This window comes from Capricornis sumatraensis, chromosome 5, assembly GCF_032405125.1.
Source record: "Capricornis sumatraensis isolate serow.1 chromosome 5, serow.2, whole genome shotgun sequence".
Taxonomy (NCBI): Eukaryota; Metazoa; Chordata; class Mammalia; order Artiodactyla; family Bovidae; genus Capricornis; species Capricornis sumatraensis.
The window spans coordinates 71,874,792-72,149,673 of NC_091073.1; the positions used below are offsets into that span (position 1 = coordinate 71,874,792).

Sequence of the window (274,882 nt, forward strand, 5' to 3'; positions counted from 1 at the left end):
CTCTTCTTGCTATTCTTTGAAACTCTGCATTCAGATGCTTATATCTTTCCTTTTCTCCTTTGCTTTGCGCTTCTCTTCTTTTCACAGTTATTTGTAAGGCCTCCCCAGACAGCCATTTTGCTTTTTTGCATTTCTTTTCCATGGGGATGGTCTTGATCCCTGTCTCCTGTACAATGTTACGAACCTCCGTCCATAGTTCATCAGGCACTCTGTCTATCAGATCTAGGCCCTTGAATCTATTTCTCACTTCCACTGTATAATCATAAGGGATTTGATTTAGGTCATACCTGAATGGTCTAGTGGTTTTCCCTACTTTCTTCAATGTAAGTCTGAATTTGGCAATAAGGAGTTCATGATCTGAGCCACAGTTAGCTCCTGGTCTTGTTTTTGCTGACTGTATAGACCTTATCCATCTTTGGCTGCAAATAATATAATCAGTCTGATTTCAGTGTTGACCATCTGGTGATGTCCACGTGTAGAGTCTTCTCTTGTGTTGTTGGAAGACGGTGTTTTCTATGACCAGTGCATTCTCTTGGCAAAACTCTGTTATCCTTTGCCCTGCTTCATTCCATATTCCAAGGCCAAATTTGCCTCTTACTCCAGGTGTTTCTTGACTTCGTACTTTTGCATTCCAGTCCCCTGTAATGAAAAGGACATCTTTTTTGGGTGTTAGTTCTAAAAGGTCTTGTAGGTCTTCATAGAACTGTTCAACTTCAGCTTCTTCATTGTTACTGGTTGGGGCATAGACTTGAATTACTGTGATATTGAATGGTTTGGCTTGGAAACGAACAGAGATCGTCTGTTGTTTTTGAGTTTGCATCCAAGTACTGCATTTTGGACTCTTCTGTTGACCATGATGGCTACTCCATTTCTCCTAAGGAATTCCTGCCCGCAGTAGTAGATATAATGGTCATCTGAGTTAAATTCAACCTATCCAGTCCATTTTAGTTCACAGATTCCTAGAATGTCAATGTTCACTCTTGCCATCTCCTGTTTGACCACTTCCAATTTGCCTTGATTCATGGATCTAACATTCCAGGTTCCTATGCAATACTGCTCTTTACAGCATTGGACCTTGCTTCTATCACTAGTCACATCCACAGCTGGGTATTGATTTTGCTTTGGCTCCATCCCTTCATTCTTTCTGGAGTTATTTCTCCACTGATCTCCAGTAGCATATTGGGCACCTACCGACCTGGTTCCTCTTTCCATATCCTATCATTTTGCCTTTTCCTACTATTCATGGGGTTCTCAAGGCAAGAATACTAAAGTGGTTTGCCATTTCCTTCTCCAGTGGACCATATTCTGTCAGACCTCTCCACCATGACCCGCCCATCTTGGGTGGCCCCACATGGCATGGCTCAGTTTCATTGAGTTCAACAAGGCTGTGGTCCTAGTGTGATTAGATTGACTAGTTTTTGTGATTATGGTTTCAGTGTGTCTGCCCTCTGATGCCCTCTTGCAACACCTACCGTCTTACTTGGGTTTCTTTTACCTTGGAGGTGGGGTATCTCTTCATGGCTGCTCCAGCAAAGTGTAGCCGCTGCTCCTTACCTTGGACGAGGGGTATCTCCTTACCACTGCCCCTCCTGACCTTGAATGTGGAGTAGCTCCTCTCAGCCCTCCTGTGCCCGTTCCCTTAAGCATCAGTGTTAGGCTGAATTGGTGTGGATAGGACCTGAAGTCTTACAGACAAGATAGGAGGCTTGACATAAGTCCTCAGGGCAAGTGAAAGTTGACTTGTGCACCAAATGTGAAGAAAGACGGGACTTTGCCTGTGACTTGACATTTGGACTCAGTTTTAGAGCCTTGGGTGCCATTAAGAATTGGGAAGTCAGAGGAGGGGGGAGTTCAAGAGGGATGTTAATGTTTTGTCATAAGACTCCATGGGTTTGAGGGACCAATTGTGTACCCATGTGTAGGAGCCCCTACTGAGAGTGGGGAACCCAGTAGCAAGGTTAGGACGAAACAAAATTCTGGACTAGCAGTTAGTGATCCAGGGGGTGGTTGAATGAAAGTGTACGATGGAGAGAAAAAGGACAAGACCTTGAAGAAAATCTGACTATATGTGAATTCGTGGAACAGAAAAACATATAGATGTTCAATGATCAATTTGTATTCAATATTTTAGTGATGATTCTATCTACAGCGTTGTTGTAGCCACTGTTCTCCTTGACAGCTTACAACAGTCAATCTAAAGAGCATACCTATATAAGTAGAGTGATGTTTTTCTTATTCCCACTGCAGGAGGCACAGTGTGGAGAAAGGCTGTGAAAAGAGGGTGGAGAATGAAGTGACAGGATAGGGAAGAGAGAAAGAGAAATTCTATTTTATCTAAGACTTTTAGAGTATACAGTGCTTTATCTGTGTAAGCCATTTCTGAATACCAGGCATCTAGGTAATCTAATGAATTTGTCTATCTTTCACAAAGCAGCTCCTACTTAATCTGGGAACCATATCACCCTGTCATGATGGTGGTCATACTTTCCAGACGAAACCTCAGGTGGGACACATATTCTGAATGCCTGGTCACCAAGCCTTTTATCCAACTGTTTAGCAACCAGAACTTTCCTCTCCCTTTTTATATTATTACTTTTGTATGTGCTCTATGTGATGAATAAATAAATGCTCAGCTCTGTAAACCCATCTTATTATAATTTGCCACTGACTAAGCAAGGGAAATTAGATTTAATTAGCATCTATCCGTGGTTAGGGGCTGTTTTTCGGTCTCAATTAGAAAGCGAGGGCAGGGACTGTCTTTTGTCTCTCTGCAGTATTGTGTGTGAATTCATATATGTACATGTATCATTGCCATCATAACAATGAGTGGTAGTGTAAGTCCACTTGTACGCAGTTACTTTGTCTAATGGTACAGTTTTTAGGTGGCAGAGCCACATTTGAAGTTGTGTCTAAATTCTTTGTGTTCCTCCCATTGACTGTATTACCTTCCCAAATGCTGACTGACTGCGTGCCTGGCATTATATCACATGTTTGAACATGTGAGTTCCTTCCTATCACCCCTCTGATTTAGCAGATAAGTCATAGGAAAGCTCAAATCAAAATTGGTTATTTTTAGTGGAGTATCTGCCCTCTGGCACTGTCTTATTTTCACTTAACTTATTTTTTAAAAATATATTTCATTGAAATATAGTTGATTTACATTGTTGTGCAGATTTCTGCTGTACAGCAGAGTGATCCAGTTATATATATATACACATTTTTTTCACTTTTTTCCATTATGGTTTATCTTAGGATATTGAATATAGTTCCCTGTGCTATACAGTAGGACCTTGTTTATCCATCCTGTGTATAACAGTTTGCATCCCACACTCTGAATCCATCCCAGCCCCACCCACTTTTCTATTGGCGACTACCAATCTGTTCTCGCTGTCTGTGTCACCCAGCTTCTTTAACTCTGCAGGAAGAGTCAAACCTTCTCAGAAATCCCACCTGCTAAGGTTCAGTTTAACAATCACTTTACTAATTCTTCTGGAGATCACACCTTCAGTCCTCTATGCTATGCTGAGTTTCTTTGGTCCTGTCTGGCTCTTTGCAACCCTATGGACTGTAGACTCCCAGGCTCCTCTGCCCATGGGATTCTCCAGGCAAGAATACTGGAGTGGGTTGCCATACCCTACTCCAGATGATCTTCCCAACCCAGGGCTCAAACCCGTGTCTCTTATGTCTCCTGCATTGGCAGGCAGGTTCTTTACTACCGGCACCTGGGAAGCGCTAAGAGAGAAAAACTCTCTTTTATTTGTTTACCTGCTTGTTTCACTCCATCAGTCTTCTGCTTTTCCCATTGTCCACTTGCTTACATACCTAAAGTCATGTTCCCCTTTCGTTCCTTACTTTCCTTCCATCCAAAAGCTTTGGAGAGAGAGTGGAATAGGCTATGGGGCTTACAGCAGAATTTATATTGACTCTGTAATTTATTGTAATTGACTCTGATGTGTCTATCTGTTCTCTTTATCCTTTGTTCTTGAAGTTGGAAGTAGCCAGTGGCACAGTGAGCAATAGGCTTGGCATTGGGAGTGAGGTAATCAGCCAGTGAGAACTTGAGTAAGCCTTGTGTTGATTAGTAGTGGCTTAGAGGATGATGTTTCTTGTTCCTTATTGCAGAACTCAAGCAGTCTGCCTGCAGATACTGGGTTTTGTGCATGCCTGCCTTCTTTTCCTGAAGGTAAGTTCTATGCCTTTTTAATCTTTGACACCTCCACAAGTTTTAGCAAAGTATTTTGTGCTTTAGTTTATGCCCAGAAAAATCCTTAATGCATTGAGTTCTGTTAAAGAAGAGAAAACTCTTTGTATGGAGAAAGAATGTGGAGAGGCCTCCACGTTTGCAGGATCCAGAAATGTGATTGTTGCAGGGAAAGCCCTAACTGGGTAAAGCCGGTAAGCTCCCAAGGTGGGCCACAAAAAATGTAGAAAGTTAACCTTTTTATAATGAGATGTAAAATTAGAGATGACGAATCTGTGTAAATTGATTATTCGCCATTACTGTTCTGATAATGGTCAACACTATATCTAAAGTGTCTGTGGTTTGTCTGTATGATGTTTAACTTTCACCTTAAACTACACAGAATAAATTAAAATGAAAAAAAAAAAAGATGAACCAATCTGGAGCCTTGTAGAGTTTATATTTGACACATGGGGAAGGCAGTGATAGCTAGAAAACAGAAATATTTTCTGCCTAAGTTTCTTGATGAAGAATGTTATTGTTGTTTAGTCCTAAATCATGTCCTATACTTTTGTGACCCTGTGCGCTGCAGCCCTCCAGGCTCCTCTGTCCTTGGAATTTGCCAGGCAAGGATACTGGAGTAGGTTGCCATTTCCTTCAAAGAATGTTATTAGCAATCAAGAAATCAACTGGAAATAATTTGTTTTTTTTTTTTCCTCCTCCTCTGAGTACCAGAATGTTTGTAGAATTAACTTGGCTTGGAGGAGAGTGAACCCCTTGTACTATTGCACAGGCACTTTCAGAACTGGGAGACTACAGCACTTGCTTTGAAACCAAGATTCTTTCTGCAGTTCACTGTAACCCAGCACCTAAATGTTAGTATCTAGAAAGTCTGAGACTTCTGTTTCTAAACTTACTGGAAGCCACTGATTTGGAATTTGGTGATAGGTTTTTAAAAAAATTCTATGCTCAGTAAACATAAACGTCTTGTAGCATAGACCAAAAAATAGCCTTTCACCGATTTCCAGCCTTGCAGACACTCAAATGTTAAGTCCACCCAACACAGACATGAAAGTTCTTTCATTGAGGTAGCCTGCAGGAATCATCACTGTGACTCAGAACCTGCAGCAGTTTTATCCCTATGCTTGGGTGCTTTTTAGAATCCTAGAAATTCCTAGACAGGAGGGCATGTTGGGAATTAGATAGTACATCTAATCCCCATAATTTGCAAATGAAGGAAGTGAAGTCTAGAGAGAGAAGTGAATTGATTTGCCCAAGGATGTACCTGTTGACAGAGTGGTTTTGGTGTCAGGGTAATGCTAGACTCATAGAATGAGTTTGGAAATATTCTCTCCTCTTCACCTGATGTGAAGAGCTGACTCATTTAAAAAGACCCTGATGCTGGGAAGGATTGAGGGCAGGAGAAGGGGATGCCAGAGGATGAGATGGTTGGATGGCATCACTGTCTCGATGGACGTGGATTTGAGTGAACTCTAGGAGTTGGTGATGGACAGGGAGGCCTGGTGTGCTGTGGTTCATGGGGTCGCAAAGAGTCTGACACGACTGAGCGACTGAACTGAACTGAACTGAGCTTCAACTTTTTGGAATAGTTTGAGAAGGATAGGTATAAAGTCTTCTATAAATGTTTGTTAGAATTCCCCTGTGAAGTCATCTGTCCTGGACCTTTGTTTATTGGGAGGCTTTTGATTACTGGTCAATGTCATCACTAGTAATTGGTCTGTCCAGATTTTCTCTTTCTTCCTGACTCAGTCTTGGAAGACTGTATGTTTCTAGGAATCAATCCATTTCTTCTAGATTGACCAATATGTTGGTATATAATTTTCCAGAGTGTTCTCTTATGATTATCTTTATTTCTGTGATATTGACAGTAATGTCTTCCTCTCTCATTTTAAATGTTACTTATTTGGACCCCCTATCTCTCTTTCTCTCTCTTTTCTTTCTTTTTTTTTGATGAGTCAGGCTAAAAGTCTGTCAATTTTATTTATCTTTTCAAAAATCCAGCTCCTAGTTTCAGTGATCTTTTCTAAGTCCCTATTTCATTTATTTCTGCCCTAATATTTGTTCTTCTTTTTTCTGATTTTGATGTTTGTCAGCATAATTCACCTACATAAGTTAAAAATCCAAGTCTTATTAAAATTTTCATAACAGACAATTTTAGTCCCCTATCTGACCACTCACCAACCTTCCCTTATCTCTGAGGTCTCCTTCCATACTCTTTTATTTTGATTACTGGTCAATGTCATCACTAGTAATTGGTCTGTCCAGACTTTCTCTTTCTTCCTGACTCAGTCTTGGAAGATTGTATGTTTCTAGGAATCAATCCATTTCTTCTAGATTGACCAATATGTTTCTTCTAGTCTTTAACTTCTCATTTCTAAATAATGTGCTTAGTCTGTTTCTCTATGTATTGGTTTTAGAGTTACACTTTTTATCAGTCTGAGGTATTTTCTATTAATTCCTACTAAGCAAAGTCAGAATTTAGCATTCTAACATACATTATACCCCAGCTTTCCTACCCTCTGCCCTGTTCAAAGCGTTACAGAATTTTTTGTTGTTGCTATAATCCATATCTTCTGTTTACTATACTGATTGTATAAGTATTGCTCACTACTGAGCTAAGTAGTGTACACTGGTTGCAGTGCCTTTCTTGTATGATTTGATATTCTTCATTGACTTAATAATTGCCTCTTTTCAGATTGTTTAGTTTTCTATGCCACTATCAGAACTTCTGTTCACTGAGAGAACTCTAGTATCCTTAGATATGATTTTTCACAAAACTCATGAAGTAATCAGTCATATATATATGTTTATATGTGTGTGTGTGTGAGAGAGAGAGAGAGAGAGAGAAAATGTCAGTCATTCAGTCCTGTCCAACTCTTTGAGAATCCACGGTCTGGAGCCCACCAGATTCTCTCGCCATGGGACTCTCAAGGCAAGAATAACAGAGTGGGTTGCCATTTCCTTCTCCAGGGGATCTTCCCGACCCAGGGGTGGAACCATGTCAATATCTATTGACTTTTGTTTTTTTCTGAAGGGTCTTCCCTGGATTCTTCGGTGTCACTGCTTCAGTCTGCATTGGTTTTCCTTCAGGCATATAGCTGCCATCTTGGGAGCGCTCCTTTGTTAGTTCCCCTGTTAGCGGGATCCCACGTTTTTCCCCTTCCGGTTTCACTTTCTCGTGTTGGTGGAACATATATGTTGGTAGCTTTCTGACAAGTGATATATGAGTCAATTTTTTGAGGCTTTATGTGTACTTGAATGTTTCTTTAATTTATAATCATCTTTGTTTGATAGTTTGGCTGAGTATACAATTCTAGTTTGAAAATAATTTTCCTCTAAGCATTTTAAAGGCATTTTTTTCTACAGTGTCTTTTAGCTGCCATTGCTGCTGTTTAGTCCAGTGCCATTTTTGTTCTTGATTCTTTTTATATACTACCTCTGTTTTTTCCTCTGTCTCTCTTTTTTCTCTCAAGTTTGCTGTAGTCTCTTTATTTTTGAAATTTGTTCTATGTCTTTTTGTTCCTTGATCCAAGAACCTGATGATTCTTTTAAATCTGGAAATTATGTCTATACCTCTGTATTATTCCTTTAATAATTTCATACCCTGAATTTTACCTGCCTTCTCTTTCTAGTGCTTCCCTTAGTCAGAGATTGGCCTTCACAAGATTTCTTTGACTTTACTGTTCCACTCTTTTATCAAAATTTTAAAATTGCTATGACCTAGTTTTAATTTTCAGGAGCACATTCTTGCTGTTTGTTCCTTCTTCATATAACATTCTATTATTTAATGAATGCAATGTCTTTTCTTACCTCCTGAAAGATATTTTTTGTTTTTGAACAGCTATTCAGTTCTATGCATTACAGTTTTTTCCTGAGTTTTTTTTTTCTTCAAATAGTTTCTTTCTTTCCTTTTCAAATTAAAGGCTTTCTTCCAATGTCCAGTGGCTCTTTGCAGTCTGGTTTATATTAAGTATGAGAAATTGAGCTCGTGGTTGGAAGCCCCATTGTGTTGAAGGGATTTTTCAGAAAGTCCCTGAAATTGAATGGTGGGTCCAGGAATTTTCATTGGAGGACCTCACGTGTCCATATATATAGGTCCTTTCTCTAAGATGCTTCACTTATTCCAGAGAAGAACCCTTCAGTCTCCTGCACGGGGTGAAAGATGGAGACACGGAGAGCTTCAGAGACAGTTTTCTTAGAGCTGAGTGTTAAGGGGCGTATTTGGGGTATATCAGAAGGTAGAGTTTCTCTTAGTTTTCAATTGAGTGCCTCATTCCCAACTTTTTCTGTTTCATAGTCCCAATACAAGAATTTCTCTAGTTTAATTTCCCAAAGAATAACTTTTCTATAGACTCTCTTCTTTCCCCTGATGGAGTAGGGAAGGGTATCTGAAGCTCTACCTGCTGTTACAGAGTTTCATCAGTTCTTCTGTTTTCAGCCACACGCAGTTTCATCAATTCTGTTTTCAGCCGCACACCTCACTTTTACCCTTTTTGTATCCAGTACTATTTTTGAACCTTTCTGTGTTTGTAATGTGAATTAATTAGTTTGTTTCTCGTTTGTATTCTGGTTTCATTATCTGCAAATGATTTGTTCACTTTTTAAAATTTTTATTTTATATTGGAGCACAGTTGATTAACAATATTGTGTCAGTTTCAGGTGTACAGCAGAGTGATTTGGTTTTATGTAATTCTTTTCCCATTTAGGATATTTAGGGAGCAGAGTTCCCTGTGCTATACAACAGGTTCTTGTTTATCTGTTTTAAATTTACCAGTGCGCATGTGTGAGGGCTTCCCTAGTGGGTCAGTAGTAAAGAATCTGTGTGCATTGCAGGAGATACAGGGGACATGAGTTTGATCCCTGGGTTGGGAAGATCCCTTGGAGGAGGAAATGGCAACCCACTCCAGTATTCTTGCCTGAAAAATCCCCTGGACACAGAAGCCTGGTGGGCTACAGTCCATGGGGTCACAAAGAGTCGGACACGACTGAGCACACATGCATGCACACACATGTACACCGTGTACATGTTAGTCCCACACTCCATCTGACAACAACGAAGTCTGATGTGCTGTATTTTCTTTTGTTGTTTCTATTTGGGCGGGCATGGGATTTCTACCTTTGAAAGTATCTTTTTCACTTTAACAGGGTTTCATGAAGGGGCAGAAACAAATGTGTTCAGTTCACTGTTTTAACAGACAAATTAGGCTCCATTTTGACAAGCTGAGTTTAATATGCTCATGGGACATCAGGTGAAAATGTTCAGCAGGCAGTTGAATAGATGAGCCCATAGCTTTTAAGAGGAACTATTATTTTGAGTGGTGTCAATAGAAAGTGCTACTCAAAGTGATGAGACCACCATGGAGGGAGTGTGTGGAGTGAGATAAGCTGTGGACCAAGAATAGATTCCTGACAAACCCGGTATTTAAGGGAAGACAGAAGAAGGAACCATGAGGAGAACATTCTAGAATTTACCAAAGGGGTAATGTCAATGTGTCAAAGAAGTCAATTGAGATAATGGCCAAAACTTTTTTTCTTTTGCTAAGTGGGGAACATGGACATCACTAATGACTTTGGCAGGATGGTGTGTACAAGTCCGAATGCAGCAAATAAGAGAATAAAAATACTTGTTTTGTTTTGCTTTCAGTAATCGCTAAAGAAGCAGTAATGGGGGTGTTTCCATGGTTCAAGAACCAGATGAACAAGTCTGTGGGCTTTTTCTGTTGTCTCCTCTTGGGATGCTGTCACACTTGATTTTAGGATATTTAATGAGATCATTCAGAACTGCAACCTTTTGTTATTGCTGAATAGTCTGGTTGTGACTTTGCTGCCCTTTTATTATCTGTGTGTAGATATTTCAAATGGTTTGATTTTAGAAATAATTTTTCACCATCCATTTTCATAACTTTCCAAGGCTGTGTGGGCAAGCCAAACTGTTAGGTACTTCAAATTCTGGATATGTGAGTGAAGCTGATACTAGTAACCACTTCTTTTTTCAATCACATATATGATGAAATGTTTGCAGAATAATAGAGACAGGGGGGTGTAGTGGGAAAAAATTCCAGTCCATTACCCTTAGCATAAAGCCCAAATTCCATTCTATTGGAGTTTCTGAAGGAGCCTCCCCAAATAGCAAACTTTTTGCTGTTGCCTGAGGTATGGGGTAATTGAGAAGACAAAAGAACAAGGCAGGTGGAGAGTAAAATATTACCTTTCTTACTAAAAGTGACTGGGTTGGGTTGGTGCTCTCACTTCTAGGCAAGTGGACTAAAACCCAAACTAGAGAAGACTTGCACAGACATGCACAGCCCACGTGTGGAGACAGAAAGCACTATTTCCTGGGGAAACACCGGGAGAGCTGAGCCCAGCATGCCCAATTTATCCACATTTATCTATCTGATAAATCTTTCTACCTCTCATCCTACCCTCCTCAGAATGAACAAGAGGGTGGCAAGAGGCCAGCCTTACCAATGATGGAAACATCAGAGCTGGGAAGAAGTGAGCCCCCCAAATACACGTTAGCCGTCAACACCCTGCATGGTCTGATACCTGATCCCATTTGTACCACCCTCCCCATCACTCTCACACTGCTGCCATCCTGGCTTCCATCCTGATTTCTCTAGATGAGGGGTCTTTGCAGTCACTATTCTCCAGCCCTGGATAAGGAAATGGCAACCCACTTCAGTATTCTTGCCTAGAGAATCCCTTGGACAGAGGAGCCTGGTGGGCTTCTGTCCATAGGGTCGCACAGAGTCGGACATGACTGAAGTGACTTAGCATGAGTGCACGCACTGGAGAAGGAAGTGGCAACCCACTCCAGCATTCTTGCCTGGAGAATCCCAGAGATGGAGGAGCCTGGTGGGCTGCCGTCTATGGGGTCGCACAGTTGGACACGACTAAAGCGACTTAGCAGCAGCAGCATTCTCCAGCCTGAAACTCTTCTCTCTAGATAGTCACTTGAAACTCTCCAGTACCTTCAGATCTTCCCATGTGTCACCTCTTCAGAGGGACCTCCCCTGATCACTCAACCCAAAAATGCCACTCCCCCCCCATCCCTCTCTAACCCTTTACCCTGCTTTGATACTCTTAATAGCTTTCCTCTTGTCTCCTTTATGTGGGAAGCTTCATGAAGGCAGACACTTTGTCTCTTTCGTTTTCTGTGCCTGCACTGGAGTCTTGCGCATAGTAGAGCTAAACTCCATAGGAGCTAACATATATTTGTTTATCAAATGAATGACCAGTCCAGTGAACTTGGGGTCCGTCCCAGCTCTGCTACTGACTAGAGTGTCACTCCTTGGGAATTTGCTCCATCCACCTGAGTCTCTGTTGAAGAGCTGCATTAACTCCTTTCAAGAGTGATGGTGAGGATCCAATGAGATAATGTGTGCCGAAGAGATGAGGGAAGAACTGAAATGATCTAAGTTCTTGCATAGGGATTGCTCCCAGTGACAACACTGTCTCTTTTGGAATCAAGGAGGAGTTAATTTCTTGTCACCTTAGTGACAAGTGATGGCTTAAGGTGATGACATTGAAAGATTTCCCAGGACCATCCTCACACAAAATACTCTTATCCATTATACCCAGTTTTATCCTTGTATTTGCCACATTGTGTATCCTGATTTTTTTATGAAAAATTTAGTAATAATAGATAGCAAAAAGGAGGTTCATTCTAAAAAAAATAGGAATACATTTACTTCAAAAAAAAAGAATTTCTCAGCGGAAAACATTTCTTTTCCCATGAGTCTTAAAGGATTGAGGGCTTCAGCCATTCCCCTAAAATTATTTTCCAAGTGAAAGGAAGCTAGAAATTAATTTTGAAGCAATTTCTGAGCATGTGAGTTTCACTTTTTTGCAAATAAACATGCCCTTAAATCACTCACAATTTCAGCACCTGTAAATCTTGCCAACGGCATGCCAAGATAATCCAGTTAACCCAGAATTCTGCTGTTTTGTCAAAAGTTGCATGGAGGCAGATTTTGTTGTATTATGTCATTTACATAATGATATATATGAAATCAACCCTGAATATTCATTGGAAGGAGTGATGCTGAAGCTGAAGCTCCAATACTTTGGCCATCTGATGTGAAGAGCCGACTCATTGGAAAAGATCCTGATGCTGGGAAAGATTGAGGGCAGGAAGAGAAGGGAGTGATAGAGGATGAGATGGTTGAATGGCATCACCAAATCAATGGACATGAATTTCAGCAAACTCTGGGAGATAGTGAAGGACAGGGAAGCCTGGCATGCTGTAGTCCATGGGATTGCAAAGAGTTGGACAACAACAATATGAAAAGTATATGGACTTTGGACTCATCTAGATGTGGCTTTAAATTTGAGCTTCTACTGTTTAATGGTTGAGTTGAGAGCTTGAAAAAATTAACCTCGTGCTTGAGAAACTAGTCAACGTAAGATTAAGTTTCCTCATCTGAGTATGTCTTATATAAACCTTGAGACTTAAGGCCTTTCTAAGAAGAGTGACACAGATATAAATGAAATAAATAAAACACATGCTGTCCATGAGCAAGTGAGAGGCTCTGAAACGTTCATTATATAACCAGGAAACCCATTTTAATTTGTTTGGCCCAGATTGTCCTAAACTTTTATCCTTATAAAACCTAATAATATCTTGCTGAATCAGTATTCTATAGAGGATTGTGTAGGAAATCCTGGCTTGCCAGAATGCCAGACATATCTTAAATGTAAAATCCATTTATCTTCCCTTTACCATTTCATTGTTGACCTCTCAGAATTTTCACCCAGATGCTTAATACTAACTTAAAGTAGAACAGTTTAAGTTCTACTATTTATTCCTGTATCCCCTCCACCTTGGCTTCTTCCACAGTCGTCCCGACTATCCAGGTAGTAGTTTTATAGCAGTGCTGTATCAAAGTACCACACATTGGGTGGCTTAACTCATCACAGATTTATTGTTTTAGACTTCTGCAGCCTAGAAGTCCAAAATCATAGTGTTGGTGGGGCCTTGTTCCCTCTGAAACCTTTAGGGAAGAATGTTCCCTTGTCCTCATTTACCTTCTGGCAAAAATTTTATTTTCTTATGTGATTTCCAAACTCACCCGAATAGGGAGATAAGATCCTGGTGCACATCACTCATTTTGGAGATGCTGTTAATAGTATTATGGGCTTCCCTTGTGGCTCAGATGGTGAAGAATCTGCCTGCAATGCAGGAGACCCAGGTTTGATCCCTGGGTCAGGAAGATCCTCTGGGGGAGGCAATGGCAACCCACTCCAGTATTCTTGCCTGGAGAATCCATGGACAGAGGACTCTGATGGGCTATAGCCCATGGGGTCACAGAGTCAGACGCAACTAAGAAATTAACACAACATTAGCAATATTGGAATTATTGAATGGTCTTTGAAAATTGATTGGTATTGGCCTCACTTCTTTGCTGTACTACTTACTACCTGTGTGATTCTGGGCAAGTAACTTAAATTCTCTTAGGATCAATTTTTCATCTGTAAAATGGGATAATAGTACTTATCTGATAAAGATTAGAAATAAAAATATAAAGTAGTTGGCACAGTTCTGATACATGGAGTGCGTTTAATGACGGGACTTTTACTGATATCATTATCATGAGGATGCCTCGGATCATGGGGGCGGCCTTCCTATTTCAACTATTATTAATGTTTTGGGACATTGGCTACTTTTACTTCCTACCTCCATTCAAATTTTCTTTCTGGTTAGCATGAGATTTCAAAGTAAAGCTCCCTACTATAGTGTCAGATAGTTTAAGTTCCTCCTCTTCCTGATTCTTTTCATTCACCACCTGCCACATAAGTTGAGTTTGTCTCCCTTTCCTGTGAGCCCAAGGATACGGTGGCAGAGATAGGGATGACTAATTCAATTAGCAAGATGAGACACCCCTGTCTGATGCCAGAGGGGGAGCCTGTGGAAAGGAGATAGGCATGTAAGTCTCAGGGCCCCTTCAGCAGAAGCTTGCCCATCGCCTTGTATATCATGTACTGTGTCCTCTCTGGGGAAACAGTGCTTCAAATATCAACTTTAGAAATTAAAATGATGCCTTAAGGAGAACGAATACTGGATCCTTTGAAATAAAGGTTTTCTTCTACCATTTGTTTTCGTGGAAATCCTTAGCAAAAAATAGCTAGATTTGGGGTTTGAGTTGGTATTTAATTCAGGGTTGCACAATAGCCCTTCAAGATTCAAATTCTTTGGATATGCCTGAATAATCTTGAGAGGTGATTGAATCCTTTTTAATAGGGGGACCACTTTTATGTACCTTTCTTTAATCGCAAATTTCATGGAAATGTCTGTTACTAGTTGGCCTGTTTTTTGTTTGTTTGTCCGGGGGAATGTTTTTCTTGTTATGGGAGTACTCAAGGCAGTTAAATATGTGAGAGGACTCCAAATAAATATTTTAATTGCAGCTATGACATTTATTACATGAATGACTTTTATCCTTTAGAATTACCTATAATGTAAAATGCAGAAGTGGGAAGGAGAGAAGAAAACATAGGGCTACTTAACATGTTTGCTCTTTGTCCTCATTCTGGAGTTTTTGTTTCTAATTCTTCTTTTCACTGGTAGAACACGCACTTTCCAGTGGCTTTCTCGGATTTCTTTTCTCAAAGCCTTGCCTATCTGAGCATATTAACTGGTTGCTTCTACACACAGATGACAGCTTGGCAGGATTTCCCACTTTTGTCTCTTCTAATCATTTCCATTGGAACTGGGATGTGAGTTGATGGAAAGTAGTTTCCAGATCAGTTTTCAAGTAAGAAACATGAGACTCACATGAGCAGGTAATAAAATGTTGAATATTTGCGGTGTTTGCTGATTTCTATGGTATGAATATTCCCATCATGGCTGATTTCAGGCTACAAGATGTTACTCAACACCAAGTTGGAAAGGAATGCACAGTAGCAAACCATTATATAATCTTTCAATTAGATAAATATGAAAAATATAACTCCAGAGCATAGATGATAGAAAACATAGTAAACATGGTAAAATAGTTCAGTAGTGATGTTTTGAGTATTTATCACTTATTTTTTAATATAACATATTTAATGGTAAAGCTTCTATACTCTAATTTTGAACAATAGCTGCATTGAACACCTGACTCTCACAGTTCCTGGAGATCTAACCATTGGTTTTAACATATTGACTGGGACCCGGAAAAGTCATTGTCCTACCCAGGGTTCAGTGAATGAGTCATGTTAGAACCTGGATTAGTACAAGTCGTTTCTAAAGCCCAAATTTCTCTGGAAAGACTTACTTATTGACGTATCTGTTTATTCATTTGTTTATTTATTTGTACTACATGCTTTAAAGATTTAATGAAAGAAATTTAGACTGTAGCAGACCATTACTATCTATTGAGACAATAAGAGGCAAAATATTTGAATACATATAATTACAACCACAGATGGGCGAGTGGAAAGCAGATTAGATTTAGGGCCATAAGTGAATCCTGGCTTTGAGTCTTGGTTTTGCTGCTCAGCAGCTTACAACATATTTTATTCTCTAGTTCCAGTTGTCTAGACTGTGAGATGAAGGAATTGGACCATATGAACTTATACTGCCTCCTGTATGTCTAATATATCATGATTCATTATTTAGATCCATCAGTTCAACAGCTATTTGCTTAGAACCAATTATATTCTCATTTGTTATGGACTCTACTCCAGGCAGAACAGGATATAAATGCAATCAGAGTAATTATTATTAGAACAACATCTCATGTTAATGCAGAGCCTTCTAATTCAACAAAGAGAAACTTTACTTTGAGTCTCTGAGGTTCTATGACAGTATGACATCAGGACACATCTTCACAGAATGTTAGCGAGAGCAGAACCTATTCTAAAAGGACGAACAGAACTCTTACTCCTAGGAAACGCAAGAGGTCATAACCAGGTAGTAATAAGGAATAAGGAACAAGCCATGCCTACCAGTTGCTTCACTGATACAAAAAGCAAAATCAAAAATGACTTTCTTCTAATTATAAGATTAGTTATTATAGAAAATTTAGAAATTATTAATGAGTATTAAATAAGGACAATATACTTTACACCCAATTTAATAGCTTCCCTTTCTTTACCTAATATTTTAGTATATTTTATAAAACATTCTCAGTAGAGTCATTTTAATTGCTGTATATGATTCCATTTTTTTAATGTACAGTAACTTATCTTAAATTGTTTACATTGTTGACAGTTTATTATTCTAAATAATACTATGATAAATACCTTTGTTGATATAAAAAAATTGTCTCTTGTACACATGATTTCCAGTTGTAATATTTAAGGTTTTTAGTAAGGTTTTGGGCTTCACAGGTGGCGCTAGTGGTAAAGAACTTGCCTGCCAGTGCAGGGAACACAAGAGATGTAGGTTCAATCCCTGGGTCAGGAAGATCCTCTAGAGGAGGGCGTGGCAACCCACTTCAGTATTCTTGCCTAGAGAATCCCCGTGGCAGAAGAGCCTGGCAGGCTATAGTCCATAGGGTCACAAAGAGTCAAACACGACTGAAGTGACTTAGCACATACACGCAGTAAGATAGTTATAGTGAATCACAGATTTTGACCTTTAGCATATTTGATTCTGCCAATATTGTTTTGTACTTGCATATATTTTATTCTGTTTCTGAACATTTATTAAGAGAAGCAGTTTGCCTGTATCCTTCAGTAAGATGCATTTGAACTGGAAATAACACCAATGTTTTCATATCACTTCAAGTAGATACATAATACAGTGTAGGGTTAATAATTTTTTCACTCTCTGCGGGCAATAACTTCCAATACAGAGTTTATTAGTTTAGAAAGGACTCAACAAATGTTCAATAAATGAAAAGATTTTGGCTAATTTAGGATAGGCAAAATACATTAGTGAAAGAGGTGAAGAAAGAAAATACTCCACTCATGATATGGCTTTCATTTTCATCAGGAGAGATGACAGCTAAGCACAGTCCAGGAACTCTGACCATTAAATGAAACAGTGAAATGAAGTATGTTGTTTTTTTAATTCACCTACATGGGAAACCATGACTCTAATAGTTATTTGATTAAATGTTAATGGGGGCTCCTAAGTTGACCCAGCTCTTGCTTTTGTGTGTTAGACTTATGTCAGTTAAAACAAGACCAATTTCACCTTTCTTTCTTTAACATCTTTGAGTCAACATTTGCTGACAAAAGAAGTTGTAACTACCCTGGTTATTTAAATATGAATGATTTCCATTAAAGGGGGCTGGATGTTTGCAGCAGAATGATTGAGAAATTAGCTGGTATGATTAGTTCCTTGCCTCTGCCTGCAGGAAAAAGCCTCTTAATGGAAGAGCTCCTTCCAGTATGTTTTTCATACCACAGATTTTTTTTCCCCGTGAACCAGGGAGTAAGATTGTTGACTTCAAGCATTCCTTGAAAGTAGTTGTTATTAAAACATTAGTGTAACAAGTTCTTATAATTTAAAAAAAAATCTTTCATCAGTGCCATAGTGGTCATAATACTTGGGCTTCTTGGGAACTTAATTTCAGTTTCTAAAGTCATTTTGTCCCTTATTATAGTAAATAGACAAAACCACTCTTAAGTACATGGTCTATTTGGTTGGGCTTGTTTACCTTAAGTCTGGGGAATTCTATTAAGTTAACCATGAAAGACTTGACAAAGGTCATGTATTCAGTCAAATTATAGTTATAAACTTTTATCTTATTGGAGAACCTTTCTAAATTTGCTAGAACCAATATTTTCCTATTATGCTAAATTGGGTTGCGATTAGCATGTGGTTAATAGATTACAACACCTTGTATGTTTTTAAGGTATATTAATGACTTGGTATATTAAGGCACTGAACAATCAAGCCAAGCATTGTATTTGCCTACATTGTATATTTCTCTTTGCATCCAGAATCTGAGTGAGCAGAGTATTTAACTAGCGGTAGTACAGAGTCATTTAATAGCACTGGTGCAAGAATCATATTACTTAATAGAGTCAGTATTAACAGAAGCAATTGAGGCACCCGCCTTGGATGTAAAATCTAAGAGTGCCAAAAAACTCAGTAATCAAGATAAATAATATTTAATGCAATACTTGAAAAAAATCAAAGTTAACTCAAAAAAATCCTTGATGGACAAAATTTCAAAATTAAAAAAAGATAAGGTCCCATTTTATATCTATGTCAGACTCAGTTTACCCTCAGCCCAGCCTTGACTGCATACTAGTTCTGATTTCTCTGTTTTGATGTCTGTAGATAAGGTACTCCTTTGAGTCAAATTTTCCGTGTCTAAGATTGATGATGATAACCCTTGTTTTCCTAGTTGAGTTATCAGGAAGTTCAAATCAGCTAAAAATACATTGGAAAAACCCATTGTAAATACAATTTACATGTTTACAAGTTTAGGGAATTCGCCACACATTTTTATGTTATTATTATCCAGCAAACATCAGGTCAGAAGATCCTTGAAAAGCTTTGTGTTAATAAAGTGTGAGGTCTAACTTTTGAGTTCACTGGACAGCTTGCTATAGGGGTAAGGGCCTGTAAATGGTTGTAGGATCTTCTGTCTCTTCTTTCTTTTTTGTTTTTGAATGCAAAGTTTAGTGATTTGTAAGAGATAAAAAGCTGGCCGAGATCTATTCTGATTATTTTAAATTTCCCTGCAAAACACCCATGGACAAGTCAGGTCTCACCTTTTCTCAGGCTTTGCCTTCCACCAGTGATGCCTTCCCCATTTCTCCTGCCTAACTGAGCTCCACCCACCTTTTACTCACCTTCTGCCTTGGTAAGGTCTTCCTTCCTAGGTTCTCCTGTCCTGAAATATGTTCTGAGTCCTCTGCCTGGAGTAGATGACTGTCGCTCCCACTCTGTGATTTGTTTAGAGTCCCTGTTGTCTTCTTGGTTCCTGTAATCCTTCATAGAATTTATTTTCCAGACCACAGTTTTAGAAATGGAAGTTGTTGCTCTAGTTATATTGCCAATCACTTAAATAGCCTTCCATTAGATTGTTAATTTCAGGATGAGCAAGGACTGGGTTGATCTTATTTAGGCTGTATCTAAGGTACTTAGCCAGAGAAGGCAATGGCAACCCACTCCAGTACTCTTGCCTGGAAAATCCCATGGACGGAGGAGCCTAGTGGGCTGCAGTCCATGGGGTCGCTAAGAGTCACCTGAGCGACTTCACTTTCACTTTCACTTTGATGCATTGGAGAAGGAAAGGGCAACCCACTTCAGTGTTTTTGCCTGGAGAATCCCATGGACAGAGGAGCCTGGTGGGCTGCTGTCTATGGGGTCGCACAGAGTCGGACATGACTGACGCGACTTAGCAGCAGCAGCAGCAAGGTACTTAGCAGAGAGCTTTATGCGTATTTTTTGAGTGGCTAAATGAGTGTTTTGCATATAAAGGGGTTTGGTAAATATTTACTCTTTGGATTCATTTGTGGAAAGTTATTGTTTTCATTCTAGGCCCAGAGGGAACGGTTGGTGCCATGTGGAAGGCACTTTTTTTGCTGGTTTTGTTGGCGCTTAGCCCTGGTGCTGATGGGCTGTTTCACTCCTTGTATAGAAAAGCCCATGTTTCCAGACCACGTAAAGGAGACCCAGGACAGCGGTTATTTCTGACTCCTTATATTGAAACTGGGAAACTTACAGAAGGTAAGCTTAAATCTGAAACCGCTGAAACTGTATAGTTTCAATAGTTGTTGTTTTAGCAGATGTCTCACAGGATCCAAAAGAGAATATATTTTACTCAATTGTTTCATTTCATATATTAACAATTTGATATCATATAGTATCCGAGTTTTGAGCCAAAAAGAAAGTTCATCAGGGTCAGATTAACTAGTAGTTGAGTCTCCACATATCTGTTTATAAAACTAGTATATTGCCTGTCTACAACTGGTCATTTAATGAAAGTGAAAGTGAAGTCACTCAGTCGTGTCTGACTCTTTGCAACCGCGTGGACTGTAGCCCACCAGGCTCCTCCATCCATGGGATTCTCCAGACAAGAATACTGGAGTGGGTTGCCATTTCCCTCTCCAGGGGATCTTCCCAACCCAGGGATCGAACCCAGGTCTCCCGCATTGCGGGCAGACACTTTAACCTCTTAGCCACCAGGGAAGCCTGCTCATTTAATAAGGCTAATAATAACCTTAGAACTTACTCTGTGTCAGTTATTGCTTCCAAGCATTTGATATAAAATCATTTAACTATCTCAACAACCTATTTAAGCTTCTTTACACAGAAGATAACTAAAGCAGAAAGAAATAAAGTTACTTGCCAGTCATGCAGACACCAGCTGGTAGATGCAAGGGTCACATCCAGACAGCTTCGTTCCAGAGTCTAAGCTCATAGCCATTGTGCTTGGCCCCTTTGCCTGAGAAGTTATCTGAGTCTTAGGACTCATTTTTCTCATTGATTAGATGGAGATAAAACAATTCACCCAAGTCACAGAGATGTTAAAAATATCAGATTAAAAAATGTACATGAAAACTCTTTGTAACCTGTAAGTTGCTCTCTAAATACCTGTATTCGCTGATGGCTTTTATTTAGAGATTGTCCTAATACCAGTACAAAAAGTGTCATTTGGTGTCATCAGAGTCTAAAATTTATGACCTGCCTCTACTATTAATGCTTCTTCATGCTTAGGGAAATCACTGTATAAGATAAATGATGTAATCTTTCTGGACCTCACGATGCTCCTAAACTATAAAATAGTATATAGACAGCTATCCTGAAGAGCTGTTTGTGAAAGGAAGCAGAGAAATGGGGTGGTGGATGAGGAGAGTTATGGAGTCAGGAAGGGTCATTAAGAGAGTAAGAGATAATGACAAGAGTGGTCCAGTAGAGAGGGGAAAGGTGATGGGATGGGACATCGCATGGTGGAGCGTATCTTGGAGATGAGCATCCGTAGATGGAGGTCTTGGTGTTTGCTTTGGATTTTATCCCTAGTCACATGTAGGAAGGCAGACTTAATGCCTGTGAAGCTGATATGCTGGTAGGTTTCATGGGCATGTGGAACTCAAACTAGAAATTTTAGGGAAGTGATCATTTTAAAGATAAAAAATAAATGCATATACTCTGTATGGAAGTTTAAAATAAAGCAACTTTTCTTCATTTGAAGAGATCTCATAGTCAATAGACTGTCATCATTTTTTTTTAAATTTAAAGCCAAAACATTTTCCCTTCTTATGGGTGCATTTGAGTTCTGTTCATATATCTTTGCCTGAAAAATGCATTGATTCCATGTTTCATCATGTTTTTTTTTTTTAAGAAAAGATGAAAAACTTTGATAATATAGTCAATGATAATATAATGAGGCAATGCAGTCTTTTTTTAAAAGACTCAATTTTGCTTGATGTAGAAAAGTCATGAAAATATGGCAGCCCAGTGGTACAGGCTGATGTCACTTGACGTAAATGAAGAGGCAAATTATCATTAATCTAAATCCACCCAATTGAGTCATGTGCATTGCTTTTCAGCTCAGCTCAGTTGCTTAGTCGTGTCTGACTCTTTGTGACCCCATGAATCGCAGCATGCCAGGCCTCCCTGTTCATCACCAACTCCCGGAGTTCACTCAAACTCATGTCCATCGAGTCGGTGATGCCATCCAGCCCTCTCATCCTCTCTCGCCCCCTTCTCCTCCTGCCCCAATCCCTCCCAGCATCAGAGTCTTTTCCAATGAGTCAACTCTTCACATGAGGTGGCCAAAGTACTGGAGTTTCAGCTTTAGCATCATTCCTTCCGAAGAAATCCCAGGGCTGATCTCCTTCAGAATGGACTGGTTGGATCTCCTTGCAGTCCAAGGGACTCTCAAGAGTCTTCTCCAACACCACACTTCAAAACCATCAATTCTTTGGCGCTCAGCCTTCTTCACAGTCCAACTCTCACATCCATACATGACCACAGGAAAAACCATAGCTTTGACTAGATGGACCTTAGTCGGCAAAGTAATGTCTCTGCTTTTGAATATGCTATCTAGGTTGGTCATAACTTTTCTTCCAAGGAGTAAGCGTCTTTTAATTTCATGGCTGCAGTCACTATCTGCAGTGATTTTGGAGCCCCAAAAAATAAAGTCTGACACTGTTTCCCCTGTTTCCCCATCTATTTCCCATGAAGTGATGGGACCGGATGCCATGATCTTCATTTTCTGAATGTTGAGCTTTAAGCCAACTTTTTGACTCTCCTCTTTCACTTTCATCAAGAGGCTTTTTAGCTCCTCTTCACTTTCTGCCATAAGGGTGGTGTCATCTGCATATCTGAGGTTATTGATATTTCTCCCAGCAATCTTGACTCCAGCTTGTGTTTCTTCCAGTCCAGCGTTTCTCATGATGTACTCTGCATATAAGTTAAATAAGCAGGGTGACAATATACAGCCTTGACGTACGCCTTTTCCTATTTGGAACCAGTCTGTTGTTCCATGTCCAGTTCTAATTGTTGCTTCCTGGCCTGCATACAGATTTCTCAAGAGGCAGGTTAGGTGGTCTGGTATTCCCATCTCTTTTAGAATTTTCCACAGTTTATTGTGATCCACACAGTCAAAGTCATAGTCAATAAAGCAGAAACAGATGTTTTTCTGGAACTCTCTTGCTTTAGCTTCTTTAATAAATGGGTACTGATGACTGAGATTATGTTCATTCACAAAGGAGAGTTAAATACTCATCACCAAACCCTACCAATCCACAGATGAGGAGCTTGAGACTCAAATATTTTACGTGACTTGCCCAAGAGGACACAGGTAATAGTAGCAGAGATGGGATCAAGATCCAAATTTTCTGCCTTCTGCTCTGTAATTTGCCTACTATAATTTATTTTCCTTTGTTTAAAAAACTTGTTGTCTGCTGGAATAACCAGATGCACACACATGAAACAAGGAATCAGGCAATGCACGCTAAAGTGCTAAAGGATTACATTTGAGGTAGATATGCTGTAATTTTTTAGAAGGAAGCTATCCCTGTTGGTTGGCATAATCCAGGTAGAAAATAGTAGTAGTAGTAATAGTAGTAGTAAGAAATAAATAGCTAACATTTAGTAGTAATTATATCCCCTGTTCCTGTCACAGTGCCTGTATGTAATAGGCACTCAATAAATATTTGTAGAATTTGATATGAGACCTATGTTCCTGGAATTATGCTTTATACATATTATCTCTTTTAATCCTTAGAGCAACCCTAATGAAGGATGAATAGTTATTGTTCCCATTTTATAGATGAGAAAACTGAGGCCTAGAGAAATTAAGTATCTTGCCCAGGGCTATGTAAAGCTAGTAAGTGGCAAATCTGACTTTAAAACCTATCTCTGCTGACTCATGATTCCTGGGTCAGGAAGATCCCCTGGAATAAGAAATGGCAATCTACTTCAGTATTCTTGCCTGGAAAATTCTGTGGGCAGAGGAGCCTGGCAGGCTATAGCCCATGGAGTGGCAAAAAGTCAGACACAACCGAGCACGTGCACACATGCATGCACGCACACCTGCGCGTATGCACACACACACACACACACACACACACATACACACACACACTGCTGACTCACAGCTCAAGGTAGGAACCACTGTGCTATGTGGCCAGACTTGAAGATATAGGGTAAGATTTGGACAAGTAAGAAAGAGTCTGCACATACTGAGAGAGGAAGACAGCTTAAACAGCATTAAGGGAAAGTGTCTTTGAATTGTACATCAGGTAGAACCAAGTGCAGAGAACATAGAGAAATCTGCCCGAGATTGTCCACATCCCTCCCACTCCTGGATTTCTTGCCTATGAGCATTTCCCTCTTATGGATGTTAACGGTAGTAAAGAAAGATTTCAAGGGAAGTAGTTTGATCTTCTATCCTTTTGTGCCAGCCCTGTTAGATCACCATCTGATAAGTGACAACATTTAAAATATTAAATCTGGTATAACATCACTTTCTAAAGTTCTGTTACATAGTCAAAAATCTTTAAATGGAATTTTAAATGGCTGATCCAAAGTCTGGTACATCTGGGTAGTCAAATGTAGCCCTGACAACATAATTAAGGATAATTTTATTCATTCGCTTTACTGAAAGTTCAGGAAGCTTTGGACAGATGGTCAGCTCCCTCCCCTGAATCCCTTTTGTGCATCAAGTCTGTTGAAATCTTAGGGATATGAGTCTTAATATCGCAACAAAACATTTCTGAGATAAACAGTAGTTCACAATAAGACACAGAAAATTTTAATTTCTTTTAAATTCCCAGTTAACTAGCTTAGTTTTACGTAGTTGTAATTGTGTGTTTGCTTTCTCTGCAGCTAGAATAAACTGTCACTCCCTGAAACAAAATGAATAAAATTAATAATTTTAATTAAAATTAAAATAATTAAAATTTAAATAAAATTAAAATAATTTTAGTGTACTTCCAAATGCTGCCTTTTCATAAACTTTAAAGAATATTTTGCTATTGGGTCTTAATTTATTAAAAATTATGGCCTGGTAGTGTCCTGCCCATCCAGATGATGTTACAAGTCTTTGCAAATATGGAGTGCCTGATTAGCTGGCTCAAGCCCTTCTTTGGTCATGCTCCAATCTTTTTGGATTGGAAGTGTTACTATCACAAGCACCAGTCACCACAGTAAGAAGTAGGAAGTGAAGCCACTTCAAAGAAAACCTTTTTCCTTTTTTCAGCTGTTTCAAACATTTGTATTATGAGTCATGGTTCCAGGAAGAAAGAAACTCCTACATCTTGGGAGTTTATTTTCCACATTCCATTAACAGATTCTGAAAGGATGAATGGGACATTTGAAAATGCCAAAAAAAAAAAAAAATCAATTTATTTGAGAGAACTTTTAATCATTTTACTGTGGTATAGTTAGAGGAAATTTAAAATTCAAAACAAGGCAAAACTCTTCCTTGTGGGCCAGAGAAAAGTTTTTCTGAATTTCCCAAGATCTTAATAAGGCCTGCCTGCCTTAGGAGGTTTTTGCAGAAATGAGCTGGTCCAAGTGCATTGCCAGTGTGTCATGTTTTAGTTGGTTAATTCACATTTATTCATTAACAAGTATGTATCGAATGTCTTAAGTGTTTCAATCAGCATGCTGTGCCCCTGGGGGTACAAAGGTAAGCAAAACAAATTCCCTGCTTTCCAATAGCCCCTGATCTAGAAAGGAAGGTAGAAAATATACCCCCGTGAGTTCAAGGCAACAGAGATAGAACTTTGAGATGCTCAGAAAGGGTCAGTATGAGAGGGCCAGGTAAGCATCTGAGTCATCTTCAGAGCAGGCCAGCGGACCTCGTGTTGTGCTGGTCTCAGAGAGATAAATTGATTCAATCACCCATCTCCCGAAGTCCATTCCCTCCTGCTCCTTTCTATTATATGTTTTCTCTTCTCATTCTACTCTGACCTTTCTCATTTTTCTCTGTCTTTCTTGAATGCCCATTTACTCCTCTGGGATTTACTTCTCACTCATTCCCAACCTTTCAGTCTTCAGTTCTCTGCTCTCCTTTTTTTGGGAAGGTCTCTGCTGGATTTTGAGAAGGTTAATAGTTTTGTGAAAAATATTTCAAAAGTGTTTTAGGTACAAACTTCCAACTCCAAAAGATAGGATGTGGGCTGTGACGTATGTCATAGTAAGAAGAGTTAATAAACTGTCTTGCATAGAAAGTTGCTGATAGTAAATCTTAAAAGTCCTCATCACAAGAATAAAAATTGTAGCTGTCGGGGGTGATGGATGTTAACTAGACTTACTGTGGTGATCTCATCACAACATATAGTATATGAATATTCAATCATGTTGTACGTCTGAAACCAGTATCATGTTGTATGTCAATTATATCTCAAAAAAATGGCCAAAAGAGTTGTTTTAAAGACTGCCCAGCCCTGGAGTTTTCCTTTGGGCTAACTGAGAGTGGAAGCAAACACGGGAAGAGGGAACGGTGGGGGAATGGAAATGGGGAGGTACACACTATTTCCCCCTAACATCTCTCTTTTCTGTAAAATCTTTTTTTTTGTCTTTGCCCTTTTTTTTTTTTTTTTTCAATTGGGAGGGATATATCTCATGGGGAAAAAAATGGGGAAGGGGTAGAGAGGTTGAATTAATCTTTCCTGGGGGAACTGCACTGAGTCCAAAAAAGGCAAAGTCTTCTAGACTATTCTTGGGGTGGCCCACGGGCTTATGAGAATCACCCCTTTCTTTGCCTCAGCCCTTATTTTATGTGCATCTCTGTGCTCAGGGGTCATATGCATGCTTTCATTTGATCCTCACATGCAGTCCAGGGTGGACAGATCAATATCCACATTTATACCATGGCTTACCACGTGCTATCAGTGATGTCACTGAATACCAAGTTGGGAAGAGATGCAGTCAATCGGCATTCCAGGGCCCGTGGGCTCCGGCAACCCACTGGAGACATCTCTAGTTGGTAGCACATGTATAGGATCGAGCTTCCTTTTCTACTCTCTACTAGCCAGTCTCCAACTTAGTAAGTCTCAGACTTAAGTAGCTATTCTTGAACAATCCATTTTTAGCAGGGACACTTGCTTTGTTCCCCCTAAAGGTCTCCCCTTCACCCAGACTTCGCCACCACCCCCTGCTTCCTACCTGCTTACTATCCCTTCTCCACTCCTTTCTTATTCACTGCTTCCCCCTCCACTCCCTGCTGCCTACACCTTCTGACTGACTCTCTAGCTGAGGTGCCTTGTAGCAGGGTAGGGGCAGGAGCTATCTCTGCAGCCTGACTGCTGGGTTTAAATTCCAGCCCTCTTTTACTATATGTGACCTTGGGCAAGTTACTTAACCCCTCTGTGCTTTTAGCTTTCTCATCTGTAAAGTAGGGGTAATAATTATGCCACATAATATAAAACCCTTGTTATATCGGCCTTGGAAATGTTAGTTCCATCGGTTTTGTTTACTCCTGGGTGGCCTCAGCTATCTGAGTGTTAGCTCTTTCTCCCTCCCTGTCCTTTTGCTGCCATAAGAAAACCAGGACCTGTGCCTTTCACAACTCTCCCCCGTCCTGTTTGGCTCCCTCTGGGTGGCCTCACGATCGCCCCCAGTCCCACTGCCTGCCTCTCCCCACCCTCCTTAACCATCCCTAAGTATCCCCACTCCCCACACGCCTCACTTCATTTCCCTTAGTGGAAGTGTCAGGCCCTTTGCTCTCAACATCAGAAGAGTGTGGAGAACACAGGCCTTCCCTAGGCTGAGAGCTCGTTCGCTGTGTTATTTCTCTTGCACCCCTCACCCCCACCTTTTGGAATTAGGTGACTTTATCCTGCCCTGGCCCTCCAGGTGGCCCAGTGTGAACACCTTGATTTAACTTTGGAGTGGAGTTGAGTATAGCTGATTTTCTTCTTGGCTAAAAGGTGAATGTTGAATATGTGGACCTGGCCAGGGCAGTAAGCACCTTTATGGCAATCCCCCTGTAGCCTTTCTGATCACTGATTCCAGACCTGGCCCCTGGGAGAAGTCTGGCCAAGATGGAGATGGCCAGCGCTGCATTTATTTTTTGTCTAATCCTTATACATTTTTCCCCCACTAGGGAGACAGTTGAGTTTGGTACCTCCTTTCCCAGGATGGAATTTGACAAGCTATTCCGGTTACATCACCGTGAATAAGACTTACAACAGCAACATTTTCTTCTGGTTCTTTCCGGCAAAGGTAGGCCTGCAGCAGTGCCCACATAGGACCCTGGTGCTCAAGAGCTGACTCTGTTGCTCCAGGTGGAAACGTTGGTCTACAATCAACCCAAGGGTGTTGGTTTTTTTTTTAATCTTTTAGATTATTTTTTTTTCTAAAAATAAGTGCCAATGATTCCATGTAGTGTTCCTGTTTATGTGCAGGAAACAAATGCTACTGGGGGAGGTCCAACTTTTAAATTCCTTGCAACCTAATTCAGAGTATTAGTGCCGCTATGCTCTTCCTGCCACGATCTTCTTCCTATCTTTTTGTTGCTTTATTCTAAAAATATTTGGGGGCAGGGATGGGTGGTGGGGAGCAAGGAAGGACAGGGAGTGGGGAGATTCCTGAAGTTCACAGGTAATGCATGTCTAAGCCTGTCTACATTTAGTCAGGGATTGACCGCTCTGTCTGTGGATTTTACTGTACTGATTTTTGTTCTTATACTCCTTTGTGCATCCAATACCCACTTACTGTGTAGATCTTTGTGGGGACACAAAGAAGAGAGAACTGAACTCACTCTGTGGGCCATTAGGGGAGGGCTGGGAAGGACTGGTGACCCAGGATGGCTTCCAAGGAGGGGTCTCTTCACCTCACATCCATACAGACATATATCCTTGTACTTTACCAGCTGTGTTTAGCTCAGTTCAAGGTTCCACAGTGCTTCAGCATTGACAAATCCCTTTAGGCTTATGGATACTATTGGGGGTTATTGTAAGAGGTACTGAGATGAATACATAAATCTTATCCCACCACAGGGTAATTTTCTGTTTTTATTTTCCAAATTGAGTTTGCTTCAGAAGCCAGAGAAAACAAAGAAAAAGTTATCCCTGTGGAGGGTGGTGTTTATTTTTGCATAAAATTTGCAAATTTTATGCATATAACAGCACTGTATATGTAATAACTGCATAAATTGCTTAAACAAAGTTTCTTCTCTTGGTACTGTGGGGTTGTGTTTTCTTGACTTTTCATTTCTGCTTTTTCAGCCATGGCCTCTGATTGTTCATCAGGTGGTTGTGTGAGGGGTGTGGAGAAGGCATGTGAGAAATGGTGAGGAATTCCAGGTTCTTTGTGACGGAGGCTCATAGTAGTTTGCAGGCTGTCATCACTCTGGGATGCCTCTCCTGGACCCCTTATTTCTTCCTCACTGTACTCTTGAGTGAGGCAAGGAAGGTTCCTAAAGCACAAAATTTAAGGACTCACTTTCATGGTGAGCACCTACGAATTGATGCTTTTGAACTGCAGTGTTGGAAAAGACTCCTGAGAGTCCCTTGGACTGCAAGGAGATCAAGCCAGTCAATTGTAAAGGAAATCAGTCCTGAATATTCATTGGAAGGACTGATACTGAAGCTGAAGCTCCAATACTTTGGCCACCTGATGCGAAGAACTGACTCACTGGAAAAGACCCTGATGCTGGGAAAGATTGAAGGCAGGAGGAGGAGATGGCAGAGGATGAGATGGTTGGATGGCATCACTGACTTGATGGACATGAGTTTGAACAAGCTCCAGGAGTTGGTGATGGAAAGAGAAGCCTGGTGTGCTGCAGTCCATAGGGTCACAAAGGGTTGGACACGACTGAGAGACTGAATTAAACTGAACTCATGGGTTTACACGTGCAAGGCTGGCACTTGACTGTCCTCTAGACTCCTGCTGGAACCCCTCTTGGGGGAACCCAACTGGAAACCAGAGGGCAAGGGAGTCTGGCCCATTGAGGTCTGCCTACCAGGGCACAGAGCCAAGTGGAGACTGGATTTTCAGAAGTGGTCAAGAAAATATCTGAATCTCCAGCACAACGATATTGAGGACAGTTGGTATAAATTAAGCCTAGAAAGATGACCTATTTTTGACTGGTGGGAAATTTCCTTGTGTTCTTAGAAGTCTCTCAAACTTTATGCCTTTCAGAAACCATACTGTATGGTTTGTGATATCACATCTGTCTATACAATATGCAAATGCAGGCATTTATCATGAATAGCAGTTGTATGAGTTTTCAATTGCCATTGTACAAATTTAGTCACTTTAAAAAAACACAGATTTATTATTTCACAGTTCTAGAGATCAGAAGTCCAATACAGGTCTCACTGGCCTAAAGTCAAGTTGTTGGCAGGGCTGCGGTCCTTCTGGAGGCTACGGGGGAGAATCGGTTTCCTTGTCTTTTGCAGTTTCTAGAGCTGCTGGCATTCCTTGAATCAATGGCTCCTTTTCCTGTCTTTACAGCCCACATCAGTGAGCTGAATACTTTGCACATTGCATCACTTTGGCCAACTCCTTATTCATCACCTTCCCTACTCTTGTATGTTGCCTCTCTCTTCATATAAGGACTCTGGGATAACTTTGGACCCACCTGGATAATCCAAGATAAATCTCCCTATTTTAATGTCAGTTGAATAGCAACCTTAATTCCATCTACAACCTTATTCTTCTTAAGAATTAGCATATTCACATGTTCTGGGGATTTGGATGTGTACATCTTTGAAGGCCATTCAGTTCAGTTCAGTTCAGTTCAGTCGCTCAGTCATGTCCGACTCTTTGCGACCCCATGAATAGCAGCATGCCGGGCCTCCCTGTCCATCACCATCTCCCGGAGTTCACTCAGACTCACGTCCATCGAGTCCGTGATGACATCCAGCCATCTCATCCTCTGTTGTCCCCTTCTCCTCGTGCCCCCAATCCCTCCCAGAGTCTTTTCCAATGAGTCAACTCTTCGCACGAGGTGGCCAAAGTACTGGAGTTTCAGCTTTAGCATCATTTCTTCCAAAGAAATCCCAGGGCTGGTCTCCTTCAGAACGGACTGGTTGGATCTTCTTGCAGTCCAAGGGACTCTCAAGAGTCTTCTCCAACACCACAGTTCAAAAGCATCAATTCTTCGGCTCTCAGCCTTCTTCACAGTCCAACTCTCACATCCGTACATGACCACAGGAAAAACCATAGCCTTGACTAGATGGACCTTAGTCAGCAAAGTAATGTCTTTGCTTTTGAATATGCTATCTAGGTTGGTCATAACTTTCCTTCCAAGGAGTAAGCGTCTTTTAATTTCATGGCTGCAGTCACCATCTGCAGTGATTTTGGAGCACAAAAAAATAAAGTCAGCCACTGCTTCCACTGTTTCCCCATCTATTTACCATGAAGTGATGGGACCAGATGCCATGATCTTCATTTTCTGAATGTTGAGCTTTAAGCCAACTTTTTCACTCTCCTCTTTCACTTTTATCAAGAGGCTTTTTAGCTCCTCTTCACTTTCTGCCATAAGGGTGGTGTCATCTGCATATCTGAGGTTGTTGATATTTCTCCCAGCTATCTTGATTCCAGCTTGTGCTTCTTCCAGTCCAGCGTTTCTCATGATGTACTCTGCATAGAAATTAAATAAGCAGGGTGACAATATACAGCCTTGACGTACTCCTTTTCCTATTTGGAACCAGTCTGTTGTTCTGTGCAGAATGGATACTTGAAAAATTTACCCGGATTAGTGATTCACAATATGTTCTTTTATCTTATTATACTTAAGAATGATCTTCAAATTCCCCAGAGATTCTGACTCATAAACTAGGAGAGGCTAGCAAGTTGTAGGATTAGCAGGTGGACCATGCTTCAGAAATCATTGCTTCAGCCTACAGGCTACTATCCTGGATTCAGTGTTCCTGACCCCAAAGTGACTCACACTTCATTTGCCAGAAAGAAACAGCCAGAGCAGGGAAATCCCGATGGAGGTGGGTGTGTTATTCCATGCACTTACCTAGGATGAAGGCTGGAATGGGAGACTGAGGAGGTGAATGCAGCCTTTGGGGTCAGCTCTCCTAATCCTGCCGCTATCGGGTCTCCAAATCCAATGCGCTCTGTCTCTCCACCCTCACCCTAGTCCTGCCTGATCCCTTACTCTCTCTTCTGCTTTGGTGGCTGATTATGATACCAGTGAGCTCCTCATTGATTTCTGCATGATGTCTTTTTTTTTTTGGTAATGATCCAGATTTGTGAAAACAGGGAAGTGATCAAACAAAAACAAAACGAAGACTCAGTCTTTTCCTTTTTAGGTTGCCTCTAAGCAGGTGGACAGCTTTATCAAGGAGACTGGCGATGCTCTGGGACTGTAAAGCTGGTCAGGGAAAAGGGCTTAGGGTTTATACTCACTCCTAGTTGCCGGACTGAAACCCCTTGCAGTAAAATAACTGGACTGTTGGGGCCCCCCTTTAGTTAAAGAAGACCTGCCTATGCACCCCCAGATTATGTTCTCTGGGGGTCCAGAATTGTAGCCTTAAACACATTCTAAGATGATCCCAGAAGACTTGAAACTGAGGCCACTGCGGCATGAAAGATGCTTAAGAACGTGGTGTTCTATTGGAAGTGATAGACTGTGCTTCAGGAGAGAGGCACAGCGAAATGAAAAGACGGTTCTGTTGACAGGTTATCACCACATGGCAGCTGGGGTAGATAGTTCCAAGACATCCTTCAGGGAAGCCCACACACACAGCCAGGTCTCCAAGGCCCCAAAGCAACCTTTCCTGCCTAGGCAGTCAGGCTATAAATTACGGACCAGGCCATTTTGGGTGAAGGAGATAAAGCATGCGACAAGGAGAAGCAGTGGTCACTGAGATGGGAGACAGTTCCTTTCATTCGGCAGAAATAATAGTTTGTTGCCTGTCACAGGGGAACAGCTGATACGATCATCAGGAGAGAAATGACCCCTTACGAAAATTGAAGGTAGAGAAAATAAGAGACCCAGGAAGGATGCCACACTTGTAATAGCCCCTGGGTAATTTTTTGGACTGCTGTTTCTCAAATTAATTGTGTTTCCTGTTATTTCTGTGAATCTTCCCTCTTATTATATACAAATCAATGAATAATGGGTTCCAGAACTTGAAATTGGTGTGCAGTTGGGGGACACAATCAACATGAGAAATGAACAGTCATTTTTCATAGAATAAAAAGTACAATGAAACCAATAAAAATGTAACAGTTATAACAGCTGCTCTTGATTGAACATTGACTATATGCTAATAAGTACTGTGCATTTTTCTTTAATCCTTATGAAAACCACATGAGGAAGGAATTACTATCTTCATTTTACAGTTGGAAGAGAATTGCAGAGATTAGATAATTAGCTCCAAGTTTCCCAACTAGAACTGGGCAGAATTAGATTTTAAAACAAAATCTCTGTTGGAGAAATATTTGCTTTTGATCACCCCAGGTTGATTGTGAGAAAACAAATCATGGAGGGCAATAAATTACAATTATTAAAAGTATGGCTCTTGAGTCAGGCTTGGATAAAACCTTGGCTCCACTTCTTATGCCAAATGTGACCTTAGGCACGTTCTTAACTTCTCTGAGCATTGGTTTTCTTATTTTAAAATGAGGCTCAAATTACCTACTGAACAATAGTTTTGAGAAAATGAGATAATATGATAAAGTCTCAGAATGGTGTTTGATATCTAATAAGTAGAGTTGCTATTATTATTTCATTATCAGTATTATCACTGTCATTACTAGTTTTCCTAGTATTAACACAAATACTCTACGGAACAAAACCAGACATAATTTGGGAGATTAAAGATGTCAGGAGATAAGGAGCAATTCCAAATTGGAAGGAGTCGGATGCCAGCCAAGAATGTGGATTAATTGTTGCTGGGAAAGGAAATTACAAAGTGGAATTGGGATTTTTCATGTTTAAGAAGGTAAAAAATCATGTATTGTTTGCGACCCCATGGACTGTAGCCTACCAGGCTTCTCCATCCATGGGATTTTCCAGGCAAGGATACTGGAGTGGGTTGCCATTTCCTTCTCCAGGGGATCTTCCTGACCCAGGAACTGAATCCGGGTCTCCTGCATTGCAGGCAGATGCTTTACCCTCTGAGCCACCAGGGAAGGCCATTTTTTGAAATTAGCATCCTTTTCATTAGAAAAACTATCCAGCATTTAAGTTTTTCTTATAGATATAGGAGTAATTTGTGGGATGCATTTATCTAAAACCTGTAGATTATTCAACTGCCGTAGAGTCAAAATCTGAAATGTTTAGAGTTGAGTCTAAGCCCCTTTGGGCTGCCCCAGTGGCTCAGCAATGAAGAATCCACCTGCATTGCAGGAAAGGCAGGACACATGGGTTCAATCCCTGGGTTGGGAAGATCCCCTGGAGTAGGAGATGGAAACCCACTCCAGTATTCTTGTCTGGAGAATCCCATGGACAGAGGCCTATAATCCACGGGATTGCAAAGAGTCAGACATGAATTAGTGACTGAGCACATGTACACGCTGCTGCTGCTGCTGCTGCTAAGTCGCTTCAGTCGTGTCCAACTCTGTGCGACCCCATAGATGGCAGACCACCAGGCTCCACCGTCCCTGGTATTCTCCAGGCAAGAACACTGGAGCGGGTTGCCATTTCATTCTCCAATGCATGAAAGTGAAAAGCAAAAGTGAAGTCGCTCAGTCCTGCCCGACTTAGCGACCCCATGGACTGCAGCCCACCAGGCTCCTCTATCCATGGGATTTTCCAGGCAAGAGTACTGGAGTGGGTTGCCAAAGCACCCTTTACTCAGGTCCCTACCTCGTTCCTCAGGCCAAGGAGAATAACTGGTGTCCTTGGAATCTGACTATCTGGTGGTGGAGAAAGGTCAGTCTCATATTGAGGAGTCAGCAAGGCCGGGATAGAGTGAGGCATGGGAGGTGCCAGGAGGCAACATTTGAGATGATCCCTCCCTCTCAGGGTCCTGCAGGTGCTGACCCTGCTTACCCGGACGCCAGGAAAAGCATGAGTGCAGGGGATTAGATGAACACAGTCCCTGCATCCATAGTGCGATGCAGAGGCAATGAGCCACTCTGATGATTGTGGCCAAAGCAAAAGGCATTCTCTCTGGGAGCAGGAGAGCAGGTCCCCAAGGGTCCCTGGAAGCCAGTAGACAGCCGACCCTGGGAGTGCAGACACAGGGCCTTCGCACACACTCAGTTCACTTCCTCCTTTGGATGTTTAGACTGCTTCAGTAACAGAATGGCACAGAGCAGTAGCTGCCAAACTTGTGACTGCACGTCAGACATAACTTGGGAGCTTTACAAATATGACAGATCCTCCAGCTCAGTATGTGACGTCTCCCAGCAGAGATCTGATTTGTTTGGTCTGGAGAGGGCCCAGGGATCAGTGTTTCTAACAAGTTCCACAGTGATTCCAGTGCAGCTAGTCAGTTCTTTGAATTTGGAAAGAGAGAACTAAAGGTCAGGGTACTTTCTCTAATGTAATCTCCAGACATATTTTCTCATACTCCCTGTGCTCAAATGGTATCTGACCAATTTAACAAGTATTGAATTTTCAGCGAACACGATATTTAGCTTTGTCAGTAGAGGGTGCTGGAGGGACATTGCAGGAGGAAGTTGACGTCTCTTCTTGGTCCCTTGTGCATTTTGCTTTCTCTTGGCCCTGCTGCCCAGGCCGTCAGCAGTGTATGTGGAAGGACAATCAGTGGTGCTCTGCCTTAGCAGGGCACCCAGACCACGAAGACCCTTAGCAAGTTTATAGACTGGACTCCATCCCAGTGACCACCTGTCTGTGGCCCTCACAGACAGGTCTCACCAGTAAGCAGGCTTCCTACAGCCTAGGCTTCCTACTTTCTCTGGCACCCTCTCATCAGCCTGGACTACCTGCCTCCCAGAGGGTCACTTCCAGCAGCCTTCCTGGCATGGACACCATGCGCTTCTGGTTGTCCATGCCCTTCAAGCAAGCAGCCTCCCAACATCCTGACTTCCTCTGCATTCCTGGCCCCTGCCAGCCATAGCCTGCTGTCCTGCAGGCCTTTCCTTGCCCAGGGGTTGTTGGCCTGCTTTGCCTGGGCACCTCAGTGAATTTCTCAGCCCCTCAATGGGCTGGAACCATAGCTTCTCCAACGATATCTGGACCGTGGCCTTGGGAAGGGCCACACCCCACCTTGAGTTCGTCCATCCACCCGCCCTTTGGTGGACATTTTCCCTCAGCCCAGATACCCTTTAGAGTTCTCTTTACATATTTATGGTTATCCTTCCATTATAATGAACATCCATTTACATTAAAATATGGACACAGGAAGCCTACCCACATGTTGGCATTTGGCCAACACCAACGAAGTAGCTCAGTGGGGAAGAAGACACTCTGGTATTCCATCCCCACCCTTGTCCTGAGCTGGATGAACATGGCTAATGGAGGCCAGAGCAAACCCTAGGACTTGTAATGGTGTTGAAGGTCGGTGTTTTCAAGTTAAAAAAATTTTTGAAAAACAGAAAAATTTAAGAGTTAAATTTTCTGCGTGGTTACGGAGAAGTTGTCAGGACCCGCAGCAGCTGGTCTTTCTGCCTCAATCTTATTCTGCTAAGACCAGTGAATTACTCATTTGTGCTTCGTTGCAGATCAGCTTGCCTTGCTTCTTCAGGCATTTAATAGAAGATGGCTACCCTGCAGTTTCCTAGTCCATCTGTCCTTGGACCATGCGGTAAACAGAGATTAACTAGCACTTCTCCTAGGGGCAGAGTGTGGTTGGCCCAGTTTGGATCAGGTGTTCTTCCTCGGTCCTATGAGCTAAGACTGAGGGTGCTGGGTCATGTGATAATTAACATGGCTAATGGGCTCTTTCCATTGGTGAATGGACTTAGAGAAGGGGATATAACTTGGACAAATCTCTTAAAATATGTCTACCACTGATGGCTACAAATACACCAATAATGCAGTAAAGATGTGGAGGCCACAGACATTTGCCTTCTTTAAATATTCACTGTTTATCTTCTCTTGGCTATGCACTGATAACATCAGGGATCTGGGAAAATAGAAGGCAGGTGAGTGAGACAAGTCACAAAGAAAGTAGCTGAAAATGACAAATTATGGATCATCCCATCCATAGGTATGCTCAGGCTCTGCAGAAACCCTGATGTGCCTTACTGCCTTTGAGAAATGAAATTGTAATATGGAGAAACAAGTAAACTTTCAGCCATTTCTTCTGTGCATTAAGAAAGGAAAGTCAGTAATTTTCTCCAACACCCTTCCCTCATTCTTTTAATGTCCAGCGTTTTGGAAGAAGGCATGAACAGAGAAGCTAGAACTTTCTAGTGAAGAATTAACAGCCAGGTAGAAAGGTTAGGAAGGAGAAAGGTAAAGACGATTCTAGTGGGGTGTGAGCTGGCTCAAATGAATGAGACAATCCAAAGCTTGATGAGAGTCAGTGGGAACTTGGAAGGGATATGAGGAGGCTTCAGGACAGAAAAAAAGTTTTAAAAAGTTAATTGTTCATATCATGGTACAGTGGCAACTATCATAGTATAGGAAGTTTTTAGAGAGTGTTCGAAATGAACCACTATCAGTAAAATTCCCCTGAAAAGCACTGAATGTCTTGAGTAAGTTATTTTTATGTGTTAGGAATATATCTGTATAATTAAAATCTTATTAAGTATCTAGTTAACAGTTCTAGTCACAAAACCAATTGCTTTAAATAAAAAACCTCTGCCTTCATTAGTATCATTAGTGTTGCAGCTGAAATATCAGCTGAACTGGGACCTGTGTGGCAAAATGGGAGTCCATTCAAACATACTTGGGGGAATTTTCAAGACGGTTACATAGGGTACTAATGACTTCAATTACAACAGAACACATTACTTAAACCAAGCAAATGATCAGCCTCTGCATATAGAAGTGTGAAGGGAGCCTTAATTAATTTACTAATTGCACTTCTTATTTTAAGTGGTACCATTGGTTTGGGTCTATAGTGGTTAGGTTGCTGTTTTCTCTTACAGAGTGTGGTGTTCCTCTGTGGGGCTGGAGAAAGGGAGTATGTCCCCCGGCCTAGGCATTGGCAGATTGCTCCAGTACTTATTGGGTACCTAAGATTCCCTAGGGTTACTCCAATAAGTCCTCTGTCTACAATATAGTACTGAAATCTGCAAGTGTTTACTGCATCCCCAGCCCCAGTGTATGAACGTACTGCTTCAGTGATTATGTAACGTTGGAAGGTTATCTACCACATGATGTAGACGGGGGCCCAGAAGGATGGAGTGAAAGATGGGTATTGTTTGATGGGGAACAGGGTGAAAAGGAAGACTCGAAGTATAAGAGGATGCTACTCACGTGGGAACCAGTAGGGCAGGAAGGTTTCATTTCATTAGTATTTTCAAATAGAGTCCTCTATGCTCACTTTGAGAGCTGGACTATGAAGAAAGCTGAGCGCTGAAGAATTGATGCTTTTGAACTGTGGTGTTGGAGAAGACTCTTGAGAGTCCCTTGGACTGCAAGGAGATCCAACCAGTCCATCCTAAAGGAGATCAGTCCTGGGTGTTCTTTGGAAGGACTGATCTAAAGTTGAAACTCCAATACTTTGGCCACCTGATGCGAAGAGCTGACTCACTTGAAAAGACCCTGATGCTGGGAAAGATTGAGGGCAGGAGGAGAAGGGGATGACAGAGAATGAGATGGTTGGATGGCATCACCAACTTGATGAACGTGGGTTTGGGTGGACTCCGGGAGTTGGTGATGGACAGGGAGGACTGGCGTGCTTGCGATTCATGGGATTGCAAAGAGTCGGACACGACTGAGCGACTGAACTGAACTGAACTGAACTGAACTGATGCTCACTTAGAAGCAAGGAGGAAGAAGCTGGGTGTTTTTGAAGAATCTCTTTATGTACAGAAAGAAAGAAAGTGAAGCTGCTCAGTTGTGCCCGACTCTTTGTGACCCCATAGATAGTAGCCTGCACCAAGCTCCTCCGTCCATAGGATTTTCAAGGCAACAGTACTGAAGTGGGTTGCCATTTCCTTCTCCAGGGAATCTTCCCAACCCAGGGATTGAACCCAGGTCTCTCACATTGTAGACAGACGCTTTACCGCCTGAGCCACCAGGGAAGTCCTTATGTACAGAATGTTAAATTAAATACATGAGTTTTAATACTTCAAATGACAATCTGTTAAGACCTAGGGTATTTTTTCACCATCATAGTGAATGAATAATGGAATGCGCTAATGTGAGAGATTGTGAAATTTTCTTCAGTAGAGATCTAAAAATTAATTGCTAAACTACCTCTTTCTGGGCTCTTCCTTTAGCAACAAACCCTGAGGAAAGAGTGGCCAAGTTCATGAATTGGCCACCAGGGGTCACCAGAAGAATTAAAAGGGCTTCTGAGGCAAAGCCATAGTTTCCTGTTCACGAAGAGGGCAATTTGTGATTCTATTGTTAGAGACTTCTCACTTAAATATTTAGGACCCTTTTGTCCCTTCTTTCATATTTAAAATTTCCTTGTCCCTTATTTTTGATCGTCAGTTCTTGCTACACTACTCTGACCTATATGTCATTGGTAGATATTTTTCTTTTTAATTAAATATATAAATGCTTTTTTGTAAGGTATTATTCACATTTCAAATGCTAGTCCATCACGGAGGCTGCCTTTAAGTATTCACTCTAACATCTTCCTGCTGTTCTTTTATATTACCCATTTCTTTAATTACTTATTTATTACCTGTCTTCCCACTTTACCAGAAAAGTAGCCAGAGATAACACGTAAGTAGATACTCTAGGCACTGTTCAAGTGCTGGGCATATAGTAACTCTGAATCTGCACAACAGTCCTGTACAATAGACATTATTATTCTTCTTATGTTCAAGCAGAAGACACTGAGACACAGAGAAGTTAAGTAACTTGCCCAAGGTCACACAGCTATAAAACAGCGTAATTAGAATTCAGACCCTGGCAGTCTGGTGCCACAGTCCATGTTCTTCTTCATTAACTATCCTTCCTGTCCATGAGTGGGAGCTGGCCTGCATCCCCAGCCCTAGAATAATGCCTGGTGATGTTGCATGTTAAATGAATTAATAATTCATGGTAAATTCAGACTGTCAGACTATTCAGCCAGATGATGATATGTACTGATATATGAAGAGATTTCCACAACATGCTGTTAAGTGACTGCAGCAAATATAGAATATTATATATTGTTGTTTTTGTTCAGTTGCTAAGTCTTGTAGGACTAGTTTGGGGAAAAAAAGGTACTTATGTACATAACATATGTAACATCTATGAGATATGTGCATATGTACATGTGAGGAGGTGGGGTAGGGCATAGAGAAAAATCTGAAAGACTAAATACTCCAATGATCATCTGTAGGGAATAGGATTGGTGGGCAAGGGGGATTTTTTTATACCCTCTTTGAAAAAAAGTAAGAATAAGTATTTTCTCTATGATATGAAAAACTTTAAGTAAAATTTTTTGAATTTTTGACAAAAATAAACACACTCTCTCATTTCATACATTCTTGAATTATAGTTTCAGAATAATAAGTACTTTAAAAGTCCTTCATTTCCTAAATCTATAAATCAAGTAAAACAGTTGCTTCTTACTTCATTCGAGTCTGAATTTTGCAATTTTGTTCAGGGCGTCTTCATTTACTTTTATTCTTTTCTAAATGGGGGTAGGAGGTGGGAGAAAGGCTTCATTCCCACAACTGAGAGCTAAATATATCACCCAAGGAGTTAGATTGCCAGGGTCTGAATTCTAATTATGCTATTTTATACCTGTATGACCTTGGGCAAGTTACTCAACTTTTCTGTGTCTCAGTGTCTTCTGCTTGAACATAAGAATAATAATAATAATGTCTATTGCATAACTTTATGCCATTATTATTGACATAATTACTGTGTGTATCATGACGTTGTGATGTCTGCATGTGTGTGTGCATGTTCAGTCACTTCAGTCATGTCTGACTCTTTGCAACCTCATGGACTGTAGCCCACCAGGCTCCTCTGTCCATAGGATTCTCCAGGCAAGAATACTGGAGTGGGTTGCCACGCCCTCCTCCAAGGGATCTTCCTGACCCAGGGACTGAACCCACATCTCTGGCATCTCCTGCACTGCAGGTGGATTTTTTACCACTGAGCCACCTGGGAAGCCTTGTGATGTCATGTCATATTAAAAAAGTCTGAAAGCTGTGGGATAACTGACTCTTGGACTTTTTGCATTGAACACACAAACCTTTCTTTTCTAGCATCTGATTTTTGCATTTCATTCCAAATAAGGGAAATATTTTCTTCACAGTTTGGTTGGCACATCAGAGTAAGACGATGTTTGCGTGTAATTTTCTTTTTAAAAAAGTGAGCTTCTTCAAAGATTGTTGAGCTCATTCACCTCCTTCAAGAAAGTAAATTTGAGGAGCAGGGTCAGCTGAGGTTGGAGGTGTGTATGCAGATCTCTTATTATTTAAGCATGCCAAGAATGCAGTGCCCTGTGCTTCAAAGTTGCATAATAAAGATGTTTGGCACCAAGGTACCAGACTTGACTTTGTAGTGTGGCCTCTCAGGGTCAGCCTATTTTTCTGAGAGCCTGGAGGTCCCATCATTGTGCCAGGTCACAGGAAGAGACATGAAAAGCAGGGGAGGATGGAGTGGAGAGCAGAGGGCCCAGGGCATCCGAGAGGGCAAAACTCTCTATTACCCTCACAGCTTCTCGGCCCTGCCTGCACATTTAACCACCTCAGTTTCGTTCAGTTCAAGCGCTCAGTCGCGTCTGACTCTTTGCGACTCCATGAATTGCAGAGTGCCAGGCCTCCCTGTCCATCACCAACTCCCAGAGTTCACTCAAACTCATGTCCGTCAAGCCAGTGATGCCATCCAGCCATCTCATCCTCTGTCGTCCCCTTCTCCTCCTGCCCCCAATCCCTCCCAGCATCAGAGTCTTTTCCCATGAGTCAGGTCTTCACATCAGGGAGCCTAAGTATTGGAGTTTCAGCCTCAGCATCAGTCCTTCCAAAGAACACCCAGGACTGATCTCCTTTAGGATGGACTGGTTGGATCTCCTTGCAGTCCAAGGGACTCTCAAGAGTCTTCTCCACCACAGTTCAAAAGCATCAATTCTTCGGCCCTCAGCTTTCTTCACAGTCCAACTCTCACATCCATACATGAACTCTGGAAAAACCATAGCCTTGACTAGATGGACCTTTGTTGGCAAAGTAACGTCTCTGCTTTTGAATATGCTAGCTAGGTTGGTCATAACTTTCCTTCCAAGGAGCAAGCGTCTTTTAATTTCATGGCTCCAATCACCATCTGGAGTGATTTTGGAGCCCAAAAAAATAAAGTGTGACACTGTTTCCACTGTTTCCCCATCTATTTCCCATGAAGTGATGGGACCAGATGCCATTATCTTAGTTTTCTGAATGTTGAGCTTTAAGCCAACTTTTTCACTCTTCTCTTTCACTTTCATCAAGAGGCTTTTTAGCTCCTCTTCACTTTCTGCCGTAAGGGGGGTGTCATCTGTATATCTGAGGTTCTTGATATTTCTCCCTGCAATCTTGATTCCAGCTTGTGCTTCTTCCAGCCCAGCGTTTCTCATGATGTACTCTGCATATAAGTTAAATAAGCAGGGTGACAGTATACAGCCTTGCTGTACTCCTTTTCTATTTGGAACCAGTCTGTTGTTCCATGTCCAGTTCTAGCTGTTGCTTCCTGACCTGCATATAGGTTTCTCAAGAGGCAGGTTAGGTGGTCTGGTATCCCCATCTCTTGAAGAATCTTCCATAGTTTATTGTGATCCATAGAGTCAAAGGCTTTGGCATAGTCAATAAAGCAGAAATAGATGTTTTTCTGGAACTCTCTTGCTTTTTCCATGATCCAGCGGATGTTGGCAATTTGATCTCTGGTTCCTCTGCCTTTTCTAAAACCAGCTTGAACATCTGGAAGTTCACAGTTCATGTATTGCTGAAGCCTGGCTTGGAGAATTTTGAGCATTACTTTACTAGCGTGTGAGATGAGTGCAATTGTGTGATAGTTTGAGCATTCTTTGGCATTGCCTTTCTTTGGGATTGGAATGAAAACTGACCTTTTCCAGTCCTATGCCCACTGCTGAGTTTTCCAAATTTGCTGGCATATTGAGTGCAGCACTTTAACAGCATCATCTTTCAAGATTTGAAATAGCTCAACTGGAATTCCATCACCTCCACTAGCTTTGATGCTTCGTAGTGATGCTTTCTAAGGCGCACTTGACTTCACATTCCAGGATGTCTGGCTCTAGGTGCGTGACCACACCATCGTGATTATCTTGGTGTTGAAGATCTTTTTTGTACAATTCTTTTGTGTATTCTTGCCAACTCTTCTTAATATCTTCTGCTTCTGTTAGGTCCATACCATTTCTGTCCTTTATCGAGCCCATCTTTGCATGAAATGTTCCCTTGGTATCTCTAATTTTCTTGAAGAGATCTCTAGTCTTTTCCATTCTATTGTTTTCCTCTATTTCTTTGCATTGATCACCGAGGAAGGCTTTCTTATCTTCTTCTTGCTATTCTTTGGAACTCTGCATTCAGATGCTTATATCTTTCCTTTTCTCCTTTGCTTTTTGCTTCTCTTCTTTTCACAGGTATTTGTAAGGCCTCCCCAGACAGCCATTTTGCTTTTTTGCATTTCTTTTCCATGGAGATGGTCTTGATCTCTGTCTCCTGTACAATGTCACGAACCTCCATCCATCGTTCATCAGGCACTCTATCTATCAGAATTAGGCCCTTGAATCTATTTCTCACTTCCACTGTATAATCATAAGGGATTTGATTTAGGTCATACCTGAATGGTCTAATGGTTTTCCCTACTTTCTTCAGTTTAAGTCTGAATTTGGCAATAAGGAGTTCATGATTTGAGCCACAGTCAGCTCCCGGTCTTGTTTTTGTTGACTGTATAGAGCTTCTCCGTCTTTGGCTGAAAAGAATATAATCAGTCTGATTACAGTGTTGACCGTCTGGTGATATCCATGTGTAGAGTCTTCTCTTATGTTGTTGGAAGAGGGTATTTGCTATGACCAGTGCGTTCTCTTGGCAAAACTCTATTAGCCTTTGCCCTGCTTTATTCGGTATTCCAACGCCAAATTTGCCTGTTACCCCAGGTGTTTCTTGACTTCCTACTTTTGCATTCCAGTCCCCTATAATGAAAAGGACATCTTTTTTGGGTGTTAGTTCTAAAAGGTCTTGTAGGTCTTCACAGAACCATTCAGCTTCAGCTTCTTCAGTGTTACTGGTCAGGGCATAGACTTGGATTACCGTGACATTGAATGGTTTGCCTTGGAAATGAACAGAGATCATTCTGTCGTTTTGAGACTGCATCCAAGTACTGCATTTCTGACTCTTGTTGACTGTGATGACTACTCCATTTCTTTTAAGGGATTCTTGCCCACAGTAGTAGATATAATGGTCATCTGAGTTAAATTCACCCATTCCAGTCCATTTTAGCTTGCTGATTCCTAGAATGTTGACATTCACTCTTGCCATCTCCTGTTTGACCACTTCCAATTTGCCTTGATTCATGGACCTGACATTCCAGGTTCCTATGCAATATTTATTGCTCTTTACAGCATCGGACCTTGCTTCTATCACTAGTCACATCCACAACTGGGTATTGTTTTTGCTTTAGCTCCATCCCTTCATTCTTTCTGGAGTTATTTCTCTATTGATTTCCAGTAGCATATTGGGCACCTACCGACACGGGAGTTCATCTTTCAGTGTCCTATCTTTTTGCCTTTTCATACTGTTCATGTGGTTCTCAGGGCAAAAATACTGAAGTGGTTTGCCATTCCCTTCTCCAGTGGACCATATTCTGTCAGACCTCTCCGCCATGACCTGTCCATCTTGGGCAGCCCCACATGGCATGGCTTAGTTTCACTGAGTTCGACAAGGCTGTGGTCCGTGTGATTAGATTGACTAGTTTTCTGTGAGTATAGTTTCAGTGTGTCTGCCCTCTGATGCCCTCTCTCAGTGCCTACCATCTTTCTTGGGTTTCTCTTACCTTGGACATGGGGTATCTCTTCACAGTTGCTTCAGCAAAGTGCAGGTGCTGCTTCTGACCTTGGACGTGGGGTAGGTCCTCATGGCTGCTACTCCTGAGGATATACAAAGGCAAATCTTTGATCATTCCTGGGTATTCTGGCTATTGGCAAGAAAAAACGTAACTGCACAAGATAGATACCAGCATATGAAATAAATACTAATTCTAAACAAGAAATGACAGTGCTTTACTTCTGTAGAGAGTGGTCATGGGGAAGGTTTGATGAGACTTAGTCAAGGCTGTGAAAGACAGAGGATTTAGATGAGTTTGCTTGGGTATTTTCTGAAGGCTTAGCACTCTGTGTATTCACTGGGTTCTTTGTCCTTTCTAGGTAGAGCCAGAGAATGCACCAGTTGTCCTTTGGCTGCAAGGTGGGCCAGGAGGCTCATCCATGTTTGGTCTCTTTGTGGAACATGGACCTTACATTGTCAGCAAAAACATGACTTGTAAGTATTGCTTGGACTCTGGTTTCCCATGGAGAGTTCTTCCTTTGACCCTTGTATCTGCTTTAGAAATAACTTAGTGTGTACAATGAACCCCTAGAAATAGCTTTACAGTTTCAGATTATGAAAACACAATTTTCTGGCGATGTCTGTCCAAGAAGGAGGAGCCAACAGGGTGAGTGTCCTGACTGCACTGCTTTCTGCCTTGAAATTTGAGTGAAATGTTCCACACTTTGTTCTTCTAATCTGCTGCTGACTCAAGCAATCCAGACTTATGCAAATAGTTGGCATTTATTACTGTCTGGGTGAGACCTTTTGCGTAGGGCAAGTGGATGGAATTATATCCCTAATTATTCATACAAACTGAAAGGCGTAGTTCAGCCACACAAATGATCAGATATCTTGGAAGCAAGGTGCTGAGGGCTGAGGGCCGCAGGAAGGAATGGAGAAGGAGCTACATCCAGCTCTAACCCAGGCTTATCTCCACCTCAGTTTTAGGGGAGGGGAGATTGTTTACTTTCCCCAGGTCAGAATTTGGAGTGTGAGCGAGTTTGTGACTCAGTATACTTCTGTACACAATTCTGTCGAAGTTGTGGGTCTCTTCAATGTTGGATGGGAGGGAAGATTCTGGAGAATCAGAGGTTAAAGAGGATTCACTCAATTGGACAGATAGGTTTATTGCATCTGTGGGTGATGGGTACTTCTGCATGAGGCAGTTGGATGGGGTTTTGTTTCCAACGTTCATCTTAGATGTAGAAATTCTCTGGTTCTGGGAAAAGTAAAGGAGAGGAGGGGAAGAGGAAAAAGCAGCTGGTGTCCGTACCTGCTGCAGGACAGTGATGCAGGGTCAGAGGGACACGAAGAGTTCCCCAAACTGGAGGGGACAGGTGGGAGTGTTGGGCTCCAAACTAGAGCTAGACATTAGGTGGAATGTGTTAATAAGGACTCAGTCTCAAGCCTCTTCTCTGCTTTACTAGTGTTTGCCAGAGACTTTCCCTGGACTACTACGTTTTCCATGCTCTACGTTGATAATCCCGTAAGTACCCGGGGTCCTGTGAAATGGCAGTGTTGACCTCTCTAGTCTTTTTTTCTTTCATTAAGTACATTCATTAAACAGAAAGACACCAGACTTTTTTCTTTTTAACTATAATTGTCTATTTTCTTTTTAAAAAAATTTTATTGGGCTGCTCCAGGTCTTGGTTATGGCCTAAATGGGATCTTAGTTGCCACGTGCAGGATCTAGTTCCCTGACCAGGGTTCCCACCTGGTTTCCCTGCATTGGGAGCACTAAGTCTTAACCCTTGGAGCACCAAGGAAGCCCCTATAATTGTCTATTTAAAAAACACATTTGATTCAATTTGTCCCACCCTCTCCTTCAGCATTGAAACACATACATGGCCATATATAAAATAGAGAGCTAACTAAGGAAGTTGCTGCGTAACACAAGGAGCTGGTGCTCTGTGCTCTGTGACAACCTAGAGGGGTGGGACGGGATACAGGATGAGGGGTAGGTCCCGGGGGGCACATATGTATCCCTATGGCTGATTCATATTGTTGTATGGCAGAAGCCAACACAATAAAATAGTTATCCTCAGATTAAAATTTTTTTTTAATTGAGATTTAATTTTTCTAATATGTACCATTATATCCAAGTTTGGGGGTTTTCCTTGCTGCTTTCTCTCCTTCCCTCATTTCTGGTCTTATGAAATGTCCTCTTCACTGAGTTATACCGTCCAGGAAGGGATGACTTTCTCTCTAGTGATAATATGGGTTTCTCTATAACTTGGGTGTTTTTTTAATAGCGTGGGAACACCTAATCTTTCAAATAGAGCTCTGATATAAAAAGTCAAAACTAGCCCCTTTCACTTATCACAGTGAGCTGAATGCCTCATTTCAGGGAGAGCAAAAGGTAGAATTCTCCTTGGGAAGTTTTATGAAATCAAATCAAATAAACTGCAATAGAGGAGAGTAACTTTAGGGTCAACTCCTACAGATTGGGAGTATCTGTCCTCTAATCTCTCTAACTTCTTTCACTTCCCAGATGGTTCAAAGAGAAAACAGAAAAATAGGAAGGAAAAAAATCCAACATTCTTGCCCCCCATCATGTTTTGTCAGCCATCTTCTTTTTTAGTCTATAATTCCATGTTTACATTAAAGTCAAATTAAATGTCCTGTTCCCTTGGCTGTTTGGAAAAATAAAAATAAAAAATATTTACAACTGATGTATATGGTGGGGGTGCATTCCTTGTATATATTGTTGACCCAAAATAAGTAGTGGCTTTTGCTATTGATTTACTCAGTTGACTATGAACTTCCAGGAATAAGGAACTATTAGTTTAAAGCTAATCTTTATTTTAAAACCCCTTATCTGCTGAAGGTGAAAGGGCTTAGTGGCCATATTTATCACAAGTAAAGAAATGGGGAAAAGAACTGCACACACACAGAGGTAGCTTTTATCTTTGGCCAATAAAGAGTTCCTTCTTAGCAGGACAGAGCAGTGCACCTTCCAGGTTTCAGAGAGGAGACAACTTTGAGTCTTTTGATACTGTAGCAGAGGCCAGGAAAGGTGAGTTTCTCATCCTTAAATAATCATCTGGCAGGGTTCCCGCTGCAGGATCAGAGAAGAGCTTTGCATTGCTAGTTTATTTGGGCTCAGCAGAGGGAAGGGGGACATGGTGACATGCAGCATCCTTCTGTGAGCATGGATGAGTGCACATGGGGGATGCCAAAAAGCTGAGGCCAAAGGCATGACCTTGGGAATAATGTTGATTTCCTTCTCGTGCGGTGTCTCTCAGCAAGATGTGTGTTTCTCTCTGTTTATACCTGCTTATTTATTTCACCTTCAGGTGGGCACAGGTTTCAGTTTTACCGACCATGTCCACGGATATGCGATAGATGAGGATGACGTGGCTCAAAACTTATACAGGTAAAAGGCCCTGGCGCTCTTTTGACCATCTTCAAACCAAATGATTTTCTATTTCAACATGAAAATTCCTCCAGTAGTAGAAGTATTATTGATTGGATATCATAGTCCAGTTCTTGAAGATCTTTTAAGAATACTTCTACATGAGGAGTGCGTGCACACACACACACATACATATGTGGCCTGTTTTCCATTTTGTTATGTTATAATTGATAACTGTGAAGTGGCCAGCAGAGAAAGTAGCAAGAAGAACCGACCTCTTAAGGTGTAATTTTGTAAAAATATTCTTTGAAAAACAATAGAAACAGCAGAATTATTCAACCAAATATACTTTTCCAACCTTTCAACTAGCTGCCTGAGAGGTTTCTGCTTGCTTCCAACATTATTTGTATATTGAACTTTGGATTGTTTGTTTTCTTTCCCAGGAGTCCTCGTTTTGTGGCCATCACAAAATGCAGTTTTTCACTCCTGTGTTTCTCCTTCATGCCTTTTCCAAGCTGAAAGCTCAGCTTGCTAGCTAGTTTCTTACTTCTCCTTTCAGATTACAAAGTTATTCTTTTACACAAAAAATTAAGGAAAATGTGAAGTTGCAAACCTGATCAAACAATATACATATAATATCTTCCTTTCTCTTTTCTTACATTCATTATAGCTATTTTTAGTACATTTTCTTAAAGTGACCTTTCTTATTTGGTTATTTTTTTTCCCAGTCTGTAAATTATTATTAGAGACCAGGTCCTGGATTCTTTCCCATCACTAGGGCTCCCCCCAACCCCCGGCTCTACACATTGTAATAATTTGCTGAAACAAGCCTAGTCAGTCGCCAAAAAGAGGTAACCAGCTCCTCTATGCTGCCCCCTTACTTTCACCAAACACCCTGTCTGCTAATTGGTGAGCAAACCCAACCAATCCCCAAAGTGAAAGTGAATCTAATAGGAGTCAGTGTTTTTTGATCTCTGACAAAAGCTTTCCATTTTATTCTTTCTCCCCAAGGCGATGGCTGGGAGGGGTGGGGGCAGGGGAGAGGAAAGAGGCTTAACTTTCGGCCTCTCTCCCAGAGATGTTTCTTCTCTGCTGCCCCAGAAAACGACATGGCTGGTGTCTGTCTTGCACACTTTTGTTTGCCATATGTCCCGTTATTTTAACACAGTCATTCAGTCTCCAGGTGAGCTGACTAGGACCCACACTTCTGCTTCCAGATCCTATGGGTCCTTAGCCAGATCCTGGCAGGGGTCCCTCCGCTGCCACCAGCTCAAATACCTCCTTTTCCCCCGCCACAGACATAATCCTGACGGCAGTCCTTACAAGTTAACTCAAGGGCCACGTCTTCCTCATTTAGTACTGACTGTGACCTCTCATTTTTCAAGTCGGAAACATACGTCCCCCATACCCTCCTCCTCCAACCCTCTTTTGGCTTAACTCCAAACAACCTCAGTTGTTTAATTAGCAAATACCCTGAGGGCGGAGGGTCTGTATGAAAGAAATACATCAGATCCTCTAAGCCAGAGCCTTGCACCCCTGCCCTTCCTCTTCTGGCTCTCCAGCCCCTCCCCCAAGGATGGTCACAGCTTCCAGTTGACCCTCCGAGTGGATATTTACTGCTGACATGTGGTTCATCTCCTCTTGCAAGACATGTAAAGAGAACCTATTTCAAAGCATCCATTGTTTATAGCTGTTTTAGTTCTTTTTGCTTCAGGCTCTTAGAACTGGAAAATAGCTAATCAAGGGGCAGAAAACTGATTTCAGCTGTTTCCTTTATGGTTTATACTATTTGTTTCCCTTTGTGACTGCACTCTTCTCCCCAGCTGTCTAGATGGGTGTTTGGAATAAGAAGGTCGCTTTGAAACCTGTAAACAGGCTACTACAGGTTTAAAGAGTAGAACTTTCTTTTTCTCCTGAAAACCATTTTTCTTTTTTTCTGAAAATCCCACTGCATTTCACTAGTATTAGTGCTCAGCTGAGAGGATGTCTAAAAAGACATCTGACATTTACATTTAGGCTGCTTTTCTTTGTTTGGAAATGAAACTTTTTCCGCAAACAAGATGCTTAGACTTTTTTTTTTTTTTTGCTGTGTTAGTCGCTCAGTCCTGTCTGACTCTTTGTGACCCAATGGACTGTAGCCACCAGGCTCCTCTGTCCATGGAATTCTCCATACAAGAATACTGGAGTGAGTAGCCATTCCCTTCTCCATGGGAATCTTACCAACCCAGGGATTGAACTCGCATCTCCTGCATTGCAAGAAGATTCTTTACCATCCGAGCCACCAGGGAAGCTCATTGCTAAATAAAACTTCATAACAATGTGACTATGAAACAGTTTTATATATTAAATTGAGAACTGCACTGAATGAAGGGTGAAGGTGAGATCATGGCCCGGCCACACTAGATGTGGAATGAATGAATGCTCAGGATAGCTCCCCATCTGATGCAAGAGAGCAAAACCACTGGGATCCTTGTCGCTATGCTTCTTTCAGCCAGACTGTCAGTGACTAAATGTATACCTTGTCTGGCTTTTGTTGGTATGGAGCTTTTGCTAAGATTATTTTCACCTCAGTTCTCCTGAATGTCTTGTATTTCTATGATCCTGACTCCACTAGAGCAGACCAGAGTCCAGAGCTGTCCTTCGATCTGTAATGTGTTATCATTTACATCCACCTTCTCTGCCCTGAGCCCATTTTCTCTTTAATAAAATTATCTGAGGGGTGGTTTCTCCTGATCATTCACCCTTGCCTTCTGTGTTTCATCCTGTTGTCTCTTAATGTAACTTTCTGCCACTGAGTAGCCTTTGACTAAAATTCTACTTATTTGATAAGGCCTTGACACGATGCCAGCAAGGTTCCAAATGGAAAGTCATGGAAGAGAGATATGCTTTGTGTGCCATATAGCTCTTGTGCCTGAATAAATGCATGGAGTGTGCACGCGTGCACACACACACGTATGCTATGTATTGGGTTGATCAAAAATTTGTTCAGGTTTTTCCGTAACATCTTACAGACAAACCCATATGAACTTTTTGGCCAACCTGATATTATTATATGCTTTAGCAGTTGTACTTACAAAGTTTGCAGTTTAAGGTGAGGATGATTCTAGATTTTATTTTTGAACAACCCTTTACCATGTAATGGTCTAATCTTTGATGACAACACAGTTCAATGAACAAACGGCATATGTACCTCCAACTTACCAAATTTACCTTTTTCATTTTTCATTCCCATTTAAGAAAGACCTACTAAGGCATTGCTATGATTAGCCAAGTTTTTGTTCAGATCCTACTGTGAAATTAAAATTTCATGATAACTTCCTCAATTGGGACCTTGCCTTGGAAACGTCAACTAGAGAATCCTGTTTTTTCAAGCTAGAAGTAAGCTGGGAGATTATCTCCTTCAACTAAGATTATCAGATAAAATACAGAATGCCAGTTAAATTTGAATTTCAGATAAACTGTGAATAATTTTTTAATCTAAGTATGTCCTGTGCAATATTTGGGACAGACTTATACTAAAGTATTATTTGTTGTTTATCTGAAATTCAAATTTAGTTAGACATCTGGTATTTTATTTGCTAAATCTGGCAACCCCAACAACTCTCCAACAAATTCTTTAAGGAAATAAGTTTTAAGTTAAAGCACAAGGCTTAATCGAGATTTACTATATTAAATTGCCTATTGCCATTCCAACTAGCAGGAAGAGAGAAAGAGAAGTAATTTTTAGCCTGAAGGTTAAAGAGGCAAGGGTGGAGAATAAACCCCTATTTTTATCTTAGCTCTAAAGGCAGCGTATTGCCAGCACAAACATGGAGGCTATGTAATGCACTTTCCAGATTTAGTTGCTACAAAGATTTCAGTTACTATAAATAATAAATAAATACACTGAAACTCTACAGTAGAGTTTAATGTTGGCTTGTTTTTTTTCAAGATTATTTTTATGTGGACCATTTTTAAAGTCTTTATGAATTTGTTACAGTATTGGTTCTGTTTTATGTTTTGGTTTTTTGGCTGTAAGGCGTGTGGGATCATAGGTTCCTGACCAGGGATCGAACCCTCACCCCTCACACTGGAAGGCAAAGCGCTAACCACTGGACCACCAGAGAGGTTCCGATGCTGGGTTCTTAATGGAGCCTTTGAAAATTAAGTTATTGCCAGGATTGTGGTGATTGCAATGACCCAGTTTTGCCTCTGTGTAACCCTTGAACTTCCTGCTCCTGGTTTTGCAGGGCCTCCTTGCCTTTTATCTTCACTGGCTAGTTCACGGCTTTTAGTCCCTCAGCAGGAAACTGGAACAAAAACCCTGCCCAGCTTCTCAGGCATTGCAATCTAGGTCAAGACATTCATAAGGCTTTGGAGTTTCACAAGTTTTTGTCTCCTTTATGAAAGATTCTGTTCAAGTAGAGAATCGTTTAATAATCCACCCTTTTCTTGCTTGTTATGAAATAATTTCTTGAGTCTGTTTAAATCTATTTCAGCATACCAAAGTGGCTGTTGGCAATCTTTAGTAAATGTGGATATTTTGAGCCCAGAGGCCACTTTGCATTTACTTCCATATCTGTGGGCATTTGGTGAATTTCCTTTAGACTATAGTCATTTTAGGGGGCTTCCCAGGTGGCTTAGCGGTAAAGAATCTACCTGCAATTGTAGCAGACACAAGAGACATGGGTTCGATCCCTGGGTCAGGAAGATCCCCTGGAGTAGGAAATGGAAACCCACTCCAGTATTCTTGCCTGGAAAACTCCATGGACAGAGCAGCCTGACAGGCTACACTCCATGGGGCTGCAAAGAGTCAAGCACACTTGAGTGACTGAACACATACACAACCAGTCAGTTTACAGTTTTTTCTGTTCTTTGGTTATTAAAGCACTGAAATTCTAGGGGCCCCATTAGAATATAGAAGTGTTCAGTGTTCCCCACAGAGAGAGGTTGGTAAGCAACTGAGGTTCCCATTGCCTCACCACAAACTGAGGTTAGTGGGACTATAATGTTTGTAGAGCAAACTCCACAAATTGCTAAATGAGAGGTGAAAGCCTGGGGCACTTTGCTCAAGGGTCCCCTCAACAGGCAAGTGATTCAAGTTGGTAACCCAGGGATTTAGAAACCTTTCCAGAGTGTTGATGTTCACTTGTATGAACTTCTGAGTACCACAGAGCAAGCCTACAAGTATTTTTCTAACCATCCACAGAGTATGGAGTGTCATACACTCATGAGACTTTGAAAACAATACCTCCGGAAGCTTATAGCATAATGGTATCTTAATTCAATGCGAAACCTCTTGTCTGAGGGTGAAACTGGGTAGTATAGTATGATTCCATGTAATTTTTATTGTTGCTTTTCTTTTTGCAGTGCATTAATTCAGTTTTTTGAGTTGTTCTCTGACTATAGAGACAACGACTTTTATGTCACTGGGGAGGTAAGTTGAAATCATGTTTTCTTGTGTGCTTCCAACATCATCAGGACTGGAATATATTATGACACCTGTGGTTTATCCATTCAGTGTGTACACACACATTAATATTAATTCAATCCATATAAGAAATTCTCAAATCATTCCCTACTATGTCTGAGGCTTTGGACAAGTATTAAAAATTCAGTGATGAATAAGATATTAATTCTGCCATAAATCTGAGGGTCTAATAATAAATACAACACAGAATGAAAAGTACAATTAGAAAAGTAGCTGTAAAGACAAGTAGCTTAAGGTGAGCAAATAGCTATCTCTCAAGGTGTGATCCGCAGGAAAAGTCAGACAGAGGAGGCAAGAATTAAACTGGATTTTGAAGAATTAATATGGGTGTATTAGTCAAGGCTCTTCTGCTTACAAGTGACAAAAACCCTATTCAAAGTGGCTTAAGTAAAACAGGGGATTGACTTGTTGGCATCAGGCATGGCTGGATCTGGGTGCTCAAACTTTATCATCAGGATTTTGTATCACATTCTCTTGATCTAGTCGTTTGGCTTTGCTCGTGTCTGGTTTCATCCTCAGGTAAGTTCTTTTCACCTGTGCCCTCGCCTCTCCAATCCACTCCAGAGCTCTAGAGATAGCCTACAGGCTAAACTTCTCCCTCGTCAGAATTCCACCACATTTCTAAATCCCGTTGTCCATTTGGAGCCCATGCCCATTCTAGGGGTCAGGGGGATGGAGTATACAGATTGACCAGAATGGTGCCTAAGGCCCACTGCAATGCCCTAGGAAGCAGCGAATCATCCTGAAGCCTTTACACCTGAGCCGCAAGCTTGAGAATGGGAGATGAGCGGTCTCCAGAGGAAGATCTGAGTGATGATACCAGAGGGAGGGCTGGAAGGATGCAAGCACAGACCACAGGTTTCCATTGTAAGGGTGTCAAAGTGGAAAATGGTCTCAGCTTTTCCAAGGGAATGGCAAGTTAATGGAACTAGGATCTTCCCTCTCTTCACCTTCTTTCTCCTTTTTCTAAACTGTCTAGAAAGGATATCCTGACTATTTAGCTTGTTACACTTAAGTCTTTTTAAAAGACCGATACCTTTAGGATTTTTTAGGACCTCTACCAGTAATTCCCTGCTGTTCCTTCCCTTTTAACCCATTTCAGAAGCAGCATGGTAAGGAAGAAGGAAGCGACATCCCTGTCATTCTGGTAGCAACCTTGGAAAACACCCAGTCAGCAGAATGATCTGCTTAGAGTGTAATTCCTTATCTTGTGAATAATGTGACAATGTTGTTAACCGTGATATTGAACTTTTCAGCAAAGCTGCCAAATTTTCAATGAAAAACTTGACTTGTCTACTTCATGTCAGTCTGGTGGTTTCATGCATGTAATTTCTGAATGTGTGCAGGAAAGGAGTTTTCTTTTTACATTCTCTGCTGCCAGGATGAATACTTTTAAAGAAACCTGTGCCTTCAAAGTGATGAAGGAAGATGAGAATGAGGGCAGGCAGGGGCTAGGGTGGAGATGCCCTTGCCAGGCAGCAGCATCTCTGTAAGAACCATGCAGGAGATGTTAGATCAGGGACACACCTTTTTCTAGAAGGAAGAGCACTCAGAGTGCCTGATGGTTTATTATTTGCAGAATGTGGTTTTTCTCTTCAGTTTGTTCCATCTGGTCTTCTGTTAAGGCTAGGAGGAAGGATGGAGAAGTGGAAGGAATTCTGCATTAATAATTAGGAGACCTGAGGTTCATCGCTGGCTGTGTCTCTCTCTGTATGATTCCAGACAATTTCTTTAACTTCTCTGGGCCTCTGCATTTCATCTTACTATCAGAAGGGTTGGTTTTTAAATTAGATCACTTCCAGGGATATTTTGCTTTACTGGATGTTCAACTATAGTTACCTTAGACATACCCTTAAAGCATCTGTATATAAATGCAGTTTTAACTTAATACCAACCCCACCCTCCCTGTGTCCACTGCCAAAAAAAATGTTGTAATAGGGGAATCTTTTCTCTTGTGAACTCTTAATTTCTTCATACTTTTGGGAGAGGTTGAAAATAATGCTGCTAGATTTGTAGAACTGTTCTTGGAAAAGAAATGCATAAACTCAGAAATGGTTTTCTGCTTCTCATTGCAAACATGAAAGTGTTAGTTGCTCAGTCATGTCTCACTCTTTGCGACTCTTTGGACTGTAGCCCACCAGGCTCCTCTGTCCATGAAATTCTCCAGGCAAGAATACTGGAGTAGATATCCATTCCCTTCTCCAGGGGATCTTCCCAACCCAGGGATCAAACCTGGGTCTCCCACAGGTGGATTCTTTACCATCTGAGCCACCAGGGAAGCCTATTGCAAATAAATATCTTCCACTTTTGTGTGCTGTGAATGAGAGTAGCCTGTTGCTCTAAGCGACTTGAGCAGCTGTTCAGTGCCCTGAATTTGTTGTAAAGGAGTCTGGAAGTAATAACAGTACCTTCTGTATAGGGTTGGTTTGAGCATTTAATTAGATAATCCTCCTCAAATATTTAACAGAGTGACTGGCTATAGAGAGTACCCAACACATGATGACTATTACTACCATTCATGTTGAAAAGTTGGATTAATATATTATTGCTCCAAAGCATATGGCTTAATGCATGTAAGCAGGGGCTGAGATGTTTGAAGAGCTCTGCTCACTTGTTTTGGGGGTGTGGCATTGTCTCCCCTCTTATTTTGAAATCTGTAAAAGAAGTTGTTCACTTCATGAGAAGATGATGGTGGACCTTAGCAGCTTTGGATAGTAGCAAAATGTGTGAGGACCCGCCGAGGGCCCTCGCCCCTGCCGTGTGGACCGTGGCGAGGCCACAACAAAGTGTGGTGTGGACCCGCATTTGAAGCAGTGGAGAAGGGAGAATTGCTTTGTCTCCTTCCCTTCTCTCTGCTTCTGCCCGGAACACCAACTGGAATTAATTTTCTCTAAAGAGAGACAAATGTGTCTGTAAATCACCCTCCTCGAGGCATGAAAAAAATGTACTTCAAAAAGAGAACCAAGCTGCATTTAATTCACATAATTAACTTTCTTCATAAGTGTTATCCTTTCTGAGCCAGTAACTGTTAGTGAGATTGCTCTTTTTCATGAGGTTCAGACACTCTTTAGAATCCGCTCAAATGTACGTGGGCCCAGCTAGAAATTACAGTAAAACAGCCCTGGTGCATGAAGGCAGGGAGGTGGCAGGAGTGAGGGGCCCGTCCACTGTGCTCTGTGCCTGTGGTTTTCAGTCCACTCGTGGAAAAGATCCAGTGCGTAGGGGCGGTTGTGCTAATGGGTGGGATTGCTTGTGAATGGCATTTGAAAAACCTGATCATCTCTTTTTGATCAGCAGGAGGGGGGCTGCTTTCCCTAGAAGCAGTTTGCAACCAGGGTTTATTTGAGGCAAAACTTTGAAGCTATTTAAAAAGTAGCAAGCTTAATAGGATACTTTATCTTCATCCACATGAGCAAAATCCTGCTGGGTTCACAGAGTCTGATTTCTTCATTGAAATCATCATGGTCCAATGGGTTCAGAGGGACAGGATCCCAGGAGTCAAGACCCAGGTTTGCCTAATTTGTTTCATACAATACTAGGCACAGTGTTTAATGGATGTTATAGAGTGGCTTCAAGCAAGGCATTTGCCAGATGAAAATATCGATGACACTTCTCTTTGGCTTTTTTTGGTCTCCCTTTCATGGTTCTTCTCTCCCTGTACAGTTCCCTAACTCCCACTCTCAGCCTTCCTTTCCTTGGCTGTATGGTGTTTGGTCCTGGTTCTCCCATGCTTCTTCCGTCCCCATGATGATTATTCTGTTTCTCTCCCCAGTTCTAACTTGTTACCAACTCATTGTCCGTTAGAGAAAATTAGATTAAGCATACTCCCAGCATGCTGCTGCTGCTGATTAGTCCCTTCAGTTGTGTCTGACTCTGTGTGATGCTATAGACTGCAATTCACCAGGCTCCTCTGTCCATGGGATTCTCGAGGCAAGAGTACTGAAGTGGATTGCCATGCCCTTCTCCAGGGGATCTTCCTGACCCAGGGATCGAACTTGCATCTCCTGCATTGTTGGCAGATTCTTTATCACAGAGCCACCAGGGAAGCCTCTTCCCAATATACTTGTCTTTGAATAGAGGATAGAGCCTAAGCCGTAGAAGGATACTTGTAATAGGGGAATTTCAAGCACTGACATGCTTGTAAAGGGGCAGGCTTGGAGAACTATCCAAGTGATAGGTTTATACTTGTTTATGAAAGCCACACCTTTGTCTTAGCCCAGCCTTGAAATCCTTGAATTTGGTAGGTAGAAAGGGACCTTCTGGAGAAGGAAATTGCAACCCACTCCAGTATTCTTGTGGGAAATTCCAAGAACAGAGGAGCCTGGCGGGCACACAGAAGAGTTGGACACAACTGAGTGACTAAACAACAACAAAGGGGACCTTCTAGAGTGTTTAGTCACTTTGTTTTATTTGTAGATCTTATTTGAGAATATTTATTGAGAGTGGATCATATGACAGGTATGATGCTGAGCACAGTTTCATGCATTTCCTTATTTAATCCTCACAACTGCCTTATGAAGCTAGTGCTGTTATCATCATACCCATTTTACAGCTGAGATAAATGAGGCTTAGAGAGGTTACAAGCTCATCCAGCCCAGAATTAGAACCCAAGCAGCTGGACTCCAGAACCCAAGGACTGTGGTCAAGGGACAAGCTAAGGATTATAACCCCCTTCATAGAGATGCTTTCTGGAGCCTGGCTGCACTCTCCTCTCAAACTGCACTTCTCCGGAACCCACCTATTCCCACAGAATAGATTTGTCTGTACAAGGGAATCAAACATCCTTTCTAAATTTTGTGCAGTCTCTTAAGCATTACTGCTGCTGCTGCTGCTAAGTTGCCTTAGTCGTGTCCGACTCTCTGCGACCCCATAGACGGCAGCCCACCAGGCTCCTCTGTCCCTGGGATTCTCCAGGCAAGAACACTGGAGTGGGTTGCCATTTCCTTCTTCAGTGCATGAAAGTGAAAAGTGAAAGTGAAGTCGCTCAGTCTCTCTGACTCTTATCGACCCCGACTCTTAGCGACCCCATGGACTGCAGCCTACCAGGCTCCTCTGCCCATGGGATTTTCCAGGCAAGAGTACTGGAGTGGGTTGCCATTGCCTTCTCCGCTAAGGATTACTAACCTTATACACACAGTAAAGAAGTTCCCAGTTTCTTGGATTTCTGGTCAAGACTTCATTTTAATCATAAAGGCTTGGCTTTGATCATAAAGTTTTATGGGGTAAATGGAGATTTCAAGTGATCTAAAGGCTTGAGGTCCTTGGAATGTAATTATTTCTCAAAGCATGGAACTTGCTGAATTTTATTAGATAACATTTGAGCTGCTTTAACTCTTGAGCTCATGACAGATGTCTATTTTCAGTTATGTTCTTCTGACTTGCCAATATTTTCTTTTAGAATTGAAAACGGATTTTGACTATTTAATGTGTTTAATATTAGAAAAGTCAAGGTTTAAGCCGCAACCTGAAGAACTGAATGGGGGCATATGGAAATGGTTGCAAATTGGGCCTCAGGCTTTTGGATAGCATATCTAAGTCAAATCAGCACATATTTACTGATTCTTTAGTTACATGGAAAAGAATACGAGTAAATGAGAAGTAATTATAAACTTTGTCTGAAGTGAGCTACCATGCTGGACCAAGCAGGATGGCAACACAAATAATACCTGATTGGAGGAGATGTGTTGGCTGAGGACCGGAAATACTAAATTAAATCTATTATGCACAGCTTCAGCCTTCTGAGTTCTATCTACAGTGAGCAAATGAAGGATTCAGTTTGTTGACTGTGGTCCAGTATGTTCATGCTCTTTATTTAAAAGTTGAATTAACTACAGTCTCTAAACAAAAGTGTTTACTCCTCTGATCAAATCACCTGGCTTCAAGCTGGGTATGAATTTCTCTAAAATCGGCACCGAGGTCCGAGTTAGGGGGAGGTAAGGTGCATCTTTTTCACTAATTTCAGTCACTGATGGAATTATTTTTCAAGGAAGCATCATCTCAGAACGAATAGAAACATATCATTTGGAAGGCAGTAGATACTTTTTCATAAATTTATGTGACTAAAAGTTGAATACAGATCAAAGTGTTTTTCTTATGTCTAGCCCTGTAGATTCTGCATTTCTTTTTAAGCCCATAGTCAAGAGAAATAGCTATTTAGATAAAACCATATTAGAAGCCCCCCCCCCTTTTTAATCACAGCAGTGTGGTCTTGAAATTAGATGATGCATGGTCTAGCAATGTCTAGGAAGTTGTAGAGATTACCACAATCTATTGTGTAGAAACCGAAGTGCTAGTTTACCCCATTCATTAATTTTCTGAACTAGCTGTGTTAAGGCTACCTCTCTTCTCTCTTCAGTAGAAAAATGGTGCTGAGTGAAGTAAGATTTTGTCCCAAGGCTAGATGAAGTCAAGGTTGTCTGAGCTTAATCCAGTCCTCTTGACTGCTGTGTCCTGTGTGACTCCATGCAGCTTAGGCTTTTCACCAATTTTTTCTTTTTTTTGTGTGGCAAAATTCTCTTCAAGGCATGTCCCCCTCTTAAAGGCATGTTCACTTTGATCACCCTCATACTTGGGAGTAGCTCCACCACAATCTGTGCTTGGGGACAGCTAGACGAAATGAAACTGGTGTGACTCTGTCCACAAGGAGAGCTCACCTGTTTTTCTCCTGAGCATGGAAGGGTTCTCACCAGCCCTGAAGTGAATTCTTTAGGTACGTTCATCCCACCTGGTGTGGCTGGGGACTTGGTGACGGAGCAGGGAAAAGGGCGTTATGACCCTGACCATCCTCACTGTGTCATTGCTGAAGCTGACAACTGCCTTTTTCCACTTCCAAGCAGAGGTAAGGGGCTAGGGACAGTAAATAGTGACACTTGGTAACCAGATTTGAGAGCCATTACTCATTATCGCTGATAAAGTTTCTGTAAGTTTTACCATAAAGGTATACTTAGAAGCAAGTCAGAGAATGAATATAATGGCATCTACTTTAGTAAGAAATGTAGACGATGGAGAGTAGCTTACACAATAGTAACTGCTAACATATGTGAAGTTTCTGTCAGAGGACATTGTTTCCATTAAAGTATTATTCTCTGACATGGTTTTTTTTTTCTTCTGGAGGAGCTGATTGAAACTTGATTTTTAGATATAATTTTTTTCCTTCCTTAAAAGTAACTGGGTGGCAGGGCTGCAGTAAGTCTGCTGTGAATGTTGTTGAAACATGTAAGAAGGGAGAGATTCAGACGGAATACACAATTACAAGTTTCTCTAAGTCCAATTGCATTGTGCTTTTACACATCTGGATAATTAACCAAGCATTACATTCTCTCTAGACTATTTTTACGAGTTCAGTATGCTCCTAACATGATTTCCATTAGGCTGTTCCAAATATCATTTAAGAACTCAGAAAGATTGCAGACCAAAGATTCAAAACCACTGTTCAACTGTAATGTTGAGACCTTTTTCTCTTGTGGGAGAAATAAGAGATTGAGAGCTGAATTCGGAGAGCCTTCTGATGTCAGAGGAAAAGTCTAGGTTTGTTGCTTCTTCAAGCTCCGACAAATACAAGCACAAACAAACATACTCTAATATCTCTGGCCCTTCTTGCCAGGGGCGAGCTCAAAATATGGTCTCTGTGGAGGAAAGAAACCATATCAGGACAGTGCTGGAAATCGCAACTTCTTTAAATATTGGAAAGGAGTAATTACTAGGGGCAGACTGAAGTCCTGACATGTTGATTGCTAATCGAGTTTGAATTATGATGATGGTTAAATATATTTATCTGACTGAGTTCCTCATTTGAAGGTCATGGCTGAATTCTAAAAGAGTACGTGTTCGGATAGTTTCTGGTCACACTTTTCCTCTTTCCTTTTATAATTGCTTTGATGCTGTTCCGAGCTTTTATGAGGCCAGGGTCTGATCCGAAAGTAGAAGGTTAGTGTTAACTCATAGATTTCAGGAACTTCCTTGGCCAGCTGCTGCCCATATTGGTGAAGCCCAGCCAGAGAACAGAGAAACCACAGGGCTGATAATTGTGGTTGTCGTTGCTTTATTTGTTGTTATGGGTAGAACTCAGAACAAAGGAGGCAAGAGTTCATAAAATTACAGGATCATAACTATAAGTCCTAAGGGGCTGTATAGTCCATTTCTGATCCATAAGACAACCACACCTAATTTCTCCCCGCAGAGTCTGGGCTTCTATTTAAAATCATATCTGGAAAAGGGAAAACTGGGTAAAATCAAATTGGTTCAGTTTAATCGCTCAGTCGTGTCCGACTCTTTGCAGTCCCATGGACTGCAGCACGCCAGGCCTCCCTGTCCATCACCAACTCCCGGAGTCCACCCAAACCCATGTCCATTGAGTCAGTGATGCCATCCAACCATCTCATCCTCTGTCGTCCCCTTCTCCTCCTGCCCTCAATCTTTCCCAGCATCATGGTCTTTTCGCTTGATTTATTGTCTGGTTATCTTTTAAAGTGCTTGCAGTGGTCAGAGAATTGTTAAATCAAGAAATAAATGGTTCAGAAAGAATAAAAAAATCTGATCTTGAAACATAAAGAAAGAAATGTGTCTCAGCAAGGAGAATGAAAATAATTGAAATTTCATTATAATGTTTTGCTGTTTGTTTTCCATAAAATAATCCTATAATTGTCTGCTGTTTTGACAGTCTGAGTCACTCAACCAGTGGAATGATTAATGAAAACAACAGGGAAGGATTTGTCACCCTGACACAGGGCAAGGAAGTGTGTGAGTCATTAAAAAGCAAAAACCAAGGCAAACATCATCACTGCTAGGTTAGCAGATATGGACTGAACATTGAGGAGTCTGTTTTGGATGTGGTTATATTACTACCCATGTCTGCCTGCTAAGCTGCTTCAGTCGTGTCCGACTCTGCAACCCTATGGACTGTAGCCAGCTAGGCTCCTCGCTCCACAGGTTTCTCCAGGCAAGAGTACTGGAGTGGGTTGCCATGCCCTTCTCCAGGCAATCCTCCCAACCCAGAGATCAAACCCGCATCTCTTTTGCCCCCTGCATTGGCACGTAGGTTCTTTACTACTAGCAGCACCTGGGAAGCCACTTATATGAACTACCTATATATATATATATACCTATATATATATATTTACACACAGACATGTATAGTGACCGCAGAGTGCATGTGCGCTCATATATATACATATATATATACACACAGACATGTATAGTGACCACAGAGTGCATGTGTGCTCATATATATACATATGTGTATATATATATGTATACACGCAGACATGTATAGTGACCGCAGAGTGCATGTGTGCTCATATATATACATATGTATATATATATGTATACACACAGACATGTATAGTGACCAGAGTGCATGTGTGCTCATATATATACATATGTGTATATATATATGTATACACACAGACACGTATAGTGACCACAGAGTGCATGTGTGCTCATATATATACATATATATGTATACACACAGACACGTATAGTGACTGCAGACTGCATGTGTGCTCAGTCGTGTCTGATTCTTTTTTTTAATTTTAATTGGAGGCTAATTACTTTACAGTGTTGTGGTGGGTTTTGCCACACATCGACGTGAATCAGCCACAGGTGCACATGTGTCCCCCATCCTGACCCCCCTCCCACCTCCCTCCCCACCCCATCCCTCTGGGTTGTCCCAGAGCACTGGCTTTGAGTGCCCTGCTTCATGCATCAAACTTGCACTGGTCATCTATTTTACATATGGTAATATACATGTTTCTATGCTATTCTCTCAAATCATCCCACCTTCGCCTTCTCCCACATAGTCCAAAAGTCTGTTCTTTATGTCTGTGTCTCTTTTGCTGTCTTGCATATAGGGTTGTTGTTACTGTCTTCCTAAATTCCATATATATATGCATTAATATACTATATTGGTGTTTCTCTTTCTGACATACTTCACTCTGTATACTAGACTCCAGTTTCATCCATCTCATTAGAACTGACTCAAATGCATGCGTTTTTATAGCTGAGTAATATTCCACTGTGTATATGTACCACAGCTTTCTTATCCATTTGTCTCCTGATGGACATCTAGGTTGCTTCCATGTCCTGGCTATTATAAACAGTGCTGCGATGAACACTGGGGTACACGTGTCTCTTTCAATTCTGGTTTCCTTGGTGTGTATGCCCAGCAGTGGGATTGCTGGGTCATATAGCAGTTCTAGTTCCAGTTTTTTAAGGAATCACACAGTCTTCTCCAGAGTGGCTGTACTAGTTTGCATTTCCACCAACAGTGTAAGAGGGTTCCCTTTTCTCCACACCCTCTCCAGCATTTATTGTTTGTAGACTTTTTGATGACAGTCATTCTGACCAGTGTGAGATGGCACCTCATTTTGGTTTTGATTTGCATTTCTCTGATAATGCGTGAGTTTGAGCATCTTTTCATGTGTTTATTAGCCATCTGTATGTCTTCTTTGGAGAAATGTCTGTTTAATTCTTTGGCTCACTTTTTGATTGGGTCATTAATTTTTCTGGTTTTGAGCTGCATGGGCTGCTTGTATATTTTGGAGATTAATTCCTTGTCAGTTTCATTTGCTATTATTTTCTCCCATTCTGAAGGCTACCTTTTCACCTTGCTTATAGTTACTTTCATTGTTAAAAAGCTTTTAAGTTTAATTAGGTCCCATTTGTTTATTTTTGTTTTTATTTCCATTACTCTGGCAGGGGGTCATAGAGGATCTTGCTGTGATTTATGTCAGAGTGTGTTCTTTCTTTGTTTTCCCGTAAGAATTTTATAGTTTCTGGTCTTACATTTAGATCTTTAATCCATTTTGATTTTCTTTTTGTGTATGGTGTTAGAAAGTATTCTAGTTTCATTCTTTTACAGGTGGTTGACCAGTTTTCCAAGCACCACTTGTTAAAGGGATTGTCTTTTCTCCATTGTATATTTTTGCCTCCTTTGTTAAAGATAAGGTGTCCATAGGTGTGTGGATTTATCTCTGGGCTTTCTATTTTGTTCCATTGATCTATATTTCTGTCTTTGTGCCAGTACCATACTGTCTTGATGACTGTAGATGTATGTTTGATTCTTTGCAACCCCTTGGACTGTAGCCTGCCAGGTGCCTCTGTCCATGGAATTTTCCAGGCAAGAATACTGGAGCAGGTTGCCATTTCCTACTCCAGGGGATCTTTTCGACCCAGGTATTGAACCTGCATCTCTTGGCAGATATATATATATATATATATATTACCACTGAGCCACCCAGGAAGCCCAATAAAACAAAATAAAACTACCCATTTCACTTTCTTATTTTCTGTAAGTGATCCACTTGGCAAGAGTGCAGTGGCTAAATCCAAGAGGGGTCGTAGTTTTGGGGACCAGAGACTCGCAGTCATTTCAGGACCATTGATTGAAATGTGATTTGATGTGAGAAATGGGAAGAGTGGACGCAGCGAAGGCCGGATAGAATTCTAAGTGGGCACATGACTGAAATGCACAGACCTTTGTTTTCATGATTTTAAAATACAGGGAGATAATGTTAACTTTACATTGGCTCACATTAGAGTGAGTGAAATAACCTGTTCATAGTAGATGCTCAGAAACTGAGAGGGTGTTCCTTCTTAATCTCCTGCCTGCATATATCTCAGAGACACATGATGATTGCAAGGGGGAAGGTGCCATAAAAATGTGACTATTTTAGTCTTGATTTGTCATCACTACCTATAAAATACACACTCTTCTATCTCTGAAAAAAGCAAGTGAGGGGTTTTATTGCCAGATCCTATAACAAGACAACTTGAGCGATAACATCACTGGAAGGTATACATTTTTAGCATTTGTACTAATTTCCAATAGAGAAAAAAAATATTTAGAAATGTCAGATGAGTCATTCATTTATCAGATGTCTTTTTATGTACCTAGTATGTGCTGGGCAATGTACACATGGTGGAAATAATAAGCCATGAAAATGGTAAACTTAGCCTTAATCACATTTGAGTCAAGTTTTCCGTAATGTATTTTTCAAAGAAATTGTGTTTTGTGATTTATTTATTTTTGTGTCTACTCAAGTATCTATCATGATACCTTTGACAGAAAAGTTGCAGGATAAACCACCACTGAATGAAGAGTATATAATACATCTTTACCAGTGAAATGAGTATTCAAAGATGTTTGCTTTTTGGGATCAATTTACAGAAATATTACTTGATTCATTTACTGTCCCTAAAAAGAAAATAAAGCAAAATTATACAAGCCAAATTTCAGACATGTAACCACATCTTGATAACACCACATAGGGAAGTTAAAGTGTACTCGTGAGTATGTGCTGTGCAAGTCGCTTTAGTCACGTCCGACTCTGAGACTCTTTGGACTGTAGCCCCCCAGGCTCTTCTGTCCTTGGGATTCTTTAGGCAAGAATATTGGAATGGGTTGCCGTGTCCCTCCAGGGGATCTTCCTATCCCAGGAACTGAACCCGCATCCCTTACATCTCCTGCTCTGGCAGGTGGGTTCTTTACCACTAGTGCTACCTGGGAAGCCCACTCCTGAGTACAGTTTGATTCAACACCTTGCCTAAATAATTATTATTACAAGAGGAGTTCATTAGTGAGGTGATTTTATATAAATTATGGAAATTACATTCTTCTTTCATAGTTTGGAGGTGGTTTAGGATTCAGAATAGGTCAGACCACATTTGGGGCTTCCCTGATAGGCCAGTGGTAAAGAATCTGCCTGCAATGCAGGAGACCTAGGTTCGATCCTTGGGTTGGGAAGATCCCCTGCAGAAGGGAAAGGCTACCCACTCCAGTATTCTCGCCTAGAGAATTTCATGGACTGTATAGTTCATGGAATCTCAAAGAGTCAGACACGACCGAGCGACTTTCACTTTCACTTTTAAAATTGGGCTTCCCTGGTGGCTCAGCGGTAAAGAATTCGTATGCGATGGCAGGAGACACAGGAGACGTGGGTTTGATCCAGGGGTTGGGAAGATCCACTGGAGAAGGGATAGGCTACCTACTCCAATATTCTTGGGCTTTCCTTGTGGCTCAGCTGGTAAAGAATTGCCTGCAATGCAGGAGACCTGGGATCGATGCTGGGATGGGAAGATCCCCTGGAGAAGGGAAATGCTACCCACTCCAGTATTCTGGCCTGGAGAATTCCATGGACTACAGGGTCACAAAGAGTCAGACATGACTGAGTGACTTTCACTCACTCCTACACTCAGACAAGGTTTAATTCTGGCTCTACCACTTAGCTTCTTTGAGCCCCAGTGTCCTTACATTGACATGGGAATAATAACTCCAGCATATGATTGTGGCATGGGATAAGAATGAAAACTTTCCAGAATTCTCAGACTGTGAACTTTGGAGCCCTGGAAAGCCTTGGAAATACTGTGAAAGTTCTACAGGTCCATATGTACCCACTTTATGCCTCTAGTCTATCTAAAACATGTGCATTGCTGATTCTCAAAGGCATGTAAGTTAATTCAAAATTCATTCATTCAGCAGCTGTTTATTGAGCACTCACAAAAACACAGCACCAGGCACAGGGGAAACATTCATAAACAAAATAGACATATCTCTGTGTTCATGGATCTTCTGTTCTAGTGTGGGTAGAGGATAACAATACACAAGATAATAAAAGTCTGTTGGAGAATGATAAAGATTAAGACGAAAAAGGAGAGAAAGGGAGTCTAAAATATCAAAAAGCAGTGTTACAATTTTAGATAGGGTGGCCAGGGAGGGCAACTCTGAGAAAGCCTCCCTTAAGGAAGTGAGGGAGTAAGCAGATGGATATTGGGGAAAGAGCATTCCAGGGACAGGGACAACTAATGCAAGGGAAGGAACAGTGCAGATCACAGTTAAGATTTGGTCTGAGAGGGGCTGGAGATGATGAGCAAGAGGACAGTAGAGGATAAGGTGAGGGAAGTGATCAAATCATGTCAGCCTCAGGAAAAGGACTTGGCTTTTGCTTTGAGGGAGATGGGAAGTCATTAGCGGGTTTGAGCAGAGGAGTTGCTTGATCTTATTTGACAGACCACTGTCTTGAAATTAAACTGGAAGAGCAAAAACAGAGGCCCACTGAGGAGGCTATTGCAAGAATCTAGGCAAGAGATGATGGTGACCTGGGGCAAGGTAATAAAGTAAGGATGTGGAAAGACACTGGATTCTGCATTTGTCTTGATAGACTAGGTAGAGTTGATGAGATTCACTGATGGACTTTCGTGAGGTCTGAGTGAAAGAGGACAAGAATAGCACCAAGTGTGTTGGCCTGAGCAGTTAGAAGAACAAAGTTAACATTAATGGAAAGGGAAGCTGCAGGGAGGGTTGGAGGGTTGGAGCTTCATTTTGAACATAGAAAGTTTAATACTAGACACACAAGTGGAGATGTCAGGAAGGCAGCCTTTTCATGGAAGGAATACAGAACTATTTTTAAATATCACAACCAATAATAGCTCTTTTCAGCATAATCTAAAAGAAGAATTATTATCATGTTCATGTCCACAAAATATTTCAAAATTTAAAAAGAGCCTTTTACTGTAAAAGGCTGAAAACAGAGGTAAGTTCAAGTGACCATTCTAGTGGCCAATAAATATTTTTCCTTTTCCTCTTCCTTTAATACATATTGATTTCAAATTTTGGCATCATTATACAGATTTGAAATCTTAACTTTGGCCTTTAGATTTTTTTTTTTTTTTAATAAAACTTGCAATGGAACTTTCTGGTAAGAGAAACCCTAAGGATGGCAGAATTGTGTTCACTGGTGTTCATGTTATTTTCTTTTGGAAAGAAATTAGAATGTTCACTTAGGGCTTGTTCACTTAGTATTTTTTGTGCTTCTAACCTGTAACTTGCACGTCACTTGGTACTGTTTGGGATGACAAAAGAAAGAAGGGACTGAGCTCAGTGCTGTTGTGAAATTTGCAGTGTAAGGTTAAGAATAAAATACATGGTGCAAGTCTTGTGGAAATCCTGCTTGTTTGATTGTGATTTTAATTCACCTAAATGTGCCATTTTAGTAGCACCGATATGTGATGGTTTGTTTTAATGTCTGTCCTTCTCAGTCTTACGCTGGGAAGTATGTGCCAGCCGTTGCCTACTACATCCACACACTCAACCCTGTGACGACCATGAAGATCAACCTGAAGGGAATTGCTCTCGGAGACGCGTATTCTGATCCCAAGTCGGTAGGTGGCTCTTCTTTCCTTTCCATTTTGTTCCTTAAGGAGATGCAATCCCCTTTAATCAGACAGCTGCTGCTGCTGCTAAGTTGCTTCAGTCATGTCCGACTCTGTGCGACCCCATAGACGGCAGCCCACCAGGCTTCCCCGTCCCAGGGATTCTCCAGGCAAGAACACTGGAGTGAGTTGCCATTTCCTTCTCCTTAGTCAGACAGAGGCTCCTCTCAACCCTAGAGACCTAACTTCATAAAGGGAAATACTGTTGCTCGAATGGCTTTCTAATAATTTAAATCTTCTAATTTTTACCAAATGTTCTATGGCGTCAACTTACTGTGTCAGCCTAGGTTGGCTGTGCGTGCAAGTGTCAATGTGTGTGTGTGCCTGTGCTTGGTGTGTTTGTGTGTATTTTGTATATGTATGTGTTATATGGGTGTGTGTGTGTGTTGTGTGGTTATGTGGTATATGTGTGCATGTGTGTTTGTGTGATGTATTTGCATATGTTGTGTGGTAGGTGATGCCTGTGACGTATGTTTGTGTGTTTGTATTTTTATGTCTGTGTGGGTGTGGAGTGTTGTGTATGCATTGTGTGTGTTGTGTGTGGGTTGTGTGTGTGTTGTCCTGCTCCACTAATTAACGAGTTACAGAGAGTTACTTCTCAAGCAGACGGGCTCCCCTCACATCCCTTTCTCTCCCTGTCGTGTCTGTGTTTGCCTCTTTTCTCCTCAGATCATAGAGGGCTACCCATCATTCCTGTTCCAAATTGGCTTGTTGGATGAGCAGGAGAAAAAGTACTTCCAGAAGCAGTGCAATGACTGCGTGAAATTCATCCACCAGGAGAAGTGGCTTCAAGCCTTTGAAGTGAGTTCTGGGTCCCGCGCTGCCCTGGAGCAATAAGCACCATCTGAGAAGGTCTGGAAGCACCGAGGTGCCTGGCCTGGTGTTTTATTGTTAGAGAAGCTGTATCCGGGGTGCTGTCACAGGTCAGGAGGCGAGACGAGCGGGCTCATAAGGAAGAAAAGGCCCATCTGAGTTTCTTTGAATTTACTTTGGCAATATTTTAAACCTGAGATCACCTCGGGGTGTTTATATAACTGTGTCTTTCATTAACTGTTTTGGTTTCTGTACATGCTGTGTCGCCCTCGAGGCATCCCTACTACAGGGAAATCAAAAGAAAGGCAACCTGGAAAGTGGATGCATATGCGTCCACATGTGCTCTAAGCCCTTCAGAGGGGAATATCCACACACGGGGCTCCAGCTGGGGAAGTGGCCACAGTTTAACAAATGTCACATGTGCCTGTGTGTCTGGAACAAAGAGTATAAATGGTGGTTTGGTCGTTTGCAACTTTTGCAAAGAGCTGTTGGCTTTTGTAAATATCATCACATCACTCTCCTAAAATTGAATTTGAGGATCCAATAATATGATTATGTTCTTAAACCATTTTTTTTGGTTGTTTAAAGCTTAAGACTCTACTAAATATTAGGATATGCGGGGCGGGGGGGTACTTTGTTTGTTTGCTGGCCTGTGCAAACAAAGACCATGTGTAAGCAGTCTTCCTTGGGGGTTATGCCACCTTTGCCATAGAGCCATGATGTTTGACCCAGTAAATGTGGTGTGACTGAATTTTGAGGCCTTTAATCTTGTTATTGAAGGCACAGCCTGTCACCGTTAACGTAACAACATTGTTATTATTAAAGCTGAGGCCTGATATTAATAGACTTAAGGCACTGCAGGTCAGCTGGTTCAGATCAAAACAGGAGACGTACAAATTTATGGAGAAGAGTTGGGTAACAAAATGATGCTCCATTTTACAAATAGGGTGCCAGGGCACTACCTGAAAATCCCTAGGGAGTGATGCTGTGAATTCTGACAGCAGCAAGCTGTGTGAGTGCGGGAGCTCAGGAAGTCCTGGGTCACCCTGCAGGACGCTGGTGGGCTCCCCTTTCTGTTCCAGGACCCTTGATATGGCTGCAGTGTGCATACAGGATTTCTTATGCAATTGTGAATGCGATGGAAGAAGGATCTTATCGGAGACTTGTTGGGTCATCCTTCAACTTGCAATCACAGTATTTTTAAGACCGGTTTTAGGCTATTTAGGCAGGAAGGGTAAAAAGGACTAAACTTTCAGAATTTAGAATTAATATGAAATATAACATTAGATGAGGCCCAGCTGCACATGAGACATGCAATGTGTTTTGGAAGAAGTATACAGGGATTAAGCAATATCAAGAGCAAGAACATTTGATAGATTCAAAGGAGTAAAGAGGGACTTCTCTGGCAGTCCTGGGGCTTCCCTGAGAGCTCAGTTAGTAAAGAATCTGCCTGTAATGCAGGAGACCCTGGTTGGATTCCTGGGTCAGGAAGATCCACTGGAGAAGAGAAAGGCTACCCACTCCAGTATTCTTGGGCCTCCCTTGTGGCTCAGCTGGTAAAGAATCTGCCTGCAATGGGGGGACCTGGGTTTGATCCCTGGGTTTGGAAGTTTCCCTGGAGAAGGGAAAGGCTACCCACTCCAATATTCTGGCCTGGAGAATTCCATGGATTCTATGGTCCATAGGGTCGCAAAGAGTCGGACATGACTGAGCGACTTTCACTTTCCCTGGCAGCTCAGTGGTTAAGATTTTGCTTTCCAATGCAGGGGGTGGGTGTGAGATCCACAGTGGGGGAGCTAAGATCCCACATGCCTCAGGGCCAAAATACCAAAACATGAAACAGAAGCAATATTGTAACAAATTCAATAAAGACTTGAAAAATGGTCCATTTTTTTTTTTAAAGGGTGGGGGGGTGGGCGGTAAATAAAGCAGATAGATGTCTGTGGTGTATGCTCCAGCAGCCTAAGCACCCACAGAATTAGTGAAACTGCTGAGAAGTTCAGATGTTTTGTATATTACGAGACAATGAGAAAATGGCATACGAGTCTTTCCCAAACCAAATTCACCAGAAAAAAGAGAACCACCCCCCTGCACCCCCCCAAAAAATCCTGAAGGTATGCAGTGTTTCTGTGGATCACTGGTCCAAAATCTTGAGTAATAAATGAAAACACTTTTGCTTTTTCAAGGGAAATAAAGTGGTACTTAGGTAAGTCAGCAAGTAGTGGGAAAATGTGTTTCAACTTATGTAATCAGTTTAGTTCAGTTCAGTCACTCAGTCGTGTCAGACTCTTTGTGACCCCATGGACTGCAGCATGCCAGGCTTACGTGTCGGTCATCAACTCCCAGAGCTTACTCAAAGTCATGTCCATCGAGTTGGTAATGCCATCTAACCATCTCATCCTCTGTCGTTCCCTTCTCCTCCCGTCTTCAATCTTTCCCAGCATCAGGGTCTTTTCAAATGAGTCAGTTCTTTGCATTAGGTGGCCAAAGTATTGGAGTTTCAGCTTCAGCATCAGTCCTTCCAATGAATATTCAGGACTGATTTCCTTTAGGATAGACTGGTTGAATCTCCTTACAATCCAAGGGACTCTCAAGAGTCTTCTCCAACACCACAGTTGAAAAGCACTCAGCTTTCCTTAATAGTCCAACTCTCACATCCATACATGACTACTGAAAAAACCATAGCTTTTTTGACTAGATGGACCTTTCTTTGCAAAGTAATGTCTCTGCTTCTTAATATGCTGTCTAGGTTGGTCATAATTTTTCTTCTAAGGAGCAAGCATCTTTTAATTTCATGGCTGCAATCACCATCTGCAGTGATTTTGGAGCCCCCCAAAATAAAGTCTGCCACTGTTTCCACTGTTTCCCCATCTATTTGCCATGAAGTAATGGGACTGGATGCCATGATCTTAGTTTTCTGAATGTTGAGTTTTAAGCCAACTTTTTCACTCTCCTCTTTCATCAAAAGGCTCTTTAGTTATTCTTTGCTTTCTGCCATAAGTGTGGTGTCATCTGCATATCTGAGGTTATTGATATTTCTCCCGGCATTCTTGATTTCAGCTCGTACTTCATCCAGTCCAGCATTTCTCATGATGTATCCTGCATATAAGTTAAGTAAGCAGGGTGACAATATACAGCCTTGATGTACTCCTTTCCTGATTTGGAACCAGTCTGTTGTTCCATGTCCAATTCTAACTGTTGCTTCTTGACCTGCATACAGATTTCTCAGGAGACAGGTCAGGTGGTCTCTTGAAAAATTTTCCACAGTTTGTTGTGATCCACAGTCAAAGGCTTTGGCATAGTCAATAAAGCAGAAGTAGATGTTTTTCTGGAACTCTTGCTTTTACGATGATACAATGGATGTTTGCAGTATCTCTGGTTCCTCTGCCTTTTCTAAAACCAGCTTGAACATCTGAAAGTTCATGGCTCATGTACTGTTGAAGCTTGGCTTGAAGAATTTTGAGCATTACTTTGCTAGTGTGTGAGATGAGTGCAATTGGGTGGTAGTTTGAGTATTATTTGGCATTGCCTTTTTTGGGGACTGGAATGAAAACTGACTTTTTCCAGTCCTGTGGCCACTGCTGAGTTTTCCAAATTTGCTGGCATATTGAGTGCAGCACTTTCACAGCATCATCTTTCAGGATTTGAAATAGCTCAACTGGAATTCCATCACCTCCACTAGCTTTGTTCGTAATGGTGCTTCCTAAGGCCTGCTTGACTTCGCATTCCAGGTTGTCTGGCTCTAGGTGAGTGCTCACACCATCATGATTATCTGGGTCATGAAGATCTTTTTTGTATAGTTCTGTGTATTCTTGCCACCTCTTCTTAATATCTTCTGCTTCTGTTAGGTCCATACCATTTCTGTCCTTTATCAAGCCCATCTTTACATGAAATGTTCCCTTGGTATCTCTAATTTTCTTGAAGAGATCTCTAGTCTTTCCCATTCTATTGTTTTCCTCTATTTCTTTGCATTGATCGCCGAGGAAGGCTTTCTTATCTTTCCTTGCTATTCTTTGGAACTTTGCATTCAAATGGGTGTATCTTTCCTTTCTCCTTTGCCTTTTGATTTTCTTCTTTTCACAGCTATTTGTAAGGCCTCCTCAGAAAACCGTTCTGCCTTTTTGCATTTCTTTTTCTTGGGGATGGTCTTGATCCCTGTCTCCTGTACAATGTCACAAACCTCCATCCATAGTTCTTCAGCCACTCTGTCTATCAGACCTAATCCCTTGAATCTATTTCTCACTTCCACTGTATAGTCATAAGGGATTTTATTTAGGTCATACCTGAATGGTCTAGTGGTCTTCCCTACTTTCTTCAATTTCAGTCTGAATTTGGCAATAAGGAGTTCATAATCTGAGCCACAGTCAGCTCCTGGTCTTGTTTTTGCTGACTGTACAGAGCTTCTCTCTTTCCTTCTCCATCATTACTTTGCCAACAAAGGTCTGTTTAGTCAAACCTATGGTTTTTCCAGTAGTCATGTATAGATGTGAGAGTTGGACTATAAAGAAAGCTGAGCACTGAAGAATTGATGCTTTTGAACTGTGGTGTTGGAGAAGACTCTTGAGAGTCCCTTGGACTGCAAGGAGATCCAACCAGTCCATCCTAAAGGAGATCAGTCCTGAATATTCATTGGAAGGACTGATGCTGAAGCCGAAACTCCAATACTTTGGCCACCTGATGCGAAGAACTGACTCATTTGAAAAGACCCTGATGCTGGGAAAGATTGAAGGTGGGAGGTGAAGTGGATGACTGAAGATGGGTGGCATCAACGGATGTGAGATTGAGTAAACTCTGGGAGTTGGTGATGGATAGGGAGGCCTGGCGTGCTGCAGTCCATGGGGTCATTAAGAGTCAGACTGAGCGACTGAGCTACTGAACTCACTCACTCACTCCCTCAGTCTTAGTCTCTGAATAGTTGCCTTGTTCTCTTTACCTTAGCTGCTCATTCCTTTTTCCACCTGCAAAAAAATGCCGGCAATCACTCCACAGTCTCAGATGCAACAGATTCAAACTCTTCCCCCACCTGCCACCTCTGGTCCTCCCAGCTCATTTCTCCAGACATACCAATGGGAACTGTCGCCCTACAACTGCACTCTCTTTCGACCCCTGGTTCCTACTGCTCCTTCACGGCCCCCTACTCCTGCAAGTCTTAACCCAATGTAAACCCACGCTCAGTCCTGCATATTCTCAACCTGTGCCCCCTTTGCATGTCCTCCAACTCCTTTGGCCAAACCACAGTCCTGGCTAAATGCCCCTCTCCACCACTTCATGCCTGCCATTGTGCAGCTCAGCATGACCTGAGGAAAACACACCATGTGCCAATTGTTCTCGCTCCTGGTTGATGACTGGGTTTTCAATGCCAGCAGTCCAAAGCTTACTTCCACCAGTTTCAAGCACCTGGAGGTATGTCTCCTGCCCCCTCTTACCTGGGTGAGTGGTCAGTGGTCATATTACAATAACCCTTCCCACAAGGCTCACTCTTGCAGTTGGGGCCTTTGGGCCTGCTGTTTTCTCTCCTTGGAGTATTCTTTTCCTACATATCTGCATGCCTTGCTTCTTCCCTCCAACAGGTCTTTACTTAAATGCCACCTCTTAAGTGCAACCTGTTCCTCCTCTCTGCAGTGTCCCCTCCACCCAGCACCAGGCACACACACATGCCCACAGACATCCATGACACTTCCTCTTCCCCTTCTCCTTGTTAGTTTTCTCCTTTGCCCTCACTGCTATCTAATACGGTGCATGTTTTACCTATTAATGCTTGTTTAATATTCTTTCTAGAATATAAGCAGTTTTGATCTGTCTTGCTCACCACTGTTTCCCCAATGCCTTCGACAGTGTTTATAGCACAGAGAATATGTGTGGTGAATGACTGTTGAGTGAAGCAATGTGGGAATGACACAGTTATTGAATAAATGAAAAACAAATGCTTGTACTTATTTATCTACCCTGATGTTTTCCTCATTTCTTTATCTCCTCTCTCCCAACCTAGTTACTGGACCGACTACTAGATGGCGGCTTAATAAGTGAACCTTCTTACTTCCAGAATGTTACAGGATGTTCTAATTACTACAACCTTTTACTGTGCACGGTAATGACAACATTTAAAAAACCGTAATAGTGTTTGCTTAAAACTTTTGGCATAACCAAACTTCCTCAGATTTGGGAAATATTATAGTTGACTTTACACTAGAAAAACATGTCCAAACTATATTGCATTATTTGGTCTACTAATCTATAGGATCTTTTACCTTGCCAATGTTGTATACTGTATAATCTGACCATTGAGAATGTGTGATATCCCGGATAACTCAAATAGAAAAATCTCTGATTAACACAATTTCCACTGCCCCCCCCCCCCCCCGCCACAGTAGAGCTTGTTATACAGAAGTTCTTTTGTGAAGGAGAAAGGGTATCAGGCCCCAGAGCTCCAGGCTTGTAGTGAGTTTCTTGAAAATGCCCACATTATTTGTTCTGTACTTAAGACAGCTTGGATAACCCAAACTGCCAAAGCCTTTATAAAAATATTTGCTTTGTCTTACTTTTAACTTAAGATTTTTAATTCATTTAGTATGGCCCTCACTTTAAGCCCTTTGGAATATTCTCAAAGTATTCAAGTAGTTTCTTTCATAAAAATATGCCAAAGTTGATGTCTATTGTGTAGCTTTAATCGAATAAGACAAAGGGAGCCAGAGTAGGGATTTGAAATTGTATAAGCCAAGTCTAGGGTATATGACTATGCATTCTGCTTTTAAAATTGCCTTATTTATGAACTATTTCATATATAATATATAAAGGTAATTTTAATGGAATTTGCCAATGCTGGGGTTTTAGACTTAGATTTGACCAAGAGAAAAACATTTGCTAGGCAAGAAAGAAGCAAAATTTGAAACTATATTTTTTTCTTCACAAAGTAATGTATTCAGTTAGCAAAAAATATTGATGATTCACAAAATTATTGATTTCAAACTTTAACAGTTTTTTAATTCTTTCATAACTTTTTGGAAAAAAAAAACAGCATTTAGTCCTTTTTTTCCTTTTAGCTTAATGAATCTTACAGAGACTTTTATGCAATGTTGTTAAAAAATAGGCTCATGACACGTTTTCTTTTGATTTATGTCCTTCATAAAGTATCATCTATTTTTACACTTGATATGCTTTTCCTCTTAAATTATGGAATCCCAGGGACAGAGGAGCCTGATGGGCTGCCGTCTATGGGGTCGCACAGAGTCGGACACAACTAATGCGATTTAGCAGCAGCAGCAGAGTATTTTGTGTGTGTGTTTTTAATAAACAGCAGAACACGAAAAAGAAATCTTCATCTTTTAATCTACCACATCATTTCCCTGGCTCCTTGTGGTCCATTTCACCCTCTTTCCCAAGAGCCTCCAACAAGGAGCAAGTTGTCTTTGATAATCTCACCTCTTCATCTTCCCTATCTTTGTCGTGAAGGGAGTTTTTAATTGGAGTCACAGATGGCCAAATACTAGTTACAAAAAGGAAAATCCAGCATTTGCAAATTGGATATTGGCTCTGAGAGTATCAGATCATCCAGACTTTTTGGATAAAATGTGAAGTGAAGTGAAGTGAAGCGAAGTCACTCAGTCATGTCCGACTCTTTGTGACCCCATGGGATTCTCCAGGCAATAATACTGGAGTGGGTTGCCATTTCCTTCTCCAGGGGATCTTCCCAACCCAGGGATCAAACCCAGGTCTCCTGCATTCCAGGCAGACGCTTTAACCTCTGAGCTAAATCTCCTCAAAACCCCCAAGTCAAAATGTTTGGGATGAAGACCAGTTAATAGTCATGTTGTATCTTGTTCATTGTGGTATGGAAAAGAAAATGTTGTCACTCAGTTGCTCCATTGTGTTTGACTTTTTGTGACCCCATAGATTGTAGCCCATCAAGTTCCTCTTTCCATGGAATTCTCCAGGCAAGAATACTGGAGTGTGTAGCCATTCCCTTCTCCAGGGGATCTTCCTGACCCAGTGATCAAACCCGGGTCTCCTGCATTACAGGTGGATTCTCTACCCCCCCGAGCCACCAGGGAACCTTCATTGTGGTATATGTTGGGAAAAATCTGAAGTGTTCCCCAGCATGGTGTTCCCACCCAGTTGTATTTCCTAATGTCTTTTTGATGCCCCTTCTGCCAGGAGCCTGAGGATCAAAGTTACTTCGGGAGATTTTTGTCCCTCCCCCATGTGAGACAAGCCATCCACGTGGGAAACCAGACTTTTAGTGATGGAGCCAAAGTTGAAAAGTACTTGCGAGAAGATACAGTCAAGTCAGTGAAACCATGGTTAACTGAAATCATGAATAATTACAAGGTAAGAGGGCTACTTTAGTTGCTATCTATTTTAGGAACTTTTCAGATTACCCAGAGTAGAAGTGACCTTCTTTTACTCGTAATTCAACTCCTACCATTTTTCACTCTTCTGATATCTTACAAATGTAAATAACAACCACTGCATTGTTTGATTTCTTTGAATTAAAAGTTCTTTTTTTTCCCTTTTAATTAAATCACTTTCCCCTACTAGTTCCTAAAAATGAAATTCTCTTTGGCACATGCCACCTCTCATCATTTCTTGAGAAAAGAGGGATAACAGAGCCGGGAAGATGACTCGCCTTGTGTAAGCCAATTTCCCCCTATTTGCTTTATATTATGAATCCCAATGAAGTCAGGGATAAATGAAATCAACTGGTTATTCCAAAAATGCTTTTTGCTTGATAATTGCATTCATTCAGATCACTCAGCCAGTTTCTTCAGTGTCTACTTCAAACCAAGTGTTGTACTAGGCTGTCAGGTTGAAGTGATGAATGAGACAAGGTCCCCGTTTTGAGGCATGTAGAGTCAAGCACTGTAGTATCTGACTGAGATGTTCTGCCTGCCTCGATGCTGAAGGTACCAGAGGTTCAAGCAGAGGAGCTATGACCCCTAGAACTCTCACCGAGAGGGAAGGACTCCACGAGCAGGTGACAGAGAGAAAGTTACCTTGTGCATTTCTTTGCCCTTTCCTTCTCTTCTCATCTTCTCCTCTGATCTTCTAGGACTGTTAGCTTTGGTCCTAGGCATGGTTTGGGAACAGCCCAGCAGGGTAAGTGTGCTAATGACAAAGAAGATCACCGCCAGAGGTGATCTCCTTTTCCTCTGTTTCCTGGCAGTGGCAAGAGTAATGATTGGGATGAAAAAAAAAGAAAAAAAACCATGGCAGCCAGTAACCAACACGTGAATTAGACAAATGGTAATCTGTACTCAAGTACTTTATTTCTATCTAAAAAATTGTGCTGATATACTGCTTTTATTTGAACCAGACTCTTTCCTGCCATTTTCCAACATAAGGAATACATATTTCAGCAATGTCTATGCTGGGACTGTTCAGTGTACAACCCTTAGTACTGTCCAGGGAGTCCTTGGCCTAATGCATCCTTACTAGATTGTATTTTAGAATATGCCCTACCTAAAAGACCTATTTTCTGGTCCTGCCTGTAGTACAAAGAGTTTCAGTCCAGTCTCTGGACATACAACTTTTATTCCAAATAATCTAAGGTCAACGGTATGCAGACTCTACAAACCCATTATAAATCTGGAGAACTTGACGAAATACTTTCTAGGCAAGAAAGAGTCTAACTAGATGAGGTCAGACTTTCAACCACTCTTATCTTTGGTTCTGTTGGGGAAATGTAGTGAGTGGTTCTTAGTGCTTGCCTGCTTGGAGCCTTCACTGAGCAACTTCCCAATGCTCTGCTGGTTGTCCTCCTCTGAACTCTCTGACCATGTGGCCTCTACCGTTGGGAGCACGCTTAGCACACTGTACTACCATTATGGGCTGTCGGGTGTAGCACCAGCCTCAAGCAGACATCAATAATGCATAAATGGATGGATGAAAAATCAGTTCTTTAAACTAGTGCTATATCAAAAATATATCTATTAACTTGTTCATAATTCATCATATATTTATTACTCACAAATTTATTAAACCAAAAAGAAACCCACATCAGTTTCTGTATAGACTACTTAGCATTTATTTATGTCTTCAAGATGAAAACAATTGGCTATAACATTAAGGAACGCACAATGATTTTCTTGAGTAGAGAGTGGAAAAAAAAGTTCCCATGTATATTCTTTGTGCCCTTGGAAGATCAATTTTCTCGCTCTGTAAATTTAACTAGATATGATTCCTTTCTCAACCAAGTGAGGATAGCATGGGGCATGTAGTTCACTTGATGATGTAAAACTCTTGATACTGGCTTATCGCCATATAGTGTCCACTTGATTGATGAAGAAGAGTATGCTGATTAAAGATGAGCCTGCGTTTTGATATTTAAACATATCTGTCTCTGTTTCCCATGGATCCTAAGCATGCCAATATGAATCCCAATGAAATCAGAATATTTTCTGAACTTTCAAACTCTCAGTTGCAGAAAAAGAGAATAGATTTGTGATGCAGATAAACCATATTTCCAGAAAGAAAGAGAACAAGGTATGCAGTCAGTCTGAGTGCGGACCAGAAAGTGGCTGCTGCTAGAACAGACTGCACATTCCTGGCTAGAGCTGGCGTAGGCCACAGGGTAGCGATTATCTTTGGCTTGTCTGTCCATGGTGGTGAACCTCAGTATGTATGCAGTGGAATCAGAACAACCTAGGCTGGCTTAAAACATTAGTACCCTCGAGGATATATTTATGTAAGACTCAGTACTAATTTGTCCTAGAAAATAGTGCACATGTTTCTATTCATAAGAACATGGAAGTCTTTTTCTGGTACTAGATTCATTTTAGCCAATGTGGAGTATTCTCTGATGGGCTGAGGAAGACCTTCATTGGTTTCTGGAAACTTATAGAACTCTTTGCAGCACATCAGTTTCTGTGTAGACTATGTGAAGATATAACCCTTTTCTTGTGATGACCTACTTGGGATGTGTACTTAAAGTCATTCTCTTTTCAGTAATTTTAGATGTTTGTATGGTAAATTTGAAATATATTAGCAGTTTCCAAGACAGCTAAAAGAAGAAATAATCTGTTGGACTATTGGAGTTACTGATAATTAAATCAGATCATGGTTAAATATAAATCTTATTAGGAGTAACACAACCTAATCCACCAATGAATAAAAAAGATCAGGTTGAGTTGATCTCATAAATGCAAGAACATTTTTGCATTAGAAGTTCCATCATGTAATGTATCACCTAAAACATTGAAAAAATAAAAAAAACATTCATCTTAATAGATGCAAAAACTGAATTTGACAAAATCAAAACCCGTTTAGGATAAAAGTTTAAATTTTTTTTATTCATTTATTTATTTGGATGTACCCTCTTAGTTGCTGCATGTGAGATCTTAGTTCCCTAATCAGGGACTGATGCTGTAGCTGAAACTCCGATACTTTGGCCACCTGATGCAAAGAACTGACTCATCTGAAAAGACCCTGATGCTAGGAAAGATTGAAGGTGGGAGGAGAAGGGGATGACAGAGGATGAGATGGTTGGATGGCATCACTCATCAATGGACATGAGTTTGAGTAAACTCTGGGAGTTGGCGATGGATGAGGAAGCCTGATGTGCTGCAGCCCATGGGGTCACAAAGACTTGGACACGACTGAGCAACTGAACTGAACTGAAGTGAACTGAACCAGGAATGGAACTCGGGACCCCTACGTTGGGAGCATGAAGTCTCAGCCACTGGCACTAGGAAAGTCCCAGGATGAAAGTTTTTAGCAAACTAAGAATAGTAGTATCTGTATTAGATTCCTATACTTGCTGTAATGAATTACCACAGTGTAAACTACAGAAATTTATTTTCTCACAATCTAGAGGTTAGAAATACGAAGCTCCTCTCACTGAGCTGAAACCAAGGTGTCAGTAGGATGACTCTAATGGGACAATCCATTCTGGCTTCTGGTGGCTGTTGGTGTTCCTTGGCTTGTGGGTATATGATTCCAAATCTCCCTCTGTGCTCACATCGCCTTCTCTTCTGTGATCAAACATCCTATTGCCTTCCTCTTAGAAATATTCATGAGGCTGCATTTAGCGACCTCCTAGATAATCTCCCTATCTTAAGATGCCTAAGTTAAACAAATCTGCAAAATATTTATTTTTAATTAATTAATTAACACTGTATAAGGTAACATTCACTGGTTCCAGCGATTAGGACTAGATATGTTTTCAGTTCAGTTCAGTCGCTTAGTTGTGTCTGACTCTTTGTGACCCCATGAATCGCAGCATGCCAGGCCTCCCTGTCCATCACCAACTCCCAGAGTTCACTCAGACTCACGTCCATTGAGTCAGTGATGCCATCCGGACATCTCATCCTGTGTCGTCCCCTTCTCCTCCTGCCTCCAATCCCTCCCAGCATCAGAGTCATTTCCAATGAGTCAACTCTTTGCATGAGGTGGCCAAAGTACTGGAGTTTCAGCTTTAGCATCATTCCTTCTAAAGAAATCCCAGGGCTGATCTCCTTCAGAATACACTGGTTGGATCTCCTTGCAGTCCAAGGGACTCTCAAGAGTCTTCTCCAATACCATAGTTCAAAAGCATCAATTCTCCGGCACTCAGCCTTCTTCACAGTCCAACTCTCACATCCTTACATGACCACAGGAAAAACCATAGCCTTGACTAGACGGACCTTAGTCGGCAAAGTAATGTTTTAGCAGAACAGTATTTAGCTACCATACTATGAGACATGTGTAAAATAGAGAGCTAGTGATAAATTGCTGTATAACACAGGGAGCTCAGCCTGGTACTGTGTGACGACTGGAGTGGTGGGATGGAGGATTGGAAGGGAGGCCCAAGAGGGAGGGAATATAGGTAAACTTACGGCTGATTCACTTGTTGTACAGCAGAAACCAATACAACATTCTTCCAATTTAAAGAAAAAACCTACTAATAAGCATTATTCTGGTCTTAAAACTTTAGACCAGACTTAATGCATTAAACTTAATATGCATTCTCTTTAAAATCAGGGTTATAGTGATACAAACATATATAAAATGAAAAGGAGGAAAATCCAACTAATAAATGTATAAGAAATAATGGAATAAAAAATTATTATCTGATGAATAGTACAATAATAATTGTTTCAGGAAAGAATCATCAGTGGATACTAACATCAGTTAGTGAAAGTATGATGAGAATCAGAATATTTACCTGATCTCAAAGTGTCCCCTTTCAAAATGTCTATGATGAAGGGGAAAATAGTAACTTTATAGTGGAGAATCCTGGCACGTGAATGTATATGTGCTGTTGCTCAGTCATGTCCAGCTCTTTGCAACCCCATGGACTGTAGCCCACCAGGCTTCTCTGTCCATGGGATTTTTCAGGCAAGGATATTGGAGTGGGTTGCCACTTCATACTCCAGGGGATCTTCTTGACCCAAGTCTTCTGCATTGGCAGGCAGGTTCTTCACTACTGAGCCACCTGGGAATTCCTAGCAATGGGACAGAGCTACATTGTGTGTCTCCTGATGTGCTATACTGAGGACACAGCAATGCTAATGTGTGTTGCCAAAAGTGTATGGCACGGGACTTCCCTGGCGGTCCAGTGGTTAAGAATCCACCTGTCAACGCAGGAGACACGGGTTCAGTTCCTGGTCAGGGAAGATTCCACGTGCCATGGAGAAACCAAGCCTATGTACCACAACTACTGAGGCTGCGTGATAAACCCTGGTGGCTACAGCTATGAAGCTCCCCTGCCACAACTACTGAAACCCTTGTGCCTAAAGCATGTGCTCCACAACAAGAGAAGCCACCCTGATGGGAAGCCCGAGCACCGCAATTAGAGAGTAGCCTCCTCTCACCGCAATTAGAGAAAGGCTGCTGACAGCAACAAAGACCCACCACAACCATAAATAGATAAATAAAAATTTAAAAAAAGAATGCACAGCATGGATTTGATCATGAGACAACAGCAGACAAACTCAAATCAGGGGACAGATTTAGCCACAAAATAACTGGCTAGTGCTTGTCAAAAGGTTATGAAAGAAACACACACATGCATACACATACAAAGACTGAGGGATTAAAGAGACTTTACAACTATATATATATAACATGTGCTTTTTATTGCATCCAGGACCAGAAAAAGTATATTAAGGAACAACTGAAAATTTTTAAAATAAAATTTGTAGCAAGAAAATAGCATTATATCAATGTTAATTTTCTAGCTTTGATGATTATATGATGGTTATTTAAAATGTTAATATTTTGAAGGCTACATAAAGAATCTTCATGACTTCTTTATACTATTTCTTTAACAACTTTATTGAAAATATATTTCACATACTATAGAATTCAAATTTGTAGTTTTTAAATATTCATCAATTTTTGCAGCCACCATCACTATTTAATTTTAGAACATTTTTGTCACATTCCCCCCAAATTCCTTATGCTTTAGGAGTAATTCTCATTTATACATTGATTGTAAGTAAGTTGTATCCTGATTTTCAAAGTAATAAAATGCAATGGGGAATGGATAGCTAGGTGGATAGATAGATAGATTAGGGCATCTCTAAAGTCTAGGAAATATAGCCCATATCCTATAAAAGCTATTGGCTTTAACTCCCTTGCTCTTTATAGAAGTCCCCTAGTCCTTAAGTATTTTCTGATAAAGAGGTTACACATTTTTCTTATGAAGATTCTTGCTAAAGATTCTGAATATGTTGTCAACCTCCTTTTTTCTGTTTGGCTACAGTTCTTGCCTGTGTAAAAATATACTCTTTTCAAAGACTAAAGAGTACAGGAGAGAGACAGGGAGAATGTGATTGTGTATGAGTGTGTGTGGTACATTTCCTGTATGAAACTACTATTTCAAAAAAACTGGAGCTACAGCTATATATATAGAGGCCATTTGTATCCACAGCAAAACATTGCCCTTGGATTAAGGTTGCCGTTGTTGCTAAATTGTCTGCAAGGCCACTGCAGTTTTAAGAAGGACCATCTCCAAAGGCCAATACCTCCATATGTTTTTGCTTTTAAAGGTTAAATTGCCCTTGGGTAGGGCTTAGTTTGCTGTGTTTAAAAGTTCATCTAGTCAGGAAATTGTAAATATAAAGTTACATTTCCCTGTCACTTATCATTCTGCAGCTCATTAAGTTTCAACTAATTGCATCTTCAGAATTCAGAATCTTAGAGTTTCTCAGCTTTACCGCCAGACTGAAATCTTAACACCCAGGTCGTTAGAGTTTTATTTACTTATCCTAGACTATCAAAAGATCTTCGTTTAGAAACGGGCAATTCCTGGTTAATGGATGTGACTCAGGACTTTGAAAGGTAAATCTTTCTGGTAATCTAACTCGTTTTAGCAGTCATTCTAATTGCTTGTGGCATTTTCCTTAATAACATTTTCGGATGGCAAAATATCTATGGTAATATTGCCAGGAAACTAGATTTGATAAATGTCTAGCATACCAATAAAAATTTAACACTTAAATGGGCCTGATTCTTCAGCAGCTAAATTGGACTCTGAGCTTTTGTCAAACTATGATGACCATAATCTGATGTGATCACTTTTCTTCCAAACCCTTTGAAGACCTTAAGGAGAATGTCAGTACCATTCTGTGACAGACTTCTGTGAGGAGGGAATAATTCTTAGAGAAGCATAGCAGAGGAGAGGGAAGCTAATCCTGAGACATTCGCTTTATGTAATCATACTATCGATAAGGAATGATCACTTGGCAAGCAAATAAAAAGTGTGCATTTGAAAGTCAGTTTTACTGCAGAGTCCCTCGCAAATTACTTTCACGTATTTTAGTTATAATTCAAGTCAAGAGTAGAACTAACTTTTTTTATTTAATGAGGCACGCTTCTTCTAGGCCTCTTTTTTAAGCATTTCGGTGAATAAGTGAATAAAGGGGAAAAGAATACCCATAAATTATTTTTTCTTTTATTATCTGTAAATTATTAAAAAGACTTGATTTCATCCCAAATTGCCATGCTAGTGCCAAACACCTTTTCTTGTTTGTCCTTTAAATTAATGTTGGGGTGAAATATGCAAATGACAACCAGCATATATTTTCATTTACTCTTACTTATTTTTTTAAGGCATTTGATAATTCTACTGTGTAAATTGGCATATTTAAATTGATTTGCTTGGTGAGCATGTCATCATTTTGTTGTTGTTCATTCACTCAGTTGTGTCTTACTCTTTGTACCCCATGGACTGTAGCATGCCAAGTTTCCCTGTCCTTCACCATCTCCCAGAGTTTGCTCAAACTCATGTCCATTGAGTCAGTGATGCCATCCAACCATCTCATCCTCTGTCGCTCCCTTCTCCTCCTGCCCTCAATCTTTCCCAGCATCAGGGTATTTTCCAACGAATCAGCTCTTTGCATCAGGTGGCCAAAATATTGGAGCTTTAGCATCAGTCCCTCCAGTGAATATTCCTGGATGATTTCTTTTAGGATTGACTGGTTTGATCTCTCTGCAGTCCAAGGGACTCTCAAGAGTCTTCTCCAGGACCGTAATTCAAAGGCATCAGTTCTTCAGTGCTCAGCCTTCTTTATGGTCCAACTTCTTTAAGGTCACATCCGTACTTGACTACTGGAAAAACCATCGCTTTGACTATATGGATCTTTGTTGGCAAAGCGATGTCTCTGCTTTTTACTACACTCATAGTTTTGCCAAGGCTTTATTTTGTTACATTCAAAGGTACCTCATGTTGAAAACATTAGAAGGTACATTTGTGATTTATGGCAACATAAAAGTGGAATTTAATCTTGAGCCATCTAAATACAGCAGAGTGAGGGTGGTAAGAGAAGAAAGATATTAAATGCTGATACCATTGGTTATGGAGATTCCAAGGACCTAAAAATCAGCAAGCTTAGAAATGCTCATTTAAATCCAGTTGCTGTGAAATTCAGTTGTTATGAAACACAAGCAATTACATCAGTTGACTTTGAAAAGATGAATATGGAAAGAGTGAGAGGAGTATTGCTTTCTGGATACACTGAGGACTCCTTCTTGTGCAATAGATGTCACCATGCTGCAGTAGCTTCTCAGTCTTTACTCCTTGTGTCTTAGTAAAACAGAAGATGCTTATGATAACACATTCTAACTGATGGGACCACAGGACACCAGTGGTCTTCAAAGCAGTGTGTGCCCACCACCATACCTTGGGTCATGGGAGGGAAAAGTTTACATTAATATTTTTTAAAGGAAATTTAAAAGTAAGCATTATTTATGTTTAATAGATGGGTTGGCACTAGGGCACTTATTTATCTCTGTGATAGTCACATTAGATGTGATAGAGCCAGAGTGCAAAGCCAGGATTTGGATTTGGGTTTTGGTTTTTCTAATCAAGGAAATGGCAACCCACTCCAGTATTCTTGCCTGGAGAATCCCATGGACAGAGGAGCCTGGTGGGCTACAGTCCATGGGGTCGCAAAGAGTCGGACATGACTGAGCGACTTCACACATACACACACACACACACACACACACACACACACACACAATCATAGTCATCATCATTTAAGTCCATTTGCCACAAAATCTGACTCCAGGTGCAGTACTCTGATTGCTGTTTCCTCTCCTTCCCTGTAAATGTGAGTAACTTAATCCAGTAGCTGTTGGCCTTGGCCTTTTGGTCCAGTAGGGAAAGCAGCATTTCCATACTTCCCACCACCTGAGGAAGCTGCAATTGCAAACTCTAGGGCTTTTCCCACTGGCTTTTCACCACCGAATTTGCCTGGCCTGCCTTGTAGAAGTGATCTAACCATGCCCTCGTCGTGGGGCAGCCTATGCCATCTCCTTGCTTATTATGAGTGTGAGCAGCTTCTAATGTTGTCACCAAGTAGACAGTGCTTCAGCGCAGCACTCCTGTGCGGAGCAACATGACTGAATGAAAGCCAGAAGGACCTTCAACCGAGCTTTCAAAAGAATCGCTCTGAGTAGGAGCCATTGACTGCCTTTGTCTTGATTTTCCTCACCTTGTGCTCTGTTCACTCTGCATATTCACATCTGTTTCTTCAGCAGCTCAGCAGTCCACATTGAGTGACAATGATAATGTCAGGGAACAGGGAGCTGGCAGGGGGACTGATGGCAAGAGGTTTTCCTGCAGCTCTTGTCTATTTCTGCTGGAACTAAAAGTGCTTCCGCCTGCCAATGCCGGAGACAGATTCAATCCCTGGGTCAGGAAGATCCCCTGGAAGAGGAAATGGCAACCCACTCCAGTGTTCTTGCCTGGAAAATTCCATGGACAGAGGAGCCTGGTGGGCTACAGTCCATGGGGTCACTCAGAATCGGACACGACTGAGCACAACACAACCAATAACCATAGGTGAGAGGTGATGTCAGAGGTGAGGGGATCAGAAAGGGGTATGAGAACAGACCCCGAAACAAGCTGAGCAAAGGACCCCCTAGAGTGGGCCCCTAGGACTCTTCAAATGAGACAAAAATATTCTGGACATTATTAAAGCTCATTTTAAGTGTGATGTTCTGAGTAGTTAAACATTTTTCTCAGATCCCTGGATTGGAGTGATGGCTTAGTGGATTATTTTCAAGTTGGCTTTACTTATTGTTCCATTCTAAAAGCAACTAAATTATTTAGAGTGAAGCTGCAAGTTAATTTCATTTCAAGTTAAGTTACATGAAATTAAAAGATACTTGCTCCTTGGAAGGCAAGCTGTGACAACCTAGAAAGCATGTTAAAAAGCAGAGATGTCACGTTGCCAACAAAAGTCCATATAGTCAAAACTACTGGTTTTTCCAGTAGTAATGTACGGATATGAGAATTGGATCATAAAGAAGGCTGAGCACCAGAGAATTGATGCTTTTGAATTGTGGTGCTGGAGAAGACTGCTGAGAATTCCTTGGACTGCAAGGAGATCAAACCTGTCAATCCTAAAGGAAATCAACCCTGAATATTCATCCAAGGAACTGATGCTGAAGTTAAAACTCCAATACTTTGGCCACCTAATGCAAAGAGCCAACTCTCTAGAAAAGACCCTGATGCTGGGCAAGATTGAAGGCAGGAGGAGAAGGGGGTGACAGAGGATGAGATGGTTAGATAGCATCACTGACTCAATGAACATGAGTTTGAGCAAACTTCGGGAGATAGTGAAGGACTGGGAAGCCTGATGGGCTAGTCCATGGGGTCACAAAGTCTGACACGACTTAGCAACTAAACAATACCACCAAAAGTTGCAAGAAAGCAGAAATAACTTTCTTTGACAGAAAGACATTTTATTTGTGTTATCGCTGGACACTCACTCAAGCTCCCTGCCCCACTTTCATTATTCTTCACTCATCTCGGCAAAACCAACTGGTAGGAGAATGGCAGAAACACTCTAAGAGTGTTCAGTTCGTTTTTCTCTCTCTTTCTTTGTCTTCCTTAAACTTGGAAGCCAAATTTGTCTCATTTGAAGAACGACTTGGTTGCAGAAATGACTACTGTTTCATTCAATGGTTGCATTATTTTTCTGTCAAGCCTCCTCCAGGCGGGCTCGACTCTGGCTTCCATAGTATTACAGCGCTATATCTCTGCGAAGTCACCAGGAACTAAGAGGCCCAAAAGTGCAAACAATGGGCGACTGGGGCCCAGGCGTTGTCCCTGGAAGGATAACAAGTTGGCCTCCAGTGGGGAACATTGCTAAACATTATACTCCATAGCTGAGATTGTTTTTCTTTTGCAGCTGAGCTTTTGAGAAACCCTTGGGAATTGCCCCTAGGTTGAGTTGGATATTAGTGAAATTAATTCTCAGCTATTCAGGAGAAAGTTACTCTAGGTGGGTCATGCTAATTGCTCCAGGCAGAAAGAACTCCCAGGTATGTTGGGGTTTGTAATAGAAGAATGATAAGCAAAGCAGCCAGAAGAGGAAGTGTGGAGGGCTGCTTTGTAGGAGTTTCATTGATTTAGCATCTGTAAGGAAAGTTTATTTTTTAAAAAAATTCTTTTATTTTTTATTAGTGAACAGGAGAACATTCAAAACTAAGACAGATAGCAGCCAACTGGGAATGCTGTGCAGTTTGGAATAGCTTAGGCTGCTGTTCAATCATTTCCCCAAACAGGAAACCACAAAATGTTAGAGATTAAGGTCACTGGATCATTGGGAAAAGAGCATAACTTTGTCTGCAAAGTATTATGGTGGATTGTAAATGGGCCAAAATGTAAGCATAAATCTTTCGTCTAAAAATGCAACAACAAAAATCCAGCCTTCTCACAAAACCTCAGTTTGCTTTCCTGTTGTACTAAGAGACTGAAGCCTCTTCCTGTGGCATTTCTGTAATTTTCCTAATAAGTAGAGGGGTAATTGGGGAAATAAACAGAAATGCTTTGTATGGTCTGTCCTCAATACGTGTGTTTCGGTTTGGATTTTTAAAAACGGTTAAAGTTTAGATCAGAAAGTGGCCCTTGTGTGATTTATTTTCAATCTTAAGCTTTAATATGGGTGACAGTGAAAATGTAACAAAATGCACATTTATATACGTTTCTGCCCCCAAACCCCTTCTTTCAAGTGTTCAGTTATATGCATGCTAAGTTGCTTCAGTTGTGTCCGACTCTGTGCAACCCCATGAACTGTAGCCCGCCAGGCTCCTCTGTCCAAGGAATTCTCCAGGCAAGAGTCCTGGAGTGGGTTGCCATTGCCTCCTCCAAGTTTGGTTGTATAGGAACCATTAAGAGCACAGGTATCTTTTTTCTCCTTTGAGTGTCATGTGCCCCTCCCACCAACTTAACTTAAAGTAAAAATCTGAGTTTAGAGGCTGTGAGTTCTTCTTAGCTGAGTCAGCAAGTAAACCGGTCTGTAGATATCTATAGTTGACACAGTTGGTTGTTTTATGTCTGCCTGGAAAATATTTATCCTTCAGAAGCATTTACTATGTAAAATAAGGATTAATCATCATCTGATTGTGTTCACTGGATTTTTCCTAGAGGGAGGTTTTCTTGCTAAGAGAAGTTAAATTATGAAGAAACTACTGACTTATGTGTGTGCAGAACCTGAAAAGTTTATGCTTTGGAATATTAAAATGAGTAGATTTGAGAAAGATTAAAGTGAAACTGACTTTTTTAACCCCTCTTTTTAAGGAAAACTTAAAGAATGAAATGGAGAAGGAAATGGCAGCCCACTCCAATATTCTTGCCTGGAAAATCCCAGGGACAGAGGAGCCGGGTGGGCTACAGTCCACGGGGTCACAAAGAGCTGGACATGACTGAGTGACTTCAATTTCATTTATTAATTTCAGAGAACTAAAGAGTAAAAACCTGCTTTTCTTCCTCTGATTATTCACTCTTTCGAAAAGTTTTTTAAAATCTAGGGTTATTAGGAGGACAGGAGGCACATCTTTTCATGTCTATTCTCTTGGTGCCCAATCCTTTGGCTCTCCATAAAGATTTGAAAGTGAAAGTGAAAGTCAGGCGCTCAGTCATGTCTGATTCTTTGCGATCCTTTGGACTACACAGTCCATGGAATTCCAGGCAAGAATACTGGAGTGGGTAGCCGTTCCCTTCTCCAGGGGATCTTCTCAACCCAGGGATTGAAACCAGGTCTCTCACACTGCAGGCAAATTCTTTATCAGGTGAGCCACCAGGCTAAATAGAAATTTCATGGGAGCAGATTAAGCAAATACTTGCCATGTATAAGTGAGCACACACTCCTTTCTCTAACTCAGACCAAAGGCCACTTCCCTTCCATTTCAGATGGAAGTGAAACTTAGCTGCCTGTGGATCCAGGAAGGAAATAAAATAAATGAGTAGTGTTGGACTGTGACACACTGATCTTTCTTTCTATCTATGACAGAGACATGGATACAAAGGAATATTTTTTTCTAAGAGCAACAGTAGCATAAGCATTGAATAAATGACAGCTGCTCCTGCGCCTCTGTTGGGGGTGGAGGAAGACACTCAGGAAGGGGGAGGACTGTGTCTTAGGGGGACAACTACTGCCCAGCCTTTGCCCCTAGTAGCCAGGTGGAAATATGGGCCAGTGTGGTCCAATCTGCCAGTATTTAAATGCCAGCATCTAATTACAAAAACAACAACACCCTGTGGACTAGATGGATATGTCTGCAAGCTAAATGTAGGCCCCTGGCAGCCAATTTAAAACTTTTGCACTCCACTATGGAGGGATTACTTTGGAAGGAATGATGCTAAAGCTGAAACTCCAGTACTTTGGCCACCTCATGCGAAGAGTTAACTCACTGGAAAAGACTCTGATGCTGGGAGGGATTGGGGGCAGAAGGAGAAGGGGACAACAGAGGATGAGATGGCTGGATGGCATCACTGACTCGATGGACGTGAGTCTGAGTGAACTCTGGGAGTTGGTGATGGACAGGGAGGCCTGGCGTGCTGCAATTCATGGGGTCGCAGAGTCGGACATGACTGAGTGACTGAACTGAACTGAACTGAACTGATGGAAGTTTATTTTTCAGATTATTCTTGGTAGAAAGTAACAAAAACATGAATGAAGCCTTGCTGTTCAGGTTACAGGATATTTTTACAACTTGTATCCCGTTTGGTTCTCCCAAGAACTAGGATATTCCATTTCACAGAAGACAAAAACTAAGGCTCAGAATGGATAGATGACATCTCCAGGGTCACTCAGTAGCCCCGGCTTTGGGAAGCTGAGCCAGGTCTGGAGCTCAAGGCTCCTTTTTGCAGGTGTCATAGTAACGTTTATAAGCCCCTGATGTTTGTTTCATCCAATTGATGATTTCGTGCAGTTACGTTAGAACTCCTATATCTTAAGAGTTATTCTAACTCTTACTTACATCCCAAATCACAATTATAATTCACAGGCAACATCTCACTTGGAAATAATGAAGCTATTTGAATAGCTATGTTGAATTATTCAAATGTGATGATAATAATAATAGCCAGCAATTAACTGAATACTTACTATCTGCCTGGGATATGAAGAGCTTTACATGCATTATGTTATGTAATTCTCCCAATGACCTTCCCTCATAGATGTTTCTCTTCTATGCATTTTACAAATGAGGAAACTGAGCTCTAGACAGGCTAAGTAACTTAATATCAAGATAATCTTGCTAGTAAGTGGCAGAGCTCAGTTCATACCCAGCCACAGGGCCTGTGCTCTTAATTCTAAACATGTATCCTTCATTCCAAAGAGTCAAGCTTACATGTAAGTGTGCTCCTTGCATGTGTAATTACAAATAAAGAACAAACTACCTGTTCTGTGTCCTCTGAGCAGGGGGTGGTGGTAGTGACTAAGGCAGTGTGGAAGAGGGGTTAGGAGCACACAGTTTGGATTCAGGCAGATCTGAACTTGATCCATGTCACCAGTTGGCTCACTTCCCTACACCTCTGTCCCTTTGTTCCTAAAATGGATAAATAAGACTTGCCTTTGAGGGATATTATGAAATCACGGATGTAAAATGCTTAGCACAGTTCCTGCAGCATGGTAAGAAGAATAAGAGCATTCTACTATTAATATTATTCCAAAATGTCCCATCAAAAGCTATACTCTTAACCATAATTTTCTAGCATTTCAAGTATGGGGAAATTCCTTGGAATCTTGAATCCCAAGCTACAAAATTAAGGATTCCTTTCAAAGGGTAATTTATAGACTTATGGCTCTGACTATCAAGAAAAGACTGCTGAGACACCATGCCCAATGTGTGTAAAATTAGTCTTGAAAGGCATGTTATTTCATCCATTTGAGTTCGTTGAGTTCAGATTTACTCTGCCTGGGTTCCCTCCTACTTGTCGGCCTTTGTCAGAAAGAGTGAAATTGCAACCAAGGATTTGATACAGAAAGACCATCTGAATACTCTGAGGGTTTGTTTTAGAAGAAGTGTTTTTTTGAGTCAGTCTTCCAAGTCGTTATCACATTATCAACTTAGTTGCAAAGGAGGAGAACTCTGTTTACCTAACTCCCCCAATTTGTGTGCTGTGCTTAGAATCCTGTTCACATTTTCTCATTAATTCTCACTGCAGTAAGATGTAGGTCTTACATCTACATGTCCAGAAAAGGGAACCACAACTCGTGGAGGGTGAGCCATGTGTCCAGGGACTCCCAGTCACTTCATGCTGTGGCATGTGAGGCACGGGTCCAGTGATGTGTGAGCTTGGATATCATGCTTTTAGCAACAGCAGCGACTCTGGTTACCTGAAGCACCAAAGGAAGTGATCAGAAGACAGGATACATCACAGAATTCATGGACAAACCGAAGAACTCACATGAGAAAAGATAGGGGCCGGGGAAAATTCTGGGAATCAAGGTAGCAAAATTACTGGACAGATTCATCAGGGACTCTTGTGTCACTACTCACAATCCAAAGTCTAGGGAAAGAGCATTTGAGGGTCCTAGCTTAGGTCACATGCTCATCCCTTGCGTGGAGGAGGAAGGACACTGATCGACAGCCTTCATGAGCCTCCCTTGAGGGAATGGCAGTACAGTTACCAGGAGACAGGGGAGTGGACCTAAGCAAGCCAGAATGGCAGACAGTCACTATAGCACTACAGAATCCTTTAAAGAGTGCAGTTGACTCTACCCTGTAAGTGTTGATACGTCTTATGGGGTACTGGCACTATGCAAGAGCTGTGGGTGGACCAGTGGCTAGGAGGGCTCCATTCTCCACAAGCTGAGGCTCTTCCATAGCTGCTTAATCACGGCCACTCCCTGCAACAGAAGTGAAGTGTCTGTCGGCAGCTGAGTAACGGCCTTGCACACATCCTGGTTCATAGAGCCAAAGTTACAGAGAGATGCAGGACAAACAGACTTGAGATTGTTTCTAAACTGGACATGTGAATGATGTCTCCTTCCCCACTGACTGTTTCCTACAGCTTGAGTAGTAATTATAGAGCTTCTGTATAGAGTAATTATGGGCTTCCCTGGTGGCTCAGATAGTAAAGAATCTGCCTGCAATGTGGGAGACCTCGGTTCGATCCCTGGGTTGGGAAGAGCCCCTGGAGGAGGGCATGACAACCTACTCTAGTATTCTTGCCTGGAGAATCCCATGGACAAAGGAGCCTGGTGGGCTACAGTCCATGGGGTTGCAAAGAGTCGGACATGACTGAGTGACTAAGAATACACACACAGTTATAGAGCAGCAACAGTGGGATCACAGTTTTTTATTGGTTTTTTAATAAGAAATATTTTATCATGTTTTTGCATCACCATCAATTTCAACAAACTAACCAGTAAGACATATAGTAAAAGAGAAGAAAATTCTCTAAAAGGAATGGCTCTGCTCTTTCACTGGGGCCTCATAGCTGACCAGAAAGGAAAGTGAGGACACTGGCTATTCAGGGGTGCTGCCTGCTGTGTCCCTGGAAACCTACTCCACCAGCACTTTCCCTGCCCCTTGTTTTGTTAAGAGTCACTCCTGACAAGGGAAATGTAGCTAAAAGCTGCATTCATTTCTGTCTCCTCCTCTCAATCTTTAGACGCTGTTGCTTAAAATACCAGTAAGCCTCAGGGGAAGGTTTGCCCCAGACTGTCCCAGTTTTAGCCTGCAAACCCTGCATCCTGGGAAACTCCTCCATCCTGGGCAAACTGGGACAGCAGATCGCCCACCAGGAAGAAGTGGGCATGTGTGCACATCCTTCATCCGTGGCCAACCCGCTGCGGCTTAAGCTTTGTCCTAGCACTTCTCTGACTCTCAGGATGTGGGTGGCCAACACGTGCCCTCTGACTTCAGGACCACCCACCCCTGTGCTACACCCACCTGGCTTCTTAGCTCACTGTCACCGGATCTGGGGATTTCTCGCCCACTCACCCAGCCCTGGAGGCACCCAACTGGGATATTCCTGTGGGGGCTGAAGAGAGTAAATATGACATTTAAATTAAAATGGCAGCTCTGAAATTTCTTATATTTAAGGCAGCCTTAAATGTCAGCTCTGAAATCACTTCGCTTGATCGTTACTAATCTGATTTCTTTTTGTTGTTATTGTTATATTTGGCTTATGTGCCCTGTAGAAGTTAAAAATGTTTTCCTTGCTTTTTTGCAAAGGAAGAATTTCTATTTGCCCCGCAAAGTAGGCTTCTGCACATCACATGCACAAAATTATGCAGTCCGGCCCTTTACTGCCTTACTCTGGAGAATTTGTACTCTTGTTTAAAATGAGTCTGGAGAAACAAGAGAAATGGCTCAGGGATGGGCTTTATTTCCATTCAGTTCAGCAAATGTATACATATCACTCTGTTTTTGCTGTAGCCTGTGGATTTTGCTATCATCCCTCAAAACTGAAGATTCAAATCTATTTCAGTAAATACCCTGATAAAGTAAGGTAGCAAGTGACACTCAGAAAGGTGCAGGCTTCACAGAGTGGTGACAAAGAGGAAAAATGGTTAGGTACATTTGTATGTGTGCTAATCAGCATCTTTTCATCGATTTCTAGCAGAAAAATTACTTTATAAAGATTGTGTTCATTAATCAGCTATAATCAGCCCTTCCTAGAATGGTGAAGTATTTAAGCCTTGTTTGCTGGTACAGATCATGTGTAATTGTTTCCATATTGTTGGTAAAACAGCTGTAGGAGTTTTGCATGGGCCGTAAGTACTCAAGCTCTTCGAGGCAATTTCTTTGTATAAACAATGCAAATTTTTATTGCTATAGTTGAATTTTTTAAAGAGGCTTTAAATCCATGAGGACTTTTTTTTTAAGAGGAGGGGTTCTTCATAGGAGAGTGGAGGTGGTGATGGTGACTGAATAACATGAAAGACCCTGTGTTCTTATAGGGGAGGCCCAGGGCCCTTTCATCTCAGGCTGAATCCTGGCCCACTGCTGCTTGAGGATTTGGAGTGTGTAAAAGTTCTGGGCTTTTTAATTATGTGTAAGCCTTTTAAGACGCCTGTACCAGCAGAGCACAGATGGAAACATGCAATGTAACATTTTATGTCCAGTTTGAGGATCTGACCAGAGGTCTTCACTTGAGTTAAACCAGAGCTTCCACATAGATGAAAGGTGGCGTGGAGTTGAAGACAATCTCTTTGTTGGTGGTGGAGTGACAATACCTCATGAGAATCAAGGATTGCAAAAAAACAATAGCCTAAGAAGAATAGAAAACAAAAGGGGAAATTATTCACATCTCCACCGGAAAAATTAATCAGCTCTATTCCTTTTTTAAAGTTTCATTCCATATTTGTAAATAAATATATCAATTGTATATATATATATATATATAATAATTGTGATATATGTTTGGCATTCATCTTTCTTTTTTCATTTAACTGTAGAAATTATTTATGTACTTATTTTAGTATTTATTTTGCTGCGCTGGGCCTTTCTTGCTGCTTGGGCTTTTCTCTAGTTGCGGAAAGCAGGGACTACTTCTAGTGCAGTGCTCAGATTTCTCTCTGTGATGGCGTCTCTTGTTTCGGAACAAGGGCTCTGAGGCCTGACGGCTTCGGTAGCTGTGGCGCGCCGGCTCAGTAGTTGTGGCTCCAGGGCTCTAGAGCGCAGGCTCAATAGTCGTAGCCAATGGGCTCATTTGCTCCACAGCATGCGGGATCTTCCTGGGTCAGGGACTGAACCCATGTCTCCTGCACTGGCAGGTGAATTCTTTACCACTGAGCCACCAGGGAAGCCCAGCATTCAGGTTTCATACTTAATATTGTATGATAAGTATTTTCCACACTGCTTCATGGTTTAGTCAGACAGTTGAAGTGGCTTTGCAATATCCCGTAGACTATCTGTACCGTGGTGATTTAACTACTCACTAACATGGAACTTTTAGACGGTGTTCAAATTTGTCTTTATAAAAATTCAATGAGTATAGTTTTTTTTTTTTTAATTTCTTTGGGTTTAGTTTCATAGAACTTATTCCACAAACTGGGATTAACGGGGACAAAGAGTCTCAACATTTTAAAGTCTGCATTAAACAGTGACCATTGCTTTCCTGAAGAGTAATACCATTGTACACTGTCCCCAGTAGCTTCACAACTTCAGCAGCACTGGGTATTATCTGAATTCTTGTTCAAGCAACTAAAATGTTGTTTGGGAAGAAAAGAGTTGCCTCAGAGTTTCTCCTACAGTACCCATCAACTTGGCTTAAAAATGTATTCTAGGCATTTTGAAGGACATTCCTCATTGTTGACAAATAGCTATCATATTTAACAATGGAGGCCTTTGGAAGGACATGGCAGACATTGCTGCCTCCAACAAATAAGAGACTTGAGACACCTGCGTCTATCTGTCTGCCTCAGAAAATTATAGTTGCCACTGAAATGTAGGAGGGGAAAGTAATATGGATTAGCATCAGCTGATGGAATTCCCAGCTTGCCAGCTGCTGCAGGGCCTGAAAGTGAAGACAATGAAATGCAGGCTTCATGAAAGTCCTAGAATATGGTATCCCTTAGTTCCACTGAAATGTAACCACAGTCTTCTTCCTTCACGCAGCCATAAGTAAAATCTATAGTGCCAGGTAATACAGCATAAATGCTTTTGCATTTGTAGAGGTATACATAGAGCTGTACATGAAGATTCCTATGAAGAATCAAACTTTTGGAAGAATGCAATGGTTGAGACAAGGTTGAGTTTATTTCAGGTTGTTGGTATTTGTAACCAACTGGAAGAAAATGATCCTACTGAGTTCCTGGGCTGGCCTCTCTGAGCAGTACATCAGAGAAGCTTACATCCCCTTTTGTGTCTCATCCCCTCTCTCATTACCTAGACACACGACTGGCTTCCCCTGCTGAATCCTGGATTTGCCCACGGCTCAATTTCGTTTCAGGTTCTAATCTACAATGGCCAACTGGACGTCATTGTGGCAGCTTCCCTAACAGAGCGCTCCTTGATGGCCATGGACTGGAAAGGATCCCAGAAATACAAGAAGGCCGAGAAAAAAGTTTGGAAGATTCTTAAATCTGATCTTGAAGTGGCTGGTTATGTACGGCAAGTGGATAATTTCTGTCAGGTATGAAAATGCTTCTGGGCACGCAGATTGTGGAAATGGGATGGGGGGATTGAAACTGAAGCCCGAGAGACTTCCCTGGTGATCCAGTGGTTAAGACTCCATGCTCCCACTGCCGGGGGGACAGGTTTGATCCTTGTTTGGGGAACTAAGATCCTACACACGGCTTGGCATGGCCGAAAAATCAAGCAATAAAACAGAGGGTATATATGAGAGGAATTAGACTTACGGGAAAAAAATGAAAGAAGAAACTAAAGCCCGAAAACCCATTAAGGCATGGTCAACCTTAAGCAAAGACATACAGCAGCCAAAATACATGTCCCTCCTTTCCACAGAGAAGGATGGTCTCAGTTCATATTAACATACAAACACTCCATGTTAAGACAAAAGTTGATAGACACAAATGTAGGTATTGTTTAAGAGATAAGGTGACAATGAAAAATATAAAGTCTGTGTGCTTAGCCGCTCAGTCATGTCTGACTCTTTGCAACCCCATGGACTGTAGCCCCCCAGTCTCCTTTGTCATGTGGATTCTCCAGGCAAGAATACTGGAGTAGGTTGTCATGCCCTCTTCCAAGGGATCTTCCTGACCCAGAGATCGAACCCAGGTCTCCCACATTGCAAAAGGATTCTGGTGGGCTACAGTCCATTGGGTCACAAAGATTTGGGCATGACTGAGTGACTAACACACATATTTTCATAAATAGTTAACTCTAAAGTCAGATTCCAAAATATTGGACAAGTAGATGCTCTTTGGTCACAGAAAATAATCTGGACTTAATTTTTCTTGTCTGTTCGTCCCTAAAAATGTTTAAGTTTTTTGAATTGAATTCAAAAATTTTTTAAAAAGAAAAAATCAATAATTTAAACACCTGAAATTGCATTTTAACTGATGCCTTTGTACACAGGTAAAATTTTGTACATAATTTTAACAGTGAAATGTGAGATTGATTCTGCTTTGGTACTTTAAAAAATCTTATTGAGTTATAATATAGAAAAGTTAGCGAGTCACAAAACAGGTAAATGAAATTTCACAAAGTGAACATATCCATGTGAAAGTCACCTAGATAAAGAAATAAAATAGAACCAATGCCAGTTGCCCCTCAGTCACTACCCCCTCCTCTCCAAGGTAACCACTGTCCTGACTTCTTATGGCCTAGATTATTTTTGCAAGTTTTTGAATTTTTATAAATGGACACTTTCAGTTTGTACTCTTTCCTGTGTGGTATTTTTGCTCAGTTTTATGTTCATGAGATTTATTTATACTCTTTTTTATGGAAATTTGATCCTTTTTCCTGATATGCCTATGAGTTTGAATGTCAGACATTAAACAGGTCAAGTTATGGAGAGAGTTTGAGTTTTTGGCTGATGATATTTACCTTCAAAGAGATTTTGCTTTGCTTCTGTCAGGCAATTAGAGTACGGGCAAGCACCTTTATTAAGTCTGGAATTGTGTGTATTTTTGGAGACGGCAATGGCAACCCACTCCAGTACTCTTGCCTGGAAAATCCCATGGATGGAGGAGCCTGGTAGGCTGCAGTCCATGGAGTCGCTGGGAGTCGGGACTAAGTGACTTCACTTTCACTTTTCACTTTCATGCATTGAAGAAGGAGATGGCAACCCACTCCAGTGTTCTTGCCTGGAGAATCCCAGGGATGGGGGAGCCTGGTGGGCTGCCATCTTTGGGTTCACACAGAGTCGGACATGACTGAAGCGACTTAGCAGCAGCAAAACTGTATTTTAGCTGGCCTATTTCCACGGCCCTAAATTGACATTTGTGGTATTAACCAGGGGCTCTACTCTTTGGCAGAGCACGAACACCAATATTTGTTTCCCAAAGCTCCTTTCAAGTTTCCAGTCTCTTAACTACCACTTTATTCTTGGTTTTGTTGCCTCTTGGCCCCTGAATCAATCATTGCTTTGATGCAGACAGGGTTAGAGAATGTCACACTCAGCTTGTTGCACACACGCGCACAAAGAAACCTTTCCCTTAATCTCTGGAACCTGTCAACGTGTTGTATCATATGGAAAGAAGGAATTAAGGCTACATATGGAAATAAGGTTGCTAATCATCTGACCTAGAGATGGGGAGATTATTCTGGATTATCCAGATCAGCCCGATATAATCACAGAGATCCTGATAAGTGAATGAGGGGAGAGGTGAGTCAGAGTTTTGAAGGTGCTGCACTGCTGTATTTGAAGGAAGAACCATGAACTAAGGAATGCAGGCAGCCTCTGGAAAACTAGAAAACACAAAGAAACAGATTCTCCCCTAGAGTCTCCAGAAGCAAGGGAATCTTGGCAGCATCTTAGTTAGCTTGCAGCTATCTGCAAGCAGGGAAGAGAACCCTTACCAGAAACCCAGTCAACTAGCACCTTGATCTTGGACTTCCCAGACACCAAAACTGTGAGAAATTTCTGTGGTTTAAACCACTCAGTCTACAGTATTCTCATAGGATTATTGAGGGGACTTAATAAACTAAGCAACTTAAAGCAGCCCCTGACTCACAAGAAATATTTGCTAGTGTTATTATTACTGTGGATCACTTATAAGGATATATTTAACAAAAGGGAAATCATAAATAGTAAAAATCAAGATCAGAGAAAAGTTGGATTTTTCCCTTAGAGGAAATCAACCCTTAGAGGAAAGTTGGGATATTACTATTCAGACGCATGCCAAGTGACCAGGGCACAATGCTGGGCATGTCTTTGCCCCCATCTGCTGCACTGCTTTATGATGAGAATCCCACCAGGCACACCCAGCATGTCCTCCACATCCTCTGATGGCTGCCTCAGCCACCTGTTATCTTACGTCCCCCAGACCAGCATTCTGAATGCCTCCAGTGCCTGGCATCACACGTGTGTCCTGCTCAGCATCATGCATGGAATGCCCAGCATAGGGGGTGAGACTGGGGCTGCAGGGTGGCGTGAGCCACAGCGGTGGGAAGAGGGATGTTGACTTTCACTCAGAAACTTGTGGCAAATGTCACACTGAGCCCACTGACTCTTCTGGTGAATGCAAAACGCATTGAGAGATGAAATGGCACTCCTCCGACTGCCAAAAACTGGGTAACAAAAGAAGCGAGGCCCACATATGTTTGTGATAGAAGTGTTTTACTGCACGGTGAGGGAGCTGCATTTTATGTAGGTGATTTTACAACGTTGGCAGCGCTCCTCTCCTCTAATGCCTCCACGTAGGATTGGAGGTGGCTTGTGGAGATGGGGGAGGGCGGGGAAGAAGGGTGGAAAAGAACTCCGATGTTCACAAAGGCATTCTCTGTGGATTAGGGATACCGTTCAAATGTCAGGCGTCTGATAATGAAAAAAACGGGCTTCAGCCGTGGACTTAGCTTTTTAGCATTTGACACACAAAACAGAAGCATGTGTCTGTGTCTGCCAACAGAGAAACCTCACTCTCTGCCAAACTCCACAGCTCTTAATTTAAAAATTGAAACCAAAGTAGACTTGTCTCTGAATGGTTTCTTAAAATGTCCACTTAGAGGAATGACGGCTCTCCCAGGGAAGCAGCAAGGTACTGAGATGAGGGAGCATTTCTCCATCAAGGGATGCCCAGGGACACCAACCAGCTCCATCCACCCCTCAGAGATCAGATGAAGAATGAGTCTGCTGGTTGCCCTTTGCTGCTCTGGCTGCTTCTATCTGTACAGTTCTCAGAATCAGACTCTCCCTTCTTATATCATCTGCGAAGTAATGGGCTTTTCTCAACCTCAATTTGTTCATCTGTAAATTACAAGGTTTGAACCAAATTATCTCTAAAGTGAAAGTGTTAGTCATTCAGTCGTGTCCAACTCTTTGCAACCCCATGCTGTAGCCCGCCAGGCTCCTCTGTCCAGGGGATTCTCCAGGCAAGAGTACTAGAGTGGATTTGCCATTTCCTTCTCCAGAGGATCTTCCCTCCCCAGGGATTGAACTTGGATCTCTTGTATTACAGGCAGATTCTTCACCATCTGAGCCATAGGGAAGATATCTTTAGAGAAAGATCTGAAATAGATTTTTCATTAATGTCCAGAGAGGCTCAGTTTGCAAGCAGAATAGATAGTGGCCTTCGGTGAGAGAGAAAGAGAGAGAGAGAGAGAGAGTGTGTGTGTGTGTGTGTGTGTGTGTGTGTGTGTGTGTGTGTTACTCAGTAACATTACAGCATAGATCAAAGGTGTAATCCTCTCTCTGCTTGGCTGGTGACAATCCATGTCCATCACTGTCAAGACCACCTTGCTGCATGTTTTGGGGTCTTTCTCTGCCTTTCTCCAGAAATCACAGCTGCTGTTCATGATCTGTTTTGATGGCATCACTGCTTTTGAAATGCAGGATGTTTTTGTTCTTACCTCATTGAATCATCAACTCCAAACATGCCAAGATGCCACATTTATAAATATAAAATTTTCATCAGAATAATAACACTGATGAATTCTTTAAAAACAGCTTTCTAGAAAAAACTTCATGAAGCTACATTTTCTGGGGAAAAAAGCATTTTTTAAATATCTTTATTTCACTGAAAATATTTTTATGGAGAATAATTATTTTTCATTTAGAGATTAAAAGGGAGACATGAGTCACCAGTCAGTTCTCATTCCTGTGCAATCATAGTGAGCGTAGTTTCTTCTACCATGAATTTTGCATTATTTCCAACAAGTCTCTTTTTCCTGATTGCAATTTGAGATATCATAATTTTTGTTTTCATTATCAGTATCAGCTTAGGTTATTCAATAAATAATTTTCTCTCTCCTGTAGGTAAAATTTTCCAGCTGGAGCAAATTTTAGATCTCATTTTCCAGGTGGAGAAACTAAAGCCTGGAGGTTAAATGACTGTCCCAAAGTCCCATATCCATTTCATGTCTGAAATTAAGTTCGATTTCAGGTCCCCTGGCTTCCAGCTCAGTAGTTTTCTACTTCACAAGGGCACCCACCTCTGGAATGATGGACTGGCAGCAGTAAGCTAGTACGCTTGAAACTGGAGCCTGCATGCGCATCTGCCATAATTAAAGCAGGCCTAGAAAGAGTGTATTTTACTTCTAGTGTTAGTTCTTGAGTTACATGCATGTGCCTTTCTATAGACAGAGTATCAGGGATTTTTTTAAAGGTAGGTGGTGCTTAGTAGGTGGTGAGGCAAGGCTCATCCAGTGTTAAGAAGCGTTATAGATTTACCTGGGGAGTTCTCATGTTAGTAAAAGAATCAATGCTGAAATTGGCTAAAATGAGCAGAGAAGAAGCATGGTGGGCAGAGCCTCAGAATGGGAGCATACAGAGCAGGACACAGGCAGAGCACACAGTCTGGTTTCTATTCTGGTGCCTGGAGGGTGCAAGCTGGGAGAGAAACTGGAAAGGGATCATGGAGCCTCGATAGTAGGCAAAGGGGTGAGTGTTCCATTGTCTTAAGCAGTAGGAGGGGTGGGAATTGAATAATTTTTTTTCCAAAATTTTTTTATTGTGATAAAATATACATTGAAAACTTGCCATCTTAACCATTTTTAAGTATACAGTTGAGTGGTATTAAGTGCATACATATGATTATGTACCATCCATCTCTACAGCTCTTTTCATCTTGTAAACCTGAAACTCTGTAATTTTCAACACCAGCTCTCCATTCCCCCTTTCCCAACCCTTGGCAACCACTATATGAATTTGAGTGCTCTAAGTATCTCATATAAGTGGAAGCATACAGTGTTTGTTGCCATGGAAGATAATTAAGCACATTTTCAAAGCTTTGGAAAGTTTAAATTGGCAGCAATAGGATGAATTCAGGGCGGAAATAGGTCAGAGAAGAAGGAAAGTGAAGTGAAAGTGAAAGTCCATGGAATTCTCCAGGCCAGAATACTGGAGTGGGTAGCCTTTCCCTTCTCCAGGCGATCTTCCCAACCCAAGGATCAAACCCAGGTCTTTCACATTTCTGGCGGATTCTTTACCAGCTGAGCCACCAGGGAAGCCCCGGAAAATAGGAGTACCCCCAGGAAATAGAGAGTCATGTTAGTACCGGAAGGAGGTTCTTCATCTACTTCCTGAGATCACCTTCTTGGTGCTTGATCCTGAGGTCCCAAAATAGAGAAGATAAACTTTATAATGTCCAAGCTGTGAGGACCGATTCCTGTTTGAAAAATAGTGTTTACTGTGCGGTTAAATGAACTTGAAAGCTAAATACCCACAAGGAGTGCCTGGCATGCTGGTGTCATCCCAGTGCCCTCCTCAGGCTCACAGCAAGCCCCCCAGTCTCCAAAAGCACAAGCCCTGAGCCACGACTTATATTTTGACCTTGACTCGTGTTTGGCCTTATAAAGTTCTCAGGCCTATGGTCTGCCACACTCTTCTCAGGGGTTTCTCCCTGAGTTTCCAAAAGGAGTGAGACTTTCCGCTGGGGGACACGTACAGAGAAGCCAAAGGGGAGGAGCCCACCACCCTTGAAGCTGGACTGTCTTGGAGAGTCAAGATCGACGGGAGATGGTTTGGGGTAATGAGAGGAAGGTGGACTGTGCAGTCAGACCAGCCTGTGTGAATTTCAGTCTTGCCACTTACTAGGCGTGGTGGTTGGTTCATGCGGGTGTCAGGAAGGCCAAAAGAGATGCCAGGGATGGCTACTGACCCTCCAGCATTTGCAAGCCCTCAAGCCAGTGGTCTGCTACACACTTTCTTGGCCACAATTTTATAGAATATTGGTAGCTCCCCTCTAAATTATGTGATTGTACTTACTAATTTATAAATAAAGAAACAGAAGTTTCACCTGAGAAACTTCCTTAGGGTTTCAAGCAGCAGTCGTACCAGGGATTTAACAGTCCGCATCTTGCTCTTTCCTCTGCACCACTGTGCTTAAATACCTGTGAAGGCTACAGAGCGGGAAGGATAGAATACTCCAGTTGCCCGCCAGACCTCAGCTACAAGTCTCGCCTCAGGGTGTGTATGTGATGGTGGTGACAAATGTGGGTGGAGTGTTGGTGGTGGCCAGTGTATTTGGCAGCACATCCAGTCCACACAGAAGAAGCTGTTTTCTAAAGGGAAGCAGAGTGCTTACAAGGAGGAGGATGGGGAAAGCCTGGTGTGCAGACAGAAAGCAGTAAAAACCACAGCTTCTTCATTGTGTTAACATTAACTGTTTTGTTCCTTTGACTACATGCAACTGAAAAATGGAGAAAAGAATAACCATAGTCCTTTGAGTGGAAGGGAAGCCCAGGCTAGGATTTCAACATGTCCACGGATAATCTGCAGAGGGAATGATAGAGAGTCGGCCACCTGCCTTTCTTGACCTTCCTGCTAACAATTCATTTTTTTTAATTTAGAATTTTAAACAGCTTAGGGAGCATTAGAAACTATTTCTGAAGGAACCAACAGTTTCCAGAAAGGGCTTCAGCAAGTCCTTGGTTGCACTGACAACGATCAGAGTAAGCAAACAGCAATAAATGTCACTTTTGCATTCGACTAGTTGATAGGGGATGAGAAGTTAAAACAATATTTAATGGAGGAAAGTAACTGTTAAACAGATTTGAGACAATGATTACCAAATGCAGCTAATTCCAGGGAAAATGTTTTGGCTATGTTACAGAAATTGTTAAACAGAATCTTCATCTCTATCCCAGCTGTGTTGATTTCTACAAAAAGGGATGGCCTTATCCATGGGTTCTTTGTCTCCATCTTCCAGACCTGGGGAAGGCTCTTCTGTCTATTTATGCGAATCAGACTGTGGACAGACAATCAGAATATAGCCATCAAACCATCCCCTGACCTCACTAATAAGACTTGCCATTATTAGAGAGTTTCATGGCAATTACAAGTTAGATTCTCCAGAAGCAGGTATTGAGGCAGACTTTAGGGTACAAGATGTTCATTAGGGATTAACACCTGAGAAAGGAAGGAGTAGGAATCAGCATTGGCAGAGGAGGAAATCAAACTATGATGCGGGCCTGACAAACCTTGGCCAACCTGAGAGGGAGGTCCAAAGAGAGTAGTTTCCATCAGAGTATCTTACATCAGACAAAAATGATCGGCCTTTATACACCCCCCACCTCACTTAGTCAACAAATGTGGGATGCCCCAAGAAGGGCATCATTTTGGGAGAGGTTGTGCTGTGCAGCTGAGGCAGACCCTGAAGGAGCTGACAGCTGGAGGCTGTCTGCTGACTGGATTTCCCACAGCTGGACCGCAAGTCCATCCTTGAAGGAGGATCTGATGATGCATTTCTCTGTCTACCACAAAGGCCACCCAGATGGTGCAGTTGCAAGCTCTCAGGATATGCAGGGGGGATAGGTGGGGGTGGTAAACAGCAGTAGGAGCTGGTGGTTTGCCTAAGACCACATGGGGTACTAGTCTTCCTTTGTTTGCATAATATGCACTTTCGCTTAAGCTGTCATGTCATTATGTCTTCTCTCTTCATTAGAAAGATGAATCCAGTCTTGCTTTTCAATTTACATCAAGATTCCAAGATAGGAATAACAAATCTTTCAGGGGAAAAAAATAAAGAGTTCTTAGTAAATATTTCCTTCTTACAGTTATTTGTTACAGAATAAGGAATCACTCTAAAACTTACTGGCTTGACCCAATAACAATTATGTGGGTGGAATGGGCTCAGCAAGGAGGTTTTTCTGATTGGGGTAGTTCACACCTGCAGCTGCATTCAGTTGAGAGTTTGGCTAAAGCTGGAACATCCAAGTGAGTCTCTTCTCCTCTAGTGCTCCCTCCATATGACCTCTAACCATGCGGTGTCCTGGCTTAGACTTCCCAGCATGGCAGCAGGTCTCCTAAACTGAGAAGCAAGAGATGCCCATCCTTTTAAGGCTAGGGTTCAAAAGTCCCAGACTGCATTTTCACTGCATCATCTTGGTCAAAGCAAATCACAGAGCAAGGCAAGATTCCTCTTGCTAACAAGAATGGCAAAGAACTTGGGATCATTCCTTTCCATTACGGTTTCCTAATCCAGTGTGTCTCAACGCTAGCAAAGATAGATTCCCAAGGCCTGTTTCCAGACATTCTGACTTTATTGGTCTAGGGTTAAGACCTGAGCATCAATATTTAAGCTTCTTAGGGAATTTAATATGCAGCTGGCTTGGGGACATAAACTGTATGTCTTTTGTTCCTTTATTGATACTGAAATGGCTCCCATCTATCTCACAGGAATCCTGTGTGGCTTATGTTTGGATAAACTTCTGTTCTGACTCCTAGAGGGTGCTCTAAATCCTGAGCTATTTTACTTACTTACCAGCCAACCAGAAACCTGAGAACATAGATTTACTCTTAACAAACCAGCCATTGATCTGAAGCATCACATTTAGAAAAGTGTCCTCTAGTCAACAGTATGTACTGATGTGGCTCTGATTCTCTGAAATCCTCAGCCAAAACCTTAAACTAAGTTTTAAACCTCAGTTTAAAACTGCCATCTATTGTAGGTTGACAAGTGGTCTTTGTTCTCTCAAAACACTGATAGACCGTTGGTAATTTAGATTCATAGAAAAACTTTTTTATTTACTCAAAACATTAGCTTCCTTTTCCCAGCAGCATTCTGTCCTATACCAAAACGATGTGGTCCTCATGTGCGGTGTCTTCAGATAGTAGTGCCTTCTTATTACTTTCCAACAAGGATACAACTAGGTCAAGCAAGATCTCCTGTAAACATCATCCAGAGAGTTCTCAGCAAGGATGTCCACCAGTCACAGTTTGTTTCTGGATATTAATTATTGATCCAATAATATATTAGATAGACATGATTAGTTCTGTGCCAAAGCAAAAATAAAATTGCAGTGATTTAGACTGAAGCCTTATCAGAAGTAAACTTAATGCTTCCTAGTTAGGTTATTTAATAGATTGCCAACCTGGGGTGAGGCTTTTTGGTTAGGATTTAGAGGTCAGTGAACTTATAAGGAGGAAAAATTGCATCTTTATTTTCACTAACCTCTAACTGGAACATCATTTCCTCCTATTATGAATTATGAAATTTAGCATTTCCTTCCATTATGAATGTAGGCAACAAACCACAGCAGTATTAGCAGTGCCTTTGACTTTGTCACCATAGAAAGCAGAGATAGTTTCATATCAAATACAGATGCTGTTGCAAATAGCTAGAAACAGTGCTTATGCCTAAAGTTATAGAAGTTATCAGACCCACAAGTTGCTCTTTTGTTATGTGTTCATATAGAAGGACATATGTTGATGTGTCACAAATTCATGTTTAACTGTTACTTTGTTTTGTGTTTTTTTAATATTTATTTGTATTCATTTTATTTATTTGGCTGTGCAGGGTCTTAGTTGTGGCATGTGGGATCTAGTTCCCTGACCCTGGATCGAACCCAGAACTCCTGCTCTGGGAGGGAGTGCAGAGTTTTAACCACTGGACCACTAGTGAAGTCCCATGTTTAACTGTTTTGATAATGTCAATCTATAATTTTAATTTGCAATCTATGATACGTATATATCATAATATATATGAGTGAATCATGTATTTAAAAACATTGTTCTGAAAGGTATTTATAGGTGACACTAAACAGCCATAGGGGTCTATGGCACAAAAAGACAAAGAACCTGTGTGTTAGACTATTTGAATTGTTGATAATAATTCGTAGACCTTCCCATGTACCCAAACATGGGCCATCTTCTCAGAGAAGTTATGAACTTGAATTTTATTTATTACCTTGGTGAGTCTCACTACTTCTACTATCACCATACTCAAGTGACCCTGAAGTGTAGGAATTAGGAGAGTGGATACTGTGTTCAACCTGGATTAGCTCCTAGCTCCACCACTTACTAACTGCGTGACCTTGGGCAAATTTCTTAACCTCTCTAAGAAGTTCCTCATTGTAATATTAATACCTAATTCTCTTGCAGAAGGATTCATTATTAGGATTAACTAAGATAATGCTTATGTATTCCTTGATACTCTGGGACCTAGTAAGCATGTAATAAATATTAATTTTATTACCTTTATCGACATCTCCTAGCATGAATCTGTTTTCACAGGATAAGAAGCTCCCCCCAGCCCCGTCTAATACAGTCCTTATGAGATACTATGTCTTAAAGGCTCAGATGATGAAATGGGGTATTATTCATCAGATAGACCTATAAATATTTCCCCTGTATCTAGTGTTTACTTTACCATAACATGGAAACAGTCTTGATGAGAGATGGAAGAAGTGGAGGGGCCTGCACATTTTGTTCATGGCAGTCTAACAACAGTGTATGAAAGTTGCTAAATTGAGTGATGAGATGTTTCTAAAGCATTTGAGTCCCTTCTAGTTTAAAAGTGATCTGAAACATCCCTGTTGACAATAAATGAAGCATCCAGCTTTTATTTTATTCTGTTCCCCCCCCCCCACTTATACTGAGCTTCTAACATACAGAAACAGGGAAGAAGGGGGACATATAGGCTTAGATTTAGAGAATAAAAAATAATCTAGCAAAACTAAAAAATGTTTGGCAACTTCTTGCTCTTCTGCTCTCCAGCATGGAGATGTGGGTGTTTATTTTTGTTCCTCTATTTATTATTATTATTTATGCAGCAACTGGAGTCCCAAGGTTTCCATTGTGGTACCAGTTCTGTCTTCTTGGAGCCGCTTGCCAGAAGGGGACTTCCCACTTTTGCATTTGTTTTGTTCAATTGCTTCTCCGTATTCTCCCCACTTACCATATTTAGACATATGGTCCATTTCATTATCTCTGTGTTGGGCGGAAGGGAAAAGCACAACAGAGAACATGTTAAATTTCTTATAGATGCATTTTTATGAGTTTGGCAGTATCAACAGGTGGGTTTTTTTTCTTTTTTAATTAAAAGTTGAAGAATTATCAAAAATATGTATTATACTTGTATAAGATCAAACAAACAATGATAAATGACTACTCCTGTGTGTACAAGTCATTTAGGAAATGTAGCATTACCAATAGCCCACGCTCCCAACCCCATTCTCTTCCCTCACTGGCCCTGGAGGTAAACCACTGCCCTGGGTTTTGTTTCTACCATCCTTTTTTAAAAATTTATAGTTTTACTACAGATAAACATCTCCATAAACAATATTTTACTTTTCATGTTTCAGTTCAGTTCAGTTCAGTCACTCAGTTGTGTCCGACTCTTTGCGACTCCATGAATCGCAGCACGCCAGGCCTCCCTGTCCATCACCATCTCCCAGAGTTCACTCAGACTCATGTGCATCGAGTCAGTGATGCCATCCAGCCATCTCATCCTCTGTTATCCCCTTCTCCTCCTGCCCCCAATCCCTCCCAGCATCAGAGTCTTTTCCAATGAGTCAGCTCTTTGCATGAGGTGGCCAAAGTATTGGAGTTTCAGCTTTAGCATCAGTCCTTCCAATGAACACCCAGGACTGATCTCCTTTAGAAAGGACTAGTTGGACCTCCTTGCAGTCCAAGGGACTCTTAAGAGTCTTCTCCAACACCACACTTCAAAAGCATCAATTCTTCAGCACTTAGCTTTCTTCACAGTCCAACTTTCACATCCATACATAACCACAGGAAACACCATAGCCTTGACTAGACGGACCTTTGTTGGCAAAGTAATGTCTCTGCTTTTGAATATGCTATCTAGGTTGGTCATAACTTTCCTTCCAGTAAGCATCTTTTAATTTCATGGCTGCAATCACCATCTGCAGTGATTTTGGAGCCCCAAAAATAAAGTCTGACACTGTTTCCACTGTTTCCCCATCTATTTCCCATGAAGTGATGGGACCAGATGCCATGATCTTCATTTTCTGAATGTTGAGCTTTAAGCCAACTTTTTCACTCTCCTCTTTCACTTTCATCAAGAGGCTCTTTAGTTCCTCTTCACTTTCTGCCATAAAGGTGGTGTCATCTGCATATCTGAGGTTATTGATATTTCTCCCAGAATCTTGATTCCAGCTTGTGCTTCTTCCAGTCCAGCGGTTCCCATGATGTACTCTGCATATAAGTTAAATAAGCAGGGTGACAATATACAGCCTTGACGTACTCCTTTTCCTATTTGGAACCAGTCTGTTGTTCCATGTCCATTTCTAACTGTTGCTTCCTGACCTGCATATAGGTTTCTCAAGAGGCAGTTTAGGTGGTCTGGTGTTCCCATCTCTTTCAGAATTTTCCACAGTTTATTGTGATCCACACAGTCAAAGCAGAAGTCAATAAAGCAGAAATACATGTTTTTCTGGAACTCTCTTGCTTTTTTAATGATCCAGTTTTACATAAAAAGAATTCTTCTATATATATTTTGCAACACTGTACTTTTGCTCTTCAATATTTTGAGATTCACCCATGTTGATATGTTCAGGATTGTGCTTTGTTCCTTTTCACTGCTGAATAGCATTCTATCATATGATTACATCATTCATCCATTCCACTGTTGATGGGCATTTGGGTTGTTTCCAGCTTTCTGTTACTATAAATATTGCTGCTATGAACAATATTGCTGCACATATCTCCTTGGGCCTGCATGCTAGAGTTTCTCTTAAGAATAATGCGTAGAGGTAGAACAGATGATTTAATAGTGTTTGAACCTCTTTAGCTTCCTTAGGTAATGCCAAACTGTTTTCCCAGTTGATTGTATTCTTGCCAGTAATATACAAGAGTTCTGATTATTCCACTGTATCACCAACTCCTGGACTTGTTTCTGGGCATCTTTCACCTGAGCTTGTGAAGTGGAAAGGGGCCTAATGTCTAACATTCATAGTCTAGCTTCCTTTTCTCTCACTCTCATTCCCGTATTCTTCTCTGGCTATCGTCAATTAAAAGACTGTAGCATCCACACCCAGTAAAAGGATGGAATGGACGTGTCATGTCTAAGTCTTAGTGCTCCTCTAGTTGGGAGATGCAGTTTTCTTTTTGGATGACCTGGGTTAATGTTGGCTATCAAAATACCCAGCTTAAAGCAATTAGAAATTTAGTCTTTCAGCACCTTTTTGCCTCAGTTTACCAACAGGGGCTTAGTATAAGAAGCAACTAATAAAAGAGACATTTCAATGTATGTCTGGATTTGCAGGCAAGCTCTGGACTACAGGGAGAAAAATCTGAATCTTTTTCTAACACTTCCATCACTTTTCCACTGAAAGAACAAGGAAATGGTTTAGCCAGTTGCTTTGCTGTGAGTCTTACCAGAAAATTAAGAATAGCTATTGGATTACAGGAGAAAAACTATTAAAAGTTCCAACATATGGAAGTTGAACAACACACTTCTGAATAACCAGCAAATCACAGAAGAAATCAAAAAAGAAATCAAAATATGCATAGAAACTAATGAAAATGAAAACACAACAACCCAAAACCTGTGGGACACTATAAAAGCAGTGCTAAGAGGAAAGTTCATAGCACTACAGGCATACCTCAAGAAACAAGAAAAAAGTCAAATAAATAACCTAACTCTACACCTAAAGCAACTAGAAAAGGAAGAATTTGAGAACCCCAGAGTTAGTAGAAGGAAAGAAATCTTAAAAATTAGGGCAGAAATAAATGCAAAAGAAACAAAAGAGACCATAGCAAAAATCAACAAAGCCAAAAGCTGGTTCTTTGAAAGGATAAATAAAATTGACAAACCATTAGCCAGAATCATCAAGAAGCAAAGAGAGAAAAATTAAATCAATAAAATTAGAAGTGAAAATGGAGAAATCACAACAGACAACATAGAAATACAAAGGATCATAAGAGACTACTATCAGCAATTATATGCCAATAAAATGGACAACGTGGAAGAAATGGACAAATTCTTAGAAAAGTACAATTTTCCAAAACTGAACCAGGAAGAAATAGAAAATCTTAACAGACCCATCACAAGCACGGAAATTGAAACTGTAATTAGAAATCTTCCAGCAAACAAAAGCCCAGGTCCAGACAGCTTCACAGCTGAATTCTGCCAAAAATTTCGAGAAGAGCTAACACCTATCCTACTCAAACTCTTCCAGAAAATTGCAGAGGAAGGTAAACTTCCAAACTCATTCTATGAGGCCACCATCACCCTAATACCAAAACCTGATGAAGATACTACAAAAAAAGAAAACTACAGGCCAATATCACTGATGAACATAGATGCAAAAATGCTCAACAAAATTCTAGCAATCAGAATCCAACAACACATTAAAAAGATCATACACCATGACCAAGTGGGCTTTATCCCAGGGATGCAAGGATTCTTCAATATCCACAGATCAATCAATGTAATTCACCACATTAACAAATTGAAAAATAAAAGCCATATGATTATCTCAATAGATGCAGAGAAGGCCTTTGACAAAATTCAACATCCATTTATGATAAAAACTCTCCAGAAAGCAGGAATAGAAGGAACATACCTCAACATAATAAAAGCTATATATGACAAACCCACAGCAAACATTATCCTCAATGGTGAAAAATTAAAAGCATTTCCCCTAAAGTCAGGAACAAGACAAGGGTGCCCACTTTCACCGCTACTATTCAACATAGTTCTGGAAGTTTTGGTCACAGCAATCAGAGCAGAAAAAGAAATAAAAGGAATCCAAATTGGAAAAGAAGAAGTAAAACTTTCACTGTTTGCAGATGACATGATCCTCTACATAGAAAACCCTAAAGACTCCACCAGAAAATTACTAGAGCTAATCAATGAATATAGTAAAGTTGCAGGATATAAAATCAACACACAGAAATCCCTTGCATTCCTATACACTAATAATGAGAAAGTAGAAAAAGAAATTAAGGAAACAATTCCATTCACCATTGCAACAAAAAGAATAAAATACTTAGGAATATATCTACCTAAAGAAACTAAAGACCTATATATAGAAAACTATAAAACACTGATGAAAGAAATCAAAGAGGACACTAATAGATGGAGAAATATACCATGTTCATGGATTGGAAGAATCAATATAGTGTAAATGAGTATACTACCCAAAGCAATTTACAAATTCAATGCAATCCCTATCAAGCTACCAGCCATATTTTTCACAGAACTAGAACAAATAATTTCAAGATTTGTATGAAATACAAAAAACCTCGAATAGCCAAAGCAATCTTGAGAAAGAAGAATGGAACTGGAGGAATCAACTTGCCTGACCTCAGGCTCTACTACAAAGCCACAGTCATCAAGACAGTATGGTACTGGCACAAAGACAGACATATAGATCAATGGAACAAAATAGAAAGCCCAGAGATAAATCCACACACATATGGACACCTTATCTTTGACAAAGGAGGCAAGAATATACAATGGAGTAAAGACAATCTCTTTAACAAGTGGTGCTGGGAAAACTGGTCAACCACTTGTAAAAGAATGAAACTAGATCACTTTCTAACACCGCACATGAAAATAAACTCAAAATGGATTAAAGATCTAAATGTAAGACCAGAAACTATAAAACTCCTAGAGGAGAACATAGGCAAAACACTCTCAGACATAAATCACAGCAGGATCCTCTATGATCCACCCCCCAGAATTCTGGAAATAAAAGCAAAAATAAACAAATGGGATCTAATTAAAATTAAAAGCTTCTGCACAACAAAGGAAAATATAAGCAAGGTGAAAAGACAGCCTTCTGAATGGGAGAAAATAATAGCAAATGAAACAACTGACAAACAACTAATCTCAAAAATAGACAAGCAACTTATGCAGCTCAATTCCAGAAAAATAAACGACCCAATCAAAAAATGGGCCAAAGAACTAAATAGACATTTCTCCAAAGAAGACATACGGATGGCTAACAGACACATGAAAAGATGCTCAACATCACTCATTATTAGAGAAATGCAAATCAAAACCACAATGAGGTACCACTTCACACCAGTCAGAATGTCTGCGATCCAAAAATCTGCAAGCAATAAATGCTGGAGAGGGTGTGGAGAAAAGGGAACCCTCCTACACTGTTGGTGGGAATGCAAACTAGTACAGCCACTATGGAGAACAGTGTGGAGATTCCTTAAAAAATTGCAAATAGAACTGCCTTATGACCCAGCAATCCCACTGCTGGGCATACACACCGAGGAAACCAGAATTGAAAGAGACACATGTACCCCAATGTTCATCGCAGCACTGTTTATAATAGCCAGGACATGGAAACAACCTAGATGTCAGCAGATGAATGGATAAGAAAGCAGTGGTACATATACACAATGGAGTATTACTCAGCCGTTAAAAAGAATACATTTGAATCAGTTCTGATGAGATGGATGAAACTGGAGCCGATTTTTCAGAGTGAAGTAAGCCAGAAAGAAAAACACCAATACAGTATACTAACACATATATATGGAATTTAGAAAGATGGCAATGACAACCCTGTATGCAAGACAGCCAAAAAGACACAGATATGTATAACGGATTTTTGGACTCAGAGGGAGAGGGAGAGGGTGGGATGATTTGGGAGAATGGCATTGAAACATGTATAATATCATGTAAGAATTGAATCGCCAGTCTATGTTTGATGCAGGATACAGCATGCTTGGGGCTGGTGCACGGTGATGACCCAGAGAGATGTTATAGGGAGGGAGGTTGGGGGGGGTGGTGGTTCATGTTTGGGAACGCATGTACACCCATGGTGGATTCATGTCAATGTATGGCAAAACCAATACAGTATTGTAAAGTAAAATAAAGTAAAAAAAAAAAAGAAGCTATAAACCAAAAAAAAAAAAAAAAAGAATAGCTATTGGCAAATACGACTCACCCCGTTCTTTAGCTAGCCTTTCTTGCATTTGGTTTATAGTACCCTTCTCACTGACTTGATTTTACTCACTTCCTAGTGCTTGACACAGAAACCACAAAGAACTACTTGAAAAACACTAATTTTATACAAACCAATTAGAAAACATACAGCATTTTGGAGGACATAAAAAAATTGGCTATACTACGTTATGATTTCTTAAGTTAAACAGTTTTTGCTTTGTGGTGTTTTAAGAAAAGGCACAAATTTTGAAAGATGCTGTTCAGGAACACTCTGAATATGTGTTTTAACTTGTTGTTTAAACTTTTTCCTTTTAAAATAGTCTCCTTAGCTGGTCTTAACTAGTATTCTTCCTCTCTAACCTACCCTTCTCTTTGTGCTTTTTCCAGAATGTAAGTCCAATCCAGTTTTATCCTTGTCTAAAATCTCTCACTAACTCCCTGAAGAATGAAGTCCGAACCCTATACACACATAAGTAAGGCTACTTGATCTGGCCTCTGCTTCCTTCCCCAACCTGGATTCTCACTCTCCCTCTTTCTTAATTAGAATCCTGAAAAACAAAGCAAAACATGTTATAGTTCCCCAAACATACCTTACTATTTTGTCAGCCAGTAATTCCCATGGGATTCCCTCTGCTTTTCATACCAGGCCCTTCTTCCTCCTCCAACTGCCTGGAAAACCCCCATTTGCTTTTCAGAGCTAAATGCCAGTATCACTTCTAGGAAGCCCTTCTCCCAAAATTCCTCCTCTTCTGCATCTCTATGTACAGCTCCTGTTGCAGGCACCCCCCTGGGGTTTCATTTACCTTTCTCCGCTATTTGACATGGAGCTCCTTGAGGACAGGAATGATATCTGATTTATGTTTGTAGCAAGCCCCTTAGCACAGTTCCTAGCACCCAGGAAATTTCAGTGAATTAGAATTAAAATCAAGTTGGCCCCTACCTTATGCCCACACCCCTCTCACTACTGTGTGTATTCAAATACTATAGTTCTCAAGGAATGTAGTAGTGGCTCACCACTTGTACACACCAGAATTTCTTCTAGGAAATAGACTAGACATGCTGAGATAATGAATAGTTCAAAACAATTCCCATCAAGCAAAAGGATGCATTGTTTATGTCCACTGAAGACTATTTCCTTTCTGTGTTACATAAAAGAAAAACGGAGAAATATTTTGGGAAACAAAAATTTATGGAAGGAGTTGTAGAAGTTTCATTATCTCAGTGGCTGACTAGTGTGTCCTCTCCAAAAAAATTGAATTCTCGGTATTTGATGATTTTTTTTCCCTTTTCTTAAAAAAACACACACAGAGCTTGCTTCCTGAAAACAAAGGAAATAATAAACAATAGCAACTCCCAATTTTACTCTGACTATTTGCCAAGAGTCGGTTTAGTTCATGTGATTCTATTTCATTAGAGAGGACTGATTAGCATAAAAAGAATGCTTCTAAATTAAGCTACCCAAATATGCACTTAGTTAATACTCAGGGAGCTAATTTATTGTTATCTAAAATATAAATTGGATAGCAGATCTATTTGCTGAGGTATAAAGCTAAGCAATGATGCATAATTTTCTCTTAGCTGCTAAGTTTTTTTTTTTAATAACCTATTGAAATTTAACAGAGAACCATTTCATTATGGAAAGTGAATAAATACTAAGAAGGCTAACATTTAAAGTATTATCCACACGTGGAGAATGGGTTTTAAAAATTAATGATATTTGAGGAACAAAGGGAATTGAGGTTTGCTTTTTAAACAGTAACTTTTTGTTGTTTTAATTTGAAGTGTAACCAGATTTACTTATCTGGTTGCTTACAGGAACCAAGTTGCTTATGGGAATATTAAATGGAGCCAACATGGTACAGTGTAGAGTGGGTAGAGAAATGAAGGAACAAAATAAGGTTGTGTTGTGACATTGCTGCATTGTCAGCTGGACTAAGGGCACTATTTTTGCCTGCACTCTTTGGTTTATCAGTAAAGACGGTGTAAGATTGGAAGCAGGCAAATACTACTATTCTTGTTGTTCAGTCGCTAAGTCATGTCTGACTCTTTTTGCAACCTCATAGGCTTCCCTGGTGGCTCAGAGGTTAAAGCGTCTGCCTGGAATGCAGGAGACCTGGGTTCGATCCCTGGGTTGGGAAGATCCCCTGGAGAAGGAAACGGCAACCCACTCCAGTACTCTTGCCTGGAGAATCCCATGGAGGGAGGAGCCTGGTAGGCTACAGTCCATGGGGTCACAAGGAGTCGGACACGACTGAGTGACTTCACTTCACTTCACTTCAGACTGTGGCCCACCAGGTTCCTCTGTCCGTGGGATTCCCCAGGTAGGAATACTGGAGTGGGTTGCCATTTCCTTTTCCAGAGGATCTTCCCAACCGAGGGCTCAAACTCACATCTCCTGCATTAGCAGAGATTCTTTACCACTGGGCCACCAGGAAAGTCCATTAATATTCTTACCTTCTTGCAAATATTTAAAACCCAGCCCATCTGATATCCTGAGCCAAGGTTTCAGAGATTTGGGCCTTATAATTTACGTATTTGAATGAATATTTCTTTTGTTTTGGGAAAGAGGAAGCATGGCCTAAGATTTCATGTTTCCCCAGGAGAGTCAAAGTATCAGAGAACCAGTGGTCTGAGGTAAACTAGCTTGGACAGGAAGGGAGACCCGGATCTCTAGTGCTTGCTGATTTCCTTGGTGTAAGCTGTCCCACCATGGCTGATTTCAGGGTACCAACATGATGTCTCTGAATGTGAAGTAGATCAGCAATATGCTCATTAATCCAATCTCCTGAGCCAGTGGAAAAGAACTTCAGCGCACCACTGCTGGAGCCAACCCGCACTGCTGCTTGCAGGAAGCCAGATTTTGGCAAGTTGGCTGGCCCTTGTTTCCATGTTACCCAGCAGACAGTGAGTCAGGATCTAAGTCCTCACACCACTCCTGGCAGAGAGCATTTGCTGCTCTAACCTCTGCTCTCTCCTCCACTCTCAGTCTCTCCTCCAAAAGAAAACTACAAACTGTATGTAGCTCATAAAGTTAGATATTGAGGAAGGTAATTAATGAACTGGATTGTGCTTTTTATTCCCTTGTGGATATCAAGTATAAAAACTGGACATGAAGGAAGTAAAAATTTAATTACTTTTTAACTGCATCAAATCCTGTGTTATAAAGTGTGTTCTTAAAAGGCAAAAAAGACAGTGGCTTTTTGCCATTCTGCTAAGGCAAGTAAGGTCTTGCTTGCTTGACATTTCTTTGTGGAGAGAAAAGGGTGTTTGGCATTGCATGTGGTGAAAGGGGGTGGAGGGAAAGAATGGGATGGATCTTGATGTTGGCAGGCTTAAGGGATACAGTTTGCTCTAGACAGGTAAGCATATTGACAAAGGTTTGATTTCTTATTTAAGTTGCTTCCTTACTTTAATTGGGACCTTCTTTCCCATGGAAGGAAGGATTTATAGCATGGAAATAAAAGAAGCCTGGAAGAGAAATATATCCCTTCCTAAAGAAAATATTGTGATCTATCTTTCTGAAAAAGTATAGTAATAAAGTTTACAGTTCTTAGTAACTTCTAATCTTTCTCTGCTCTTAAAAGGAAAACATACTCCTTTGACGATTAAAATTCAGATAATGACACTCTGGCTGAGTGCTTATTATTTGCCTATATGCTACGTGGTACGAGTTTAATATGCATCTGTGGACTGAGTGCCATGGGATATTTTATATGCACTGTTTCTCTGAATTCTCACAGAAAGGTTACTTTTCTTATGGTGACTAACCATTCCAGATTTCAGCATTAGCACTAAAGGTTCTATGCTCCTAATAACTTCTCAGTCCTGGGTAAACCGAGACAACTGGTTGCCTTAATTCCTATCTCCATTTTACAGATGGGAAAATAGGGATAATTAAGTCATTGTGCCCAAGTCACAGAACTAGGCTCCAACCTAGATCTGCTGACTCATGATTCCATGACCTTAAGTTTTTATTGTTGTTTTTAATAGTGGCATTGGTTTGGCACATGCTATTAATGTGTCATAATGAAAAGTGGAAATCCTAAATTATGATTTTGTTTCAATTGATTAAGTTAGGTGGTGCACCTGGAAAGCACCTTGGAACTGTAAGGTAGCACCAAAGTTATGTATTGACTACTCTAGAAATGATGCCGCTGCTGTGGCTACATTTAGGTCAGCAAAATTCGTCTATGGGGTCGCACAGAGTCGGACACGACTAAAGCGACTTAGCAGCAGCAAAGCACCTTTTTGCCTCCATAATCATTTGCTATAGTAGAACTTACAGTGATAAATGTGAAGGAGTCTTCCCAGAGTGTTGTGGGAGCAACACTGAGCCTTGATCTTGGCTTTTTTTCTTTTATTGAAAGTGATTTGCCTCACTCTTTTGTTATGAGATGGCCGCTAGCAAGCTTTGGCTTATTTTTTATTCTTATTCCCAAGTACCTTTTCTTTTTAGTATACATTTTATTTGAATGCCCATTTATTTAATTTATACTCAGGGTTCATGTCTGAAAGTGAAAAGGTAAGCATTTGTAAATGTGGAATGGAATAAAAATAATAAAAGAACTTTAATGTAAGTCAGAAACAAACAAGATGATCTTGAGTGTCTCCATGAATCTGTAGTAGAAAACAAGAACTAGAAATCTGTCCTCTTTAAAATAAATAAATAAATAAAAAAATTTTTGAAAATAATAATTCTCTGTATAACTTGAGCTTAATCCTTAATTTTAAGGTATTTACTAGAATAAATTCCTTTAAAGTGAAAAAAAATGATGAACTGCTGATGAGAAATGGCAGAAGGACTTTGTGGCTGTAGATGAAATCTTAAATTTTGATTTTTGGAATCGAGTGGGAGAAGGTAGGTAAGACTTAAATCAAGATACCCAAGCTCCAGCCTGACACTGTCACTCACAAGCTGTATGGCCTGAAGTCAGGCACCAAAACCTCCTCTGTGAATCGGAGGAGAGGGAAACTAATCTGGATGAACGCTCAGATTCTCGCGCTCTACTACATGAAGTGGTAAGGGTGAGGTTAGCCACTTGCCTCATGGTGATGTCAGGAAGATGTGTTCTAAAGCCAGGGTTGGCCAACTCTGCCTCTCTGCCTGTGGCACACAAGCCAAATGGCACCCCACTCCAGTACTCTTGCCTGGAGAATCCCAGGGACGGGGGAGCCTGGTGGGCTGCAGTCCATGGGGTCGCTAAGAGTTGGACACGACTGAGCGACTTCACTTTCACTTTTCACTTTCATGCATTGGAGAAGGAAATGGCAACCCACTCCAGTGTTCTTGCCTGGAGAATCCCAGGGACGGGGGAGCCTGGTGGGCTGCCGTCTATGGGGTCGCACAGAGTCGGACACGACTGAAGTGACTTAGCAGCAGCAGCAGCAGCAATGTTTGAAAAAAAAGAATATGATTTTTGTTTCACATAACAGTTGTATGAAGTTCTAATTTCAGTGTCCAGTTTTATTGGCACACAGCCACAGTCATCCAAAAAAAAAAAAAAGAAATCTGTCCTCTTTCACCTGCCTCCTGACCTGCTTTGGCCGTGTGCCTCTTGGTTAATAACCAAGCTCCATGTTTCAGAAGCCTGGAATGGGAAGGATGTTCATGTGTTGGGGAGCAGGGAGAGAGTTTTCCACTTAACTTTATTCCTGATTAATCACTAATTTTTCAGGTTCAACCCCAACGTCCCTCTTCTCTCGCCTTCTTACCATCTCTGCTTCACATCATTTCTCACCTGAACAGCTAGTCTCCTAACTTGCCTCCTTGCCCCAGTATCATTTCCTTCATACCAGCCCCCTCAGTGGCTATGAAGTCATCTTCCTTTAATGCAGATCTGAGCATATCACTATTCTGCTTAAAACTCTCAAGGATATACCCAGAATAGGCAACAAAAACATAGAAACAAAAAGTAGGTTAGTGATTGTCAGAAACTGGCAGGAAGACAGGAATGGAAAGTGATTGCTAATGGGTACAGGTTTCCTTTGCAGTGATGAAAATATTCTGCAACTGGATAGTGGTGATGGTTGCTCAACATTGTGAATATATTAAACGTTACTGAATTGTTCATAGTAAAATGGTTAGAGTGATAATTTTATGTTATGTGTATTTTAACACACACACACAAATCCTGTATGAAAAGGTCGGTGGATCCCAGCAGCATGTCATATGGGGTTTACCTGTTCAGCTGCTCCTTCTGCTTTCCTTCTAATTCCTCATAAGCGGAACTCCTTTCAGATTCTTGCATGTGCAATGCAGTTTCATGCCCCACTGGTTCTGAACGCAGTTTCCTGTCTTTACTGCATCTCTTTCCCCCTCCCCACTCACCATTGTCTGTCCAGTGATCTGCTCCTCCTTGACCCCCCTTGAAGTCTCCCATGACACATCTGTGTCAACACACCCATTGTGAATTTCCCCTTATATTTCATCTCAAAAGGCACAGTTGAGAAATCTTTATTGCCCGGTCCATGTTTCTAGTTCCATGGAGAATCATATTCTTTTCTAAAACATAAAGTGGAATGAAGCTTTAAAGTGTTTTGTATAACCCTTTTAAAATTCATGACCTCTGGAACACATGAGTTTAGCAGTTTCAGTTCTAATGTGAAAGTACCCAAAATATCCAGTTTCTGGTGATGAGACCATTTCTATCCAGGGAGCCTCAAGATTAGTCTGGTCACATTTAAATATATAATCATGGCCCTGTCACATACACACCTCTAAAAACTCTGGAGTGGTTTGTGTCCTTGATTTGTGAGTGGTGAGTGGCGTGGCTATTACAACAGAGTGGTTTATTTTTTCAGCACTCATAAATTCATTTTTGAGGTTAACTTCAGGAAAATGCTATATGGGAATCTGCTAGAGAACATACTTTGAGAATTTTGTGGCATGTGAAAAAGACTTTGTTCTTAAATGAGCTTTTCTTTCCAATCTTAATGACACCATTTATGATGTCATTTGGTCATTACGTATGGCAGCTCAGAATTGGATCAAGGATCAGGCAAGTCATTGAGAATAAGAACTGTAACACCTAACCCCTGTCACTGTCATCTCTTCTTCGCTACTTGATTATCATGGATGTAGAAGGGTGTGTGTGTGTGTGTGTGTAGAAGGGTGTATGTGTGTCTGTGTGTGTGTGTATAAACACCAGGAGAGCAGATGATTAGAAAAAAATACACTAAGGTGAGGTCATTAGTAGATGTTACACAATTTTTTCTTTGTGATTTCCCTTGATGTAAAAACAGAACAACCTGCCACAAAATAGGAAGTTCTTTTAAATAGAGGTCCTCAAAGAGTAGTCTTTGGACCAACAGCACCAGAACTACTGTGCAATTGTTAGAAGTGCAAATTCTTAGTCCCTGGCTGGGACCTTCAGAACTGGGAGGTCTAAGGGTGAGAACCTAGCAATTTACTTTAACAAGCTTGGGTAATTTTATTCCCCTTTAGGTTTGAGAACGACTGTTTTAAACAACTCCCTTAAACCAAGATTTTTATGCTAATGTAGGAACACGATGTTCTACGTTAGTTATGTTGGTTACATGAATTTTGATCTTACATTTTGAATAGAGATAATTATTGGAAGAATAATTACAACAACTAATAATTCTCAAGAACCATCCCAGGCCAGGCACTGTGCTGTGTTCCATGGATATCATTCCTTTAATTCCTTATACAACTATCTCAGGACATAATATTTCATTCCCTGTTGTACCGTTAAGAAAACTGAAACACAGAGATGTTAAGTTGCTTGCCCAAGGTCATATAGTTTGCGGTGCCTCTGGTCAAGCTCCTGTCCTCTGACTCCCAAGCCCAGGGCATGAAGCACTGTGCTAGCCCTCCATTAGCAGTAGCCCTGGTCAGGGAGGGAGGCAGGATGACCTTTAGCTCCTGAGTATTCAGTTTCTTACTGTTCTGGACGATTGCTGCCAAACTCATTTCCAGCTGAAGCAGCTGGGTTTTGTCATAAACACGACTTCGTTATGTCCTCAGCTGAGCTGCAGTTGCATGAAAATCGCTCATCTGATTCCTGCCAAGGCTGGAGGACTGGATGGGAAGCCACAGGAGAATTCTAGCCCGGGGTCTTGGGGGCAGCAGAAGTCTTTCTCCAGGGTCACGTGCTTGGGCTCCTGTCACAGATGTGTTCACTTTCGGTCTGTGACAAAGAAGGGAACATGCTGGGTTTCCAAATGCGAGCTGGAACACAAATGTAGATGGGCACTGCTGTCATAGCAGCAAGGCACAGCTGACTGCTGGTGAAGGGTAGCATGAAGCAGTTGTCTCCAAAGGCCAATGAGGGGTAAGTCCATCTCATAGTCCTTGCTGCTGCTGCTGCTGCTGCTAAGTCGCTTCAGTCATGTCGGACTCTGTGCAACCCCATAGACGGCAGCCCACCACGCTCCCCGGTCCCTGGGATTCTCCAGGCAAGAACACTGGAGTGGGTGCCATTTCCTTCTCCCTCATAGTCCTTAACTATCTCAAAAGTATGTGGAGAGATGGGTGAAACATTCTGTGACCAAGCCGTAAATTTCCCTTCACAGTAAGAAATTATTGTGAAAGTACTGGAATTTGATTTAAAACACTAGTGTTTACATCAGAAGCCAGGGTTCTAGCTACTTCCCCCACTTAACAATTGTATGACCTGGTTGTTGTTGAGTCACTCACTAAGTCATGTCCGACTCTGCAACTTCATGGACTGTGGCCCGCCAGGCTCCTCTGTCCATGGGATTCTCCGGGCAAAAATACCAGAGTGGGTTGCCATTTCCTTCTCCAGGGGATCTTCCCGACCCAGGGATCAACTGGCATCTCCTGCATTGCAGGCAGATTCTTTACTGAGCCACTAGGGAAGCCACTGGAGAATCCCACTGTATGTCAATTTTACACAAAATTTGGGAGGAGTATACTGACATCCCCATCTTACTCTGAAATGTGTCAAAAAGATAAGGTGGATTAATAGATGGGCAGTGAGATGCAGCTGTAAGAAAACAAGTAAAGTGTTAATGAGAGTATCTAAATGGTGTGTATATGAAATTCTTTCAAATCTGCTATATGTTTGAAAATGTTTTATAATAAAATCTTAGAAAAATAGAATTCTAATTTTTTGCTGCTCAAAAAAATTTTAGGCCTTTTAAAATTTCAGGTGTCAAGTTCTTTTTTGTTGTTGTTTTAATTTTTTTGAGACTCAAAATATCTCCTTTATTACTGGAAAAGACTAAGGTAGAAGGTGTAATTAAGGTAAAAGGTGTAGCTTAGTGTGAAGGCCAATGGACCAGCTTACTGAACGGTAGAATTAGGTACATTTCTCTACCTAGTTGCAACCAGAGCTGGTCTAGGGTAGGTCTCCCAACCTCAGGCCCCTAACAAGGTAAGAGTTACAGCATAGCATGGAGAAGCAGACAGCTCCCACCTAAAAAAAGACAAAGAAAAAATTTCCAGTTTCATACACATGAAAGATGGATGCAATTTGGTGTAAAATCAAATAACTACACAATTTGAAAACTTTCTTACCTTAAGATAGCTATTATTAATGCTATCAAAAGCAGACAAGCAGCATATCCAAAAGCATGGACCGATACACTATGTTCTTTATTTCATGTAAGCTTTAAGAACATTTTAATCCAAATTAAAGGTTTCCATGTATTTAGAATATCCAGTTTTCTAAATTTCAGTTTTTCTTCTGTTTTTCTTCTTTAAGGTAATTGTTCGAGGTGGAGGCCACATTTTGCCCTATGACCAGCCTCTGCGATCTTTTGACATGATTAATCGATTCATTTTTGGAAGAGGATGGGATCCTTATTGATGGATAAGCTGCTTTCCTAAAGGAGACCATCATGGCTTTTAATCTTTGAAAAGAAAATTTTTAAGACATAAAATGTTATATAAATAACAAAATGATCCTTTTAAAACTGCAAAATGTTCCTCATCAATAAAAATTATCCTTAAAACAAATGAGGCTCTGTTTTGGGGGAGAGATGGTTCATTACAAAATTAACTGTAAGAAAATGTTGTGCATGAGTGAGAATTACATCGCTTATCTTAACGGGTACAAAGAATGGATTCTGAGACACCAATTCAGATAGAAATGGATAAATAAATGGTATGTTGGGGCCTTGAATAAGAACTTTAACTTCCTTCTCTAATGATGTGAAAAGTGCAATAAATGAATAGAGTTGTAACTATCTTGTTCTGTAAATAACAGAAAAGTTTATCATACCATGTATCTGAAGGTGTTGCATAAATATTAGATAAGGACATCTGAATTATCATTCCAAATGAATAGATGAACTTATAATAGTGGTGAGAAAGGGACTTCAGAATGTAGAAAGTCTTAGCAAGAAAGGTGGCTTGCAATTCTTTGAATTAAAAATCTTATATGTAAAAGAAATAATGTATCTGTATCTACTTATTGATGATAAGCAGAGAATCTTATTCAGAGAACATACTAAATCTTTGCCTATTCTTTCTTTGTTCTCTTTTTTTTTTTTAGTTCATAGGTTTATTTTAAGTATGCACATTTATCAAACAGCCTGCAGGCCATATTAATTATGAGCTGTTTTTACCTTGAGTTTTAAATTCTGTACTTCTTTAGCCAAATAAGGAATAACCTAACTTTGTATAATTGTTGGAATATTAAAAAAAAATGAGATCCTCTTGCATCAAAATACATTTATAAATATGCATACGTTAGTAACTTTCCAACTAAAATACCACATATCGGCACATCTTTCCTATTTATGCATTTATACATCACATGATCACATCTCTAATTCCACAGCACATTTGCCTTTTTCCACATCATTTCCCCCTCATATTACCCATCTATGAATTGGCTCACTGGGGAACTTAAATTTTAAAAAGTCAAAGCCTATTCTCGCTGCAAATATTTTATTGAGTTCTTTTAATATCTCATTTCATTCAGGATTGAGATTTTCCTTTTTTAAATATACATGTTGTTCATTGTGCCCATATACTATAAGACCTCAAATGGAACATTCTCATCAAAAGCAAATTTTTATTATTGCAGAGAATAATTTGGAGGAAGTGTGTACAAAGTTTTGCATATAGTGCCACCAGCAAGTTAAAATTGTTGCATTTGGTCCCAATAACATGTGATGGAAAGGGCAACAACTGGGTATGAGAGACCTAGAATCTCGTTCCAGGTGTATCACACATGCAATGGATGTTTTTGGATAAGTTACCTCACTATACTACCCTCTCAAAGTCTCAAAGAAAGTAGCCAGAAGAGATTTCTGAGGTTCCTTCCAGCTCAGGTATCATTGTCAAAGTGACTATTTCACCAAGGAAGCCTCATTATTAGTGGCTTCTATATTTGCATCACTTACTAATTAAAATTGATCTGTAATCCTCAAATCAATACTTGCTCACTTTGTGGTCATGCATGAGTATGTGCAGAGTGATGAAAAATTTGAGTTACCCAATCGGCACATTCTCAGCAGAGGGCAAATGAGGCAACATTGCCTTCTTGTTTCAGCTCTCCTAATGTAAACACATGTCCTTTTGGCAGTCTGTTCAGTGCCACATTTTCTGCATCTTTGTGCTTTTTTGTTGGTGATTTTGCTGTTTAAAAGGGCTCCCATGCATAGTGCTGAAGTGCCGTCTAGTGTTCTTGAGCACAAGAAGGCTATGATGTGCCTTATGGAGAAAAGTGTGAGTTAGATTTTGTTTAGGCATGTGTTGTATGCTGTTGGCCATGAATTTAATATTATTGCAGCAACAATATATGTTAAATAAGTTTTCTTTAACACACATAAAACAAGGTTACCTAATGTTTGGTTGAGCCAAATGCTGTGATCAGAATCTATTAAGAAACAAATCCTGCATTTCCCTGGAAGAGGTGTTTCAGAACTAATTCAGTGTTTAGGGAGACATTATAGAAAATACCTATAGTGAACAGAGAGAATGGACTGTTTTTATGGAACACTTAAGAGTAGGGATCAACACAAAATCATTGCTTAATAAATGGAAGTGGCCAGACATTGTCATTTTGACCATCTACCTGCCTCAGGCACTGGGACTGGGCCAGTGGGGACTGCTGAGGACAACTTGCCAGACCTTCCCAGAACAACCCTAGTGAAGTCCCTTGAGGAGACACTGCTGTGGAGACTGAGTCTGGGAGGTATTTTCATTAAAAGAAGGAAGGGAGGACTTCCCTGGTGGTCCAGGGGTTAGGAATCCATGCTTCCATTGCAGCAGGTATAGGTTCCATCTTTAGGTCAGGAACTAAGATCCCACATGCCATGTGGTGTGGCAAAAAAGAAAGAAGGAAGAGAGGGATAGTTCACAGAGTAAAGAACAAAATAAAGCTTTTTTGAATTTAATAGGAGAGTCCTTTGTGGAGAGAATCTCCAAGTGGGGTACACATCCTCCATGGGATACATCAGTTCATTAAGGTGCCCTCCCTTAGTCCAGACAAGAGGCAGGCAGAGGGTCTCACATGGCTGCGGTTACTGCAAGCAGACAACTTACAGAGAGAGAGGGAGTTGCGGTGAGGACAGGTGAGGCGTCTTCTCATGCTTCTGGGTCCAGCGCACCGCCAGTGATTGCCTGCAGGATGTTAACCATGCCAAAGTTCACATGCCTGTGGGTGTTATCAATGTGGTTCATTTCATAAAAACAAAGTCTTCAGCTAGGAGGAACTTTATAACTCTTCACCACGCGATGGGGAGTGGCCACGTACTCACAAGCTGTCTCAGGGCAGTGTATTTAAAGAAACTGTAGAACTGAGCATGGGTCTGGCATTCTTTCTTTCTTTCACAAAAAGACAAGGGTTGCAGATGAGCAAGTGGCTATTGTTAACATGTCATCTAAGTGAAAGTCGCTCAGTCATGTCCAACTGTTTGCGACCCCAAGGACTACACAGTCCATGAAATTCTCCAGGCCAGAACACTGGAGTGGGTAGCCTTTCCCTTCTCCAGGGGATCTTCTCAACCCAGGAATTGAACCCAGGTCTCCTGAATTGCAGGCAGATTCTTTACCAACTGACCTATCAGGGAAGCCCCAATATGTCATCTAGCACATTTTTTTTAAGTAAAGTACTAATAGTACGCCCTAAGTAGAAGTGATACTTTAACATTTAGTGAGAAAGTAATTTCTTTCCAAAAGAAATTTAATCTATGGCAAAAGCATTTTGAAAACAGATGTTTGGAAATGTTCCCATTTACTCTGTGTGTATTACCAAAAAAAAAAAAAAGAAAAACCAAACCCTTAACTCAGGAAAAATTTCAACAAATGTCTTTACATAAAAGATGGTATTGAAAAATGCATGTTGGGAGTTAATAAAGCTTATCTAATGAGGTATTATTTCCTTTTGGATCTACATCTCTGTAATGTGTCTTTTTCAGCTCTGATGGACTTTGAAACCAAGTATCAAAATATACTGAACATATAACCAGACAGTTGAATGTTATCTCACAAAAGGATCACCCAAAATTTTCAGATATGACAAAGCATATTCAACACATTGATCCTATTAAAAATACTAATAGTAATATTTTAGAAAGCACAAATATTTTGTACTAATCAAATAAAAATTTAAAAATTGTGTTCAAATTTTCATCCTTATTTTATTTTCTATTTTAATATTTCATAATATGTTACTAGTAATTAGTGAATTAATATTTCATAATATAAATGTTACTAGTGACATGGTTATACTTTATAAATGAGTGAATAATTACATATTTTTTGTGTGCCTTAGGAAATTTTTTAATGATAGGGGAGACAAAGCATAAAGGTTTGGAGAACACTGAGAGGACAGAAAAAGTCTAAATTTAGCAGTGGCCTTAAACTATGCACCGATTTTATTAAGTTAAATTATGTTTCATTTACAAGAAAGGGAGAAAGAAGGGGGAAAGGAAGAAAGGGAAATAAACAAATAAAGATGAGAGGGAGGGAAAGAGATACACACACAGAAGTTTTTAAAGGAATAGAGAGCACCTTTGGCTTCCCTGGTGTCAAGAAGAGACCGTCTTGGCTCAGTGTCGTCAAGAACCCACCTGCCAATGCAGGAGATGCGGGTTCAATCCCTGGGTCATAAAGATCCCCTGGAGAAGGAAATGGCTACCCACTTCAGTATTCTTGCCTGGGAAGTCCCATGGACAGAGGAACCTGGCAGGCTACAGTCCATGGGGTCACAGAGTCGGACATGACTTAGTGACTAAACAACACAACGGGAAAGATAAATAAGAAACCAATACCAGTAAGCAAGGGAGGACTACATGTTGCTGGGCATGGGTGGGAGGGAGACAATTTTCTAAAGTATATTTTGATTTTTATACCATTTTGTGCTTATGTTACTTAGTCGCTCAGTCGTGTCCAACTCTTTGCAACCCCATGAACTGTAGCCTATCAGACACCTCCATCCATGGGATTTTCCAGGCAAGAGTGCTGGAGTGGATTGCCATCTCCTTCTCCAGGGGATCTTCCCGACCCAGGAATCGAACCCAGGTCTCCCGCATTGCAGGCAGACGCTTTACCTTCTGAGCCACCAGGACTTAGATGTTACTTATGTAAATATTAAAAATCTGGTCCCAGGAATCTCAGAGAAATAACTTCTTTCTGTGTTAGCAGAACCCAGAGGATAGGCCCTGTGGACTAAACCTGCTCAGCAGAAGGCCAGAGGGACTGTTGGGGTTCCCTGGGCAGCCTGACAGTAGAGAGGAAATGGTGCCAAAAATTCAAGAAAAGGAGGGGGGCTCAAGGAGGTAAAAAAGGGAGACTCTGGCCACATGTTGGCTGAGATCAGAGAAATTTAGAAGTCTGCAGAATCTTTAACTAGAAGCAATGTTAGCCCTGCCCTCCCCACTCCCACTACACAGAAAGTATGGGAGGTTTGCTTAGTGCTATAGTTGCATTGTGCTGGTGGGCTGGGGTGGGAAGTGAGTTGATTTGATCTTTGAGTTACAAATATCAACAGGCAGAAAAGCACTTCTGTTGAAAAGGAATCTATTGGGAGGCCCACAAGTAAGTCTGGAAGGCCTAGCCTCAACCTCTGACATTGTTACCACATGGTGAAATAGGCATTCCCTGGAGGTTCACTTCAGCTGTAGATACCCAATTCTTCGAAATCAGAAGTAACAATAACAGCTACCCTTTTTAAGCCTCTAACATGTACTGGATGTTCACCAAGACATCACCAGGTAGATGGTTTTCCCATTTCACAGAGGAGGTCATGGAACTTCATTGTTACAAAGAGACTTGCCTGAGTTCCTACAGCCAATGGCAGAGCCAGTCCAGATTCAAACTCAAATGTCTCTCCTTAAACTCCATCCTCTCTCCATGAAGAAGGCACCCTGCCTCTTGATCCTGAAGTTGTTTCTCATCTGATAACATCAACGGGTAAGTATCAGGTGAGCCCACTAGGGGTTAGGGTGTATACCAGCATTAAAAATGTGCTTCATTTTAAACATTACATATACCAGTTATTGGAAACTAGATGCTGTATCTGCTCCACCCAAGAGGAACTACTTTAAATTTGAATCCTGCTTCTCTGGAAAGTATTAAGAGCTTTCATATGATTACTTATTTGTGTGAAGTTCTTCGGCCATCTTTTCTCATGCTACACAAACATGGCAGATAAGGCCAGAAACCAAAGACAGACCCTGAGACAGACTGCTTGACTTGAGTCTTGATTTGTTTTGGAAAGTTTCTGGCATTCCCTTTCTTTCTTCTTGTGAACTTGGAAAAGACCCCTCCTCTTACTGCTGATGATACATGGGCCACGGCTGTGTCGATCTTTATGCCATGTAAGCTGCCGGTTCTAAGCTCAGAAACCATTTCATTCTTCATGCTGAACCCTTTCAGGGTCACTCTTGTCCATGGGACTAGCTGCAAAGATGAGTGATAGGGGCCCATTCAACTCCATCATCACATAGGAAGTTTGTATCCTGGGATGAAATACAGCTACCAGGACAGATGTGTTTACTTTTCTTGCATACGGTAATGGTGATTGCTATTATAATTTAGGAGATTTAAAAAACATCCAGAAAACAAACCTGAGAGTGATTGATTCCGCTGCCCCTAAGACAAGGAGTCAGGAATTGAAAGCAGTCCGCTGTGATTTATATCCTCTCAACCCCAAGGAAAGACATCTGTTCAATCATTTTACAGGGATTTTTGGCAACTTCAGGAGTGTGACGTGGGCTGTCTACATTCTCCTGGGACTCTGCAGTTGAGTAGAAGAGGCCAGGCCTCTGGTTGCTGTTCAAACTGATTGATTTAACAGGAAAATTCATTGCATCCAGCCAGATCTTCTGGGTCAATGTTACTCTTTTTCTTAAATCTTTAATTTGAAAACTGTTCATTGTAAAAGTTAAGTAAAAAACATCCCTTCCCCAACCCCACACTGTACCAGTAGTGACCACTGATAACGCATCCCAGGCTAAGGGAGGGTGGGCTACCTTGAATCAGTATCACCAAGACTGCGCCCAATGGGGGAAGACAACTACCTCCCCATTTCAAGAAAAACAAAACAAGATGTTGTTACTAGAAGAAAGGAAGCTTGAACACCAGGCAGTCAAGAGCCAAAAAATGCCTGCCATGTATAGAAGTCAAAGCTCAACAGAAACAGTAAAGCAAGCCTCAACATTCTGACATGCAGTAGGAATGTGTTGCTTCAGTCATGTCTGATTCTTTGCAACTCTATGGACCATAGCCTGCCAGGCTCCTCTGTCCATGGGATTCTTCAGGCAAGTGCAGTAGGAATACACATTGGTAGTTTTCCTAATTTCCCAATGAATATTTATAATCAAAACTCACATGTACCTTGTAATTTTTGCTGATACTTAATTTTTTTCTTACATGAATCCAACGGGAGAAAAGCAAGTGGCCGACAGAACTGAAGAGCGGGAGAGGGAAGTATTGTGTGAAAAGTGAAAGTTGCTCAGTTGTGTCTGACTCTGCAACCCCGTGGACTACACAGTGCATGGAATTCTCCAGGTCAGAATACTGCAGTGGGTAGCCTTTCCCTTCTCCAGGGGATCTTCCCAACGCAGGGATCGAACCCAGGTTAGAACCCAGGTTTCCCATGTTGCAGGTGGATTCTTTACCAGCTGAGCCACAGGGGAAGCTGAAGAATACTGGAGTGGGTAGCCTATCCCTTCTCCAGCAGATCTTCCTGACCCAGTGTGAAGAGAACTGGAAAATCCAGCTACTCATCTCCACACAATGAACAGAAGTTCACCAGGATCCCTAACCCCATTACAGCTGCTATCGTGGTTGCACTAAGATGCATCATACTACACCTCTGGTGATAGGACCTCTTCTGGTGACAAAGATACAGAGACAGTTTTGGCCCACTCCCCTGCCCCTGAGACCCTGTAAATGGGGGAGAGGAGCATGGGAAAGGTGGGTGACCACTGCACAATTAAGCACAGTCCCAGACTGCTAAGTACTTTGGTAGAGGAAGGTACAAAGCCCTCTGAGAGCAGAGAACAGGAAGCGATGAACAGGGAAGGGGATTTTTCCAAACTGAGGGACAGGAGGAAGGCTGGAGGTCCAGAAGTCAAGAATAGCGCTGACCTGGCTTAAAGCGTGAGTGTAAGTGTGCTGGGGAAATGTGGGACTCTGAGCACTCCCTGCCTTCTCTCCTCTTGTTTTCACTCTCTCACTTCTGTTAGTTCAATTATTTTGTTGCAAAATCTGAATTCTCAAAGGATTGTTCTAATCTTCTGTAATGGAAATAGTAGAAGTGCTGATTCCTGTATTCAGCTGATTTGAGTAAACCCCTAAGAACCTGGTTTTCGTTTTTCCACCTTGTCTAAAGTGAGGGAAAGATCTAGAAGGTTGTCTCCCTGTAAGTCCATCCATCAAGTGGCTCTGGTGACAGATGAAATAACATTTCTTTATTAGAATCCCCACATGCTATTCAGTAACATATTGGGACAGGCTGTCTTATACCAATTTCCCATCTACTCTGGGAAGAGAAACATCCTGTAAGGTCATCTTGAGATGGTCCCACAGTGTGACTCACTAGAGGGAAATGCCAAAAGCTTTGGGGCAAAAATAAACAAAAGTGAAAAAATATGTCCATTCGACTAAAAAAAAAAAAACACAGCCGGGAGTGGTGCTGCACTGGCAAATTGAAGCTGATCTTGGGCAGGGGGGAGGGTATAGTGAAGAGGGATTTTGTTTAGTAAATTAGATATTGGGTAGTTTGTTGAGGGCTCAATTTCACCAGCATATACTTTTCTGGGTAGGGCTGTGAAGGACAGAGGGAAAGGAATCTCTAGTAAGACATGGCTCCCTCAAAAGAGCTCCTTCTGCCCCTGAAAAATCTTAACATCCATTAGCCTAGAGCCTAAGTTCTACGAGTCTTTCAGAGTTCTAGTTCTAATGTCTTCAAGAGTTGCAGTTTCTTCTGCATTGAGAAATGCAATTCTCTTTTGGCCTCTTAAGTAAATAAATCAAACTCTATGTAGCTTTGCTTCTACATCGTATTCTTCCCTTGTTGGGTGTCAGAGAGTTAAAAAGATGTACCAGCCCGGGGAGCATGTAATTTTCAACTCCAACTCCAAATTCTCTGGGATTTTCAACTCTTTAGGGAAACTTTTTCTGGTCCCTGGGCTTGAATAGACAGTCACAAATTTAATTTAACAATACAAGGACAAGAAAATTTCAATAAGCTGGAGATATGATAAACTGGAATTGGGTGGTTTAAAAACACTAGGGTCAATAATTCCCAAGGACTTTGTCTTTTGATGAAGACAATATTGATAAGATTAAGAATGCATACAGATTCCTATTATTATTTCTTACTTCTTCAGTTCAGTTCAGTTCAGTCGCTCACTCGTGTCTGACTCTTTGAGACCCCATGAACCATAGCACGCCAGGCCTCCCTGTTCATCACCAACTCCCGGAGTCCACCCAAACTCATGTCCATTGAGTCGGTGATGCCATCTAACCATCTCATCCTCTGTCATCCCCTTCTCCTCCTGCCCTCAATCTTTCCCAGCATCAGGGTCTTTTAAGTGAGTCAGCTCTTTGCATCAAGTGGCCAAAGTATTTGAGTTTCAGCTTCAACATCAGTCCTTCCAATGAACACCCAGGACTGATCTCCTTCAGAATGGACTGGCTGGATCTCCTTGCAGTCCAAGGGACTCTCAAGAGTCTTCTCCAACACCACAGTTCAGAAGCATCAATTCTTTAGCGCTCAGCTTTCTTCACAGTCCAAATCTTACATCCATACATGACCACTGGAAAAACCATAGCCTTGACTAGACAGACCTTTGTTGCAAAGTAATGTCTCTGCTTTTGAATATGCTGTCTAGGTTGGTCATAACTTCCCTTCCAAGGAGTAAGCATCTTTTAATTTCATGGCTGCAATCACCAACTGCAGTGATTTTGGAGCCCCCAAAAATAAAGTCTGACACTGTTTCCACTGTTTCCCCATCTATTTCCCATGAAGTGATGGGACCGGATGCCATGATCTTCGTTTTCTGAATGTTAAGCTTTAAGCAAACTTTTTCACTCTCCTCTTTCACTTTCATCAAGAGGCTTTTTAGTTCCTCTTCACTTTCTGCCATAAGGGGGGTGTCATCTGCATATCTGAGGTTACTGATATTTCTCCTGGCAATCTTGATTCCAGCTTGTGCTTCTTCCAGCCCAGCGTTTCTCAGGATGTACTCTGCATATAAGTTAAATAAGCAGGGTGACAATATACAGCCTTGACGTACTCCTTTTCCTATTTGGAACCAGTCTGTTGTTCCATGTCCAGTTCTGTTGCTTCCTGACCTGCATATAGGTTTCTCAAGAGGCAGGACAGGTAGTCTGGTATTCCCATTTCTTTCAGAATTTTCCATAGTTTATTGTGATCCACACAGTCAAAGGCTTTGGCATAGTCAATAAAGCAGAAATAGATGTTTTTCTGGAACTCTCTTGCGTTTTCCATGACCCAGCAGATGTTGGCAATTTGATCTCTGGTTCGTCTGCCTTTTCTAAAACCAGCTTGAACATCTGGAAGTTCACAGTTCACGTATTGCTGCAGCCTGGCTTGGAGAATTTTAAGCATTACTTTCCTAGTATGTGAGATGAGTGCAAATGTGCAGTAGTTTGAGCATTCTTTGGCATTTTCTTTCTTTGAGATTGGAATGAAAACTGACCTTTTCCAGTCCTGTGGCCACTGCTGAGTGTTCCAAATTTGCTGGCATATTGAGTGCAGCACTTTCACAGCATCATCTTTCAGGATTTGAAATAGCTCAACTGGAATTCCATCACCTCCACTAGCTTTCTTCGTAGTCATGCTTCCTATGGGCCTCTTGACTTCACAGTCCAGGATGTCTGGCTCTAGGTGAGTGATCAGAGCATCGTGATCATCTGGTCGTGAAGATCTTTTTTGTACAGTTCTTCTCTGTATTCTTGCCACCTCTTCTTTATATCTTCTGCTTCTGTTAGGTCCCTACCATTTCTGTCCTTTATTGAGCCCATCTTTGCATGAAATGTTCCCTTGGTATCTCTAATTTTCTTGAAGAGATCTCTATTCTTTTCCATTCTATTGTTTTCCTCTATTTCTTTGTACTGATCACTGAGGAAGGCTTTCTTATCTCTCCTTGCTATTCTTTGGAATTCTGCATTCAAATAGGTATATCTTTCCTTTTCTCCTTTGCTTTTTGCTTCCCTTCTTTTCACAACTATTTGTAAGGCCTCCTCAGACAGCCATTTTGCTTTTTTGCATTTCTTTTTCTTGGGGATGGTCTTGATTCGTATCTCCTTACTTCTTACTCCACACAAATCCCTAAATTCCCAACAGAGGTACCATCAAAAAAAAAAAAAAAAAAAAAGACCAGATTTGGAGAGATAGGGGTAGCATGCTTATCAGTTCAGTTCAGTCTCTCAGTCGTGTCTGACTCTTTGTGACCCCATGAATTGCAGCACACCAGGCCTCCCTGTCCATCACCAACTCCCAGAGTTCACTCAGACTCACATCCATTGAGTCAGTGATGCCATCTAGCCATCTCATCCTCTGTCGTCCCCTTCTCCTCCTGCCTCCAATCCCTCCCAGCATCAGAGTTTTTTCCAATGAGTCAACTCTTCACGTGAGGTGGCCAAAGTACTGGAGTTTCAGCTTTAGCATCATTCCTTCCAAAGAACACCCAGGACTGATCTCCTTTATAATGGACTGGTTGGATCTCCTTGCAGTCCAAGGGACTCTCAAGAGTCTTCTCTAACACCACAGCATGCTTATAAAAGACCACAAAAGGAGGTCAATAGAGATGGGTCCTGAACCACCAGAGGGCAGCATGTGGTGGCTGTCCCAGGGAATGAAATGTATTTTAGGGTCCCCCATTTCCCCCTGCTCCCCTTGTAGATGCAACAGCTGCCTGGAAACCACAAGTATGGCTGGTCTTCACGATGAACTCTTTTTCCCCTTCTGCCCCACACCGTCAGTATAGAAAACAACTTGGCCTTAAGACTGGGGGGCAGGTGATGATGGGCTACCCTGAGGACAGACACAGCTCGGAGAAAGCAGCACAGAGTTGGGAATGTGGGCAATGAATAGTCGCTACTTTTCCATGTTTAAGATGATGAGGGATTCTGGCATCTTATGAAGTCCCCAAAAAAACAAATTTCCAATTAATGGCATAACAATTGTCTAGCAGAGAGAGTAACTCATTAGAAAAGGCCCAGATGCAGGGAAAGATTGAGGGGAGGAGGAGAAGGGGACAACAGACAACAAGATGGTTGGATGGCATCACTGACTCAGTGGACATGAGTTTGGGTGGGCTCCAGGAGATGGTGAAGGACAGGGAAGCCTGGTGTGCTGCAGCCCATGGGGTCACAAAGAATCGGGACACAACTTAGCAAATGAACAACAACAACAACAATGCCTTAAACAAGATACACAATGTGAAAGCTATTTTTTCTCACATCTGCCTGGATAGATTTCATAAAACTACCATAAAAGTATTCTGTATTTACTGGAGAGAAAACTTGATGCTGCGTGGGTCCGCCCTACTCTTCTTCAGGAATTGACTATATATTCACCAGAGCATCTGTTACAAACTGTTCCTATGATCAAACTCCAAATGACACACTGACTGTTTCCCTTATTCTCAGCAAGTGGCCTTGCCTCCTACTCTACTGAGATGATCTAAAGAATCCGACACTGGATCCCTTAATTTTGCTCCTTCACCCCAACACACTGCTGCAGCCTTATTACACATATTCTCTTTCTACCTTGGGAAAGTCGTGAGCTCTCTTCTGAGCCCCTCATCCACAGCCCCAACTGTCCTGATGGAAGCTCAGACTTAATATGACTATTCTGGTCCTCTTTTCCCCAAATTAGAGGCTCCTCTTGGTTTTCTTTGCCTGCTGAGAACACCCCCGTTCTTGTAATCACCATCCTTCTCTTGCCTTTCTCTTCTCTTCATCTGTTGCTGCTGCTGCTTAGTCGCTTCTGTCATGTCTGACTCTGTGCAACCCTATGGCCTGCAGCCTGCCAGGCTCCTCTGTCCATGCGATTCTCTAGGCAAGGGTACTAGAGTGGGTTGCCACGCTCTCCTCCAAGGGATCTTCCCAACCCAGGGATCGAAACCAGGTCTCCTGCATTGCAGGCATATTCTTTACCGCTGAGCCACCAGGGAAGCCCCTCTCCTATTCAGCTCAGTTCAGTTCAGTCTCTCAGTCGTGTCCGACTCTTTGCAACCCCATGAATCGCAGCACGCCAGGCCTCCCTGTCCATCACCATCTCCTGGAGTTCACTCAGACTCACGTCCATCGAGTCTGTGATGCCATCCAGCCATCTCATCCTCGGTCGTCCTCTTCTCCTCTTGCCCCCAATCCCTCCCAGAGTCTTTTCCAATGAGTCAACTCTTGGCATGAGGTGGTCAAAGTACTGGAGTTTCAGCTTTAGCATCATTCCTTCCAAAGAAATCCCAGGGCTGATCTCCTTCAGAATGGACTGGCTGGATCTCCTTGCAGTCCAAGAGACTCTCAAGAGTCTTCTCCAACACCACAGTTCAAAAGCATCAATTCTTTGGCACTCAGCCTTCTTCACAGTCCAACTCTCACATCCATACATGACCACTGGAAAAACCATAGCCTTGACTAGATGGACCTTAGACGGCAAAGTAATGTCTCTGCTTTTGAATATACTGTCTAGGTTGGTCATAACTTTTCTTCCAAGGAGCAAGTGTCTTTTAATTTCATGGCTGCAATCACCATCTGCAGTGATTCTGGAGCCCAAAAAAATAAAGTCTGACACTGTTTCCACTGTTTCCCCATCTATTTCCCATGAAATGATGGGACCGGATGCCATGATCTTCGTTTTCTGAATGTTGAGCTTTTTTCACTCTCCTCTTTCACTTTCATCAAGAGGCTTTTTAGTTCCTAAGGGTGGTGTCATCTGCATATCTGAGGTTATTGATATTTCTCCCAGCAATCTTGATTCCAGCTTGTGTTTCTTCCAGTCCAGCATTTCTCATGATGTACTCTGCACAGAAGTTAAATAAGCAGGGTGACAATATACAGCCTTGACGTACTCCTTTTCCTATTTGAATCCAGTCTGTTGTTCCAACCAGTGGTCAAATCCTATTTACTCTACTTCAGCAATATCTTTTGCATCTCCATCCTCTTTTTCCTTTCTATTTCTAAACTACTTCTCAGCCTGCTAAGGGTTCTTTCTGATTCTAGCCTTCCCATCACCAGTTCCAACTATTAATCTATTCTAGACGGTGTTGCTATTTCCTAATGCACAACTGTAATCTATCTACTGACCCAATAGCTGCCAAATACTGTCAAGTTAATATCAAAATATCCTGACTTTCAAGCCTTGTCACAAGCTGATTCTACCTATTTTGGGGAGGGGGATCTTTTCCCACTGCTCAAATACAACAGTCATATCAGGCTATTTGCCCTCCCGTATATACCGTCTCCATTTTATCTTTGCTCATGCCACTCTTTTCTATCCATCACACTCTGAAATGAAATACTCCAAGCCTTCAAGGCTCATTCCAAAGCACAAGATGCCTTAAGCCTTCCTCCTGGCTTGGTTTCTCTCTTCCCACTCCTGCCTGAAAAGAACCACTTTCTTCCCTGCAACGGCTGCTTCACTCCTTTAACATACATTTCTGTCTTGTGTCAGAGGTGTCCAAAGTTGTTCTTGTTTGTTCCCCATTTAAGCAGGTAGCAGACTCCACATCCCTTGCTTCAGGGAGGTCAGGGGCAGAATGAAAAACAGAATCATTTCTGGCTCTTTTTAAAAGCCAGAGGCCCATGGGGAGAATAGAGTTTTAGAGAAGGTTAGTGGCTTGGAAAAATAGGAGAAAAACATCAGGCTAAAAGGAAATTCTTCCAATTAGAGGTGGAAGCAACTTCTGCAGATTCTGCTAACTGGCAGGGGCCATGGTGGGGAAAGACCTTGAGAGGAAGAGCTCCCCAGATGAAGCATCTGGGGAGCTGGGGCCATGGGCAGTAACATTTTCAGTCTTGCCCAGAAGCAGCAGATAGCCAACAGGTGTGAAGGCACCATGGTGAGGCACACAATGGGATGGGCTGCTCAGCAGTGGACCTTTCCCAAAGCCCTTATTACTGCATAAGATTCTTGAAAACTTACAAGTCCCCCAGACATCCCTGGTGATGGGAGGAATGGAGCAGAGCAAAAGATGAGATGAAATTTCCCACCAACCCAGCAGGGGAGAGGTGCAGAGTTTTTAAATTATTGTAAAAGATAGAGATACCACCTCTTTATCACCTGAATTTGTGGACTGATATTCCTTCTTGCTTTGTTTAAATACACATATCACAACTTCTCCCTTGAGGAAAATTCAATTCAACAATATTTAATGAGTGCCCACTATGTGACAGGCACCCTTCTAGATGGACAGAGATACAGCAGTGAACAAGCCTGAAGACCCCTCCTCCAAGGCATTACATTTTGGTGGGAGGTCGGTGTTCAAGTACACGCACGCCTAGAGGGATACCTATCGATATGAGCCACAAAAAAATCAAAGCACTACAGGGAATCCAGTGTGGTGGGAAGTGAGGGCAGGATTACATAGCTGGTGGGAAAAGCCCTCCTGACATGCTACCATTCGAGCTGGGTCTGAAGGAAGGGCAGGAGGAAGCCCACGTGTATCTCAGCAAGTACACTACCAACACTGCTGGACCAGCCAGGACGGCCGGCCCACAAAAAGCTCAGGCTCTGAACCAAGAGGAGGGGCCGCTGCCGTCAGAGACATGAGGGCGTGGATCAAGGTGAAGACCTGGAATTCTCTCGGCTTTGTTCCTTCCGCAGGGTGCCACACTCAGAATGTGTGCTCAGGAAGTATTTAACTGAATGAAGGGGGAGCCGAGCATCAAGCATCACTATTTATACCACAATGAGAAGTTATAGCTAATGCACAAAAATATGCATATATATATATGACACGAAAATGATCCATAAGCTCACAGCCATACCACAATGAGAAGTTATAGCTAATGCACAAAAATATGCATATATATATATGACACGAAAATGATCCATAAGCTCACAGCCAGACATAACCAATTTTAAATTTTAAATACTAGTCCTACTAGTCTTATTATTTGTAGACCCTGATTTTTTCACATCTGAGACAACATATGTCCTGTTTTCTTCACTTAATCCTATTGTGATTTGTAATATTATCCATTAACTCATTGAAGTGACACTGACGTGCATCCCTAGCAGGTTTCAATACCTTGGACAAAGTGATAACAAGGCGACTGACTTTTTATTAAGGGCCACAAGAGGTGCTCAGAAGCCACTGAATTTTATGAGGAGGGGGATCCATGGGCCAGCAAACTTGTAGACAGAGAAAGGGTTAACGGCATGGATATCCTGGCTCTAGGATGCCCGCTGCTAACAGAGGGAACATCCTGGCTTCCCTACGCACAGGGCATGGCCATCATTAGCAAGATGGTGCTTGTTAATTCTCCCCTGTCCCTCTGGGTTTGAGGCATTGGAACAGTTCCTCAAAGAGTCATTTTGTTCCTCTCGGGTTTCTGTTTTACTCTAGTAACTGCCCCCACCTGTTCCTAATGTTCTCTCTGGAGGGAAAATTCAGCTTGATTCAGCATCTATAACCTGTGGCATTCTAAAAGAGCCAGACCGCGTTGTAACACAAGGAAATGTAGCTCAAACTCCTAACATAATAACCATACATTAGAAAATATAAAATGTATTTATTTTCAGTGTCCAGGATTATAAACTCTTCAACTAAGAAAATAAAACATGTGCCTAGGTTTAAAAAAAAAATCAGAAAGGACTTAATCGAAATCAAGCCTAAGCTCTTCTCTGATGCAGCTTCCTTCCCTTCCGTCTGCTTTGGGAATGGCTCTTTCTGGAAAAACTGTAATGTCTGTGCTAGGGTATCCTCTTAGCCCCCAGAGGAATCTAATGGGCGTGTTCATGGCCAAAAAGGAAGACCCTATTACGTGTTTTTGGAGTAAATGCATATTTTTACAAATGAATCAACACTGCTATAGCTTGAGGATGATTTAGGCTGGTTGCTGCAGCTACTTTTTTGCCCATGAGCAACAAATTAATTTATTCAAGACCTGCATTACTGAAAGGAAAACAAAACGGAGGCAGGATAAAATTAATGGGAAACTTAAGAAACTCACAACCACCAACAAACAACCCTCAGTTTGGCTGAGATAATTAGAGCCAGATGGAGGAGGGAGCCCAGGTAACCAGATGGTTAGGACGCATCTAAGGACAGAAACGGCTGTGCATCAGCCAGCACAGTCCCAAACCTTCAAATCACTTGGAATAGCAAAGAATATTTCCTTTTTTCCTCTTTCTCTTCCCTCCACTTTTCTTCCTCTTTCCCCTTTCCCTATAGCAATGGGGATGTTCCATGTTGGAGCTCTTCGAAACACGAAGGCACAGTGAGATGGGGCTGGGCACCAAAACCAAGGTGCAGGGGTGGATGGAACAGAGCAAAGCGTCCGGGACTTTAGTCACAATCATTCTCCCCAAACTCTGGGTTTCAAAATAGGACTCCCATCTGAGGGATAATAAAAGGCACATTCAGCTGTTCTAAGCCTGTCCTACAATTTCTGGTGGGCTGTTAAGACGCTTTGAGCTTAACCAGACCTGTGTGTATCCTCTGTCTAATTCTATCATGTGGCTTCTAATGCCTTCATATGTAGCCTCTGGCAACAAAGCCATTTTCCAATTGCTAATATCCTCTCCCTTCAGCACTCATCCTGCCAGAATCATTTACAGCTCTGTGTCTGAATCTCCCCAGAAAACAGATTTTTTTTTCTTTGGCGAGATGGTTTCCGGAAAACAACCCTCTCCACAGGACAAATGAATATAGAAGTTCTGTTCACAACAATCAGCACAATAGTGAAGAAATTCAGGGATATTGATGCCTCATTAAGGACAAGAAAGTTGCAGAAGTTCTTTATGTAGTATTTTAAAATTTACGGCTCTTATCACATTTGTGACTTCCCCCATTTAGTGAAGAACACTAGTTTGTTCATCTTATCAACACTTTTTAATGTTTCAATTAAATTTGAAACATGAAACATTAAACTGCAGAAACCCTTATGAGAAACTGCAGGAGCTCTACAAAGATAAGGACTTTGGTCTATTGTGTTCAACTCCATGCTTACAGTTTCTAATATAGTAGCTGGCACTTCAAAAGTATTCATTAATATTTATTGTTTAATGAACCAAGGTATTTTCCGTTGGGAAACCAAAAGTCTGGCCATCTTTTGATTTGTGGTGTTCTGTGTGAAACAAGTGTTTATCTATCTTGGGGTTAAGAAGGAAAATTCTGACCTAGTTTCTCTTAGGAAGCAACAAAACTCTTAAAATAGATTTCTATCTAGCTTATTTTAAATGTGCAAACTACCACTAGGTATTTAGAAAGCTGATCCTTTCTTCCATTACAAATAAAAATTCCATCTTGTGTCAAAGCAGTACTCCATTATCAGCTACACGCTAAGCCCTACCTGCAATAACAACAGATTGCTCACCTTATGCTATGCCTAACAAGAAGATTCTGGACTCCAAAAGAAGGGCAGACTTCAAGATACCTATGCTAAGATGACATTTTCTCACTTCTCTCCATCTTTGGGGAAACAAAATTCCAAAAATACTCCATATTGTTTTATTTTTAATCATTCTTAGCTATTTGATATAGTGGCTGCAGATTTGAGCAAATATAAAATTTCCACCTCTGCTTTTCACTGTTAGAAAAAAACCTGATTTCATAGAACTCTAACAACTGTTGCCCAAATTCCAGATGACGCTGTGCAGTGATTAGGAACTGACTTTTTAAAATTCCCTTTTATAATGAAATGATAAACTAAAATCCAGGCTGCTATAGAATCTTTTCCAGAGAACAACAGTCTGTTCCAAATGTGCTGTCAGCTAGAGAGAAAACCAGTGGTGCTCCCAACAGGAAAAGTGGGCTTGGATGAAAGAGGCAGAACTGAATCCTATGAAATTCAGATGGAGATCTAAGAGTTTTCTGGGTTTTCTTTGAAGCTGAGCATAGGGAAATGTACCAGCAAGAGGTAAAACCAATTCATGATGATGTCAGACCTGGTGCTTCTGAGAGTGCCTCACAGATTGCATGTGGAATTCCCAAGAAAAGGAAAGCACATGCATTAAGAAATCTCCAGTGTGCCACTGAGGATTTGGGGATGGTATTTCCATGTACTTCCTGTTTTGATAGTTTTAAAACCAATTACCATGAAATGTGGATATGATCCAGTTGCGGACTTAGCCTGTAGGTGTGGTTATCAAGAAAATGAGGAAATCAATGGACCATTTATCTTAGACAACTGCTGTCTCATCTATTAAATGTTCAGTAGAAACTATTTTGTTAACTGTAGTAGGAGTGATCATAAATCATTGTTATTTGTGACTATTACCGAAATGTAAAACATTAAAATTTTTCCTTTTCATGCCTTCTCACTTTGGGGTACTGTTTGGAAATATGCTTCATGCACATCTTCCCAGATTCAGCCCCATAAACAGGAAATGTGATTTACAGCATTTAAGCTTGCTTCCGGGTGGCCCTAGTGGTAAAGGATCTGCCAATGCAGGAGACATAAGAGATGTGGGTTCGATTTCTGGGTCGGGAAGATCCCCTGGAGGTGAGCATGGCAACCCACTCCTGTATTCTTGCCCATAGAATTCTATGGACAGAGGAGCCTGGTGGGGCATAGTCTATAGGGTTGCAAAGAGTCGGACACAATTGAACAAATTAGCAGGCATGCACACAAGCTTTTGAGAGCTAAATGGGCTTGGCTATTGATTTCTTACCGCATTACCTGGGTTATTGGAAATGTATTTGTTAATTTGACTGACAATGAGGTTGACAGTATAACAGTATTACCACCAAAAGCAGCTTTGATTTTTGCCTTTAATTAGAATTTTCATACCATAGCAGCTTGGATTTGTCAGGGATTCATGCTTTAAAAGGATTGTGTTGAAGATTATAAAAGTAGAACCCTTGTGAAAAGAGCCTGGATATTCATCTTAGGAACTGCAGTCCCATACCCTGTTGGCCAAGTTGCTTATGAATGTTTAAGGATTCCTGTCACACTTTAAGTTGCTGTGAAAGTGTAGAGCAACTAGAAAAATCCTCCCAAGGAAAAGGCTGATTGGGAGTTGGCATGGCAACTGTAAACACGACCCAACCTTCCCATTTTAAAGAACTCAAACAAACCTTAAGAGCTGGAAGGAGAATGCCAGAATGATCGGAATACCTAAAAGATGAGAAGATAACAAAAGTGCTGTTTAATTAAAGAAGATACAATCAGAAAACAGTAGAAGGATGGTGTTAGCAAAGAGCTAAAGAGCCTTTCATTCTTTAGTCTAGCGGAAGCAGAATATCAGATGGCTGAGATGGGAGTGAGGCAGCCCCGTGGAGATGAGGGCATTGTGCGGAGCTGGGCAGCCTTCCAGCCCCGAGGTGGACTAAGCGGACAGGGTGCACAGACTGAATTAGAGCACTGCCCACAAATCAATTAAAATATTTCATAATTGAGGGGAAATGGTTTCTAAGGAGCACTGCCTCCATGAAAGGGATCTGGAATGAGACCAATAATAAAATTAACCGGACCTCGATTTGAGCCACTGCACTCTGTGGCAGTGTTGACTGTGTCATCTGCTTCAACCTCAAGAGGAAACCTATGTTTATATGAAGGGATACAGGGCTTTTCCCAGACTGCCAATCAGATGACACATTTGGATGACATTAATCATAAGGGAAGAGGCACTACTAACGTCTCTCCCATCCCACCCCCACATCATATTTACATATTCAAAAGGTGATACAAGATCAAGCCTCAAGGTGATTGAAATTCATTTGGAAAGGATAAGGCTAGAATACACATGGACAATACTTTAGACCACCTATGAAGCGTGTATAACTAGCTAAATGTGGACACTCTCTAGATTTCAGGGTCTAGTTTAATCCCATTTCAGCTATTTAGATCCCTGCATAAGAACTTTAGCAGGCATCATTCCAGATTGAGGAAGAGATGACTATTGCCAAATACATGCCTTGACAATGCTTTCCTAAAATGGAAATGTCTCTACTACCCTTACAGATTAAAAAACAAAATTGAGAGCAACTTGAATATCCATTATCTGGGTCTTCTTATATAAATATGATGCATTCCTCTTTATTTTTCTAAATTAGAGAATGAGGAAGTTCACTTTGTTCTGATACAGAAAAATTTGTAGCATTTGGCATTCAAACAAGAGAGTAGAAACCACCATATACATTTCAAGTAGAGAAGGATGCAATGTAGGGAACTGGTTAAAAACTGCTGGAAGGGCTGAGGAGCAAAGAAAAAAGGCAGCTGTAACTTAAGACTGGAAGCTGCCACTGTCCCTTGGCTGGATCCTGTGAGTGGATACTCGCTGCCAATGTTGCTGAAACCACCCCCAGGCTGGTGGAGCTTGTACCACAAGCAGTCAAGCCCAGTTGCATGTCCCTGCTGCTTCCAGTAGCATGAAAGAAAGTGAAAGTCGCTTAGTTGTCTCTGATTCTTTGCGACTGTATAGTCCATGGAATTCTCCAGACCACAATACTGGAGTGGGTAGCCTTTCCCTTTTCCAGGGCATCTTTCCAACCCAGGGATCGAACCCAGGTCTCCCACACTGCAGACAGATTCTTTACCAGCTGAGCCACCAGGGAAGCCCAAGAATACTGGAGTGCTTAGCCTATCTCTTTTTCAGTGGATCTTCCCGACCCAGGAATCGAACTGGGGTCTCCTGCATTACAAGGGAAATTATTAATCTCTTCCCTCTACACTGAAACCTACCATCTATGCCTTCCGTTGAAAGAAGCTAACATGAAATCGGTAAAATGAGTGAGTCTGGAAAAGGGTCTGGAGATTATCTAGAAGGATGAATTTGGACCTAACAAGAGACACAATCTGTTACATCTACTCTTTTGCTGCTCATGTTCCATTGTATCCACTCAACATCATACTTCTACCTAACAGAAAGCAAAGATATTGACCATATAAATGAATTCAGGCTTACTCTGTCTCCAAAAGGGTGGAACACAAAGTGAGACCACTATAAGGAGGCAGCTTCAGTCACTGTGTTCACCTCTGGGTGATGTCATTTCTTCTTCTATTTAATCACCATACCACCTTGGATTTGAGAAGGAAACAGCAACCCGACTCCAATATTCTTGTCTGGAGAATCCGTGGACGGAAGAGCTTGGTGGGCTGCTGTCCATGGGGTCGCACAGAGTCAGACACGACGGAAGTGACGTTGCATGCAAGCATGCGTTGGAGAAGGAAATGGCAACCCACTCCAATGTTCTTGCCTAGAGAATCCCAGGGACGGGGAGCCTGGTGGGCTGCCATCTATGGCGTCACACAGAGTCAGACATGACTGAAGCGACTTTGCATCCAAGTATGCATCGGAGAAGGAAATGGTAACCCACTCCAATGTTCTTGCCTGAAGGATCCCAAGGACAGAGGACCCTGGTGGGCTGCCGTCTATGGGGTCGCACAGTCAGACATGACTGAAGCAACTTAGCAGCAGCAGCACCTTGGATATTCTGTAACCTAAAGACTAAACTGGTTGGATCTCCTTGCAGTCCAAGGGACTCTCAAGAGTCTTCTCCAACACCACAGCTCAAAAGCATCAATTCTCCGGCACTCAGCCTTCTTCACAGTCCAACTCTCACATCCATATATGACCACTGGAAAAACCATCACCTTGACTAGATGGACCTTACTCGGCAAAGTAATGTCTCTGCTTTTGAATATACTATCTAGGTTGGTCACAACTTTTCTTCCAAGGAGTAAGCGTCTTTTAATTTCATGGCTGCAATCACCATCTGCAGTGATTTTGGAGCCCAAAAAATAAAGTCTGACACTGTTTCCACTGTTTCCCCATCTATTTCCCATGAAGTGATGGGACTGGATGCCATGATCTTCATTTTCTGAATGTTGAGCTTTAGGCCAACTTTTTCACTCTCCACTTTCACTTTCATCAAGAGGCTCTTTAGTTCCTCTTCACTTTCTGCCATAACGGTGGTGTCATCTGCATATCTGAGGTTATTGATATTTCTCCCGGCAATCTTGATTCAGCTTGTGTTTCTTCCAGTCCAGCATTTCTCATGATGTACTCTGCATATAAGTTAAATAAGCAGGGTGACAATATACAGCCTTGACGTACTCCTTTTCCTATTTGGAACCAGTCTGTTGTTCCATGTCCAGTTCTAACTGCTGAACCGTGGTGTTGGAGAAGACTCTTGAGAGTCCCTTGGACTGCAAGGAGATCCAACCAGTCCATTCTGAAGGAGATCAGCCCTGGGATTTCCTTGGAAGGAATGATGCTAAAGCTGAAACTCCAGTACTTTGGCCACCTCATGCGAAGAGTTGACTCATTGGAAAAGACTCTGATGCTGGGAGGGATTGGGGGCAGGAGGAGAAGGGGACAACGGAGGGTGAGATGGTTGGACGGCATCACTGACTCGATGGACTTGAGTCTGAGTGAACTCCGGGAGTTGGTGATGGACAGGGAGGCCTGGCGTGCTGCGATTCATGGGGTCACAAATCGTCGGACACGACTGAGTGACTGAACTGTAAGACTAAACTGTAAACTTAACCACCAGTGACACTCAATGTTACACTTAACAAAGCAAAAAGTACACAGAGCTGCTATAGTTCTTGTTTTAGTAACTGATTACAAAAATAATTGAATGATAATGGTAAGAGTTGAATAATAACTGTTACTGAGCTTCTTCCATTGTCTAGCCCACGTTCCATCTGCCTTAAATTGACACCTCAGTTGTGTGGGGTTCGTTCCTGCCAAGACAATTTAAACCCTCCTTTCTAAAGAGTCTGAGTTTTTAGTAGTCTTGCAGGTTGCAGTACTATTCCAAAAATTGTTTTTCCATAAAGGAAAGCGTTCATTGTAGTAACTGACTGGTGGCTGGCTGGTCCCCCTGGGGAATGAGGCCACTTCAGGTCTCTGCTGTCCAGCAGGCTAGGTACCCAGCAGTGACAGTAGCCTCTGTCACTGGAGTGACATTGTCATATGCAGGGGAAGTCCATACTGCTGAGCCTGTGCACAACTTCCATTCTTGCCACAATGGCCACATTTTACATGGGCCTACTGAGCACACCTCAGGGTGGCTGGGAAAGGGGCTGACTGGTCCACAGAGTGGGCATCCTGTCCAGCTGGTTACTGAGAGCCTCATGGCAGGTGCCCTATGGTGAGCTTTCACATATGGAGTCGCCCATATGGAGAGACTCATCGGCAAACCTCTTCCTCAGACTCCTGTGCCACCAATATACCAACCAAACCACTAGCCACCCATGAATTGGTGTACAGCCCTCCCTCTGGCCATCTCTCCATCCAAAGTGGACAACTGCTTTACCCTACTCCTGCTCCAGACTGTTAATGTCTCTGTAGTACACATCCTTCTGGTGCCTTCAAATTGTAAGGGGCCATCCATGAACCTGATTCAAACATTTTCTTCCCAGTCATCTGTCAACCCCAAAATGACAAGAGGCAGGTGCTCCGGGAATAGGAACTCACTTGTACACTCAGGACCTCCTCGGGTCCAGTCTGGAATATGCTCTTTACACGTTGTTTTGCACGCCAATCGTATGGCTGGTGGACCCGTGTATTGCTGCAAAACAAATTATCCCGAAACTGAGCAACGAGCATTTATTATCTGTCATGGTTTCTGGGATTCAGGAATCCAGGTTAATTAAAAAGATCTAGCTCAGAGTCTGTTCACAAGATTGCAGTCAAGTGCCAGCCAGTCCTTCCCTTGAGGTTTACCTAGACATGCTATCGGCCAGTGGTTCTCAAATGGGGGAGCAATTTGGGAGGAGAAATGGGGGAAGAGCTGCTGCTGGAATCTAATGGGTAGAGGCCAAGGATGCTGCTAGACATCCTACCATTCTCAGATAGCCTCCCACATCAAAGAACTTTGTCCCCAGATGTCCACACTGCTGAGGTTGAGACACTTTGCTAGGGAGCCTTGTTCTGCTCTGGTCCCCGCACAAAACTTGGCAGCTTTATGCGTTACTCAGATGTGGCTTTGATCAATACACTCAAAAAGAGCGTACGTTATCTCAAAAATCAAGAGGTAGAGAACACTGTTCACTCTTATTCAGTGATAGGTGGGTACAGAGTGTACAATTTGCCTTTCAGTTTGCAGAGGAAATGCCACCATTTCCCAGACCACTGGACCCCTAGAAACTTCACTGAGGTCGCAGGCCTTTGACTATTCTTGGAGTCTCTCTCCCACCCTCTGGCATACATGTGTCTCATCAAGGCTTCAAGGGCATGTGCTACTTCTGCTCATCATGTCAATAATGTAATATATCAGCATTGTGTTCTGGGGAATATCAAGATGATCAAGGTCCCTGCAGACTAGATCTTGTCAGACAGCAGAAGAATCACATGGGCCAAAGAGAAGCCAGGGAGGGTGTTTTGCTGATCCTGCTAATTGAGAACAAACTCCATCTGGTGTTCTTTGTTAGTTTGGTATCAGGGGAAAAAAAAAAAAAAAGCATCTGCCAGATCAATAGTTGCCTTCAAAGTGCCAGAAGCTCTACTCTGTTATCCAACAGAGACTACATCTGGTCCAGTACCTGAATAATTCTTCGACAATTCATAGTCATTCTCCAATAACCACCACCGCTGCTGCTGCTGCTAAGTTGCTTCAGTTGTGTCCGACTCTGTGCGACCCCATAGATGGCCTCCCACCAGGTTCTCCCGTCCCTGGGATTCTCCAGGCAAGAACACTGGAGTGGGTTGCCATTTCCTTCTCCAATGCATGAAAGTGAAAAGTGAAAGTGAAGTCGTGTCCAACTCTTCGCGACCCCACGGACTGCAGCCCACCAGGCTCCTCCATCCTGGGATTTTCCAGGCAAGAGTACTCGAGTGGGGTGCCACTGCCTTCTCTGAATAACCACCACAGTCATTCTCTAATAACCACCTTCCTTCTGCCACACCAAACAGGTAAGTTAAATGAAAATGTGGCAGGACAACCCCTGCATTGTCCAAGTATTAGATGGAAATAATAATCTCTGCAACCCCCCCAAGGATGTGGTATTGCTTTCAGCTTACTCTTACTCTTATGTAAGAAGAGGAAATTCCAGGAAGCTTCTGCAAGGTCCTGCCTACCATAATAAAGCTCACCACACAGGTCAAGGAATCAATAATCTTTTAGTTATTGAGGACATTTATCACAACTCTATTCAGGGATGGGAAAATAACCACAGTGGATTAAGTGGACACACTGAGAGGCAGCTACAGGCCAGAGTTTCATTTCTCACCTGATCAAGTGACCTCTACACCCTTCATGTCCCAGAAGTATGTTGGGGCTTTGACTCAGAACTAATGTCCAGAAAACCCCCAAAGGCCTGGATAGTCCCCCTTCCTCAGTGCACTTTGGGGAAGAGTTAAAGGAAGATTTACGCTAGATACTTGGGCTTCCGTGGTGGTGCAGCAGTTAGAAGAATCCATCTGCAATTCAGAAGCTGCAGGAGATGTGGGTTTGATCCCTGGGTCAGGAAGATATCCAGGGGGAGGATGTGGCAACCCACTCCAGTATTCTTGCCTGGAGAATCCTTTGAACAGAGGAGCCTGGCAGGCTACAGTCTATAGGGTCACAAAGAGTCAGACACGACTGAAGTGACTTAGCACACAGGCATGCTCGATACTTACAGCAATGTTATAGGGCCCCTTCTCGAGGCTTCCCAGCCTCTTCCTCACTTAATATCAGGGCTCTCAAACCTTAGCATGCATAGGAATCAGCTGAAGTGCCAGCCAAAACAAAGACTGCTGAACCCCCACCCCCAGAGTGTTGGTGTCCCTTGGGCTAGAGGAGGATCTGAAAATTTGCATTTCTAACAAATTCCCAGGTGCTGTTACTCCTTGGACACAGCTGCAAAATCAATCATCTGGGGATTTCTATGTCTTTGAACTGATTCAGATCTGAGACTTGGGTAATGAGCTATTACTCTACATTGAACAACTAAGGTTTCTATTCACTGGACCTAGAGATTTTCCAGTTACACAAGTCAAATAATTCTTAGTAGACCTCCTGTCTGTTTTGGTCCTCAAGATACCATGAAAAATAAACAAACATCAAAAATTCTTATGTTCTGAAATACTCTGATTACTGCCCCAGACATTCTGCCCATGATAGTAACTGCACCCACCTTGTTGCCAGCTGATAAGAGCTGCCACTTGGCTCTGCCCTTCCAGAAGCCTGCCACTGATGGATATCAAGAAGTCTATTTTAATGAAAGTGTCTTCTTTCATTGGTGAGATTCGTAAGAACCCCCAAACAAGAGACCTTAAAACATCTGCTAAGTCTAGAGAAAACTGACCACAATAATATCAATCAGGAAAGACATTTTCCATTCTTCTCAACAAGCTGTCTCCCAAAATCTCTATCTTGGAGAAGCTAGAAACTGTGGTTAGCATGATAGGGTGATAAGAGTAGACACCTTGCTTGGGCAAAAGGAGAAAAAGCTGATCACAACTTCACCACTACTACCTGCTTAGAAGATGAGAAGATTAAGCAGGGTTCTGGTTATAAATGGAATTAAGGTGGTTCTGGAATTTAAGGTGGCTCAGAGAGTAAAGAATCTGCCTGCAATGCCAGGAGACTTGGGTTTGTTCCCTGGGCCAGGAAGATCCTCTGGAGAAGGGAATGGCTACACACTCCAGTATTCTTGCCTGGAGAATGGACAGAGGAGCCTGGTGGGCTACAGTCCATGGGGTTGCAAAAAGTCAGACATAACTGAGCAACTAACATTTTCACACTTTTTAACTTAATTACTAAAATGAGTGGGTTCTTGTGATTTAAAGTGACTAACTGGAGGCCCATTTGTATTATTCAAGAGTCACCAGAGAACTCAGAGGTCTGCCTGAATTTCCATCCAGGTGATGGTAAAGAAAATCCCATGGAGTAAATTATAGAAGATACTGAGAAATGCAAATAATGTTGCTTGGCAATTGAAGCTTCTAAGACCTGCTTGTTAAATGTGGAAGTTATAATGGCAAATGATGTGGAAACACATGGAGGTGATTATATGTCTATGGAGTAGGCAGGAGATAAGCCATCATGCTACCAGACACAGTCACAGCTTCCCAGATCACCAAAAGAGACAGGCAGCTGTGGATGGTACGATCTGAAGCACCAAGGGTTCCATTGTAGCCTAGAATCACACTCTTGGACTTTTATACCCTCCTGGCGCTCCCTCACACCCTTTTGTTCCAGAGACTTTGCTCATGTGCCTACACACGCATGGGGTGCAAAACACCCCCCATGTGGTTGAGTGTTAACTAGGAGACTGGATGAAATGAAACACGATGTCACAGAATATTATCCAGGAGGCTCAGACTTAAGATCTGCCTGTGTTTCATTCGTGAATGTCCCAAAACCATTTCTTGGAAAATACATCATTTTCCCTCTCTTCATTAAACACTAAAACAAGCATTTTAAATAAAGCATTTAAATATATAGATAAGTCCATTTCTGGATCCTGTTCTTTGTTTCCCTTAGATCCCTTAGCTTTATGCCTGCACTGGCACAAGAAGAATAGCAAAAAGGCTAATGGGACTAGAACAGAGAGAGAGGAGCAGAGTAACCGGAGATGAGATCAGAGAGGAATCTTCTCAGGGGGTAAGGGGGAGAGTTACATTCTGCCTTTAAACTTTGTGAGCCATGGAAGGGTTTTGAGCAGCGGGTGATGTGATTTGACAGGTAATAACAAGATCGCTCCAACTGCTGTGTTGTTCTATGCAGAACAGATGGCAGGGGGCAAGAATGGAAGTGGGAAGTTATTGAAATAATTCAGGTGAGAGATGACAGCTGCCTGGACTGGGGTCTTGGAGGTGGAAGTGCTGAGACGTGGTCAGAATCTGAATCTGTTCTGAAGGTAGAGCCAATAAGATGTCCTAGTAGGCTGGATATGAAGTGGGAACAAAAGCATGAGGTCAATAATAATTCTGAGGTTTTTTGGTCTGAGTAACCAGAAGGATGGAATGACTATCACCTGAAATGTAATAGAGTGTAGAAGGAAGAAGTTTCAGGGGAACAACACTATTTTAGACATGTCTAATTTGAGATCTCCCAGATACGCAAGTAGAGATATCAAGCAGGTAGTTCAACACACAAGCTTGTGTTTAGAGAGAGATCCAGGTCAGGGATCAACCAGACGATCTGCAGTCTTTGGGACAGACACAGTATTTATTTAGTGCCATGTGATTGTATCGGATTGCCACAGGAGAGGCACACACAGGGCGGGGATCCAAAGACTGGGACCTGGGGCACTCCAATACCAAGATGTCATGGAGATGTGAAGAAACCAACAAAGGAAACTGAGAAGGAGCAGCTTATATGACTAGAGGAGAGTGTGGCAACGCTGAAGCCAAGAGAAGACAGTGGTCCAGGGAAAACGGACGCATCAATCCTATCAAAGGCTGCCGACAAGCAGAGCAAGATGAAGACTGAGAATTCACCACTATAGCAGTGGGCATTGGCTACTTGCTGGAAGCAGTTTTGGTAAAGTGGCTGAGAGTTCTAACTGGAGAAGATTCAAGAAGACAGGAAAAAGACTTCCCTGGTGGTCCAGTGGTTAAGACTCCATGCTTCCAGTGCAAGGGGCATAGATTCAACCCCTGGTCAGGGAACTAAGAACCCACAGAAAAGAGACAGACAGAAAAGAGAAGGACTAGAGACAGTAACTATAGACATCTTTTTCTAGCAATTTTGCGGTAAAGGGGAAGCAGTCACGTGGGGCAGTAATGGATGGGGAAAGTGGGGTCAATAAATAGGCTTTTATTTTCTTTTAAGATGCAATAAATAACAGCATATTCATATTTCAGTTGAATGGTCCAGTAGTGCAGGAGACACTGATGATGTGAGAGAGTAAGGAATGAACTGCTAAAATGATGAATGGGTACCCATTCAGGCAAACAGGCACCGTCAAACCCTTCTGGGGATACTGCATACTGGTTCAAGCAAAGGGAAATATGGCATTAAGTATCAAAATTATATATGCACATATTCGTGGACATAGTAGTTTTATTTCCAAGATCCTATTCTATAGACATACTAGCATCTAGATGCAAAGACACAATTTCATGTTATTTATTAGAACACTGTATATAATATCAACAGCCTTCCCTGGTGGCTCAGTTGGTAAAGTGTCTGCCTGCAATACAGGAGACTCAGGTCGATCCCTGGGTCAGGAAGATCTCCTGGAGAAGAAAATGGTTACCTACTCCAGTATTCTTGCCTGGAGAAGCCCATGGACAGAGGAGCCAGGCAGGCTACAGTCCATGGGGTCTCAAGAGTCAGACGTGACTTAGCAACCAAACCACCACTATATAATATCGAAAGCCCAGAAAACACTTAAATGTGGATGTTTGGTGGATGATTAAATTCATACCTGGAATACCATGAAGCATTGAAAAATGAGGTTGACCTACATGTACTGTTCTGGAAGAAACCTCCAAAATTACTTAAGTGAAAAATATCAAGGTAAAGAAGAGTACAAGATACCTGTGGGGAAAAAAAGCAGAGTATCATTTTATGATACACAAAGATTTGGGTTACATACAAAACATATATTTATATGTACATGAAACATTTCTGAGAGATGTGGACCTACTTCCCACTGGACATTCTTTTCTAATGTTTTCCATTGTTTATGGCTCAGATGGTAAAGATTCTGCCTAAAATGCAGGAGACTTGGGTTCAATCCCTGGGTCAGGGATTTTCCTTCCTTGGAGAAGGAAATGGCAATCCACTCCCGTATTCTTGCCTAGAGAACTGTATGGACAGAGGAGCCTGGCAGTATATATATAGCCAATGGGGTCGCAAAGAGTTGGACATGACTGAGTGACTTTCACTTTAAGGTATATTTATTATTTTTCATTAAAATTTAATAAAAAGAGAAAAAACTTTATTAAAAGGATAAAAGTATATTTACCAATTCTGTCTGTCCATTACTAATGTAAAGAAAATTTTCTTGTATAATGTTTATGGAGAAATGGTATTATCTTCTAGGTTTAGGAAAGTAATGGAAAAAAATCCTTTTAAATTGATTTTTACTAAACCAGCAAGGTCTTTATTCAATAATTTGAAATACTGGGATATAAATTCTCATGGGCTTCCATGGTGGCTCAAATGGTAAAGAATCTACCTCTAATGCAGGAGACCCAGGTTTCATCCCTGGGTTGGGAAGATCCCCTGGAGAAGGGAATGGTAACCCACTCCAGCTTTCTTGCCTGGAGAATTCCATGGACAGAGGAGCCTGCTGGGGTACAGTCTATGGGATTGCAAAGAGCCAGACACAACTGCACACGTACCTAACACACATACCCACAATAAAAGATTTTTACTTTCAAATATAATATTTTAAAACAAGTAAATTCAATTAGGACAAAAGACTGTTAGTTTCAAAGTGTATTTCTGTTGGGCAACAATAGGCATCCTATAAAAACATTTTAGGTTGAATCGGATCACTAATTAGATGAATGTCAACCCTATGCCCTGGGAAATGGGATTTAAATACAAAACATTATTGAGGCTCCCTTCTCTCAAAGGTGAGTTTGTAGGTGCGTATATATGTATGTGTATTTAATATAGATTAGCATCTTTTCTTTTTAGTTTTTGGAAAGAACATAAGGGTGCTATGAACTCAAGCAGGAAGTCATTTTGATACAGTTTAGCAAATGATTTAATCATATCATTAGCAAAGAGTAAGTTATCACTAGGAACAGAAAGGAAAATGAGGAGAATAATCTCCAGTAGTAGAAATTCTCCTTGAGGCTGGAGTTTAAAAACATACCTATACTGAATCCCGAGGGTATTTTAAACATAAAAGTTCTCATATTAATAGTTCTTAAAAATAAAGAACTATATCCATTAGGTACTTTCTGAAAAGGGAAAGTGGAAATTCATCATTTTTAGTGTGTCAGTCTGCAATCTCTTATTTAGTACTTTCATGAGCCGCATTTATATTGAAGACCACACTGACAAGACCTTGAACTGCCTTCTGAAATATCAGGTAAGACTGCATTCCTTTCTATATTTTTAGTATTAAGCATACTTATAGTAATAAAATATTTTGAAACCTACCACTCTATGCCATATGTATAATAATCTTCTCATTTCCCAACCTTAAGGGTATGCTAAGCATTAGGAATTCTCTGTTGTTTGTTTAAACTTGCATGTTTTTGCTTTCCCCAGTTTACTGATTTATTAGTCACTCAGTATTCATGCTCCGTGATAAGTGCCACTTCTCTTTCGCAGTTGGAGGACAAGTATCTTATTCTGTTTCATTATCAATTTTAAAGCTCATCTGAAGCTAAGAAGCAATCATTCACCGTGATGGAATTTCTGGGATGGTAGTATATTTTCAAAAACACTGGGATTTTGTTTTTAACATTGGGTCTATTTGCTGCTTTTTTGTTCGTTAATAGACAGTGATATACAGGCAATACATAAAATCTTTACACTAAGGTGCAATTATTTGTAGGCAAGACCTGCACCTTGTCAGGCTTCCAAGATGAAAACAAAAAAGCTGAAATTTGATTTGCTGACAAAATGTTCAACTATTTGAATTTAAACAGGAATTGATTGATGGAACATTTTAATACTTATATGCAAGTCCATGCAAGATGCTGCAGACCAGCATTTTTCAAAGCTTATGGTATGAAGGAATCAGCTGGCAATTTTGTTAACATCCAAATCTGGATTCATCAATCTAGGATGGGACCAGAGATTCTACGTTTCTAACAAGCTGATGCTGTTGGTCCACAGAACTCACCTCAAACAGGAAGGTACACAGTAGAGGTCCTCAACCCTGACTGCATGCCATGGGAGAACCTAGAAGAAACAGAGTCCAGGTTCCACTTCAGATCAAGAGAATCAGGATATATGGGCATGAGATTCAAGTACTGCTAATTTATTTTAATGTTCTCAAGTGCTATCGGAGAAGGCAATGGCATCCCACTCCAGTACTCTTGCCTGGAAAATCCCATGGACAGAGGAGCCTGGTAGGCTGCAGTCCATGGGGTCACTACTAGTCGAACACGACTGAGTGACTTCACTTTCACTTTTCACTTTCATGCATTGGAGAAGGAAATGGCAACCCACTCCAGTGTTCTTGCCTGGAGAATCCCAGGGACAGGGGAGCCTGGTGGGCTGCCGTCTCTGGGGTCGCACAGAGTCAGACACGACTGAAGTGACTTAGCAGCAGCAGCAGCAGCAGCAAGTGCTATGCTTGGCTATGGGCCACTGAAATGCACATGTTGAAGCTATAACCCCAATTTGACAGCATTTGGAGATGTGGCCTTTGGGAGGTAACCAGGCTTGGATGAAGTGATGAGGTGAGGACTTCGTAGTGGCATTTGTGTCCTTACAAGATAAGCTTGCTCTTCTTCTCAGCTGCGTGAGACATAGTGAGGAGACAGCCATCTGAAAGCCAGAAGAGGCCTCATCAGAACCTGACTATGCTGGTATTCTGATCCTGCACTTTCAGCTTCCAGAACTGTGAGAAAATAAGTCTCTCTTGTTTAAGCCACACATGTGTGCCTGCTCAGCTGCTTCCATCGTGTCCGACCCTTTGAGACCCTTTGGACTGTAGTCCGCCAGGTTCCTCTGTCCAGGGGATTTTTCAGGCAAGAATACTGGAGTGGGTTGCCATTTCCTCCTCCAGGGGATCCTCCCCACCCCGGGACTGAACCCGAGTCTCCTGCGTCTCCTGCACTGCATGCAGATTCTTTACCCGCTGAGCCACGGGGGCAGCTCCTGCACATCTGTATGGTATTAAAGTAAATCCATGCAGAATACTTTCTGGTTACAGAGGACTAACCTCCCTCTATAGCAGTAAGCTCAGGCTGCCATCCCATAACCAGAAGAAAGTCTGAATTTCAGTATCTAAGGGTAGAAGCCAGATGGTGTGCACCTCCTCATGGAGTGCCACATGAAACACACAACAGCATCCAAAATGAATTCTAGACAAAACTTATTAATGTGACTTGACCAAGCTCTTTGATGTAACTTCCGATTTACAGGAAATACAGGGAACAGAGAAGCAAGCTAGGTGATCACATGAGGAAGCAATCAGAAAAACACTGAGAAAGAAAATTAGTAGTTGAAGAAAAGGACTATTTTAGATTTAAAATACCTAAGGGACATACAAACCATTAAAAATGCATGGCCCAGAACTAAATCCTGAGTTGGACAAACCAGCTTTAAGGAAGTAGTTGGGGAACAATTAGGGTAATTTCAATATGACTGCAGTATTATCTGCTATGAAAATTTACTGATAGGGAAAGAGACAGATTATTAAAGGAAAACAAGCTGTTTATAACATCATGATAGTTTTAGTAAAAAAAAAATGTGTGTATAAAAATCTAAAATGTATATATAATAAAAGATTAACATATAACAGTTTCTGGTTAGCGGCATATTAGTTTTCTATTGTTGCCACACAAATAACCAAAATTTGGTGGATTAAAACAATAAAAGTTTACTAGCTCACAGTTCTGTAAGTCAGAAGTCCACATGGTCTCATCTCACTGGACTAAAACCAAGGTGTTGGTAAGGCTGCATGCTTTCTGGAGATTCTAAGGGTAATCCATTTCCCTGCTTTTTCCAGCTTCTAGAAGCTGCCCACATCCCCTGGCTCATGGTCCTTTCTTCATCTTCAGAGCCAGCTGCAGCAGCCTGAGTCTTTCTCACACCGCATCACCCCCAACTTTTCTTCTGCATCCCTCTTCCACTTCTTAGGGCCTTTGTGGCAATCAGGCCCATCAATATAACCCAGGATACCCACCCATCTCAATGTCAGCTATTAGCAACCTTAATTTCATCTGCAACCATATTTCCCCTTTGCCACATAATTTAACATGTTCACAAGTTCTGGGGATCAGACATAGATGTCTTTGAAGGACCATTACCAGCCTACCATGGTGAGAACACGGGGTTTATTTTCTTATTGTTGCTTATCTGTATATCTGGCTTTCCCCAATGCATATATATTCCTGTAATGACAAAAGTCTGTTCTTCATTGAAAAATAAGTACAGTGATGGAGAGGAAATAATACCATAAGCAGTAATATCATGAAATCATGGCTGTACACCTATAGTAGGAATTTTTAAAAATGTGACCTAATTATATGTGAATACGTATTCGTGACTTAGAAATTTTCCACTGATGGAATCATATTAAAAAATGCTACAACTCAAACAATGTATATGAAATGGCAGATGACATATTCTGGAAAACGGTGTGTATCTGGAAAATGGTGTGTATCTGAAAAATGACTCTAACTGATGACAAAGATTCATGTGAAAAGCATGAATGACAATTCTCATAAAGCATGAGTTCAAGTCCCAGCTCTGTCAGTCACCAGCTGTGCGGCCTTGTGCCAGTTATTTAACCTCTTCTTGCTTCTACTTCATTACCTATAAAATGAAGCTAATAACTGTACTTTCCTCACGGGATTATTGAAGGATTAAATAATTTAAAACCTGTACAGAGCTTAGAACTATGCCTGGCACATAACAAACACTCTGTAAATGCTAGTCATTTTTGCTTATTATTCTGGCAGGTGTTTGTAGCCACCTGTCTTGAATGGAAACTCACTCTGGAATTTTACTTGTGCTGGTACTTATAGTCTATCACCTCTAAAAATCATGAAAGCCGTGCACTGATTATCAATGGGGTTCTTACACCCCAGGATACTAGAGTAATTACTCTGAGGGTTTCAGTACTGGAGTTTTTCCCAAATGGCTGAGTTCCCAGGAAACACCCCATCAGTGCTGGTACAGTGGCTAAATAATAATTGTGGAGCATCAACAGTTACTTAGCCCAGAATTATCAATATGACAAATGACATTTACAACATGGGATTCTAACACCTGCATCTTGTTAGACAGAAAAGTCTAATAATTTGTTAGTTTTGACAATTTGCAGGGAAAGACAACAAGTTTTCCAGGAAGATGAGAGACTGGAGACAACTTCAGTATATATCATTCTGCTTACTGTGAATTAGTATTAAACCAATAGGGTACTGGGAGTTGTTGAGATCAGTTCAGTTCAGTTCAGTCGCTCAGTCGTGTCCAACTCTTTGTGACCCCATGAATCGTAGCACGCCAGGCCTCCCTGTCCATCATCAACTCCTGGAGTTTACCCAAACTCATGTCCATCGAGTTGGTGATGCCATCCAGCCATCTCATCCTCTGTCGTCCCCTTCTCCTCCTGCTCCTAATCCCTCCCAGAGTCAGGGTCTTTGCCAATCAAGCACAAATAAAACACCACATTTGAAGAACTTTATCATTAATAAATCCTAGGGATATTGAATAATGTTCCATGGAAGAAAGGCAACAGATTCCTTAACATCGAAAGCTGGACAGGATCTTAATGATCATTTTAAACCAGTGTGTCTCATACTAGATTCATGTTCCTCTTTGCTACCTCTCATTTCTCTTGTGTTCTGCAGGATTTTTTCCCAAGCTTTAACATGTTTTTGTACGCTGTGACTCTTGAAAACCAAGACCTGCTATATGACCCATCTTGACCACAGAACCTCCCTTTAGCCCTTATAATTTTTTAACTTCACAAGGGCCACTACTGATGATAAAAACCCTCTGGGTAAACACTGATGTATTATGACCACACTTCATCAAGCTTGACACTCAGAGCAGCCAAATAATTCATGGGTGAACTAAATGTTCACAGAGCTAGGTCAGAATCTAGGCCTGTTTGTACAGCTATCTGGAGAGAACCTGTGTCCTGCAGACCTTGGGCCCTGGGCCTGGGCAGCCTGGAATAGAGCAAGGGAACAATGAAAAGATGGAAACAACCCACAAGGAAAGGGAGAAGAGACTGTCACCTGAAAATGTGCCTTCCTCCTCTTCACCTTTCTGCTCAGCCAAACACTATCACAGGTCTACATTAAGAAAGATGCTGCTGTGTGTTACAGAGGATGCCAAAAAGCTGCACGTAACACTTGGTCTTGCCCTGGAGGACCTTAAGATTATCACTGAAAAAGCACACACGAAGTTGAAATGCTAGAAACAAGCATGTTTTTTCTAATTTTCCTAACACTTAAGAGTCTGTTCAGTTCAGTCGCTCAAGTCGTGTCTGACTCTTTGCGACCCCATGAATCGCAGCACGCCAGGCCTCCCTGTCCATCACCAACTCCTGGAGTTCACTCAGATTCATGTCCATCGAGTCAGTGATGCCATCCAGCCATCTCATCCTCGGTCGTCCCCTTCTCCTCCTGCCCCCAATCCCTCCCAGCATCAGTCTTTTCCAGTGAGTCAACTCTTCACATGAGGTGGCCAAAGTACTGGAGTTTCAGCTTTAGCATCATTCCTTCCAAAGAAATCCCAGTGTTGATCTCCTTCAGAATGGACTGGTTGGATCGCTTTGCAGTCCAAGGGCCTCTCAAGAGTCTTCTCCAACACCACACTTCAAAACCATCAATTCTTCGGCGCTCAGTCTTCTTCACAGTCCAACTCTCACATCCATACATGATCACAGGAAAAACCATAGCCTTGACTAGATGGACCTTAGTCGGCAAAGTAATGTCTCTGCTTTTGAATATGCTATCTAGGTTGGTCATAACTTTTCTTCCAAGGAGTAAACGTCTTTTAATTTCATGGCTGCAGTCACCATCTGCAGTGATTTTGGAGGCCAAAAAAAAAAAGTCTGACACTGTTTCCACTGTTTCCCCATCTATTTCCCATGAAGTGATGGGACCGGATGCCATGATCTTCGTTTTCTGAATGTTGAGCTTTAAGCCAACTTTTTCACTCTCCTCTTTCACTTTCATCAAGAGGCTTTTTAGTTCCTCTTCACTTTCTGCCATAAGGGTGGTGTCATCTGCATATCTGAGGTTATTGATATTTCTCCCAGCAATCTTGATTCCAGCTTGTGTTTCTTCCAGTCCAGCGTTTCTCATGATGTACTCTGCATATAAGTTAAATAAGCAGGGTGACAATATACAGCCTTGACGTACTCCTTTTCCTATTTGGAACCAGTCTGTTGTTCCATGTCCAGTTCTAACTGTTGCTTCCTGACCTGCATACAGATTTCTCAAGAGGCAGGTCAGGTGGTCTGGTATTCCCATCTCTTGAAAAATTTTCCACAGTTTATTGTGATCCACACAGTCAAACACTTTGGCATAGTCAATAAAGCAGAAATAGATGTTTTTCTGGAACTCTCTTGCATTTTCCATGACCCAGTGGATGTTGGCAATTTGATCTCTGGTTCCTCTGCCTTTTCTAAAACCAGCTTGAACATCAGGGAGTTCACAGTTCACGTATCGCTGAAGCCTGGCTTGGAGAATTTTGAGCGTTACTTTACTAGCCTGTGAGATGAGTGCAATTGTGCGGTACTTTGAGCATTCTTTGGCATTGCCTTTCTTTGGGATTGGAATGAAAACTGACCTTTTCCAGTCCTGTGGCCACTGCTGAGTTTTCCAAATTTGCTGGCATACTGAGTGCAGCAGTTTCACAGCATCATCTTTCAGGATTTGAAATAGCTCAACTGGAATGTCATCACCTCCACTGGCTTTGTTCATAGTGATGCTTTCTAAGGCCCACTTGACTTCACATTCCAGGATGTCTGGCTCTAGATGAGTGATCACACCATCGTGATAAGCACTTTCAAATCAATTTCCCAAAATGTGTACTTTGGGCAAGTATGATTTGTCCCTTTTTATACATGAGAAAATGAACTGCTGATCAGACAGACTATGACATGGTTCAAGGTCAGAGTCTTAGCAAGTGGTCTCCATCTTCTGATCACCCCAAAGTGATCATATGGGTGTTTCATGACAAACCTTTGGATTTTGATGAAACCTGCATATGTTTTGGGTGTCATTTTTTTTTTTACACTGCATAGAGTAAATTGTTTGACTATATCCAAGATTTTTTCGATCATTAAGACTGATTTTTTAAAGGCTTGTAAGAAAAACCATTTGTAATAAGAGAATGAAGACAGGGCAGGGCAATGGACAAAGCAAGCGTGAATATCGTATCATGTACTCTTTTTACCAAAGATTTTTAAATGCAAAAACACATGCTTATCACAGAAAATTTTGACTGCAGAGAAAAGTAGAATAAAAAAAAATCTGTTCTCTCATCAACTAATGCAAAGCAGTGATCAGCCATCCCTCACTCCCCTAATTTTTAAAGTTATACAAACTATAAAACTGACAATTCACATAAAGATTTTGAAGATTTTTTAGTTCTAAATATCTTTAAGTGGTAACAATCTTTTTTTTTTTTTTTTGCAATCTACAATGTATCATAGCAGACCATGAAAAAAGTTTGAGGTATATCAATTATATTTTGGAAATTAAATAGGGATGCATAGAAGCTGGAGGAGTGTCCTTACAGATCCATTAGCATTCTACCAACAGAAATGTTTGATCCCACTTACAATGCTGGGGCTGAAACCTTTGATCTTGAGTCCCACTCCAGCATATGGTGCTACTAAGCATAATCAAAGTGCAAATCTTTATAGAAATTACAGAGACTAAAAAGAGGATGGAGGCTTCCTTCCTCTAATTTCCTTTCCTGCCATGTCTCTGGTCCTAAATAAAAAACATTTGGTCTTTTGATGAAATCTGTAAATAGTTTGAGGGTATTTTACGCTGTATATAGTCAATTACTTGACTGTACAAGATGATTTCCATTACTGAGATTGACAATGTTTCTCGCCAGGATAATCGAGTCCCAGTTTTTGAAACTGCTTCCCTTATTTTGGCCCCATATAGTGACATGAAAATAAGGAGATATCTATATTTCTGGAGGACTTCTTTTTTGGAAGGGGTACTTGACATGTGTACATCCAGATTCTGCCAAGAAGTCTTTGAACATTTACAGGATGAGTTGCTAACTCTTGAAGACAATACACTTCAAAAGAGCTGTCCCCCTGCAAATATTTTTAAGCCATTACTGACAACAATTCAGATGAAGTTGTGAAAAATGGTATTTTTTATGAAATCCCCTTCAGATACTTCTCTCAGCCCACTAAAGAGAGTGGGAGGCAATTTCTGACTTAAAATTTGTAAACAAAACTCGTGTTCTGTTAAGGTGAATGTCTTTGCCCTCTTCCCAACATCACGTTGTTCAGTCTGAGCGACTGTGATGCACCTGGATTCAGACAGACAAGCCTCAGGCAAGTCTGCAGTTTGGAAGAACATGGACCCAGGATGACTCTGTGTGTTGTTTCTCATGGTGACTGATTACTGCGCCCAAGTCTTACTCAAATTGTTTTTAATAATGTAGTTATTAAGGAAAAAAGACTAAAGCACCATTGGAAAAGTTTAGTCAAGTGCAGGCAAGTCCACTCTCAGCTAGTGGGCACTGGTTGGCCTCTGTCTGCCCTGACTGGGCAGTGCCAAACCTGGTTGGTTGGTGCTCTTATTGGACGAGTTGCTAAGTATTTTAACTATCACTTTGAACTGGCCTCATTAGTTGTACATATAGGCATGTATCAACCTGGCACCCAGCAAGGTCCAACTATAAAGTCCTGGGGTCAGAAGTCAAAGGTTTAGATTGTGATCTGAATTCTGTCATTACAGTGGTGGATCATCCCAGAAGTTAGCCAACTCCTTTAATTCTTAGCATCCTTGGCTCCAAATTAGGGATATGAGTGCTGCTGGGTGCTTACTTGCTCAGTCATGTCCAACTCTTTGCAATCCCATGGATTGAACCATGGGCTGCACCTGTAGCCTGCCAGGCTCCTCTGTCCATGGGATTCTCCAGGCAAGAATATTGGAATGGGTTACAGTTTTCTTCTCCAGGAAATCTTCCTGACCCAGGGACTGAACCCATGTCTCCTGCATCTCCTGCACTGGCAGGCAGATTCTTTACCACTGAGCACACTGGGGCTTCCTGGGGATATGACTAATCCTCACTTAGTTGCCTTATGAGACTTAGGTTGAGGTTGAAACCAGATATTAGATGTGAAAGCATTCATTTTTAAAATTTTTTATTAATTCAAAGAAATCTGTAGTAATTGTACATCATTTGGAAAATGCCAAAGTGTAGGATGTGAACAATTATTAATTTTCTCACCATGTAAAGAAAACCTGTGAACATTTCAAAAAGTTTCTTCTAGCTTTTTATAAAAACCGTTTGACAATTCAACAATAGTTGCTGGTTCCACAAAAATGAAATAAAACAAGGTTGATGTTTTCCAGCTGGGTGGGGATAGCAAATGGTTCAGTTCAGTTCAGTTCAGTCGCTCAGTCGTGTCCGACTCTTTGCAACCCCATGAATCGCAGCACGCCAGGCCTCCCTGTCTATCACCAACTCCCAGAGTTCACTCAAACTCACGTCCATCGAGGTGGTGATGCCATCCAGCCATCTCATCCTGTTGTACCCTTCTCCTCCTGCCCCCAAACCCTCCCAGCATCAGGGTCTTTTCCAATGAGTCAGCTCTTCGCATCAGGCGGCCAAAGTACTGGAGTTTCAGCTTTAGCATCAGTCCTTCCAATGAACACCCAGGACTGATCTCCCTCAGGATGGACTAGTTGGACCTCCTTGCAGTCCAAGGGACTCTCAAGAGTCTTCTCCAACACCACAGTTCAAAAGCATCAATTCTTCAGTGCTCAGCTTTCTTTATAGTCCAAGAAATCCAAATGAAAGAATGGTGAAAAGCTGTCCCATATCATGCAACTACAGGTCTGATTCCTGGAAGTGACAAATATTTCAGTATTTAGGAATTTGTTGTTGTTGTTGTTCAGTCGCTCAGTTGTGTCTGACTTTTTGCGACCCCATGGACTACAGCACACCAGGCTTCCCTGTTCTTCACCATCCCCCGGAGCTTGCTCAAACCCATGTCCATTGAGTTGGTGATGCCATCCAACCATCTCATCCTCTGTCATCTGCTTCTCCTCTTGCCTTAGGAAAAAGGAACACTTTTATACCTAAATCATTTCCTTCTGCTACTGACTTGATTGTATTTTAGGGAGAACATCATTAAATTACTGCTATAAAATTTCAGGTACACAAAAATACTCTATGCTGTAACCATAAACAATATGTGTGTGTGTGTGTGTGTGTTCAGTCACTCAGTTGTGTCCAACTCTTAGTAGCCTACTAGGCTCCTCTGTCCATGGGCTTTCCCAGGCAAGAATATTGGAATGGGTTGCCGTTTTCCCCTCCAGGAGATTTTCCCAACCCAGGGATCGAACCTGCATTGATAGGCAGATTCTTTACCACTGAGACATGTGGGAAGCCCCCAAAATATGTGAATTTGACTTATTTCCTAAGTTATTATGCTCAGCTAATAACCATCTCTCCCTTTTTAGCTTGCCAGAGGGCCCACATTTTACTGTAGTTTTATAGATAGGCAATCTGTTTGTACATGTTGGTTTCAAATAATCAGGCATCTCTGAAATGATGGATAAGGACATTCCTTGGACATAAAATCCTTGGACTTTTTCCGAAGACATAATTTTCTTGAACTGTTAGAAACACCTTGTAAATGGCCTTAGACACAGACAGTATTATGTGGACTGATACTTTCTACAAAGATTTTACTTTATTACTTTCTTCTCAAAAGATAATTGCTATGAGCATAGCATATGGCACTCGTGTGTTTATTTATGATGACACCATCCTCCTAAATTATTGTCTTAAATACATTTAACTCCCCAAACATCCTGAGCTCCCAGAAGGCATGGGCTTTGTCTACTCTGTCCATCCCCAAGCTCCTAGCAAAGAAGACACTGAAATGTTTGAATAAGCATGTAAGAATTCTTGTTCAGTCACAATACCTAAGATGATATCTGGGAATGTGCTAAATAAAGATCCCTAGGCCCAATTCTGGAGGTTCTGAATCAGACTGTCTGATGGTGGGCCTAGGGTCCTGTATTTTTAATAAGCTCCTTGGTTTCTTCCTTGTAAAATGGGGATAAAAGTAGGCCCTACCTCACAAGGTAATTGTGGAAATGAATGAGTTATTTCATGCAGCGTTCAGACAACTGCCTGGCCCATGTTACTACTGTTGTTATTAGGATATGATCAGCCCATCATCATCATGAACAGGTGCTCAGGAAATAGTGTCTATTAATTTTCTCAAACTTAAGTGTGCATAAACATCAGCCAATGGCTTATCAATACCGGTGCTGGGGCCTTGCCCCCGAGATTCTGATTTAATAAGGCTAATACCTAGCCAGGAATCTGCATTCCTATATTCCCTATATAAGGGAAAATAGAGAATCAGCAGATAAACTGTAAACCAGTAATTCTCTTATTCACATTCCTAACCCTCAAGGCAAAGAAACTTGCCTTTCCGACTGGGGCTAAGAGGGGGCTCAATTCAGATAAAGAAAGCTTTTTTGGGGGGTGGGGTTCATCTGATAGCATGCCAAGGGACCACTGGGACTCTCGACTTACTTCATCTGTGTCTGTCTGGCATTGGCTCATGAGGGGTGAAGAGACAGCTGCCTTCCCTGAGTACACTGGGGATGCTGCTCCAGCAGAGCTTGGCAAATCCACCTCTCCCTGCAGTGGGGAGCAAGGCCTGAGCTCTCCTCCCCCTAACCTGTCCTGCCCCAGAGCAGCCTGGGCCAACTCACACCAGCTCCAGAGGCTGCTGAAGACAGGGCCTGGAATCCTTCCCACCTCTAGAGCTGAAATTCAAGGGAACCACAGTTGCTTGAGAAGAAAGTGTGTACATCCCTGGCAAGCCCAAGATTCCAAGTCTGGGCAAGAAGAGCCAAAATCCCTCATGCCACATATATGCGTCATGGAACCAGCCCAGACTTGCTTTTGTTTCTGACCTCTGCAAATTCCCCCCAGTGTGCCTGAGATTTAAAGGGCAAATTTTCCAAAAGTAAAATGACAGTGCTCGTTTCTCTTACAAATAGCTTTCCTTGCTGGATTTCTCTTTCTTGTGATTATGCAAATTATACACTTAAGCATAATCAATACTTGACTCTCCTGGAACCTGATCAAGCTGGGATCCATCCATAAACAGAGACATTACATACTTAAGAGATAGGCATTTAAATGGAGACAACTCTGTCCTTGCTCTAGCTAAAAATTATTGCTTTTTATAGAAAATGAGGTATAGGCTATGTTATAATAAAGTAGAATTTACATTTAAAAAAATGCTTTCAACTTCTGTAATTTTTCTCCTTGTTCTTTAATCCAAGTACACGTACTTTCTTCTCCTAAAATGCTACAGAGGAACAGACCTGTCTCCAATGTTTGAAAAGCTTGAGGTTAGAGCACTGGTCCATGGTTCCTCCTCTTAGCTCTGGCTCCTGGAATGTCACCAGGAGTTTCCTGGAGGCCTCCCAGGCATTAGAGTGGAAATCCTAGCCCACACCTCCATATTCTTTTGACAGCTGCCCTTTAGCCTCCTCTTGGCCCTAGGGATATATTCACTTGTGGCATGACTGGTCTCCAAGAGGACAGAAAGTCCTGCAGAGAATTGGGCAATTAAGTAAAGAACTCCAGGGTCTCAGGAACCCTGAACAGGAGTGGGGACGTAGGCAGTGGGTAGGTACATATCTCTGGAAGCCTGAAATCGACATCCTGCTCTTATGGGGAGGAATACAACCAGAGAAAGATTGGACACAGCCCTCTAAAGTCCAGGGTCAAGTGCAGGTCCAGGAGTGGTACCATACATGTGGTTATCTATACAATGCTTGCAAGTGTGTTATATAAGTGAATACCTTAGTCTAGATGTTCCATCAACACATGCCCAGAGAAACCTCTGTCAGAGATTCCAAGGTTTGAGATGTCAAGAACTAGATAGACAACATTTTCTTTGTGGAGCATTGGGAGAGGTATCTCTTGATATTGCCCTGCAAATGTGATTATGTCAACTCCCAGCTGAAAGGGGAATAAGGCTCTATTTATTTGGAAGTCACTGTATGAGCAAGGTTTCTTGTTACTGTTTAAAAAACACAGATGTCGGGTGCTTCTCTGGTTGTCCAGTGGTTGAGATATTGCCTTCCAATGCAGGGGGTACAGGTTCAATCCCTGGGCAGGGAGCTAGGATCCCACATGCCTCCCAGCCAAAAATACCAAAACATAAAACAGAAGCAATACTGCAACAAATTCAGTAAAGACTTTAAAAATGGTCCACATCAAAAACGTATTTAAAAAATAAAAATAAAAGGTTTAAAAAACAAACAAACAGCAACAACCAAAAAACACAGATGTCAAAAGAATTTCACCAACAAAGATTTAGACAGAAGATTTGAAGGTTTCTAAGTCACTCTCTGGCACTGGTCCCCAGGTTTCACCTCCTCCTTCCCCGCTGGCCATCACGTAGCTAGCACTCAGCACTGACCTCCTCTGAAAGGCTTCCTCAAGCCCTCAGTCCAGCCAGGTGCTCCTCCTCAGGGCTCCCACAGCTCTTAGCACCTGGCACTGCAATTGCTCCCCACCCGGCAGCCTCTCCACCCTCCTAAATTGCTACACCCTGAGGTCTGGCCCCATGTCTTACCAACACTGCATTCCCACGGCTCATGCTGGGATTTGACACATGCGAAATTCTCACTAAATACTTCTTGCCTGATCACCAACAGCAATACGGAGTTGCTTTTATAGCTCTTCACTACCAGAGGCTCTAAGTACTAAAGAATTCAGGTAAAGTTTTAACTCCTGGAAGAGACAGATGGTCTGAAAATAAATCAAACACTTGAACATGTAGCATCGCAGACATGGAGACCACCGGGGGCACGTACAGATATCACATATGTGTGCTTTGCAGTTTTTAATCTCATTCATTTGTTAAGCTGACCTCAGGTTACATGCCTTAAAAAAGGAAGCATTTCTTAAAAAGTTGGCAAACATGCTTCTTCATAAAGAACATATATGTACCTATACACACACACACACTCACTCACTCACACACACACTTCATCTGCAGATTTCAAAATTTTACCCTTACTGAAATTAGATTGACGGTGCTAGGGACACCTATCAAAAACTTTCTAGTCACTTGAAATTTGGCACACTATACCTATTTTAAACAATGTTAACCACAAGGGGCAGATGGGTTACTTCAAGAAAACAGAGTGCTATGGAAAACCAGTTGTCCTTTGACATGAAACCACAGATGATATTATTTCTATCTGTAATCCAGGACTACTGGTAGAAATATTAAGCACTGGGCAATAATAAACACTGAACATCTGCAGGGGTCTGACAGCAACCCACTCCAGTATTCTTGCCTGGAAATCCCATGGACAGAGAGGCCTGGTGGGCTACAGTCCATAGGGTTGCAAAGAGTCAGACATGACTGAAGTGACTTCGCATGGCACCTCACAGCAAGACTCTGATAACTGTGTACAACTCACTTAAATGTTAGTTACTCAGTCGTGTTCGACTCTTTGTGACCCCATGGACTACAGCCCACCACACTCCTCTGTCCACGGAATTCTCCAGGCAAGAATACTGGAGTGGGTTGCTATTTCCTTCTCCAGGACAACTCACTTAGAGGCATCTAAATATAAAGGAAAGCCATTCTCAGTTGAGTAAGTGATTAGTCCAAACTGCAGTGGCCTCTGGGGGAATGACCCTGCTGTCCTCCTTTGTGCTGTGCTGTGCTTAGCTGCTTCATTCATGTCCAACTCTTTGTGACCCCATGGACTGTAGCCTGCCAGGCTCCTCTGTCCATGGGATTCTCCAGGCAAGAATACTGGAGTGGGTTGCTATGCCTTCCTCCAAGGGATCTTCCCAAACCCAGGCTTGAACCCAGGTCCCCTGTATTGCAGGGGGACTCTTTATCATCTGAGTCACCAGGGAAGCCCAAGAATACTGGAATGAACTGCTTTCACTCTGGATATTTTCCTGGAAGAGCCAGGAGAAGAAAAGAAGAGTCTGATTTCTGCTGCTGCTTCTTCCATGTCACACCTCTCAGTCTCTGACCTCTTTCCTGCTCAGAAGGCTGCCATCCCCATGCTGGGGACTCAAAAGTAGATGCTGCCACAGCTCCATCCCAGGTAGTGGCTCAACTGGAGCCAGTAGCTTCTTAGTTTTTTTTCCTCTGAAAAGTTGAGTGACCTCTGTTGCCAGCAAGGATTGAGGCCCTTCCAGAAGCTTCTGGGGCCCAGATTAGGAGAACTTGTTCTACATGGTGCAAGCTTGGGCCTTACCCTCTAGGGCACCAGACCTTCATAAGGAGGACTGGAGTCAAGAACTAAAAGATTTCAGAGGTTTCTCACAACGAGAACGAAAACCCCAAATACCAAACCACCTGACCAACTTCATCTTTTCATCTTGTTCAGAAAGACACTTTTTACTTCCTCAAGTTTATCTTTTACTAGAAATCTCACAACAAATACAAGCAAACTTTCCCTGCTCACTGTGCCCTGAATGGACATTTTACTACCTACCTACCTTCCATTTTCCAGTGCCATCTCTCTGGTCCCTGCCCATCCATAACTCCTCACTGACTACGCTGCCAATGGTCTCATCTTTCTATAAATTCACCTGCCTGCATAAGTTGCTAAATGAGGCAATTAATCAGCATCAACACTGGAATTATTCAAAATCACCTGTATCTCAGCAGCTTTCTCATTCTACAGCCTTAGTTTCTTATTTAATCTTTCCTGTCTTGTCCCCCTTACTAGATTGTCAGCCTCTTCAGGTGAAGATATGTCTGCTTTAATTTTCCATACAGTAGGTCCTTAAAATCTTTTTTTCTGAACACCCTGGGATGAAGGTAAGGGATAGCTTTCAGGAACAAACAGTAATTAAGAGCTCTTCCTTGCCCTTCTCATTCTCAGTGGGGGCTGCCCTGAATGGAGCCATTAATAAATACTCCACTCCCCATGGATAATAAATGTTCAGACTTCCCCAACCGAATCAGGTCTGAAAAACCGGGGGGCCAAAAAACTCTGAAGATTGCTGCAAGCCCAGGCATAAAGGGGGAGGGCCCAGCTATAGGAGTAACCAGAGGGTCTGTGCAGGTTAGTATACACACAAACACACGTACGTGTAGGGCTTGTCCCAAGGGCTCTAAGACTACAGGAGAATTAATGGGACTAAATCACCAAAATGTGACAAGACACTTTCACGGTGGTAGAACCAGTTCTGAGGTTTCTTCACGTTCTTGCCTACAGCAACGCAAAGCAGCTACTCTGTTCAGATCCCTAAAAGGTGGGCGATGCCTCTCCTGGACTGTCGGCCACCAGTACAAGGATGTCAAAAACCCAAACACGCAACCTAGCCACTTCCGACAGTGGCCCACCGGCGGCTCTTGGCAGACAGCCTTGTGCGCCCCCAAACTTCGCGGAGATCGCTGGCGGATTCCGTGCTGCCCGAACTTCTTGCAAGGGGCCACCTGGAAGAGCAAGTGTCTTAAAAATGAATAAGACGAACTGCGCTCCCACTGCTTTGAAGCGACTGGTGTGTTAGTCTAAAATAAAAAGGTTTCTGTCTGCAAATCCCGTTTGCTCCCCCGGTAATCCATCCCCGCCCCCAGTCCGGCGTGTCCGACCCGTACAGCTGTTTTTAATCCCTACTTTTCTCACTTGGCGTCCCTGGCTAGCGTTGACCAGACGCGGAGCCCCACTTAGCGTTTCCTCCTCCCCCTACCCGGGTCTGTCCTCCCTCCGCCGTCTCCTTTTTCTCCGCCTGCATCCCCGGGGGCAGAGTGTGGGAAGAACGAATTTCCGCCCGGTTTGCTCTCCACTCGCCGACTTGGGTCTCTTCCGGACGCAGCCTGCACACCCCCGGCTCCTCCCGGGGCTGTTCCACCGAGGTTGCGCTATCGCTCCCGCACCCGGAGCGAAGAGGCGCGGGCTGCTGGGGCTAAGCCGCCGGGGTTCAGCAGCCAAGCCTCGCCTGGAGGAGCTCTTGGAAGGGCTCCCGCCTGCAGCTGGGGAATCCGCTCGGCAGGGAGAATCCGTGCCAGGGAATCCAGCTCTCCGGACTCAAGCTGCAAACAAAAAGCTCAGGTCTTGCTCCCTCCCTCTGTTTCCCCCACCCCCACCCCGATGCGCACCCGGAGAAACAGTTTTCGGCAGAAATGCAACAAGTAGCACCCGGAGCTCGCAGAGCGCCCTGCGCCGCCTGACTTGGCCCGGCAAAGCCCGCCTGCAGAGACCCGGGCCAGCCACCGGACAAAGGGCGGAGGAGGGGCTGGACAGCACTGCGAAGTCCGAAAGAGGCCATTTAGCGACTCTGGCCAGGCCAAGGGGAATGCAGAGGAGACACAGAGCCGGCGGGCCAAGAGGACGATCCGGCCGCAGCACGCAGGGCGGGCGGCGATGGAGGCTGCCCGCGCCGTGCGCTTCCTCCTCGTGGTGTGCGGCTGCCTTGCGCTCCCGCCGTGGGCCCAGCCGGTGTGTCCGGAGCGCTGCGACTGCCAGCACCCCCAGCACCTCCTGTGCACCAACAGAGGGCTCCGCGCCGTGCCCAAGACCAGCTCGCTACCGAGCCCACAGGACGTGCTCACCTACAGCCTCGGGGGCAACTTCATAACCAACATCACGGCCTTCGACTTCCACCGCCTGGGGCAGCTCAGACGGCTGGACCTGCAGTACAACCAGATCCGCTCGCTGCACCCCAAGACCTTCGAGAAGCTCTCGCGGCTGGAGGAGCTCTACCTGGGCAACAATCTCTTGCAGGCGCTCGCCCCGGGCACCCTGGCCCCGCTGCGCAAGCTGCGCATCCTCTACGCCAACGGGAACGAGATCGGTCGCCTCAGCCGCGGTTCCTTCGAGGGCCTGGAGAGCCTGGTCAAGCTGCGACTGGACGGGAACGCCCTGGGGGCGCTGCCGGATGCCGTCTTTGCCCCCCTGGGCAACTTGCTCTACCTACATCTGGAGTCTAACCGGATCCGCTTTCTGGGCAAGAACGCCTTCGCCCAACTGGGGAAGCTGCGCTTTCTCAACCTCTCTGCCAACGAGCTGCAGCCTTCCCTACGCCATGCGGCCACCTTCGCACCGCTGCGCTCCCTCTCCACCCTCATCCTCTCGGCCAACAACCTGCAGCACCTAGGGCCGCGCGTCTTCCAGCACCTGTCGCGCCTCGGCCTACTTTCACTCAGGGGCAACCAGCTCACGCACCTCGCGCCCGAGGCTTTTTGGGGGTTAGAGGCCTTACGCGAGCTGCGCCTGGAGGGCAATCGGCTGAGCCAGCTGCCTGTGGCACTGCTGGAACCTCTGCATAGCCTGGAGGCGCTGGACCTGAGCGGCAATGAGCTGTCGGCTCTGCACCCCACTGTCTTTGGCCGCTTGGGCCGGCTGCGTGAGCTCAGCTTGCGCGACAACGCGCTCAGCGCCCTCTCCGGGGACATCTTCGCAGCCAGCCCGGCCCTCTACCGGCTGGATCTAGACGGCAATGGCTGGACCTGTGACTGCCGGCTGCGGGGTCTGAAGCGCTGGATGGGCGACTGGCACTCACAGGGCCGGCTCCTCACCGTTTTCGTGCAGTGTCGCCACCCTCCGGCCCTGCGGGGCAAGTACCTGGATTACCTGGATGACCAGCAACTGCAGAACGGGTCTTGCACAGATCCCGCGTCCTCGGTTCCCCCGATTGCCGACAAGCGGCGGCCCCTACCCACAGCTCCAGGGGAGGCGGTGGCGCCCCCTGCAGGTGCCCTCGCGAAGGAGCTGCTGCCGCAGCCACAGCCACAGCAGCGGAGTCGAGTTCTGCCAGGGATGGCCTGGGATGGGGCGGCCAGGGAGCTTTCGGGTAACCGCAGCTCCCTAAGGCTGAGTCGGCGGGGCCCAGGCCTCCAGCAGCCGGGCTCCAACGCCGCTGCTGCCGCGGGCACGGCGCCACACCCGCTGGACCTCCTCGAGAAGCCTGAGCGGGCACGTCCGACTCCATCGGATCCTGGCCCCGCGGAACCCACCCAGACGGCCACGCTCTCCTCTGCGCCCGCCGGCGACCCCTGGCAGCGCGCGGCGAAACAGCGCCTGGCGGCGCAGCAGCAGGAGAGCGCCGCCCAGTCCGACGGCGGGGTCGGCCTGCCGCCGCTGGTATCCGACCCATGTGACTTCAACAAGTTCATCCTGTGCAACCTGACGGTGGAGGCAGTGGGCGCCGACAGCGCCTCGGTACGCTGGGCTGTGCGCGAGCACCGCAGCCCAAGGCCGCTGGGCGGCGCGCGCTTCCGCCTGCTCTTCGACCGCTTTGGCCAGCAGCCTAAATTCCACCGCTTCGTCTACCTGCCCGAGCGCAGCGACTCGGCCACGCTGCGCGAGCTGCGCGGAGACACTCCCTACCTGGTGTGCGTGGAGGGCGTGCTCGGTGGTCGGGTCTGCCCGGTGGCTCCCCGCGACCACTGCGCGGGGCTGGTCACCCTGCCAGAGCCTGGGAGCCAGGGCGGCGTTGACTACCAACTGCTGACCTTGGCCCTGCTGGCCGTCAACGCGCTGCTGGTGCTCCTGGCCTTGGCAGCCTGGGCGTCGCGCTGGCTGCGGAGGAAGCTGCGGGCTAGGCGGAAGGGCGGGGCTCCCGTCCACGTTCGCCACATGTACTCTACCCGACGACCTCTGCGCTCCATGGGCACTGGCGTGTCCGCCGACTTCTCTGGCTTCCAGTCGCACCGGCCGCGCACCACCGTGTGCGCGCTCAGCGAAGCGGACCTCATCGAGTTCCCGTGCGACCGCTTCATGGACAGCGGGGGCGGCGGCGCAGGCGGCAGCCTTCGGCGGGAGGATCATCTCTTGCAGCGATTTGCCGACTAGGTAGATCCAGGGCCTCCAGGGGCTGTGGAGACCATCTCCTTGGCCCTGGGGAGCCGCCTATCCGCGGGCCCCAGCAACCCACCTCAGGGGAAGATCTCCTTTTATCAGACCTTCTCTCTTCTCCCTTTTGTGCATTTGCCAGAAGGGCCAAAGATTGATAGCAGCTAAACCGCACCACCCGCCAAATCCCGAGACTCGCTCATGAAGTAAATGGTTGGTGTTTGTGGTCAAGACCAAGAATAAGGGACAAATGGATGGTGGGGTCAAGAGACTGGAAGCCTTCTTTTCTACGCTGGTGCAGCTGTGAGAATGGACTTGTTTAATGCAGTAGTCTGGCCTCTGGGGTAGAAAAGGGTACTCGTTGCCCCCTACGTGGCCATGAAAGAATTGGATGCTTGTGTTTTTGTTTGTTGGAGTTTTGTTTCTATTTAAGGAAAAAAAGACCGTATTACCATTACAAAGGTAGCTTGGCAACTGACTCCACTGGTCTGGTAGTCTCTGCCAAGAAGGGTGATGTTGTAAACAGGTGGTGAAGTTTAACACACTCATGGAGGGACTCTTGTTGACTGATAGAACGTTCAGGATAACTTAATGTTTAAATAATTAGAAATGCTACTTTTTTTTTTTTTTTCAAAAATGTGAAGATTTCTGACATTTAACAAACTGACCAGTAAACTCAAGGACCGTTTTAGTTGAGCAGGGCAGTTCAACTATTTTTCTTTTAACATTAACACCACGAAAACATTTGCTGACCTTTGGGTTAATTAAGATTACAAAGTTTCTCAGGAGGAGGCTGCATGCAAGACTTCTCTGTAGGGGTTGCTCCTGTGGCTTTTTAAATTTTATTTTTTAAACTTTCGTGTGGAAAAGGAAATTTCAATGCCAGACTCCATAAAAGAATGTAAGGTGTACATAACTGATGACCCAACAGAGAATGCCATCGTTCTAGTTCGCTTTACCACATCTCTGATGACCTGTCCAGGTTGGAATAAATGTGATGTGGTACTTCTCATGTTTTTATCAGTAACACACAGTTGACTGTGCCATACTTCTCTTGAACTGCACAGTTAAATGATCAAGGTAATTTCCTGATAGGAGGTGAGCAAAAGATGACTTGCAATTGATAGTGAAATGTTTGATCACGTTATTGTCTTATATGAAAGAGTGGGGAGGGGTGAAAAAAATGTACATCAGTGGTTGTATGTTTCTACTAAAACCAGATTGCTAGGAATACTTAAACCTCACTGTGAAATAATTATATATTTTTCAAATTAATCCCTCCACTACCCAGTGGTTTTTTTTCCCCCATGTTATTAAAACTTACCTTTTAGTTAATAATTGCAGTATTTTTTAAAAATGTTTTTGTTTTAAACTTAGGGTTAGTCTTTATTTGTTCAGTTGTTTTCAACTCTTTGGGATACTTTCATTCCTTAATATTTATGAAAGTAGATGTTTATCACTAGATGTAGTGCTTTGGTTTACATGAATAATTTTGTGTGTGGTCTAAAAACACAGTCACTTAGAAGATGTACAAGATGGTTTTATTCATCGTGGTTACAGATTCATTGGCAGCAGGGTGCTGGGGAAGCCACTGCAAAGGTGCTAAGGCTAACAGTGAATTTTCTGTTGAGGGCCTTAAGCCCCCGAGGGTCCTGAAGACTCAGGGAATCTGTCATATTCCAGAGGTCCTTCAACCCCGCTTCACCCCTTTTCCGTTTCGTCTCCATTGAACCAGGCCTGCCTTGTCCCAACAGCTGAGTAGGAACAGAGGGATTTTAATGAACTGATCTTTGTTTATGTTCAGATGAGTAAATGTCCAGACCACTTAAAGTACAGCTGCTTTTCTGGCAGTCTTATCTGTGGGGCCCAAACTTAATAAACCACAGGAAATAGACTGTCATTCTTAGTTTGTGGCCAAGGCTTGCTTCAGATTTTGAGCCTTGGGAGAAGTGGAGTTTGCTCTTATTTGCAACCTTGTGGTTATCTTGCACCTTTTGTGCTCCTACCTTTTTCACTCAGAGAGCAATTGCATTTCTTAGCTCTTGCTTTTTTTACCCAGCAATGTAATAAAGTGAGTCCCTTTGAAAGTCTGAAACAGACCTCTGGTTCTTCCTACCACCTACCCTTTCAACTGCAGAAATCACTGAAAATGGTTAATGCCTGAATCCATGTAAAAACACTTTCACTGGAAAGTCAGTGGGAAATAAATAAATGTTATACATTGTTATGTTCAGTTATGTCAATAAACCCACTTACTAATGGAGATGTTTTCTTGTTGGAGTTTCCAAATATTTTACAGCCTTTCATAATGGTACACTGAATTTTTATACAGCAGTTTTCATCAATGAAGATGAAACAAACTGGAAGTCTTTCTGTCCTCTTTCACTGTCTTTTAGTTTCCATTTCCAAGCAGAGTGTGGGCTTTCTTTTTAAGAAATGCTTGTGACTTTCTTCCCAAAGAAACAATGAGATGGCTTTAGAAGCAGGTGGTCCGACATGATGTGAAAATGCTGTCAAAACACCAGTGACAGCAAAATAATGGGTCTCAGCAGGTTCCAGTTGTTTAAAAAACACTGATTAAAAGTCAAGCTCTTGCACTCTCAAGGTCAAAAATAAGAAATTTTCTTGACCTAGAGGCCATCTTTGCCATTAAAAAGTACATCAAAAATAAAATTCCTAAAGAAAAAAAACTTTGGGAGAGTTAGGAGTGTTCAGTTAAAGAGCCATTGATGAAGTCTGGAATGTGTTGGGGTCATCAGCTCAGCCAGTAAGACTATTGCTTTCATAACGCAGATCATTTTATGATGCTGCCAGTTAATAATTAGCATGTGTTCAGAACACCTTCACTAATTTGCCAAACACCTGGTTTTTCTCAGAAGCACAGTAACATGGGCAGCTACTGCATATTAAGAAACTATTACAGTAGACACTGGGTTACCTGGTGTTTGTACTTAACCACTCCCTCCTCTGCTTCTGAGACTTGGAGATAAGTGACTGAAGCATTCTAGTGCCACAGATGTATTCAAAATTCCAGACTATGACCCAGGATCAAAACATTCTTATAGACCTGCTATCTTCACCATCTCAGAGAATTATAGCAACACTAAAATTCAGAACGATTTTAAGGAAGTGATGAAAGAATTTAAATCATCTGAGATTACTTACTTTCTGTTTACTTAATCACTTTGTGTTTGAACTTCTACAGCAGTGAAAATGAGGATCCTGGGTCTTGACTGCATGGCGCTATTTTAAGGAATAAATAAGTAAAAACATTAGCACCAGTTATAAGGCAGATCTTCATAAGCAGTTCTTCAATGTACCAATAATACATAACAGATGTATTATTGGTATTATTGGTAGAAGTATGACCCTATTGGCAGGGTATGACACATTTAGAAGTTATATGATACATTTTAGAAGTTTCATGGGCAGGTGATGGGCTTAAGCCCTTAACCAATCAAAATTCAGATAATACTACCACAGTGACTCTTCCCTCTCCTTGTTTTGGTTAATTGAAGCTCTTCTATGATTTAGTGTAGAAGGATAGCTCTTGAAATATTTTCTCATTATTTAAAAAAGAAGTGAATATACTAGTATTTGAGCAACATGTCCTATGTTTATTAAACTCGACATAAATTAATTCATCTTTTAGATCAGAACTAAGACTGTGTAAATGGTCTTGCTTATATAGTGCCCCCCTACTTCCCATTAACTTAGTGATAGCATCTCCAAGTGTTCTTTTACACTTAGTTTACTTAAAAGGATACTTTGCGTTCACAAGTGCTTTTTCTTAGGGATTTAAAGTCACTTTATCCTCCCCAATCATCTGGCAAATAGTATTTATTTTGCATGGGAAACAGAGGTATTTAGAGGTTATACTTATTTGACTACTGAAATAATTTAGGGGAAAAAGTAGCTTCCTGATACCTGGTTGCTTTATCTTGGGGCAGAATACCAAAATATCCCACTGCATCTGTTTGAGAGATTTTAAGCTACAGGCATTGTGATTCCTTATGGCACAGACACGGGGCTTTGTAATTTGGCTGTCTAGCATCAGACAGACAAATTGTCATGTACTAACACTGTAAGCAACAGCATCTCCTGAATCTGTAACTTAATAAAATTTTGTTTCAAATTCACCAAATTTTCATAAATGCTAGTCCTGTGCCATAGTTAAGGCTGAGACAGCCACATTGTTTTAGGTTAAGACCAGCTGTAGCCAAGTAGCAATTACTCACTTTTCCAAGTTAAAGGTTTTGATGAACTGATGCTTACCCTGCAACTAACTGTATACTTAACTCTTAGTATATGTACACACTTTTAATAGTGATCATGCTTTTATTCCTTTTTTTCTCAGTTGTGGTGTCCTTCTAAGGATTTTTACTTTAGGAAATGAAAATGAGTGCAAATAATAACAAATACCCATATTGGTTCAGTTCAGTTCCTCAGTCATGTCTGACTCTTTGAGGCCTGATGGACTACAGCACACCAGGCTTCCTTGTTCATCATCACCTCCCAGAGCTTGCTGAAACTCATGTCCATCAAGTCAGTGATGCCATCCAACCAACTCATCCTGTCATCCCCTTCTCCTGCCTTCAATCTTGCCCAGCATCAGGGTCTTTTCTAATGAGTCAGTTCTTCACATCAGGTGGCCAAAGTATTGAAGCTTCAACTTCAGCATCAGTCCTTCCAATGAATATAGATGGACTTTATTGGGAAAGTAATGTCTCTGCTTTTTAATATGCTGTCTAGGTTGGTCTTAGCTTTTCTTCCAAGGAGCAAGTGTCTTTTAATTTCATCGCTGCAGTCGCCATCTGCAGTGATTTTTGGAGCCCCCAAAAATAAAGTCTCTCACTGTTTCCATTGTTTCCCCATCTATTTGCCGTGAAGTAATAGAACCGGATGCCATGATCTTAGTTTTTTGAATGTTGAATATTAAGCCAGCTCTTTCACTCTCCTTTTTCACTTTCATCAAGAGGCTCTTCAGTTCCTCTTCACTTTCTGCCTTAAGGGTGGTGTCATCTGCATATCTGAGGTTATTGATATTTCTCCCGGCAATCTTGATTCCAGTTTGTGCTTCATCCAGCTTTGCATTTCCCATGATGTATTCTGCATAGAAGTTAAATAAACAGGGTGACAATATACAGCCTTGACGTACTCCTTTTCCTATTTGGAACCAGTCTGTTGTTCCATGTCCATTTCTAACTGTTGCTTCTTGACCTGCATACAAATTTCTCAGGAGGCAGGTAAGGTGGTCTGATATTCCCATCTCTTGAAGAATTTTCCACAGTTTGTTGGGAAATGATACAAAAAAGATCTTCATGACCCAGATAATCCTGATGGTGTGAGCACTCACCTAGAGCCAGACAACCTGGAATGAGAAGTCAAACGGGCCTTAGGAAGCATCACTACAAACAAAGCTAGTGGAGGTGATGGAATTCCAGTTGAACTGTTTCAAATCCTGAAAGATGATGCTGTGAAAGTCCTGCACTCAATGTGCCAGCAAATATGGAAAACTCAGCAGTGGCCGCAGGACTGGCAAAGGGTAGTTTTCATTCCAATCCCAAAGAAAGGCAATGCCAAAGAATGTTCAAACTACTGCACAATCGCACTCATCTCACACACTAGCAAAGCAATGCTCAAAATTCTCCAAGCCAAGCTTCAACAATATGTGAACCAAGAACTTCCAGATGTTCAAGCTGGATTTAGAAAAAGAGGAAACAGAGATCAAATTGCAGCATCCATTGGATCATCAAAAAAGCAAGAGAGTTCCAGAAAAACATCCATTTCTGCTTTATTGACTATGCCAAAGCCTTTTACTGTGTGGATCACAACACCCATATAGCACCACTCAACAGTTCACATTTTGCAATGTTTGTTTTCAGCCTTAATAAATGCCTTATTGACAAAGCCCCTGACTTTCTTTCCCAGCTATCACTGTGAGATTGATGTGTGTCCTTCTGACAGTCAGCTCTCCTTTTTCACAGAAGTTATGTTGTGTAAGGTCACAGCAAACAAGTTATCAGACACTGAACTATTGCTCCCAGGGGAAATTCAGGGTTAGCTTCCTGTGTGTCTCTGGCCACAACATTTTCATCAGTTCATCAATATATAACCTTATTTTATGTGTGCTTCTGTTTAAAGATACCATATTTAGTACGTATCATTGACTCATTAACCTTGAACTCATGGCTCACCGCACTATAATCTATGCCTGAAGGAAGTGTATCTAACACATATATTTTCTCCTCAAGATTCATCACAGCCTTTCAGGCCTTCCTTAGGGGCACTAGCCAGCACTTCTGCACTATGCTTGGGAGCCCTTTCAAACCACAAAATCACCAACAAAAAGCACAAAAACTAAAAAAAAAAAAAAAAAAAGTAGCACTAAATAGACTGTGAAAAGGACACTTGTTTAGAGTATGAGATAGGAAACAAGAAAGCAAAACAGTGTTTTGTTCAGCACCAGCTGGGAACACATCTACTCCGCGCATGTTGGCCAGCGGCTGTGAAAGTGCCGCAGAGCAGCGATTCTGGGGTTACAGATAAGTTCAGGTGACTAGGTGAGCTTACAAACAAATAACCTGTGAATAATGAAGATCGACCATACATTTCATCTCCCCCATCCTCCTCCTGTACCCACGACCCCTTTTCTCAACGCCATAAATTAACTTTTCTATCCTTTGAGCAATCTTTTTTAAAGTAAAATTGGTACATACTATTAGTTTCAAGTGTACAACGTAATCCTTGGATATTTGTATACAAGGTACACTACAGAGTAGTTACCACAATAAGTCTAGTTACTATGGTCACCATGCAATTGACTGCCTTCACCCATTTCACCCACCTTCCAACCCCCTTCCCCTCAGATACCCATCAATCTGTCCTCTGTATCTCAGAGTTCTGTCTGGTTTATCTCACTTAGCATGATATCCTCAAATTCCACCCATGTTGTAAAAAAATGGCAATGGCAAGATTCCTTTCTTTTTATGGCCGAGTAATACTCCACAATGTATGTATATCACATCTTCTGTATCCATTCATCTGTTGATGGTCACTTAGGTGGTTTCCATATTTTGGCTATTGTAAATAATGCTGCAGTGAACATAGGGGTGCACTTTTCTTTTTAAGTTACTGTTTTTTGTTTTTGTGGAATAAATAAGTACCCAGAAGTGGGTAGCTGGATAATATAGTAGTTCTATTTTTAGCGTTTTCTCTTTTGCATGGTAACCACATAGATGTGGTTGTATTGTTGATGACAGTGGCTTTGGGGGTGTGTGCTGAGGATGGAAATGGAAGGGTTGCTTTCTTTTTCTTTTTAGACAATTTTAGTTTGGTATTTTCTAGCGATTGTCTCTGAAGTGTTTTGCTCTTTTGCTACATGTGCACAATCTCTGTTTCTTCTTTGGTGCTATTTATCATATACTAAAAATGTGCCTACTTATTTATCTTTTCTTACCTTTGCACATTACTACTTCCCCAATTTTCAGGCAGTGTGCCACAAAAAGAGGAAAAGTCTAAGTGCATCCCAGGGCTAAGTATATCCCAGACCTAAGTACATCCTGGGGTTAAGTGCATCCCTGATCCCATCTACTCTATCCCCTTTTCCAGTTCATTCAGTTTTATTAATTTATGTTCTTATCATCATCATCATTCTCAACTTTTTCCTTGCTTTTGATCTCTTCTTTTTCTAGTTTCTTAATGTAAAATCTTTAGATTATTGTGACCTTTTTTTCCTAGTAATATAGTCATTTGATACTATAAAGGTCAAGTTCCCTACAGATTTTGTTATGTTGCATTTCAATTTTTACTCAACTGAAAATATTTTCTGATTTCCAGATGGTTTCTCCTATGACCCTTGAATTAGTTAGAAGTTCAGTTCAGTTGCTCAGTCATGTCCGACTCTTTGTGATCCCATGAACCGCAGCACACCAGGCCTCCCTGTCCATCACCAACTCCCAGAGTCCACCCAAACCCATGTCCATTGAGTCGGTGATGCAACCCAACCACCTCATCCTCTGTTATCCCCTTCTCCTCGTGCCCTCAATCTTTCCCAGCATCAGGGTCTTTTCAAATGAGTCAGCTCTTCCCATCAGGGCGAAGTGTGTTGTTGCATTTCCAAATATTTGGAGATTTTCCAGACATCATTCTGTTGTTGATTTCTAGCTTGATTCCTTTGTGGTCAGAGATTTCATTTCTTTAAAACTTGTTAAATTTTGTTTTATGACCCAGAATACTTTCTGTATCAATAAATGTTCCATGTGCACATGAAAAGAATTTATATATTCTGCTATTTTCATGTAAAGTATCTTGTAAATGTTAAGTAAACATAGCTGGTTGATAGTTTTGTTCAACTCTTCTGTTTTGTTACTGATTCTTTTGTCTACCTACTCAATTAAGATAATGAGAAAGAAATGTGGATTTGTCTATATCTCTTTTCAGTTATCTCAATTTTTTTGTGTGTATTTTGAAGTTTCCTGTTTTGGATTGTTATATCTTATTATATAATAGTCCCTTTGTATTGTATAATGTCTCCATCCCTGCTGAAAATATAACCAGTTCAGTTTTTTTTGAGGAAAGAAAATATATACACACATATATATGTATATATATATACACACATATATCTATATGTATATATAGATATAAAATAATATATATACTTACGTATATAACATATTGTGATATATGTTCTCTTTAAAAAAATAATTTCTGGTCCCCTGTAATTTGGGTGGTAAGTCCCAGTTTCTATATGATATTGTACTCCTGCCTGAAGAACTTCCTTTAATGTTTCTTATAGTGGAGTTCTGTTGGCAATGAATGATCTCATCTTTTTCAGAAAATGTTTTTATTTTACAAGAATTTTTTTTGTGGGTGTTAGAGATTTCTTCCTTGACTCTTGCTTTTCTCTCAGTGCATCAGCAATGTTTCCCACTGTTATCTAGCTTGCTTAGCTTCTGGCAAGGGGTCTGCTCCAATTACACGGGACTCTCTGAATGATGCCGCTCTTTGTTCTGGCTGCATTCGAGATGTTCTCTTTAAGCTGTCTTCCAGCAGTTTGCTTGTGACATGTCCATGTGTTTAAAACGTTGTTCTAACTACTTGAGTCTCTTTGAGCTTCTTGCATCTCTGGTTGTCTTTCAGTAGTTTTAGGAAATTGAGTCATTTGAAATAATTCTTTAAATATTTCTTCTGTCCTGCTTTTTTTTTTCCCTCTTTTTTATCTGGAAATTTAATTACACATATGTTAAACTGCTTGATTTTGTCCTCTTGGATATTCTGTACTTTTTTTTTTCTTTTACACATTTAAAATCTTTGCAATTTTGCTTAGATCATCTCTATTGGCCTACCTTTAAGTTTACTAATCATTTTCCAACTGGTTGCAGTCTGCTAATTAGCCCTTTAAGGAATTATTCATCTCTGATACCTTTTTTTCCTAGCTGGGTTTTTTATTTTCTGGTTTGTTTCTATCTGTTGAAATTCCTTATCTGTCCATGCATGTTGTGAAATTTTCCAGTAGATCTTTTAATATATTAATCCCTAGTTATAGTAAAGTTTCTGTCTAATAGTTTCTGCATCTAGACATCTCTGAATATAATTTTATTGATTGCTTTTTATTTAAACAATAGGCTATTTTTCATGCTTTTTTATTCTAAGCATTATAAGTCTTGTAAGTTTTATTTGAATGCTAGACTTTGTGTCAGAAGAATACTCAAGACCAAGACAAATATTCCTTATGCCCAGAAGGAGAGACAACTCTTCTGTCAGACTATACGAAAACGGAACTTTAAAAGTCATCTCACAGTGATCTGGCCTTTATGTGTTGCCTGTTTCCCTTATTATGTGTCACACGTCCAGGGCAATACCCAGCGTTACATTGTTCTTCTGTAAATATTTGATGATTGACATGCAGCCCATCTCACAGCCACAACTGCTTCCCTCTGTCTTGACATGGACGGGTCACTATCTTGCGCGATGAGGTTAGTCCTTTCCACTAGTGTGTGAGCTCTCCGAGGACAAAAATCCCATGTTACATTTCTCTGTTTCTCCACAGAGCCTGACTAGCTTAGAGTTCCTGGCTACCTGCTTATCGATGAGTTTACAAGGCAGCTGTTCAACCTTTCCCTCTGAGACACACATGCCAGACTGTTCACGTAAGTCATATGCACTCCTGTGCTGAGGCAAGTCATTAAATAGCTGTAATCCCACCAACTGTACATGTATATAAGAACAGCTGAAAGCTGATTTGGGTGCTGTAAGATGGTATGTTTGACTGGGGGTACAATATGATCTTACTTTTTCTACCTTTAATATAGGAACATAGTTCTCAAAAAATGAACATCTGGGAAATTTAACATATGTTTCTTCCCTTTGTGTGCTATGTAGAGATTTCATGTTGCTGAGGATGAATCTGGAATTGTGTCCTATTTATGTTGGTATTCCCATCATAGCATATTCCTGCATAGTGCGTTTCACATAGTAGGTTCTCAATATATCCCAGTGGATTTCTTTTTTTTTAATTTTAAGCATTAGTCCTATTAGGAAGGGAATATGATAGGAGGAGTTCGAAGCCTGAGTTTGGGCTTTTTAGGATGTGGGACAGGATATTGTTGTCAACACACTGATGTTATTTTCCACCTGGTCCCTGTTTTTTAGTAACTTCTTCCCCTACAAAATTATGACTGAGACTTTAAAAAATCCAAGGCAAAACAATCATGTTTGAATTTCTTTGTGCACCAGAAAGGCACAATAAGACAAGTGTTTTTGTGAGATAAGGAGTGTTTCAGTGACATGGTGAAGCATGAATTGAAGTGTAGGCCACCAGTCCCACCAGGTGAATGATTATCTGCAGTTGCCAGAGTGAGCAGCTTCCATGGCTGATGAAGCTGCTGACCTTGGCATATTTATCATCATTACCTTTGGGGACAGAAACCAATATCTCTATTCTCATGAATATACATCCATAAAAGGAGACGCAGCTAGTTGAAAATAATTTGTGTGTATAGGTGCTGTGTCCGTGTGTGTGTTGATGAAAGCATGGTGGGGTGGGGAGTGAGAAATGGTTGCTTACATTTTCTTTCCTCTTTTAACTTTTTCCTGTTTTTACTGAAAAGAGAAGATGACATCAGTCTCTCATCTGCAAGCTCGAATTTATAATAGATACTCCAGTCTGCAAGACTTCTAGGGGCATAGTTTTTCCTTATAAGGGAGCTAAATAAGGCTGCAAAACATGGATAATCTGTGTTATCATCTCTCAGGCTATGATTGCCATCCGATTAGGGAGGCCAGGGGTGAGGGATGTGACCTTGGATGACGCTGGATGCTGTCTCCCCCAACCCCCTACCCCAGCATGGTACTAACTGCTTCCTGGCCTGGAGTTTGGAGGCAGGCTTCAGGACATGAGTCCACAGACAGCACCAAGCCTGCCAGGAAGCTGTTTGGGAGAAGGGGGTATGGGTGGCGGGGCTCTAGGTGCTCAGGCCAAACCAGTCCTGGAACAAGGTGAAGGACGTAAAAGAGACTTTGTTTCCTGAACGAAGTGATCGCCCTATGTTTGGGTTTGCTAGGGCTGGTGTAACAAAGTTCCATGGACTGGCTGGCTTAAACAGCAGAGGTATATTGCTACATAGTTCTGGAGGCCAACATCCAAGTTCAGGGTATCAGCCAGGCTGGTTTCCTCTCAAGGCTATGGGAAAGAACAAGCTCCACATCCCTCTTCCAGCTGCTGGTGGTTTTCTGACAATCTTGGGCTTTCCTTGGCTTGTAAATGCATCAACTCAATCTCTGCTTTCATTTTCAAGTGATGCTCTCCCTGTGTGTGTCTAAATTTCCTCTTTTTATAAGGAGCCCAGTCATGTTAAAGTAAAAGCCCACCCTACTTGCATATGACCTCATCTTAATTGCAGTTACGACTGCAATGACCCAATTCCCAAATAATGTCACATTGTGAGGTACTGGGGGTTAGGACCTCAACATCTGAATTTTGGAGTTGGGGGGGTACACAACCCCACCCCTAAGAGAATTCATCCTGTTGATGGTTGATTCAGTTGGGAGTATTTTCTTGATTATTAAAGGCAATAGGGACGGGACATGGGAACAGGGGAGGAAATGGTGGAGCAGTTTTTTTCTTTTTTTCTGACAAAGAATCAGTACCTGGGAGCTTGAAGCCTGCAGGGAGAAGTGTTAGGATTCCTTCACTGTGCCTCAGGATAGTCATATTTTTGAAGACACAGACAGTATCTGGGTTGAAGTATGATCCATGAGTCAGAGCACCTAAGTCCCCATAACTTTTCCAAACTTGCCAGTGGTATGTGAGTTTCAGCCACCCAGGCAAAATTACCCAGAGTTCCTGTGTGATGCCTTCAGAAGTTTTGGGGTGCTATCCTGAGGAGCCTTTCTCCTTTCCTGGGCTCTGGAATATGGTGGGAACTATCTGAGGAGCAGGTCCATTGGAAAAGTCCTGGCCTTCCAGCCACTTGTTTGTTTTCCTAGTAGTATAGTGTTTATGGCATCACTGACTTGATGGACCTGAGTTTGAGCAAGCTCTGGGAGTTGGTGATAGACAGGGAAGCCTGGCGTGCTGCAGTCCATAGGGTCTCAGAGTCGGACATGACTGAGTGACTGAACTGAACTGATAATAAGTGTTTTCAAAACAAATTATCTATTTCCTTAACAAATGTCAAGGTGGGATGGTGTGTCGCTAAGACCAGGCACTGGATACTTTGTGAGATATAATGTATGCATTATGTTAGTCATTAGAGAAACCCATAATAGTATTATTCCCATTTTCCAGATGGAGCAATCAAGGCTTGTTCAGGAGCTCAAAGGCATCAAGTGATAGTCAATTTCTATCTGTATTCTTTTCACTCTTCCTCCGTGCTGTCCTAAGTTTTTGAAGGTAAGTCTCTGAAAGATGTGGATATTTAAAAAAAACAAATCTTAAATACCACACTGAGATAAGACTTCACTTTTTTTTTTTCCTTTGAGCCTCCAGTATAAAATGAGGAGACTGGATTTATTGAGATGATCACAATGGGTACACATAGCCCTAAAATGCATCTAATATTATGATTTAGTTTTACTATTTGGATATAAAAAAGAGAGGATGTAGGCTGTCAATCTGCTTTTTTTTTTTAAGATGGAATTTCAGCATCTCCTTGTGGAATTTCCTGGTTCTCAACCAAATATGTAGATCCCGCCTCTCAGAATCTCATCTATTTTGGACAGCAGTAGGATAATCTGGTTATTTAGGGGATCTGGTCTTTGGAGCCTTATGGTATTATTTTTTCTCTTCTTCCTCTGTCTCTTACCACTCCCACAGATGTTCAGAGCTGACCATATTCAGCCTCCCTGGCACTGCAGTAGCCAGTCTCCCTGGCCAGGGAAACATGGTCGCCCTTCTGCACTGAGATCAGCTCCCACTATGGGCACATCTCCTGTGAGCCAACCAACAGGCTTTGACTGATTGAGTTCAGGAAGACTTGCTTATTTGTGGATATGGTAATGACGCCAGTAAAATTCAATTACTGGATCCCAGAGGACTGTAGCGAGTGATAATAAATTAGGAAACATGAGCTTTGGAGTATCTGAGCCGAAATTATAATGGGGCTATTGAAAAACAAACAAACAAAAATCCTAGGCATTCATTTAATAATAGACACTGCTGCTCTCCCCACCAAAAATTAGTTCATCAACTAACCCTTTGTTCTTGTCATAAAAGAATGTGCCCGAGACAAAGCCAAGGACATTTTGTCTTAATTACTTGGTATTGTTGTCACCCCCAGAGCCCACCTGGCTTCGGGGTAACTGGTGCACAGGGAGGAAGCAGCCGCCTGGAGGGGCCTCCCAAGGCCACGGCACTAATCCATGCTGGGCTCACAGATGCTCGCCACCCATGGCCTTGGGTTTCAGGTTGCCATCCTGGGAGGAGGTTTGAATGGAGGTTGTAACCTCAGAAGGTCCGGGCTAGCACTTAACCACTGACATCCATCAAGAATGTCAAGGCTCGCATTGTCTCATTAATTTGAACCAGTTTTCCTGCCATCAGATCCTTTTTCATTCCTAACCTTTCCGCTGTGTCTTTCTTCCTTTGTGAGAAGTTTATGGCCTCCCTTGTTTATGCCCTTTGCCTGTGAGTTGTACCCTGGAAGGCCAATCTTAGGGGAAAGGCACGTTATCCCTCCTCTATGCCGTAAGTGGGACTTGCAGAATTGATTGACATTTCTTCCCCAGTATGAGTTTCAAGTGTGTGAAAGAACATCTAAGGCAATCTGGATGTCTCTGTAGACTCTGTTTTGCAGATAATCTTAAAACTTAAAACAAAAAAATTATTTGGCTCCATTGGATTTTCGTTGCTATGTGTGGACTTTTCTCTAGTTATGTTGAGCAAGGGCTACTCTCTAGTTGCAACGTATGGGCTTCTTGTTGCGGTAGCGTCTCCTCTTGCAGAGCACACGCTCCAGGCACACAGGCTTAGTAGTTGTGGCTCGAAGACTCTAGAGTGCAGGCTTATTAGCTGTGGTGCACAAGCTTAGTTGCTCCAGAGCATGTGGGATCTTCCCAGACCAGGGATCAAACTAGTGAACCTGCGTTGCAAGGTAGACTCTTAACCACTGGACTACCAGGGAAGCCTCAGTCTTAAAGTTAAAATGGTTTGTCATTGCTGTCTTCCTTCACCTTATTTCCTTTTCAACCAGATCCCAACCCCCAAGTGTAGACCACAGAACTGATGAACAGGAGGTATGGAAAGATGGCAAAGGTGAAAAAAAAAAAAAAATTCTGACCTAGCAGCACAGTATTTTCACTTGCAATAAATATCTTTTTGAGGTATCTATTGAGACCAAGTCCCTTTCTTGCCGAATTGGTCCTGACCCCTCACACCACTGAAGGAATGTAAGTGTAGAATGCTTACTTTATGTGACCCCACAAGGCTGGTCAACTCACGAGCCAAGCTGGGCACAGTAGACTCTTGCTCTAAGAGCTGGAAAGTGAGCTGATTGTTAGGTTGGGATGGAGCTTGGAGAAGGCAGAGGTCTGGAGTTTGGGCCTCCATTTTCAGCCATATGTCCAGAGAGGTGGAAAGTTAGAGGGTGGGGGAAATTTGCCATGACTCAGAGAAGTTAAGGGAAGAAGATACCAGAGACTGTCCATCCCTGGAGAGACAGGAAAGTCACTCCCTTGGTTCGGAGTGAGTCCATTTTCTACTTTCAGACCGTTGTGAAGCCTGACTGCATTTCACTGGGGACCCTAAGGGTCTCCCAATAAAGTCTCCTTTTTTCTTTGGTTGATCTCCATATGTTAGGGGGTGTGTGTGCTCGAATGCATGTTTAAACTACAACATTACCATCTAACATGTCCTTGGGCTTGGATGACATTTGAGGACAGTGTCGTGAATGGCTGTCCAGCACGAGATGTGGAATATAGCAGGTTGTCCACATGACATATATTGAAAGGATGTAAAATAGCCCTGGCAGCAAGGTGGTCTCGCTGTAGAAGTGGAAACCTTCTGTAAAGGGTGACCCTTCATTTCCTTTTGCTCTTCCCCCCAAATCTTGCATGTGTCCTCTCTGTAAGACCTTCTGCTGGGTGCGGCCTCTTTAGCCTCGTATCTTCGTCACTTCTTCATCTCATTCGCCTTTTGGCAATTCCTGCGACATGTCCCTCTTCTCAGCACGTTGAAAATTTTTTTTTTTCTAAGATGCTTAGGGATGATAAAAATGTAAATGTATGATTTCATCAGGGGTGAGGGAACTGGCCGTTTGTGGCACACTGTCTTAGGACTTGTCTAAATTAGGGGTGAGTCTAAGACAGAAGTTTCAGACATCCAGAGGCAAAAAGCAGACAAAGGATTTTACTGTCTTTTTATTTCTCATGAAATAAAATGCTTAGCAGTGTTCAGATCTTACCCACACTGCTTCCTGACCTCTGCTGAAGAGGCATTTGCACCGACGCCCCAGGGTTTTTTGGCCTGTGCTGGAGTGGCTGGCAGGGAAGAGGGACATCCAGAAGGGTTTTACTCTGACCACAACTGTGCCTGGGGCCTCTGTGCAGACAATCAAGTAATCTTCCCTCAGGGAAAATGCCTCTGGAAGTCTATCTAGACTTTTGGCACAGTGAGGAGCAGTTGTCTCCATTTGTCTATCAGAAGACGAACCATCAAGCACAATCTCTAAATAAAGGGACACTAAAGAGATGATATTTTTTTGTTTTCTTGGTGTTAGTTATCTTCTGGGAAAAAAGGCATGGGTCGTGGTGTGTGTGTGTGTGTGCTTAGTCGCATCCAATTCTTTGCGACCCCATGGATTGTAGCCTGCCAGGCTTCTCTGTCCACAGGATTGTCCGGGCAAGAATACTGGAGGGGACCGTCATTTCCTCCTCTAAGAAATCTTGCTGACTTGGAGATCGACCCCGCATCTCCTGCAACTCCTGCATCAGCAGGCGAATTCTTTACCACTGAACCACCTGGAAAACCCAGCCTCAGGTTCACCTGCTTCTTTATACCAGTTCCACTCACTCTAATACATTATTTACCAAATTTGCCTGACAAGACTTCTCAGGGTGAGTGCTTATTCAAAATCCCTTCCTGGGACTCACTACAGATTGAATAAATCAGAATCTTCTAGAAATGGGTAGAGGAATTCATCCCAGGTGAAGGTTTTCAGGCAAGTTAGATAAATGCTGCTGCCATGCTTTAAAGGCTTTTTTCCCCCTTAATAACTCAGTGAGTCTTGGCAAGGTGGGCATTAAGAAAGGCTTTCTTTTTTTAAATAGGCTTTTTATTTTGTAATAATTTTAGATTTACATATAATTTGCAAAGGCAATACAGAGAGGCCCCATATCCCTTTTCTAAACTATTTTCCTCAGATGTTGAGATCTTACACAACCACATTACATCTGTCAAAACAAGGAAACTAACCCTGATCAGTTAGTAAGAACTGTATGAGGTCACCACTTATCCTGGAAACAAGGACAGAGAAGAAAAGGGAAAGGCAGGATAGCCCATAGTTCCTCTTTCTTTCCTTATTCCTCAGCAAGCCAAAGGTAGAGAGTTGATAGAAGACCTCTGGTTAAGAAGCAATTTGAGTTCATGGTGAAGTATTTCCACCATTCTGGTGAGGATGAAATACAAATGCATATATGAACTACCAAATGAAAACTGTTGATTTTGGTGGTCTCATGTATAGAAGTTAAACGTACACAGTTGTTGTTCAGAGGTTATGTCCGACTCTTTGTGACCCCATGGACTGCTGCACGCCAGGCTCCTCTGTCCTCCACTATCTCCCTGAGTTTGCTCAAATTCATGTCCATTGAGTCAGATGCTATGTAACCATCTCATCCTCTGTCGCCCCCTTCTCCTGTTGCTTTCAATCTTTCCCAACATCAGGGTCTTATTCGCCTTTAAAACTAGCATTATGTAAAGATAAACAGTGAAATTCAAACTAACAGTTAAAATTTTTAAGTTATATTTACTTGCCATAACATTAAATAGCTCACTAAAAACAAGTTGAAGCATTAAAAGCAAGTTGAAATGGAGACTGGAGAAGAAGGGAAAACATTTGTATTTTAGTTCGACTGCACATTTTTCCTACTCTTTGGACAAAGGGGCCCACATTTTCACTTTGCACTCACTGGGTGGGACAAAACAGCCAGTCCTGTTGAGCCCTAGTCAAGAACCCCTGTCTTAACCTAATGAAGCCACCGATGGTGGCACCCAGGCAGATGCGTGGAAAAATGTCGAGGGCAGAGAACTTTCTGCCATTCTAGGCGATGATAGCCCTGGAGGGGGCTTATTCTCCTATGTTAACCAGCCCTGCCTGCCCAGATGGCTACAGGCTCTTCCAGATGATTCCTGTTATTTGAGTACTTCTACCTTTGGCCCAAGGGCAGGAGGATTCCTGTTGCATCTTCTCAGTGGCCAAGCACTTTCTGATGCAGAAAGTGTAACAGCAGATGCCACATCAGGAAGCAGTTACACCCTCGACCTGCCCCAGGCATGTAGCTTTTGCAGGACCACTCTCTATTGTAATGCATGATTTCTGTACTCCAGTGGGCAGTTTTTCTTGCTTTGCTTCAGTATTAAATCAAAGAAATACCTTCTACACCTACACAGCTTGCTAACTCATTCACCAAGGAACAGGGAGTTTGTGTGAAGGGGCAGCTCAGTGGGCTGAGAATAGCAGCTTTAATTTATATCTGAAAACAAATTAGCCTAATGGAGCAGAACGGATACAAATGGCTGTACAGCAGCTTGCCCCATCTAACACACAATGTGGCTCTGGTAATTAACAGACAGTGGCATTCTCCTCTACTTGGAAATGTTCACTGCAATGTGCCTTTTTGGATAGGGTGTTCCTTTTAAAATAAGAACGATTTCCAGCTGGTGGTGTAGGTGCATCCTTCTCTTGAGAGTGAGGCCATGATATGTAACATGTGGAGAGATGCTGAGCAGTAGGAGGAAACTTCCCTGTGCTAAGGTGGCTGCTGGCAGCCCTGGGTGTGGATTGGCCCTTCTTTCCTGGTGAGAGAGTTGTGTCCCCAGTGGTAAGATATGTGACCAAGGATCGGGCAGGGTTAGTAGGTGGCCAACTCAAACATGCCCTATAACCTTCCCTTCTGTGGGAATCAGCATAGGAGAGCCATCGGATGAAAATGGTCCTTTACAAACCTGTGGTTTGATGGTTTGGATCCTCTGATTAAAATCCATTGTTTTCATAGTTGTAAGAACAAAGGTTTTCCTCTTGATATGCAAGGTCCTAAAAGCTCTTTCCAGAATATTCTTCCTCCAACTACCAGCAAAGCTCATTCCTTTCTTCCTTCAGAATGTTTCAAATACTCAAACTGAAACTAATGCCCTTGACACTCCTTATCCCGCCCCCGCCGCCCCCAGTCGCGATACCCCTCCCCACTGGCGTGTTTTGCTACCGTACTTGTCAGCTCGTTGGCTGATAGACTGGATCGTCATCTGTCTTCTTTACTGTCTTTTTCTTTACCTGCGCCAATGTAATTTCTGCCAAGTCGGATATTTTTCTCTATTTTGTTTGCTGCTGTATCCTGTCTGATTGTTATTTGTTGAGAGAATCATCAATGGATCTGAGCCTCGCCTGCTTCTCCAGCTGTGCTCCCTGCCACATCCCTAACCCTTCCCCCCACCCCCTCACTCCAGCCACAAGTTAGATCCGTGAAACTCTATATCACACCTCCGTAAATTTGTTCATGCAGTTTCTTCCCCTTGCAATACTTCTCTCCCTTTTCTACAAATGCTACTCTCTGCTTCATCGTTCTGCATTCCCCTGGAGTCTCAGCAACCCTATCATGCCTTCCATAATGCAGTGCTGGACCACGCTAAGTGAGGCTTGGTTAGTCAGCATCTTCTCCCAGAGATGCTCAGCAACCCCAGGGCCAGACGGTACAATTTGGATCTCTCTCTCCACCCTGGTGCTTCAGTTGTTTGATGAATAAACACACAAATGAGATGTTCAAAGACAGACAACAACTTAGTGGCAAGGACCAGAGTGCACGCATGCATGCTAAGTCGCTTCAGTTGTGTTCAGCTCTTTGCCACCCTACGGACCCTAGTCTGCCAGGCTTCTCTGACCCTAAGATTCTCCAGGGAAGAATCCTGGAGTGGGTTGCCATGCCCTTCTCCAGGGACTCTTCCCTACCCAGGGATTGAATCTGCATCTCTTATATCTCGTGCATTGACAGGCCAGTTCTTTACCACTAGTGCCACCTGGGAAGCCCCAAGGACCAGAGTAGTGCCCAGGTGTTCTGGTCTTCCCCCCCCATGGTACTTTATTGCCATCAAAGAACTCCTTTGAGAAGACATTCTGCCAACCTCCTGAAAGACACAAGACAGTTTCTGCCCTTTACATCCTCCAGCTTCCTAGTACCCAGCCTCTAATTTTTTTTTCCAGAAACAAATTTTTCTTAATTTGTCATTCTCCTAACTCCCCACATTAATAATGATGTCATCTGACTAATTTTCACAAAGTGGCTGTTAAGGAGAGAGAGACTTTAGGCATGAAGATTTTGTTGAGGTTTGAAGTTACTCAAGTCAAAGTCCTGGGCACATTTGCACGCTTTTGTTTTCTGTTCATTTGCTTCTTTTTGGTGTCTGTTCTAGGAATACATTTTATTTTTCATGAAAAATTTCAAACATACATAAAAGCAGCAGGAATAGTACAAGCCTCAAAGATGCATCACTCAGATAAACAGTTATCAATGGACTTCCAAGGCAGTCCAATGATAAAGACTTCGCCTTCCAATGCAGGGGGTTCAGGTGTCAATTCTTAGTCAGGGAGATAAGATCTCTTTTTGCCTCCAGGCCAAAAAGCCAAACCATAAAGCAGAAGAAAATATTTTAACAAATTCAAGGAACATTTACACACTTTAAAAAGTTATCAATGATTTGAAACATTTCCTTTTTCTTTTTTATTGGATTATTTGAAAGCTTATTCCACATACCACATCATCTTATCCCACTTCAAAAAAAAAAAGATAAACACAGTAGCTTTATCACCCTCAACAAAATTAAAAATAGTTTTCATGGACTTATTTGAGGTGCAGCTTCCCTGTTCCTCTCTAACTGTGTAGCAGAACAGAAATAACCCATACTGAGGAAGGACAGGAGTATCCATTTTACCTCCTCCTACTTTTTAGATGGAAGTTTGAGATGGCCCATGCTTTCTCATCTGGATGAGTGGGGCTTCTTTGGGTCTTTATGTTGTTCAGCCGCTAAGTTGTCTCTGACTGTTTGCGACCCCATGGGCTGCAGCATGCCAGGTTCCTCTGTCCTTCACTATCTGCCAGAGTTGGCTCAAGTTCACATCCACTCAGTCGGTGACGCTCTCTAACCATCTCATCCTCTGCCGCCCCCTTCTCCCGTTGCCTTCAATCTTTCCCAGCATCAGGGTCTTTTCCAGTGAGTCAGGTTTTCACATCAGGTGGCCAAAGCTTTCTTATTAATCTGGAGTTTTCTTCTCTCAAGTGTCTTAGTAGACCTTGGCTTTGGGGAGTCTCGTTGTCCCTCCAGCCCATCCTCGGGCTGTGCTTCCACAATCTAGTCCCGTGGAGGGCTGGCTCTGCTGCTCACCATCTGCAGGCTGCCTATATGCCAAGGTTATGTTGGACTCAGATGACCAGGGATTACCATTTCTATTTTCTTTGTGGGCTCTGGCACATCATAATCATAGTGACCAGTTGGCTCTGTGGTAAAGAATCCGCCTGCAGTGAAGGAGAAAGTGAAAAGAAAGTGAAAGTGAAGTCGCTCAGTCATGTCGGACTCTTTGCGACCCCATGGACTATAGCTACCAGGCTCCTCCCTCTATGGGATTCTCCAGGCGAGAGCACTGGAGTGGGTTGCCATTTCCTTCTCCAGGGGATCTTCCCGACCCAGAGATCGAACCCGGGTCTCCCGCATTCCAGGCAGATGCTTTAACCTCTGAGCCAGAGGTGAAGGAGACCTGGGTTCAATCCCTGGGTCAGAAAGATCTCCTGGAGAAGGAAGCGGCCACCCACTCCAGTATTCTTTCCTGGAGGATCCCATGGACAGAGGAGCCTGGAAGACTACAGCCCACACGGTCACAAAGAGCAGGACATGAGTGAACAACTAACACTATATTAGTGGGTTAGTTAAGTGAATAGCATTCAAGCTCAAACTTTCAAAACCCCAACATCACCTACACCATCCGTATGGGGCCAGAGAGAGAGCACCAAAGAGACACAGAATCTGGATGTCAAAACATCCTGTAGTCTGTCTTGCTTTACAAGAAAACACTTAGTGGTGGGCGTGTCCTCCCCACAAGATCCTCTCCAAGTGCGTGCCTGCAGGGGTCAAAGGGCACTGTTGCCCACCCTGCTCACACACTCCCAGATCTGCCAGGACCCAACCCCTCCTGTGCCTGCCCTCCTTCTTCCACCCACCCTGAGGCTCATTTCCCTTCCTTCTGGAGAGCCACTTGTTTCCCCTGTTGCTAAGCAGCCTTGTGCACTCAGGCAGTGCTGGCTGTTGCCTGCCTGTCCACCCCTGCCTGATTCAGATTATTCAGATTAACCCTGTGAAGCCGGACATAGCTTAAAAACCTGGGGTTATGTGACAATCCAAAGAACTACATGGGGGAGTCAATAGCAGCCCACACTTCCCTTTCGCTAGCAGCCTGTCCTTTCTGGGAGGCAAGGGAACATGGTGGCTGCAGTCTCTGTGGCCGCATGCACTTGACTTTGAGCTCTGGCCCCACCACTTAGTAACCAATTGACTTACCAACTTCTAGGAAGTTACTCACTCTTTCCAGCTGAGTCTTGGTTTTCTCATCAGTGTAAGGGGATAATAATATCATGGTTACTGCGTTTGTCTGCTCTGAGGCTAAATGGCTTCACATGCACAGACCGCGCAGGAACCTATCTGCCTTGTAGGAAGAACTCAAGACACGTTAGCCAGTAGTAATACAATTTGTACTCCCATAGCTATCATCTGCTTTCACCACAGTGTTAGTTACTCGGTTGGAGTAACAGTTAATCTTCCATTTTGGGGGATGGAAAACACAGAGGGTAAAATAACTTGCCCAAAGACAAACAGCTACACTCACATTAGAATCAGACTTGTTTTGTGTGTTTCCTACTTTGTCACGGGGCCGCAAAGATATCTAAGTCTGAAGATCAATCTTTCCAGCCCTTTAGAGAAGAGAGCTTATGTAGAAGCAGCTGATTCCTTGGGCCTTGTTTCCTACCTTGAAACAATATGTTTTGATTAATAGTAAATCATCCCCGAGATGAAACTATGCGTGTCTATTCCCATGTCTTTTGTATTGAGAGTGAACAAATAGTTTGGACTTCAATCCAAATCAGAACATGAAGACAGAAAAATGAAAAATTAGCCTTGAAGTTGTGGTACTGAGGCATATATGCAGTCCATAGACATGACAAGGCTATTAGAAAGCTGAGTTTTACGAAAGAAAAAGTAGTAAGAGTATATCATGCTGCCCAAGGAAAAGTAGATAATTTTTTCTCTTCTTCCAGCCTCCTAATGATTCTGATTATACTGCTTCTAATGTTTACAGTTGTTAATTCAGCTGGTTTCCAAGGAGGCAGAGGCTCAGATTTAGTGCCCCAAATGCCTGTCTCCCCCCGTTCTGTTTTGTAGCCCCAGGCTGCCTGTGACCCCAGCTTGGTCCTGGTCGTTTAGGGGAGATCCAGTGAGGGCCAGTGGGGCCTGCTCTCAACTATTTTGGAGGTTCAGTTCTAAGACTCTACAACACTAAGTGGCATTTGAGTACCACTTTCAAAATCTTGTCAGGTATTGAACCCTTATTTGGTTAACATTTTCTTTAAATTTATGCATTATACTTAAATTCTTTTTAAATTTATTGGATTATTCAGTGTACGAGGGGCTTTGTTGCAGTAATAAATAAACCCTGGTATCTAAATGGCTTAACACAGCAAAGAGTTATTTTTTCTCTTATAGAAAATCTAGTATGAGTCAGATGACTTTCTAGGGCAGCTGTTTTGAAAATGACCCAGACAGTGATCCTTACTTGTAGGCTCCCTCTATCTGCAATGCTGCCTTCTCATGGACATGCTGCCCCGAAACGTGCCACTTTGATGTACTGAGTATTTTGAACTGAAACAGCAAGTTCAGGATTTTCCTGGTCATCCAGTGGTTAAGAATCTGCCTTCAAATGCAGAGGACGCAGATTCGATCCCTGGTCAGAGAACTGTGATCCCACATGCCTTGGGGTAGCTAAGCCCTTACACAGCAACTACTGAGCCCAAGCACTCTAGATCCTGCCACAACCAGGACCTGATGCAGAAATAAATAAATAAATATATATTAAAATAACAAAGCTGGAAATGCAGGGAGAGACTTTCTCTGAACTTCCCTTATCTGCCTAAAGACAGATCCTCAGAAAGGAACTCTATTGTTGTGAATCCCTTCCCCCAGAGTTTTCGTCAACCGGGGAAGATTGAGGAGGAGAGGAAGGGAGACAAGAGGTGAACACCACATCCAGACACAGTGTCACAAATGATCATACCACCCATCCATCCTTCTAAGGGCTCATTCATCTTTCCCAAAACTCATTTATTCTCCTCTGAGTCAACACGCCCCTTCCCCTATCAAGAAGGTGTGTGTGTGCACTAGTCACTCAGTTATGTCCCACTCTTTGTAACCCCACAGACAGACTATAGCCCGCCAGGCTCTTCTGTCCAGGGAATTCTCCAGGAAAGAATACTGGAGTGGATTGCCATTTCCTACTCCAGGGGATCATCCTGACCCAGGGATGGACCCCAGATCTCCTTCATTGCTGGCAGATTCCTTACCATCTGCGCCACCAGGGAAGCCCCATTATATAGTGAGTCCAGTGTTGTCAATACCTTGTCCATGTCCTATCTAAAATCGTCTCTGTTTCTACTTAAAATCTAAAGGGACAGCAGTGGTGCACGCGTCACAGTCTGGGAAACATTGTCCTCGTGGGCCTGGATCCACATCGCCATCCAAGGCAGCAGCCGATATCTGTAAGATTTGCTGTGTGCCTGGCACTGCGCCCTGGCTGCTGTGCCCACCGGGTTCATGGCGACCACCCCTGCCTCAGATTCCGCGGGATGGACAGACAGAGAAACAAGCCAGCAGTGTATGAAACGCATTTGGGAAGTACAAGTTGGGATTAGAGGGACCTTTGAAGGACAGCAGGGTTTTAAACAATTCCAAAATGTCCTTCTTGTGTTGTATTTACTGTTTGATTTTGTTTCCTTTTAATTTTTCTTTCGTGTGGTATTTATGGTATTCTAGAAGAGCCTCTTGATGAAGGTGAAAGAGGAAAGTGAAAAAACTGACTTGAAACTCAACATAAAAAAACTAAGATCATGACATCTGGTCCCATTAATTTGTGGCAACTGAGAGGGAAAAAGTGGAAACAGTGTCAGGTTTCATTTTGGGCTTCAAAATCATCGCAGACAGTGACTGGAGTCATGAAATTAAAAGATGCTTGCTCTTTGGAAGAAAAGCTATGACATACCTAGACAGTGTATTAAAAAGCAGAAACATCACTTAGCTGACAAAGGTCCATATAGTCAAAGCTATGGCTTTTCCCAGTAGTCACATATGGATGTGAGAGGTGGAACATAAAGAAGGCTGAGTGCCAAAGAATCGATGCTTTTGAACTGTGGGGTTGGAGAAGGCTCTTGAGAGTCCCTTGGATTGCAAGGAGATCTAACCAGTCCTTCCTAAGGGAAATCAGTCCTGAATACTCATTGGAAGGACTGATGCTGAAGCTGAAACTCCAATACTTTGGCCACCTGATGCGAAGAATTGACTCATTTGAAAAGACCCTGATGCTGGGAAAGACTGAAGGCAAAAGAAGTGGGCAGCAGAATATGAGATGTTTCGATAGCATCACCAACCCAATGGACATGAATTTGAGCAAACTTTGGGAGATAGTGGAAGACAGAAGAGCCTGGGGTGCTACAGTCCAGGGGGTTGCAGAGAATCTTACCAGGACTTACCAAATGAACAACAACGACAGCAAATTCAAGGCAAAACCTGTGGTTAGAAGAAAAAAATTCAGCTAATATTTTCTTGATACTTTGAATTTTGTGTCCCTTGAGACATCAAACATCCTCATAGGGCCTCATGATTATAAACGTGATGCTGCTTCAGGATGTAGAAAAATGGGTAGCAGGTCGTGGAGAAGGCTAATAACAATGTCAGATCAATACTACAGTTATTGAATTCACTAAATGGAGGGAGAAGGACTGCCAGCTGTGGGTCCAGTCCAGGTCCTGCTCCGCCTCCCTCTGAACAGGGCAAGCCTGACTCCGCTGTGCTCAAGTTGTCTTCTTGGTAAAATTAGTGGATTGGACCAAACATGCGTGTCCTGCACAGGAATGTTCATGGTTGGAAGGGAAGCTTTCCCCTCCATGGAGAAGGGATGGCCTTGGAGTTCTTGCCGTCTAAGTGTAGCCTCAGCCATTCCATCACCCTGGCACATTTGGCTTCTGGTTGGATATTGGGGAAATAGGATTAACCACATCACTGTTGTTTTCATTTATGTGTATCTTACTTAGTACTTGGGCTTCCCTTGTAGCTCAGCTGGTAAAGAATCTGCCCACAATGCTGGAGACCTGGGTTCGATCCCTGGGTTGGGAAGATCCCCTGGAGAAGGGAAAGGCTACCCACTCCAGTATCCTGTGCTGGAGAATTCCATGGACTGTATAGTCCATGGGGTTGCAGAGTTGGACACGACTGAGTGACTTTCACTACTTAGTACTTGCTATGTGCCAGGCAACTGGCCCTTTGCACTTTAACAATATTAACTTAATCTTATAACAGTGGGTTATCATAGCCATTTTAGAGGGGGAAAACTGGGACCCAGGGAGGTTAAGGAACTTGTTCAAGAGCAAAAATCTAGAGAGGGGCAGAGAGATATCCAGTCTCAGGGAGTCAGCCTTGGGCCAGAGTTCCCGATCACTGCTCTGCACTGTCTGTGGGCAAAATAGTTGAAAGTGCTAATTATAAGGCAACACATACAGTAATGACATACAAAATAAGTATGTTTTAAAACAACTAAATGTTGAGGCAATGATAGAGGTTGCACACGCCCTTGGGTGAAATCCTGTGAGAGGAGAAAGCGGATCCAAGAGTGGGTCCTGGGAGACAGAAGGGGGAAATGCCTTGCGTGGTTGCAGACCTACTGGGATTGATGTATGTGAGCTCATCGGCTCCTCACAACACCCTTATAGGGCTGGTGCAGTTATCGTCCCCATTTTGCAGATGAGGCTAAGTGACTTGTTTAAGGTCACACAGCTGGCAAGCAGGGGAAGCCATGTGCCTTGGGGCAGAGTTGGTCTCTGGCCCATCGCCTGGGCACCTGGGGGGCGCGGGGCCAGGAGATCCGCTGCTGTCAGTCCAGGACCCAGGAGTCCGGGTGTGGTGAGGGGGCAGCTGGTGACAGCTCTTGTGGGGACGTGGAGGCCGCCCCCAGCGCTTCACCACTCCTGCGATGAAGGAGTGGAAGAGTGAAGTGCAGCGGAGAGGTCTCGTAGGGCTGGCAGGAATCTGCAAAACCGGCTTCTCTGAGCCATGCATTTCAGTCAGACTGACAGGTCTACTTAGGGAAAAGATGTGCAGTGCATAGGAGATACATGTAGACAACAAGGAGAATGTGCCTGGTTTAAAATGCTGCAGCACTGGATTATATCCCTGTTGGGAAGAAATGCATTTAAAGGCAAACTGTGGACCACGATTCCTCGGCCTCAGTGCTCTTGATGTTTTAAGGAGAAAAACCCTGCTGGTTGAGCTCCACTTCTTTGATTGTGTAATTTGGACTTAAGAGCAGAGAATGCTTCCAGAAATTAAACTGTTTTGAGTTTGATGAGTGGAGATTTTCTCTAAAATTCCTAATTCTCAGAACCTGAGAGAGAGGGAGGGAAAAAAAAAGAGATGGATTAGCATCTACAGTACCTTATCACTCAGTTGGTTTCTGACATTTTGGTGAGTGTATAGAGAAGAAGGATTGGAAAGCACAGGCAGCACACTTCTTTATGATAACTGTTTTATTTTATTTATCTGTGGCTGTTACTTCACCTCATTGTGAGATCAAGCTCTTGGCTTGCACCATAGTGCCCTCTAGCGGCCACCACGTTTTGTAGCCTACAGAAGAGAGGCGTTCAAGAAAATGCTTTTAAGAATGAAGCCAAGGAGGGGAAGTGGGCGGGTGCAAAGAACACCGAATAGCTTCTGGCTCAGTCTCCTTGTGATCCGCGGAAGTCTCCTTCCAGCCGCTCCCTTTCCTCCTGGAGCCCCACTAGGTCTTCCTGCGATCCCACTCCTATGCGTCCCAGAACCCGGTGACCTCTTACTCTTTCCCGCCGGTGTTCTGGGTATATTCCCTGCGTGGAGAATTCAAAGCTGCTTCCATTTTAAATAAAAAGAACATCCTGTGGCTAGAAATATCCGACGAGAAGCGTTTTATGAATGCCCCGAAGACAGTGGCTACGTGAAAAATACTTATGATTCAGCTGGGGAAATATAGATACTTTGTTGTTCGTTGTTTCTAACCTGGACCGCACGAACCAGGATGTCTTCCCTCCGCAGTGGAGAGCGCTGCTTCGCAAGGACCCCTGTACCCTCCGCACCCTCCTCCAGACCATTTAGTTAACCCCCTGGGACAGGAGCAGCTCTACAAATGCGTGCATTTGTCATCTTAAGAGCTTGGCAAGCCAACTTGAATTTCAGATAACTAGAGACCATACTAATGGCTTTCTTCTGTCAATGGGTGACATGGGGTAATTAGTAATCCTATAAAGCTTTTGGGGGTAGCTTTACTGAAAAAAATAAAAAACGATGAAAATCAAGAGAATGGAGACAAAGAAAGCTACTCTGCAGAGTTAAACCTCATCTTCAGGGAGGCTATTTTTTAAATTAATTGTACATCTACATGTGGGCCTCAATTATATACTTATGTATGTCAAAATATGATGCTCAAACATAACTTACCCAAGCTTGGATGGTGAATTCATGATAGTTACTTACTTCTTTTTTTTTGCAAAGGGTGGTTTCTATTTCCATTAAATAAATTCTTGTATAAGACTATGGGAGCTAAAATTTATCTTAACAATTAGGTAAAACAGATGACCAAAGAATTTAATTGTATACTGGGACTACTACTGCTTGTCTGAGTTTAGGCCATGCTAACAAAGAACAATAGATAACAAAGCGCTTGGAAGATCAGATATAATGGACACGGAATCTGCAGAAGCCTTGGGAATGGGCAGCAGCTGGGTTTCCTTAAGATTTACAGGCCTAATAGAATAAGCCTGTGTTTGTTTGCTTCTACTTTATATGAACATACACCAGATGAAGACCCTCTACTACTTCCTTCAAATGCCCCACATTTGGAAAACATCTCTGCTTGTTTCTTCTTGTCTCTTAATATGAATGACTTAATTAAGCAGCAGGTTGTGTTTTCAGACTATAAAACATACATAGATGTTTTACTTTAAAAGTGGGAAGAATAGGCATTTTTATATGTATGTTTATATTTCTGAAGCTTATTTAAGCTTTTTTTCCTTTCATGTCTGACACCCCAAGTTGACCGAGCCTGAGCCTCAGTACTCTGGTGATCAATACTACTGAAAAGAAAAAATTACATCTGTGGAGGTGTAAAAGAAGGACTATCATCAATGAACTTGACAATGTGATCAGCAGAGATCACCATCACCAACCCAGGTAGATCGGGCCAATGAAGTACGTACAGCAATTGAATTACTCATCCTTAGATCCAAGGAACTAAACGACACTTATAGCTTTGTAAACACAGCACCCAAGCTGACTAGGGGCAGCTACCATGTGACAAAGGAGTCAGGGGTCTGCTGCAAACTTCCAGAGCAAGTGGCTGAATTGCTTAAGGAATTTCAAGACCCTTCAGCTAGATGAGGGCAAAATAATACATGACTAAAAATCATACAAAATAATTCAGTTAATATAATCAGGTGATTCTTGTTAACAAAATGTCCAACAAATCACAGGAAAAGAGTCTAATTTTGTCTCTAGCTATACAGAGGCCCTGATAAAGTGAGCCTTTTGGCTTATTGTATATCCGTCTAGTCAAGGCTATGGTTTTTCCAGTGGTCATGTATGGATGTGAGAGTTGGACTATAAAGAAAACTGAAGGCTGAAGAACTGATGCTTTGAACTGGAGTGTTGGAGGAGACTCTTGAGAGTCCCTTGGACAGCAAGAAGATCCAACCAGTCCATCCTAAAGATCAGTCTGGGTGTTCATTGGAAGGACTGATGTTGAAGCTGAAACTCCAATACTTTGGCCACCTGATGCGAAGAGCTGACTCATTGGAAAAGACCCTGATTCTGGGAAAGATGGAGGGCAGGAGGAGAAGGGGACAACGGAGGATGAGATGGTTGGATGGCATCACCGACTCAACGGACATGGGTTTGGGTGGATTCCGGGAGTTGGTGATAGACAGGGAGGCCTGGTGTGCTGAGGTTTATGGAGTCACAAAGAGTCGGACGCAACTGAACTGAACTGGACTGGATGTCTATTGAGACTGTTGGAAGTATGTTAGAAGTATCAGAAGAGCAGAGATCCAGTTTACTTAAAAGGTAGCTTACAAAAAAAAGACGCTCTTAGTACTGATGCTCCCTCCATGGAGCAAACTGAGCCTGTCCGTTTCCTTCTTCTCTCTATTCCTTTCTTCTCTCCTTCTCTCTATTTTTCTAGGACAGCTGTGTTTCAAGCACTCAGCTGAGCCATGACAACTTGAAGATTTGTGAGAAATTGTTTCAGCCTTTTAGGAGATGAGAAGCAAAATATTTAACATCAAAAGCACAAGCAGGGGCAGATCCCGACTCTGTGGAGCTTGAAGCTTATACAATTTGGGGAAATCTCTTTTTTAAAAAAAGCTATACAAAGATAAATACAAAATTAGACACAATAGAGAATATTTGCTGAGAATGCAAAAATAGATCACAACAAATTATTAGAAGTTTTAGAGGCTTAGGTCCTTCCTCTTGAAGATCTGTTTAGTCAGTACACCAAAGATGCTTCACTAGAATAGCTTTCTGATGGCAGCCTGGCTTCCTCTGCTGCTGTGAAGCCTCCAGTGACTCCTAGAACTCACAGTGGCCTGAGCTAAAGAGGGCCAGAGGCTTCAGCCTCATTTACTTCTTTGAATTCCACATCTTGTCTTAGGAGCCATCACTCAGAGTAGTCAGCAGCTGAAAGCAGCCTCTGACCAGGGACAAAGATCCTGAACAGCATCAGAGTGTCTGTCCCAGAAGCACACTGGGAGGGAGTGTAGTTCATGGTCAAGAATAGCGGTCTGGTTGTGCTTGGCAAGATGGGTTCCAAGTCCTGTCTGTCTGAACTTCACTTCTTGGAACCTCTTTTCTTATGTCTGTAAAACTAGGGTGATTAAAAGAGATGAAGTATATAAAGCACGCAGCCAAGTGCCTGGCATAGAGCAAATAGCCTTTGCCTGATGGAAAGATTTATTTGCAAGTTTGATATGGAAAGTTATTTGTGTGTCTCTTTGCATTTGTCTCACCCCCACCTCCCTTCACTGTTGACTACAGGAGACGTTGAATATCAGTGAAAAATCCATTCCCTAGTTAATGTTCTCCAGCTTTCCTTTTATACTGTCTGTCGGATTCAATCCATCATGTATGTAATCATATTATACGTTGCCTTCTCTATGAATAAGAAATGAGGGGATGGTAGTTTGATTTCTGCAGTCCCCTATCATGAGACTAGATGCAGGATGCAGATTTCAGCTCCATGGCTGAAGGGAGGGTGCAGATAATAAATCATTTCACATTTCTGGTATGGAAGATGGGTTCCTTTGGGGATTCTGTAATTGCTGAAGCTGTGGTCTTCTTCAGATCAACACTGCGTATGTAGCCTGTGCTGGCCACTGGGGAATGAATGCAAAACTTAGGAGACAGCCAGTTCTGCCTGGGTGGGGTTCAGGGAACACTCCAGAGCCAGAGTACCCAGTGGCTTAGGTGAAATGCCTGTGGAATTTACGCTACCTCACAGACATCAGCGACTTCCCTTTCACTTTTCACTTTCATGCATTGGAGAAGGAAATGGCAACCCACTCCAGTGTTCTTGCCTGGAGAATCCTAGGGACGGGGGAGCCTGGTGGGCTGCCGTCTCTGGGGTCACACAGAGTCGGACACGACTGAACCGACTTAGCAGCAGCAGCAGCACAGACATCAGTGTCCTAGAGAAGGAAATGGGAACCCACTCCAGTGTTCTTTGCTTGGCGAATTCCATGGAGTGAGGAGCCTGGCGGGCTGCAGTCCATGGGGTTGCAAACCCCTTGTTGGACATGACTGAGTGACTAACACTTTTCACAGACATCAGTAAGATGTTAGGACCCCAAACACTCCTCAGTGCTGCAGAAGGTTTTGCAGTCTTTAAATGCCAGGAGCTATCACTTCTTAATCTTTCAGTTCCTTACTTGGAAATGGGTATAAAATCTCCCTTGCCTGTCTCCCCGGAAGAACAAAATATAACAGTGTTAGTGGAAATTCCTTGTACATGTGGAGAGAGCTATAACAGGCAATAGTGTAAGTTAGCCTTATGGAGCCTTTTAATTTCTAACTCATTTTTCAGCAATGCAATTTCCTCATACTTCTTACATTTGCATTTTGGTGCTATTTTTGGTTACATAGGTTATAGAAATTAATTTAAAGCAAATTCTACTGGATTCTTTCCTTCAATTTGGGATAATACTACGAAGGTGATTCATTCACATACTGTCACGGTCTCCTGTTGACACCAGAGTTGTTTTTAGCATTTCTCAAGTCAGGGAAATAGTGCCACCGTGTGGCCACACAGGTTACTGTCCATCTCCCATTTAAACCTTTGAATTTTTAATTGTAAATACGGGCAGATAGGGCTTTTCAGGTGGATCAAGTGGTGAAGAATCCACCTGCCAACGCAGAGATGTAGGCAGGAGACTTGGGTTCAGTCCCTGGGTCGGGAAGATCCCCTGGAGAAGGAGACGGCAACCCACTCCAGTATTCTTGCCTGGAAAATCCCATGGACAGAGGAGCCTGGAGGGCTATAGTCCATGGGGTCTCAAGGAGCTGGCATGACCTGGGGAGTGAGCACTGCACAATATTTGCAGATAAGTATCAAAAGTCTATTTTATGCTTAAATTCAAACACATTTACCTGTGTTTACCTGTAAAATATATGGACATAATGGAAATTTTTAAAAAATTCAGTGGAAACTCTCTTCTCCATTTATTAATAGCTACGTTTATGAATTATTTCTCTGAAAGAAAGTTTCCATTCGTTCTTAGCGTGAACATGGTTGAATAATGTTTGTGAGTGGTAACGAGCTCCATCTCAGCCACAATTTTGCCTCTGTGATGGTGGTATCTAAGAAAATGCACTTTTAAAAGGATGCCGTGCTGTGCTCTGCTCAGTCATGTCTGAGACACTTTGGACTGTAGCCTACCAGGCTCCTCTGTCCATGGGAGTTGTTAGCTAAGGATACTGGAGTGGGTAGTCATTTCCTCCTTCTGGGGATTTTCCAGAGCTGGGGATCAAACCTGAGTCTCCGGTGTCTCCTGCATTGCCGGTGGATTCTTTTACCCCCGAGACACTGGGGAAGCCCTAGAGTATGTGTAATATGTATATTCCACAAAATAAATTTTAATTGGCTAGAAATACATAGGGTAATAAACCTTTAACAAGAAATGAGACTCAAAACAAAATTTTAAGGTAATACATCTTTAACAAGAAATGAGACTCAGCTAGATGCACTCATCTATCCTTGAATTAATCAGTTTAAGGCAGAAGCACTTTTGGAAATGGTGCAATAACCCTACATTGGACCAATATTAAGTATAAGATCATGGCAGGGATATATATGTTAGGGAGAATATCAGAGCAAGGGATGGTTCTGGTGTTTTTTTTTTTTTTTTTACCATGGAATAAACCAATGCAGGAGACTTTAGAGATGCAGGTTCAATCTCTGGGTCGGAAAGATCCCCTGGAGAAGGGCATGGCAACTCACTCTTGTACTCTTGTCTGAAGAAGCCCATGGACAGAGGAGTCTGGTGGACTACTCAGAGTTGCAGGGTTGCGGAGCTGGACACGACTGAAGCGACTTAGCACAGCACAGCACAAGAGTGGAGATAGTAAGTGTTTATTTAGCAATGCATTATGTAAAACGCTTTACCTGCATGGTTGCATTCAGTAACTAGGAGTGTGGTCAGGCAAGTCCCTTTAACACTTCATAAGATAATTTTTAAAAAAGCACAAAAACTAGGCATTGTGAGCGCAAGCAAGCCTTCAAGCTAGGTACCTGCTGTGCTTGGGGCTCAATAACTTTGAATGCTCTGGGTGGTTGATGCCCTCTGGTGGCGCTTGTGGGAATTTATTAATTTAACACAAATAAGGCAGTAACAAATGCTAGCACCCAGGATGCCTGTTGTTGGCATTTGTGTGTGTGGACACAGAGGAAATTTCAGAATGACAGACATAAAATGATCAATAATCCTAACCTCTGGGGATGAAGATGAGGGCAACAGAAAGAAGACTTTTACTTTATCATTCGTTCATATATTAATACAAACGTGTATCTTTCATAATAATACAATTTTAAATAAAATGTACAGATTAAAAATGAAGACATATGCCCATGTGAAACATAGCATACCCTGAAAAGTACAATAGGCAGGTTAGGGAAATGTTGTAATTTATTTTATTATTTAAAACTTCAAATATATATATATATTGGTTTTGGTAGAATTTGTATTAATTCCCCAGTATTTTCCTTGCTCCTTCAGGTGAAACAGAAGCTTCCTTGACCACAGATCTAAAATATTTTCTTTCCCTGTGGAGGAGTGTGACCCAGCAGTGCAAGCAAGAAGTTTGGATTCCTTTTTCTAAGTTCCAATGTCACTATTTCCATATTTGTTGATCTTGTTTTAAAATGTCCTTTTTAAGGCAAATAATATTTTATAGACTACAATTATGAAAAGTCATTCTGGTGCCATTTATTTATACCAGGCCTCTGGGTGAAAGTATTTAAGATGGATTTTGAAATCTATATAGAATACAGAATAACAGAAAATTAAAATAGGTACATGGCATGAGGAAGGAGAGAAGGGAAGGGGCATGAAACAGAAGTCCAGACTGCAGACAACCCACAGAGCTCACTACGGAAAACGACGTTCTGTGAAACTTTTGGTGAATCATAGGTTTAGTTTGGAGTTTGCTAGTGGAGAAGGCAATGGCACCCCACTCCAGTACTCTTGCCTGGAAAATCCTATGGACGGCGGAGCCTGGTGGGCTGCAGTCCATGGAGTCGCTAAAAGTTGGACACGACTGAGCGACTTCACTTTCACTTTTCACTTTCATGCATTGGAGAAGGAAATGGCAACCCACTCCAGTGTTCATGCCTGGAGAATCCCGGGAACGGGGGAGCCTGGTGGGCTGCCGTCCATGGGGTCGCACAGAGTCGGACACGACTGAAGCGACTTAGGAGCAGCAGCAACTGAAACAAAGACGAAACACGATAAGTTCCAGGAGTCCCTGACCCTTGGGACACAAACTGATCAGGAGTGAAGGAGAAACAACAGATTCTGGACTGTTAAGACAAGAAACAAATGGCCCCTGCTTGATGGGCTTCTAGATGAGTTTAAGATCTTATTCATCCGTCCCAGAGAAGACAGAATACAAGTGCTGAAATACTCCATTATCCTGGGCTTCAGGGGAGGCACCTACTGATAATTCATCCTCCGGAAGTTTTCATTGTCTGTTTTTAGCTTTCTCCATTTCCTGTCTGCCCAGATCTGGACCCCAAACTTATTTTCTGCTTCTGCGGTCCTGACATATGCTCCATTTCTTTCTGGCCAGTCTGTGCTCAATGGAATGGCTACTATAAGGCACTTTAATATTTCTATGCTTGCTGTTCAGTCGCTCTGTTGTGTCCAGCTCTTTGCAACCCCATGGACTGCAGCACAGCAGACTTCCCTGTCCTTCACCATGAGTCTCATGGCCGTGAGTTGGTGATGCCCTAGAGATCAGTAATACAATTGTGCCCCTCCCCACCTATGTATTTGGGTGTATTTTTTGTTCTCTTAAAGTGGCAGCTGGGCAGGTGGGTGTCATTATTCATTTTTATAACAGTTGTTCCCTTTCACTCTGTTAGCATCTCCTCTGGCTTTTTACAGTATTTACAAGTTCTCCTTTAGCCACAAAGATCACAAGTGAACCCCCCTGATTAAATATGTTAGCTTTATTTAATGCATGCCAGTGCTATCTTCCACATATTTTACTCCAGACTTGTTTATTTTCTTACAGCCGTCACCCACTGATATTCAGGATAGGGTCTACTACCACCCCATTGTCTTTTAAATCAGTCTTGAAATAAGTCCGTTCGTTCCCACCGGCTGTCATCCCTGCATTGCCTCCCCCACTTTAAGTGTTCATATAGCATCCAAGTTCACACGTAAAAACACATGGCGCAATGACAGACTATGATGTCCTAACCCAGGGCAATAAATGGACTATTCATCTCACCAGCGTCTTGGCCTCTGAAGGAGACTTGAAAGGAAAATAAACAAAGTTGTGAGTTGGTGTGGGTGGAACCCTCCACATTTCCTTTCCCAGACAGCACAAGAAAATTAGGCCAAATGCCCAAAGTGTAGGCACTGACACTCTCTGCTTCTACAGTTTCCCTGTACATAATGTAAGACAGGAAAGTGGTAGTGGGTCTATTATGTTTCATACACCAGGTAATGGATGGGCCAGTTCAAGACTGGAAGTTTTCTTGAAAACCAGCATTCCCTCTAGCTATTTTTGGTCATGAGTGCATGATCAAGGTCTAAAAGCAACAGGTTTTACAAAGTGGGCACACACGGACCAAAAATCAGTGCTGGCATTGGGGAGAAATGAAAGCTGCCAGATGCCCTGAAAACCTCTTGTCCCTCTCTGGCCCAAGTGTGTGTGTGTGTGTGTGTGTGTGTGTGTGTGTGTGTGTGTGTGTGCACGCGTGCACATGCCCGCTTAGTCGTATCTGACTCTTTGTGACCCTTTGGACTACAGCCCACCAGGCTTCTTTGTCCATGGGATTTTTCAGCTGGAGTAGGTTGCCATTTCCTCTTCCAAGAGATCTTCCTAACATCAGGATTGAACCTGCAACTCCTGTGTCTCCTGCACTGCATGCAAACTCCTGACCCACTGAGCTACTGGGGAGGCCCTACAGCCTCATCTCTGCTGTGTCACCTCCCGTCCCAAGTGTGCGGTGAACAGTGAGAACCAATGGCCAGCCCTCCTCTAGAGCAGGTCCACGTACGTTGGACCTGCTGACATCAAGTAAATGGTTGGTCTTCATGAGAAATAGAGCTGTACTAGGTTGCAAGTTTTTTGATCAAAGAGGTGGAATTAGCCTTAGTGAGTGTAAATTCAAGTTGTAAACCCTCCTCTGCCACTGTTAATTATCATGTATGTGTTTATGAATGGAAACCTGCGTGATATACCTAACAATATTGTTTTGGTAAATTTTTGAAGATTTTACTTAATATAACTTGATTTTAGTTCATTTGAAGCACAGAGGTTTGCAACTGATTACCTTGATGGTGGACTGATCTGTTGACAGTATAAAATGACATTCTTCAATTCATGTAATACTGCATGCCCTGAAATAGCCTTTTCTGATGGTATGATTGCTTCCTCTGCTTACTTGTAGCTTGTATTTGCTAGAAAAACCTGACTATAATTTGTTTTTAACATTTAAAATATATATTGAAGTATAACATATATATAGAAATCAGAATATAAAAACTTGATGGATTTAAAACAGTGAACTGCCTGGCATAAGCAGTTCCCAGGTCAAGAAATGGAATATCACCAGTATCCTGAAAGGTTCTCTCAAGCTTCCCCCTGTTACAGCCCCACACCAAAGATAAACATTAATCTGACTCCTAACTCCAAAGAATTAGAGAGTGATGGACAGAGAAGCCTGGCATGCTGCAGTTCATGGGGTCACAAGGAGTTGGACACAACTTACTGACTGACCAACAACAAAACTCCAAAGATCAGCTTTACCTATTTTTGCACTTTTATAAATGAAATCATATAGTTGTACTGTTTCGTGTTTGACTCTCGCATTCATCTTTGTGCTTCTGATATCCATTCATGTGGTGGCAGGGAGAAAGAGCACATTCTTATTGCTGAATAGAAATCCATGTGCAAGATGGCACTGGGATAGTAACACTTTTCTTTTGCTGTTTAAATAACTCCGTAAAAAAAATAAAATAATTTTTTTTAATGTTCAAAGACATTTTTGGAAAGATTTTAGTGTTGTCTCCAAAAAGATTTTTGGAGTCCACCATGGGAATGATTTTAACATCAAAGACATTGTTTCCAGCCTGTAAAACACCATTTTTACCCACAATGAAGCAAAGTTTAATCCTCAGAAAAGCAGGGTTAGCACAGACCTGTGGTATTTTAGTACCAGAGGTTCTTGGAAATGATCTGGAAGATTTATAAAAAGGCTCTACCATGAATTCAGAGGAAGGTGAAATGAAATGTATCTAACACTCTGGCCAGGCTGCAGTTGCCTTGCATCCTAAATGAGAGGCAGGTGTTGCTCTGGAGCCAGGTGAGACAGTGATCATAAAACACACGTATCTGTTCAAAAATTGGAGGGCACATGACCATTTACATCAAAGTTTTGCAGTGATCCTCAGCCAGGCTGTGCAGACACACACAGGTAGGAATATTTTTAAAACAAAAAAGGTGATGCAACTTTTCAAACAAGAGGCTTCTGTTTTGAGGTTCTTTTTAAAATCGAAAAATTTAAGGTGATATAAAAATATGCAAAAATGTAGCATCAAAGGAAAAGTAGTACAACACATATTTTAAAATCTGTCAGCAAGAGTTGTCCCTTTCTAAACAAAACATTGTCAAATGTTTGCATTAGGGAGAATTTTAGAGATTAACCTCTGTGTCACGTTTATTTAGACCACAAATATTTATATACTCAGTCTTCCTCTGCACCAGGCAGAAGAGAAAACTGAGATAGAGAAGTATTAAACAGTTTTACCAGTATCACACAGAATCTAATAGTCATCTATGTAGGTTACAAATTATTCCCAAATTTAGGAGCCTAAAACAGCTTACTATTTTGAAGTTTCTGTTCATCCAGCATCTAGAATAGTTTACCCTGACCCTCTACTTCAAGGACTCCTCAGAAGGCTGCAGTCAAGGTATCAGCAGGGTTGGAGTTTCATCCGAAAGCTTGCATGGGGAAGAGTCCCCTTTCCAAGCTCATTTGTAGAGTTGTTGGCAGAATCCAGATCCTTGAGGTTGTTGGACTGAGGACTTCAGTTTCTCACTGGTTGTTGGCTGGAAGCTTCCCTAATCTCTTGCTACATGAGCCTCTTCAAGGTTCAGTTTTCTTCATCAAAATCAGCAAAACAGTGTGTGTACTAACAAAAAGGAAGTCATACCTTTTGTAACCTAATCACAAAGTCCTGACCCTCCCCTACTGTCAACCCCCCTCCCCCAACCAGCCCAGCCTATCATAACCTTTCTCATATTCAATTGATTAGAAGCAAGTCACTTGGTCCAGCCAAGCAGAGAGGATTTATGAGAATGCTCAAGGGATGGGGATTATATAGGGTATAATTCCAGGAGGGCTTCCCTGGTGGTGCAGAGGTTAAAGCGTCTGCCTGCAGTGTGGGAGACCTGGGTTCGATCCCTGGGTCGGGAAGATCCCCTGGAGAAGGAAATGGCAACCCACTCCAGTATTCTTGCCTGGAGAATCCCATGGACGGAGGAGCTTGGTGGGCTACAGTCCATGGGGTCTCAAAGAGTCAGACACGACTGAGCGAGCGACTTAACTTAATTTCAGGAGGTGGGGATCATTGAAGACTATCCTTGATGTTTACCTACACCACAGAGTAAATGGTAAGACATAAAATAGACTACAATGTGTTTTCTACCCTATGGACAACATAGTTTGGGCAAATAACAGAGGAGAAATGTTTTTTTTTTTTTTTTTTCTTTTTTGAGCCATGTAGAGTGGTATTTGCAGAGAAATCCAGTCGATTTCCAAAAAAAGTTTTTAATATCCTATCAATTACCTATATTTTGAGGAGGTGGTCAAAAATATTTTCAGCAAACAGTCATAATCCAAGGGACCCTGTTTCTCATTCCCCACTGTAATCCACCTATAGTAAGGAGGGTAACTATATAATTTATCATTTGAACTAGGACGGTTTTGATAGAGAAAGTATGATATTAGGAACTACAGGAGTGAACCAGAGCCATCTCTGATAAACCCGACCATGGAGCCCCCCTACTTATATCCACAACGGAAGAACAATCCTCCTCCAGTTGGGACACTCAGAGGAAGGAGAGACATGGAATCAACCTTGATTACTCATGTGGGTTCTTCATCTAGCTGCATGAGCTCTGTAGCTGTGGCGCACAGGCTGCAGAAAGTATGGGCTCAGTAATTGTGATGGATAGGCTTAGTTGTCCTGAGGCATGTGGGATCTCAGTTCCTCGACCATGGATCAAACCCATGTCCCCTGCATTGGAAGGCAGATTCATAACCCCTGGACCACCAGGGAAGTCCCCAGAAGAGATTCTTGATGCTCTTCCATTGCTTGCCCTCACTGCCACTTCTCATTCCTTTCTCCATTAATTTTATGAACAAATATGAGATACACCTTGCCTTTTCCTAGTTTTGTGATAGCTCTGCTGTTCTTCCGTTCTTTTACTTCATTTTTAGTATTCCAGATGCAGCTAATGCAGGACAGATGGCCAGGTTTGCCGATGACTGGTATTTGGATGAGGAGGTTATTACTTGAAATAACACTGACGATAGATTCTCAATAGAAAAATGATAGTACAGTGTTTCATCAAATGTTTACTTAAAAGTGAAAATCTGTAGCACAGTTGTCTTCGATTCCTCTTCCTGTTTTAACACTTAACATCTTATACTTTTACATTAAATTTATAGAACTTAAGTTGATTAATTGAAGACAGCAAGCCTTTGCAAATATTTGTCAAAACTCATGGATATTCTGCCTATAAAGCAAGCACTTTTTGGTAAAAAAAAAATATTTGTTGAAATGAATACCTTCACTGAGAAACAAAAGCTATAAAACATTTACTTTGAATCAATGTATTATTACTTTGAACAGAGTTCTAAACATGAAAATCATTTCTTTATACTCAGGGCATCAGTTAAAAGTGAGGTCAGACAGAAAGACAAATATATGATCTCACTTATAGGTGCAATTAAAAAGATCATGCTCATAGATACAGAGAAAAGATTGGTTTTGCCAGAGGTAGGGGTTGGGGGTGGGTAAAATGGGTGAAGGTAGTCAAAGGGGCAAACTTCCAGTTATAAGATTAAAAAGTCCTGGGGAGTAATGTATAGCATGGAGACTATAGTATATGTTTGTAATGAAGTCTATTTCAAATCCTGAAATATGATGCTGTGAAAGTGCTGCACTCAATATGCCAGTAAATGTGGAAAACTCAGCAGTGGCCATGAGACTGGAAAAGGTCAGTTTTCATTCTAATCCCAAAGAAAGGCAATGCCAAAGAATGATCAAACTACCGCACAATTGCACTCATCTCACATGCTAGTAAAGTAATGCTCAAAATTCTCCAAGCCAGGCTTCAGCAATACATGAACTGTGAACTTCCAGATGTTCAAGCTGGTTTTAGAAAAGGCAGAGGAACCAGAGATCAAATTGCCAACATCCATTGTATCATGGAAAAAGCAAGAGAGTTCCAGAAAAACGTCTATTTCTGCTTTATTGACCATGCCAAAGCCTTTGACTGTGTGGATCACAATAAACTGTGGAAAATTCTGAAAGAGATGGGAATATCAGACCACCTAACCTGCCTCTTGAGAAATCTGTATGCAGGTCAGGAAGCAACAGTTAGAACTGGACATAGAACAACAGACTGGTTCCAAATAGGAAAAGGAGTACGTCAAAGCTGTATATTGTCACCCTGCTTATTTAACTTATATGCAGAGTACATCGTGAAAAACGCTGGACTGGAAGAAACACAAGCTGGAATCAAGATTGCCGGGAGAAATATCAATAACCTCAGATATACAGATGATACCACCCTTATGGCAGAAAGTGAAGAGGAACTAAAAAGCCTCTTGATGAAAGTGAAAGAAGAGAGTGAATAAGTTTGCTTAAAGCTCAACATTCAGAAAACGAAGATCATGGCATCTGGTCCCATCACTTCATGGGAAATAGATGGGGAAACAGTGGAAACAGTGTCAGACTTTATTTTTTGGGGCTCCAAAATCACTGCAGATGGTGATTGCAGCCATGAAATTAAAAGACGCTTACTCCTTGGAAGGAAAGTTATGACCAACCTAGATAGCATATTCAAAAGCAGAGACATTACTTTGCCAACAAAGGTCCGTCTAGTCAAGGCTATGGTTTTTCCAGTGGTCATGTATGGATGTGAGAGTTGGACTGTGAAGAAATCTGAGCACCGAAGAATTGATGCTTTTGAAGTGTGGTGTTGGAGAAGACTCTTGAGAGTCCCTTGGACTGCAAGGAGATCCAACCAGTCCATCCTAAAGGAGATTAGTCCTGGGTGTTCACTGGAAGGACTGATCTAAAGCTGAAACTCCGGTACTTTGGCCACCTCATGTGAAGAGTTGACTCATTGGAAAAGACTCTGATGCTGGGAGGGATTGGGGGCAGGAGGAGAAAGGGACGACAGAAGATGAGATGGGTGGATGGCATCACCAACTTGATGGACATGGGTTTGGGTGAACTCTGGGAGTTGGTGATGGACAGGGAGGCCTGGTTGTGCTGCAATTCATAGGGTCACAGTTGGACACGACTGAGCGACTGAACTAAACTAAGGACAATTTCTCCTATGAAAGAATTCCAGGAGTACAATATATGCATGATTGAACTTGCCCTCTGGTGACTTCTTACAGGACAGAACTCCCTCCATATCTAAGCTGTCCATCAGGGGTCCTGTATTGTTTTTCAGCCACATAAACGAGAGAACCAGGGCAATGTTCACAATTTCACCTTCATCCCAATCTGAGCATCTCTGCATTTTTTCTTGACTATATATATATATATATATATATATATATATATATATATATATAAACACATACTACAATCTGATTTCTTAGAGCAACCATAGTTTTGTTGTTCTTCAGTCACTAAGTTGTGTCCAACTCTTTGTGACCCCATGAACTGAAGCATACCAGGCTTCCCTATCCTTCACTATCTCCTGAAGTTTGCTTAAACTCATGTCCATTGAGTCAGTGATGCCATCTAACCATCTCATGCTCCGTTGCCCCTTCTCCTCCTAGTCTCAATCTTTCCCGACATCAGTGTCTTTTCAATGAATTGGCTCTTTGCATCAGATGGCCAAAGTATTGGAACTTAAGCATAAGCCCTTCTAATGAATATCCAGGGTTGATTTCCTTTAGGATTGACTGGTTTGATCTTCTTGCTGTCCAGGGGACTCTCAAGAGTCTTCTCCACCACTCCAGTTCAAAGCATCAGTTCTTCAGCCTTCAGTCTTCTTTATGGTCCAACTCTCACATCCATACATGACTACTGGAAAAACCATATCTTTGACTTTATGGGGTTTCCCTGGTGGCTCAGATGGTAAAGCGTCTGCCTGCAACATGGAAGACCTGGGTTCAATCCCTGGGTTGGGAAGATCCCCCGGAGAAGGAAATGGCAACCCACTCCAGTACTCTTGCCTGGAGAATCCCACAGATGGAGGAGCCTGATAGGCTATAGTCCATGAGGTCACAAAGAGTCGGACATGACTGAGCGACTTTACTTTCTTTCTTTTTCTTTCTTCTTGACTGTGTGGACCTTTATCAGCAAAGTAATGTCTTTGCTTTTTAGTATGCTGTCAGTGATTTCTTGTGTATCCTTCCAGCTTTTTCTATGTACATACAAGTATATAAACATTTGCATGTATGTTTCTTTTTTTTTTTCACAAGAGGGAGAAAATTATCATACTTAAAGAAAAAACAAACTCAAACTTCACACTGTACTTTGACATTCTTTCCAAGTCAATATTTGTTGATTTGGCTCATTACATCTAGCAATGTCGTAAGTATTTCACAAATGCATGCATCATATTAATGTAGCCAGGCCTAAACATTTAGGTTGTCTCCGATTATTAAAAACTTGCTGTCTATCTACTTGTAAACTCTTAGAAGTAGAGCTGCTTAAGCCAAGGATATATACATTTTTATTCTGCTAAATATTGCCAAACTGATTAAGTCTATTTCCACTCAGACTGTCACCAAATACACAGCCAACTCACAGAGAATAAACATGCCATTCCCGTACATCTCTAACTTGTGTTCATCATTGCTTATCTCATTGGTGAAAAACATACTTTTTTTTTCTGATTTGATTTTCTTTCATTATGATTATGGTCAAGTATCTTTTCAAATATTTGTATTCTCCTTATATTTCATTTTCTGTGAATAGCATGCTTTCAGATTACTTGCCCATTTTTCTGTCAGATTGGTGGTTTTCCCCACTCTGAAATTTGAAAAGTTCCACTAGCTTTGGGTGGAGTTTTCATATAGATATATTGCAAATTTATATAATACATACTGAATCCTGGATCAAGTTTTCCTGGGAACAGTCTGACCACCATAATGTTCTTATGTGCAGTTTTTATTACCCTTTAGCTGCTATGGTTTTGGGCTTTAAAAAATACACAAGGCCTGTCTTTTGCAGAATGGATTTCAATTTTTAATGTCAGCTCTTAAGAAGGCCTCACTCCTATCTTCCCTTAATGATGTGCTGGCACTCGGCGTCAGCAAAGGGCATTTGTTCTATGAAAGCATTTAACTCTCTCTGGTCCTCATTTTCACTGGCCTTCTCTGAATTGCTGTCAAATACCATAGTAACAATAAAAGTAATTCAGTGTGTCCCTTTGAAGTGTTAAAGTTGAGGGTCACTAGGAGAGACTGGTTTTATTTGGCCAACGTGGAAAGGCCTTTTGAAACTGGGGCACATAGGTTTGTCTTGATCTGGCTAATGTACCTCTTCAGAGTGGCTATGCAAATAGAATATATTTATCCATTATTTTGATTTATATGCTTTCTTAAAGATAATGATTTACATTCTGGTTCTCTATCTCTCCTAATGTTGCCTTCTGAGAAATGCAAAACCTGTGGGGAGAAAGAACTGGATTCCAGGATCTGGCTTTTGTGAGATTTTCAAATGTAACTCCCATTAGTATCACTGGAGATGGGGCTCCCCCCTCTTTCCCTCTTACCCCAGCCAAATGCCTGGAGGGTAATGGATTATCTTCCTCTCAGCAGACTCCATGGGAGATATTCTCAATGGTTTATGCATTCTGGCCGGAAAATACTCCCTGCAAATGGGGAGATTTCTTCCTGTGTTCTCCAGCAGAGGTCCGCTGGGATTGAATCTGGCTCATGAAGTGTAAACCCCATGTACTGTAAAAAGAAGATCAAGGGCAGCGTTGGCACTAAGTGGTTGTTCAAAAGTTTCCAACTGTTCTAACTTTTCAAAAACAGAGAGTGAGTTCTTGTTGCTTTAGCCTTAGGGAATACTTGAAGAAGGTGTCTTTAAACACCCACTCAAAATGCTCAGATTTTAGGAGAAGGAAGGAAAACTATAATGGGAACAAAGTTATTGGTTTCGCATTTGGATAAGGAAACAGAAAGGCAAGAGGGGGTGAAATGCAAAATCTTTCAGAACAGGCTTTTCTGTTTGTCTGTTACAAAAGGCATTTTCAAATGGAAAGCCAAACAACGGGTAACCAAAAAATTATGTGGTAGCTCCAAAATATTTCCTTGACGTGTAATTGCATTGCATTAGAGTTTAGGTATCTATAACATCTTTTTGTGATGAAACAAGGGGAAAGCTCACTAAATTAATAATGCACTTTTGGAAAATCAGCAAGAAAATCTTTGAGTGTAATCCAAAGAAACAAAAGAGCTTTCTAAAAAAAATCTTCGGGGTGGAGTTGTTTCTGCTTTTCAGATCCTGGATTGGGGCTATTGGAAGATTGATGCCATTATCCAGTGCACATTCAACCAGGGCAACTTCATCACGTAATGTTTTTCTGGTTGTTCCACAGAGCTTAAAGGACAAAAGGTTAGCAAACACTTAAATTACCAGTCACATTAAGCTTTTGTTTTGTGATTCTTAGGCTCCAGGGAGGCCTACAATTTTGGACTTGAGTTGATAAAAGGCAGATTCAGGGAATTATTTATTTCTCTCTCTCTCTCTCTTTTTTTTTTTCCATCTGGGCTTCCACATTAATTGAATGGATTCATTTGGTGCCATTTTTGTTCCCTCTAGAATTTTGGTCATGAAAATTAAGAATCATAACTCTCATATCTCACACAGTCTGTGAGTAATGGCAGGATGCTTTATTGCTCTGACCTTTCCAGTTTTCTAAGTTTTGATTTGCTGAGTTCTTTCCTTCTCTCTCTTGCAGTTTACTTATTATGATTATTAATGAGGAAGCAGAAAAATGACCATTCAGTCAAACTTCAGGGAATGGGGCATAATAAATAGTCTCTGACTAAGGTCTCACATCTGCCCCTAAATACAGTAATTATTAGGTTGCCTGATGATGTACTGAATTTTACAAGGCTCTTATTAGGGAAAGAAAAAGAACATAATAAATCCACTAATGTGGGTAATGACTGGTATGGACATTGAAAATGGTTCAAAATTAACCCACTCCTTTTTTTCCATCTTCTAAATGCCCCCTGGATCCTAATATTATTCATCATATAAGTATACTTGCTTTTCTCTCATTTCAATTAGTCCTACATTGCCAAGAAGCTCCAGAATTATTTGCAATTAAATGCTATCTGGCCTTACCCAAGCACTGCCAACAAATTAAATGGAATCTAAGGAAAAATACAACAAACGTGCATTAGCAGATTGATTCCAAAACTGGACTATAAGCCCTTTGTGTCTTAGTCATTGCTAGTTCCCTGGCACTCTGAAACACACTGGAACTGAGAGACACTCAATGAGTGGAAATTCTTAGTATTATCACTGTGTACTCAGTAATGACCGCTAAAGGGTTGAACAGTATAGTTTTCTTTTGGGGCTTTTTTACTTCCATGTGAAAAGATAATCTTATATTGGCTGTAACACTTTCTATTTGTCTTTTGCTGCTGCTGCTGCTAAGTTGCTTCAGTTGTGTCCCATTCTGTGCGACCCCATGGACGGCAGCCCACCAAACTCCCCCATCCTTGGGATTCTCCAGGCATGAACACTGGAGTGGGTTGCCAGTTCCTTCTCCAAAGCATGAAAGTGAGAAGTGAAAGTGAAGTTGCTCAGTCGTGTCCGACTCTTCGCGACCCCATGGACTGCAGCCTACCAGGCTCCTCCGTCCATGGGATTTTCCAGGCAAGAGTACTGGAGTGGGGTGCCATTGCCTTCTCTATTTGTCTTTTAAAGAAGCCCAAATAGGGGGCATGGTGAAGATTTAGACAGAGAGTATAAAGGAATGTTTTCTATTTCATGGTTTAAAGAATATTTGAGGTCTAATTGTTACATTTGGCAGTGCTATTGTCTACCTTTCAGGTGTGTAAAACTCATTTGTAAAATACATCTTTGGAATATATTCCATGTCATTCACAAACATAATTATTTGTTGAGGATAAAACTGAAAAACATAGTGGGATTGAAAAAGACCTACCGTCTTCCATGTGCCTACTGCTGCTGCTGCTGCTGCTGCAAAGTCGCTTCAGTTGTGTCCGACTCTGTCCGATCCCATAGACAGCAGCCCACCAGGCTCCCTGGTCCCTGGGATTCTCCAGGCAAGAACACTGGAGTGGGTTGCCATTTCTTTCTGCAATGCATGAAAGTGGAAAGTGAAAGTGAAGTCGCTCAGTCATGTCCGACTCTTAGCGATCCCATGGACTGCAGCCCACCACGCTCCTCCGGCCATGAGATTTCCCAGGCAAGAGTACTGGAGTGGGTTGCCAGTGCCGTCTCTGCCATGTGCCTACAAATGCACCCAAAAATATGCAAGACTTTAAAAATGAAAATATGATAAAATTCTACTCAGAGATATTAAAAAAATTTAAATAAACAAAAATGTACCATGTTCTTGAACAGGAAAAAATAATTTGTAAAAATAATAATCTTGTCCTGAAATAAGTCTAAAAATTCAATTTAATTCCTATGAAATTTTCACCAACCTGTTTTTATAAAGATTGTTAGTAAGATGAACTTTTTGTGTTACTTTGTATATGTTTTTCTATTTGCTTGAATATTTTTTTAAAAATATTTTTTTATTTATTTAGGCTGCTCTGGGTCTAGCTGTGGCACGCAGGATCTTTGGTCTTTGTTGTGGCATGCAGGATCTTTAGTTTTGGCATGCTAACTCAGTTGGGTTATGTGGCATCTGGTTCCCTGATCAGGGATCAAACCTGGGCCCCCTGCGTTGGGAATGCAGAGTCTTAGCCAGTGGACACCAGGGAAGTCCCTAAATATTTTTATAATGGGAATTAATTTTTAAATTACTTAACTTGATAAATTACTAAATTATTAATACTTAATAACAATAAACTGACCCAAGCACATACACAAAGAGACATTTTGAGTTGAAAAGAACAGAATTCATAACTATTTAACACTGGTGGGTGTTTTCAAAATTCTACTGTCCAACAGAATCCAAAGCAACATTAATTCAATTTCTTTTCTCTCTGCTGTTTGCTTTCACAAGGAATGTGAATTGATGCTCTGATCAATCGGCAGAGTGATGTAAAATTAAAAGGAGTAACTAGAGAAAGCATCTCCCAGCTCTGTCTAAGGAGATATCATTAATGGAGGACTTGCTGTCTTTCTAGTTACTCTCCACCTACCCCTGTTCTTATGATCCCAGGAGCTGTCAGTGAGGAGACTGGGGCAGCAGCTGGCCCTGAGGCTTAAATTAAGCCCCATTTGTCCGGAAGCTCAGAACTGGCAGAGCTTGGGAGGAAATGAAGCTGGTGATCTGGGAACCCCAGCCTGGCAAAGCTTCAATCCCTATCCCCCACAGCCTGAATATGTGTGGTTGCCCTCAAAAGAAACTTAGTTAGCAGTATAGCATTCAGTCATTATCAGACATGCCATAGTTTAAATACGAGCAAAAATAAATGATTGGTTTGTTCAATCAAGTATGGCTTTTAACGCCACTGCTTATTCAACTAAGATTTATGTTTTTAAAATTCCAGACAGTTTTCTTCCCATAGAAACTGCCACAGGGAGGAGTATAGGTACAAAAGAAAGCCATGAAAACTTCATGTCAACATAACATGAAGATTCTCAGGAGATAATGTGTCATGGTGGATTAAAGAATCAGGATTGCGGAGCTGTCCAAAGGAGGTGGGATTTGAGCTGAAATTTCTGTAACATGGTTGAATGACCAGGGGTTGAAGTGAAATAATCAGAAAGAAGGAGGCTGTATAAGGAAAACAGAAGCAAAGACGTGGGGTTTGAGTGTGTGTGCCCATTGAGAGTGATATGCACACAGAGGCAAGTGTTAGTTGAGGAGTAGGGCTGCTGATAGAAAGTACTTCTGTCTTTTGTGTGAGTTAAGCTGATTTCCTAGTATTTCTGTCCCTTTTCTCCATCTGAAAGTATCGCATATAATACCGGCCTCCCACCTTAAAAACATCATGAGAATTAATTAATTCAATCTGTATTGCACTGTGAAATATCAATACCTTTATAAATTTGAAGTTGGTTTTTTCTTTTTTACAGATTGAAGAAACACTTTCTGCCAGTTTTTCAGTTGTCTTTTGGCTTTTTAAAAATTGTATTTTGTTTTTGTCATGCAAAACCTTTTAATTATTATTAGTCAAATTTATTTTTTGTCTCATAATACCTTTGGATTTTGAGTCATAGTTAAGAAGCCTTTCCTATATTAAAGCTAAAGAAGAATTGACCCATATAAACTTGTAGTACTTTGTAGTTTCATTTCTTTTTCCTAATGTCCCCTGATCATTTGGAATTTATTCTCATGTAGGATATGAGATATGGTTTAATTTTATCTTTTTCCAAAGTGGCTACTCAGTTGTCCAGCATCACTTATTTAAAAATCCATCTTTACTCAAGTGGTTTCAAAGGCCACTGTTTTCATATACTAAATTTTGATATGTTTTTATTTCTTGATTTTCTATTCTATTCTACTGGCCTTGTGCCAGTACCACACTGTTTTAATTATAGAGACTTTATAGTATGTTTCAGTGTCTGCTAGTTCCCCCCTCATAAATATTTATTTCCAATGTTTCCTGGCTATTCATGCATGTTTGTTTTTCCATATAAACTTTGGTATCAACTTAACTCCATAAAATAGCTTGTTGGTATTTTTATTGGGATTACACTGCACATGTAAAGTAACTTAGGGAAAACTCGCATCTTTGTAATGTTAAGGTATCCTGTCTGAGAAAAGAAGATATCTTTCCTTTTGTTCAAATCTATTTTTTAGTCTTTCAGGAGTTTCTAACTTTAGATTGTTTGTATATATGAAAGCTATTGATTTTTAATGTTGATTTTACATCCTGCTACATTCCTGAATGGTTTTATTGTTTAGGTTCATTTCATCATTGATTCCCTGCAGCTTTGCTAGTATACTTTTATATCATCTCCAGATAGAAATCAGTTTATTCCTTCTCATACATTTGGTTTCTCTTGTCTGATTGCACTGGCTAATAATTCTAGTATAATGTTGAATAGAAAAGAGAGTGGTCATCCTTGCTTTAGTCCTTATTTGATGAAAATGCCTATTGGTCTTTTATGAAAGATCATGGACACCACATATGAAAAAGCGTAGAGAATCTGGGTTCTGTTATCTTTCTGAACTTGGACATTAATTTTCTTCTGGCAAGCATATAGCATATTAAAAAATCACCTTGATTCAGTTGGGGACTGTGTAATTCTTACTTGCTCTTCTTTTAAGGTGTAGCACTTTGAGGCCTTTCAACTAAAAATCATCGGAGACTCCTTTTTATGGGCTCAGAGCTCTAATTTTGTCTCCCTAGTACTGTGAAACTGTCAAGTCTCTACCTAGCAAGTACTTCGGGTTTAGTTACACAAATTTCACCCTGCATATATACATCTTAGGAGTCAGTAAATACCTTGGGGGACAACAAGTACAAAGTACTGGGCTCTCCTCAGTGCGTGCTTTCTCTCTCCAGGATCCGAGCACCTCAAGTCCTCTTTGCTTTGGATACTCTCTGATAGCTTCAAATAGCTTTTTTTTTTTTTCTTTGTAGCTTATCCAACTTGACCGTTGTTCCCAGCAGGAGGGATAGTTTGATACCAGGTGTGTCATTAAGCTGGAAGCAGAAGTCATCTTCATATCATCTTTTTAAAACTGAATGTTATTCTCTCGTGACATTTGAAGACCCTGTCAGTCTAAATTTTGAATACAATTGAGTACTCACATTGGGGATTTATTTTTTTACTCAAACTTATTACAACACTGTCATGCAAGAAATACCATTGCCTCAGGTCATTTATATTGAAAATCTTAATAGCTATGTACAAGTAGATTTTAGTTTCAGCAGATCTATTTGAAGTTATCATATATTCTCTGGGTTATAATACTCAGATTAGAAACCTTACATGTTTTAAATTCTCTCCACTTCTTCACCTGTCTTATTTAGTCAGTCTTAAAGATCAAGGAAAGTTATGACCAACCTAGATGGCATATTCAAAAGCAGAGACATTACTTTGCCAACAAAGGTCTGTCTAGTCAAGGCTATGGTTTTTCCAGTGGTCATCTATGGATGTGAGAGTTGGACTGTGAAGAAATCTGAGCGCCAAAGAATTGATGCTTTTGAACTGGTGTTGGAGAAGTCTGTTGGACTTGAGAGTCCCTTGGATTGCAAGGAGATCCAACCAGTCCATTCTAAAGGAGATCAGTCCTGGGTCTTCTTTGGAAGAACTGATGCTGAAGCTGAAACTCCAATACTTTGGCCACCTCATGAGAAGAGTTGGAAAAGACCCTGATGCTGCGAGGGATTGGGGGCAGGAGGAGAAGGGGACGACAGAGGATGAGATGGCTGGATGGCATCACCGACTCGATGGACATGAGTTTGGGTGAACTCTGGGAGTTGGTGATGGACAGGGAGGCCTGGTGTGCTGCGATTTGTGGGGCTGCAAAGAGTCGGACACGACTGAGTGACTGAACTGAAAGATCTATTGATTCTACCTCTTCAGTGATTGATTCTACCCTTCAATGACTTTTTTGTTTTTTATTTAAACAACATTTTAATTGGAGCATAATTGTTTTACAAGGCTGTGTTAGTTTCTGCTGTACAACAACATGAATCAGCCATAAGTATATATATATTCACTCCCTCTTGAGCCTCCTTCCCACCCTCACCCCCATCGCACCCCTCTAGGTTGTCACCTGCCAAGTTGAGCACCAAGCTGAGCGCCCTGTGCTGTACACAGCTTCCCGCTAGCTAGCGACTTTGCACATGGTAGTATCTGTGTGTCAGGGCCACTTCTCAGTTCGTCCCACCCTCTCCTTACCCCACGTCGTGTGTCCACAGGCTTGTTCTCTCCAGTCTGCGTCTCTCTTCCTGCAGTGACTCTTGTAACCTTCACTTTCCATTAGCAGTGATGACGCCCAGATTCAGACCCTGTCATTCTTTTCCTGGCCTTGGCAGTGGTCACCCATCTGGATTCCCAGCCTCTCACTTCACACATGTCCCCCCTTTAATCTACCCTGTTTCCTGCTACCAGAAGTGGGCCACCTCATACACAGCTCAGAGTATGAAAATCTCCTTAGAAACCTCTTCACTGCTTAATGAGTGAAGTCTAAATTCACAAGTGTGGCATTCACTATCTGATCTCACAGTGTGTTACCTTCTACTTCTCCCATTCTTGTTTCACGCATCTGTGGTCTAGATATTCTGTCCTTGAACGTGCCACACAATAGCTCACCTTCATACTTCACGCCTGTAGTTTTCTCTGATGAAACCATCCCTTTAAAATCTCAAGTTCTTGAAATGTTCAGTTCAGTTCAGTTGCTCAGTCGTGTCCAACTCTTTGTGAACCCGTGGATCACAGCACGCCATAGTACTCATCCTGAATAACCCTGCTTAAGTGCCATTACCTTTTCGAAACTTTCCCTATTCCTCCAAGTCAGAATTGTTTCTTTCTTTGTTTTCCCACAGCACTGCTTTTAACAATATTTAGCATGTACCTAATGTAATATTAAGAGTTAACATATATTCAGTGCTTACTGTATGCCAGAGAGGGAGTTGTGCTCTTAAAAAACATATCTTGTTTATCCCTCTAAATTCAATGAGAAAAGGACTATTGCAATATCCATGTCGCTTGAGGTACAGAACTAGCTGATAAATTAACAGCTGCTATCCTAGTGCCCTATCTAAAGTAGACTCCTACTAAATCAATTTTGCTGAAAAAAGGATATTTTTGGATGACCTTTTGTTGGCCTGGAAGTCTTATGAACAAGAGGTCAATTCCTCTCTTCAAGAAACTATACCAAGGAAACATTTATTGACCACTTATGATAGCTCAGACAATAAACAATCTGCCGGCAATGCAGAAGACCTAGGTTCTATCCCTGGGTCGGGACGATCCCCTGGACAAGGGAACAGCTACCCACTCCAGTATTCTTGCCTGGAGAATCTCATGGACAGAAGAGCCTGGTGGACTACAGTCATGGGGTCACAAACAGTCAGACAGGACTGAGTGACCAACACTTTATCATGTAAACACTTGTGTATTTCATATAATCTTTGACACAGGTTCTATTATATTTCCCATTTCATAGTTGAGGAATCTGAGGTTTTAAGGTAATTAAATAACTGCTTATGGCCACACAACTAGTGTGTGGGAGAACCCAAACTAGAACTCATGCTTTCCTGCCTCCAGACCAAGAACATCTGGCCATCAGACTATGCTGCCTTGAAGAACTTGTTCCAAAGTTGATACCTCAGAGAACCTCTTCAGTTCAATTCAGTTCAGTCACTCAGTCATGTCCGACTCTTTGTGACCCCATGAATTGCAGCATGCCCGGCCTCTCTGTCCATCACCATCTCCTGGAGTTCACTCAGACTCACGTCCATCGAGTCCGTGATGCCATCCAGCCATCTCATCCTCTGTCATCCCCTTCTCCTCCTGCCCACAATCCCTCCCAGCATCAGAGTCTTTTCCAATGAGTCAACTCTTCTCATGAGGTGGCCAAAGTACTGGAGTTTCAGCTTTAGCATCATTCCTTCCAAAGAAATCCCAGGGTTAATCTCCTTCAGAATGGACTGGTTGGATCTCCTTGCAGTCCAAGGGACTCTCAAGAGTCTTCTCCAACACCACACTTCGAAAGCATCAATTCTTCGGCACTCAGCCTTCTTCACAGTCCAACTCTCACATCCATACGTGACCACTGGAAAAACCATAGCCTTGACTAGACGGACCTTTGTTGGCAAAGTAATGTCTCTGCTTTTGAATATGCTATCTAGGTTGGTCATAACTTTTCTTCCAAGGAGTAAGCATCTTTTAATTTCATGGCTGCAGTTACCACCTGCAGTGATTTTGGAGCCCCAAAAAATAAAGTCTGACACTGTTTCCACTGTTTCCCCATCTATTTGCCATGAAATGATGGGACTGGATGCCATGATCTTCGTTTTCTGAATGTTGAGCTTTAAGGCAACTTTTTTGCTCTCCTCTTCACTTTCTGCCATAAGGGTGGTGTCATCTGCATATCTGAGGTTATTGATATTTCTCCCAGCAATCTTGATTCCAGTTTGTGTTTCTTCCAGCCCAGCGTTTCTCATGATGTACTCTGCATATAAGTTAAATAAGCAGGGTGACAATATACAGCCTTGACGTACTCCTTTTCCTATTTGGAACCAGTCTGTTGTTCTATGTCCAGTTCTAACTGTTGCTTCCTGACCTGCATACAGATTTCTCAAGAGGCAGGTTAGGTGGTCTGATATTCCCATCTCTTTCAGAATTTTCCAGAGCTTATTGTGATCCACACAGTCAAAGGCTTTGGCATAGTCAATAAAGCAGAAACAGATGTTTTTCTGGAACTCTCTTGCTTTTTCCATGATGCAGCAGATGTTGGCAATTTGATCTCTGGTTCCTCTGCCTTTTCTAAAACCAGCTTGAACATCAGGGAGTTCATGGTTCATGTATTGCTGAAGCCTGGCTTGGAGAATTTTGAGCATTACTTTACTAGCGTGTGAGATGAGTGCAATTGTGTGGTAGTTTGAACATTCTTTTGCATTGCCTTTCTTTGGGATTGGGATGAAAACTGACCTTTGCCAGTCCTGTGGCCACTGCTGAGTTTTCCAAATTTGCTGGCATATTGAGTGCAGCACTTTCACAGCATCATCTTTCAGGATTTGAAACAGTTCAACTGGAATGCCATCACCTCCACTAGCTTTGTTTGTAGTGATGCTTTCTAAGGCCGACTTGACTTCACTTTCCAATTCCCCCCACCTTCCTTCCTGGGAACATGGCTTCCTAGCTGGAGATTAAATTTCCCAGACTCCTTTGTAGTTCAGAATAGCTCTGTGGCTATTTTTCACCAATGAAATTTAAGCTTCAGTGATGTGAACTACTTCCACCTCACCTAACTGAAAGAAAATTGTCAGCCTTCTATTTCCTCTCTTTCCCTTTCCCAAGAGTTAGGCAAACCAATAACCTGGATTCAGTCATTTAAACAAAGATAACATTTTAAGGATGGTACAGCAGCAAGATAAAATGAAAATGAATCCCTCAATGAATCTGAGCAGAACTGCTCTGCTTAGATTTAAGTGAGAAAGAAATAAAATCTAATTTTACTCAAGCCATTGAACTTGAGGGGTGTCTCTTTGTTGCAGAAACTTAGCCTGTATAACCCTAACTAAATGTACCATCTATTTCAAACTGATGCTCTCCATGCTTTTCTGAGGACAATTTGAAGTTTCTTGTCATGAGATTCCCAGCGGAGGGGATGGCTATGGACCAGGCAGGTACTTATGAATGCATCAGTAACAACCCAAGGATCAATGAATAAATTACAATACCAACAACACAGTTGAAATATTTTCCATCATGCTTTCTGAACCCCAACTAGAATCTCTTCCCATTGTAAACCAATATACTGTAATTTATATTAGCTTGCAATTTAGTCACAGAAAATGTTTTTCCTCAGGTAATATGGAGCAAGCCGTAAGGACTTAATGAAATAACCAGCTGGGTGACACTAAATATATTCTTCTTGGTTCTCTGAATACACAAAGGGGAGAAAAAAACTGCCCCAGCAGGAATAAAAGCGGGAAGACACCTGGCTGGAAGATAATGAGGACCACTCCAGCCTGGAGAAGGGAGTACAGGCTCCAGAGCATTGTTCAAATTCTGAAGTGTCAGAATATGAAAACTGTCCAAGGGAAAAATTGTGTTTATCCTATATATGCCATGCGCCAAGGTGGGGACTGATTTGAAAGACTAAAGAGATTTAAGTCAAGGGCAGGGGAAGAGTGGGTTGAGAATGAAAAGATGAGAGCAAGAAAAAAAGATAGGAAGGAGGAAAAGAAGGAAGGAAGGGAGGGAAAAACACAAAGGAAAGGGAATATATGGAGAAAAGTTAAAAAAAAAAAAAAGCTTCACAAACTGTATGGATAGGTTAGTTCATGTTCCTCCCTTAGAGGTCATAAAACTTTCCTGTGGGGCCTCCCTCTGCAGATGTGTGACACACCCAAAGGAAGTCCAGTGTGGGAGTTCAATGACACAGAATCACACCTCATCTCACAGTCCTTCCAGCTTCTGGCAAGGCTTTTTGTGAACTTTACACTTAGGCAGAGTTTCATTTCTTAGGCAGGCACCTCCCTTGTACAAGTAGGAAAAAGAGCCAGAAGCAACAGAGAAGCATCTTTGCTTCAAGGTCTAACTTCTTTGGGGAGTTTATGTTTTCCAATGGTACACCAGCCATTGTACACCATTTATGTTCATGGTGGTTAAATCTTGGAAGAGCTAAGAACTCCCACAGAAAGTTTGCTTCTTTGTCTGTCAAGGAAAGCAAGAGGTGGACCAGGATATTGACAGACCTTTGCAATGGAAGAGCAGATCTGATATGGAACATGAGAGGAGAGCTGAAAGAGACAGAAAGGGCTCAATGAACATGTGTAAGAAAGACCATGCTGTGACCTGCGGGTGGGTGAAGGGAATACAAGGGTTACAAGCGATTGGAAGAGAGTCAGAGAGTGGACAGGGGACAATAAAAGTGAATCCAGAGGCTGGCTTTCTTTGGCATCAGGATAGAGAAGAAAAGCTTGGGAAGCCAGCGGAGGTGAGTGGAATCTGCAGCAGAAAGATGGGCTAAAAGAGGTTTTTAGAAAGAGAGCTCAAGTGAAGACCTCTTTTACCTTACCTTTCAAGACACTGAAAAGTATTTTTTGGAAGAAGGGCAAAAATGCCCAGTTTTATTCCAGCCACCCACAGAAGGTATTCTATTTAGGACTGTCAAATAAATTATAGGATGCCCAGTTAAATTTGAATTTTACATATCCAAAAATACTTTTTTAGGGTTATTATATCCTAAATATTGCATGGGACTATTAGAGGATAAAGTGAGGCATGTTAAAAATATTAAGAGTTTCTCTGAGCAAAAATCAGTTAGAATTGGGTAGCGAGGAACTGAAAGTGGCTGGGAGTGTTTCACCACCAGGAGTTGGGGAAAGAGTTTTATGGGAAAAAGACAGAAGCAAAGCAAGGAAACTATTGACTAGCTTTGATTTAATATTCAGTTGGCTGTTTGTGATCGGTTGCCTTTAGCATTTCACTTTTGTAACCTTGAGGAATTTATAGGCTTAGATTTTGGTTTCCTTACAGAGGTCACCACAGCAGGGGAGCTATATCTGTCTAATGGTCTCCTTGTTTAATTTTTATTTAACAAGACATATTAAAAGTAGTTGTTTATATGCAATTTATTTAACCAGGAATCCTGTATTTTTACTTGCTAAATCTTACAATCCTATTAATATAAGAATTATAAATGACATGGAAGACTATCACAGCATCACCGTCATTTATTCCTTGTGGTGCTCACATACACTTTAGTATATATAAATAAGATATAAACCTTCTAAAAATGATACTCATTTTACTGTGGCCAGCGTGCTTCTAAATGCACAATCTGTGTGACTAATACAGTGCTGGGTGAAGAGATTGTCTGGGGTTGTAGGGCAATGAGAGAGCTGTTGTAAAGGAAGTTTTGCAAGCGGGGAAAGAGGCAAGTTTTTAGGAGCTTTGGAAGCCTGAGTGGTAGAAAAGAGAAGGTGGGAGACAACACCCAACACAAACTTTGGGGCATGGTTTTTGGGCTACTCATAATGTGAAACTACAGCAAAACCAAACTTTCTCTTACTGCCTTTCTTCCAGCTAAAGCTCATTAATTTGTGACTGTTTTTCTACCTCAGTGTACACTAAAAGTGTTGCCCAAGCCAAAATTACTAAAAAAATCATCTTCCTATCATTCAAACACTTACATTTGTTGTGGAAGAGGCTTCTTGATTACTGATTGCAATTCTGCTTTTTTTTTTTCATTATGTTATCTTCTTGCCTAGATGTATTTCTTGCCTCTATTTCATTTTCTTATTTTTATCCACTTTCTTCTTTCTAAGCTATTGATACCTGTTCTTCAACCATGAGTAGGTTCTCTAGTAGATGGTTCTTAAATGTATATTGCAATTCTTTGCAATTTTTATATTATTTTGTAAACCAATTTTCAAATTTCTTTAAACTACACATTTATATAGGTGCACATTTAACATGTCCAGGGCTACTTTTTATGTGCTCTACCAGGTACTGGATCAAATCATGAGCACTGTGTACATGATAATGTCTTTCTTTCTGCACATTCACAGAGAATATAAAACCTCATTTATAAACATGACTTACAGTACATCCTGGGCATCACATTTAAACAATTCTTTAATTCGTATAATTGTATCTCCAATGAGGAAGTCCAAATAAACAGCCTAAAGAGTCAATGTCATCACTAAAAGGAATTTATTCAACATTCACTGGATGGAAAATGCTCAAAAGATGTGAGCTGTTTATACAGAATGAGTTATAAAATGTGTGGTCCATAGAGAGCAGAGAGTTTACAGCAGAGTCCCTAAGACCCCCTCCCTGCTGAGGAAATTTCAAGTTCATCCAATCACCTTGTCTTAGCTCTATAAACATGAAGCCCTGTATAAATAACCCTGAAGTAATGCAAAGACATGCCACAGCATTAGAGATACTTGAGAATAAACACAAAAGTAACATTTTCCCGTGGCCTCATTTTCTAAGGGGCAAAAAGGGCTAATCATTTTTGCAACATATCTCAGCTGAGGCCTTGAAGCAAAAACAGAAAATTAAAGTCAAATTTCACCACCTTCATCTGAATCACTGGGAAGTCTGACTTACTTTTGTATATCAGCTAGAATCACTAACATCCATTTCCAATGACAGCAATCTTAGTATAGCCTTAAGAAACAGTAGCTAATAAAAGATATTATTTTTAAGTAAACAGTGGGCTAGAATCTTTAATATCTTTTCTCTTATTCTACTAATTAGAATTTTGAAACTCATTCTTTGCTCCAAAGCCAAGTTGTAACCTAATTACCAGGAGGTCCTACCTAATTACCAGGTCCAATAGTCATGTATGGATGTGAGAGTTGGACCATAAGAAAGGTTGAACACTGAAGAATTTATGCTTTTGAGCTGTGGTGTTGAAGAAGACTCTTGAGAGTCCCTTGGACTGCAAGGAGATCCAACCAATCAATACTGAAGGAAATCAGTCGTGAATATTCATTGGAAGGACTGATGCTGAAGCTGAAGCTCTAATACTTAGGCCACCTGATGTGAAGAGCTGACTCATTAGAAAAGACCCTGATGCTGGGAAAGATTGAAGGCAGGAGGAGAAGAGGATGAGATGGTTGGATGGCATCACTGACTCAATGGACATGAGTTTGAGCAAGCTCTGGGAGACGGTGAAGGACAGGGAAGCCTGGTATGTTGCAGTCCATGGGGTGGCAAAGAGTCAGACATGACTGAGCAACTGAACAACAACCCAACAGATATCAAGATTTATTATAAAGCCAGAGTAATTGAGATGTGATAATTTGGATACAGGAAAAGACATATTGATTGATCAATGCAACATCCCCTGTACATGAGGCAGCCTTGTTACTTGGAAGAGGTGGCTTTGCAGAAGACTAAAGAGGTGGATGGGTGCGGGAGTCACTATCATTAAATATGTCGAGATAATTGGTTATACACATGAAAGAAATTCTTTCAGATCCCTGCCTCACACCATAGCTTCACCCCTCCCCATTCCCAAATCCCAAATAGATCGAAAACTTAGGTTTTCAAAGCAAAACTTTAAGACTTCTAGGAGACAAATGAAGAGTAGATCTTTATGAGCTTGGGACAGGGATGTATCTCTTTAAGAAAACAAAATGAAAAATTTGAGGTAGTTTGACTATCTCAAAGCTGAAAGTATCTGTTTGTCAAAAGACACCATAAAACAAATAGAAAAACAAGCCACACAATGGGAAAATATATTTGCCCTATGTATAACTGGCAAGAGATTAGTATCCAGTATTTATGATGAACTACAATAAATCAATAAAACAAGAATACAAGCAAAAGAAATAAACATCTCTCTGAAGGGAAAACATGCATGGTAAATTACACCATGAATAAATGCTCCACCAGTAATCAAGAAATACAAATTTAAACTACAGTGGGATTTGTTTTCTACCTGCTCGATTGTCAAAAATTTAGAAATCTGACAATACACAGTTTTGGCGAAAATATGATTCTACAAGAACTCTAATAACTTGCTAGTGGCCTATAAACTAAAAGAAATACTTTGGAATAAAATTTCAAACACTGGTTTAAAAGGTTTTAAACCAGAATTTCCACTCTGAATTACATATCCCAGAGAAATTCTTGGACACGTGTATCTGGAGACACATCCAAATTACAGAATTGCCCATAATAGCAAAATGAAACAGCTTAAAAATGTTTATGAACAGGAGAATTAATAAATAAACTGTGGTATATTTCTAATAAAGTATATTATATACTTAATATTGAATAAACCTTAGTGACTCCAAACCATGAAGACGTTCAGGGACATAATAATGACAAGGTACAAGAGATTACATGTAACGTGATGCCATATTTATAAAACTCAAATACCAGGAAAACTAAACATTTTCTCCTGCATATTGAGGAGTTCAGGATATGACATTTTTTTTTAAGCAAGAGAATTATCAATATGACATTTCAAGAGTGATTTCCTTCATCCTTCTCTCTGACTGCCTCCAGGGACTCTTGGCCCAGGCAATCCTTGCATCCTCAGTGATACTGATAAATACTCAAGTTGGACATACCCAGTTCCTCTAAGACCTCTGCCTCAGCTAGAGGGCTCTAAGTCTGACTGCCCGGGAGAAGCAGCTGGACAGCAGGCCCCAAGCATGGCAAGACCCAGAGAAGCATCAGCCGACAGTCCAACTGAACAGTCCTAATGCCCTGGGCAAAGGAATACAAGGGGACTCGTAGACCATTAGCTAACATATTTAGTAAATCCTTAGAGCTGTTTCAAGAGTGTATACTTTATTTAGCCCAGACTTGGGCAGATTCTGAACAAGCAGGGATAAGAGTAATAAAATTTTATTGTCACAATCCTACATTGACTGAAGCTGAATTCATGGTGCCAGGGGTCTGTGAATTATTTGAACAGACCGATTAAAATTTTTATTGTATGTTCCAATCCTGGATTTTACACATGGCTTATGGGATAGTGACTAATTGTTCCATTTCTTCATTCTTTCTGATATCAACCATTTTTGCCATTTGGCTTTGCAGTTCTCACTAGAGATGGAGGGAGAATCCCTGCCTCTTGAGTAGTGGGCAGGCATGTAACTCGGTGATGCACAGGGGAACATTCTGCCTCCACCATGAGAGGATTCTGCTGCTGGCAGCCTGGTCATCTCAGACAGAGGAAAGCTCCCTGTGGAGGACCTGATCTGAGAGCACGGGCTGGAGCCAAACCTAAATGAGGTCAACAAAGCTGCCCAGTCAACCTACAGATGCATATGGTAGAATACATGCTTGCTGTTGTATGTCACTGAATTTTGAGTGGTTAATACAGCATTGCTGTGTCACCGTGTGACTGATACACTGGTCTAAGGATTACCATAGCTTTCCAAGGGATAGTAAGTACTACAGGGACTACTTGGCACAATTTTTGCCACCATCACCACCACCACCATCCTTTTATCATTGTCATTATTAGGAAAGAGTAATTGCTATGAGCAGGAAGTAATTTCCGAGTTTGATTCCTAGTTCTGCTTCTTAATAGTGCTGTAATCCTGGGCAAGTTCCTGCTTTAAACCCCCAGTTTTCTTATCTACTTACTTTGTCTACCTCTTGGGGATCCCAGTGCTTCTTAACACAATAAAGTCTCTGAGAAGCTCTTTAATAAAGAAAGCTTTAACTTTCTTTAATCTGGTTTTATCCAAAGTTTTTTAACCATGAAATCCTTTTATTTGCAGAAAACCATTTAATATTTCTCAGAACCCACATCACTTGGGACATGAAAACTGGTTTTCAAGTGTGGCTTAGTGGCCAGTAACAAGGTCAAATGCCCTCCACGGAGGGGAGTCTTTGCCTGGTTCTAAAATATTTCCTTTTTAGCGACAGTAAAACTTTTCTGTCCTTTTCTCATTTTCTGCTTAATTTAACAATGATCAGCAAAGCCTTGCTTTAACCATCCAATTTAAGGACTCGGTCTTTGGATAACTTTTAAAATATGAGACAGAACTGTGGAAGATTAAAGTCAAAATTATACTGCTGACAGGATCCCCAATTTTCCTTCATTTTTTTTTTCACGTCAAAGCACATTGTTCCAAAAGCCAAAACCTCATCTCTGAGCCTTTGCCAGAGTACCAGATCCACATTTTCATCCTTCTGCTGGACATTCTTACCAGCACTTGAAACTTAGAAGGTCCAGAATAAAACCAACAATTAAGTGAAACTGTTCTGATTTCTTTAGTGTAGTTCATGACAATATCATTTTGCTGGGACTTGGGCTAAGAACCTTGAGGTTATTGGTCCCTTCTCTTTCTCTCTCTGTTTCCCTAAGCCCTAGAATTTACTGTGGCCTTACAGATTTGACCTCTGTCCTGTCTTTTACATCAGTTACTTCCTTTTTCTTTCTGATGCTCTGGGTCAGGGATAGCAAATTTTAAATGTAGAGGGACAGATAGTAGATATTTTAGGTTTTGCAGGGTCATATGGTTTCTATAGCAACCACTCATCTCTGCCATTGTCGCCTGAAAGCAGCCATAAACAATGTCTGAATGCATAGGTATGGCTATGTTCCAATAGCACTTGATTTGCAAAAAAAGAAAAAAGGCTAACTAAATATGGTGGGTTGTAGCTTGCTAGCTCCTGCTCTGGCTAACTTTCTTTATCCTCACAGCTAGAACCTGCATTTGTTTAGGGATTTATAGATTGCTTTGTGTGTGTGTGTGTGTGTGTGTGTGTGTGTGTGTGTGTGTAATGCTTTGCAAATTCACAGTCAATCCACACCGCAAATATTATCTTAGTTGTCAGAAGGAAAAATTGAGTTTGGAGGGATTATGTGACTCCAGACTCAAAGTCCCAGAGATAGTAAGTGGCAGAACCAGGATTCAAACCTAAGTTTTCTGCCAAACAATCTAATGCTCTGCTGATGAGAGTTATCTGGACCACCAGCTCCTCTGTGAACTCCCGAACTTCTGCCTCTGTCTTCAGCATTTGTCCTTATAAATGACCACACCACTTTATAAGTTATAGCCTGCTTCATGTTGCGTCTCTCCTAAAGCCTTCAATGGCACTCCATTTCTCATCTGGGTACAAATTCCTTGTCTAGTTTTCAAGACCTTCTATAGCAGAGTCACAGTTGCCTTTTCAACAATAACTACATCGTTGTCCTATTGGAATCATACTTGTCACCCAAGACCTATTTCATGGGCCATTTTTCTTTGAGGAATTTTCAAATCTACCCAACTGCCCTGGGTTGACTTCTTTGGCAAGTAATCTCTGAGCCAGAGCTTAGCATGTAGGATTATATTAAGGAGTGTCTTTGGGGTCAACCCTTGTAGAAGGGAGGGAATGAAAGGAGCTATTGTGAAGGTGCAGCCACCGATTCAGCCAACACATGGGGATCTCTGGAGCCATGGTGGTCCTTAAGCACTACCCAAATTGAGTCAAGATGTCCAAGCTTTTGCTTCCTCATCGAACATTCAACGGATGTGGCTTCTTGAGTGAAGGTGTAACTTTGGGCAAGGTAGCTCTCTGTAGATAGGACAGTCCCTGAAGGGACTGACAGCTGAAGAGTGTACGTCATCAGTGCCCCCAGTGCCTGAGATAAGGAGTCTGTTGTTGAAAGAGAATAATGACAATGTCCACCTCATCAACCGTCTGTTGAATTTCTTTGTAATTCTTTGATTTGATATTTCTTACATGATTTACTATAATCTGGTCTGTTTTACAGTTTTGTGTATGTTTGCATTTCTGAACCTGTATTATCCCCTTTTTTGCAAGTTAAAGGACACTCTATGGAAAGAGCGTGGACTTCAGATATACCTGACTTGAATCTCAGTTCTGCCTCTTACTATCTCTGACCCTGGGGCAACTCCTGAACCTGACTGGGCTCCTGCTTCCTGATGTGGAAAATCATAACCCCATAGTATCACAGAATTATCATGAAAATGGCAGGAAATGACAAATACAAAATGCTTGGCTCAAAGGAGTGCTTGATAAATACTAGCTTCCTTCATTTTGAGGGAAGAAACTCTTTTTGGTTTCCACCAAAGCAATTACTATAGTGCCATAAACATACAAGGCATTTGATACATCTTTTAAGAACCTTTGAAAGCTTCCTTTAAATTCATTCCTACTACTAATATGAATTCCTCATATGTATGTGGTCTCTTCATGTTGGATCTAATGTACAGATTTTGGAAAAAGAACTGAGTGAAAGAGAGCAAGAGGCGGGGGGTCGAGAGAAGGAAGATAAAGGCTCTTTTAATGTTTCCTTGTATGGGTTTGAGTGTCTGTATATGCATGAGGCCATTGGGACCACTGGGTAAACACTTCTTGAGTGTCTCTTGTTGAAAATTCATCGTGTAAAAACCATCTGTCTTAAGAACCATAGGACAGTAACGGAATCACAAAAAAATTAACCAAGGCCTTTGTTCTCATAGCTGGCAGTGCTTAATGACAGTTCTGGCCCTCTCCTTGGGGCTACAATCTCTTTTGCAGCAAACAGCAGTAAATGTCAACTCTGAAAGCCACCTAGTTTGACAACAAATGATTTAAGCACCAAGGGTGACAAGAAGACCATATTTTATTGAGCCATTGAGCTAGCTTTGAGAACTTACTTGCTGGTATTTTATATCAGATGGGCAAAATTGCCTACAGTAGCAGATGGAAAGTGTCTGCCTGGGAGTTCATATTTAAAAAAAAATCTCAGCTTGCAACAAAGGAGAAAAATTGGAGCTGACTTCCCACATGCCTTTCAAAAAGAATTTTGGAAAATTCTCATGACCCATGTTCATCTAAGTATAAAATTCCAGAATGTCATATGAGTCTCATCCTAATTAGAACCTAATTGTGCATTTTGGATGCTAAAAACTTTCCAAGAAACCTCGGAGACTGGGAGTAATTTCTTGATTTATCTAAAAATTCATCATTTCAGTGGAATATTATCAGTGGCATTTGCAACAACAACAAAAAATGAAGCTTGCTAACACATAATGCCTCATTTCTTACCACTGTTGTTGCTTTGAATGCAAAGCACACGCACATTTGTGCAGGCCCTTTATAAATGTACCCATCCAGGTAGGTGAGTGGGGGCGGAAGCCAGGTTTTTAGATATCAAGCTCTGGCTGCATCCATCACAAGTAGACACCTTTTTCTAAAAGCTCAAATGCTTTCATTGAAGGCAGCTAATTTTCATAATTTGATTTCTCCTTATTATGCATAAACGCTCAAAGGAAAATAGATTCCCTACAGGGAAGGGAGAAGAAAAGAGTAGATGTGATTATTAAAGAGTTACACAACCATTCTGTAACTTGACTGTGGTGATAGATACACAAATAAACACACATGCGATAAAGTTGCATGGAACTTTGTGCACACACACACGAGTACAAGCGAACTGAGAAATCTGAATAATATCAGTGTCAGTAATCTTACTTAAATATTGTTCTATAGTTTTTGCAAGATGCTGTTTTTAGGGGCAACTGGGTACAGAGTGTATGGGAGCTCTGTTATTTCTTACAACTTCATGTGAATCTACAGTTACTTCAAATTAAAATGTTTAATTAAAAAATTAGATACCCCAAACTTCACAACAGGCTATGCCTTTTACAGGGTGGTCCTCTTCCTCTTTATGGCCAGGCTTCAATTTTCTCAGTTAGTGGGAAAAGATGAATGACTTGCCCTGTTTTATTAATAATAACATGACTTGGCTGGGACTGGGGGAAAATGATCCTTGATCACTGTCTGTGTGCATTACAATGACCTTATCACAAAGATTTTTTTCCATTGACATTTAAGAGAGAATATAAATATGGGTGTGAACGTTTTAAACAAGCCCCAAGAGACAGGAGCTGGAGATTACAAATCTTCAGAAGTGTTTTAATAGTCTGTCAAACTCAGTTGACAATGTTTTATCAATTATAGAAGCTATTTCCATAATGATAAAATTAATGGCTGAGAAGGAGATGGAGAATTTCTTTGACATCTAAGCACAAAAGTCATCCCAGGGGTTTTTACAGATAAATCAAACCCAGTGTTCCCTTTGTTAACGAAGAGAACCCATATCAAGAAGATACTTCAGTTCCAGAAACATCATTAGTAGGGAAGGAAATAATAAAGAAGAAACAGGGAAATGTTCCAGGATGTCAGATAAAAGGCAGTACAGATTAAGAAAATGTTAAATAGTAACTAAAATGAAGCCAAACACCACAGAAAGCACACATCACTGTGGCAATTGTTCAGACTACAATTGTCATGCTGTTTATATCTTTATATTTGCACATAAGATTTCAGGTGACAGAGAGCCTCCCCACCAAAAGGGGAGTGTGTACTATATCGTCTCTCTACCCATGCCTCCACAACTCCACACTCAGCTCATTTTCACTTCTGGAGAAATAATATCATAAGCACATAAACATAAGTATGTTTGAGACCATATTAAGAAACCAGTTTTTAAATATTGTAAATGTACCACACATGATACAATCCTCTTTTCACATCTTAATTCTGCCTCCTTTTATCCCAATGCCTATTAGGTCTTCCAGATTTATTTGATAATGTTTCACCAAAGCAGGAGGAAACTTTAAAGATGAGCCCTTTATCACTTAAATAGCTTTAAGATCAAATAACTTTAAAGTCAAATAAATAAATATACATTTTCCAGTAGTCACATATGGAAGTGAGAGTTGGACTATGAAGAAAGCTGAGCACTGAAGAATTGATGCTTTTGAACTCTGGTGTTGAAGAAGACTCTTGAGAGTCCCTTGGACTGCAAGGAGATCCAACCAGTCAATCTTAAAGGAAATCAGTCCTGAATATTCATTGGAAGGACTGATGCTGAAGCTGAAACTCCAATACTTTGGCCACCTGATGCAAAGAACTCACTCATTAGAAAAGACCCTGATGTTGGGAAAGATTGAAGGTGGAAGGAGAAGGGGATGACAGAGGATGAAATGGTTGGATGGCATAACCAACTTGATGGACATGAGTTTGAGCAAGCTCCAGGAGTTGGTAATGGACAGGGAAGCCTGGTATGCTGCAGTCCATGGGGTTGCAGAGAGTTGGACATGACTGAGTGACTGAACTGAACTGAAATGTCTGACACAAAATAACAGTTTTTATTTTCCCAAGCTATTTCAGAGAGGGATAATGACCCTCACATATAAAGCACTAACTGTCCTCATGCTTCTATGGTAAAATTGTTAGTTTCCTTTATTATATTAATAATTAATGCTAGCAATGAACTTGGCCTCTGGGCTTGTCCAGATCAAACAAACCCAGAGCCTTTCATTACAAAACCTCATCAGGCACAGCTGATCTTGTAAGAGGAAGATGGCAGGTGAGTTTCTTCCCCATCTGCCATCTTAGAATCACAGAAAAATTTTAATCATTGAAGAATGTTCCTTTATTATTTGAGAAGAGTGGGGTTCAATAGATTAGTGTGGGGCTATCCAGGGATCATTGAAAAGATAGTTCAAGAAGGCTACCTTGTGAAAAAACTACTTTTTGGAGCCTTTGGCCAGGAATCATTTGTTGGTACCATGTACGTTTTCGTTTTATTCAGCCAGTGGGACTTTTTGGCTTTGTTGTTGTTCAGTCGCTCAGTCATGTCCAACTGTTTGCCACCCGATGGACTGCAGTATGACAGGCCTCTCTGTCCGTCCCTATTTCTCAGAGCTTGCTCAAACTCATGTCCATCAAGTCAATGATGCCATCCGACCATCTCATCCTCTGTCCTCCCCTTCTCCTCATGCCCTCCATCTTTCCCAGAATCAGGGTCTTTTCCAATGAGTTGGCTCTTCCTATCAGGCCAAAGTATTGGACCTTCAGTTTCAGCATCAGTCCTTTCAAGGAATATTCAGGGTTGATTTCCTTCAGGATTGACTGGTTGGATCTTCTTGCTATCCAAGAGACTCTCAAGAGTCTTCTCCAGCACCACAATTCAAAAGCATCAATTCTTTGGCACTTAGCCTTCTTTATGGTCCAACTCTCACATCTGTACATGACTACTGGAAAAACCATAGCTATGACCTTGAAAAAACTCTGTTAGCAAAGTGATATCTCTGCTTTTTAATAGCTGTCTAGGTTTGTCATAGCTTTCCTTCCAAGTTGCAAGCATCTTTTAATTTCATGGCTGAAGTCATCATCCACAGTGATTTCAGAGCCCGAGAAAATAAAATCTGTCTCTGCTTCCACTTTCCCCCTTATACTTGCCATGAAGTGATGGGAGTGGATGCCATAAGCTTAGTTTTTTTTAATATTGAGTTCCAAGCCAGCTTTTCACTCTCCTCTTTTACCCTCATCAAGAGGCTCTTCAGTTCCTCTTCAATTTCTACTATTAGAGTGGTATTATCGGGCTTCCCTGGTGGCTCAGAGGGTAAAGCGTCTGCCTGCAATGCAGGAGACGTGGGTTCAATCCCTGGGTCAGGAAGACCCCCTGGAGAAGGAAATGACAACCCATCCAGTATTCTTGCCTGGAGAAGCCCATGGACAGAGGTGCCTGGTGGGCTACAGTCCATGGGGTCACAAAGAGTCGGACACGACTGAGCGACTTCACTTTCACTTTCACTTTCTATCCATATATCTGAGGTTGATAATATTTTTTCCACCAATCTTGTTAAGGACGTAACAATGGACAAACCACTATAAATTCCTGCCTTCAGGGAGCTTGAGTTCTGTATTTGAAAATAAATATTTAAGCTGGTACTAGTGTGCAGAAAAGTAAAGGAGGATGAGAGGGAGACCGTACTGGGAGTGTGGTTTTAGATGGGCTGATTAGGAAGACCTCTTTGATGGGTAGTGACTTAAATGAGGAAAGGGAGAAGCCTTGTGAATCCTGGAGCAACAGCCTCCCAGGCTGAAGGAAGAGCAAGTTCAGAGGCCCCTAGGCAGCAGCATGCTTGGTGGGGGAACAGTTTAAGAGGAATGCAAATGGCTTCCCCAGATGTGGGAGATTTCATCTTAGTGCTCACCCATGGGTTCTCTCCTGCCTTCTCTGGGAGAGTTCTCTTGGGCCTGGTGAGGGAAGGCTGTGCTTTTTTAAGCCAAGAGGAATCTCAGTTTTCTCTAGAAAGGTATCCAGCAACCAGGAGCTTTGGGGAGCCTTGCACCTGATTCTGTTTTCACTCTGACTTATTGTTCATCCACCTTTCTCTTTGGGTTGTTTTCATCTCCCCCTTCATGCCTGATCTCCTTCAGCACCCTTGCCATCTCTTGACTGTGACAATCATCCCTGGGCTGCCAGGTTGACCTGACCTGGGATCAGGTTCTTCATGGCATAGACTCCCTCTCAGGGGTGCTTCCTCAGGTTTTATTAGGGTCTTGGAGCAGAACCAGCATAGTTTAGCAATCAGCAATCCTTGCCAATGTGTTATCTGATAGACTGTTACTGTTAGTCCTCCAGAGGAATCACTGTCAAAAATATTTGAGTAATGTCCAAAACTAAAGGCATGCTCCTTAAAAGGGTTCAGAAGACATTGCAATGTAAGGGGGGGTGTCCTTTCTGCTTAGCATGCTTGAGTCACGTCCCTCATCTCGTCTATATACTGTCAGAACTTTGCAGTTGACTTCAGTGTCATTGACCATCCTGTCTCTCCCAGGAGAAGGAATTCAAGGCCAACAGTAGCTCCCGAGGTCTGTTCTGGCTGAAACATCTATAGAAAAGTGTGTGGAAAAAATGCCACCCCTCCCTTAGAAATATACCTTAATGTTCAGTGACAATCTGGAATCTCACTGGCTGCTTTCAGTCTTTCCTCTGGAATTCAACAACTGTTTGCATTTCTTTTAAGAAGACACTGTTAATCTCAAGACACATAAAAGATGTAGTTCCATGGTAGTCTGGCTTTTAACAAATACCACTAATCATTTCTAATGGACGATGGATAGGATTGTAGCAAGGGTGTAGATGGAGAGAGCCATGAAGCCACTGTTTATTATTGCCCTAACATGCTGTGAAAATAAACTCAAATATTGTAGCAGAGAGAAATAATAACACATTCTAGGCTCGGATAAGACAGAAAGAATTAAATGCTTAAAGGTTCTTATAGGTCCCAGTGTATAGGCATCAGCTATTACATTACAGGTGAGAACTAGGATTCCATATGCACACAAGGTATAAGAGTGCATTTGAAAAGAATAGCAAAATCTTCTCATCATCTTTCTTCCAGCCATAGTTTAAGTTCCATGGTTAGTGTGCATCAATTATCAAGTTATTGATAGAAAGTGTTTTTATTAATACTTCTTTGTTCAACCTAAGAGATGATTATTCGAGCAAGAGTTTTTTTTTTTTATTATATAGGACTTAGTAATATATCAAAACAAAATTTATTAAACTTTGGCAAATGATACATTATACTGATGTCTACTCCTTTGTTCATATATCTAATTTGTTCTATTGAAAATATAGTGTTTAGAGATGAAGGACCCTTTGGGGGTTGCAAAGAGTCACACATGACTGAGTGACTGGGTGTGTGTGCACACATCCACACACATACACATGTACACTAGGATCTTTATTTGCTGTTTAACTGAAGACAATGAGTATTAATGACCATATATAATTTATCTGATGAACACAGAGAGCAAGAGTATAACAGAAATTTAAGTAATAAAAGTTCCACATTTATGCATTTAGGTTATGATATAATTTTACAAAATGAATGAATGTGCATTAAAAAATAAACAAAATATAAATGGGTTGAACTCTATGGGTGGCATTATTCCATTATGGCTGCCCTTTCTTACTGGCACTCTGGTTTCCTTTGGGGATATTATGGAATCTCATGGCAAGTCTCCCAGGAGATGTGTGGTGATTTATGTCTTTGTGATTTATGCTTTTAGCTTGAATTTGCCAGAATTTTCTCTTCCTTTTAGCCAAGAATCTCCGCTGATGTATACTTAATGAAGAACAAGGAAAAGAAGGAAATAAATATTACTCAGAATTTTAGACCATACCTTATTGTCAATGATTTCAGTTCAGTTCAGTTCAGTCACTCAGTCGTGTCCGACTTTTGTGACCCCATGAATCGCAGCACACCAGGCCTCCCTGTCCATCACCAACTCCCGGAGTTCACTCAGACCCTGTCCATCACCAACTCCCGGAGTTCACTCAGACTCGCATCCATCGAGTCAGTGATGCCGTCCTCTGTCGTCCCCTTCTCCTCCTGCCCCCAATCTCTCCCAGCATCAGAGTCTTTTCCAATGAGTCAACTCTTCGCATGAGGTGGCCAGAGTACTGGAGTTTCAGCTTCAGCATCATTCCCTCCAAAGAAATCCCAGGGCTGATCTCCTTCAGAACGGACTGGTTGGATCTCCTTGCAGTCCAAGGGACTCTCAAGAGTCTTCTCCAACACACCATACTTCAAAAGCATCAATTCTTCGGCACTCAGCTTTCTTCACAGTCCAACTCTCACATCCATACATGACCACTGGAAAAACCATAGCCTTGACTAGACGGACCTTTGTTGGCAAAGTAATGTCTTTGCTTTTGAATATGCTATCTAGGTTGGTCCTAACTTTTCATCCAAGGAGTAAGCGTCTTTTAATTTCATGGCTGCAATCACCATCTGCAGTGATTTTGGAGCCCCCAAAAATGAAGTCTGACACTGTTTCCACTGTTTCCCCATCTATTTCCCATGAAGTAATGGGGCCAGATGCCATGATCTTCGTTTTCTGAATGTTGAGCTTTAAGCCAACTTTTTCACTCTCCTCTTTCACTTTCATCAAGAGGCTTTTTAGTTCCTCTTCACTTTCTGCCATAAGGGTGGTGTCATCTGCATATCTGAGGTTCTTGATATTTCTCCTGGCAATCTTGATTCCAGCTTGTGCTTCTTCCAGCCCAGCGTCTCTCATGATGTACTCTGCATATAAGTTAAATAAGTATAATCACAGAAAACTAGTCAATCTAATCACACAGACCACAGCCTTGTCTAACTCAGTGAAACTAAGCCATGCCCTGTGGGGCCACCCAAGACGGGTGGGCATGGTGGAGATGTCTGACACAATGTGGTCCACTGGAGAAGGGAATGGCAAACCACTTCAGTATTCTTGCCTTGAGAACCCATGAACAGTGTGAAAAGGCAAAATGATAGGATACTGAAAGAGGAACTCCCCAGGTCAGTAGGTGCCCAATATGCTACTGGAGATCAATGGAGAAATAACTCCAGAAAGAATGAAGGGATGGAGCCAAAGCAAAAACAATACCCAGTTGTGGATGTGACTGGTGATAGAAGCAAGGTCCGATGCTGTAAAGAGCAATATTGCATAGGAACCTGGAATGTCAGGTCCATGAATCAAGGCAAATTGGAAGTGGTCAAACAGGAGATGGCAAGAGTGAATGTTAACATTCTAGGAATCAGCGAACTAAAACGGACTGGAATGGGTGAATTTAACTCAGATGACCATTATATCCACTACTGCGGACAGGAATCCCTCAGAAGAAATGGAGTCAACAAAAGAGTCCTGGTCAACAAGAGTCTGAAATGCAGTACTTGGATGCAATCTCAAAAATGACAGAATGATCTCTGTGCGTTTCCAAGGCAAACCATTCAAATCACAGTAATCCAAGTCTATGCCCAAGCCAGTAACACTGAAGAAGCTGAAGTTGAACGGTTCTATGAAGACCTACAAGACCTTTTAGAACTAACACCCAAAAAGATGTCCTTTTCATTATAGGGGACTGGAATGCAAAAGTAGGAAGTCGAGAAACACCTGGAGTAACAGGTAAATTTGGCCTTGGAATATGGAATGAAGCCGGGCAAAGACTAATAGAGTTTTGCCAAGAAAATGCACTGGTCATAGCAAACACCCTCTTCCAATGACACAAGAGAAGACTCTACACATGGACATAACCAGATGGTCAACACTGAAATCAGATTGATTATATTCTTTGCAGCCAAAGATGGAGAAGCTCTATACAGTCAGCAAAAAAAAGACCAGGAGCTGACTGTGGCTCAGATCATGAACTCCTTATTGCCAGATTCAGACTGAAATTGAAGAAAGTAGGGAAAATCACTAGATTATTCAGGTATGACCTAAATCAAATCTCTTATGATTATACAGTGGAAGTGAGAAATAGATTTAAGGGACTAGATCTGATAGATAGAGTGCCTGATGAACTATGGAATGAGGTTCATGACATTGTACAGGAGACAGGGATCAAGACCATGCCCATGGAAAAGAAATGCAAAAAAGCAAAATGGCTGTCTGAGGAGGCTTTACAGATAGCTGTGAAAAGAAGAGAAGCAAAAAGCAAAGGAGAAAAGGAAAGATATAAGCATCTGAATGCAGAGTTCCAAAGAATAGCAAGAAGAGATTAGAAAGCCTTCCTCAGAGATCAATGCAAAGAAATAGGGGAAAACAACAGAATGGGAAAGACTAGAGATCTCTTCAAGAAAATTCGAGATACCAAGGGAACATTTCATGCAAAGATGGGCTCGATAAAGGACATAAATGGTAGGGACCTAACAGAAGCAGAAGATATTAAAAAGAGGTGGCAAGAATACACAGAAGAACTGTACAGAAAAGATCTTCATGACCAAGATAATCATGATGGTGTGATCAGTCACCTAAGGCCAGATATCCTGGAATATGAAGTCAAGTGGGCCTTAGAAAATATCACTGTGAACAAAGCTAGTGGAGGTGATGGAATTCCAGTTGAACTTTTTCAAATCCTGAAAGATGATGCTGTGAAAGTGCTGCACTCAATATGCCAGCAAATTTGGAAAACTCAGCAGTGGCCACAGGACTGGAAAATGTCAGTTTTCATTCCAGTCCCAAAGAAAGGCAATACCAAAGAATGATCAAACTACTGCACAATTGCACTCATCTCACACGCTAGTAAAGTAATGCTCAAAATTCTCCTAGCCAGGCTTCAGCAATACGTGAACCGTGAACTTCCAGATGTTCAAGCTGGCTTTAGAAAAGGCAGAGGAACCAGAGATCAAATTGCCAACATCTGCTGGATCATGGAAAAAGCAAGAGAGTTCCAGAAAAACATCTATTTCTGCTTTATGGACTATGTCAAATCCTTTGACTGTATGGATCACAATAAACTGTGGAAAATTCTGAAAGAGATGGGAATACCAGACCACCTGATCTGCCTCTTGGGAAACCTATATGCAGGTCAGGAAGCAACAGTTAGAACTGGACATGGAACAACAGACTGGTGCCAAATAGGAAAAGGAGTACGTCAAGGCTGTCAATGATTAGGGTATCGTATATTAATATCAATGAACATCGTAGAAATAAATGGGCTAATATCCATGCTTTGTATTAAATGTCTTTGGATGGAAAGTGCTTCCTTAGGACAGCAGATTACTATTAGTGAGTACTCACTAGAGTACGAGGGACAGAAAAAAAAAAATCAATAGTCAGTAACTTCCTTAGTCAGTAGGGGCTTCTCTGGTAGCTCAGCTGGTAAAGAATCTGCCTGCAATGCAGAAGACCCCAGTTCAATTCCTTGGTTGGAACGATCCCCTGGAGAAGTGATAGGCTACCTGGGGCTTCCCTGGTGGCTCAGATGGTAAAGAATCCACTTGCAACGTGGGAGACCTGGGTTTGATCCCTTGGTTGAGAAGATCCCCAGGAGAAGGGAATGGCTACCCACTCCAGTATTCTTGCATAGAAAATCCCATGGACAGAGGAGCATGGCAGGCTACAGTCCATGGAGTCACAAAGAGTCGGACATGACTAAATGACTTTCACTCCTTAGTCATTAGTGTTTTCTAAATCCCTATGTAGTCTAAGCTGAATTATTTCACTTTTTAAAACTGGCAGTCATGAACCAAAAAAGTAACCAATGAAGTAAGGTGCTTCTAACATTAAGAAAAATACTTCCTATTTATTCTTCTCAATTGTTTACTCATCAAAACCTTGTGTGTTTTCACTCTTTTCAAATGTAGCCTCTCTCTGTCAAGAGGTGTGTGTTTCAGAGTCCTTCCTGCACCATCAATGGGGCTGAATGACCTGGCTCTGGAGCAGATCTGGGGTTGGGGGGGCATTGGGGAACTGCTGCTTCCCGCCCCCCTCACCACTGCACACTTAAATTTAGGCACAGGAGCGTCTTCTCCATGGGCTACCAAGATAATGAGCCATTCCCTCATTGTATTCTTCATGATCCATTGCAAGTTAGATGGGAAGTGTACTTTAGACATCATTTGGTTTAACCCTGTCACATTTTGGAGAAAACAGAAGCTAGTCTAAAATAACACAGTTAATTTGGGTGTAAGAGGGAAGACTGGATTTTCATTTCTAGACATGACTTCAATCTTTTCATTGAAGCCATTGACTTTCTCCCACAGAAATCATTTTAAGGCACAGTGCTGTGGGCAGTGCCCTATTTAGTAAAACCATATATTTGTTTACTGCTGTAGGCATCACTCTCCTGTAGACTTTCCTGCCATGATGGCAACAATCAACGTTGATATGACTCATGGCTACTTGCAATGTGGCTGGCATGGTTGAGAAACTGAGTTTTCTTTAACTTTTTATTGTGTGAACACAGAGAGTTCATTATATCCTTCTCCCAGCTTCTCCTGACATCAACAAGTTACCTTACCCATTACACTTGTCAACATGAAGAAATCAACCTTGATTCAATACTATGAACTCACCTACAGGCTTTATTCCCTGGAGAAGGAAATGGCAACCCACTCCAGTATTCTTGCCTAGAGAATCCTGTGGACAGAGCAGCCTGGTGGGCTGCTGTCCATAGGGTCACACAGAGTTGGACATGACTGAAGCAACTTAGCATGCATGCATGCATTGAAGAAGGAAATGGCAACCCACTGCAGTATTCTTGCCTGGAGAATCCCAGAGATGGAGGAGCCTTGTGGGCTGCCATCTATGGGGTTGCACAGAGTCGGACACGACTGAAGCGACTTAGCAGCAGCAGCAGCACAGGCTTTATTCAGATATCACCAGTTTTTTTCTACTAGAGTCTGTTTTTCTGTTCTAGGATCCAGTCCAGGATCCCGTATTGTAGTTACTCATCGTGTCTTCTTAGTCTTAAAGGACTGAGTATTTATTTGATTTCAGTTTAAATAGCCACATGTGGCTAGAAACTAGTATAAGAGACAGGGCAGCTGCGAATGTTCAGAATATATCCACATTCATTGCTTTCTTTAATTCTGATGACAGCCCAAATCTGTGACTTATCACATTGCTAGTAAGTGGCAAAGTGGCTGAAAGCTTCCAGGGTTTTCTGACCCTCAGCTTCAAGCATGCATTTTTTACTAACCCACAGCTGCTTCCCCACAGTGACACATGTGACTTAAAACTCACAGGAGACTCTGATGTAACATTTATTACTAAGATATGTGGGAAAATCTATATGTCTTAGAACATCTTTTAAAAAGCAAACCACCCTTTGGAGTGGAAAAGGTCTCAATACTCTGGAGGAACGACTCCTCTTCTTGCTGACCTCGAGATAGATGTTGGATCCCAGACCCCAGACTTGGGACCTCTTCTGTATTTACACACTCTGTCTAAGTGATCTCATTCTGCTCCCTGGCTTTAAATAACATTTATAAACTGATGGGCCCCAAATTTATATCTCCAGGCCAAACCTTGCCCTGAAACTCCACCTGCTTCCCTCCTATCGTCATGTGAATGTCTCACGGCAGCTCAAACTGAGAATTTTGCACTCTCTTCAATGCCCTGAATCTGGGCTTCTCCAAGTCTTCTCAGCTCTGTAAACAGCACCACTGTTGACTGGTAATGAACTATTTGTTACTCAAGCTGAAAGCCTAGAAGCTGTCCTTTCTTCCTTTCTCTCCTATTCTCGTTTGCAACATCCAAACTATCAGCAAGAGCTGTTTTTCTCCAAAATATAACCACAGTCGTCCACCTCCTCTGCAGCTCCATCCTTTCTTACCTGAGCTGCTGCCACAGCTTCCTACCAATCAGTCTCCAATCAAATCTTGTAACTTCTCTCTTTTGAATCATCTAACAGCTTCCCATTGCCCTTAAAATAAAATCCAGCCACCTCCAGATGTCTTTAAAGGTCCTGAAGGATCTGCCATTTACTCTCTGATTTCATCCTCTGTATCCTTAATTCATAACATCCCAGCCAAATTGGACTTCTGTCAAACTGAAAACTCAAACCCATCAAATAAGAACGCATCCATCTCAGGGCTTTGCAACGACTGTTTCCTCTGCCTGGAAGTTCCACCTCCAGACCTTTGCATGGCTGGTTCCTAGTCTTAGGGTCTTAGCTTAACTGTTACCTTCTCATAGAGACCTTCCCTGACCACCCAATCACTTTCTACCATATCGCCCCAATTATTTTCTTAGTAGCAGTTATCTACTCTCTGAAATAATCTTATTTGTTCTTTTCACTCCCTTGGTTATCTCCAACCAGGATGTCAGCTCCATGAGACCTTTGGGCATTGTATTTCCAGGGCCTGTTTGTTTCTACATGGTAGAACCTCAATAAATACCACTGAGTGAATGAATGAAAGAGGGTTCACACACTGACATTTATGTGTTGGGTCCTCAGTAAATCCACTCCTAGTGCCTGGTTAATGATTTTCAGAGTGGCATTCAGGGTCAGCCCATTATTGGGTCAATCTCTCTGGGCCTCATAATCATATGGGTAACAGAATGACACACCGCAAGTCACAGCCATCGTGTTAGATAGGCTAGGCCAAAAAAAGCTACAGTAGCAAATACCCTCAAAGCCTCAGTAACTAAATACAGCAAAAGGTTTTTACTCACGCAAACTGTCATGTGTGAGAGAGACTCTGACTTATTATAAGGGGGCTTGCAATATGGAGGAGGGAATGACTGTTTGGTGAAGAAAATGTCTGTACAACAGTCTATACTTGAACATGCATGAAACAAGTCATACCCGTCCAAGGGAGATGATGTAAAGTCCCACCTAGTCACCGTATCCAGCTCTAAGTCCTGGATCTCCAGGGGACGTGCTGTATGTAGCATCTCTATTGGGTCAGGATGAAGCTCATCATGGCCCAGAGACCTGTGAACTAAAATGACAAGTTATCTTCCCCTCCTCTCTACACTCAATATACGATAGTGGTACAGGGTCAGGGAACCACAAAGCACCCTCCCTTTTGGAAAAGAGAAGATTGTAAAACACACTGCAGTATCTGGTCAGTAACAGAGTCCAGGTTCTTCATAGCCTTTGGCTCCACCTCTGGAAGTTTCTTCCTTTTTTTATTAGTTTCCTTGGTCCAATATGAAGTGAGTGTTAAGGAGCATGCCCTGTTAGAGAGAGACATGGCTTTCTCAGCCCATTTTCTGCTCCAGAATATTACCTTTCAAATAATCTCTTTCAACCCAATAGCAGTTTCCTCCTCTGTCTGCTTGCAGTTGATTCTGTGAGCCAGCAATCATGCCCATTGCTCTGTAAGAGAAATGGTCTAATCATTATTTCCCTCCTTGCATTTTTACCTCCATGGTCCTTCATGTCTCAGCTTCATGGTACTTTCTGCTTTGCTGGGAAAGCCACTCCTTTCATAGACTCTCTACCCTGAGTTTTTTTATCCAACAGAAAGGTTTCACTGAGCACCGCACCATTAGTCTGATTTTTTCCATGAGTTGCTTTGGGTCTTTGTTGTGTGACTGTTTTCTCAGAAATATTAGGAATCCAGAAGTGGTCTCTTGATCAACTTGATCAGGCCTCCAGTTTCTGGAATGTATTTCTTTTTCTTTCTGTTTGTAAAATGGCCAGTTCTTTCTTGAGCTCATTGCTTTCATCTACCACTTTGCCGCACAGAGTCGACAGCAACCTGTTCTCTGGGAGTGGGAGGCTCACGGCCCTGTGATGACCGCCATGATTGTCTGCTACGTTATTGCAGCCAATAGACTGCATAGCATGGAGGGCCATTTCCCCCAGATTTCACGTTTGTTTCCACTGTCCACTGCTTAACCGTTGAGGCACTGCCACAGATTTCCATCTTGAATTCTTCTGTAACGGCAGCACAGAGACTAGCTGATCTCCCAGATCCTTCCAAACCATCGTGTTCCAAAATTCCAAGACAATGCAGCTTGGTCTCTCCTACAGTAAATTGCTGTTGTTGGAGCACTATTGATGACACTATTGAACACTATTGAAAGCACATACATTACATCTATAAAGAAATCAGTATACAGAGTAAATACTGATGTGTATTTTCCTTCTATGATTGCCTTACAACGACAGCAGGTGAATAAAGGGGCAGTAGTGTGGTCTTGAATTGCAAGTGCTATGTATTGTGGGGAGCAATATCATGTCAATCCAGCAGAGAAAGAGCAAGAGATGGAGAGCAATGGAAAAAGCCGTCCAGCATGATGAGGAGAGGCCAGGAACACAGTGCTAAAATGTGTAATTGCGAGGAATCCTGCCTATAGTCAAAGAGGGTGTGGCAGCCAGAGGTTGGAGGGGCTCCATTTTTTGAGTCTCCGGCAGCTGCTCAGGCAGAGAATTTATGACCAACTTCAGGAAATGACTCAAGAAAGAAGCAAGGTTAGCAATGAAAGCTCAGGGTTTTAGAGAGCACTGGTAATGCCAGGCTTCAACGACTTTCTTTAGGGGTATTTGAAATTCTATTAATCCTGGGCTTTGTAAGAGCCATAGCTAATAAGGGATGGGAACTGGTGATACCGTGAGAACAGCATGACCCAGAGGCTATTTGACTTTGGGCAAGTTACTTAACCCTTCTCAGTGTTACTTTCTTCATCTGTAAACGGAGGATAATAAAAATACTTAGCTTGTGGTGAGTAATAAACAAGATAATGTACATAAATAGCATACAGTTAGTACTCACCAATTGCCAACACTGGTAGCAATGATGACGCTGATGATAACGATGCCTTGTAGGAGATAATGGAGGTTCTCAGCCTCATCTGTATATCATAAGCACCCAGGAGCTTTTAACAACTCACTGCCTAGGAGGTATCTCACCCATTAAATAGGAGTTGCTGGAGGTGGAATCCAGATATTAGCCCTCTAATATCTCCCCAGTGAATTCCAGTGTGCAGTCAACACAGAGAGCCACTAGTTAAGGGTAATGACTCTGGAGAACAGAGATAACTTAGTGGAATCAAATACCCCTAAAAGCATTGTACATTAATTGGCAAATTTTCAGGAGATAATATTTCACAGTAATGAGGAATGACCCACAGGAGTCATGAGTGTGGATCCAGCCACGCATACAATCTTTTAAATGTTTACTCAGTCCCTTTATTTCTCTCTGGCAAGTCCTGGGGTTTCACAGATGAACAAGAGAGGGAAACTATCATTGGGAAGTTAATAATCAAGTGTAAGAGCAGCAAAAAAATCAACCCCAAACTCTTAACAGCGGCGGCTTTAATGCTAGATGAGTCACAAATTGATCTCAACTCTTTTTATCGTGGCTAATTTCTTTAAAAAAGAAGTGTTGGAATCAATACATCAAAGGTTTGTTCAATTTGGGTGGTGAGTTTGTTGTTATTTTTCATATTATTTTTGGCACTTTTCTCTCCTTGAAATAGTGCATTAAAGAAGACAATGATACTGTGTAAAGTGCTACCACAGGGGGAGATTACAAGGCAGTGAGAGCAAAGAAGGGGGCTACCCATCAGCTAGCCGGGGGTGGAGGTGAGAGGGAAGGGAGAGGGTCAGGGAAGCCTTTTAGGAAACCACTGACACTTCTTAAATGGGAAAATGTCACAAGAGGATTTGCATTCTAGAAAAATGAATGGAAGAGAAAGCAAAGACATGGAGGCAAAGATATCATTAGAAGACTATTTGCTCCAGATGTGAACTTTGTAAGGTTTAGACTAAGGCACTTCCAACGCGTATGGGAAAGAGGAGCAGGGACGAGAGACATTCTGCAATGGGCTGATAAAGCTCAGCTTACCAACTGAATGAACAAAGTAAGCAGGAGGAAAGCTGGAATGCCTCTTGAGTTCCTAGAGTGGGTTTTTGGGTAGACATAATTCTCGACACCATTAACTCAGCTAGGACTCTCAGGATGGGTAACAGATTGGAAGTGAAGGAAAGAAGATGCTGAGTTCTTTTGGGAAACTGGTGCTCGTGTGATACCCAAGTGTCCACAGCAATAGAATACAAGGACTCAGGAGAGCGGTGCATGCATCCAGATGGAGTGTATGGTTCATCTCTTGAGGTGAGGAAATAGATTCAGACAACAAGGTGACTGATACAGAGTTTTGAATACACTTACTTCATAATCATGAGAAGTGGAATTGTTGCAGAGAGGTGCCAATTCTGTCTTCATGTTGCATCTGTTTCTTTGATTTTAACCTTTGCTTTTCATTGCTTTTGTCATACATAATGGCCTGCCTAGGAGAACCCTGCCCCTCTGCCTGACTGTTAAACTAAAGTGCCTTTGTTTGGGGCACAGAAAGACAATCTGACTCTGCCCATCTGTGAATGGCTACAGAGAAGAAATGAACACATCCCCTCCTATTTTGCAAAATTGTTGTTGTTCAGTCACTAAGTTGTGTCCAACTCTTTGCGAACTGTAGCACTCCAGACTTCCCTGTGCTTCAGGATCTCCTGGTGTTTACACAAACTCATGTCTATTGAGTAAATGGCCTTTTTGCTTTACTTCCTCACTTCCTTTCCCTCTCAGTTCTGTAAAAGAAACTGGCATCCAGACCCCGATAAGATGGTTATTTAGACACATTAGTCTGCTATCTCCTTGGTTAGCTGGCTCTCTGAATAAAGTTGCATTCCTTACCTCAACACCTCACCTCTCAGATTTATTGGCCTGTTGCGAAGTGGGAAGAATGAGCTTGGACTCGATAACAGGGTGAGAAGGAAATCCTTCCAGAGAGGGCTGAGACAAAGCCAACAGGAAGTAAAATCAGGAAAGAGTTCTGACCCAACCCGAGGGAAGGTATGAATATCAAAGAGAAAATCACCCAAAAGATTAAAAAAATAAAAAGAAAATAAAAAAAGAGAGAGAGAGAAGTCAATAGGATATCCATGAAATTATCAGCAAATATAGCAATTCATTTGCAGGCCAATGGTGATAACAAAAGCTATTTCAGGATGCAAGATTCTAAAAGTAAACTTGTAGCATGGAAGGTACTCATCAAACCTTTGTTGGATTGAAATGCACTGGGTTCCTGCCATCATGGGATAGGCGATGAGCCTTGAGGCAGGGGTAGGAGATGCTAAAGGAAGAATGAGGTCTTTTACTGGACTTTTCAGTTTGGCTTAGGACCAGAGGTTCTGCTGATGAATCTAGAGAGGAGCCTTCTTTTTCCCAGCCTGAGTTGAGCTTGCCTTTGCCAACTTTCTGCAGCTCTGATCCATTATCAGTAAGTGTCACCCCTTTGCCATATATAGAAACAGTAAGGGCCAAGAAAACGCACTGTGGGGGCGGATGACTCAGGACGTTTGGCAATAGGATAAATGAGCATTTTACCTTTTGTAGTGATAGATGGAGGGCCCTACAGGCAAAGACTGCTGTCTGCCTCTCCTCCTTGGCGTCCTCCTCCTACTAGGCTTTTGTATAGCTCCAAGCACGCCACGGGTACCCACAACAAACCATTCATTAAAGCTTGCTTCTGGTCCAGGTTGGAAAAGACCAAAGTTGCCATATGGAGCTGGATTTGTTTGTGTGTGTGTGAGAGAGAGAGAGAAAAAGAGAGGGTATGAGAGAGAGCGAGCTGCAGAATAAAGGAAAAAAACCTTGTCAGTTCTGTTCTCAGTCACATCTCCAGAGTACAGCGCCTTGTCTCTGCCACCAATAGATTTCCAGAAACTATCTATTGGATGACGGTTGGGATGAACTGGGCTGGAATTTTCTGGCACTGTGAATTTCCCTGATACTTTTTTTTTCTCATTTGGGCCATGTGATTTGTATCATCTGGGATTCAACCAAGCACAGAACCAATACATTTATATATTAAGAGATTTATTATGAGGAATCAGCTTATACTGTGGGAGCTGGCAGGGCAACTCCAAAATTTGTAGGGCGTCAATCAAGAAGAGATGATCGCAAGCAGAGAAGGGCTGTGTAGGCATGGCTGAAGCAATTTTCCACGGGAGACATTTCTTCTCCATGTCTCTGTCTCTCTCTCTAGGGAGTCTCGGCCTTGCTTTTAAGGGCTTCCAAGTGATTAAGCCAGGCCCACCTAGATCGTTCATTATTTAAGGCCAACCCATTAGTGACTTTGGACCGGGGAGCCTAGTGGGCTGCCGTCTATGGGGTCGCCCAGAGTCGGACACAACTGAAGCAACTTAGCAGCAGCAGCAGCGGTAGTAGTGTTAGTCACTCAGTCGTGTTTGATTCTTTGCGACCCCATGAACTGTAACCCGCCAGGCTTCTCTGTCCATGGGGTTCTCCAGGCAAGAATACTGGAGTGGATTGCCATTCCCTTCTCCAGAGGATCTTCTTGACCCAGGGATCGAACCCGGGTCTCCTGCATTGCGGGCAGATTCTTTACCATATGAGCTACAGGGAAGATCCATTACTGACTTTAACGACATCTGCAAACCCCCTACTCAGTCACATCTAGATTAGTGCCCGATGGAATAACAGGGACTTCAGCTTAGCCAAGCTGACATCAAAAAAGCTAACATATGGGTTTAAGAATGTGTTGGGAGATCCTGTGGATGAGTGAAGAAAATAGGTGTGTGTGTGCGTGTTTAGATGGAGCTGGGGGCGTGGGGCCAGTGAGGAGGTTGGGGGAGCCAGAAATGGTGGGATCTTTTGCTCTCCTTTTTAAATCTGGGGTCCCAGGAATGTCTGTTTGGGGAAGGTCACTAGCTACTAACATATAGCCCCGGGAAGCCATGACCTTTGGTTCTGTCACCTTGACACACTGAGCAAGAGCCCAGTCATACGTATTAAGTAGGTGGCCGTCCGGTCCACCAGAACCGCGCCCACTTTGCTTCCTTTCTTGCCAAAAGCCAGAGCTCAATTTTCTCCGACAGCCCCCTCGACCCCGCCCCGCGCCAGGTGAATTCTCCACATGGCCGCCAGAGGGCGCGCGAGCTGAGGAAAATGCCTCAAGGCTCCCAAGCTGCGATACGGGCGAATCTGGGGCGGCGACCCCTGGCATGAGTACCTCTCCTTCTGCGGGACCCCTACCAAGACTGCCACCCTTATGTACACCTTTTAGAGAGGGGCATGCGAGACTTCTGGGAGGAAAGAGAGCTAACAGATTCACTTTCCTTTGTAAGGGTCGGGAGGGTGGGCTTGCAAGGAAGAGAGGTCGCGCGGCGCCAGTTCAAGGGAGAGACGGGAGATGTCTCCTACTTCACTTGTCAAACCAACCCGCGGGCAAAATGTCTCGGCGCTCCGGGCGTCAGAAGGCCCGCTGTCCCTAGAAGAAGGCACCTGGCGTCCGTTCCTGTCCCATGGGTGCGCGCGGACCCTCCTGGGGGCTGCCAGGTGGCCCCGCGCAGGGCACAGCCCGGCGCCTGCAGTCAGAGTTGCAGCGGGATATCCATGCCTCTCGCCGAACAGCAGCTCTCCCCAGCCGTGCAACCCCAGCTAAGGGCCCAAGGCAAAGAGGCAGTTCTTTCCTGTAGTTTCTATCTTTAATCTTAGGATTAAAAAGGATGTCTGCCGCAGCTGACTAATGACACCCGTCTCTCCTTTCTCTTTCCTCCTTAAAAACACAGCCTTAATGAAATGCTTTTAAAAGCAATATAGATTTCGAGGGAAAGAAAAATCGCTAGAGGACGTCAACCAAGGTTTTAATACAACAGCATTATTAAAAATAATAACGGGCCTGGCTTTTTGCGACTCTCAAAGGTGGATGGTGAACAAGGACAAATAGAGTAGATCAGACAGTTGAAAATTAAAAAGAGTGGCTGCTGCACTCATAATTTGCACTCAAAGCACTCATAATTCGCACAATAGGGACATTTAAACACTCAGCGAGACTGAGCAATAAACACATTTCTCACTCAAACATAACCGAGGTCAGGGTGGGAAACCGCGGCCTTCTTTTCTTGTCTGATGTAGGCACCTTGTGGCCTCAGTTTATGTGTGGTTTTGGAAAAGTCTGACAGGAATGAGTGTCTGGGAGACTTCTCAGTTGTCAAGAAGCTTCTTAAGTTTCCTAAAGAAACTCAACCTAGATTCATTAAGCCATGTCACAGAGCAAAGAGAATTAAATATTTTTTTAAGACTGCAACTAATCCTAAAACTGAAATATAGGGGAAAGAAACTACATATGAAAGGTCTGTGAAATTTTTACAAGAAATGTGCAAAGATGTTGTGTTTAAATATCCTCAGATGAGAAAAAAATTGCGATCCCCCCACCTGCCCCCAAACTCAAATGATTTTCGGTCATCTACTCCCAGACCTCTCCTCATAGACTTAAATAAAATAATATCATTTGAGTCATTTAGGAAAATATTTATGTATCAGTGAAATCAAGGAGATTCTTTGAACAATGTTGCTAATGTATATTTGAGTAAGGCCAAACCTTGTATTTATGCTTTTGTTTTTTTTTTGAAATTGTAGGCTCACACTAAGAGTTTTTCCCTCCCTTTATAAACATCAGCATAGTGCCATAATTTCCTTTATTTGCAATCAGTATATCCCATGGTTAACAAAGAACTTTTTCAAAGAAAAAATTGTGCCCTAATGAAATTCAGTACTTTATAAAAAGAAAAAAGAATCTTTTATATGCATTTTTATATGCACTAAATATATAAGCATAGTGTGTACCTGGTAAAGTTGATTTCTGCTGACAGGGTAACCCAGGTAAATCAACATAGAGTCCACAGCACATTATAGGGTGCACTTTATTGAGTTTTACCTTCAGGTAAAGACTTCTATTAAAAATGTACAAGTGCCTGCATACCTAGCCTGCCTTGTTTTCCACAGTGCTGTATACATAATCTCTTAAATTTTTTTAAAATCAAAGCTTGCTATATTGAATACATTTAATTGGAATCCAGTGGTTAAAAAATATAAAAATTTACTGCTGTAGAAAAGTTTTGATTAGTACTTTCCATTAGCAAGTGTTATTGAGCAAACCCTCTAACAGTCTATTTGCATTCAGACAAGAACTAACTTAGCAAAACAGGTGATGCTTTCAACTGTACAAATATATTATTTCCCATAAATACTCCTAATGAAAGAGGTGGTCTGTTTCAGAGGAAGTAACTGCAAGGAAGACTTTTAAATAATAATGAAAAAATCGTTCCCAACCCTGATAAGTACGGGCATGAACGCTTGAAGGGTGAATTATTAGGTGTGGAAAGGCAGAGTCTAGAAACCTCTCCCACGTACATTTTAAAGTAAGCTGCCCTAAAGCGTGGCAGAAAGCCTCTGGAAAGCACGGCCTTTCTCTTACATCAGAATCTCACCCTTCTTCCCCCATCCAAAAAAAATGAACTCAAATACAAAGAAATGGTGTTCTACCCTAATGAAACGTTTGGGGACGATGCAGGAATTTCTTGACTTGAGGGTGCTAATTTTCTTTTAATAAAAAAAAACAAAAGATAGAAAATATTGATACTTTTAAACAAAATTAAAATGTAAAATAAGTTCACTTTTACAGAATTTTCTGACAAATACAAATTTATCAGAATCTGCGGATTAATCTTTCTCTGATGTTTAGTTAGCAATTTGGACTTTATTTAACAACAAAAATAGAAAGAAGATTTAGGTTGGAAAGGGCATTTTTGGTCCCCCTGTCCCATTTATGATTCTTCAAGGAGTACTGCATTCCTCTTCAGTTGTTTGTCTAAATCTAGAATCAAGATAGGAGTAGTTACACCACTGGATGTTTAGTGTTTCACAGAAGATGACAGACCTCTGACTTGACATAATGATGCCTGGAAAAGCCCCACTGTTTCTGCCAGAGGTCTGAATCTAGATTTTTCTGGTACATCATTTCAGACTATTCTTCAGAGTTAAGTGCATGAAAATCTTCAATTTTTTAAAAAATCTGACTGTTACGTTTTGGTAATTTCTTAGCTACTACAATGCTGTATGTGTACATGTGAGTGTATGTGTGATGGGAAAGGGGGCAAACGGGACAGAGCAACGTTGGGAGTAAGGAAGAAGTTGTACTGGGGAGGCAAAAGCCTCTGCTTTGGGATATTACATGTTCTGTCCAGTATCTTATTCACGATGAATTTAAAGAAGGATATTCTTTAGGGAAGTAAATCTCTCCTTTCTTTTTCAACATTGGTCACAGTTATAGAAGACTATTCTGTTTCATTATTGTTCAAATGTAATGTTTCTATTCTATGGCTTATTCTGTGTGCCTCACACACACACACACACACACACTTTTCTTTCTCTTTCAATATCATCACTGTTGGCTAACAATGAAATTGTGAATAACATCTCGCTTTTTGTTGCATCCCAATATTCTTTATTTGCAAATTTGAAATGAGTGTAATTCAATGACAGCAGCAAACAATTGCAGTTACAATGCTGCGCAGGATAAGAATACTTTGCAGGAGAATGACGTTTCAAATTAGAATTATTTGATTTGATTGGGATGAAAAGAAAATGGTAATGTGTTCTAATCAAATAGTAAGCAGTCAAAAGAAGCAAAATATGGAAAAGAATCTGAATATTCAGGTGAAATGTATTTGACTACTATTCATTTGATGTTTTTCTACTAGTTTAAATCTTGTTAATCAAATCTAAAGTTATACAACCCATTAATCTCGTAGGTTAATCAGGGTAAGAAATCTAGTTCAAAGGCTGAATAGAATGCAGTTGTATTACTTTTTGGTATAAAAAAAAAAACAACACCCTTTTTGCAGTGTTACATCCAAATGAGTTTGACAGAATGGCTGTTCATAACTTCCATTTATAAGGAACAGCCTTATTTGCATGTAAGGAATGTACTGTGAGTACATTACATTAATGCAGTATGTAATAAAATAATAAAACCCTTTTGTTGAGCACCTACAATGTCTTGTACTGCACAGAATGGCCTTACCTAAGAATTAAGAAGGATGTGGTTTGTCTCCTGGAAGACACAATCCAAATGGCTCTTTTAAGAAAGTTAAAGAATTACTTGTTGTTTAATGTCTTTCTTAATAAAAAACTTTCAAAAGATAACTTCCACTCAGTTCCAAAAGACTTTTTACAAATTCTGAATCTGTGGGATCTAAATTAATAAAATGTTTTATAATAATTCCCCAAACTGTTTAGGTTGAGAATTTTAAAATACCTTGGATATGTGGTCTGTTCACTGCTTCTTGCCAGCCTTATATCTTGAATCTGTTTTTATCACCTATAGATTTGTCTTCCCTGCCTTTCCCTGTAGAAGTGTCTGAGGGCAGACACCTTCCTAGCCAGCCCAGACTCTTCAGTGTTGAATGACAGAATGAGCTAATACACGGTAGAAATGTGTTAAGAATTCACGTGTTAAGGAAACATTTTAATTGAAAATATCATTTTTACTACAAAGTAATAGATATTCTGAGTTAAAATAAAGTCATACCATAAATAAAAGTGTAAAGAAGAGAATAAATAACTGATCATTCCACCCAAAACTCAGGAATAAGAGTTGCTACCTAGACATTTAACACTCTTTTGACATATGTTTGTCCAGACATTTTTCTGTGGGTCTACACATCTCTTTAAATCATCAAAATATGCATTATGTTATACAATCTAATCTACTCTTTCACTTAACAATGTATCATGAGCATTCTTTGCTATGGACAAGAACAGAAATCATTGCCATTTTAAAAGGCTTTTAAGCGTTACACCATATAAATATATTAAAAGGAATTCAATGAACTTTTCATAATTAACAATTTATGTTGTTTTCAGGTCTTTTTTTTTTTTTGGTATGAAATACAATTTTAAAACAGTGACTTTGTGCTTTATCTCTCCCCACAAAGGACAGTTTGAAAAACCCCATGTGAACAATCAAGAGGCTTTTTGTAGCCGCATCATTATTCCGTGTAGGTTCCTAGATTATTCCAAGGATCTTCTCCGGAAGGTCTATAGTTCTTAAGTAAATTCAATTTCTTTAATATTTGGAGTGTCGAGAAAAGAAATCATGGAGTGCATGAGCTCTGCTAGCCTTCCTCATTAGTCTGGGGATCAATCTGCCTGTACACAGAGCAGCACACTCAGCAAGCTTTTCCCAAAGGATCAGAAAATACTGACAATTTAAGATTCCAGTGAAACCACGTAGTGATATAAGAAAAAAAATCTATTTCTAAAATCTATTTCCTTTTTATCCAGGCAGGCAGCACTGATGAAATTTAAGGAAAGTAAAAAATAAAAAAACAAACACCTGTTTTTTATTTATAAATGACACATGATGGATATAAAGGACTTTTCGAAAGAGCCGATGTTTTGTAAATGTCCAAGTCACACAATGATTGTTTAAAAAAATCAAGAAAGCTAAAAGAAAACTGGATGACTAGAACATTTCACTAACTGCCTTTATTTTTTATCTCATCCCACAGAGCTGTGGAGAAGTAACAGAACTGCCTTCCTCTGCTCTCCCCTTTCTGCTCATTTCCTGTCACAGGAGATGTGAGTTTTCAGTGGTGGTCTCTGTAGCCATTCACCTATAGCTGCTTGATCAGAATCCTGACATTATCTACCAATCTATGAAGTAAAAGGCATCCAAGACCCACTCCCTAGGGTGGGTGATGGTGTGCCAAGAAGGGTACACCATCATAAGGGAAACGATAATCTCTCATCAGAGCTCTGTTCCTTGTGTGCAGAAAATGCTAGAAAGAATAAGATGTTTCTAAGTGTCCCTGATTGATTGTAAATTCTGATTCTGTTATGGAATTTTCTTATTTCTTTGATATGCAGTGATAGGATGGATTAAAACTGTTGTCCTTAAGTGAAGCTCCAGACTTCAGTGGGACGGGTAAGCAGGCTGATTCTCCCTGCCTCGTCGCTTCTGCCTCTGTCACCCCACTGAGGACCTGCCTGGTGTGTCAGGCCACAGTTGGCTTGCCATCATAAGCATGATGACTCCAGCCCAGGGTTGCCTGAATAACATCTTTCTCTGTCATATTTTGATAGTTTCCTACTGTTTTTCTAACACAGATGAGGAAGGGTGAGCCTCTGAGGGGAAGTTACTGTTTCTTTCCTGAGATGCTCAGTGAGGACGATGAATGTGGGCCAGGGTGGGGCGAGGACCCGGCTGAAATCTTGGCGAGAACCTGCGAGGGGACCCCACCTACAAGCTGACGGAACACAGGGTCCTGGTCCAAGCTGTTCCGCACATGTAAGCCGTTGCCTCCCAGTTCCAGCTGATCTGGCTTTAGTGGATGAAATGGCATCTTTCCCTTAGGAACCTCTGTTCCTGAAATTTCACTCAAGAGATCTGCTGCTTGTGATAACAGTGTGTCAGATAAGACAGCTTTTTACACCCAGTCCTTGGGTGACCTCTGATTCAGGAGACTATTCAGGAGTCCTGTCTTTGGTGAGAGCAGGCTCCTAGAAGGGCAGGGTGCCCTCCTTGTTTGTGGTGACCACTCGTGTCCCCCACAGAACATGGTGACTTGTGTGGGCAGCCCAGCCCCCTGGCCTGAGGGGAAGTGCTGGTGTGCGTGGTGGGGCTGCCGACGTGCTTATTTATTATTTCACTGAGTTATTGCTGAGTGACAAGGGCTCCTTGGGTCCTAGCAGGCTGGCATCCGTGGAACATATTTTTAACATGAATCGCAAAAGAAATAACAAAAATATGAAATGGCTAATTAGAGAGCCATTTCACAAAGGTCCTGCCTGATGACAAGTTTTTTGGTCAGTCTTGCCATTCGCTAATTTCCAAGTGGAGTGAAATCAGACTCCTTGAATCCAGGACTCAAAGCTGGGGCTAGGGCTGGGGCTGGTTGGGGGCAGGGAAAGAAGACAGAAGGCTGAACTATTTGGTCTGTTTTCCCACCCTCCTCACATTTGGGGTGATTTCATTGCATTTTGAAAAGCTCTGGGGAGCACCTCAGTGTTTGGTGGGAGGTGTGGACCCATAGTCACACAGCAAGTAATTCTAACTTATTCCTCTATTTCTAAGATGAAACGAGTCCCCGCTTAATGTAAAACTCAATGCCCTTAGTTGATTTTTTTCCTCTTTCATATTAACCGTGCATAAAAACTTGTGACTCTTTCCCTGCAGTGCAGTGAAATATTACAGTGTTCTCTGGGAGATTTTAAAAGCCTTCAAAGTAGGTAATCATGCTTCTGGGGTCACATGCGCGATGAATACCCAAGTTGCTATTAATCTGTGTGCAAGTATACCTTTGGAGTTTATGGCAAAGATGAAAATGAACAAAAAGGGTTTTCTCCATTGTTTGACAGGCTAACACTTAAACAGCTCCTTTATTTCAAGGTTGGGCACTGGAAAGACAATACCCAAGTAGCTTCCACAAAATATCGTTTACACATTAGGAAGGAATGTTACAAATTGCTGTATTATTTGCCGCTGACCTACATAAAGGGAGGAGATCAGTCCCAGAGTGGAATGGAAGCGTACACGAAACAGTAGAGAACACAAAGGGACTTGAGTTTCTCTTTTATCTCGAAATTTATGGGCTCACAAGATGATAACCTAAGTCATGTCAGGATCCTGTTTCCCTGAGCATCATATACCCACCTCAGAACCTCTGTATTTCAGTAAGTGATCCCCAAACCTAGTGGCTTAAACCAACCATTTTATTTTGCTCCACAGTTTTGTGAGTTAGCATTCAGAAAAGTATTGGCTGGGCCATTCATCTCTGATCTACGTGAAGTCAGCTGGGGCTGCTGGGGCTGAAGGATCTTTCCCAAGATGGCGTCTTCACTCATGGGTCTGGAACCCTGGGCTTCCCCCACCCCTCCTTCTCCTGTATCTTCTTTTTCCTCTCTCTTTCTCTTTTTCTCTCCCTCTTTCTCTTTCCTCTGGCCTCTTATCGTCTAGGGTCTCTCCAACTGGATGTGGCTTGACCTTTTCATGATGTGCTGGGCTCCTCGAGAGTCACACTTCTTACAAGGGGGTTGGCTTTCAAAAGGTAAGATGTGAAAGAAACCAAGCCAGTGAAGGCCTGCACTTGGAACAACCTCAGGTTATTTCAGTGCAGTTCTGCTGGTGAAAGCAGTCCCAGGGCTTATTTGCATTCAAGGACTGTAGATACAGACGCCTCCTCTTAAGTAGAGATGACCAAGATTAGCAATTAGAGATGACGGTGCAGAGGGGTGTGTGGAATAGGACACACTGCTGTCACTTTTAGAAACTATGATCTGTCACAGGTGTGTGTGTGTGTGTGTGTGTGCGTGTGTTTGCTCAGTAACTCAGTTGTGCCCAACTCTTTGAGAACCCATGGACTGTAGCCCACCAGGCTCCTCTGCCCATGGAATTTTCCAGGCATGAGTACTGAAGTGGAGTGCCATGTCCTATTCCAGGGGATCTCCCCACCCCAGGAATCAAACCTGTGTCTCTTGCATCTCCTGCATTGGCAGGCAGATTCTTTACCATCTGAGCCACCAGTGAAGCCCCATAATCTGTCATAGTGGAAAACAAAAGCCTAAAGCTTGCTTCAGAAACTTTTTTGGTGGAACTTCAATGATTGTTCACACACTTTTGTGTTACTGATTTTATTCCCTCAGAATGATTAAACAAATATATCTATGATTTTAAGCTGAAAAAAAAATAAAGTTTTGTTGCTGTTAAGTCATGATCTATAAAGTCTTCATTTTACATTCCAATATCCAGAGTTCAACTTCTATCATAAATTCTACTGCTTTGGACTCTGTGGCCAAGTTAAGTCTCCATGCAGGTCACCTCTGCTCCAGCCTCCCTGACTGTGTGAAGCCCAGAAGGCAGATTGCCATGCCTCTTCAGGGTGCAGCACTGGGTTCATCTCTAATGTCACCTGTCAGCCTCTTCTCTTGCTACCTATCCATCCTCATGGATGGTCTGTGAATTGAGGCATGACCTCCACATTACGATCTCTATGCTTTTAAAATTTTAGCTCAGTTGAATTATGTTGGTTGACTTAATAAATGAATAAATGTCACCCTGATTCCAGGAACTTGGGCTTGTAGGTTGACTGAAAGAACCAATAAAAGAAAAACCTGGGGCTATGGCCAAGAAGACTTCTTCCTACTTGGAATCTGGGGTGAACCAAGTCCACACCTTCTTAAACCTCTACCACCACAGATGAGAGAAGCTGAAGAGCTGTGAATAGCAGCTAAATGGTGTATTTATTTCCAGAAAATAGGATTTTAATTAAACACATTCTCTTCAACAGCTCTTACCAATCAAAGGATTAGAACTGTTCTGGTTGCCAAGCACAAACTCTACAGAGGAAATGGCCTGGAAGAAAAATAATTTTCTCCACCTCAAAAATAGGAGTAGGAAAAATATGAAAATAAATATTTTCAGTCTTATATTTAGTAATTTTAAAATTCCATACTCAGCTCTCCAGTGTCTATTTCTTTCCTTTAGACTGAATGTCATGTTTACTCAGTGGGTTTTAATGTAATTTGGGGGGTGTTTAATCACATTTCTGCAGTTTATCACCTTGGAGGTTTGCTCAGCGTCTAGAATGAAGAGTTTATTTGCTAAATTGAGGAAAATGTAGACAAATGTTTGTATGTGCTCATTGGTAAACAGATTAGGATGTCCAGATCACAAGGGCAAGTTGGTAGTCTGCTCTGAGCAGGGCTCTGCAGCCACATCTGTGGGAATTCAAGAGGGTCAACCCAAGGGGAGACTTAGAAAGCTCTTCCCAACTTGAACAACAATTCATGGGCTAATCTGGCAAAGACTGTTATACCGAGGCCAGCTGTTGGGTAGGAATCAGAAAATGGCTGATTTGGGAGAAAACCACTCACTGAATCAAAGATATGAAATCATAGGGTTGAAATGCAAACCTGGGAACCCAATTTGACTGGAAGAAATGTTCCCAACTCCAAGCTGTTTCTGCATGCTGCATGACAGGACAATAAATCTGAGAGATGAGGTGTTGAGGCAAGGAATACAACTTTATTTGGAAAGCCGGCTAACCAAGAATATGGCAGACAAAATCAACCCTGAATAGTCCTTGATGCTGAAGCTGAAGCTTCAATACTTTGGCCACCTGATGTGAAGAGCTGACTCATTGGAAAAGACCTTGATTCTGGGAAAGATTGAGGGCAGGAGAAGGGGGTGACAGAGAATCAGATGGTTGGACGGCATCATTGACTCGATGAACCTGAGTTTGAGCAGACTCTGGGAGATGGTGAACAATGGGGAAACCTGGTGCGCTGCAATCCATGGGGTCACAAAGAGTGGAACATGACTGAGCGACTGCACAACAACGAATGTCTGTAAATAACCGTCTTATCAGAGCCTGGATGCCAGGTTCTTTTATAGAACTGAGTGGGGGGTAGGTGAGGCAGCAAAGTAAAAATGGCCACTAATCTTACAAATATCTCCTAGAATGGCAAGCCTCAGGGAGGGGAGGAACGTGTTAATTTCTTCCTTCCTGTAGCCACCCACAGGTGGACAGGGACAGGAACAAAAGCCTTTTGGTTTAACATTTAGGCAGAGGAGCAGCGTTCCCTGAGGCAGGAAATTATGCTAAGACAGAATCCTTTTAGTGAACCAAGGCAACCTGAAGCAAAGGTTAAAGTGAAAGAAACAGATTCAACATGGAGTCAGTTCTGCCCTGTAACAGAAGGAACACACCCACGTGGACTGGGGTGGAGAGCTCTGCTGGGCTCCTGGAATGGCTCTCCCAACTTGGAGTCAGCGCCCTTCACCAGGGATACAACGAGGAGCTGTGCTGTGCATTTCCATCTCTGTGTGCTTTTCAGGAGCTTGCGAGTTTTATGTTCTTCCTGTGACTAATTTATTAATTGCCTGAGGAAGTTACACGAGAGAAATAAAGGCCATGGGCTGCACATCATTTGATGAGATATTCTGATATATGGATATGAGAGTTGTAGGTAAAATTTTTATTTTGATTTGGGGCCAAATGTGTGCATGAGTGTGTGTGTGTGTGTGTGTGCATGAGAGAGAGAGAACATGTTTGTCTCTCACACTATATAGAAGTCATGGCATAGATGCAAACACATTTCCCAGCTCTTCCTCAGTGCTAATTAACTGAGTGCCAAGCCATATGGGACTATAGAAAGGAGTAAAACATGATACTGATAATGCCATCATGTAGTGGGAGAGACAGCACGTGTAAATATTGATATGAGGCCCAGTGCGCTGTCATCAGAATAAGACGAAAGCAGTGAGAGCGGGGTAGTGGTGTGGGTGCATTCTAGCTGCAGCCTCTGGGAAAGGCTTTGTGGAGGCATGGCAGCAGCGGCCAGGGCTCAGAGGAGGAGTGAGCTGGGCAGGCTCCCTCCAGGAAGAGGGAAAGGACTCCTGGCAGACGGAACTGTCTGCACGGTCAGCCAGGAGAAGGTGCAGACTGTGGGGAAAGGTGATGGGAGCCCTGTAGGGGTGGGGAGGAGGATGTGGAAAGACGGAAGGAAAGGGTAGTTTAAAGTGACACTGGGGAACCCTATCTGGGTGCATCAAGTTGCTAAATCTGGACTTGGCTTATTTCACAGTGAAGAGCTGTTGGAAGTGTAGGAGTTGGGGCAGGAGTGTGTGTGTGTGAGAGTGTGTGTGTGTGTGTATGTGTGTGTATATCTGCATGCATGAAGGAAGGGCAGAGGCAATCTGTGCTTTAAAAAGGAAGTGGGTTGGCAATTGGGATCATGCAAGGACATGGATGGAAGCAGAGAAGGCCAGTTAGCAGGATATCGCAGTGACCCTGCTCAGAGAAGCTGGAGTTCTACAGGAGGCAAGTGGGCATGGTGAAGAGGAGGGAGATTCAAGTTTTATTATGAAGGCAAAGTAATCAGGGTTTGCCAAATAATTAGAACTGGGGATTAGAGAAGGGGGTGAAGGCATACAAAATGTGTACAGGGGCTCTTTGGCATCACGCTGGCCTGGGATGGGGAAGGAGAAGAAGGAACCACTTTGCATATCTGCATATTCATTTATTAATGCACAAAGAAATTGTTATAGAGCACATGTAGGCACTGAGTGAGGGACTGGGATACAATGGACTAAGACAGTGATGGAATTGGGGTCAGGAAATCATGACAGTAATTAGCGATTCATGGGGTCGCAAAGAGTCGGACATGACTGAGCGACTGAACTGAACTGAACTGAGTTAGGTTCTATGTTATAGTCTTAGGAATTGTCCTTAATCCAGCCAGGGGACTGAATCAAGGAGGAAGTTCACCAGTGAGAAGGTCTTATAAAATTATCTGATTCTGCAATCCTCAAAGTTTCATTTAGTGTGATTTACGATTTCAATGCTAAATATTTATTCTTTCTTAAGTAAAGTTACCTAGGTTCAGTGCTGCTTGAATCTAATTAAATGAACAAAAGTCAGTTAAAGAATCACTTTTCAAGAAGGGCCTGGGGTATTTGGGCTCTGAACTTGCAGGAGTCCGCACTTTGGAATCTCTCAATGCAGGTCAGGTCCATAGTCATCGCTGGATTATTTTCCCCATCCTTGGAGACTGGACCTGATCAGGTTCACTAATGGCTGCACTCTTCTTGGTATTTGCTTACATAACACTATCAGGACACATGTCTTAAATATTTTATCAGGTTTAAAGGGTAGTTTTCATAACATAACATTGTGTGACCTGCAGAACAGACAAGTGGGGAAGATGAAGGGTCTTGGCATGTACTCAGTGACCTACTTTTAATATGCATTCTGATATTAATAATTTGATTAACTTATAACAGGACTGCAGGTATTAAATGTTGATTTTCCCTGAATCATAAAGACAGATACTATAGCATAGTGCACTTTACTTAAGTGCCTCTCTCTTAACTCCTGAACATAAAACTCATATAGTCCTGACCTGTGTCTAGGCTACCCTTGGTTTAGGGGAACTGAGCATGAGCTAATTGCAGGATTGGTTGTTGTAAACCAAAGTGAAGTCAAAATGCTTCTTTTGACAATTGAACACTTGGAAGATGGGGTGGAAATTTATCCATTAGCTGAAAAGACTGAATGCACTATAGGATACAGAAGAGCCTCTTTCTTCAATTATTAAGTGTTTAGTAATCTGAAAGTATAAGTTAATGAGAGTAAAGTGATGTGACCCAGGAGCAGACTTTTTATAAACATTAAAAGCAGACAAACAGCACAGAAAGATTGCCAGGATCCTTTTTAATCTTTTCTAGGCTGCTAGCTGGTTATGAAACTGTGTCTGCTTTGAAAAATATCCTCATATAAATGAATATTTGAATGTTTGCACCAATTAAAATCACCCTAGGAAACAGGTATTTCTACTTGACTCAATGGAATCCCTCATGTTTTGCCTTTGACTAAGCCGTCTCTGAGGATGACAGTCATGCTTCTAGTTAGAAATAGTTGCTGTGAGTATGTTTTGTTTTTTTTCTGTGAAAGCTCCTTGGGTTTTTTTTTTTTTTTTTTGGCCTGATCTATCTTCCTGATGGGTTTATCTGTTCTTAAATTATATTAGTAATTTTAAAATTCAAGTGGGCATCAGAATCACCTGGAGGGCTTTTAAAGACACACATCAACCGGACCTCACTCCGAGAGTTTCTGGTTTAAAAAGTTTAAGGTGAGGCCTGAGATTTTGTATTTCTTACAGGTTCCCAGGTGATGTTGTTAAGCTGGTACCCGGATCACACTTTCAGAACCACTGAATTTGGTGTTTCCTAGATCTCTC

At 41.8% G+C, this 274,882-nt stretch overlaps 2 protein-coding genes and 1 non-coding gene across 3 annotated transcripts; all 3 read left to right on the forward strand.

Annotated features, from left to right (window-relative positions):
• The first annotated feature begins 19,706 nt into the window (after nt 1-19,706).
• Nucleotides 19,707-125,585, forward strand: CPVL (carboxypeptidase vitellogenic like). The gene is given in 8 exon segments (XM_068973091.1): nt 19,707-19,820; nt 44,897-45,011; nt 45,986-46,044; nt 47,855-47,934; nt 53,263-53,329; nt 77,555-77,728; nt 98,025-98,207; nt 125,481-125,585. Coding segments are annotated over 8 exon segments (897 nt in total).
• On the forward strand, nt 117,858-117,929 carry TRNAS-GGA (transfer RNA serine (anticodon GGA)). Its single transcript has one exon. It is a non-coding gene; the product is annotated as a tRNA-Ser (tRNA).
• A 48,930-nt stretch (nt 125,586-174,515) lies between the features above and the next one.
• TRIL (TLR4 interactor with leucine rich repeats) lies at nt 174,516-176,945 on the forward strand. The gene has a single exon (XM_068972321.1). It carries the CDS (start codon nt 174,516-174,518, stop codon nt 176,943-176,945), a length of 2,430 nt encoding a protein of 809 aa, XP_068828422.1.
• The last annotated feature ends 97,937 nt before the right edge of the window (nt 176,946-274,882 follow it).

Excerpts from the sequence above, each read along its gene's own strand:
- TRIL (XM_068972321.1), top strand. The coding sequence starts at position 174,516 with ATGGAGGCTGCCCGCGCCGTGCGCTTCCTCCTCGTGGTGTGCGGCTGC.